Here is a 284,012-nt window from a genome sequence, read left to right as displayed (position 1 = left end):
TGTGCAAATTATGTACACTTTTAATATTTTATGTACATTTTGGTGATAATTTTGTAACATTTAAATGAAAGGCTTTGGTTTGCAACAGAGTAGTTTTACAATTTGGTTGAAGTATTGTTTTTTTTCTTGAGTAAAGGATGTGAATAAAGCCTCAAACATTTGGATCAAACCAGTGAACAAGGACGTGTGTTGTTCTCTATTTGTGGGCGTTTCTCGTCCGTAAAGTTTCGTTTGTGTGTGAAGTCAACTTCAGAGAAAGTGAAAGTGAAACAGACTTACTATCAGAGCTGACTTTTCCTGTGTGTCGGTGTGTCGGTGACTTGCTGGATGGACTATGGCCTGGTCTGACCACATGCTCTCCGCGCTGGAGTCGCTCTGGCGCGGGACCATTCTCTTATGGCGCCTCATCTCCAGGATGTTGTACCCCGTACTGGGATTTGGCTCGAGAATGTTACTCTTTAGCAAGTTTTGGAGACGTAAACCTGAAGTCAGCGACGAAAACAAAGGCCTAAGTGTCCCCGAACAAGCGCTGGAGTCTGTGTGTGAGGGTCAACATGAGGCTGCTGCGGGGAAAAGGGCCGCAGCCTTCGAGCCGGAGCCTTTCAGCAAGCGGCAGAGGTTTGAGGAAGAGGAGGAGGAGGAGGAAGATGAGTTTGACAGCGAAGAGTATCGCGTGGAGACCACGGATGAGTTGTACTGTGGATATGATTCGACGTGGGAGACCGAGCAGGACCAGGAGAGCTCGTTCAGGGGCAGCAGGCGTCCAGCAGCCCACAGATATGTGAGTAAATCAAAGGTCGTCCACAGTCTGGGCCTCCTGTTACTGCACTGGAGGCGTTTCCTCATTTGAAGCTTCAGCTGTGACTTCTGGGTTACTTCATCTCACGTGGGGAGATTTGCTAAATGAGTCTTGATTTGTTTTTATCTGTTTTTTATGCTCCAGTCCAAGTTCAGCAGCTTTGAAAGGGCAGCAAAAGACATGCAGAACTACAGGCACAACTACCCTGTAAGTCACACACACACACACACACACACACACACACTGTCCCATGTTTGAGCACAAGCCATGCAAATGTTGTTGTGCTGTTTCCCTACAGAACCAAACCAGGGTTCAGCGCTGGAGAACACAATCATCTGTATGTACATTTACTGTGTGACTTTTTAAATTTAAAAAACATGTAAAAAATCAGTGTCTTAGTGAAACTGTCTTCTCTTGAGTAGGATGACAAGCCGAACCTGAACTTCTACCTCGGACACTCACCCACTTTACCGGATGGTAGGTCCGTTACAACCACTCTGTGTGGAGTTCATGCACATGGATTACTGTGATTAGTAAATGAAGTAATTAACCCTATTCAGGACTTTCATGTTGCCGTACGTACAAGGTCTTTCGGGCACCATTGGACCCCAAGAAAGAATATGTGCAAAATATTTGTTGGTATTCAGTATAGACTTTTTTTCTATGTTAAATACATTTTCTTATAAGTTGACGTATTTTGGTTCCAAATGCACGACGCATGTCCCTCTTTTTATATTTAAAAAAATAAATAAATAAATAAATAAAAAAGCAATACCTGTCACCTAAACCAAATAGCCTGGGGTCCAAAAGACACCAAAAGTTCTGAGTAGGGTTAAGGCAACTTTGTGGGCTTGAGTGTCCTCAAACAAAGAGATTCCTTGTTGTGAGCCGTCATCACAGGTTTGTTGTTATGGATCTGATTTCGTCTCTCACGTCTTTAGAATAACTTTAGAGGTTTGTGATAGTTTACAAAAGAGCAGCTATAATATAATAAATAGATATAAATTTAATCTGTGTAACTTTCTATTTAGCAATTGATGAAACTTATCTTTGTTGTCAGGTGTCTATATACATCATTTCCACGACGACTGGTATGGAGACTATGACACACTGGAGTTTGTGCACACCTATATTCAGTGGTAAGTTACTCTATAATCACAGATGTAATGTAAAATATTCAGTTCAGGTTTAGAATAACTTCCTTCTCTCACAGGTTGTTCCCGCTGCAAGAACCAGGGATGAACTATGAGGCCACTCCACTGACGAAGGAAGAAGTTGAGGTAAATTGGTCAAACGCCACCAGGTTACAATTTCAATAGAAAGTCCATCTTACAGCAGTTCTGTATTTTTTTCAGGATTTTCTTACAAGCAGCACTGCAAAGGAAAATCTGCTGAAGTCATACAAGCTCATGTTGGACTTTTACGGCATCGAGTTGTTTGATGAGAAAACAGGAGAAGTGAGGAGAGCGCGGAACTGGAGAGACAGATTCAACAACCTGGACAGGTGAACTGTCTCTTAAGTGTAAGAAAACATGATTCTTGAAGCCTGATCTCCAAGTAATCCTTTTCTTTTTCTTACCGTTTGACAGTCACACACATAACAACCTGCGCATCACACGCATCCTGAAGTGCCTGGGAACTCTGGGATACCGTCACTACCAGGCCCCTCTGGTTCAGTTCTTCCTGGAGGAGACTCTCGTCAAGAGACAACTTCCACGTGTCAGGGAGAGCGTCCTCAACTACTTCCTGTTTGCTGTCCTCGATAAAGGTCAGCGTAGGAAACTCATCAAGTTCGCCTTTTTGAAGTATGACCGTAAAGACGAGTTTGTGTGGTGCCCAAAGAAAATCCAAATGCAGTGGTCTGATTATAAAAGAGATGCTCACGACTTGAGTCCCTCTGTGGAGTGTCTGAGTCCCCAATATGAAACCCAACTTTGATAACAACATTTAAGGTTGATTTTTGACAACATCAATGAAGCCCTAATTCAAGTCAATGAATGCTGATATAAATAATCAGTTCACACAAAGCAACCAATGATCAGGTTTGGTAAAGTTACTCCTATAATGGTTTCTTTATTTTTTCACAAAAGCACAATTCTTTAAGCAAATGTGTTTGTCTACTGTCGCATTCAGTGTCCTGGCTTTTATTCATATTTAATTTTTGTTCTTACTTTCCACAAAGAGAAATGCAAATGCACAGTGTTCTGAAGACCATGTGTTTTACACAAAGAGCTGCTGCTATGATGTGCACACGCTGAACACAAAGGACTGTAAGAACTGCTCATCGGTAACTTGTCATTAAAGACTTCTCATGTCGGAAATCTTTCTTCTGTTTTCCTTTGTAGGTTTGCATCCTGTTGTCTCATATGTAACTGCCTTTTATCCTACACTCCTGCACTTGTTCCTATTATTCAGCCTTTTATTTAAACAGCGAGCTATGGAGGCCTCATTTGCAATATAGTAGAATAAGCAACCAAACAAAAAGATGTAGGCTCGAATTACGAACTTGGATAGGAATGGTAATAATTTTAAAAAAGCAAAATTTGTACAACTAAATCATTAAGAATGATTAGAGCATTTCTAATTAAAAACAAATCTACTAAAAGAAGAGCAGCGGGAGGTAAAATGAGAGGAAGTTTAAAATCTAAATTACCCCGAGGATAAAAATGAGTCACGCTTCAGATTGTTCTGCAGGTTGTTCCAGGTTGCAGGTGCACAGCAAGTAAAACTGGATTTTCAAAGCTCAGTAGAAGCAGCTGGCATCTGCAGTGTGATCCAATCATTTGCGTATGTTTGATTATTGCAAGATGTGTGACGTAAAGAGGTAAAAAAAAAACAAAAGCAGCAGGAGTGCCACCCAGTCTCAGCATACAGCTCACAGTGATGAGTATTACAACTATTACTTGTACTAAATCTTAACACAGAATGGTAATGAGCATGTATAAGATGCCGCCATAATCTAAGACTGATAGAAAAGTTGCCTCATTAAGTGTCTTTTTAGAATGCAAAGAAAGCACTGTTTCTTTTTTAAAGTCCAAACCAGCGTCTAAGATACTCTACTATAATTATTTAAATCATCATAAGTCATGTATTTGGGGTTTTTTTCTACATAAAGTGCCAATTTATGGTTATTGAGTGGAACTTGTAAATAAGAAAAGTCATTAGTTTATGCACATCAACCTCATTAGTCGCAGATTAGAAGCAAAGTCATATCAAATGGTGGTTCTGTACTGACTGTGTTGCATTTATAGCTTGATCATCCCAGAAAAATCCACTGAGTTTTGGAGTTCTGTTGAATGATTTGTGCATTAATCCTCAATATTCACAATAAAAGGTTGTGGCATCTTTGACACAGCACTTAAATTTTTCTTAGAAATTGAAAATAGGTGATGTAATGGTTCCCACAAACATTTACTCTTGTTCTGTCTTGGTTTCTTCACATTCTGCAGCATCTGATAGGCTAAATCCATCAGACTGGAGGTTTTCAAAGTGACAGGCCTCCACATGGGGGCTCCAAACTGTCCTGGCTCAGTTGTTGTTTACAGGATCAAATAAAATAATCATGAAGCCAAGAATGAAACAAAACTATGTAAATAGACTAAGCAGGGGTGAAGGCCTGTCATCTCTGAAACCCCTTCATTATACTTTGCTCACAACATCTCTGAAAATAATTTGATCTCATCTGTACTTGAAGAATGTAGATATGAACGACAGTTTAGGTACACCCCATGGTGACAAAAGGTGCTAAATACTTTAGATGTTAAGTACTTGTAGTAGCCTGAAGTACAGGCATTCAAACACTGTCATGTGACTCTTTACAACAATTACTTCTGCATAAGTAAACAATGTGTGAATGCTTTTGGACCAATCCTGATGATTAATTCACAAAACAATATATATGAACAACAGCTGAGACAAACAAATTCCATCAAACAGGTTTAATTGGTTGAGCTGAAACAAAATCAGGACACTTTATTATCGACCATTTAGGGGGTGTATACTGTAGATAGTTGAAGCCTTTCAGTTCAAAGCTGCTGAACATATAAACACACGTTTGTGTCTCAGTGTTTCCTTAACCTTCACATTATCCATCTCAGATATATGGCTTTTATTTTCTCTACTTAGAAAAAGCATGATTAAAAACATCAGTATATACAGAAATACTTTCATATTTACATATTGCAAATGGTGTGTTAATCAGTTACATTGTTTTCATAAAAAAAATGCCTCGACAAGAGAAAGGTACATGTAATAGGAATCAGTAGCCTACATCACACATCTTGTACACAAGCAACTTAGATGGCCTTCAGTTTTTTTTGCTTTTCAAATGTAATAAAACAAACTTAGAAACCTTGAAGTGACAAAGAGAATACAAACATTGTCAAATGTTTTTTGTTTTTTTTTTCCTCGTACGAACACAACTGTGGAACTTCAACGAAATACTGCTCATCTACATTTACAGTGATGGTGAAAGAAATAAGAGTCGGTGATGTAAAGTCCACAGAACAGAGACTAGGAAACCTTCTTGTCATTGTCTGCAGCTTTATCGCTCTCCTTGGTTGTATCATGTTTGCTGTCCTTTTTGTCGTCTTTCTTTTCTTTGCTTCTGCTCTTTTCCCGCCGATCTCTGTCCTTGTCTCGATCTCTGTCTTTGTCCCGTTCCCTGTCTCTGTCTCTGTCCCTATCTCTTTCCCTGTCTCTGTCTCGGTCTCGGTCTCTGTCCCGTTCTCTGTCCCTGTCTCTATCCCTGTCCCTGCCCCGGTCTTTTCCACGATCACGGTCACGGTCTCGCTCTCTGCTTCTGGATCTTTCCCGCCTCTTGTCTCGTTCACGTTCTCGTTCTCTGTCACGGTTTCTCCCCCCCCTGTCACGGTCGTAGTCCCTGCGGTCAGAGTCTCTAGTTCTGTCTCTGTCCCTTTCCCTCTCCCTGTCTCTCTCTCGGTCTCGCCTCTTCTCTGTGTCTTGATCCCTGTGTCGCTCTGGTTCGGTCTCCCTGTGTCTGTCGCCCTCCCTCCCTCTGCTGCGTTCTCTTTCCCGGCTACACTTCTGATCCCGGTCCCTTTCTCTACCTCTGTCCCAGTCTCGCTCTCGTTCTCGACTCCAACGCTTCCCCTGCCCCCTGTCCCATGAGGACCTGCCAGCATGAGGGACCTCCCTCTCTCGTTCTCTGCGGCGGTCCTCGGACAGTTCCCTCTGTCTCTCATCAGAAGGCTGTGAGGAACCAGGACCCAGTTCTCTGTGCCCTCCTTCAAAGCGGCTGAAGCGATCTGCGCTGCGAGGCTCTGAGTCCTCACGGGTGGTGCTGACCCTCCTCCTCAGTTCAGGAGAAAGGCGGCGCCAGTGGTCGTCCCTGTGTAGGTCTGGGCTATGGGCTCCCATGCGACCAGGAGGACCTAGGGGAGCTTCTGGAGGAGTTGGCAGCAGTGGCCCGCTGTGGCGAACAGGTCTAGCCTCATCCGAGTGCCTATCGAAGCGGTACCGCTCTGATCCTCCAAAAGGCTGAGATGGGTGAGGTCTACCCTCCTGAGGTGGGGGACCTCGGTGCTCATCAAAAGATAATCGATGTGGGGGTGAGGATGGTGGTCTGGAGGACCCATACTGGCTGTGAGGACTGAAGAGCTGTCCACTCATCTCACTGCTGGGAAGTGGACCTCTTCTGTCCTCGTACTGGTTGGGTGGAGGTCCCCGGAAGGCTGGACCTGGCAGAGGGCCCTGATTGTCTTTAAACATATGGAAAGTGTTTGGATTCTGGTCCACATTTAGCTTGAAAGAGTTACTAGCAGTGTCTTTGTTATACTGCTCTGCAGGTCCTCGAGGTTGGTCTACCATCGGCGGTTGAGCCCCATGGTCACCATACTGAGATTGAGGGGGACCCCTGGACCCTGCAAAGATGGCTGGAGGAGGAAGCCTGTTATCAAAGTGACCAGGTGGTGGTGCTGTGAAGGGTGGAGGAGGAGGACCTCTACTGGCAGGGAAATTAAAAGGTGGTGGAGGACCAGTGAATCTTGGTGGTGGTAAGCTGCTCTGTCCATCAAAGGTGGGAGGCGGGGGAAGGCCTGGAGGGGGACCTTGCTGTCCAATGTGCTGAGGGGGAATAGAGGGATCAAACATTTGAGGAGGAGGGCCTCTCTGGGCCAGTGGAGGGAATGGTGGTGGTGGTCCTCTGGGTGGCATGATATTCTGAGGGAGTGGTCCAGGAGGTGGCTGTTGCTGCTGTGGCGGCTGTGTGCCGGGCCACTGGTTCTGATATGGAGGGTACGAGGATGGAGGTGGGCCGTACTGCTGAGTGTTGTCACCTTGTATTGGGGGAGGTCCGTGTACAGGGGGAGGAACATGGATGGGTGGAAGGGGGCCCTGTATGGGAGGAGGGCCTGACAATGGAGGAAGACCCTGCATGGGTGGTAGTATGGGCACTGGTGGAGGCCTTATTAGAAGATTTTGTCCCTGGATGGGATGGGGAGGGGGGAAGTTTGACTGTGGGGGAATGTCAGCTGGAGGTCTGTACTCGCCATCGAAACTTGATGCCGACATGTGATGTGGCTGCGTGTCAACTATTGGCGCGCTCTGGGTGAGTACAGGGATCGTGGAAGCTATTGTGGATGAGTTTGCAGGTTTGTTGTAATAACTTGCAGTTGGTGCATCTTGGCTATTCTCCTCATACTCTGAATCCTCACCAGCTTTTAAAATACTGGCAGCATTTGGCCAAATACTGTACTTGTCCATCTCTGTTTCAGCCTTGATTGGCTGAACTTCCTCATGTTTCACTTCTTTCTCATCCATGTAGTTGACCTCCATATCGGGTTCCACCTCCTCACCTAACAAAGGAATTGACACCTCAGCCTTGTCGGACTCTGTGAAGAGCAGCGCCTCACTTTTCACCTCCTCTTGAGGCAGTGATGTTTCTGGGCCTTGTGAGGAGTCTGCAAGTTCACCTGTATCAGGCAGCTGTGGCTCTTGCTCCATGGGCTGTGAAGTAGGAACAGAATCAGTTAACTCAGCAGCTGCCTCCTCTTTCTCCTCTGGTTCATCAGATGATTTCTTGCTACCCGCAGCCTGCCGAGGATCCCTGCTCTGTCTGGGATCTCTCTTCTGGTTGATCAGGGGAGCAACTGATGAAGACTTCACTAGTTCTTCAACCTTTTTGCCAAGTTGTAGTAGCTGACTATTGGCCAAAAGGGATTTGGTAGGTTGAGACAGGAGTGTGTTTGGAAGTGTCAATGAGGCAGCAGGCATCGCTGTGGATGGCATTTGTTGTTCTCCCTGTTTCTGCAATGCCTGATCCCCAATCTGTTTAAGGTTTTCCAGGATCTTTTGTGGATCAGCTATAGTTTCAGTAGCAGCCTTTGCTTGACCTGGCACTGAAGTTTTGACCTCTTCAAAAATGGAGTCGTCCTCTGGGTCATATGCAATATCATCAGCTTCACTGTCTACCGCTTCAGGCTGCTTTAAGAGCTCTGGTTTGCTTATTACCTCAACAGGCTTCTTAGGTATATTATAGCCCCTACTAGGGTCATACTCTTCTTCTGGGTCATATGGTCTGTCATCTTCATCCTCCTCTATTGGTTTCTCTTTAGAACTCTGTGCAAACTGCCGCACAATGGGGTCTAGCATTGTAGCAGTTGGAGCAGAGAGTTCTCCACCTTGATCAGACGGAGAGTTGGAAGCTTCGGAGTCATGCTTTGTCTTCCCAAAAAGAGTTTTGAGAATGGTTTGAAGAGGAGTGGCAGTAGCTGCAGTGGAAGCAACAGAGCTGGATGAGGATGGGGAGTCTATGCCAGTAGCAGCGGATGTGGCTGAAGCTTTGACTGAGGACAATAGGGAAAGGACGGAGGAGGGTGTCACAGTGCTGCTGGAGATCTCAGAGGAGCTAGGTGGAGGTGAACCTGGCGGCGTGGTGCTGAAGGGGATTTCAAGACTCTGTCGTGAGTTTCTTTCTGCTCTGACTGAGGCAAGTGGTTTTGGGAGGCCAGTTTCATCTGCATCTTTAGTTTGAATCTTGGACCGTTTCTCCTCAGTTTCTAACGCAGCACCAGCACGCTTTCTGTCCTTCTGGCAGATCAGCAGCCCCAGGAGGAGGTTGGGACGAGCCGGTTCAAGACCTGTGAGACAAAAAAGAAAAAAAACGGGAAATTGGAAAACACTCGCAAATATAATTTCACAAGACAGATGGCAAGTATTTTGGTAATGTCTAAAACAAAAGGTTTAAGGTGAAATGAGAGCTCTGAAAAACAATTCTCATGGTTCAGACATAAAGAACATGTATGAGGTGAGGCTGTATCAGCTGTAAAACCAGTTCTCTCAAGAGTATCCTTTTATACAACAATAAAAAAGTCAAAGGCGCTGCCAGTTTCCTTGTCTACATCTGAGCAACAAGTCAGCAGTTGTTAAAACTGCTGGCATTTGCTTGTCGTACATTTGTGCTGGTTATTAAAGTTTTAAAAAGTAATGTGTAGCTATATATACCAACCATAACCAACACTGACCACATCTAATAAAATCACAAAATAATTTACTGACTGCACTGTGGTAAAATAAAACCATCAGAGAAAGCCTGCAACAGCAGGTCCAATAACTGAAATTGTTCCAGTGATTCCATAATCAAGTACAGACATTTTCTTATAGAGATTTGATTTGGGTTTATCACAAATCTGTTTGCATTAATATCTGAAGTTGTGCAATTGTATTTTCCAGAGGTCACTCATTTATTACAGAAAAGAAAACCCTTTGCATCAAATAATGTCTCTCTGAGACACAATATGCAAAAGAACTTTTGATATTTGAGACACTCTGACATTAACATCTTTTTTTGTCGCCTCAGCTGCATATTCTCTGTGGTACCATCAATCTCTGGTTGCACGGTTTACTTCAAGTGCTGATTCTTCAGTTGGGAGGACATGTTTAGGAGCATTGTGGGTTCATTCCAGTGGTGCAGCATGTTACTATATGAACAGTAGCTTTGCATAAAGTGACTGACAACTTACCTCACAGAATGTACTGATTATTGTATTAATCATTTCATTAACGCTTAAATTGAGCCAAGTCTTAAGAAACAACAGGCTGAGACTGGCCTGAAATGGCACCAACCTGCGATGCAAACTTTCTTTATTAGAAATGTGTGATACAAAGCCAGATACACAGAAGAGAACACAGCATCTGTTACATGCACAGAGGTGTTTTCCAAGGAGTGTGAGCACCCCCTACAGTCCAACCTCAGTAAATAAACAAGCTCTCATTTCAACCTGGGCAAAAACTACATCAACCATACTCACCATGTATATATATATATAGAGAGAGAGAGATATAAAGTGACACATTTTACCAAAACAAACATTAACACAAAGAAAATTACACACAAGAAACCACAATGTTATATTTGTGTACCCCTCTAAATGCTTACCTGGCCCATCAAACGGTAAAAGTTTGGAGGGTAATGGGTCCTTTGAGCCCAGTGGGATGAGATAGAGGTCTTTGATGCGGCGATTGTTGTTGGCCACTACACCAAATCGTTTTCTGCTGCTAAAGTATGAGAAGAGAGAGACATATGCCACCTCCTCTTCCTCTGTGGCTGGGTGGAAACGGATCAGACACAGTTCCTGTGAGCGAAAAAAAGAGCAAAATAACCAACATAAGTAATGGAAGGCATTTAAATCAAAAATCCAGCTTTTGCACAAGATATTCTTTGTAAAAACAAACCTTGGAGAGTGAGGTTTTCAGCTTCCCGACATAGTCCCACACTGTGTTTGGAGATATCCGGCCCCCGACATGAATGGTATCAGGCAAATCCTGCACAACATTGACAAACCTATAAATGAGGCTTTTGCTGTATTAACCTAAAGTATTAACCTAAAACTGTGACTTTTATTCCTATTATTACCAAAAATGTTATCAAAAACATTTTTGTTTGGTCAAAATTACCTCTTTCAGATGTTCAAAGGATCCTGAGACCAGGTAAGCCTTGGTCACAAACTTCGCAACTGACTGCATGTTGATAAATCCTTTCCAAATCTTTTCTTGACCATGGAGGAAGATTGCAGTTTCCCCTTCGAGGGGAGGCTCAGATGCACTGCAAAAACAAAACAACCTTCCTTTTAGACAGATTTTCATAATGCAACATGTTAAATCCAAATTTAAAAACCTGTACAGGGGTTATAATGAGCAGATCTTTTCATAAAGAATCACACTCTACTTCAGCATGAGCCTTTCTGCAAAACTTATATTAACAAAACCAACAATAACATACACTGGTAATAAAAATATTAATACATAAGGAATTTCAGGGAGACCCTTGGTATTAGTGAATTTGAGGAAGCATAATGAGCATAATGGAGCACCTTGTTTTTGACGGTTTGGGCACAGCCACTGAGGGCGGTGGAGCTGGGGGCATCGGTAGTGGTGCCTTAGGAACAGCCTCCACCTGAGCAGTAACAGAAGCTGGGAGCAGCTCTGCTGCATTGCTGGTGGGTTTTTCTGGAGCAGGATAGGTGACAGTCACCCCAGAGCTGTGCCTGGCCATGCGTGGGTCTCTGCGAGTGATGGTGACGGAGGAGACAGCAGGGGTGACAGGTACAGTGGCCTGGGCTGGAGATGCCATCGTGTCCTCCTGATAGAGCTGTGGCTGTGATTCTGCAACAGCGGCCTCCATGTTGGACTGGTAGGACGAAGGGTGTTGGTGGGATAAAGGATCTTGGTGCTGGTGGGTCGTGGGAACCTGTGGTTGGCCGACAGGAGAGACATCCCCTGACCTGGATGAAAACGACTCTTGTCTGGGGGACTTAGTTTCAGGCTTCTTAGCAAGTCTGGCTTTTTTAGCTGCAGGTTCGTCTTCCATCTTTTGTCCTATAGGGTGAAATTTAAAAACAAGAATATAGTAATCTGTTGCATAAGAAATCACCTTTAATCTATTAAGGGAATATTAATATAGCACCTTGTATCATCCTCTTATTTACCTGTGCATATTTTACAGTTGAGGTCGAACAAATGAGTCCTGTGTTCAGCAGTGGTGTCTTTGAGCATGTTGCTGAAAATGTCTGGCATGCTGCCGCCACTGTTCCCCTCAGCACCAGAGGACTGAGCTGAGGCTGAAGGCATGGAGCCCAAGTCATCTTGATCCTGAAAACACATACAAGGCGGTTCAAGTCAAACCTTAGATAAACTGGAACATGATCATCACTCATGTAACCCCAATTCTTTACTACTGTGATGGCAGCAAAAAGCTTGAGAAAGAAAGTGACAGGAAACTCCAAAGTACAGGACAGGAAAGTTGGCACATTAACTAACTTGTAATACCTTAACTGGCCTATTTATTTTGTTAGTTTTGGAAGAAGAACAATGAAGAACCCCATGCAAGGTGAAAAGAAAGTGTGAAATTTCAAGAAGAGCAGCTTGCCACCACTTACTGTAGCAGAAGCCATGCGAGAAGATGAAGCGGTGGCCGAGATACATACATCTGCGTCAGATGTTGGTGGAGCGTCCTCCATATCCATGCTATGGGAGCCAGAGTCGTGCCTGTTGCCCAGTTTGGACTGTCCTAAATGACCTCTTGAACTTGAAGACTGAGGCTGCAGAAGAAAAAATTAACAGTTGCCACTTTAAGCAAACAGTAAATCCCAAAAAGAATCCAGATGAACTTGGTGTTAAGTTACAAAAGTTAAAAAGGAGTAACATTTACCTCAGGAGTGTCAGGTTTTCTCCATTCAGAAATCTCTTTGGAAAGCAACTCTTCAGCACTTAGTCTCACCAGTCGGAAGGGACTCACCTCACCACCAATGACCCTGTAGAACAAGCCCTGAGACAGACGGAGACCATACAATTCAACATGAAGGCTAAGTTTTTCATGCTGCCTTAACATTCACAACTTCCTAAAAACAAGATATAAACTTATCTGAAACAGAGGATGCATGTGTGTGTTGACTCACTTTGTTTTTAGGATCTTTCAGGTTGAACATGAGGGACCTGTATTTGTTCTTGTACTTGCTGTCAGTGCTAAGGCAGAGGTTAAACATCTCCTTCTCAATGGCAACTGCCAGCCGTCCCACCTCGCTTTCTGTCATTTTCAGATCATCACTGTCACTCACCCTGGTGGCAGGGAACACAATGGAAATTTGTGTCTGAACTTAGCCAACAATTTACTTTACACATTTTAAAAACAAAAACGACATCACAAACTGGGTTTTGCGAGACACTCACCTCTTATAGAGGATGTCTGTTAGTGAGCGCCGGATGTTCTGCCTCATCTGGTTGTTGGGTGGAGGTGGCATGGGAGAAACGGCAGGTGCTGAACCTGCAGAATGCGAAGTTCTGGAAGATGAAGAATGACTGGAAGACGCAGATGAAACTGAAGACGATGGGACTCTAGAGGATGAGGAGGACTGACTGTGGGAACTAGTGTCCTTTTGTTGTGGCTGCTTCTTAGGAATAGTGAAGTTGGACTTGGTGACTCTCAGTGCGCCTGTGACATGGATAGGACCTGGAGGGAATTGAGACTGGCTACGACTGGGTGGTGGGCCTGCCTTCTTGGACTTTGCTGCACTTTTAGCCGGGGGTGTCGCAGCTTTCCTGGATGACCTTGTGCTGACAGCTTGAACCGAAGGCTTCTTGCCCTTCGAGGAAACCTTTGCTGCTTTACTTGCTGGGCTGGGCTTCTTGTTTGCTTTGCCTGGTGTTGGAGAGGCAGAGGGGGCTTTCTCAGGTGCTGGGGCTGCTTCCTTCTCCTTCTTCTCACTCTGCTTCTCTTCTTTGGGAGGGGCTGGAAATCAAGAACAAGATCCAGTATTTGAAAATTAGTAGATGCAGTATTTTGCCAAAATACAGATATAATCCCAATTCTCACTTGACAGCTGTCACAAATCAATGATTACAATGCTGAGGGAATAAAAAGCACTATATTATGAAATGACGATTAAAACAAACACCAATAAAACTCCTTTCACAAAATGTAAAAACAGAACAAATTCTTAGAAATGAAGTCATAAGGCAGTCACAAATATTCCTGCACACTCATAAAAACATTTTGAAATAAACACAAAGTTGACAAAGAAGCAGATAAATAGTCCCTCTTTATTTGTTGCAGTGACAGCAGATACATAGTGCTGTTCATGCAGGTTCTTTAAAAAAGAAAGCTCTCCCAAATATCAATTGGGGGTGATGATCCTCAAGAGGGGCTAATGAGTACTTCCTCAAGAGACAGGCTGAACGACCATATCCATATAGCCGGGCAGGAAATAGGGAACTGATAGCAGTACTAGCTTGAGCAACTTTGTGCAAACTCCAACAGTTAGCTGTCCAGCAGCAGTTACTGGAAAGAAAGGACTAGAAATATTGATTCTAAATAATTATCTCATTTAACCATGAGACTAGCAGCCTAAACCAGCTATCCACTGACTATGACGTTATGCCACTGTATCACTGCTTACAAAAAATATAAATGGACGACGACATTGTTTGCAGATTTAAAAAATTAGTAGGCAATAATTAAAGATTAAAATAACTAAGTCTAAAACCATAAACATAAAAATATATTCAGGTCACAAGATCAGCTACAAACACTATCAACAGTTGGCAACTGGATGGCTTCCAAAGCAACGAGGTGAAACTCTTGTTTATGGTCATGTCATTTAAATAAATCATGAAGAATCCCACACATAATGCATTTGGTCAAGGCCTCAACATTCACAGGAATATATCAGTATATGTCCCTGCTTGAAACTTGAACTCACTACTTGTCAAATCCTTCTTCCAACTGTCACCTGCAGATGCTATAGCACCATGGCCATCATGTTCAAGCTGCATCAGCATGAGCAATAACCTCACCTGACACACTGTGCACCCACTGAATATATAAACACAATAACTGTGTGCAGAGCAACAGTATTGAGACCCAAAGCAATCAAAAGCTGTTTTCTAAAGATAAGCTTTCACACCAGTCACAATATCAGCCAGCAATATAAGGGCTATAAATGAGCAAATCAGTGAGCTCTAATGTCCTCCTGTGGACAACACAACAATCAGTGGCCATGCTGATCTTATAACTGACAGGCAGCATTTACCTAACATTAACTTGCAATCCTATCAAGAAAGTATCCTCAGAGTCCCTTCAAAGAGCCTTTTATGAAGGAGAACCGACAATAAAAATGTCCACATTTCATGTGTTCCCTTAATATGTATCAAATCTCATCAGATGCAAAATGTGTGGAAAAATGTTGAAGATGTTTCTCTCTTCTAGCTCTGTGCACTGATCCCAGGTCTTCAGTTCCAATCTTCTGCTGCTGCCTTCCTGAACTTCACTGCATCTCTCCAGGTACACAGGTCTTCATGGCAGAAGCCTTCTTATCCAGCAGCTCACCATCCAAGGCTCTCGAGCATCACGTCTCCACAGTGTGTGTAGCTTGAACAGTTGTATATGCTTGTTTGAGCTGAACTGGTCAGGATATCCTACAGCAAGCCAACACTGCTCACATAATCAATCGAGGCATCCAAAAATCTGTTTATCACCTTTTATTTTAAAGCCAGTTTCCCACGAGCAGGGTATCATCATATTCAATATGAATCAAAAACTTTGAAAAAACAGCCACAAAACTAAGGGCAGCAAAAACAACGTTTGTGCACAACAGCTGACATTATCAGCTCTGCACAGCTTCACCTTAACATTTGGGACACCTACCTGCTGGAGAAAGAGAGGGAAGGACCTTTTTGGGACCAACAGCTGAGGTGATGAACCCAGGAAATGGAGAGGTAAATAAAGCAGGTACATTGGACGCTAACTCAAACACACAGACACACACACACACACACTGCATTCATCACGTCCAAACATCTCTGCTGGAAGTTTAAAATTACTGTCCTCCTTTCCGTTTCTACTAGCCGCTCCTTCTTAAGTTTTCATACAACCCTGCAATTTAAGGATTAAATGTTTAAAAGGGGTGCTCCAGTGATTCAGCAGGGCACTTTGAAAAGACTAAAAAAGTTATAAATTATCAGGGATTCAAATAAATGCAGCAGAGGAATCCAGTAGTATCCTATATTACAGGACCCAATCCAGAAACACTGCATTTACTGAGACACATCAACACCATTTGTTAGACCCTGTAAATGTCTACAACTTAGAAAAACCCTGCCTTTAATGACACAGGCTCACTGTTAGCGGTTTAAAGTCTCCAATTCAACGCAGAGATAACCCTGTTGAAATCATCAGGGTTCATTTGTCAGACTTTGGAAAGCTCCTCCGGAGCTCCAGAAAAATTCTTCACGAAATGTGTGAAATCTGTGGAGTGCCCCTTTCAAAATAAAGACATTGAGTTACTGAATACTTACCAAAACCCACGAATGGCACTTACCTGTTTCACAGCAGCCAACATTTCATTGGATAACAAAATCTTTACATTAAAACCACAAAACCCTTCGAAATGTGTAGTGCACAGATGAGTTCATGTTCTTTCCCAAATGTACGGATCATGTCTAAATGATGTTAGCATGACAGCAACCACATTTATAATGGAAGAACAACAATGTGGTTTCAACAACAGCCCAAGACCTTCAAAGAGATACATACACTTTTTGTTTAACACTGTTGGTGATATGGGTGTAGTCTTTTCTGGTGTTACTGCAATGTAATTATGGTCGCTGGACCAGGACGCAGTGGCCGGCGGGGGTGGGTGCTCCTCAGCATGCTCATCTTCGTCGTCCTCATCTGCATCGGAGCTGTCTTCCTCGCTGTCCGAGTCCTCCTCCTGGTTCCTCTTCTGCGCTTTCTTCCCACTAGCACCACTCCTCTGGGTGGATGAAAAGAAACACACATTCAGATGTTTTAGTAGCTGAGAGAGGACCGTTTGATTAACATTATGAGAAAATGCAAAAATATTTGCCATGTTGTGTTTTAAAATCAATTCCTTCTAAGAACTACTGCCAAATGTCAGGAAGATCTGCCCTTGGCAAGAAATGCAACATAAATCAATAACAGTCTTCTGACAGCTTTAGCGTGCAGTTAATTCCAAGCAAATTAAGGGCATTTCTGCAATTCCCAGGCCTGGGACTGGAACTCCTACAAGTTTTCTGTAAGCCTCAATATATTTCTGTGAAAAATATTCACTGCGTATTTAACTATTCTAGGAAGGTATATTTTACTGGTCTCGGCTTGTGAGCCATAAAGGTAATTTCAGGCACTGCCTGCAGGGCCCAGTCTCACAAAGAAAGTACCACATTGTCATGCTTTCTTCAAGCAGCAGTTCTACAGTTTAAACTGAATGAAGACTGTCCCCCTGAACATGTCAAAGCGCATTCAGTGAAAGTTATGCCACTTTAGTGTGCATCATGGTTTACTCACTCCCTCAGCCCTTCATGGTTTAATATTACAAAAGTCCATTTTAATTCTTGAAGTAATGAGACCACAGGAGTTCATAATGAGAAATAAATCACTTCTGACAGCAAATTTAAGACTACACCTACTGCCTGTAGGGAATTTCTGTTGTTGCACAGGCAAAAATGCACTGATATTCAGCTAATAAATAACACAGAATGCCACCACAAAATGAAACACTCGAAGGTAAGAACACTGTTCAGGTATTATACAGCCCATCTATAGTGTTTAAGCATATACTTGAGATTTTTCTTCCCCACTGTAGTTCATCACTAAAAACAGAAATACAACACAGGATATGACAAATGCAAAGAGTGCTGCTATATCAAGTTTAAACACACACCCATTGTCTGGAACCAAAATATGTGGTAGATAAAGTATTAAGACGTAAACATTCTGAAAAGAAAGCATTCTTATCACCAGCCATAGTCTTGCATCTGTAGTTATAACTGCATAAGGTCACCACATATTCACTCAGGCTGGAGAACATTAGAGGCCTTAATGGACTCATGTTTAATAATAAATTAGGTTGTAAAGCTAAGAAATTCTTGGTCCACACTTACATACTAGTCAGTTTAATCTACATGCAGTTCATTTGTCAGTGTGATGATCCAGTGGGAGTGATTAAGCAGGATTATATGCTCTCTTTGAACTGTGTCAGAAGGTCAGATACCATTAGAAAGCCTCTTCCACCACAACTTTCTGACGATAAATAGGAGGCGTCTGTGTCGACTGTTTTCAGCAGATTTCAGCACTTGTTAATGCCAACATTTGCACCCACTTCACGTTCTGTTTGGCCAGCTGTGAGAATGTTTGTGCCACTTTTAATTTTTCAAACAAACAGGTTCCAGTTTTATTCTTCAAAAGAGCCTATGATAAGACAGGAGTTAAGTGGCCAAGCTGCTAAATTGGCTTATTCTGACTGGCACTTCAACATCAACATATTCTGAAATCGGAACATAGCAGCTGCTAGTTGCCATTTGTTAAGAAACTCCACTTCCAAGTGCTTTAGAGTTAACATCGAAACTTGCTCAGTCATTTTGTAATCAGGCCAAGGTTTGCCTCCATGTAACATTAAAAAGCCAAGTGAAATATTAAAACTGGACTTCCCCTTCCCTCCCAAAACATAATTGTAATAGCACTTAGGTAAGACAAAAACAGGATAGTGAAGTACTTGTCTTCAAAAGTTACACCAAACTTGAGCCAACAAGAAAAAACATTCAGCAGATAAAAATGCACTTAAATATCTCCCAAATGTGTTCACAATATACTTTTAAATGTCTCAATTCTATGGGTTTGGCAGAATGGCAGTCGTACACCGTCTCTAAGAAAGCTTTTCTCTTTGGTATTGGCTAACCTGGACAGTTATCTCAACATGTGAAAGGCATCAACATCCCTGCTTTAAGGACAGGCAAAGGCCACCATTTCAGGTAGTCCGAGTTACCTTTGGTGTGGACTTGTTTTTCTGAGCCTTGGATTTGTCCTTGTCCTTCTGCTTGGGCTCTTTGACATCAGTGATAGACTTCATGGCAGCAGCAGCATGTCTCAGGATACAGTCGTTTCCACAGTACACAGAGTCTGGCTGAGCATTATTGTCACAACCAGGACCAATACATTTTGGAAGAGAAGAGTCGTCCTCAGATTTCTGCATGGTCTTGTCCTCTGGCAGTTCCACTGTTGGAGTCGTTTTCACCTCCACGTTTGATGCAACTTTCTGCTCTGTGTCTTGTGTTGATTTCTGCTCTGCTGTGGATGCTGCCTTCTTTTCCACAGCTGATGTGGCCTTCTGGTCAGCTTTGGGTACAGGTGGCTGCTGTAATGCCTGCTCCAAGTCAGTACAAAATAAAATTAACAGCTATTGACTGGTAATGTCTTTCTGCATTGTAAACAATCAGAGAATTTTGTATCTCATACAGAATTCTCCATTCATTTTATTGATAGCAATGGAAATTTGAAAAGATGTCTAAACATGTTTTCAGTTGCAGGGTGTTGTTTGCTGCCTTTTACCACACCCTTAATGTGTTTGTCCACATAGAGAGTATCCTGCATGTTATATTGTTAATGTCTAGCCATTGGCTTCTACTTATTCGGTCATAATCTGCATTGTTAAAAAATAAGGCCACGACCCATGCAGACTCAGAAAACAACCAAAGTTGGGGTAATGGTTTATAGCATTACATAGGGATCAAATCATTAACTGTGGCATCACAGTAATTATCAGGACAGCATTTGAGATGCACCATGGAGTATTTTATAACAAAACAATGTATCTGCCAACTTAAACAACAAGGTTTAATAGCTAGGAACTCTTTAAGTTGATAACAGTTGCAAGGACCTACCGGCTGAAAGATCTTTATCTTCTTTTTTCCAGTTGGATGAGTAGCTTTCTCTATCCTGCCTTTTATGCCCAGGTCCTCTACTCCTTTCTCTTCAGTTCCAGTAGTGGTGAAGGATGGAGTTCCAGCCACAGCAGCTGACAGACTGGAGTCTGCTCCACTGACGTTGGTTCTGTCAGCAGTTGCAGCAGAGGTCATACCAGCAGCATTTACCAGAGAAGAAACATCCATTTTGGATTTCCCGATCTCTGCACTTGCAGAGAGGATTGATGTGGCCGGCCTGACCACCTGGTTTTTCTTTGCAGTGCAGTTGGGGCAAATGTAGTCTTCCCCGTTTCTCTCCATCAGACGCCCACGAGCCTCAGTGATACCAACACAGTCCCCGTGGAACCACTCCTCACAGCGGTCACAGCAGATCATAAATCTAGTGAGCACAGGACATTAGACAAGCAACTGTCAACACAAACTGTCTAGCTTTTCTTGTACTTTTAGACTTGTGTATCACAAGACAAACTGGAATCAGTGGAAGTGTCCACTAATGTGAGAACAAGGAGAAGCAAACAAGAAGCATATAAACTAGGACTGAAAGTCAACGCTTTGAAGCATCAGTCAAAGATCTGATTTAACACAGATTGTTGGAGTCGAGCATTCATTTGTGCGTGTGACGTAGGTTAAGTGTGTTGGCAGTGAGCAGCTCTAGTGTGTAGAAGCAGTAATGTTACTAGCATGTAGCCACAGCTACTATGGTGCATGCAGGCAGTCGAGATTAAGTTGCTGTATTCAGCCATGAAGTGTCCCAATAGGACTAAGTTTGTTGTGTTGGCTAGATCTAATGTGAGGGTACAATCCAATCATAAAAACCACGTTTAATGTGAAGCGTCACTTAAAGCTGTTAAATTGACAATGAGCTAACAGCAATTGTAATACACAATGACCATCATAACAACATACCTTTTGTTGTGTTTCTGTCGACAGATGCAGTAAAGTGCATTGGGGTCATAGCCTCCATCATCAGACTCAACTGATGACGACGACGACGATGAAGATGATGATGATGTGCAGGAGTCATTCTCATCATCGTCGTCCTGTGTATGGGGCTTGCCTATCTTTCCAGCACTTTGGATAGCTTTAGGCTTTGTATCCTTCTTAACAGGAGGAGTGTTCTTGATGGCAGAAGCAGGGGCTTTAACAGCCGTAGTGTTCTTACTGGCAACTCTTTTCTTATTGACATAAGTTCTTATTGGTCCACGTTTTGCTGGCATTGCTGACGGCTTGTCTACGCTGTCCTCATCCGCTTCGTTTTCCATTTTGACCTGGTCATTTTTATCTCCATGTTCATTCTTCTCCTCATCAACCTCTGTCTTCTCAGAGTCCTGCTCCAGTTGCATCTGGGCTGCATTAATGCTCACTATGTCTTCAGAGGTGGGATCACTCTTGTCTTCTTTTGTCTCCACATCGTTATCCTGTGATTGATCTTTTCTGACAGCATCTGTGCCGTCTTCCTCATTCTCAGAGCTTCCCTCATCTTTGACCGTCGCTCCACCACAACCTCTCGTCTGTCTGCCACCTCCACTTTTCCTTTGAGCCTGCTTCCGTACGCCACTTCTTGTCCTCCTCTCTGGGGACTCTGCTCTCTCTTCCCCAACCTTGGAGTCAGCGTTACCGTCGAAGCTGGCCTCTGAAGCAGTCTCTGCATCTGTTGGAGTTTGAGAAGGCGGATCTCCACTTTCCAGACTGGGAGGGGCACTCTTTCTTGCCCCTCTTTTAGTCGTCAAGAGGAATTCTTCTAGTTTGTCAGTACGCTTCGGCTGTCTGCCACTGCGCCGCACAGGACAGCGGCTTTCAGGGCTGTCGGTTGACGCTTCCACTGGCATCTCTCTCTTCGCAACAGTGGACCGACGGAAACCCCAAGTCTTCTTTACCTCACTGCTGGCCTTAGAAGATTTATCTGGCTCCTCTAGCAACTCTTTGGCCACATTCTCATCTCCTGTTTGAAACTGTTCACTATCTCCTTCTCCCAAGCCTGTGAACAAACAATCATGGCATGTAATCACCAGTTTGTAACTTAACAAAATAGCCATGAAACTATCGATTGTTTTGTGATCAGGCATACATGAGTCAAAACCTATTTAAAAATCAGGGTTTTTCCTACACAGAGGAATTTTGGGCATCCTCAAAAGAGGTTTTAGTTAGCACCAAAAGAAAATCAGCTGTACCACAATTATGAGGATTGATTTGTTTTAAAACTCATTTTGTTAATTAGTGTTTCAGCATCTCTCATTTACTTTACAATTTGTTTATCAAATGGTCAGAAATAACAGGAAAATGCACAGATTTCTGTCAATTAAGATCACACTGACTCCTTGCCTTTGCTCTGCATGGACTGATCATGCTTACTGTTTTGCACAAGCACCCCTCAAAAGACCCATTCTGAGCCAGGAAAAACCCTGGACAATGATTCCTTGATTTTAACATGATCCTTACTTACCCCTACAATTTTAAATTAAAAAAAATAATAAAATCACTCAAAAAGATCACAGAACCTAACACCAAAACTGTTCCCAGAATTACTGTAATGTTATTAACAGATAAAAGCACTTTCAAGGTACCTTGAGAGTAGCTTTCCATGCGCTCCTGGCTCTGCTCTGGCTCAGGAGCTAGAGAGAGCTCAGGGCTCACATTCTCCTCCATAGATGATGGAGTCACTACTTTCAAAATGAATGTCTACAGTTAAGAGAAGAACACAAGAGACCGACTATGAGTCACTCTTTCAGTTTATAACGATTATCGATAGGTACCAGAGTTTAGACAGCGCTAGGATTGTTAGACATTTGGAGATATACGTTTCTATTACATTCACACTCCAAAACAACCTTAAAAATAAAACAGTTTATTTGCACAACACAGTTTTGAATCTTCTTTAATGTCAGCTATTCTGAAGGTATGCCATGACATCACTTGTTGACGTGACACCGATAACATCACTGAGCAGCTCGACAATCGCACTACAGCTGCTACAAATGACAGATGCAATACTGAGAGGGGCACAGACATCTTGAAAACAAAGGCCGTCAATGCCAAGAACAGTCAGTGCTTTGTGGTCAAAGAATTGAATTTTCCTAAAACAAATATAGGACATGTATCTGTTTAGGTCAAGAACCAAGAGTACCATGATCTTGAAGGCATAAAGAAGCCTGTGTCGCACTTTAAATATTATTATTACTATAAAAGAAGAGGAAAACAAAACTTACTTTGTCTTTCAACAGTACACAGGCCCTTAGTAACTGTCACATCACATTGCTTTTTTCCTATTCCTGGTTAACCATCTGCCAGTATAAAATCATCTGGTATGTATGGATTCTTTAGTCCTGAATCTCTGAAGTTGACTGCACAGCATGTTATACTGTTTTCAATGTAAAGTTCTGATGATAGATGCTAAGTGCAGTTTGTCCTCTGCTCAACAGGAGTAACTTTGGTATACAAGATAAAGAGATAAAACCTGAATAACCTGTTTGACAATCAGGTAGCATCAGCCATTCACATGTTTAAAGCCAAATTTGTGGTGACCAAACACAATTCAGAAATCGGCTGTTCATGGCAGTTGGATTTTATTCTGCAAATGAGAATTAAGGAAGTCGTACATTACTTATGATTCTCCAGAGCTAACCTTGATATTACATTCAAGACCATCTCATAATAATAACTTTTTAAAAAGCCAACGTCTGTACCTGAAGGTCAGCAGTGCCTCTTCAAACAAAACAAAGGCTTCACATCAGTAAGTTTCAGTCTTGGTACAAGGTTAACAGATCTGCCAGAGAAAGGAAAACACCAGTTAGGATCAAAGTACTCTATAATTCACAGGAGGACTGAGATGCAGCACAATAGCATGCACTTGTAGAGATAATGCAAAAAGCAAATCGTGTATCTTCTGGAAATTGAATGCTAGTAGTAAGTGGGACATTTAGCATTTTCCCCCGTTTACCTTTCACAAGTTTGAACTTCATATGATCAAAAACTACTTTGCAGTGTTATTGTAAGCAACAGGATGAATGAATCAATTATAAAAAAATATGAGTAGGACAGCTGATTGACGTTAACAAAGCAAAACAGGGGTGAGAACGGTTTGCAACTTAGGGGGATTGCAAATTGCAAACTCTAGGGAATAACATAAATCACGCTAATTGTAAAATTAAATAGTATACAACTATATTCTAAGTAAATTCATACTCTGCAATAGCATCTGCTTTTAAATTGAGCCATGAGTGAGCTTTGCACACTGCACCGACAACACTGGGGGGTTAAAAACAAACAAACAAAAAAACACCTAAAGACTGCGAGCGAGTTAACGGGATTCCTCCAATGGTGCGCCTGTGGTCACGACACCGTGCCACGTGAAGGGGGGATGGATAGGGGGGGGACAACTGTTGCCACGGAAGGTGGGAGGGGCCCGTGGCGAAGATCAAATTTAACATTTTATTGCGTATATTCACGGATGAAATCAAATGTGTCACATGCACAGAAATTATGCGGTATAACATGCTAGCAGGAACTGTAACAGGCGGCATGGAGGTCCGGCAGCTGCTGCTCGACACGTCAGGAGGGAGGCTACACACGGCCTTGGTGCGCATGATATAACCGTATTTTCCCCCTCACTACGAACCACATAAACACACAATATTATCTTATGCAATTCAAAAAATGCTTAGCAAACATATCATGACACAAGCAGGAGTGAATATGAAACACAAGGCAGCTTACTCAGATAGCAGACTATGCCTCCTGCACACTCGACAACGCCAATGATGGCTGCAAATCAACATTCCGCCAAATCACTTCACTACTCACAGCGAGCTAACGCCAACTGTAAACCCAGCGGCACACGCCCTGTTGAATTACTGAGTGGGGGAGTTCACTGAAATAACGTTAAATGTGCCCCTTTTCTATTATTCTGCCTTTTCTTTCGTCGTTTTGACTACAACGAATAACTGCGTGTTGCACAACGTGCGCTTGTAGCCAGCAAACCTAGCTAACGATGTTAGCCACAACGAGCATGGGTAAGCTAACGGCAAACCCAGCTTGAAACGATTAGCACTCAGATAACCCTTACATATAAAACATACACAACCACTAAAACAAAAACCGTAAGCCACATTTAATCCGGAGCAAACGCTAAATTAAACAAATATGAACGGCCGGAGTCCAATAGTTGTAAACGTCGCAGCTAACGTCAGGCGCATCATGTTCAACCTTGCCTCCGACAGCTGCACTACAACAAGCCCAAGCAGCATTACAGACACTGACACACGAACGCATCCAGCAAAAATCCAACACTACGCAACTACAGTATTAAGTGGCCGAATTCTACCCACCTAAACACTTGGAATACCGATGATGTGCCCTCACTCTTTCTTCGGTCAGTCCTCCATTTTCCAATCCTGTTGGAGCTAAGTGACTGCGGCAGATGGCTGACGGTTTATAGAACGCGGTGTGTGTCTGCAGCGCCCCCACCGGCCAGGAGGAGAACTGAGCCATAAACCAAAAACAGTGCAGGGTTTGTTTGGCTTGTAGGCCCCGTGCTCAGCAGTCCAGCAATACATAACCATCTTCAGGGCTGCGAAGGTGTAACTTTTTATTTCATTGGAAAATCAAAATAGGAAACTTTGAAGATTTTAATATGTCAGCTTCAGCATGCAGCATACTGAATGTTTGTCACATAACGGTCAGGTTGCAGACAGAACAAGCTCGCAATTAAGAGCTGATATCTGCCAAATTTACTAAAGTCTAAAATCGTTAATTCTATCTGTCAACACAGAACTGCATAAATCTGATTTCTGATGAGTCTGTCATTGATGGCCTGATAAACGTTCTCTTTCAGCAGTTACATATAAGAGTACAGTGTGTAATAGTAAAGATGTACGTATACCAAAAACCAAACAAACACATGAGCAAGGTCTCAACAACTTTAGAGTCAACAAAAAGGTGAAACTTGAGATGGCCCTGTTTGTGAGCGATAGTTCTTCCAGACTGCGTTAGCTATTGACTTTCAGATAATAATTGCACAACCTATTTTCTGACTCAACCTCCAGTTGAAACTCGTTTAACTGATTGCAGACTGCTTGGTAACTATGCAAACCCCAGCGTAATCATAGAAACAGCTTGTTTAAAATGTGTGTATTGGTTATTTTCTTTGCGGTATACAGCAGGCAACATTAGAATAACAAATAAATTAACACAGAATACAAAATATGTAATTTACAGACATTTCTGTCAGCAGTCATCTAATCTACAACTGAGGTGGTCCATAAACATGGTTTACATTTTGCAGTCGTAAACTCTTTTAACTGTTGTCCTTTACACTATGTGTATATTTTGTGACTTTGTGACACTCAAGCATGCTCTTACGATCTTTATACTGACAACTCTCTGCATGAACCAACAATCTGTTTATTAAACTGCCCCGCTCTAGTGGTTACTACTATCTGCTGTCAGTCTTGTTTTACACCACTGTGCACTGGGGGCAGTATGTGAGCCCTGAATAGGCAAACATAAAATATAAATAAAAATACTTTGAAATATTAATCTGGAACAGGCTCTTGAATGGAACAATTTACATAGACATATCCTTGTAGTAAATAAAAAACAATCTATACATTTACATTTTCAAGTATCGTATGCTTGGTTATGACAAAGTGACAGCAACATTGTCAGTGCTCTTCTCCATGTCACAGTCTTTGTCTGGTGGTGCAGACACTGGCGAGTCTCTGAGAGAGTTGGGGCCACTGCTAGTTGGCGCTAAACCTTTGTTTGGGGGGTCTGCCGTCGGCTCAGCCTCAGGTTCTTGCTGTGGTGCTGTGGCTAAAAAGTGAACAGAAGTGAGAAAAATTCTTACATCTATGAAAACATCAGCAGTAAGTGAATGACAATCATAGAAGAAATGGATCAGAGACTCGAGGCATGGGTTAAGCACTGCTACAAGAAAAAAAACAGGAGTCTTTGTTTTTATAAACGTCAACAGCATGTCAATGCTAGCGCGCGCTGTTACCTGACTGAGTGCAGGACTTCATGTGTTCTGGCCAGTGGGCTTGCTGACAGGGGTAATCACAGTAGCTGGTGTTCCAGCAGCAGTAGAAGATGGCCTCTTTTCTGCAGTTAGCGCACCACTGTTTCTTCTTTGTCTCGTCCACTGCCTGCTGCTTCTCCAGCTCCATCTGTTTCTTCACCTCAGTCACCAACCTCTCTCTCTCCTGCTCCAGACTTTGCCTCATCTCTGCCATGGTCAACTCTGGATTGAACAACACAAGCATGAACAAGCACAAGTATGAGGCTGAGCATCCATATAGTGGTTCTTTTTTGAGTGCCAGCATCTTTTTTTAAATTTTACCAATTACAGGAAAACATTGCATTATATTTTTCTGAGTGCTGCACATTTTTAAGCGCTTCTAGTTGAAAATCTCTGAACTGAGCCACTACTGTTGTCACTGTTACAGCTTTTCAGGCAACCAGTCATATCTCTCCAATTATGGCAGTTAAAGTGGTGATCAACTGTCAAGATGCTGGTGTTACAGAAGCAACATAGCAGGCCTTTATGACGAAGAGATGGGATGAAGTACACAAAAACACCCTCCAAGCACTTTTCTGCCAAACGAAAGCACTATATGGACACACAACATTACACAGTATGAAGGATGGCATGGTTGATAAATAATTGATTGAGGTCTCACCAAGATTGTGCTTCATTTCTGACAACTCTTGTTGATGCAACCACTGCAATTTTTCTATTTCAATTCTCAGTCGTCTTATCTGTAGGAAAACACATGGGTCGATAGGATGAGAAAAGAGTCATCTGCGAAGTCACTGTTAAGACCTGAAAAGTATTCAGTCTCTATATAGCCACATATAAACACCCACCTCTGCTATTGTATTCCCTGAGGTACTCTTAGAAAGGTCATTGTAGATTTCAGTCATCGTACCTTTGATTGCATCCATTATCTGACAAAGAGAGACCATTTTAGTACAATGTGTCATGCAAGGAAAAAAAGAATGTTTACCATATTGACTACCAACAGAAATTTGGTTCACAGCTGTCAAAACATAAGAAGTTTTAAAACTGTCACGTACTGAAGTATCTTAGTTTAGTAGAAACCAGAACTGTTTCCCCCTTTCAAATAAATTGCTAACAGCGCTTGCCAGCAAATGATCAGTCGTAGCAAAAAATTCAAGGGATTTGGCCCATTACAAAGCAAATGTAAATTAAAAACAATTATATTTACTGACTTTATTTGTGTACTTGGCAATGTCTGCAGCCACATCTGCTGAGGCAGTGGGGATGTACAGGTCTGTTGCTACTGGTGAAGATGTAGCCGCTGTGCCCAAACTGGATGCTGCCATCATGGCAACAGACGCTGGGCTGCTGGATACCAGGGTGACAGCTGATGTGGATGTGCCGAGTGGACTGTCTTTTGCCTGAACAGCTACATCAAAAGACACGAATAATCAGCAACAACATTACAGACAACCACACTGTGGAATATGAAGGAAGCTACTATAGAAGTTTAACTGTAATATTCCAACTGATTAGTTATTGTGTTTATACCATTTATATAAACATTTGCATATTAAATTCCTGTAATTACTTTACATAACAGTATCTTGATATACACAGGTCCACATTCAGTTTAAATTCACACTTAGATACTGTGCATTTTGTGAACAAAACATTGTTTACCTTTCACAGACTGCCTGGTCTGGTAACGTGTGCTTTGTGAAGACTGCTGTGCTGAAGGTGAGGAGACTGCAGCCGAGCCATTTCCAGCTGCTTGTGTCTGGGTCAGCACTTGAGCCTGGCCTTGTCTGGGAGATGATGCCTGCACCTGTGTGTTTGCCACAGGTTGTTGGTTTTGTTGCTGACGCTGCACCTTCTGCATGTGCCACTTCTGAGAAGAGGTCTGAAACTTGGCAGTGGGATTCCACACCACAGCTCTCTGTACCACTGGTACCGTCTCTCTTGGCAGCAGAGGGCGCTGTTTCTTCAAAGCTGGTGTGGTGGAGGTTGAGGAGGAAGAAGGGGGAGTTGCAGTGGCACTGGACACGGATGTAAGGCTAATGGTGGCAGGAGAGGGAGCAGTGAAGGAGACCATGGTGACGGGAATGGCCATTGGCGACTGCGTGGAAACACTGGAGGGTGTGGAGGGGGCCGTGCTGTTTTGAGATGGGAGTGTCGACGTTGTCAAAGCTTTACCTACAAGAAAAAGCAAATGCATAATTAACTAGTTTTGCCTGTACATAGCTGCTGATGTTTTCATGTTACAGATGTTAAAAATGGATATTACACTCAGCATTAGATAATTTTCCTGGGGATCAGTGGAGAATGAATAACTCACCTTCAGGTTTACCAGCTGTGGACTCTTTAATAGTGCTGCTGTCTTTTTTGCTCCTCTTCCTGTCCTTGCCACCCTGCTCCTCTCCAAGGTCAATAACCAGCTCCCTCTCTGAGTCAGAGTCCTCTACTGGCACAGTCTGCTTTGTCTCTTGTTTCACCTTTTCTCTGGGAACAGGTGATTCTGGAGGTGCTTTAGACTTTTCTGGGTTCTCTTTTTCTAAATCAGAGCTTGTTTTCTCTTTAGGGGGAGCATCAGACACTGTTGCACAGGCATCACCTGCTGCAGATTCAGATGCTACAAGCAAATCTGCTTTACTCTCCCCTTCTAGGCTTGGGGAAGGCTGGTCTTTGACTTTAGTTTTCGTAGATTCCTTCTGGGGCTCCTCACTGGGTGCTGTGTCTTGGCCATCCTTGGTCTTTTGCTCCTCATCACTTGCGTACTCACTGTCACTGGAGTCAGATTTATCAGAATCTTCCGAGTCACTGTGTCCCACACCTTTATACGCATCCACAGAGATCTCATCAATACCTGGAAAGCAAGGAAAGAGGCAATCAATTCAATATGTTACAGGACTTATCTACAAAGGAGTGGTTCAAGTAGACCTAAAATGACAGAACAGATCATCACATCATAATAAAGGCACTGCACAAAAATGTGCTTCATTAGGAAACTTTTCAGTGATGGCACTGATATGACTGAACATCAACACACAGAAATTCTTTAGAAATGACTACAGAGGCTCTCAATGGTATCTATACTAACCCAATTGTGCCTTGCAACTCTCAATGGTTTTGTCCAGGTTTAGTTGAAAACGGCTCTTGATTTGTCTTTTTGGGGAAGTGAGGACCGGTGTGGCTCCTTGTTTCTGCTGAACTGTTTCACTTAGTTCCTTTAAGTCCATTTCTGCTTTACTCCGATCTGAAAGGATATCCAAAGATACAAGAATCCATCAATATTAGCAATAAAGAAAAACAAAGACCTTATTTCAGAAACTAAAAATGTATTCACTCACAAAGAAAGGACATTGTTAAACATTTTACAATTCATATATTATTAGAATGAAAGATTGACCTAGATTTAGGTTCAGAATGCTTCCTGTTTGTGGTGTTTTCTCCTGTTTGGAGAGGCCAGGAGCTTGAGAGTGGAATGGTTTAGGGCTGTCCAAGGAACTGCCTGCAGGACCTGGTCGAGGATGGGCAGGTGAGGCTGCAGACAGAGATACTTACTGGTAAATTCATTCTCCTTTAATCAGACACAATGGTAACAGTTCACATTAAGTCCTCCTATTTTAAATTTCCAATAAATCAATAAACATGTTGCAAATGTGTTATAACACACTACAATGTATTTATCAGACATAAAGACATTTGAAGTATTCATTCTTATAAAGTAGTTTCCAGCAATTTTAACTTCTCTTCAAAAGAAATATTTTACTACTGTGTTTTACTATATTGTCCAATATCTGTATATACACCAGTCTTGACTTACAGTTGTCTACAGAAGTAGCTGATAAAAAATATTAATAAACACTTCCATCTACTTGAATTACAGATTGCTATAAATGGTTTATACTGCTTATAAAAGCTACAGGTGGGCTCGAACTGTAACAGAAATGCTAAATAGTTCCTGGCTGAATACCTGTACAGTCCATGGATTCTTCTCCTGTACTATATTGGCTGTTTGCTGCTTTTGTCTGCGACTTGTCTCCGGCTTCCTGTTCCCCATCAGACCCTGTATGGGCAGAGGAGTTGGTGCTCATGGGGGAGCGAGGCATGTCACTGAGAGGGAGTCGCCGCCCTGCTGTACTCCCCCCTAGTCCAGCCCCTGGCAGTATGGCCCTTGTCAATGGGATCTTGGGTGATGCCGTCATATCAAAGCTCAACTTGATCTTCTCCTGTTTGTCAGGTTTGATGGGAGTCGAGGAAGGGTTGGAGGGATCCAGCAGCATCTGGAAGTTATTGTCAGGAGTGTAGGGTGTCCTGAAGGGGGCATAATTAAACACGCCAAACTTCTTTTTCATGTTTTCCACATAGACCTCCATCTCTTGCATGGCACTGTTGAAGATGCTTTTGGTCTTCTTCACAGAGAATGGGATCTCTTTGGACATGAGGTAGCAATTGTTTAAAGGAACCCAAGCCCTGAAAGATAAAGATTGACAACATAATGTGTCCAGTATTCAAACAAGGCCAGGAATGTGCCTCCAAGGTCAAGTAACAAAGGCACAAAGGGCTGATACCTGTCATGCTGACCAAAGAAGCGAGCGTCCACCTGTCCATCTTTGTCCCGCAGAGCTTTAGCAGGCCAGAATGGAAATCCTTTCAGTTTGGCCCACACTAGAGGGTGTGGGTTACTCTGCAGACATATAGTAAAACACTGGAACTATGGAGTTGTATTCTAGTGATTTATATTTGAATGGGTAAACAATTTGATGGAATCATCAACAGACACTTGAGGTAACTCAGCTAGCTTACACAAGGCTCACAGAACCAGTTGTCTCTCTTTTGGCAAGCTGACAGATAACACTCAGGACAAACTTCAATCTCATTCATCTGGAAAAAAAAGAATCAAAAGATATACCAGATAAGTTTAAGTCATGTCTAGTATGCTGAATACTGTCCATACTGAAGCTTAAATGAAATGTTTTCTGATCAAAACTACCCACTTACCTCATGTTCACAGATTTTTACAATCACTTTAGCTGTAGCTGTGAGTTTGTGATTGCCTGAAATATGGACATATATTCATATAAAACTATTTAGATACAGGCTCAACTAATTTTAACAGTTATAATACTGTATTACTAGTAGTTGTTGTAATTCAACATTATTGATAATTGTCTTTCAATGGACTTGTAATCATAAAGTTGTAACATAAATTACAATCTTAACATCGTTATTGCAGTTAACATTAATGTTAATCCTAATTATCCTATGTTCGATTTTGAATATATTAAATCTGTCATATCATAATATATGAACAGCCCTACAAGAAAATTCTTTAATATGGTTCCCAAAATATGCAACGTACCTCCATTGTATATAATACAGTTGTGCAAAATCCACTTTGCATCTGCTAAAAAGGCCTCTGTGCAGCCATACATTTTCTTTTTGATATTCTGTGGTGCAAAAAGAAAAGATGCTCAGCAGTCAAATTGTTCAACTATGCTACACTTAGTGTATCAAATAAATGTGTAACAGCTTAGCATTTTACCTTCTCAAGTGTGCAGAGATCCATTGGATGAAAAATGTACTCTGCATAATCGGGATGCTGTTCAAGAGACACAGGCTTCTGGAAGGGTTCAGTCTAGTGAGTGAGTGAGGTAACAGAAAAGAGAGTGAAGGTAAACCAACTCTAAGGCTGAACTCATTACACAATCGTCCCTTCTACCGCACACCAACATGCTACCACCATGCTATTACTAAAAACTCTAAAAGCCGCTTCAAACAAAAGGAGGAAAACCAGTGGAGGAAGAAAATCATGACGGGGTCTTGTTAGTGGTGTAATTGATTACCCAATTAAAAGTCTTTCTCTGCGTGGAAGCTGCATGGGGGGAGCGAGATGACAAGCGGGGATGATCCTGAAAGAGAGCGAGAGGGGCAGCTGTATCCTCACCACCAGCTAGCATGTTTTGTTTACCTTTATGGTTTCCAGCCATGATAGGCCAAATATAATACATGAACTATGGTTGTTAGTTTTGTTATTAGAAATTATTTGCACATGCAAATCAATATTATATCATGCTGGACTGATATGTGAACAGGTTGTACGTCAAGGTACAGATCTTAACGTCTGGCACGACTGATGGAAAACAATGTCTTTGGTTGCATAAGCAATCTAGAAATCAGGACTGGCCAGCAAGGATGCATGCCAATATCTAAGTGACATACAGATATCAGAATGTACAAATAGAACAGAAATTAAAATGAGAATAGAGAGAATATGTCGTCATTAAAAGGTTGTTTGTCTCAACACAATGTTATCCATTTGGTAGCATGAATTCCTTGCAAGGACAGAGATCACAGAATACTTACACCTGGTTGTTTCATCTTCTGCAGGGCAAACTTTAGTAGGTAAGACAGCTGGTCTATAGTTAGCATCATCATGGCTTTGCTCTGAGTCTCTATACACTCGGCAACTGTTATTTTCTAAAAGACATCAAAAGGAAATGGACACTTTGTTTATATCCCATTACTGCACAGAACATACGAAGGCTCAACATACATTTGTCACTTATGTCCATACTTACTGATGGGTCTTATGTAAATAAACAAATGTTACCATACATATTGACTACGGGCTTTAAATACGGTATACAGCGCTAAAGTGATTTTCACATTCCTGGGTGAGTACCTCACACTCCGGACAGAACCAGTCGCCCTCGGGCTCGGCTGGTAGTTTGAGACACTTAGCGTGGTACACCCTGGGGCAGAGCTCACAGCAGAGCACCTGGCCCTCGCGGTGGCACAGCCAGCAGTAGAAGTCATTCCTGCCGTCCTGCGGTACAACATCAACAGGGTCTGTGGTGAGTGCTGGCTGCTTCACATAGTAAAAGGGACCATGTCTTAGTTCTGACTGGAATGCAGGCAAAAGAAACACAAAGTTGGGGAACGTCAAAATCAGGCCAGAGATTAGAGAAGCCAAGCAGACATGCAAAGCATCAACAAAAAGCACACTAAAGTTACTGTCCAAAACACAGACTGCTCTGATCTCCCACATGTTACACAATTACTGCTGTTCAATGGGTATGCCATTCCCACTAAGATTTAAGAGTCAACATCACATATTTTTAACATTCATTGTTATGTATAGAACATCAAAGTCATGTTACTTGTTCAGTAATCTGATTTCAGTCTGTGTTTTATAACATAACTATCACCAATGTGCAGAAGGGTAAACAATGTGAACAGCCTTGGTTAACCGGGAATAATCTAAGATATTATTATAGGGACTACTAATTAAATATATAGTTCAACATAATATGCCAAGTGAATGATTACAGCAGTATAATTTATCTACTGTGAATTTGTGAACGGCATTAGGCCCAAAGCAAGCAAAGCATGCACCTAAAAAATGCAAGCTAAATCATAAGCCACAACTAATCACATAGTTCTTTTCAGATTGCACAGAGTTACACCAAAATACTGGCGGGTGTTAAAATTACAGACGCAAAGACTGCATTTTACCAGGACTCAGTACTTGACTAGCAAACAGCAAAAGGTCAGTGCTAAATGAAAATTGGAATGCTTATTGGATTGCCGTTATCCACATTAATTTGACAAACAGCACTGTAAAAAAAAGCAGTGATGCTAATAGGTGGTAGTGCATGACATAGTTTTTCTCAAATCTTTACTTCTTAGAAGCACACTAGTGACAAAAATCACACAATAACTAATGATATGCTACAATACTTCAACAACATCTAACCCCTGATTGAATTAAATAGCTGAGATTAAACAATGTTTATCAAAGTGCAAAGTTAAAGCAATAACTGTATTGCAGCAATCAGCTCAGAGCTAAAGTCACCAAACACGGGAAGAAAAACCTCAGTATCACACAGGAGAGCACCAAACCACTGATGCCAGTTTAGCAATAACATAAAGCAGGACACAGCATCCTTTGGCCTAGCCATAGAGCAGACTGTGGAGTACTGGTGAAAGTTGAGGGCTGAAGTTTGAATTTTGAAACAAAAGTCTAGAGCCACAAAAACTCACTTTTTACAGTAAATAAAATTTGTCGCATTTAAAGAATTTCACCCCACTTGCTCCAGTGGGGTCCAACAGTTCTGACTGTGGCTACACTGGGCAGATTCCAACTGTGGATATGTGTGAAATGTGAAATAGGGCGTTGCTGCAAAAAGAGTGCTCATGCTCAGAGAACCTACCATGAACAAATACAGACCTTAAAATGTTGACAGACCATCAACTGATGATTACAATCAACCAACTCTTCTCTACAGCAAAATATGTTTTTATAATGTTTATGTCATCAAAAGTATCGTTCATGATATCAAACACAAACTGTTGCTGGCAATGTTTATGAGCTCTAGCAGCACCTACACCAATGCAATAGATATCTGTGCACTTACAATTACAATGCTTGTGGCATCTTGTGATATTTTATGTCTATTGTTGAACATTACAGTAACATGAATCATAATATTAAAGCAGGCTGATTTCAACTGATTTTAGACAGGATTTCATATGCCCATTCATCTTACATTTCCTGCTGAACCAATGTTCACTGCTCTTGACAGTAAACAAGTCTTTATCTGGCAACCGCAGCTATGAAAACTGTTCCAGTATATAAAAAGTACAAAATGCAAAGAAATGAAAAATAGCTGCAGTTTTGTGCCAATATACTTCAAAGTAAACAATGTATATACTGTTGTGAAGACCATGCATGTCATGGCAATCTTGAGCTTCCAATGACTCCTGTAGCTCTTAGGTTTCTATGATGGAATCATTGAAACACATGCGACCTTCTCACAAACAACAATAAAGCATTTTGGTTCTTTCATATATTTATTAAAGGTGTTCTTGATAAATGACACAATCTGCTGGGTCAAAAATATACATACAGCAACTTGAATCATCAGTTTTGGTGATGTAGAAAGTTGTGTTAATTGTTTTAGTGGCATGGCCTCTTACCTTCTCAAGGGTTATTACAGTTGACTACAGCTGATGACTTCTCTGAGCCAATTTAAATAGATACACTCACTAAACTCAGCTACAGATGCTACAAACAAAAGTGAAAGGCAAGGCACAGTTGTGTCACTTCCACAGTCAGCTAACATAAACTATCACCTGCTGCTGAGAGACAGTTGGTCAAGATGGTTACAAGTCAACCAAGAATCACAATAAAGCAAGTCTGCAATGAATTAGAAGGTGCTGGAACACAGGTGTCCATAGTCAAGAGTGTTTTATATCACCCTGGGCTGAGAGGCTGCTGTGTGAGAAGGAAGCCCTTCTTTGAGCCTCAAGGTTCAACTGATGTTTGATGACATAGAGAAAGAAAAGGTCTTCTAGAGGAAAGTTCTGTGGTCAGATGAAACTAGAAGTGAGCTATTTGTCCACAATAGCTAGAAATATGTCATATGGACAAGAGAAGGTGAGGCCTTTAAGCCCAAGAATACCAAATCTACCATTGAGCACGGTGGTGATAGTATTGTGCTCTGGGACTGTTCTGCTACCAGTGGAACGAGAGCTTTCCAGAAAGTAAACTGAATGATGAAGAATGAGGATTGCGTCAGAAGATTAGGTCTTGGGTCATTGGGTGTTTCAGCAAGTCAGTGACCCCACACACAAAAAAAATGGTAAAGAAAAGACTAATTCATGCTAGAATTAGAGTTTTAGACTGGTCTCCCCAAAGTCCGGACTTAAATCCCTGTAAGAACCTGTGGACTATGATGAACAAACAAGATTGTGCCAGAAAGCCAATTAATTTAGTTGATTGTCAAAGATACAACTAGAAGCTTGCCAGAAGCTCGTGGATGGCTATCAAATGCAACTAGTTGAGTTGAAAATGGCTAATGGACATTTAACTAAATATTAGTATTGCTGTATGGATATTTTTGACCCGGCAGATTTTGTCATATTTCCCGAAGATCCATAATAAAAATGCATTCAATAATAAATTATGCATTATTTCCTTTTGTGACAAAAAGCAAGTGCTTGAATGATTCCATCATAGAAAATTAAGAGTTCTAGGAGTCATTGGAAGCTCAACACCACCATGATATATATGGTCTTTGCAAATGTATGTAAACTTTTGTTCACAACTGCATATAAACAGCAAACAACAAAATGAGCATACCTCTCTGTAATATCACTAAAATGTGAAATAAATCTAAATTGTGCAATATGTGTTAAGTTGCATGTTATGTTGTGTTGTGTTGAATGTAGGTAATTGATATGAATTGAAAATATGAACACTCAAGGAACATTTAATGCAACAGGAGTGATACTCTTCACTGTGAGGGTTTCATTTTGGGGGGGATTTTGTATGTCCACTATAACAGATTTGCATAAAACAGTTGAAAGATGTTCTTTCATCTATAACCTTTGATAACTAGCCACATTGTTGGTACCACTGGGTCAGAAACAAAACATGTTCGTAGTGATTTGGGTGTACTGATCCTTTAATTAAGACAATTAAAAAGCCCAATTTCTATTTTCTTAATCGTATAAATACTGCAATTACTTAAAACTTTGGTTAAAAAGCTTGACTTCTTGATGGAGAAAAGCATTCTCCATTGACTTCACCATAGAAATGTCATTACCTTATCTTGGAGTAATGGCAGGTTAAAATTCATTATTGTGGCCAAACCTTTATTTAATCACAGGCTGTGAGTTGATTGATACCTGGTCTTTGCTGCTGCTAACGGCACCTGGTTTTTTCTTCTTTTTTATTGGGCATGGTGAGGTTTCAGCAGAAGAGTGACCGTTGGATGAATGTGAAGGACTGGGCATCTTTCGCTTCTGGGCCATCCGCTCTGTTGATCCCGTGTCTGACCCTAAATGCAAAAGACAAAGATTACAGAAACTAGTGAGGTTACACTGATGCTGAGTGAAAAATATCAGAGATGACACACCTGTTTTTACAACACTGAGTGAAACTAGTAAACAGGTTGATTTATAAAATAGTATATCTAATACATAGCATTAAACCAAGCCAACCAAAACAAAAACACTTTACTTATCACAAGTACAAAAATACCATAGGTGGCGAAACAGTGCTTTGCCAGCCTATCTAAAAACAGCCTTGTATAGTATGTCCTTACCTTTGGACCGTGTTGAGATCTCCATGTCTTCTGTTACTGCTTGTTTTTCAGTTTTTCTTTCTTCCTCTGCGACACTGATACAGAAAAACAGCATTGTCAAAGATATGCCAGCCGAATGTAACCTACAGCGAAAGATTTGTCATATCTATTATTTATGCTGTTACCATTCGGTTACAAAACGTTATTAGGACAACACACTACGGTATGTAGAGGACATTAAGCTCTTAGTTCATCCAAGATCATCACTGCACTAGTTTATTAGCCCAGCGAGCTCAACTGCCTTTGATGGGCGAGTGTAACTTACACGTATATGATGCAGTGATTAGGTTAATATTTTTACCCAATTTAAAGGGATAAAATTTTGCCAAACTTCTTTATCAAATCAGAACTAAAACAATAAAATTGACTGGTTAAAGCAAAGACAAAATCGTGTCGCTGCAGTCTACATTCGTGATATGGAAATGGTCAGATTTTCAACCATGAGACATCTCTGCAGAACTGTGTTATTCAGTCTAACCTTCGTCTTAATACATTCCCTTTATTCTGCTACAATGAAGTTATTCTAGACAAGAAAAGTCAATTTCGCCAACAGACTCCCTCTTCCACTAATATAATTCTAGTTAGAGCTGTGTTGATCAGTTAGAAACAGAAGAGTTGCAAATCTCCAGCAAAAACACATCTTTAAGTCACTATTTATAGCAAGGTGCTTTGCAAAAAACGTGTTTTAAAGGCTTGAAACAATAACAATATTAAAGATTAAGTCCAATGGTGTCTGTAGTTGGTGGTGCTCCTTTACCAAACACTCATTTAAATAAATGCATTCTTTTGTCTGGAAAGATACAAAAGTACTGAAAAAACTGCGAATCACAACATAGAACAAAATAAACAAAACGATTTCACCAACACTGTGTGCCGTCGACAAAAACATCTGCTTTGCTACACTGCTGGAGGTTTCTTTACTTCATTAAACACACCAAAACAATTATTAATAAATAAATTAATGTGGGACTATGCTGTATAAAAACAAATGAAATGGAATTGGTCTGCCAAAAGCCTATTACCACACATATTGCTGATGATAAGGTACTGTATATGCTTTCAAACCAAAACAGCTTCGCAATTTTCAACACCAACATGACAGACATTACTAACAACACAGAAATGGTAGCACACAAACCATACGTCAACAGCTTTAAGACGACATATGTACACCTTTAACTCAAGTACTAATACTGAAGCTATAGCAGTTCAGTGTTTAGCTTATTCTTCAATTATAAACAGCACCTTTCTTCACTGGCCTACAGGTCTATAAATAGTAAACAAGAAAACACAACAGAACAGTTGACTACAATGTCTGAATCTTCTGATATCCAACAAGTGAAAAGCACGTCAATAGACTGAGCAGGGAGTAATATTCATTGTTAAGTAAACTACTAACAGACAGAATATCATAATAAATCACACAATCCCTGCCCTTTTTCTGGTAGGAAATATGCTGAAATGAAAGCCCTATGTTTTGTCAACCACCTTGTATGCAAAATCTGCCCAACAGGTTTATCTTAGTATGAGTCTAACATGATTCACCTTGGTTTGCAGGCGCCCTGTTGTCGATCCTATTGTTGTTACCATTTTCTCTGACGCCACAGCAGATGCAATGGCCTCACTGCTCAGATGACTTCACTTTTGACAATCCTCATTTCACTTGCACCTGAGGAAAGCACCATTTGCATGTACTGTTCTCCTTAACTGAAAACAAAATACTGCTTATATTTCGAGTATCTTGTTCACCAACCCCCACACCTTCCATCCTCCTCTATCACAACAGAAGGATAAAATGACACACAGAGACACTGCACATCTGCAGACACAAACAAGAGTGTAGTGCAATGGCTTTACTGGCCTCCTCGTTTAACCTGTCTGAACAGCCTCAGACAGTTAACCCAGCAACATCCTGTCCTGTCCAGGCCAGGAAATACAGCAACAAGACACAAAGGGAAAGATAGAGATATGGACAGGAGGAAAATCAATGCTGCCCATCCTGACAAAAACATATTTTTAAATTACAAACCACAGAATATCCACAACAGCTTGCTGTAACCTACTGATACATGCCTTTCCACACCCACCACTGCCATAACAATCATGCCTCAATGTAGGAAATTAACAGCATACCTTTTTCCTTACTTACATACAGATTCTTCAGCCTATTCTTTAATCTTTATCAATTATTGAGGACGTTGGGGGGATGAGGGATAAGATGGGTCCAGGTTTCCCAGAAGGCCTTCTCTCCCTGCTGCTCTCTCCTGCAATTGTCAATCTTTAACCTCGGCTGCAAGCTGCCGATTGGCTCGTGTACCACACGGAGGTGCCTGATTGGGTGCTCAGCTCGGTGTGCCACACAGGCTCTCTTCTCCCCGCTCTCCTCAACCACAGTGCTGCAATGCAGAGGACTGATCTTCACTGTCACTAAAAACCTCCTGGAAACCACGTCCCTCACTTCCTTAAAACCCCATACAGACATGTACTGGCTGTGTGCCTTTTAACAGACATGTAAGATGTAGCCCTACAGGCTTGACAAGGAGAGGATCAGATTCCCTCCCTCGCTGTGCTCTCAGCCAGTGTATGTGTATGGCGTCCATTTTGAAGACTCACTCTCTCTCTCTCTCTCTCTCCCTCTCTCTCTCTCTCTCTGACCACTGTGCGCACTGCACACACACAGCACATTCACACGGCACCAGTCAAATCTGCTGTACAGGACCACATGCAGCTTATTATGTGCCCCAGCATGCTGATAAGCAGCATGGGCCCTAATACTGGACACAAAGATGGGTCTGAAAATGTCACAGGCCTCCCAGACAGCATGGAAGGCAAAACCTGCTCCCTCCCTCTTGCTCTAAAGCTTCTCCAGCATGTACTGTCACTGATATACATGCTGGAGATACATGACGTGTGCTTGCTGTGGGAGCAAAGCTATATATTTATTTGCGACTAAATATAGTGTGCATTTCATCAGTAAGAACCTTAGATACATGAATCCCAACAATGCACACAATTTCAACAGTAGTACAGACAGGATAGTATAAACTGTCCTTGAAAACAGAAACGCATTGTGGGCCGTAATGTCAACTACATTCTCTACACAAAGCCAAGAAGGTCATGTGGTGGGTGTTTTAAAATCCCCTTTCACTATGTGTGTTTTGGGAAGTGTTGCTGTCTTGGATTTCTGACCTTCACTGTGCAGAACGATGTATATTCCAATTTCATACAGAAGACAGTTTTCAGATTCTCCTGCTGAAAGTGGAAAACCTACTCTGCTGTCGTCTAAAAACTGAGCCGAAGGTGTGTACCTGCAGCCATGATTTGTAATATCCTAACGAGTTTAGAAGTGTGATGTGAAAACTTGCACTGCAAACATAATAAGAATGAGCTTTCTGGGAAGATGTATAGAATAAAACTTTGCATATGCATACATTTTGGATTTCTCGATGAGGGACGTAATTCAAGTATTTTATGAAAAAGCAGTATCAGACCCAAGTCATTATTCAAAGCAGAGTATTTTAACTATATTCAAAAATGCCTGGAGGGGACCTTCAAAGACAGGCACCAAACTACAGTAAATAAGCTGTGTGTGTGTGTGTGTGTGTGTGTGTGTGTAGGAGTAATGCAGATTTAAGTGCGTCTGCACCAATCCTCACACCGTAGTGGAATGAGGGGATTAAACGCATTACCAGGCACCATTCACAAAGCAGTGAGTGCTGGATTTGCTGTTCCAGTCAATGTAGACTGCTCCTGAACTCTGGTCAAGCAACAATGTGTGTACCATCAGGCCATACTTCCCCTGGTTATATTTAAAATAGTCTTAAATAGTCAGGCATCACCCCTTAATAATAAAAAACACATATTACGTATTCTGCCTGAAACCCCTCGAAAGAATAAATGACAATATTGATAAACTGGCAGGAACAGATACAGTAATTAACTAAATTAAATTTTTTTCATATGATCCATGCACACACAAAACCATCATCACTGTATATAAATAGAATTCAATCTAACCTGGTCGACTTCAAACAGGTTTTCAAGCCTCTCTGGATGAGATGAGATTTCTATGCAGAGCCTTTTCAGAGGAAGTCCTTCCCTTCTTCTTTCCTTCTCTCTTACATACAAATACCCAGTGTGCTTGGAGCAGAGGGACAGAAAGGGGAAGCTCTCTAAAATGGCTGACACTCGGCAGCAGAGAACAACACTGGGAGGCAGTGCACACCAGTAGGCACAGGCAGTTCCTCCAACCCTGTGATAAATAAGCTGCAACAACATACTGATAACAAATTGGTATTTTAGAAAATTGTGGAAGAGCTTACAGGATCGGGCCCTTTAAAGGCATGTTTTATTTAAATCCCCACTTATAAAAGGGCATCATTCTCATGCAGTTAGAACATTTTTGGTCTGTTCATCATTGCTGTGTTCGTCTGGCAAACAATTAACAATCGTGCACTGCTGCCTTGTTCTCATTCCAGTTTGAGGCCTAAATTAAACTTGTTGTGCTGTCAGTTTACCATCTGTTAATTCCTCTGGGGACTCCCCTCTGCACTGATCCCTGGGTCTCCCATCTTGCCAGGTTCCCTCACCAGGCCTGTCAACTTGACAGCAAAGGCCTGGGACAGCCACAAAAACTCAATCCTCTTTTGATCTTTACAACAGAAAGAAGGTTTCCTCAGTCAGTGTACAACAAACATACAATGACCTTGCCCTTGACCCATGGCCCCTATTGTACATATCCACAGTGCCACCCAGTTAGCAGAGGCTGCCTATCTGTTGTACTACAACATGCTCTCCTTCCAAGCTCCACTCCTATACTGTGGGGTGACAAATACTCTTCCCCCTCCCCCAGTCTGTCAGACAAACCTGTATTATTACTCAGGCACAGATCACACACAGTGGCTGGTGCCTTATCAACAAAGTAGTATATGTGGAAAAAATGAAAATAAAGCTTACCTCTGTGGATGCATGGCTAAAAACTCTGTGTGATATGTCAATGCTTATTAAAACATGGAGGACAGCCCTGTCAGCCCTCACCCTGCTCAGAGCACAGCCACGGCTCTCCAAGCTGTCCGACTCCACTGTTCTAATAAAAGGCACACTGAGACTGGCCACACATGCTGACAAAATGTAAGGCAGCTGCTGATTGGCCAGCGCATTTCCTGGCTGCTTGTCTTTTGTTCAGCGCAGGCAAGCTGAAACGCAGTACTCAGAGCAAGAAGAGCTAGGCCCAGAGCAAAATAAACAGCCACTGCACACATATTAACCACAAGAAGACTGCATATCGCTGTTGTTGTTTCATAAACTCGCGATAGTAGAGATCTTTGGGGCAGCTGTGAAGGGTAGCCACCGGTTATATGCACAAAGAACAGGCCTGTGTATTGGTAAGAAGGAATTTGTCTTACAAGTTTCCACCCTCAAGTTAAACTAACCATCGCGGGAAAGATAAAGAAACAGCTATATAAATAAAAACCAAATGGCAAGCAGGCACGAAATGAAATGTACTCCGTTTGACCCATGAAGGTTTTACAACAATGCTAAAAATGCAGACTAAATTACAGTCATGTGATTCACATGACATTGGCCTTTGAACTGGTGTCACTGCATGCTAACAATGTGGTTCCACACCAAGAAACAAATTCAACCGTGAAGCATAATTCAACTAGATCTTCACAGGATTTTCAAATAACCACAAGAAAATGTTTGGTAGTTTGTACTAAATTGGAAGCGGTTCACCCATGATTATTACCATTAATATACGTATAATTTTTTACTGCTAGCATTTATTTAAAATTACCGATTAATTAAAAATCCATTCTCATTTTGACTAACAGAGAAGGTATTTCTTATGCATGTCGCAGAATCATAAATAATTTGGGATTTTTGTGGAATATGCAATGTGCCTTTGTGTGTGTCTCACTATGCGAAGGAAATGTATTCTGAATATCTGAAAAGCAGAACCAATCACAAAGGGATTATTTTAGTCTTTATGTTCATAATGCTTTAATTAATGTAAAGTCAAATGTAAATGTCTGTAAATGACTAAAAAAAATAACTAAACAAATTAAACTTTCTCAGTCTTGACATTACATGTAAGGAAACTTCTCGCTAATTTGTTTCACGTATCTTAAAATGTATAAAAATTAACAATTACAGAATACAGTATCCTGTGTGCTGCATAGTGGAGGTTTATGTATCTACAGGCTCTGTCCTCCCTATCAGTGCAAAATTGCAATTGGGAAATGAATGAACAGCAAATTCATCTACTAAGCATTTAGTTGCAGAGTAGGTTATGCACCACTGAGAGAAGACATAAATTCCTCTTTTGTAAATTCAGGGCAAGCATCATAGCTGGAAAGCATTATGTTCAAATAGACTAGTATATCAGATTGGATTGTTTTAAGTGGGAAAGAGGCTATTATATCTCTTCAGGAAAAATCTATATATTTGCTGGAATTCCATGTTTTATGGAGTTGGTGGTTTCAAAAGCAGAATGTCCTCAACTGTTCGTCTTTTTGTAATATATAACGCTTGGCTACTGAAAACACCTGCCTGCATTTATGAGCTGACTGTGGCCGTTTCTTCTACAGGAAGAAACACCACACTGACCTCTTGTGGGGAAACTTTATTACAACACACTACTTGGACACAGGTTTCTAAACATATTGATGTCAAGAATGATCAGACTCATATAAATAAAACCAATACTAATAAAAAACATTAAAGCCGATTTAAAACCTTTATTTGAAAAGCCCAACACATGGGCACATATATGTTATGTGTTAGTGGATAATAATGAGGTCATTATCTATATCTATCAGTGTAGTCATAATGTATTAAGTCATTGAGACAACAGGCTGATGTGTGGCATATTATTGATACACAAACATTCTATTGATTCTTCAACATGCTCTGGGGCAAAACTGACTTGTAGGACACAACTACGCCTCAGTTTCAACAATGTTCTGAGCACTGTGCATGTAATTTATCACCATTAGCTGCACATCTCACATAGTGCCCATGGGGAAATACAGAGGTGTATCTTTACCATTGTTTGCTGAGATAACACCGTAAGCTTGTCAACTAGGGTAGGATAAAGTTATCTAATATAAATGATGTCCTGAAGAAACCAGAGACACCTCCAAGGTGGAGCCGAGGGAACCACATCCACCCATGACCTCTCTAATCATTAGGGTAACTACCAAAATGTTGCAGTGGGTAGTCCAGTAACAATGAAAATACATTTTATTGCACCATGTTTGGCTTCAGTTGGATAAATTACACTCACATATAGACAGAATTATTGATATTAATATTCAAATCTGAAAAAAACAATGTATGTTTTGCATGTGGGTGAAGTTTATCCCCACCTGTATAGCAAACAGCTCTTCTTCTGGTGGTCAACATAGTAAATAAAATGAAACTTTGCTTGTATAAGCCAATAATTATTAAGCTTTACTGTAAAATAGGGAACCAATGTATATCTGTATGTGACTTCGTAACCCTCATATTGACATGCTTTCCAGCCAGCTTGTATACTACAACATCATAACAGAATTCCTGAAATGTAGTTATGGCTTTTGGTTTTAGTGGGCCACTCCAAGCTTTTCAGTGGGCCCATCTTGCCACACATGACAACACATTACTGTGTTAAAACTAGCTTATGTAGAAACACAACCAGTTGCCATACTGTGAATGTGTTTGGACCTTGGAGTCTGCAGGTACAATATCTACAGAGAAGAGTTACAGGTAACTTAGCTAGCCTGCTAACAACAGTAAGTTTAAAAGTCATGTCTAATGAAAATATCAGGATGATGTGGATAAATAAACAGGGGGCATTCATTTAAGGTTATTTTAAACAACAAGGACGTATTTCCCACATCTCTAGTCAAGGTACACTGTGCATAATTGACATGAAATTATCAACACTTAGCAGAGGTGTTAGCTAAAGTTAATATTAGGATAAGTAACTAGCCATAAGCGCGGCTACATGAACGTCGTGACAATACGTCGTCGTAAACAAACATTATCAAGTGGGCGACAAATCCACATAAATATATGTGTGTGTGTGCGTGTGTGTGCGTGTGCGTGTGTGTGTGTGTTATTTTTAGGGGTGTCTGTGTCCACTGTACCGTTTGGTGTCCAGACATTAGACGGTGACCTGTGACCCGCAAGTGTCGTCGGCTGTCTGACTGTAATGAGCCATGCAGGCCTCAAGATGGCGCCCCAGCCAGACTTTACTGCTCCGTCCAGCTGCTGGGCTGCAGCGGTGGTTGTGGGTTTCAGGAGACTTCTCCATTATTTCATCTCACTAAGTCCATTCTACGATCATCTTTCTGTAGCTGTGCTGTTTTCTGATTTACCAGTGGTAATTATTTGTTTTCAATGAAGCTTTGACATTTACCTCAACAACCACTGAAAACCGTGGAAGTTTTGCTTCATCCCCTTTTTTTCAGAGGTGTAGGCTGCTTCCTGTGATCAGCTACAAATGTTCTCTTTTTATAATATATATATTAAATACAATAAAATAAAGAGATATAGTATAGCATTGAAGTGTCTGATGCTCACAGCCATTTGGGGCATTTTAAAAAGTAAATGTTTTTATCCTTTAAATGTTTCATTTTATTACCAATTGCACTGATTACATACCATTGTTTAGAATTAATTAATGCATTTATATAGTATTTATGTCTAAGTTACTGTGTTTTAGTAACTCCATCAAATTTATCTCACACAACTGAGTATAAAAAATAGCACATGATAATATTTATCATTAATACTAACTTTCCTATTTATTATGTTGCAATGTATTTATAAAAACAAATAAATGAGTTACACTTGCAACTGATAAGACATTTATTGTGCTTTGCTAAACTTTAAACTTGTCTGAATCGTTTTCCAACAACGCAGTGTCATTAAATGTACTTTTTTTTTTTTGTTTAGCTACTAAAAAGTTTCTATCTACAGAATTGTAAAAGCAACTAGGAAATGAAATCTCAACATTTGTTCTAAGTTGTAGTTGGTGTTGTAGTTGATAATGAATGCAAAAGGGCTTGTTTTGTGCTTTACTGCATCTACATAGTGTTGAGAAGTTGGGGGATGGGAATGGGTTTGGGGCAAAGAAAGGCATGCTGCTAGCTGTTTGCAGGTAAACCAATCTGAATACATTAATGATTATGGGGCTATCTCCTGTCCTTTCAAACTGTTATCTCCTGTCCTTTCAAAGTGAGGAGGGGGCGAATAGGGAGGGGGGATGGGATAAAGTGTCTCACACTCACTGAGGGGGGAGGCCAGTTTGCCATGTTTTGTGGGGGAAGGGGCACAAACAGAGGGCCACTGGGCCCCTCTCTGGGTCTCCATGGAATGTATTTGAGCCTCTCTCACCAAGACAGACCTACAAACAGACCAAAAAACACACACAATAAAAACAAACATTTTACTTTTGGGTTCATCATGTTCTGAATCCTTTTAAAGTCCCCTTACAAACAACCTGCACAGACCACATAATTATGTTTGCATCAATATTGGGAATAATTATAGGAATACTTCATTCTGTCTTTTGAGCAATAGAAAACTTAGCAACTATGTTTCCACCATATAAGCTGTAAGGATCCTGCATACACACCCTTTCATTTTTACCAACTTCAAGTTTTTATTTAGAAAGTTGCAGAGAGAATTGTGGTTAGACAGTAAAGAGCAAGTGAGGAGCTCATTACCTATTTAATACCGCCTCATGTTCACTCCCCTCACCCTCATCATGCTGTTCTCCCTCCATCGTTGGCCCTTACTCCCTCCTCTCTTGTAAAAATTCAAAACTGGTGTGCCTGAGAGATCACCATGGAGACAGTTTCTTCCATCATCTGTGGCTTCTCAGGGGCCAAAGTGGCTCCACGCTCACTCCAGTTAGTATGACTGAAAGTGGACCAAGAGGCCGTGAGGTATCAGGCTGCACATGTTGTGCATGCAAGTAATTGGCAGCTAGTTTGTATCGCAAGGCACTAGAAGGCCAAAACGTGTGATGCAGGGACAATACAGTTTACTTAAATCGTGATTTGGCAGTTACATTTATTTATGCTTAATTAAGGCCATGCAATACTTTAAATTATAATGACAGTTTAATATTCTATGGAAATAGTATTGGAAAAGCATCCAGCTTTTTTTCACTAGGGCCTATTAGAAGCCACAAAACAGCCAAGCTTTATACAATGTGTACATGCTAACCTTAAATAAATTCAAAATGCTTATTTAGGTTTTTTCTGAATAATTTGAAGTAATCTTAAATCATTTAAATATGCGATTTTTCTGTTTCTTTTATTTTTTTATTATTTATAATTTTTTTTCTCAATGATTAATTTTTAGTTTTTTTATTTTTTGTACAGGGACAATATCGTAATATTCTATGGACATGATAGGTCATTTGTATAAGGCTGCTTTTCTGCCAGCCTATAAATAAAAATTTAAATCTCTCCCCCTAATAATATCAGTGACTGCTGCTCATATCACCTCGGGGTGCTGGTGTACGTGTAGTTCATTTTCACAACGTGCCAAAGCGGTTTGATGCGGCTCGCGGAGGTCAAACGACTCCATTACCCAGAAGTCCCGTGGCTCTGCTACAAGCTGGCTCCCTCCGCTCTGGGAGTGTTTCCCATTTAAACAAACACGGTCTTGCCGAAGATGGCGGAGAGTTTGTAGAGGCGTAAAAGAAACTGCTGTACTCAATGAAAGCGTCGAAGCCGGTGAGTTCTCAGCTAATATTTTGCGATTCTTTTAAACCCAAGTTTTAAACACTGATACTAGTTTGTGTTTGAACCCGCAAATTTGTCTCAGAGGCAGTTGGTGTTGCTTCGCTTCCGAGCAGGCTGTGTGTTTTTTTTGAGCTACCGTGATACAACGAACCACCTTACCACTGTCTATTTGTTATGGAATGTTTGTAGTGATGTTGTTGGCTTCTGAACTGTAAATAATATACTAATTTACGACATGCTAGGCTCGGTAGTGTTCCCTTCTTTTCGCTTTTCGTGTTTCTTGGCGTTTCCATTATCCGCTAGCTACAAAGTTTACGAGACATAGCCTCTGATTCGCTGGGTGCAATAGCCTAGCTGTTAATACTCAACACTGCCCATGAGTGAACTCTGTTGTGTTTTAAAACCTTCACGGTAACTTTGTGGGTCGTGTCCATTGTTCGCAACACATGTGGATGGATTCAAAGCCACTACATTTTCTAGCAGACAGTCCGCCTTTGCTTTACAGTTTCAGTTGAGCTGCGGTTGCTGGAACCGTCGGCGTTCACAGCTTATGTTAGTTACACCGTAGTAGTTGTCCTGTGTAAGAAAATCCACACAGAATGTTTGTTACGGTTGTCGAGCCTCAATTATGTGTGTGCTCTGTGGTAAACAACCCGAATTACATGCTTTTTGTTTAGGGGAATATCTGATACACAATGGACAATGCCATTTAACTAGTGGAAACTAATTAAGCCTAAATTAAGTTGCATAGAAATAACAGAATACAAAGTGCCACTTTTCAGAAAGGTTGCATTAAATTACTAGTGTTTTTTTGTTTGTTTTTTTAAATGTGTGATGTTAACCAGCTGCAGGTCAGGATCAGCCTTGTGTTTGCCAGTAGCCCACATTATTGACCCTCACTGCTGACAACCAAACTTGAACTGACGAGCTCAGCGTGGCTGCTCTGGAGAATCAAAAGCATCTGCTATTTATTTGCCTGGCTGTAGCGAGATTACGCATCCATGATTGTAATGGCCCATCACACTATGATTAAATGTTGGTTTTCACTGCTGATAAATCACATATAGGTGCATGTGTGTGTGTGTGCGAGACAGACAGACTGGCAGAGGCAGATGAATGTGTTTCTCTGCAGAGGAAGATAAACACTCCAGGGTTCAGGTAGAGTCCTGGTTTGCTTTCCCTCTGCTTGACAAGGTGTATGCTGAGCACTCAGTTTTTGAGGTTGTAGGAGGACATTCTTGGAGAGCGTGCTCATGTGTGGTCAAACAATGAGGTGGTAGGCTTAGTCATTCCACTGGAACGGTTGAGGTCTAGGTGTGCTGTCGCTCTCTCTGCCTGGGGCCATCCCTGCCAATACTTGCAGGCATTTACATCTCAATGCTTATTTACATGCAGGAGCCTTTAAAATCATCTATGTGTTTTGTCACATTGCAGTACTGTCTTGCTACTGGGTTGTTGCTTACTGATGAGTTTTCCTGCTTATGTGATTTCATGCGGGGCACTGAATGAATAGTCTGCGATATCTCAGTAATGCAGCCATGAAGTGGTATTTGACTGGGAGTGAATGGTGTCGCTGGCCGTCCGATGAGCTAACTTGTCTTTATTTTGAGTCTGATAGAATGCCATTACTCAAACCCACGTATGTGGTATTTTTGTAAGTGATAGAATGACCACTGTGGGAACCTGTCCGATGAACTGCTTCTGCTCATATTCTTGGCAAATGGAGCCCCCTGTCCCCCATTCTCTGGCCCTTTATCTACCACTTTCTTTCTCCCTCACACAGGGTGTCAGGCTGTGTTAACAATGAATCAATCTTTGGGGGGATTCTTTGACTGCAGATGGGGTGCAGAAGTGACTGCGATGCATGGCTTTCACTCTTTGTCTGCTGGCCCCTGTGCTCTCAATAATTCATTAACTTATCACTTTTTCTCATGGGTCTGGGAGAAGTCTCTGTGTGGTGGGCGACTCTGTGGTTTCATTAAACAAACATAAATTTAGTGGCATCACTAATATTTAGATCATACTCATAGGGATTGCTTGTGATGCTGAATATTTTAGAACTTGTCTATAATACAAAAAATACCTGTTTTTTTGTGAGACGGTTTCCAAGCACACTTGGTAAACAAACTTACAGAGCAGGCATGTTCCCCAGTCCACTGTGTAAGCGTATGTGTGCAGTATTTGAAACACAATAGATCCAAACTGCACTTTCTGGAGCAGTACATTGAATTAGAAGCCACAACCTTATGTTTTAAATAATTTTAAACAAATGTTTAAAAAAGCAGCAAAAAAAATGTAAAACCTCTATCCTTTACTTTTGTTTTTTGTTTTTTTTTCCGCATTTGGTCAATATTTATGCTGTGTAATTTCACTTCTAAACACAGAGTGATACTAGACAGAAGAAAGAAAAATAAGTGAAGAGCTCACCACTTTTGGGCGCCACTTTTTGATGACTGTCTAATCTGTCTTTGTCAAGCAGCATTTTTGTGTCAGTGATGTCTGAATAGATGGCATTCTTTGAGCGTTTCATCAGTCTGTGTGCTTTAAGTGAGACTGAGAGTCATAGATAATACGTTTAGTTTCGAGTAACTGCCAATCAGTCATGTGGTATGTGTTCAATTCAAGATTAATTGGTGTGTGGCTAAGCAGTGGATCTGAGAGTACTCTTAATGACACAGAGCTGCAAGGACAATCTGATTGTTTCCTTTAATTGAAATATGACTCCTTGGTCTTAGTACCTTTTTGTGAGACAGCAATATGGAGAGTGCTGGGTTAGCCAAGGAAAACAATTTCTCCCTCTAACTAATAAAATACAACCAGAACTTGTAATTAAGGGAATTTGTGCATCTTTAAATTATCCATCATAATTATTTTTGATAGGATGTACTGTGTGCTGTTTTCAAGCCAAGTTAAAGTGTTCCATTCTCTGAAGTCTAACTCCAGACTAGTTAATCTTCACTTTGACTTGACATTCAAGGCAGTTTTACAACCAGTTTTAAGAATTCAAAAGTTTCCTGTGGTCATCCCAAGCTGTGCAAAACATCCTGTTTAGTCCGCACATCTCAAGGTCACTCATTCAGTGACAATGATCTGTATTTGTGTTTGTTGAAAGTGCATATACTGCACACTGGTGTGTTGATGTGGGATAACTCAACAGGTAGGTTTGCTTTTTGTGCCTACCTCTGTAGAGCTAAATATAGAACCCACTGCTCAACAAGACAGTCATGTTTCCACTGCTAAGATAATTGCACTTACTTTGCCCAAACAAGTGAGAGTATGAAATGGGAGCTGCTGAAACCAGATAAACCAGAGGAAGACAGACTGCCAGCTCACAGAGACCAAAGTCAAGTGGTGCAGTTTGCACTGTGACTCTGTTTGAAGTCACATCTCATTCATCCCCGTGGTCCCCTCACTTCTTCAACTCTGAGGTAAAACCCAAGTGTTAGGCTAGCCGAGCCATATGTGAGCCATGCACACTTCTAAAAGCCAAACGGGCAGCCTGAAGCAATCATTGCACCCAATTCTAGTTTATATCCAGCAAGGATTTGGAACATTTCTCTCTCTGTAGTCTTCATTGATTGGATGAAGGCAAGAGTTTATTAGGGAAGGGAGTGCCAAGAGCTTTGTCCCCCTCCCCTCTTTGCCCTTCCTCTTTAACTTCAACTCCCCCTTTAACTTTCGCTTCCCCAGCTGAAGAATGCTCGTAAAACGGGTTCACCTGAACAAGCCAGTGGGAGGGTAGAACCCTGGCCTAGTTTTGTTACTATTGTAAAATGTTAGCAAGACCTTGTTTGTGTTTTGTTTAGGGCCCCCTTTTATAAAAATGCTTTGGGGAGAGACAGCAAGGGTGAAAAAAAGTTTGGTTTGTGAGATAACTGCTACCAGATGCTCGCTCTGTCTGTTATTTAGCATGAAGAGAAGGAGAGAGAGACGCTGGTGAAGAGAAAAAGAGACACTGTCGTTTCTGAATGAACTTTTCAACTGCTACATGGACACTCTCCATCTTAACTTAGTCTACAAATATCTTGTCCCATGAATACTCTGCCTTTATCAAATACAAACAAACAACAAGAAGCTTTGGTCTGGGCTGCTGTAAAGTGTCCAAGTTCTTTGTCCTAAATTTTCACAAAGCTTGCCTTTACTAATCTCAGTCCTCCACTGCTCATAATTCAGCAGTGTCGATTGGTTAGTTGTGTTTCTTTGTGTTTACATTGTGCTCCCCTTTCTCTGTACATCCACAAACTGAACCTGGGTTGATGTTGAACTTATGTGGCAGTGGGTGTGGTTTCTGGGTCTGTCTGGATTGAGAAGCAGCTGTGGCTGGCATGGCACTGCAGTTGCAAGTTGTAAGAAGATATGTGACCATGCAAGCAACAACTGAAGGGGGACGGTCTTCTAGTTCATCTGCAATTTAAAATCTCCCTTTATTAAGGAGATGAGAGCAGGTTGCAAAGAGTGAGCCCACAGCACTCGGCTCAACACCATTTTTACTTTCCACTGCGTTTTTTTTACTTTATTGCAGCTTTGAGTTCAAACGAAAGTCAAGGCATGAATGACAGACTTCCACGCCATCGTTAAAGGCTCCAGACTTACTACAGCATGTCAACGCTGGCAAGGCATGTGTCGGATAATTTATTACACTTATTTTTTAATTGGGCTGATTTTTTTCCGCTCCTTTTTGGATAAAGTGGAAAATGTTCCTTTTACCATTACTGTTCCTCTCTCTGCCTGGTGACGTCACCCCTGTTTATGTGGCTTGTCGTTAAGGCAACACTCTAATCAAAAGGTTGCTGCTCTGGAGCTTACTGTTGTCCTCAGAATAGCAGAGCTAACACTTGCCTCCCGGCATTGCCACATCACAGCAAGCTTTGCATTGAAGTCTTATTTAAAATACGAAACAACATTTCCAAAAGTTGGGCATTAATCCGATCTAGTTTTCGTATAGAGAGGGTTCTAGGTTGGCAAGTGATCACCATGTTTCCATTTGGCCTGTTCCATGTTTGCTCATATATGCGCATCTGATTGCCAGTGCCACACTGGAATAAGTAAGTCTGTATGACTGTGGTATGACAAAAATAGGAGAAGTAAAGGTCCCCATTCAATTAGCACCCATCTGATAGCCGATGCTATTCTAATCCTTTAATGTTCCATGTGGCCATCCTTGAAATTGAATGAAAGCTAAACATTATTTAAAGCAACTTATGAGTTTGGTTCTAAATTGCTATAGCAGGGTCTTGACAGCTGTGGGGACCAAAAACACAGCACTTTATACCATTTCTTAACTGGAATAGGAATGGTATAGGAGATTCCATATTCATTCTGCAATACACATAAAATGCAGGTTATCTTACGGTTTGTGTAAAAATCATTGAAAGAATTAAATAATTTAATATTTTTTGCAATCTGTTCCTTGTATCGGACAAAAATGTTCTAAAAAATATTTCAAGAACCTACTTCTCACACGTCCACCAATGTGGCTTGTCAGACCGACTGTGAACACTTCGCTTCAAGGTTTTAGTTAAACACACACAAAAAAAACCCAAAGTCCTGTCATTAGCAGTGAAGCATATCAATTTAATACTTATTTGTACTCTTACTGCTATTTTTCACCTTGTCATAAATGGACATGAGGTGAAAACAGTAGCAGCAAAAGGTTTTGTTACTTTACCAAAAATACACTTTGGACAGACAAATACAAAAGATTTTAAAGAAACATTTTATGGCATTGAGGAAACCCCATAATTAGACCGAACTCAGTAAACTTTTGGTCAATAGACCATTGCAGGAGAATTTTGATTTGACAAAAGTTCAATCGAAGGCTTCTTACATTTTTTCATGAAGACATCACAAAGAAAAGAAAAGACTGCAGTATCCGTCAAAGTTGGTTTCAGTTAAAACAGTGCGTGGCTCTGCAGGAACATTGAGTCTTTATGTTCTGTGAAGGCAGGATGAAGCGAAGACTGGTATGTGTCCGGTCGATCAGCCAGTGTTGTCCTTTGCCTGCTCCCTTACAGTGCAAAGGACTTGATTAGCAGTGCAGGCTTAATCACTCAGCAGATGGGACAGAGTGCAGTGTCACCAAGACAAAAACAAACCCACAGTTGGATTATGTCTGTGTGTGTGTGTGTGTGTGTGTGCGTGTATACATGTGTGTCTGTGTTCAATCAGACTGAGCAGCTTTGATTTGATTCCTAAACAGATTCCCAGGTGTGGTGATACAAACCCAGCAGAGCTCCTTGTTTCTTTCCCTCCACTTGCTTTCTCTGTCTATCTTTCAACAATTGGTCCTTCTGAACACTGTGCCCAGCCTGTCCTCATAAGTCTTTTAAATACACTTTTAATAGTGTGGAAGCATCACCGATGAAAAATCATCAAAGAAATACAGTAGTAGACCTTATCAAGCACCCGAGGATTAGGGTTATATCATATGTATTTATAATCCATACGTCTGTGGGAGTTTTTATTCCTCACTGGGATTGAAATGAAGCACACTACAATGGTCTCTATTTACATGTCCGGCTGTAAAATGATCCTCATGTGATTCTTAGGTTTTTTGGGTAAATTGTGTGTTTTTCAGAGGGATCAGATAAAGCAGGTATTGATAGTTTCTTCTGCTCCTGCTCTCTGTTTCCCCTTGTACCTCATTTCTGGAATCTTTTTCACCTAGGCTCTGTCAACACATGAAACCGGCCAGTTGAGAGAAAGGAAAAGGAGTAGTAAGGGGGAAAAATGGGAGATGGGAGGGGCTGAAGTTGTGAAACTGGCGTCAGACCATCTTTTGAGTGGAATTCTTTGCAGGGGTCAGAGTTCAGGCGCTGCAGTGTGGCGCTGTGATTGGCTGAGGAAAGGTGAAATGAAAACCACAGTAAACTTTTGACCCCGGCGCAGGAGCGCTGCAGCAACGCCCAGGCTCAGCTCTGGCGTGGTGGAACAGAGCCCGCTCTCTTCCTGTGTTTACTCCACCAATCCAACAGGGACGGTGGGGAGAAGAGGAAAGGGGGAGGGAGCGCAGAGAGGGAGGAGAGAAAGACACAAGAGCGAGAGGGAGGGAGGGAAAAGAGAAAATCGTCAGCGGCACAGTTGAAACGTGCGCACAAAAAAACACACACTGCTTCTGAACGGCAAAGTTAAAAACCCAGCACAGTGTTTTATATCAGCGTCAGGCCATTTAAAAAAAAAAATATTGCCAAAAATAATTACAGCGGTTAGCATATCTTCACACTGAATTATCTGTGGCTACATGAGATTCAAATGCTCGCTGCATCTGCATCAGTTGCTAGTGAAGATGTGTGTGTTATCAGACTGGGCAGCAAGGAGGCTGATCAAGCCCTGGTGTTCTGGCTCCCCAGATAAAAGGCTGTTTAGCCATTGATTAATGAACTAATTTCCATAATATTAGCCTTGTGTGATCACAGCCGACTGCATTTTGTTTGGTCACTGTGGTCCTCTCTGGACAATGCCATGTCCTTGCGCTTATCACCTCAGCATATACATCAGCATGTCAAGCTTATAGAAAATGAAGGGATTATTTGAGATGCAGAATTACAGTGGCGCTATGCGATGAGTTAGCTGGTTAAATCTGTGCCTGCGTGGGTCCTATCCTGTTCCTTTCTATTCTTTGTCTGTATTAATGATGGATAGTTGTGGGAGATGCATGTGTGACGCACACACACACACACACACACACAGTGGAATCTGCCATCTCTTTGTTTTCACCTTCATTTATTTTCCCCGGTTTTTCTACACGTTGCAGTTTGTGTGAGAAAAATGAGGAGATGCACACACAGCCTGTTCATGCTCTTGTGTGTGCTGTGTGCGCTGGACAAGAGTGGGGGATGTTTTTTTCTAGAGGAAACAAGCACTTCTATGAAGATAGTTTTCCCTCTGCGTTAAACTACCCCATCTTCACCACACTCATCTATGGAAATAAATGTTTTTATGAGGAAATTCCCAATGCAGTTTACATCAACAGTTTATTTTGCATATATCACCACATTTATTTTTTTTATCTGCAAAATATGTATGTGACTACCCATTTGACTGTTCAGATGTATAGAACGTAGCTTTATTACTGTGCATTATACCCTCATTTTATTTCCTGACTGGTAAATAAAATTGAACTTGAGGTTAGTTTCCATAAAGGCCAAGGCTTCATTTTCTCACTGATGGACAGTGTTTCTGAAATGCTTCCACAAAAACCTCCAGTTTGTTGAAGTGAGGACGTGTTTCTGTCTGCTTTTCCACACCCACCTCCCCGTCCTCTCTCACATTTGCGTCACTACCACGGTTTTGAAAGGTGTGCTTTATTATGCCGTGACTGTTTCTTGTCTGAATACTAACTCTGAATCAGTCGTGCTTTTTGTAAACGTAGAATTTGAATAAAATAATAATAATTTTGACGGTCTGACCTCGTTTAAACAGAATTTGAGAACATTAAAAGTGTACAGAGGAATTGAGAGAAATGTGTCGATTCACGACCAGCTACAGTACAGACAAATAAAGGGCCGAGCCTGTGTTTTCAGTCTGGGTTTAAAGCCTTTTCGGAATTTCACAGCTGCCTCTCCAACTAAATGGAGGCTTTTCCTTAACAATTTACAGCTTCACTTTTTCAGAATCCACACTTGTACACATATGCTTCACATATGTCCTCCTCGTCCCCATTCCGGAATCTCATTGTGTGGCAGCACTCTTGGTCTTGCCATCCAACCCTTTGGCTCCAACTCAGTCCCATTAGCCCGAGTTTCATTGAAATCATGTGTAATGTTGGCAACAAAACAACAAAGCAATATTCACCAACAACAAGGGTGCATTTGGAAGTTATCTTCCCTTACAATTAAGGGGGAATCCCCAAAATGTCAAAGATGATAGATGGCCACTAAACAGAGTTAAATTTGGTTCTAAATTATATGAAGCAAGAGCAGCAATGTCATCCACGATTCTCTTGTTTTTCCCTGCCATTTAGTAAGGATAAAAAATCACTGATTCCAGCACAGACTTCACAGCAATACAAGCCTGCATGCGTCAGTTACCACGTGTATGTTATGGCTTTTTATTCAAAATGGGAAGATTCCTTTTAAAAATCTGCTTGAATTGTTGCTGCACAAAAAAATATTATTGGTGACTCATAAGTTTCTTTTTCCTTTTTCAGTATATTTATATATTTTGCGTACTCTCAATTGTTGTACTTCTATAAAGCGTTTTATTGAAATTGATGAATTTATTCATCAAGTGAACTTTTATGGAAGTTTTTAATGGTTGTTTTGAAAATTAAATTCTAGCTAAAGTTGTTTTCTTTTGTTTTTTTCTGTTGATGACCAGAAATACATTGGGTACACGATTAATACATTTCATAGGAGTAGGCAATCTGATGATCTTATACTGTCACATGATTTGTTTTTCAGACTAATTGTACAAATTGTGCCATTAAGGGATGCTATGCGTAACGATTTTTTTTAGTCCTTTCTAATAAGCTAGTCCTGGTCTTTCCTGTCTCGTGTTTCCCATGTGCAGATGACTGTTGGGGCAGTCCTCAATGTCATCCTGTTTCTCCAGTGAGTCTCTCATCCCACAGATAGTCTCCATCTCCACCATCCTACTGCAGATGGTGACTGTAGTCCTTGTTCTGCTCTCTGAGAGATGTGATGCGATCTGGTAGGCTACTCCAACCAGAACCTGCAGCAAATGGAGAACTTCATTTCCCCCCCAAAAAAACAATTTCATAATGTCCTCCCATGATGAGATAGCAGACTACCTTTGCCAGCTTTAGTCCAAGATAGTGGAGTTGGAGGCTGACTAGAAACTCACTGGACAGGCAGCTGAATGTTATCAAGGACTGTCACAACTTGGTCAGCCTGCAGGTAGAGAAACAAGATGGGGTGAGCCTGGGTTATCAGATTAGGCTTTGTATCCAGGCAACCATAAGCACAACTAGTCATGTGATTACACGACTCAACTAAATCTGTGGGGAGAATTGCGATTCTACATTAAAAGACTGTCATACGATCGTTTGGCCAGGTCATCCCCCCCTAAACTGTCAGCTCACAGTTGTCAAAACATGAAGGGGAACAACCCATTCCCTGAACATTCATCGTCCAGTCATAGCTTTGTTTTCCTCTATGAAAACACAAGATCTAAAATGCAAATTTAGGCTACATTCACAGTAGTATGTTTTAGTGCTGTTTTAGAAATATTCTCTGTTCATATTAACATGACGGGTATACATGTGCCATTGTAAACAAGTAGCACAAGGTTGCTTGCTTAGGTGTAAAAAAAATACTACAAGAGATAAACATCAGTGGCATCAGTGCACAATGACGAGGCAGAATTCACACTGAAAGTAACACGAGTATAAGGTGATCATGACGGTGGAAAACAAACTTTGATTGGGAGTCGTCATGTAATGGGGCGTGGGGAATCATGGAAGGACATGAGGTGACTGATGGGACCCAATCAGAAAGCAAACATGAGTGTCAGCATTTCTGATAGTCTCGATTTCTGCCCATCCAGACTGTAGTCCCAGAGTTTTCTAAGTAAAACAGGTTCAGTAGCATTTTAAAAACTTTCTGTTTTAAAGGTCCAAAAATGGTGAAGTAGCAAAAGAAGAAGCAAAAGGTATGCAGTTTAAAAGGAAAACGTATCAGTGTGGATGCAGACTTGGTTGCATAGGATGACTTTAGAGCTGTGTTGTTAATGAGCTCCACAGGATACTGCTTGTTAAGGACACATTGTTATGGGCAGTATTTTAGTAAATGTCTTAGTACTCATTCCTTGGCCTTTCACACATCAGAACACTGAAAAGTTGCAGGCCATTTGCCTCTCCTAAAAGTTACAGCTTTGTGTGTAAATGACAGATAAGCTAAATATCAGTGCATAAATACTTGGAAATCCTCTTCTACAACACAAGGTTTGTCCTTAGAAACGAAAGAAAATTATGCACACGGTGCAAATGGTATACTATGAACTGTATTCTCCAATTTTATGGTTTCTATCATTTTTTGTTCATTTTATTTTGCAAGTGTGACTTCGGTTGTGAGCTCCCAGTGGCTTCAAAATTGAATTTCCCACTGAGACAATGTTGAGACTGGGGTTGGTAGAAGCTGCAGTTGCACTTAACCCAGTATATGGCTGGTTTTTATGCTCGGCAGGAGGTGGAGAAGTTCTTTGAAGAAAAACAGGAAGTCATTCTGTCCTTTTGTTTCCTTTTTTGCACTTGATGTCCCAGAGTCTAGTGGACACCTTTTGTTACTTTATTACCTTGCCTCTGTGGTGTGTGTGTGTATGTGTGCGTGTGCGTGTGTGTTTGAGTGAAGTAATGATGCTAAATGGTTGTAGTATCCCAGAAATGCCATGACTTCAGATGAATTAAAAATATACTGATTACAATGTTGCTGTTTTTTAGACATGCACACCCTTCTTGCAGTTCGAAGCCTTGGATGTGTTTTTCGGGGTGTATAATTGTGTCTATGTGTGCCCCAGTTTGTCTGATCTTTGTTTTGGGTGGGCCAATGTTTATTGTTAGGCCTGCCACTCTTTGTTTCGGGGAGCTCAGATTGCAGGCTTTATTTCAGGCTGAGCAGGAATGTCCTCACTATTCTGGTCCTGACTGACTGACGCTGCTGCTGCTCTGGCCTTCAGCCAAATGACTGTATATCAAATCCATACATTTTTAGAATACTAACTGAAAAGATTTGATAACGCCGAGTGCAGAAAAATACAGTGACATTCTGTACCAAGTTTACCTGACAGATGTAGTCTGCATTAAATCTATAAAAGAATAAGCATGTTTGTAGATATCTACAAGTTTCTAGCTCACAGGGAAAAGCAGCCTGTCTGTATTTGCTTACATAATTCCTTCAAATGCATTAAATTAATGATAAATGTTTGCATTTTAAGACCAGGGAGTCATTTCAGTCTGACTTCAAGGAGGCCACAAAGTCAGCCCAGCCATCCACTGGGCTCAGACAGTAAAACGATAGCAATATGTGACAGTGAGACACCAATAGCAATGACAAAATAGGCCAATAGAATGTCTGATTGTTTCACTTAAATGCATTAGTTGCAAACTGTAATTAAAACACAAAACGTAAAGTCCCAGTATGGTATGAACAAACCAAAAGAGTGCTCCTCCCTGTCTTGTAACAGCCTCCCTAAGAGTGGAGCATGCTACGAGTGGCACGCAAAAGGTGTGTTGTTCAGTTGCACAATCAACATATGACACAACAGCAGAAGCAGACTGGAGTGAGACAACGGGCGCCACAGCATCTCTCACCCGTTTCTCTTCTGGCGGCACACAGCAGAGGTGTTGGCTGGTCGTTGGCTTACCCTCCATTCCTTCAGGTCAGGGGTCTCTGCACTTTACCCTCTGGCACTTTCCCTGTGGCTTCTGCACAGATCACCCAAAGCACCTGAGTCTACCTCCGACTGGGTTTCTTGTCGTCCCCTGTCTGCTCCCATAGACTTTCTGTTCCTGTCCTTGGTCCCCAGTTATTTTTAATTAATTTGCCTCCATGTATTTATTTGTGTTTTTCTTTGATTTTCAACTACATTGAAGATATACTCTGTGATAAATAATGCAGTTAAATTTAAAGTGAGGGGGTTACATTTAAAGTGAAGTGGCTAAATTCACCTTTTTTTTTCTCTCTTAGTGTTTATTAGAAACAGGCCATCAAAAGTTCAACAGTTCGTCAACAATTTCAGGGATTTCTGGTGATAACATTTTCTAATTTACCAACCACTAAGCATTACGCTCTTCAAACTTAGCCACCGAATCCTGTTAACATAACGAGGTAGCTAATTCATCTAGCTAAAATTAGGTGCCTGGCGTGTTTGTGCTACTCTTCAGTCATTCACCGAGAGTGCAAAATTGCTGAAATGATTTAAATGAGACCCGTGTGAAAGATCAGGACACAACAGTCAGCAGACAGATTGGCTGTATCTTTGAAGCTGCTCATCATACTCTCCTGATTTCCACAGTGTGAGTGAAGTCATGCTTGATAGGCGAGCTGTGAGGCATGCGATACTGGTGCCCTTGTAAATAATCAGGTCACCGATGACCTTTAAATACTTGTTTTATAATACATTAGTGGTATGGGAGTGGTTGCATTGTTAGTGGGTGGTTTAAGAGATATGAGGAAGCAAAATCCCTCTCAGTCAAAGAGGTTTGTAGAAGTTTGTATGAGAAGTGTCTGTCCCTACACTTTTTACTGTTATTTCTGACAAACTAGACTATTCACTATTGGCAAATATTGATATCCTCACTCCTTATTAGCATTGACAGTTATCTGTACTGTTATTGATATGCTTTGGTAATTTTGTGGGATTAAAAATTTAAATAAAATGCGCCAATGCTTAGTGTGCTCTTTGTCCATGTTATATAAATTGTAATGTGACTTCCAGTCAATTGTTTTCGGTGGGAAAGAGAATTAAAGGCTGATTTATGTTTCTTTGTTTAATTTATTTAGAACGTATGAGATCAGCCAGTAAGTATCTTACATATGGTTAGTTTTAGAAAATCTGTCGAATAGGCAGAGGCTCATGTTGTGAGTCAGTTTGTGTGCACAGATAGTTTGGATTTCAGGGCAGTGACTGCGTTAATGTTGACTCCACTACAGCCAGTCAGGTTTTGCTTTTCTGGCAATTCTGACCCACAATCGTCCAAGTAGTTATATCACTACGTCAGTCTTGTGCAAGTACAAACAAGCTTGAGCTCCCAAGATGTCAGACAGAGGGTGACTAATTTCACACTGCAGACTGCGACCATCAAAGTTTTGGGATGCATATGACAAAGTAGTATGTCCCAGTTACATGAATGCTGCATTAAACAGTGTGTACTTTGCAAGGGCAGCAATAGTACTTACTTAAAGTACAGAAAAAGTGTTTTGAATGTGGTCATAGTTAAGTGTCCGTCTACACATGTATTAAGAGGGAAATGGATGAGGAAATTGCAAGTTGGACCTTCAGTTGTATTGACAGGCTTTGTGTTTAGAAAACAATTTGTACAACTAATTATGTGATCATATAAGTTAACTAAACCCTTGGGTAAAGTTATGGCCAGATCACCCCCCTTAAGTCACATTTAATAGAGTTTTTGTTTCAGTATCTTGTTAATATTGAGCTTTGCAAACTACAACACTTTTTGTGAATGTCTGACATTGAAGTCAGACTTAAGGCTGTCTGTACTGCAATATAAGAGCATCAGACAAGAATAGTTAATGAACCAAATTAAAGAAAACAATCAGCATTGATAACAGTATAAAAAACTGACTTTTACCCGTCACCATTTAGCTCAGTGCACTGACTCCTTTCTCTTCCCCTCCCCCCTCCATGTCAACCCTCCTCCTTCCCCTCTTCATTCTGCTCGGTCTGCTTTGACTCCTCCTCCACCTCCTGTGGTTCATATTCACATGCTTATATCTAATGGCCTGAGTTGCATCTCTCTTCCAGAGGCTACTCATGTTTGTCTGCTTGTGTGTGTCAGTAAACACAGGGGCAAACAAAGTTGTTGTTGTTTTTGTTTTTGTTTTTTTTTGGTTTTTAAAAAGCATTTTAAAATGAGTTTAGAGTAGGAAAAATAATGCATAAAACTGCAAAATAAATAAACAAAAACCTTCCCAGGTTGATTTTCAGTCATACTTGTGAATTGTCATAATGCTGTTACGGTCTTATTGACATTTTCCTCAGAATTATTAAGCCTTGTTTGGACACTTGACAGAAAGGGGAAAAGGGAACGCTTTTCTCTCTTTCTCTGTGTTTAAATTATTCAACTGCAGCATTAGCTCAGTTGCAGCTCTGCGTTTAGGACTGATGTGATCAGTGGTCTGTGGTGGAGGATCACACACACACACACACACACACACACACACACTGGGGAGAGTAGCATGCTCACAACCCACACACTGCCTGTGTGTGGGGCTGTGATGATTGTGAGTTACACATATGAATAGAGAGACTTAGTCTGAATTGATGTGTTGTAGTTTTTTTCCCCTTAGTTTGTAACTTATTATTTTTAAGAAATCTGTAGTTTCTGTTAAGCACATCCTTAGAGAACGGTAGTAATTCAAAAGTTATTTTTCAGTTAATTTTAAAGTAACACTTTACTGTAGCTGTATTATGAAGAATTTGTGTTCGGTGTGTGATTATTTTTAGATTTCATGACGGAAAGAACATCTGACAGGCTTATCTGTGGCAGTAGGATGATGGTGCTAAAGGTCAGTGGTTTTGGGAGTAATTTGTACCCAAACACTGAACACCAGGCACTCCCAGTATTTGGGTTAGGACCCTATGACAGGTCCCTTGATATGAATTTGTGGCTAGAAAAATTGTTGGCAAACATGACGATATTATATCAGTAATATTATAACTACTATTTTGAAATAGGACATCAATGCTGATGGCAAGCCCAAGAGAGATTTTTTTTTTCTGTCATGTTGATGAAAGCTTATACGGTTATTCTGATGAGAAAACACAAAACACCACACCAGAGGGACTTCTGTAGTGTAGTAATATGATTCTGAAGTACCAGGTCAGGGAAGCTTTGACAGAGCACATGCACACGTTTATTGAAAATAAATGGTAGGAACGAAAGATGGCATCATTTTGATCAGCTCTGCAGGAATTGTTGTCCTTTTGTGAGAATCATTTGGACATTGCATTGTTCTCTTTATGCTGAATAAGCTATGCTTTGGACATGATGGCCAGAAACAATTGTACAAGGTGTGTAAGAAATAGGATGACAGTGAACCCGAATGATAAAAAGAATATGTAAATAGGGTGGATGAGTGGCCACATTTCCAGGAAAGGGAAGTGATGACGCAGTGGAACTGGCTGAGGGGAGGACGCAAACAGGATGCTATCTGCTGTGACTTCCTGTGCAATTTTAGAAATCGGTTTTCCCATGAATTTCTATGAAAGAAAAACATAAAGAGCCCATGTTATTTTCTTAGCAAGCAGAGGAATGCCTTAATGTTTTCATGCAGAGACATCCAGACCCAGAAACACAGTCAATGACCTAAGTTTTCCCCTTTCTGTTTACAGGAGATGTGGAGACATTGAAGTGACACTAGACCCTGAATGGAGTTTGACTGGGGCTTGTACTGGCCAAGGTGAGCATGTGGTACAAGTAAAAACAAACACACACACAGACACTTGCTTGTACTCCCCCTGGGTGGAAAATCCATTAAATATTCAGACCACTTTGTTTTTAACTAGGAGATGTTATATTTCTCACTTTGGCAGCTGCTGTCTGTGTACCTGATGGTTTGTGACAAATTTCATCTTGTTCCTGAGCAAGTTTCACATTGTCAGATGAAGCTGATTCAGGTTCAAGGGAATACTGCCAGGCCTGTTGAGACTCATCTGTGGTTTTGGTGGGCTGCTGCTCATAATCTCTTACTCTGCTCTAGAGGTGTTGTCTACTCATAGGGTGTCTCAGTCATGTGCAACTTTTAGCAAGTTTAAAATGTCAACATGAGTCTACTAATGAAACATATGAGCATTAAAACGTTGGTAAGTTATGAGTTGATGCTGTCAAACGCCTATGAAAACGGAGTTGTTGTTTTCTTTACATTCACTGGTTTTTAGCATAGCTTCCCTGTAGTACTACCCTGTTATGCATTCCCTGTTCTCAAAAAGACTCCCAGCAGCCCGCAGCTCTGCTGTTTGTCCGTTTCAGGATGTGAGGCTGACTGAAGGCTGATGTCATCTTTCTCCACTGCTGCAGAGGTGAGCTTTAGGACAGAAACCAGGAAGGAAGGAAGAAAAAGAGAAGGGAGGGCAGCAAGAGTCACAGCCGGCGCACGACAGGCAGATTTAGAGAGGGGTGCTGAAAGGTAGACAGACAAGAAGCATGCGATGCAGATTTATGGCACAGAGTGCATGTCTGAGACCTGGTGCTCTTCTAGTAGTAATAGTAGTAGAAGTAGTGGTAGTGGTGGGTGACTGGGCTGCATGTCCTAACCTGCAGTTGCAGAGCGGGAGTTGCATAATGGCTCCCATCCGTTCTACACTTTTCCTCTCTGGAATGAGCTCACTCTGGGCGCTTATGTGTGCACATTCACACATGCAGACACAAAGTCCGGGATAGGGTTGTAGTAGAACAATCTGGTTATACAGCCGCATGCTACAGCTTTTTGTGCATCTCTGGGTGGGAATAGGAAAGAGCAATGACCTTAGAACCTGGCCACAGGGTTTCCTCTAATGTGAACTCTGAGGGGTCAGACACAGGGCAATGCCAGAGCAAGAAAACAAGGGCAGGGTCCCCAGCTCAGTACTGCTACTTCCAGGGAGGGAGGGAGAGAAGGGAGGGGTTGTCTGAGGATGGTATGGGGGAAACAGAAGTTAAAACCCATTGGAAGAAAGAACGGATGTAGCCTAGTAGACTGCAGAGTAAAGAGAATGCGGAAGAGTGATAATTCTTGCTAGTCATTGCAATACACTGTGGAGCCTCGCCTGGATTGTTTCAAGGCTCCACAAGCCTGAGCAGTGTGGATTTTTTACTTGTGCAGTCTTGGGCAGTTAGACAAAGAAGCAGACTAGTGAATATATGCCTTGCTGGGACAGTAGCTACCAGCAATCTTCTCTCACAGACTGTGCTGTGACATGCCTGAGCATGCAAGTGTACGGGAAACGGTTTGTATACGCAGTGTGTATGTGTGTTGCTGCTGCTTGCAGAGTGGTATCACTCTAGCGGGCAGGCTGGCTGAACGCAGGATGACCCATCTCCCCCGAGGCTCCAAATCACTACATCATCATCAGTCGCTCCTCGCAGTGGAACAGATGAGATTTCACTCCCATCAAACACAGAGCAAAAACCAAGGCTGCTTTACTAACTGGATGGTCTGCCCTTATAAATCTGTAGTAATCTACAATCTACTGTTCCCCTGGAAGTCACTTCTTTTATAGCCATTCATTTGAGTGGACTTAACAAAAAAAAACCACACACACAGCTCATAGCATGTTCCAATCTACACTTATCTTTTGATTTGATTGCACCACACACAGATGCGAACATATGAAACAATCTTTAAGTTAATTCTCTCTGTTTGGGTCACACCGCCTGTTTGTGTGTGTGCGTGTCTGTGTGTGTGTGTGTCTCTGTGTGTGTGTATATGATTGTGGGTGTTTACCTTTTAGGTGCTGATATGCGCTGAAGATGAGTGGCGTAGGAGACAACTCGTTGGAGCCACTGTGCTCCGACCGCAAACGTAAATTGTCCACCTGTGACACACCAGGCTTAGGGTGAGTGCTATAACTTCTGTTACTTGTGTTTCATACATCAGTCTGCTATGTCTGTTTTTACTGTGAATGTCAACAAGTGCATGAGGTCAGTATGCAGCCTTACGTAAACATCTCTGGTTCAAAAGTGTGTCTGCTGCTAACAAAATATCAGAGGCATCTGAGCCCTGTATGACCGTATGGCCTGCATACGGATGGGGCATGGGGAGGTGAGGTTGTCATGGCAACATGTCTAATCCCCTTGGCGCCCCAGCAGGTGTGACAAGCGTCGGAGGGAACAGGAGAGCAAGTACATTGAGGAGCTGGCTGAGCTCATCTCTGCCAACCTTTCCAACATTGACAGCTTCAACGTCAAGCCTGACAAATGTGCCATCCTCAAGGAGACCGTGAGGCAGATCAGACAAATCAAAGAGCAAGGTACCACCTCTGTACAGTTTACACCCATACACTCCTGGTCATGATCAGAGACACATATGACAAAGTTTAATGCCTTCTGTCTTTACGTGTTTGGGGAGTAAACAGTGGATAAAGTTAGTCTTGTCAAGTACCCTGCTGCAGGACAGATGATGCCAGTGATGAAGTGGTGTGTTTGGTTCATGGCCAGGCCGCTTCAGACCGACAGCCAGTTTGGCTGTTTGTATCGCTGGGGGTAAATGAACACCAGTAATTGAGACCAATCCTTGGTGGTCATGGCTCAAGGCTGTCACTGACAGTGTGTATCTGTTAGTGCCAAACCCTGCTTCTCTCTGGGAGACTAATGACACTGGAGACTCAGAAATCAGACCTTATAGAGAGTCGCTCCTATCCGTAGGCCATTTTCCAATCATTTTGCAGATTTGACATGATTAAATACGCAAAGACAGACATTTTCCTCCACCTGTTTTTAGCTCGGTTGAGATTAGATCTGTGAGGATAAGTGGCTAAGGAAGAAAGAGGGCAATCATATTGGAATCTACCCAGAGGGTCACAGCTGGCTACTGTGGGTCCTGGCGTTGTGCAGCCAGGTTACCATAGTTACATGATGGGAATGATGGAGGGCCTCTCTGTTTTCTTCTCTTTTCTGTCTGTTGTCTATTTAGCACACCTTTTCCTACCCTCTGTTTACACATCTTTTCCTTTTTGCGGTCAGTTTCTTGTGTGTGTGTAATTGTTATTGTCAGTGACTGCTTTCTCCTTTATGTTTGGTTGTACAGCTTCTATCCTTCAAAATGGCATTAAATCCACTGTCATACTGTTTCTCATCATGCTTAGTGTCTTGCGCCACGAATGACCCCGCTATATAGAGTGGTATCTAACAAAGCCTCAGACACATGCTGATCTTAAATATAGAAAGGCATGCTAACCACGCATTCATGACTTGTGCTGCCATCTGGTGGCCAGAAAAAGTGTTTGTTTTTGAGAGGGTGTAAAGCAAAGAATAACTGACTAGAAATCAAGACATTATGACAGATGGTATCATGAAGGGAAATACAAAAACTGTCTTTTTGTGCAGTGCCGGCAAATACACAGATGATGCAAAGGTGCAAAATTGTAAAATTGTAATTCTTTTCATGAGCAGTGTCATGTGTTTTTATCTGTTCTCAGGAAAGAGTTCTTGCAGCGATGACGATGTTCAGAAGGCGGATGTGTCCTCCACTGGTCAAGGGGTCATTGACAAGGACCATCTGGGGCCGCTGCTCCTACAGGTCAGCTTCAGGACACTTGGGGGGGCAAAAGACCAATTAGCTGCCCTTCCATATGCTGGACTGGTGCCTCACTGTCATAGCCCTCATGTTGTTGATGAAAATGTCTCAGTTGGTTTCTAAAGGAACGAATTTGCCATAATAACCAAAAATTAACATTATCTACATTGTTAAGTTTTCATCTCATTCAGTTTTTGTGCTCCTGCTGTTCCCAGGCCTTGGATGGCTTTCTCTTTGTGGTTAACCGCGAGGGCAGCATTGTATTTGTGTCAGACAATGTGACACAGTACCTGCAGTACAAGCAGGAGGAGCTGATTAACACCAGTGTTTACAACATCATCCATGACGAGGACAGAGAGGAGTTCCACAAAAATCTTCCCAAGTCCAATGGTGAGATATGTTTGCTTGTGTTTGTACGAACACATTCAAGTTAGCACGTACTACTTAGTAACACAGAAATGGTCACTGGTTTACATAAATCTGTTTATTCTTCACAGCGCCAAATGGAGCATCATGGAGCGGAGAGGCACCCGGTCAGAAAAGTCACACCTTCAACTGTCGTATGCTGGTGAACTTTGTTCATGGTCAGAGTCATGGGATGTCAGAAGAGAGGCCCGGGGGCCAGCGCTATGAGACCATGCAGTGTTTTGCCCTCACCCAGCCTCGGGCTATGATGGAGGAAGGAGATGGTAAAAATCATTTTAAGAGTTTTGAATGGTTTTTTGTTGTTGTAGTTCTCAGATTAAGAAATCAATGTAATATTGCAATGCATAAATATCCGTTCACATTTAGGAGGATATGAGTTAACTAGCATTTGTGCCACCAAACAGGATTCATTGTGATTATTTGTGCAGTTCCATGTAGTGTGCAGATATGTCTTCTTGTATGCTTACTGCTCAATTTGTTTTGCTTTAATTTAAGTGCTGCATTCACAAAGAACATGTTGACTGTCCAGTTTCTCACAATTGTCGTCAAATAAGGACTTAACATTCCACTCCTTTTTATTCAGATTTGCAGTCATGTATGATCTGTGTGGCACGACGCATCACTGCAGTAGAAAGGACAGAGAGGTTTAGCACTCGCCACGAGCTGTCTGGTAAGTGTCCACTGTGGTGCATCTAACAGACATGAGTAACTCAGGTGGATTTATTTTGTGTATAGCTGTATAAAAATGTTAGCGTTCCTAAGCAAATTTCATATTTCGTTGATTTTTTTGAATAGAAAAGAAGTGCATAGAACCCCTGCAGCAAACAGGCATTAAAAATGAGCTTTTCTTTAAAAGCTATTTTTAATTCTTTGTTATTTTAGTCTTTTTATCATCAATAAAAAATAAACAGCAATTTTGGTATGTTCCAAAGTATGGACACCTTTCTACATAGTAACTTCAGTGGCTGCGTATACATGGACTTAGATATCCTGTTTTTGTGTTTGCACATGTAAACAGCATATCCTGATTTCAGAGACCCGAATAAGCCTTTATCCCGTTTTTGAGAAACTCACCTATGCCAGTTGAAGTACTCTAAAAGAAAACACAATACAGTTGCATGTATACACATATCAGAGTTTTTAGCCACTGTGACTGGTCATGAAGTGGCAGAAACACAAGCCATCCATTGCTTTCTCCTGGCTTGTGACTTTTATGAAGTGGCTCATAGTTTTGTCCACCATACCACAACAGAACATGCAAACCGATTTTTTGACTGGGCTTCTGTGAATCCCAAACTGGTTAGCAACCTAGCAGTGTTCCCCACAGCTGCCCTGTTTGTACAACACTATGGCCACTCTCATCCATAACAGAAGTGGAACTTGTTTTGATGTTTTCTCTGGTCTCATAAATGGTTCAACTGTGTCTCACAGCTGGTAAAACGATGCCAGACTCCTACAGAGATTTGAACTCTGTCATTATAACCCTGTCCCTCCAGTCATGCCTGCATGTGGAGGACATGTTTAATATTCCCTGTCTCTCTCTTCTCTCATTGCTGACAATAAGGTGAATTAGCCAAATGCTTTGCAATGCCAAATGAAATTGTAAATGCGCGATGTAAGGTGATGTAAGGTTAGGCGAACAGTTATGGGAATGTCAGAATAAATTACCATCTTATGTACCAAACATCACAGGCTCAAACAGCAGCAGTAACCAGTAACTTGGACTAGGATTAATCATGTATAATGGGACACGAATAACCAGATAACCAAAACTTTGATGAGCATCATAACTTGTGTACATGTAAATACAATCATTTACTCTTCAGGCTTTAAGTTACTTCTTGTTACATATAAGACAGGTCAGGAATTGTTAGCTCATAACACTTCCAGAGCTTAATAACTTCTCTGACACTTAAAACCTTGTACTAAGATTCAACAACCATGGGCTTCTTTGAGCTACAGCCAATGTGGAAATTAAGCTAATTGATGCCTAGAAAGCAGATGAAGGCTGTCAGAAGATATCAAAGTGCTTGCAGCTGGAATATTTTACTGTTTAAATTGTCATTAAGAAATGTAATTAAGAGGAACCGTGGAAGGTCTGTAAGACCATGAAAACTTTCAGATAAAAGTCCTCGTCTGCTGAGCAGGAAGGCAGCAGACTCCTTTATGAATGCAAAGGCGCTACAGTACGGCTTAGCTGACACAGGACTAGTGGTCTATGCAGCATTGATGCACAAACAGGGTCTCCAGTGGCGAGTTAGCAGGAAATCATACTGCAGGGGTTGTTTTTACATATTTGCACTTTCAAATTAAACAAGATCTGAAATTTGCCAAGAGAGTCCAAGCATGTGCATAGCAGCATACATGTGACATGACAGTTGCAAAGGTTTTTGGTTTGGCAAAGTTAAGTAAGTAAGTGGTATTTGTTAATGCTTTGTCTTTGTCACAGGTGAAAATAAATAATATAATCTAAATTCCCCATTTATACCCTCATTAATTGTACTAAAATAAGGTGTCTTTTCAAGCCATTTTATTCTACATAAATGTCTTAATAGAGATGTCTTAATACACTGATGGTTTTATTTTACTACGACAAGACTTTATCTTTTCTGTACCTTTTCTGTAATACTAATTATGCATCTTCTATTGTAGGCAAACTGATTGAAATTGAACAGCAAAGCTCTCTTCAAACAACGATGCGTCCAGGCTATGAGGATCTGGTGAGACGCTGCATGCAGATGTTTCTCAATCGCAGTGAAGGTCAACCCTGGTCCTTCAAACGTCACTATCATGATGGTATGTAGCTCTGCACCTCCATACCAACTAACCTCACCTGTCACAGTCACTCCCTAAAAGGTCCTATCCTACATAAACAGATGTGTGCTATAGCAACTTCATTTCTACACTTGCTTCACTGTGATAGTGCAGTCAGTCAGTTGGTTCACAGCAAAATCTTTCCACTGTTGATGACTGGACGGCTTGTATTGCTGTCTGTGTTAGTAACAATTTGTTATCTTAAAACATAATAAGTAACGCACTTATATCAGCTCATCGGTTTACATAAAAGGGAAATGGTAAAAAAAAAAAAAAAAAGGTTTTATTGATGTTTTGACTTAAAGCATGGTATCCATATTGTGACTTTGTGTTTTGTAAAATAAGAACTTCTGTATTTGTGTCGCAACCTATGACAGATGGTTTATTGGCAACTCTTTTTAACTATTGATGGTGTGTTTGTTTTATTTGTTGTTGGTTGTTTTGGGGGGCTTCAATTCTCCTGTTTTCTGCTTCAGCATTCAATAATGGCCACGCAGAGACGCCACTCTACCGCTTCTCGCTCGCTGATGGCACCCCAGTTACAGCCCAGACAAGGAGTGACCTCTGTAGGAATCCGAACACAAATGAACCGCATTCTTTCCTGTCCACACACTTGCTACAAAGGTATAAATGCTCTAACAATTAAAACAAACTAAGAATATGGTTTCGCCAAAGTTGAACAACTGTCTTACTGCAGTCTAGAGCTTAACTTTTGTTCTGTTTTCCATCATTGCCATTTGTATTTTCTTGAAGGGAGCACAATGGTTATCGTGGGAACCAGGGTGGCGGCATGAGGCCTCAAAATATGGGTGTGAACAACCCCAACCAGCAAATGAACGTGGGCCCAGGAGGTGGCATGGGCATGAACCGGGGCTACGCCATGGCTGAACAGGGCAATATGCCACAAAGAGGAGTGCCTCCGTACACTGGGGGCAACCGCATGAACCCCATGAACCAGATGAATCAAATGAATTCCATGCATCAGATGAATCCAATGCATCAGATGAATCAAATGAATTCCATGCATCAGATGAACAACATGGGTCAAATGAATCAGATGAATCAAATGAATTCCATGCATCAGATGAACTCGCCCATGAACTCAATGAACCAAATGGGATCCATGAACCAGATGAATCAGGTGGGACATCACGGCATGCATCAGCAGCAGCAGCACCAACATCAGCAGATGGGTCAGTTCCATGGATCCGGAGGCGGACCTGGAGGTGGAGGGTACGGGATGGGAATGACCAGCCCTCCTCAGGCCAGTCCAGGGATCAACGGTCCTCCACACAATGTCATGGGTTCACCCAGAGTCCGAGGAAGCCCCAAGACAGGTGCCAGTCCATTCTCTCCTGGAGGTATGAGCCAAATGTTGTTTTTTATGAACTCTCAAAAAGCAATGTTTAATATACAGGTTAATTAGCTGTAGATAATCACTCCTTCTTAAATGTTTTCTGACATTTGTTTTACTCACTTCATGGATTGTCTCTGGTTGTGTCCTTTGCAGGTATGAACTCTCCCATGAGCTCCACCAATGCTGGTAACTCTGGAGGAGGAGGTACCAGCTTCTCCAGCAGCTCATTGAATGCTCTCCAAGCCATCAGTGAGGGAGTGGGCAATCCAATGCCCTCCCCACTCACCTCTCCTCCTCCTCCTCCTCCTCCTCACAAGCCTGACAGTTCCCCAAGCATCAACTCCACCAATCAGACTGCAGGAGGACCCTGTAAACCAGGCCCCCCAGCCTACTCTGACTCCAAGAGCCCAGGCAGCTCACTGGGGACTGGTGGCGAGCAGCAGTCTCAGCAGCCTCCACATACCCCCACCAGTGAGGGTCCTCCTGACAAACCAGACAGCCAAGCCAGCAGAGAGGCAGGTCTGGGTGGCGGGGAATCCAACCGACGGGTCCCTGACAGCAAATACCACAAGAAGCTTCTGCAGCTCCTCACCTCCCCTACAGACGAGCTGGTGCCACCCAATCACCCGCCAAGCTCCGGGCCGAGTTCCACGCCTGAGGCTAAGGATGGAACAGCTGGTGTCACCAGTCCCTCCTCTTCAACAGGAGTCTCGTCCTCCACAAGCGGGAACCATGGCGCTGTGTCGTCTTCTGGTGGGACAGGACATTTACCAAGTCAGTCACTGCAGGCGAAGCACAAGATCCTTCACAAGCTCTTGCAGAATGGGAACACACCTGATGAAGTGGCTCGCATCACAGCTGAGGCCACAGGAAAGAGCAGCTTGGATTCAGGGGCACCGGAGCCAGGGCCTGAGGCCGCTGGAGGGGTTAGAGGATCAGAATCAAAGCAGGAGCAGAACAGTTCCAAGAAGGAGAAAGCCCGCGCCCTCCTTCACTACCTCCTCAATAAAGACGACTCTAAAGAAAGTGGTGATATGAAGCCAAAGCTGGAGGATTTGGATGGGAGAGGAGCTCAGGGGGCTGGGGTCACCAGCTCCGACCCCCACTGCATGGATGGCAAGGTCAAGCTGGAGCCATCTGATGAGGTAGGACTTAAACTCAAAATCTGTTTTGCATGCATGTAGTTACAGGTGTATTTTAAAATAGCCAGTTTGACATTGTATTTGATCATTGTTGTCTTTTGATGGTTCAGAATGAAACCCTGGAGACCATCCTGGGTGTCCCGAGGAACAACTCTGGCTTTTACCCCGAGCCAGACTCCAGAGGTGGAAAGGAAGTGGGAAGCAAACAGGGAACTGTTTCAGACAGTTTACATGGTAAGTCAGTCAGATCACTTGCTGTGCGTGTTCAAGACAGTAAAGAATATTTAAATCTTCTACTAGGTTTCACACTGTGGATCTTCTTCAGTCACTGGCAGTCATCAAACTTGAGTGTGCAAAGGTATTTTAAACCTGGTATTATGTGTTTTTCAGATGGGGAGAGAGGCCCAATGCTTCCAGCTCAGCGTAGTGCCTATCAACGAGCCTTGTCCATGGATGCTAAGCCTATGGGTGGAGATGGACCGGTAGGAGGTGGGCTGGCTACAAGACGGAACGTCCCCTGTCCTACGCTGGTCAAACAAGAGATCATGGATGCTCCTATTCGACCTGGACCTATGCCCAATGGCTTTCATGGGGGCATGGTGTGTCCACCCCGGGCCAATCCAACAAGTAATTTAAACACTTACTTCTTTTACTCAAGTTTGCCGCGTTTTGTGGAGACCTGAGTTCCACAGAATAGATTGCATAGAAATACTTGCTTTAAAAATTTTGCAAACACTTAGGGTGCTGTTTTCACTGTGTTACTAAGCTTACTGATAAAACTCTAAATGATTTCTGTGTTTTTCAGGGGGTATGATCAGAGGTATGGGTATTCATCAGCGCCCTCCTATGGCAGGGCCAGGGGAGTGGGGGATGCCAAGATCTGGCAACAGCCCAGTGGCTGGACCAGGAAACCCAGGCATGGTTCGCTCTGGGCCAATGGGAGGACCCATGATCAATCGCTCCAACAGCGCACCTGGAAACACCAGGTCAATGCTGCAGCAGCAACTCATGGATATGGGTACGTCACATATTTCTGCTGTCCAGTATAAATGTATGTTTCGTGATTTAGCTGTTTGTTTGTGATGTAAATATCTGAATTGAAATAAGGAATCAATTGGTGGAAGATTGTTTTTGATCATACATCTCCCCCTATTACCTCTGTAGGTACCAATGAAGCCAATATGGGAATGAGTCCATTTGTTGGACATGGACCCCCACCTCAGTCCCCCTCCTGGCCAGACTCTGCCATGGGAATGGACAGACCACAGAGTAACACAAACAGGTAATCTCTTGGCACCAGTTCCAATAGTGTCCTTACGGATCATTTCTAACGTGATAGATCTCAAGCTAAATTCATATTCTGATATTAACAGCCTGTGACTGTGGTCATATTTCCTTGATGTGACTTAACACGTCCTGTGTCATTTGTTGGATTAGAGACCAGTTTGCACACCCCCTGGATGAGCTGCTGGGGCCCCTGACCAACAGCGAGGGCCCAAGTGACGAACGGGCACTTCTGGACCAGCTGGACTCTCTGCTCAACACTGCAGATGTCATAGCTCTGCAGGAAATAGATCGAGCTCTAGGCATCCCTGAAATCGTAGGCCAGGTATTAACATGCTTTGTTATGCACTTTGTATTTCCATTACCAGTGTTGTAACCATTAGACTGTTAGCTCATAGTAAATGTTCTTAAATTCCAAAAGTTTGGTAAATGCTTGTTCTGCAGTCAGTCAGCCTGATTTGATACTTGTGCTTCTGTGCAGTTGATTTAGGTGTATAATGTGCTGTTGTACAGACTTTATAGCTTAATTAAATGCCCAACGTCTTTGTACACCAGCCGCAGGGACCTGAAGGCCGTCAGCAAGGCCACGATCAAGGCCAGGGCCAGTGTCCTCCATCAGAACCTTTTCCAGGGCCAGACTCCTCCATAGGCGTGGACCAAAAACCAATGTATGGCCAGGGCTACCCGGGCCCCCCAGGGCCCCCTTCCATGGGCATGCAGCCCGGTTATGGCAGCAACACAATGCAAGGCCAGACTCCAGGAGGCTTCAACCCCATGATGAATCAGATGGGCCAGACAGGGGGCTTTCCAGGCATGGCAGGCATGGGGGGTATGGGCAACCCTCGCGTAAACATGACAAGACCTCGCATAATGAATGCAAACAAACCTCTTCGGCTGCAACTACAGCAGAGACTACAAGGACAGCAGGTGATCACACAGACAATATTCACCCTGCAGGGGCACTTCCATATCGCAAAATTGATAATACAGTATGTTATTTCTTATAAGGGTGTGTGTTATTTAGTACTGTAGTTAACTGTAAACATGACATAATGACCCGTCTTTATCTGGTCTCATCTGACAGTTTATGAACCAAACACGACAAGGCATAAAGATGGAAAATGCCCCTGGAGGAAACCCTGCCATGCGTCCAGGCATTCAACCAGGCATGCAGCCTGCAGGCATGAGTGGTCAGGTGTGTAGTCGGAACAGAACATATCATTTAAGGAGCATTCACTTGCCACTTTTTTTAAAGGCACTCTGATCTTCATTCACCTGATTAACATGAAGTGTTGTGTTTATCTGCAGCCTGGTTTCACGAATGTTCAGATGATGGCTCAGCGCAACAGGGAGATGATGACCATGCAGATGAGAAGGCAGCGCATGATGATGCTGATGCAGCAGCAGCAGCAACAGCAACAGCAACAGCAGCAGGGGGGTCAGGGTCAGGGGCCAGCAGCAGGCTTCAGTCCTCCCCCTAATGTCACAGCACCAGGAGGCATGGACGGCCCCATGGGAGGTCCCCCCATGACCCAGCCTGGACAGCAGGGTTTCAACTATGGAGCTAACTATGGTGAGTTGGCGGAGACAGAGTCAGCTGTATCATTTCCTTGTGAATGTCCAAGTTTCACACTCGTGACTGTTCCCTCATTGCTGTTGTTGTTTTTGCAGCGATGAACCAGCAGGGGGACCCATCATTTATTCCTCCAGGTAGCAGCCCGCCAGGGAATATGATTCCAGGACGAATGGGAGGCCCTCCACAGAACAGCATGATGCCAGGGATGCAGGGAACTCCACAGGGAGGACACATGTACCCCTCTGGAGAGATGAAAGGCTGGCCACAGGGCGGCATGCCACGAAACAAGTATGTAGCATCAGGCTTTGTTGGACAAAATAAAACTGAGTTATTCAAGTGTAGGTTTGTAATTTTTGATGTGTGTCAAAACTTCTTTTATTTTTGTGCTTTTCTAGCTCATACCCCCAGCAACAGTTCCCCCAACAGGGCAACCAGGGCCAGTTTGGACCTATGATGATGAACAACTCCATGGGTGGACCAGGGCCGGTCAGTGGGGCCGGTGCAGGACAGATGGCCCAAATGCCAGGACAGATGCAGGGCCAAATGGGCATGAACCCTATGGGAATGGGCAGAATACCAATGGGACCCGATCAGGTAGCTGGTACTTTGACTTACAGAAAGTCAGCGGACTTTAATGAGGCTGCATTATAAACAACTATTGAATTATATTTCAAAAATGACAAATTCTGTTTCAACAAACCTCTACAGGGGCTTACACATCTCACTGTTTCTCCATCTCTGCAGAAGTATTGCTGAGGATCTGTGGCTGACTGCAGAATCTGGACCCTTTCAGCTGTGGCAGTGCGTGCTGGACACACAAACATGTGCACACACACACACACACACACACATACACACACTGTAGGAATTGCCCAGCTTAAAATGTGACACAGAAGACTCAGCACAACACATTGTTCGCCCTGGAGAAGGTGGAGGACTAATATGTGCTCGGTTTCACCCCTTTGCTGAAGCCTTGCACAAACACACACACACACACAATCATAAAATAGCAGTGTGTGTGCGTGTGTGTGTGTTTGTATGTGTTCAGGTGACTGACTTGAAGCGGTCGGGCAGTATTCAGCGTCACAGCCAGGATGCAGAACAGGACTACGGTACAACTGGCTGTGGCTGCACTTTACCTGGAGGCTTCTGTGTGGGAAAAAAAAGATTGATGCAATATTTCTTCATCATTACAGCCTTACTAGAGATTCAATGCCTTCACAACAATGGGTTTCTTTTCTTTTCTTTTTTTTTTTTTCCTCCTTTTCTTATCCTTTGGATGCGCCTCATTCTTAAAAGTCAGTGGAAGCTATAAGCACACAGTTTACTATGTTATGCAGATTGGAGCAATAACTCTTGCCTCTATGCTTTAGACTATAACTGAGCATCATAATCCCTGATATAAGCAAGCAAATGGTACTGCAGTATTAGATGTCTCATGTCCTCTGTGAATATGAATTGTAAATATTCTACAAAATATATCAAACATGCTTTTTAAAGGCCCATTCTTGCACAAAGTATGAGACCTGGTTGTATTTTTGTGTCCCATAGGTCAATACTGATTTGGTTGATTTACTGTTTTTTTTTTTATGCTTTTGCAAATATTGCAGGCGCGTTCGGGTGTCCGTTCCCCTCGTTTGTCATTTTCTGAATGCTTTTTCATTTTCCAAAAAAAAAAAAAAGTTATGTATTTCATGTTTTAGAAAGGCACTTTTTACTCGTGGTGAGGGTCGGATGTGTTGAAGGTTGAAGCTTTTGACGCCATCAGACGCTTTAGTGGAAGGTGGGGAACGTTTTATTCTGTCAGGACACCGAGACGACATCGACGAAATGATTTTGTCGGGAGGTGAGTTGTGCCGCGTTTGTCTGCAGTACGGCGAAGGTTGGAACACGGGATTCGTCAGTTCGCCAAGAAGCCCGGTCCTCGCAGCGTTCTCCCACCAGCTCAGTCTGTCAAGTGTATCTTTATTCTCATGTTCTTTTGACTGTTATCAACTCGCTGAATCTACCTTTTCAACATGCGCAATCCAAAGATATTTTTCCACATCTGTGTATAGTTTCTGAGGTTTCTGGTGTACATTTTTTATGATATGTGTTATATTATTCTGATGGTAAATGGGTACACGTGTACATCTGTAAAAAGCGTAGGATGGTTATTGACATGGGATAGTTTGTTCCACAGTGGGAAGCTATCATTGCAGTGTGAAGAGGACTGGAAACTCTCAACCCCACAGCAGAACGTTTTTTTGTTTTGTTTCTTTTTTTTTTACACTTGGAAAAGAAAGCATGTTTTGCTGTGACAGAGGAATACCAATGGAATGAAATCCACTTTAAGACATATCAATATCTCATCTGTTTTTCAGGAAAACAACTTCATTTTATGTCCAGATTTTTGTTACTTCAGGAAAAAAAAGAAACTTTGTAGAGTTTGAATGAAGTGCAAAAGAGGCAAGAGATCATTTGGTTTGTTTCTGTTTTTGTTTTTTTCCTTGGAGGTAAGATAAGCTGTCATTTTACAGGATGTATATTACAGATTTTTTTCTGTTGATGTTGAAATTTATGTAAATACAAATTTCTATTTAAACAGTCTTGACTCTCGGTTTCCAATTATCTTTTGACTCTGATTATGAGCAATGATGCCTCTCTGGAATTTACTCAGTTTCCAATCTGGTAACGGTAAATATCAGCCAATATGCTGCAGTGACAGAATAATTAGTTTGATCAGGCATAACAAACGAGGGCTTCTGCTGTCAGGTTATTGATGGAAACTAATGATTCATTACCATTTGTCTAATATTCTGGCAGAAGAAAAACTGCCTGTCTTTGATTTTCAAAATTACACCATTGAAACTTGAGAAGAGTTGCCAATTTCAGCTCATTATAAAGCTCGTCAGATTACACATTTTCATACAGCAATGCCACAAACATTATCTTAGAGATTTTTTTTTTCCTTTGCTGGAGGTTAAACTACCCTCTGGTATATAAAATGGTTAGGATTAGCTAACTCTTCAGCAACAATGTACACAGTACTGCTGGTAATCAAAAAACCAAAACACTGACAGGGACTGAAAACTTCACTTTAGGTATTAAAGGAAAGTATCCCCTTTAAATCATGTATCATTTATTCCATGTTTAAATGATTAATACTGATCATTAGTATTTTTACTGGAGCATCTGGTCACGTGGAATGATATTTCAACAACACTATGAACAAAAACTTTAATATTCTGATGGCTGGGGCAACAATAAAGTGTTGTAAAATAATGGAATATAACCATATATATTTTTAAAAATTCTATCCTTTAATACAGTTTGTAGCTCTTAAGTTTCAATTACATCATGTGTGTTGAGTATATTTGTACTCAAAAGCAGAAATAGATATGATAAAAACTGTATTTTGACTGATTATCAGTGCTTATAGATATTATACACTGATGAAAACACAATTAGTCAACATCTTGTTCTGAAAGCACATCTCCCATTTAACTAATGAGAAACTACAGAACGGTTACAACTTCTGGTTGTCACTAATTTTAGAAATACATTTACAGTATTAAACTTGAATTTGGCAGTTTCATCTATTATATAATAAGGACATTTTTTTGTTTGTTTGTTTTCTTCCTGAGATTATGGTAATTTTGCGTACCTCTTTTGGCAGTCCTTCATATCAAAGAATTTCACTTTAAAAAATAAACGAATGAATGAAATTGTTTTTATTGATATAAACAAGTGAATTTCTGTACTTGTATGCAGTATGTGAACTATATAAGTCTATCCCAGCTGACTTAGGGTGAAGGCAGGGGACACCCTGGACAGGTCCCCAGTCTTTCCCAGAGCTACACTTAGAGACAGACAACCAAACACACTCACATTCACACCTATGGACAATTTAGAATCACCAATTAAGCTCAACATGTTTTTGGACTGTGTTGGAGGAAGCCGGAGAACCCGGGGAGAACCCACGCTGCACGAGGAGAACATGCAAACTCCACGCAGAAAGATCCCAGGTGTCCTCACTGGGATGCAAACTGGCGACCTTCTGGCTGTGAGGCTACAGTGCTAACCACCGAGTCACCTTGCAGCCCTGGAGTTTTATTTCACCCAAAAATCCCCAAGTTACAAAATGTAATACTGAATTCTGGGCCCATAAAGCATGTAAATTGTACAAAACTTAGCTAAAGCTATAGCAAAAACAAATAAAACTGAGCAAAGAAAACTCAAGTGACCTCAAGAATTCTGAACAAGGGAGTATATATACACTGGTTGATCAGACTAAATGAATCTGAGAGGGGAAACATAAAACATCAACACCTACACTAACAGCAAAGGCTGTAAAACTGCACAGTTTGTCTACTTAATCAAAAGAAACAATATTAAACAAATTCAAAATATATCTAAAGAGTCAACATACGTCGAATGAATAATCAAATTTTTATATAAAATAAACTCTGTCATCCCCTTAAGGTGTGCAGGCACTTGGTACAGCCCGATTAGCAGCTCTGCTATATAAGACCGGTGTTTTCCCGACGCGGGCTTTTGCCCAAAACCACCCAGAAGGCCTGAGCCCAAACACATGGATACCAAAGTAGAGGTAAAAACAAAGATTCGTACAACCTAAAAAACAATGTTGAACATACAAAAGTCAACTAAATGTAGAACGTAGGTACTTCAGCAAATGCTAAATACGCGAGTGTGTTGTTTGAAATGCTAAATTGTGCATTTTTTTTAATGTACAAAATGAGTGCCAAAAGCATTTCAACTTAAAGTGACTCATGGAGTTACACACATTTATGGTTGGAAGGCTGCAAGTGAGGCCTTCGCAGAGTGGAAAGGGATTGTTGTGGAATTGATCAGTCAAAGTTTATTCACTTCCAAACAAAGGGAAAGGTGCTTTAAAGTGCTCTAGAGGCAACTGGAAAAAAGATTAGATGGTAAAAATGGAATAAGATCAAAAAGATAAAATAAAATGCAGTACAATCAATACAAATGAATTGTTTAAATTGCTGTAAGTTATTGAATCCTGGCTTTCTCATCTTGCCTGTGTATGTACAGCAAAATGACAATAAACTTGATTTGATTTGATATGTGTTACTTTAAAAAAAAAAAAAAAAAAAAAAAAGCACACAACATAAAAACCAGACTGGATTTAATATATTTTATTACTAATGAGTGTGTGCAACATTTGTTTAGAAGAGTTGGGGGCAGTTTTTGAGTCCTATAAGAGCTGCTGGGTAGTTTAATTCAGAATATTTCTGCAAACATTTTTTTTAAAAGTGTGTTTTGTAGCTATGGAATCCAACAGTCCTGAGGAATTCAGATTTAATAATACATGCATGAAGTAACAGTATGCAGAAATGCAGCAGGTAGACACATTCCTCCTGACACCGCCACCACAGGGGGGCGCTGTTGTCTCTAAAGTCCTCACACACTCATTCTTTGGCAGCGCAAAGAAAAATACTGGCTGCTATTTGTTTGTTTGCTCGCAAGGGGGCGCTAAATACCAGAGGGTGCTGAATGAGGGGATGTGTGGTTTGATTTATAGACTCAGGGATTAAAATAATATTAATTAAGATTGAAGCAATTATAGAATCCACGTTAGAGCCCTGATTAGATTTAATGGTAATAAAATATGGAGGACAGACTTATTACAGAGACAATAACACACTGGTCTGTATTTTCTCTGCAGCTCTGTATTATTACATAAGAGACATTCTTTATCTGCCATATAGATAATAATGTATGTTGAGAGAAAATTAAAAACATGATTTAAGAGTATGAAGAAAAAACATAAAGGGATTTATATGTGTGAATTAATTCTATTCTTATGGACATTTATCCAACAGCAGCGTAGGTTTCTTTCTATATAAATATATTGTGTCTTTTTTTTTTTTAAGTGTATATATTAATAGCAAACTTATGGCATACGACTGTACTGTGGGAATCTCTACCCGAGAGCAACTCTCTCAGTGCTGGCGTGGTTCCCGGCCCATCTGCGGCCTGGCCCGTGGATTACTGTTTGTTAATGTTTCAATCAGCTGTGTGTTGAGGAATGTGGAGCTATTTAACCTGAACTTCCCCAGGTGTGCCGAGGCGCCGCTCAGTCTGGGCCCCGCCGCCCTCCCCTGCCCTTGGCACAAAGCTATCACACAAACACAATCACACACTGGCCACGCCGGGGCTGCAGCTGTGCGCATCGCACCGCAGGGAAATGGGAAAAACATTGCACCAGGGAGACAGAATAAATCTTATAACGAATCGCCTCGCCAAAGCCATTTTAACCCCTGCAGTGCCGGCAGGAGAACGAAGGGGGGAGAAAAAAGTCGCTGATTTACACGATAACATATTGAAACGCCATTTTTAAATGGAAGTTTTATGAAGTGAAACAAGCCTCTTTTTTAAAAAAAATAATTAAATAAATAAATAAAAATCGTATTTATTTCCCAATAAAACACAAATTACCTGATGTTTGTAAGTGAATATGTCAGACGCGTTTAAATATTAGATCACATTGAATAAAATACATTTGTCAGCACTGCCATGACTTTATTTTAAAGTTTATTTCGAACCCTGGCTGCATTTGTCAAAATCTTTAAAGTGAGACTTCCTCTTGTAATATGATACGTTAATGACCCATAGAGAGGCAAATTACCGATTTAACTGGCTATGCGCCATTATGTTTACCACCAGCCTTGGTTTTATGTTACCTGAATGACTTAACAGCTTCTTGAAGGTGTAGCACTTTTTAGTGACAACCAGTTTACACTCCCCTGGCACTAAGCTACACGATAAGCTCTTTAAATGCATATTAATCACAGTGATAATAAAGCTGTAACAGCCCATATTAACTTCTTTTTTCCACAGTTCCTGAATAGAGATCTGTACTGAAGCCCCTCAGAATCATGTGATACACCACTTTATGAGTATCTTCGTCTCTCCCCCCCACACAGACACAGTGACACAGAAGGGTTCTTGTTCAAAAATAATTGTCTTGTTTTAATAAAAACACCAATAAGGTACATTGTAAGAAAACAATATCTTCACATACTGTGGCATTGTAATATACAATACAGTTTGTCGCTCAGGAATCTGAGAAAATAACTTTTCTTCTTTTACAAAATGTTGAATTCTCTATATGGTTTACACAAGATACAAAGAGCGTAACAGAAACATAAGCTTTCTTTAGAAACTCTACAAGCAACAAGCGATGCTGGTTGCACTGAACTTGTCTTGGTCCGCCGGCTAACCCAGTCTATATCTGGACACCGCCGGTCATCTTCTTCTTAGCTCAGGGCCCTCTGATGAATCGAGAGCCGCGAGTGACAGAGACCCTCGCTGCCGGAGGATGTCCACACAACGGTATTTTTTTCTAGCTTTGGGAGTTTGAAACGTCCCTACACAGTTCAAGGTTTTATTTATTGATGTGGTCACATCAAGTAGCCTTGTTCGTTCTTCGCGGTGCTCGCTGTGGGGTGATGGGGCGATGCTCCACGAGCTCTTAACGGCACATAATCCTGTCATCTGAGCATCCATTCTGCGGGGAGAGAGAAGAGGAGCTTGATTAGTACATTTGCTTTACATGGACATCAAGCTGGTACAGTCATGCGTAAAATGAGCTTTTACGCACGGACTTTGCAACTTTACGCACGCGTGCTGACATTCAAAATCAGGTCTTACAGGGATGCATGCATCTCTGTATGACACTTGGCTATTAACAGATTCGTTCTGCAGTGTGCTTGACAAGATATTTACCTCCACTGTGATGCCGGTGAGCTCTGCGTTTAGTGTGGTCAGCGGTGTGCGAGGGACGCTGCCGACGGAGTGCTGGCGGCTCTTTTCCGGCTCGTCCAGCTCGACCTGCAGGTCCCAGATGTAGTCGATGACGTGCTGCAAGATCTCCACTTTGCTGGCCTTCTTGTTGGTGGGCAGAGTGGGCACCAGCTCCTTCAGCTTGCTGTAGCAGCTGTTCATGTCCTGGAGAAAGACGCTCATCTGCTCGTCCAGCAGCGGGATCTTGCACTTGGATATGGTCAGGCTCTGATCGGACAGGCACCGCACCACGTCCTCGCCGCCGACCTTGCTCTTCAGGGCGCAGGTAGATCCGACAACCTTCATCTTGATTAGTGTAGGAGGTGTAGCTTCCAAAAAAAATAAGAGAGTAGTTCAGCAATGAGGCTTCTCCTCCTCTTAGGGATGTTGGCAATTCAATGTTGACAGTTCGCAACATCCACATGGACAAACCTCCTCGGCTTTATAGTGCAGAGGACGACGGGGGCGTGTTCGGGTTGTCCCGTTTGAAGGAGATGGACCAATGAGACCGATGAGTTTGTATTGATGAGGCGGTTCAAAACTTGCCTCTCAGCCAATGAGCGCGCTCGGCTGGTTATCGGGATTTACAATCTGTTTGAGGGATGGCGTTACAAATGGAAACAAATGTGTGTCTTTTATGGGTAATATGTGGGAATCCAGCTGTCCATGGCTTGGGGACTCTGCAGGTGTAGATTGCCTGGGGACAGTCAAGGGGTGGTGAATGCTTGGGTATGTACTGTGAGAATGTGTGTGGGATGGGACAGGATGAATAGGATGAATGGCTAATGATAATTAGGCTACCACAGTGCCCTAGATTTGCCTTTCACAATTGTTGATGGCACTGCAGATGTTGATGACAATGGTACAGTAAAGTTAGAGAATGAATTACACGGAGGGGCCCAAACAATTCTGGGAAAACACTCCGAATTTTTTAGCTGTAATTAGTTCAAGATGATAAAGTTTGTTTAGAATAACTGTGTGGAATGGTAAAGAGTGTAACAGTTTATCCGATCATTACTAATTTACAAAACCTGCTGCAAGTCCTTCCCCACACCGCTGCTGCTCCCTTGGACAGAATCTGAAACTCTTTAAAACACTCAAAGCTTTCTTTATGCGCACAGAAACTGCACTTTTCTCGAAGCACAGAGTCTCTTTTTCCTGGCTCTGTGTGCTGAAGGAAGCCCAGTGTGAGCAGCAGCTTCACGGATTCCTTCACATGTTTCTGCAGTGTGTGCTCAGCCTTGTGTGCACACTCAGATCGCATCGCTCTGTTCTGAATCTTCCCCCCAGATTGTCCAAACAAGCCCGAGCAGACTGGCAGGCGCCAGCGCGGTGACGTCACCCATTCATCGGAGCCTTGACGCCTGTCAGCCTGGCGCCGCTCGGGCGGTCTCCATGGAGACGTCAAACAAGAGAGCTTCGCACTGCGCGCGGCTCCATTCACCTGCATGGCGCGCGGAGCCCTGAGAACAAACCGGCTCCGGAGCTTTGTCGTCCATTTATCACCTTAAAGCAGCGGGATGAGATTACCGCCCAGCGCACCTGCAGAGCAAACGCTGTCAGCCGGTTAACAGCGGAGCAACAAAGGAGGGGAGGCTCCTCATTATGTTGTTACCGCATTTTAACGCAAAATAACTGCTGCATTCCTTCAAACAGCCCACTTTCACTGCTCTCTGTCCCTGTGGTTGCCATAAAAACCTCTTCTGAAAACTCTTTTTTTATTTATGCATTTAAAAAAGAAAAAAAAAAAGCTGGAATTCAGTTTAGACTAGAACAAAAAAGGCATTCAGAGGACCTATTCCCACCACTTAATTAAATGCATGGTTGCAAGATAACAATTGATTGATTTAGACAAATCTTTGAAGTTGCAAACATTGCTTTTGATGAGTTGGACTGACATGATAATACTACTAATTGCATCAACTAAATATTATTTGTAATTTAAACCCACATTTGTTGGGATCAGTTGCATTTCGCAGTAAATCAAGTTAACTGCCAACAACTTTGCTCTTGAATGAATCAGTTTCTTAAAAGCCTCTACATGAACGAAAACATGAAAAAGCCAAAAACTTTTTCTCACAATCATGGTAATTAAGTACATGCAACATAAAAAATCCTTCAAAACAGTGTGGAAGTAATGACAACAATTGAAACCATCAACTTGGCTGTTAGAAATATGTTTGATTTTAAAGGAGAAGCTAGTTCCCCCCAGTACTGGTTATTAGTGAATTTTATTTAAAGTTGTATTAACACAAAGATTAATGAAAACTGTTGCGCTCTGACTGTTTCATGCATCACACTGATTTAAATTTGAGATCGGATAGACATATTTTTAAGGAATAGCAAAAAAAAGAGTTTAAAAAAAACAAATTTTTATGAAAGCTTTAAATGGAACATGTATAATCTTTTACCTCATTTAAGTTCCCCATAATTTTGCAACATTTAATGCCACCAGTGAGGGAAATATTCAGATCCCACAAGTAAAAAACTGCAATGCTAATGAAAAAAAGCCTCTCATTAAGCAAAACAATGGCCCCTGTCAGTATTATATTCTATACACTTACGGGCCACTTTATAGAGAACACCTGTGAACTTTAATGCAACCAAATACTAAAGTGCTGTTGTAAATTTTAACAAACCTTCTGCATTCTCAGTTTTTGTTGTTAAATAGGTGACGATTCTACTTTATTACTGAAGGGATGGTGGTGCACCCGAGTACATTATATTGCATTCATGTTTGTTGATGGACAAAATAGTGGAAACAGGAGGCTTTGTTAAAGTAGACTCTGGCAGAGCTGCTTTCGAAAGTGCAACTAATATAGTGATCAATGGGTGTACAGGATTATCCTTTTTATTGTGCTGGTGTGTAAGCAGTGGTTTAATAATGCAGTCTGAACAATGTGACTTTTCCCCTACTTTGTTGGATAGTTTATTCTAACATGCACCAGGTTTTAAAAGCAGCTCAGATATTTTATATGGAAATTCTGAATATGTAAAGTGACTTTTAGCTATAGATGTGAAATAAATGAAATGGGAGCAAAGCAGAATGAACAAGTAAACTCAATGACTTTTGTGAGGTTCATGCTTAGTTACATTACCCTACTGTCTTACACTATATATAATATATAATTTAATTATGGTATACTTCCATTTATGATGTTTATAATAACTTCTATTTGATTTTTTGCACCATTCTATCATATTTTAATGCATTTTTCTGCAATTTTAACATTTCATTAGGAATAATATTTATATTACTGAACAGACTGGAGCACACTTTTACATCAACGTTTAAATCCTTTGCATAGTTTTAAAGTTACTACAATAAACAGCCTGTTCTCTTCAGATTTTAGTGCTATTTAAAGAGTCACTGCTTATATCTGCACAGATGTTGTACCGTACCAGAGATAACGTCAGTATTGCTGTAACAAAGTTAACTACCACCGGCTGTTTCTTCTAGCTGTTGCAGTAGCCTGTAAAAACTTTTTTTTTTTAACTTTCTTTTTTTTTTTTTTTTCCCTTTTCTTTTTTTTTTTTCACCCTCTGTCCTAGGTCGCAGCTGACAGGGCGGAGGGAAGGCCGGGTGGGCAGAACAATGGGAGTGCGGTGCAGGGATTGTGGGAGAGAATCTAGGCTGGAGCCACAGTGTCTGGAGCGCCCCTCCACTCCCCTCATCCAGCTTTTGTTCAGCTGCAAAAGCTATCAGCACTTCCTACTGACACCAACAATAACTCCACACAGCTGGGCCCTTTTTAGCCTGTTTACAGCACATCAAGGCAAGGGGAGAGAGAAGACAGAGGGAAGACGCAGAGGAGGGGAAAGAAAAGTGAAACATATTAGCTCCTGATTTTAACTGACAGAATGGCAGTGCCCTCTCTCAGCTCCCCTTCCTTCTTTTCGTCGCTGACACAGAATTCATTTCCCAGTGGACTCTTTATATGTGAGCTGATTATCACTTTTATTTGTGTGACTATTTGTGTCAGCGCTGTCGCAACATCACCCATCTATCAAACAGCAGAAAAGCAACACTTGTCCTTTTTTTTTTTTTTCTTTCTTTCTCCGGGACATCGTGTATCTTGGCTATATTTGTTCAAGCAGCCACAAACAGTTTCCCAGTAGCCTTTTTCAGCATAAATTGTTCCATTTGGTGGAGGGGAAACGTATTAGCTAATACGCCCTCTTTATCGCTACAGCAAATAGATCTACAAAAGCACACTACAGGAAGCCACAAGAGGAAAAGTTGGTGCAGGAATTCACTCAGAGGAAATAGGACATTCCACTAGCGCTTTGAAACTTTTGCTGCTGTTATTATCGCTGCGAGGACAATAAGTCGAGCTCGTACTACTTCCCGAAACATGAAAGTGACCAAAGTACAATAATGGCGGATGAGAATAAACGGTTTCTTAGACAGAGGGTTTTTACTTCAGTATGATTATTGAGATACACTGTTGAAAAGAAATGGGGAGGAATTTGATTATGAGAGGAGAGCAGCACATGCAAGTTTTCAACAATTTTTACTAACTTTCACACACACACACACACACACACATACACATACACATAGGCCATCTCCTCGCAGCTGTGGGATTAGTTTCCAGTTCCCAGTCAGGCTCTTCCTGTTTGCTTGATAATGATCACACCTGTGTGCAGGTGTGTGGAGAGGCTCATATGGGACTGGGAGGGGTGAGCGTGGTGTCAGATACAAAAACTGTTACCACACCACAATGTCACATCTGTCCTTGGCTGACTGATGATTGACCGGTGGCGCTTGCATCAGGTGCAAGAGGAGGAAGTTTGTGCTGAGTATAAGAGTTTGTGTCACACCTTCTGTGGGTGTGTGTTGTGCATGTTTCCGCCTGTGCTGCCCCGGCGTGGCCTGCCACCTCCCTGGGCAGCCCAGCCTCGGTAATGACTGAGGAGCGGTGGTTAGGCCTCGCTTCCTGTGGGAGTCCTGGTTCAGAGATGTGTCATCAGCAGCGCAGACCGGCTGGAGCCTCGCCGCCTGTTGGGTGTTTTTCCTGTGTGCAGGCAGCAGACTGGTGGGTAGACGGTGCCCTTCCCTGAGAGCCAGGGGCAGGTTGCAAGAACACTATCTCCATCTGATAGTTGGTGTGCGGCGGAACCTCACAGAGATCCTTGAAGCTCCACAGGTGTCCACTGCTCTGCGTCCTTGGCCCTGGAGGAGCCACAGGGACAGCTTGGTCTCTCTCTCTATCTCGCTGTCTCTTGCTTGTGTTCGTGTGTGTGTGTGTGTGTGTGTGTGTGTGCATTCACCGGACCCAAAGCTCACCCCTCCTTTACACCCCTGTGGCCATCTCCCTCCGCCTGGTTCCCACACACACTATCAAAGCCCTTTAATGGCTTCTAATTAGCTCCCCATCTGCTGGTGACAGCGCACTGGTGGCATGCTAAAGCACCCATTGAGAGCATAGGCATTGTGCTCTGGAATACTTTCCACTCCAGTGGCAATTGCCTGGAGAGAGAGCTTTAGCTGGGAGTGTCTGTGCATGTGTGTGTGTGTGTGTGCTTGTGTGTTGGGGGTGTTCAGGGGGGACTGGTAGTCTTCTCTACGGTTAGGGGCTTGGGGGAGGGCAGGGGTGGAGGGATACACAATGGGAGACAGTGTTACGGCTTGTTGCGAATCTAATAACGCCAGAGTCCCTTTTCCGTCCGGTGGTCATCACCCCCCAGCGCCACCAGCAACTATTTCACCATTTTCCCACCTCACCCCTCCCTCTGCTTCTTTAAGTATAGCAACAGTTTGCCACTGACATCACACAGTGGTCAGTTGGGCGAGTTAACACCGACTAGGTGCTGAGGCTGTGGTAAAACTGGCAGCTCAACCTGATGAGGTGCTCCATTGTCCTGAGGAGCCCTGTGGCTATAGCTCCCCTCTTGGACCGAACAATAGATGCACCTCTATAGAAACTGTAAATGTAGCCTAATGAGGCCTCTTCATTAGCAGAACCTGTCTATGGGGGAATATTGCCTGTTTGTCAGGTCCTATAAGGTCCTCTCCTTTCCAGGACTTCCAGCAGGGCTCAGGTCCACTGGTAGCAGAAGGGGAGACCAGCTGTTCCCAGCTGGTAGCCAGAAGATGCCTATGGGGGACAGGCCTGATTGCTGCTGGCCAGCTGCCCTCTGCTGCAGGAGGGAGATGGAGAACAATAAATAGCTGCTTGTATCCTCACTCTGTGTCCACTGTTTCCTAATTTACACTTCAAACTGGATGAGGGAATTATGGATAACTGCATACTGTGCGTGTATTTAAATTAATGCATATAGCAGGGTAATGAAATCATCAATATCAAACAGAAACGCAGTAAAAATGTCACAAACAAATTGCCCTAAAAAGTATTCCTCTTATGTCGTAAACAAAACAGTGAGCCGTAAAAGGTGGGAATTTATCGAGATGACTAAATATGAATAAGAATTTATTCTCTTGATGGTGATTTATTAAGAAACCGCTCCAGGGATGGGAACTCGTTCTGTTGTTTCCGAGGTTCCATGGCAACTAAATGCGGCACTTTGAAATGACAAGTAAGACCCTAAGTTAAGCCACATATTTGTGTGTGTCTCTGTGTGTTGTGAGACAAATGGCCTGTCACCTGACCTCTCCCTGCATCCCACACACACACACACACACACACACACACAAACCCGCACATCCCCACAGCTGCACAGAGGCGTCCAGTCAGCACGGCCAGGGGACATGGGAGCCAAAGCCCAAAGATGGAGCATGGACAGTGGCAGCTGGGGAGCTGACAAAGCCCCATTCAGAGGGCCCAGGCCCGGGGACAATGGCTGGGCCAGGCTGAGCCCTCTCCTCCACTCTTCCACCAAAAGATTAATACTTCAGATGGGCTTCCCGGTGGCAGGCAGGGCTAAAAGGAGAGCCCTCCTGTTTGTCACTGGGCATTGTGCGAGTCGCCTGAGAACCAACCTCTTGGATGGGCTTGACAAATGAGAGCCGCCATTGACAGTGAACAGATTGGGCCTGCCACTTTTGTTTTGATTGTGGAGCGGGTATAATCAAGTTATTTGGGCCTCGGGGAGTTTTTGTTTCTTTCTCCTGATGCTCTTGACACTAAAGTCCCACCTTTAACGCTCTCCGCTGGCTCAGCTGTGATCTGAGCCTGCTCAAGTTTCCCCTGTTGTTTGTTGTTTCTATTTATCCACGCTGTATAGAGGGCGCAACAGCAAGAGGAAGTTAATTTCCTTGGGTGTGGGAATCTGGCTGTCCTTTCATGTGCTCCGCAGACGGCAGCGCAGGTGCAACAGGTGGAGGTGTGTGTGTTCTTGTCACAGCGGAGCCTTGGTGCGGGGTTATTGTAATACTTTCTATGCAGATGTCCCTCGTACACCTGACCTGAATAATGTGTATAAAGAAACAGCTCAGCCAGGGGACTACAGTAACCAGAGACCCCCCCCCCCCCCCCCCCCCCCTCCACCTCCACCTCCACCTCCACCGCTACCTCCCCAGTCCACCCTCCTTTTTCCCTCAGTGAGCGCAGCGCAGGTGTTTAGCCCCCAGCAAGGCAGCATTTCAGGTTAAACTGTAGGAACGCTGCCCCACCTTCACACCGGGAACTAGAAGTGGCCACAGAGTACACAGCGTCACACCTACACACCTGTGTTTTGCTACTGTGATCACATCACCCGATTGCACAACAGGAAATATTTTACCACAGAATCTTGTCAGACGAGGGAGCGCGCAGTCAGTCAGAATTTCATATGCAAATACCATTTCGAAGCCCCGTAGCCAAATTAAACTGACAAAAAAAAATTATTTATTCAACCTCTGACTGTTTTACAAAGCAGCGAGCACAGGACTGAAGCATTGTTTTCCTGAAGACGGCCAGAGACCATCTGCCCTGTCTGTCCCGGTGTTATTGCTGCGCATCCACCAGCCATTCTCACGATAAAGGAATGCGCCCTTCTTGTAAACATACATTGACCCCCCGCAAGTGCCACAAGCTTCGTTCCCTTTCCACGCTCCCTCCTCTCATGCTCGGGTGTCCTCTCATGTACCCCAGTGTGCATCACCCTCCTATCCACCCCCTCGTCCCATCCCTGGCCCAGTCTGGTCCATCTACTGCCAGTCTCCCCTTAGCTGCCCACTGAAGATACCCTCCTCTGGTTCCCACGTAGAACCACAGCTAAGACAAGCGGCCTGCTTTTCACCCAGGGCCCTCTTCCAGGAATCTGCCTGTGTGAAACTTTGATGCGGCAGAAGGTGCCCTACTTTTAAACTTCATTCTTCTCCCTGGGATTGTTTCAGGGAGTTTTAACAAAAGGGGAGAGAGCCTGTGTGCGGGTCAGCAGGGGTGTGTGCATATGTGCATCTAGGTTATACTCATGTGTTGGCGTGCGCGTTCATGCGATGGCGCGTATGTGTGTGTGTGCACGTGAGGGGAGGGCTGGAGGATTATAAAGAGGAAGTGAATGGGAAGTACACACTCAGTGACAAACTAAGAGGGAGACATTCCTTTGCTGCCCCTCCCCTCCTCCTCCCGGCTCCCTCTTTCTCTTCTCTCCCTCTGCTGTGGCAGGGCCCTGGGAAAATCAAACAGGTGGTTTGTGCCTGGCAGGAAAGCTGGCTGGGCCCAGGGTGGGCAGGCCTACAGGCTGCTGGGGGCTATCAAAAGCTCTTAGCCCCAGCTTTAGGCCAGCACTCTGAATGGCCCCGGGCTTCATTATCATGTGAATTCTGGGAACTGCCCCGGGCCCCCAGTAACACCAGTGAGCTGCCCATATGGTGTTCGCTTGGCAACTAGGGAGACCCAGCATCCCCCCCCACCCCTACCCCGCCACTCTCCCTTCCAGTGCTACTCCTCCATTCCAGCACTCCTGATATCAAGGGAGGACAAGGAGAAGAGGGAGGCAGAGGCCCAGAGCCCTCAACTCTCTTCTGGGGGGGCTGGACCACACAGAGCAGCACTGGGCAGTCTTTAGGGACACTCGATGACACCGCTGCCCCACAGGGCACTACGGCTAACCCGACTCTGGGCGGATTTAGCTGTTGAATTAGCATTAAAAACACATTCTAAAGCTGTCAATTTAGCATCATCGGCCAGAGCTTTGACAGATAAAGATGTTGGCAGCTTGAGGATGCTCCTAATCAGCTTCCCCCCCTCCCATCATCCCGTTTCTTACTGAGAAATCTAAAGGGTGAATTTCCCTCTGAAAGATTACTATTAAGGGCCAATCACAACAGACACTGTCACACTAAATTTTCGCCGTGCATCTTTGTGCAATGTGGCTCTACAAGTTAAGTGAAGAAGGGATTACTTACAGAGCCAGCTAGTACTGCTGTGGTTGGCAAGCTGCTGGTAACATAGAATAAGTCACTCACTAAAGGTATTTGACCTTGGTTTGGTCTAACCATTTTCTGTGCTGGAAGGTTTGGTCGCATTGCATTCAGGATTGCACATCATTCTATTCAAGGAGAGACCATCAAAATTAAATGAAATCAAAATGTTTGTGCATACAGCATGTTTAAATCAATCTGAGATAACCAAAGTGCAGCAGCAGACTCAAAAAATCAGTTTGTACAAGCGATAAAATAGGATCAAATCAATTTCTACATTTAAATAAATGAGAAGTACTCAAATATTAAGACCATCAAAAGCAATTACTTGATTAGGTTTGCATTGGGTGCATTCAGACTGTCTTCTTCACATATGCTTAGAAAATATCAATAATTTTATCATTTAGACTGATTATACTGTAAAGTGACCATGTCGGCATGTTCTTTATGTCTTTCTATCATCTGTTGCGTGGCTAGTTGTGCTTAGAGAGGGACATTTCCTCTGTTCCTGTTTGTGAGGCTCCTTCGGGTTTTGCTCATAGGTGCTGTTAAAGGGTTCTTTGTTCTTTATACTAAACTGAGAGTCTATGGACAGAGGGGATGCTGTGAAGATAGTAAAGCTCCATGAGACAAGTTGGTGACTTGTGATATTGAACTATATAAATATTTCTACCACTGACTCATGACTCATATAACTTGCAAATTATTCGATTTTTTACTCTGACAGAGGAGAATTGATGGTGCAAGCTCAGCAGACCTCTATTTTTGGAATTTTCACCCGTCAGCGATGTCAAGACGGCTTGGAACTGGTCAACAGTGCTGATTTTACCAGGATGTTAGTGAGCTGTCGCAGCCAAAATGCTTATACTGATAATTCCTTCCAGTAATATGCTGTAGCTGTGCAGAATTCCAGTTAAGTTAGCAATGTGAAAAGAAAAAAACAGTCAAGATCCATCTGAAGTAAATAACCTTGTGAGTCATCTGATTTTCCTGGATGAGGACGAGGACTCTTCTACAGAGGAGATGTCACTTAACAACAGAGCAGGAATGCTGCTCCGGCTGCCGCAGTCGGCCACCTGCGTTACAGTGCGGCAGGGGCAGGAGGAGGAAGTGTGTGAGCAATGTGCGTTATATGTGTCACATGATCTCATGCTGATGAAGAGGCTTTGGATGGCTCTGGCATTGTTCATTGTGATCACTGAGGTGTGTGTGTGTGTGTGTGTGTGTGTGTGTGGGTCCCTACGTGCGCACATGTGTGGGATTGGACGGTGATCTTATACAGCACATGTGGACAATCTAGTCTGCTTACTTCACAGCCTGCACCTGTGATAAGAAGGCGAGGTATGGAAAACAGAGGGGAGAAAAAAACAGGCAGGGAGGGAGATGTGCATGTGTGTGTGTCAAAGAGAGAGAGAGAGGTAGAGAAAGAATTAGAGAGGGAGCGAGAGAGCGAGCCGAAAGTGTGATCTGACTTCTGAGGAACTCTACTGGTGATTCATGCTGTTACACATGGAGCGATTCACTCCCTCTGCAGCTGTGCCGACCACATGCGCAATATGATTTCACAACATCTTCCCTGTACTTGGAAATTCCTTTTTTTCATGCAGCCTTCTCACCCCCTTCCCTTCTGTCAGTGTTGTCTTGACAGAGAGGCAGGTGCACGACTTACTCATTCTTCTCAGTATTTCACCGAGGCGTCAGTCAGCTAGAAGGGCTTGACCAGAAAGCCCTGTCAGAGTCATATGTTTATGATACAGTAGGCTGCGCAGTGCTGCTGCTGCTGGTGTTGTTGTTATCACTCAGCTTACCACTGCTGGTGTCAACAGCCTGCTGGGAGCACAACTGTCAGCCTGCAAAACTTGAGTGACTCAGCACTTCTAGCTTTCAGTTCCTGCCTCTTTTTTTTTTTTTTCCTTTTTGCCAACATTGCCTGTTTGTTCATCTTTACAGTATCTGTCTCTCTCTCTGTCTCTGTCTCATTGTGTCTTGGATTTGATCCGCTCCATGTCCAGTTGTGACCCAGGGGAGCATCTGTGGGATCCCACCCAGGATGACGTGTGCGCGTTGGGGCTGTGATTCATCCCACAGCTGCCCCCCTGACTGGCTCCAGCTCTGCAGGAGCAACACCGCCAGTGCTGGGACCGCTGTTTACAACAAACCAGAGCTCATAGCGGTGGGGAAAGTAAAGCCGCTTTCACACTCGGAAGCCATAATGATAGCATGTTCAATTATCCAGGTAACGTGATTGTTCCGCACAGATTAGGCCGCGCTCACGTGAGACTTGAGTTTCTACAAGGCTTGATTTTGTCGAAGCTTTGATGTCGTTGCGTGGTAATACACTTCAGTGCAGGGCCTCATATAGACGGGATAAACAACTCTCCCGCTGGGACGTCAGTAAAGTCGATCTCACAGCATTTTTCATTACAGAGGCTCATAAAATTATATTATTGTACTGTGAAATCCCTCTTCTCTTTGATTTTGTTTATTAATTTACCAAACAGTCAACAGAAAAATGATGGAGTTTGCGATTCTGGAGGAAGATTGTTAATATTTAGTGAGTTTGGATAGTTAGCATGCACCAGATTTATCATACCTTTCCGCCTCTTCCGGCAAGCAGCTAACTTCGAGCTGTGGGATTTCTGCAAGATTTTTTAGCCTCAATATTGATCAAAAAACACCACAGAGAGCAAAAGACGAAGTTTATGTATCAGAATCGCAAAGCACATTTTGTCACTCACTTTTCTTTACAATTTCATACAACAAACTGAAATGTCAACAGGTCAATTTAATGAGATTCACCAATAATGAATAGAATCTGTTAACAGGTGCCGATGTTTAGTTTGTTGCTTCCAGCTGTTTGTGGAAGTTTCTCCTCTGAGGTGATTAAATACATGCAGCATCAGACACAAGCAGGATCCATACAAGTGTTTTCAAAGAAAGAGTCGCACATATTTACACATGTGAAACAACAGCAGTGACTTCATTAATCAGATTACTTCCAGTTCTAAGGAATCCTTGACATGGCGACAGGATGGGTCAGGGTCTGACTGCAAGTTACACTGTGAACTTTCCTTCACACAGCACGGTCGAGCTGAACAGACTCACAGTTTATCAGCTGCAGTTAAATCATTTGCTACATAGTGGCTGCTGTCATCCAGAGCGCCATTACAGGACATTTATGTTTTGTTGTTCACAAAGTAGTTGTTGGATTATCATCCCACATGGGCAGAATTTTCAGTCTTTAGGAAATCATGAATAAATTCGCTTGAGTTTCTGAAGTTATCTTTATTAGCTGCTATTAGTTTAGATTCAGTCTTTTGTTTATTGGTACATTTTTATGAGTGGCATGGTAGGACAGTGGTTGGCACTGTCACCTCACAGCTCGAAGGTCCTGGGGTCTGTCTGTGTGCAGTTTGCATGTTGTTCCCAGGTGCTTACCTCCACAATCCAAAGACAGGCTGAGGTTACTTGGTGATTCTAAATTGTCTGAAGATGTGAATGTGAGTGTGCTGTGTATCTGTGTAGCCCTGCGATAGACTGACTTCACCCTAAGTCAGCTGAGATAGGCTCCAGCCCTCCAGAGGATAAAGTGGTGTATAGATAACAGATTGTTATGCAGTATGTATAAATACAGTACAACACCTAATGTGCTGTCCAATCTTGTGTGACTGACAAATGTCACTCGTGCACCCGAGTTCTCTCCATCACTGGAGTGTATGTCTGTATCCAAAACAGCAAACTTCTGAGTTTCCGCTGAATTACTTTCTCCTAAGTGGCAGTATATCAAAGAACACACTAATCCCTTGAGAGCTTTAAAAACAAACATTGGTGCTTGTATTTTTCAGATGAATTACTACCTGACAGACACAGTGCCATTAAAAAGTGTTCATCCTCCTTGCAAGTGGTTCCCTTTTATTGCTTTTCAGTATTGAATCAGTCCATCCAATTAAATTGAGCCCACCCAAAAAAAAGACTCAGATTTAAGTAATTCAAAATTGGAAGAAAAAAAAAATAGCTGTCAGACTGGACGCTAATTTGACAGACACCCAATAATGAACACGATCATAAACATCCCATCCCAGCTGTGAAGCATGGTGGTGGCAGCATCATGATGGGCGGATGCTTCTCGGGCAGCAAAGTACAGGGATATCTGTAGGACAAACTGATCACACATACATTTAAGGAAATGGAAAGTCTCTCAAACTTTTTTTGGTAACAACTGGAGAACTGACAGTTGGCAGGAAACATCTGTTCAGATTTGTAATCACTAATTTATCACGTTTCCCAATTTATTTTTAAAAGCTATGTTTATTTTATTTAGTCTAAGTTATTGTACATTTTTATATTTGTATATTGTTGTTGTTTTTTTAAATCAGTAATCAGGATTGTGCTGGGATTTTTCAAACAAAATCTTCAATATTTACGTAGGACAGAATTTGCCCCTGTACGCCACATTTCCATGGTTTCATTGGATGTGTGTGTGATGTCTTTCTCTGACATCATCTTCAATTGATGTACCTGACTGATATAGATATACATTATCTATAAAGAGCTATATGCATTGTTTAATGAAGCATTGCAATTCTTAATCCTCCTTTCCACCCACCCACATACACACACATGCACATCTCTTATCCTCTTCGCGCCTAAAGAGCCAGCAGGAGAAACAGAAAGAAAAGAGAATGGGCCTTCGAAAGGCGAGGAATGAGAGTTGAGTTGAGGAACAAGTGAGTGAGTTGGAGAAAGAGAAAATGAGAAGGACAGACAGCATGGATTCTTTTCTTTGGGGCCTTAAAGACATGTTTCCCTCAGATGTTGGCTCTTCTTCAGATGCTAATGGTTCACTCTTATTCCCAAGCTGGGCCTTAGCATAACAATGCAGTGGAAGTGAAAGAGCTAAACCTCTGCTTTCTTTAAGAAGCCAAAGCTGGGCTTTTCTTGTGGACTAATGCCCCTCTCTCTCTTTGTGCTCCTAGTGAAAGGCCTGTGGAACGCAAAGGCAAGGTGATCACAGAGTTTACTGAAAATGAGACTGAAACAACACATGTGCCTGGGCTGAAACTGCAACGGTGAAGTCATTGAAAGCCAGGAGAAATGACCAAATATAGAGCAGCGAGCCGGCTGGCCTCGAGCCAGAGTACTCACTCTCTCAAGTATGATGACAGCAGTAATTTTGAATATTATCAGCTTTTGCTTTTAAAGCTGTGCTGAATTATGTCTGTTGGAAGACTCCAACCCAAATGTTATGACTGTGTGTCCCGTGCTGACTCCAGGACAACAATCCCATCTGAAATGCAGTTGTGAGCCTGAAGGGTTTTTGGATGAAGCGCAATCTGACCTTGATGAGGCCCTAGTAGATACTGTTGTAAGGCCCTGATAACCTCCGATAACAAACACAGAACATATGGTTTTTTTGCTTTATCATTTATCAGTCAAGAATGAACGGGATCGGAGGTAAAGGACATGCACACAGATACTGTAGGTCGCACTGGCTGCGCCGAGATATGATGACTTCAACTTATCCGTGTTTGTGCAACGTCAAACTGTTCCTCCTTATTATATGTAACTCAATTTTCTGCTTTTGCGCAAAAAGCCGTTCGTCGGAATTTGGAGAGATGTCAAAGAATACATTATGAGATGTGGTTTTAAAACTGGCTGACATTTTACGATTGAAGGTTTATGACATAGCAGCACATATAAAATACACATTACATGGTACCCCAATGTCTCCATGTTCTCCCCGTGCAGTGTGGGTTCTCTCTGGGTTCTCCGGCTTCCTCCCGCAAGTCCAAAAACATGTTGAGGTTAATTGGTGATTCTAAATTGTCTGTAGGTGTGAATGTGAGTGTGCTTGGTTGTCTGTCTCTAAGTGTAGCCCTGTGATAGACTGGTGACCTGTCCAGAGTGTCACCTGCCTTCAACCTAAGTCAGTGAGGATTAAGCGGTGTATAGATAATGGATGGATGGATGGATGGATGGATGGATGGATGGATGGATGGATGGCAACTCAATGTGAATTCATATTTTTTTATGGAAAGGCAGCAATTAAAAAAATGGATGAATGCAAACAAAAATGAGGAAAATAATAGGATAGACTCAACCAATCCCGAGCAACAACAACAACAACAAAACAATAGCGTCACTGCAGCAAAGGAAGACAGATGGTGTATAAGAAACCTTAAAAACCTTAAAAAATATACTTTACATAACCCACATAGTACAGATACTATATAAACCATACATTAATATGAGTGCTTCAGTTTGGACGAAGAAAAGAATTGTTGGAAGAAAAAAAACCCAAAAGACATCTAGCAGTACAGTCACTGATCTACGTTAGCAGGTTATCAAGTATAGGGATGTGTTAACTTCAGTAAATCAAATGGGGCTTCATCTGTTGTCCATCTGACTTCACAGTGGATACAGCTGTTTAAGAAGGCATCCAGTTAATTTCTTTTTATCTCAACCTCTTTTTCTGTCTATTTCAGCCCTCCGTCAACACTAAAGTTGCGTTTCTCTACCTCTGAAATGGAACTTTTCTAAAGGTCTTCAGAGTGCGTAAACCTGAGTATTTTAAGTGCCCCGCAATTACAAGGTCTTAACCCACTGACACCTCTGATGTTCCCCTTCTTTCTGTCCTCACAGCTCCCCTTTACCCCCCTCTCTCTCTTTATGCAGATGAGCAGTCGGTCCAGGTGCAACACAGAGGAAGTTAGCACCTCCTCAGCACAGCGACACACTCTATTTACATGCAAAACACTGGGCTCAGTCAGAATATGTGTGAACACAGGTGTGTGTGTGTGAGCAGGACACGATGGGGATGTTGTTGCTGGAGCCACTAATCTGTTTGTCCTGACGTTCTCCCGTGTTTGCTCTGATACTGTTGAATCGCAGTATTGTGCAATTAGATGCTTTGTGGAAACACAGTTTGGTTTTCTATTGTAGGAGACTGCAGAAGAAGCAGCTGAACATGTGCCTCTCACAAGCCTGCATTTACTTGTGCTGAATTGAGCTTTTTGTGCTCTTTCATTTGTGTGCATATATATGTGTGTAGGTTGAGAGGAAGTCGGTGGTGGCACCCAATGTCATTTGAAGCGGAGCGCCTGGCGCCACAGCATCAGGAACATCATTCCCTGGTGCCAGGCTCATTTTTATAAGCACTCAGTAAATGACACACAGCTGGCGGCACAGAGACAGCTGTCACTGCCGTCACTACGCCCTAATCTGCCTCTCCCTCCCTCTGTGTGTCTTTCCCTCTCTTTTCCTCCTCTCTCACACTCTGGTGTTCAGCTGGGCTGCCTCCCTTCCTCCTCCCTCCTCCCTCCCTTCAGGGTCCAGACTTCGTGGAGCCGAAGCTGCAAAAACTCTCTTCCTGGAGCTGGTGCTCACTTCCGTTTCTTTTTGTGGGTCTTCCTGTGCTGCCTCTGTGATCAGGCCGGTCAGAGCTGACTCTCTGGGAGAGACTTCCTGATGCACAGACAGCTGGGGAGATAATTCTCTCTTTCTGCCTTTGTCAGGACTTTTTTCCTCCCTCTCTCTCTCTGGGTCTCCAGAGGTCGTTTTTCCCTCTGTACTGTTTTTCCATTTACTCTGCTTAGCTGCAGGTTTATTTTGATACGATGCAAAGCGAATCTGATCCCCCAGAGACAGATCATCTTCAGAGAGGGCAGCCCTGTGACGGACAGCATCACAGGAAAATGAGCCTAACAGACATCATACAGTCTAATGATATCAGGCCGAGGCACAAAACGCACTTTATACCTGCTGATCTGGAGAAAATATCCCACAGTATCGCGCCAGGCAGTCCCATCCATTAGGAGAGATGTTCACCTCAACAAGCACCTCACCCTCCCCTCTGGCTGTAACTGGAGGAATGTACTGGGTGTGGGTGTGTGGGCCCTGGTAGCGAGCAGAGACTGGCTCTAGTCGGTACGCCAAGCCCAAGAACAGGCCTCTGATGGGGCAGACGGGACAAAGCACAGACAGGCTGCAAGGAGGAGGCCTCGGACCAGTGGGTGAGCAAACACAGGCCCACAGAGAGAACCAGGGAGCAACAGAGTGTGAATGAGCCTGAGGAGTGAGCGCGTAGGAGGTGGAGGAGAGAATATAGTTTGGGTTTAGACGCCTTTCTGTCTGAGTTCTTGGTGTATCACATCCTGCAACAAATCACACATAAATACTATTTTATCACTGCGCATACTGCAACATTTTTGTCTTTGGCGGTCATGTGTTGACCAAATTGGAACAAATAAACTTCCTGTCATAGTTCCCACCTCTTTTTTTTTTTACCAGCATATGTTCACCTTATGCTGCTTCCTTTCTCTATGTCCATGTGGCCACCTGGGCCGCCGGTGACAGCAGGGTGGAAGGTCCGGGGTCAGGCGAGAGGAGAGAGGGCAGCAGGGAACAGGACTAGCCTGGGGATGGAGGGCTGGATAATGGTGTGTTGGCCAACCCAACCTGAAGAGAGGCTGCAGTATGCCACCTCAGCATCCTTCTGCACAGAGGCCAAACTGTGAGCTTTGAACCGGAGGGATGTGGTCCACATATGGACTCCACACAGACCCAGTGTGTTGTCGACAGGCTCGGTGCTTTGTGCAACGGACAAATGGGTTTAGTGTGTTGCTCCTCTGTTTGCAGCTGCTCTCAAATGTTTGAGGTTCTCTTAGGGGAACGGCCTGGCGGGGGCAATAAATAGTTGGACTTGATAACTGGTGTTGTTTCACCTGAACACTCAATCTGTAGTCAAACAAGCCCAGGGGATACCTATTGAAGTGTCCGGCTGCTTAAGGTTTATATTGCCTCGGTTAACATCCACACAGATAGCATCAAGTTGTGCAGAGTCTGAACTATGCAAAGAGAGCTGAAAGTGGACAAGTGATACTGAACAGTGATGGTTCCTTTAGAGAGATAGCGCCGTTTTGTAGCTGTATCTGTGACAGTTTCACTTTTCCTTAAACCAAAATAACTGGAGCGGTGATACAATCTCCTTCCTAATCCATCATAATTAAGGTGATGTAGATTCTGGGACTCATCCTAAGGGATGGAGGGATGCAGGGAGGGGGAGCAGAGCAGTGGCTCCTTCCCAGGATGAGACCTGTGTTCCGGGCATGTTCCGACGAGAACCCACAGCTCCATCGTGCTCTGGCCCTGGTCCGGTGCCTGTTCCCTGGAGTGCTGAGTGACAGAAGAACACTGCAGTCTCTCCACACGTCCTTCGCTTCCTGAGCTACTGCTGGACCCGGCAGGCCTCAGGAGCTCCACATGGCAGCAGGCTAAGTACACACACACAGAGAGAGGTGACATCTGAAATAGCAAATGCTGCAACAGTTTGTTTGTCGTCTCTGCAAAGTGGTGAAAGTTTTGTGTGTGCATTGTATCCCCGGGCCACACCAGAGCATCTACGAAAGAAAATTATCCAAAATTTGTAGCTCAACGTGAATTAAAAGTTTTATTTCATGCAGCAGAGCAAGTCCAACAGTTTGTTCGTCACTTCTTGAAAAAAACATATTGGTTTCTACGACAAATATGGCATGTTTTCACAGAGTATTAAGTATTACCAGTTGGCCTAATTATCTAAAATCCTCCATATAAATCTCTTTTTATCCAGGAACATGTCAACAAATTTTACAACTGCTGCAACAAAATAGCAACAGTTAGATTTTCTGCTGTGCAAGACTTTTTAAAAAAAATAAAAATGTTGCAAAATCATATGAACTTGGTTGACAGGAAAGGAAAAAAAAGCTAATAATGAATTCAAACACTTCCAAGGTATTAACCAGCTTAGCTCAGAATGTTTTTTTCATATAAAAGGAGATGCTTTAGAAGAGCTCAGGGATGAATGTGTAATGAGCTCGAAATAACCTAAAGCCCTTTTTTCTCTCTTTTTCTCTTCTCTATGTCCTCCCTCCCTCCCTCCCTCCCTGTCCTTTTTTTTTTCTCCTCTTTTGGGAAACATGCCTTTCCCAGCTGCACAGCCCCCACAGCGCGAGGCCAGGCCAGGAGCACAGCTGGCCAGACTTGGTGGAGCCAGTCGACAGGCGCATGGAGCGCAGCCCGCCCAGGGCCCGCTTCCTCCGCAAACATGCCCAGGTGTGGGGCCTCCGAGCTGGGCTTCTGATCTCCACCAAACAGCACTGTGTGTGTGTGTGTGTGTGTGTGTGTGTGTGTGTGTGTGTTGGGAGGGACGGTGGGATGAGGGATCAAGAAGGCAAAAGGGGGGAGGAGGAGGAGGAGGAGGAGGAGGAGGGGGTTGTCATGGTGTAGGGGGGGTGTCCCTGCTGAAGCTGTGTCAACATTGTGTGTTAATGTGTGTGAGTATGTGCATCTGTATCTGCATGTGTTTGTGTTTCGGGAAGTGAGGGGTCACCCCTGGGGGAGACAGTGGGCAACAACAATTACTGCAGCATTGTAGCTAAATTGTGTCTGAATTGTTCGTCCCTGCCCACAGCCAGCCGGTGCCAGGAGAGAAAAGCTTAGAGTGGGTACGTAATTACTGTGCAGTGGCTCATTTGAAAGATGCAACACTGCTTATCAGCATATAATAGAAAATAAATGATCACCTGCAGGATGAGCACACACTCTTGCAAAGCTCAGAGGTCTGTTTGAAGAACATAATTCTGTAAAGATTACTGATTACTTTACACATTTAGGAACAAACAACTCAGCGACACCAGTTGAATAATGAAGACAAATAATGAAGACTCTTTTTCTTTATTAGTGCACTGGAGTGTTCATGTGTTTTTTCAACGTTTGTGTCTTGAGCCCCGAGTTGGCTGGTGAAGTAGCATATGCACACTCCTCCTACAACATGTCTTCTACTTATAACAATATCTGACTGTGCTTTCTGTTAACTTTAAGTTCCTGTTGCACATGTTGAGCCATGGTCTTAACACACTTAAACAAAAACACACTCTTGAACGTATCCAGCTCAGGCCACAGAGCTCGCCCGAGTAACTTTCCCATAAATCACTTCATAAATCACTGCACAAATCTATGCTTAAACGATTTCAGATTGCATCGTAACAGTAACATTACCTGTGGCTGATTTGATATGCAACTCCCTCCCCTGCCCCCTTTATTTTACTGTGTTACAACTGATGGTGACCTCACACTGGCCTGGTTGACATCCAACCCGAGCATTTAACTTTATAACCAGATTCCAGCACACACAAGCTTTCAAATGCAGGCGTGCACACACACACACACAGGAACCGCTTCCACACGCTGCACCAGATGAAACGTAGTGTAACAGGAGGCGTATGAGCTGGGGTCAGATCAGATAAAGCCAGGCCAGACAGCCTCAGATAAGCTCTTTGAACGGCTCTATCTGCAGCGTCAGGGAGACGTTCTCCCCTCCAGCCGTTTCACATGATGACTGCTAGCCAGGCGGCTGCTGCTGGCCTGTTTGTGGCCTAGCCCTGCTACTAATTAACTGGGAGAGCCCAGGGCCCTCTGACTGACTGCCTTGTCTCCTGCAATCCCCCCCACTCAGGATTGCTCATGCATGCATGCTAACTGACACTGACGTAAATACACACAGATAGACACACAGACTCCAATCTGTTGTGGACCCCAAGAGGATCAGAGACGGTGTAGGTGGCCCCCTTGTGGTACAAAATGAAGGCTGATGGAGATAGTAAGTGAATCTTCATCGTTTGTTAGTTGTCTGTCTCCCTCAAATTCTTTCTTAAAAACCCAAAAGGTAAAAAAAAACATAAAAGTTGTTTGAGTTGTGAGGGTTGCAACTATTAACTACAGTCAATGTCATTTAATCTGTCAATTATTTGCATGATTAAGCAATTAATCATTTAATTCTCAGCCTGAGGTGATGTATGATTTAAAAATGTATCCATGTGTAATAACTTTAACAGAATGTTAAAAATCAGAAAGCAAGCAGGGGATATGTCTCAACGGCTACCTAAAAGTAAACTACTGGCTACAACAGAAAGCTCAATATGAAGAAAAAACAGCTCAAATAGTCAGATAAAAGTAATTGATTACGTAGTTAGCTTGCAGTTTACGGAGTTTAGCAATAGTGCTGAATAAATGTAAAAGTTCAAACTTTTCTCCTAATAGGCAAAACAGTTAAAAGGAAAACAGATTAAATGTCAGCTGTCTGCAATGATAAATGATGGCTAAAATATGCAGTTTCTGTTTCAAGTTCAGTTCAGTTTCAGGTCAAGTTGTAGCAGTACAAATCCAAATTTAACCAAAAGACAAGAAAGTCATGTTCACCTTTCAAAAGCATGAGGAGTTGTGCTAATGAGGGCTTCATTTGTCAGAACACCAGGGGTCCATCAGACAATACAGACCTGGAACCACTGATTTAGACCATAATAATTCCCCAGTGAATCATGTGATGTCTTCAGATTGCTTGTTTTGTTCAGTTAAACCCAAATATGTTCATGTTACAGTTGTGTAAACAGTGAAATCGGGGAAATTGTACTCAGTAAATTGTTGACATTTTTGCTCAACAAGACATGTTCTCTGTCCATCAATCATTGAATCACTTATTCATTCTTTTAGCTCATGAATATTTCTCTCTTTTAACTTACTGTAGGTTCTCACTCTACAACACTGACCATCAATCTCATTGCACTTGTATTGTTGAGTCTTGCACACTTCATTGTGTAATGTAAGCTTCTGATGACAGTCCAGTCAGAGGTCTGTGCTGTGTTTTAGCGGCTCTCCCCTCCCACGGTGCAGAGGTTAAAGCCCAGTTAACCTCATACGTCCAGGAGAATTCCTGAGACTGTCAGCTGTTTTTCCCTGCAGCGTCCCATTGAGGGTCCAGGGCCTTAATGCTGGGAAACCTCCGCCTGTATCCCAGAGACAAGAAGCAACTCAATCATGATGTTTAAACAACACCCCCCCCACACACACACACACACATTTATAAAGACCCGGGAAGAGAGTGTGTGAGCGATGCTGCGACTGGATTCTCACCGCGAGAAGGTCTGTTTAAGAGGATCAGCTGGGATTTCTGTGTATGACAGTGTGTGAGGAGGTGTGTGTTTTTCAGCGACTGGCTTTGTGTCCACTCGCTCACCTGTTCACACACACACAGTGGACAGAAGGGCAAGCAGCCTGTTTTCACTGGGCCACAGTCACGGCTGAGTGTACACACGATCACACACACAAACAGACATGTACACTGACCTCCACATTTTTTTCCCTGAGCTCACCTGTTTGTTTAGAGGAAGCCTGCAGCCTGATCAATTTAAACACAGCTCCAATGTTTCTACCTGTTTGAACAGCTGAGCGTTGACTTTAGCACTTTGCACAATAGCTCAGGATTGGTTTGGAAACACAGACGGGCCTCCTCCTCCTCCTCCTGTGCGATTGCTGCTCGTGTGGACTTGGATGTGTTAAACGCTGCCCGGTGACCCACTGAAAGACTTTGTTTCCCCTTTAAAATAACTCACTCTGGTCTGACGGTGTACAATAAGAAATCTGGTTTTAAGTGCATGTTTGTGGTCTGCATTGCTTACTATATATGGGCTGGGCCTCCCAGTCCAACATCTAATTATGTGTTGAGCACTGATGGGAAAGGATTACACACACACACACTTACATCCAGCAGGAATCTGTAATTGTGTGAATGCACTCTGTGGATGTTGGAGTGGATGTGGAGTATGGGAAGCAGTGTGCTATTGAAGGAATGCCCTGGTGCCAGTGAGACTAGGGAGCAGAGCGGCAGACGAGCTGTGGTGGAGCTAAATGAGGAGAGACGGCAGCGTTTATGACACAGAGCTGCATTCCTGTCTGATCTATAGGCAGCTGTGCGCTAGTGGGCATCATCTGTATTTAGAAAAACACCTACACACACATGCAAACATGCACATAAAAACAAGAGGCAAAAAAGGTGTGCATGGAAAAGGGTGGTAACTCTTCAAACTTGGAGCCCTTTCTATCACATATAGGCAGTGAGGGAGGCTATTACAGGCGTAACGTGGCGCAGCGGGCTCATCGGCGTCCGTCTGTCGCTGGCCGGCCCGTTTTGGGGGTCCGGGCGGAGGGGTTTTGTGGCTGCGGTGCTGCCTGAGGCCTGGCTGGGCTGATTTACAGGCGGCGTGGGGACATGTGCCGGGGATACTCCCAGAGCAGCCTGGTGGGGGCCAAAACAGCCACACTGCTGCTGCCTGCACATCTGGAGTCTAGACTGAGTGGCTCTGCCGAGCGCCTCGCTCCCTCCCTTCTTCCCTCTCCACATCCACATCCATCCATCCATCCTTCTGCCTCAGCTGCTCGGCCCCCTCCCTCCCCAACCCAACCTTCATCCACTGTTTGTGTAGCTGCCGGGGCTCCATTGAAATTTAAGATCAGCTCTCACTTTTTCCTGTCTCCCACTCACTTTCCTTCACCCTTGTTTCTCTCTCTTTCTTTCTCTTCTCTTTCCTTCTTGCCCAACCTCTTCTGATGAAGGACAACAGAGCAAAAAAATAAAAAAAACAGTCAGTACGCGTCATGGAGCGCATGTGGAAGATATCATAGAGGGGATTGTTATTCCTCTCCCTCTGAAAGCCCGAGCCAAGTGTTCACAAAGGGACCCTCCAGTGATCTTTCAAGGAATTGAGGATCAGGCTCCTGAGCCAAAGAGCGGTCATATAAACACATTGGCTCTGACACACATAATAAACAGCAGTGATAAACATGATACCTTACACACTCAGTCTCCTGCACTCACAGCCTTGTTTTAATGGCGGCTCCTGTTGGTAGCTGTCAGGACAAATGTTCCTTGTTCTGCTGAAAACCTTGTAAAGACGAAGACTGCTGTCCAATCTGACACTCCTACACTTTATCCCCCCTTCCTCTACCTCCCTTCTTCAAACATAAACACGTCTTCTCTTACCATTCATATTCAGCATCTGTCTCTCCTTGCTCTCACACACAAATAAGACAAACGCTCCTTATGCTGATGTTTTTTTTTTTTAATAGCTTTCTCACATATGCATCCCACTCATTAGCTATGTATGGGAGAACATAATGCGTAAACAGAGACATATGTGTTATCTCTCATTACGCTGACATGATGGATGAAGCTCTCGCATTCACAAGATAAATATGTTTTGGTAGTTGGGATGGTCTTGAGAGGAAGTGAGGAACTAGCTGAGACACAAATTATTATGTAAATGATCTGACGGGCCTGACAGTGGCTGTTTTAAACCGTAGAACTGTGTCTCCAGTAAACAGAACGCATCAGGGTTTCCCCTCCGCACACGAGCACAATCACAATAGTGTCTCCCATTTAAACAGTGGAAAGTTGTAACAGAAACCAGCTCAGTCAGAGGATCCAGAGACGCAGGCGTCAGTGTAATTTACTGCAGACAAACAGGGACCTCTCTTTCTTTCCATGGAACTTAATTTCCTTTCATGCACATGAACATGGGATTTTTTATTTTTTTTTACTGCTGTGTTCACCTTATTGCATTCACACCATGTCATACACTGCAGAGTACACGGCTGCGTTCAACTCTCTGGTGTTAAACAGGTCATAAACGGTGGCTACGTGATACTCTCCAACAAGGCCTGAACCTGTGCGGCTGCTGGACTGACTGTCGCCTGCCTGTCTCCCCCTCCCCTGAAATGGAACAAATTATCCAGCTACTTATGTAAAACAAGGTAATATTCATTTTAGAAAGAGCACGATTACATCTGGAGAGCGCTATTTGGTGTTTGCCTTCTCTGGAAGCCATTAGAACAAATAGTTTTCCTGCTCTATCTGAGCGGCCTTCTCTCGCTCTCACGTTTCACTCTGGTTGAACCTCGCACATCTTCTCACCACCTGTATCAGCTCTGGTTCCCACCCTTGTTTTTTGTCACAGGACAGATAGGGAGGGTGAGAGAAGGGAGAAAGACACCAGATACAACAGGGGGAGGGGGTTTTGTGTGGAAAGACAATGAGAACAAGTAGTCCCAAGTGCTGGAGGTGACCTCAGCTCTTCAGATTACAGGTGCAAACTGCCGGCACGGCTCTCACCTGCGTCAGGGCCACAGGGCTTGAGTATCACACATGACAAAAGTCGAGGAGGCGCGTTTTGCTGCTCTGTATGAGCCGCAAAGTGAAGTGCTAAGCTGACCCTGGCTGACGCGATAACAAAACGTGCTCTGCGCTGACATCCTGAAATGCCTCCTGTTGGTCACTGACTAAAACGTTTTAATTCAATGGAGAGTCATAAAGACACTTCCAAACAATGCAGCGGCGGTCAAAACGCTACTGACGTAACTATTTTTTCCCCCATTGACAGCCATAAATACACTTTAATGCCAAGCGATTTACTGCAAACCAGAGTGAGAGGCAACTGAATGTATTTTGTTATTTTAAGACAAAGTGCTGAATCATATTGCCCCTGTGAGACCCGTATATTGCACAATGAATTTGTGTGTGTGTTTGTCCAAGAGTGAGGACACATTAGTTTTCTACTCATGAGACTGCAGGGCGAAAGAAAGTTTTGGCGTCCCGGTGTTGCACAATAAGCCACCGGTTAGCTGGATAGGCGTGTGCACTATTGGTGTGTTGAGACCCGCAGATTGGCACAACATTGTGTGTGAATCATCAGGCTTACTAAGGCAACACCACTGTCAACACAAGTCTGCCCAACGCCCCACAGGGAGAGGCTCAGCAGCAGCAGTACTGGTGCACCCGGACTGGAATTAGTTGTGTTTGTGCTCAGAGAGTTAGACAAACACAGGTTTTACATGTTATTCAGTGACTGAGAAAAAAAAAGGCCTAGTGATAAAGTCAGGCGTAAGGAACAGTGATCAGAATGCTGCAGTAGGTGAAAAGTCCTGTGATCTGACTGCTGATAAAGTGGTGATAACGTTCTGAAGGGAGGTGTAAAGAGAACTAATTATACAGCCATGATAGGTGAAAATTATTTTACCATCTGTGCGATTTGATGAAATCAACAACTACTGATTGTCGGTAATTTTTTTAAAAAAACACTCATTGCTTCCCTAAAACGTCCCTTTAAAGTAAGTCTGTATAATAACACAATTGCTCTATTACAAATGACAAATCAAGAAATGAAACACACATTTGCATTAAGCTCTTGGGTTTGGCTGCAACAAACAGTCTGGTATGAGCACAAGCTTATGGTTATTAATGGTTTTCTATGTGTAACATGTTGTGTAAAGATGAGCTGTCTCACTATATGATCTTCTCCCACAACAATGCGGGTAGATTAAGGGTGCAGTGTGTAGTATCGAGGCGGATGCATTAGCAAAAACTTAATATAATATTCATAATTATGAAGTAATTCGTGTGTAATCACCAGAAAATATGAATCGTTGTGCTTTTGTTATCTTAGAATGAGCTCTTAATATCTACATTAGCAGCATGTCCCATTTGTCCCCCTTGGTGTCTGATTATCACTTTGATAACCACATGCGACAAACAAGGAGTGTATCTGGCCCTAAAATATACCCTCTTTATTATCTATTTTTACTCTAAATGTGACAATAATTTACAAAGTAAACATCCTGCTATACCAAAGGAGACTCGAAACCAGCGACTGAGATAACAAACTCAACAACTAATTATTTTCTGAGCTAACAAATGAAATGAGAAGTAGCATCGTATTATCATAGACTTTTATAGGAAAAAACTTGTTTTTGAAGGGATAGGAGTCGCCCTCTACTGGCTGTTAGAAAGAATGACGGTTCAATGACAATGACGCAGACAGCGTTCAAATAAGGCTTCAGGCATTTTATCTTGTTGTCTGTTCGAGCAGGAAATCTCTGGTCTTTTCACCATTGCTGTTTTTTCTCCATAGTTTTGTTTATAACTAAGTACCTTTCTGCTTCATGTGTACATCGACACCAGTATGCCCCGTGTGCATGAACGGTCATGTGATGTGCTTTCAAACATGTTAAATGTACATAGATTACTTCTGAAATAGGTTTGGGGTGTGAGATGGAGATTGTTTTTGTTTTAAAACTCTATTTTAAAGTGAAAAGGTATTGGTGTGGATGTGGTCTCATGTGGTTGCAATCTGCAACCTCACTGCAAGTTGCCACTAAATTCTACACACTAGTCCTTTATTATGCCATCGCACAGGAATTATGTAGCTATAGTGGCCACTGTTGACACAAATAGTCACTCTGTTTTTACATCTTTATTTAAGCTGTGATGATATCAATATTTATATCTTTATGTTCCTTCACTTCACTTTGCAGAGTGAAAAAGCCCAAGCAGTGCTATTATTGGGAATTATGTAGCTTTTAGGATTTTGTGTGAACAATCATTCTAGACTTGTAATGAATGATCGACTAAATCTCATGTTTGTAAGGTTTATACGTTTAAACTTAGTGATTAAATATGATCATGTTAAAACTGCTCAAGATTTTCTTGATACGTCTGATCAAAGGTTGTCGTACTGAATGTAGGAGTTGAAAATGAAGTGAAAATGAAAGAGTGGTGTCAGGGCTCATGCCCTGTCAGGTAGAACGAGACCAGAACAGTCCCAGTGACGAGTGACTTGTTTTTATAGAGCTCACTCTGCTGGATCATGTCAGAATCGATCATTGTTTCAAATTTGTGTTAGTGAATGACTCTTTTTGTGTGTGTGTGTGTGTGTGTGATGGTATCTGCCAAACCAGTCCGTCACAGTGACTGTGTAAAGAGCTTTACAGTGCATCAGCTCCAGTTGTAAACAGCCCCAGTGTGTTAACTTGGTTTGTAACAAACTGCCTTAACAGGGCTTTTTTACGACTGTGTTATGACGTCCTGAATGGTCTGCTGTCTGCAGGTGGCACTTAACCTTTCACTCAACTCTCCTCAGTCCACACTGTATCTCTCTCTGTCACTCATAGTTGCTCTCATCTTACAGTTGATTCACTCATTTCAACACGTGAAGAGAAACCATCTTTCTCTCTACAGGCATCATCTATCATCCAGCTGTTGTTGCCATCTGGGATCTCAACAAACCTTTGTCACACTCACTGTAATGCCTGTAATAACAGCTCTATTGGTAATTACAACAACAATTCTCAGAGGCATGTTTAAGAAGATCATGGGCTTCTCTGTCTGGGTGTAGCCTGTTGTTTCATGTGCAAGAGAAAACCGGCAACTAACAGAAAGAGAAGCTGTCATTTGGTCGTCATAGCTGCAGTAGTTCTGGAGACTAAAAATAGGACTGTTAAGGTAGAGCATGCAGTTTGGATGAGATGCTGTTCGTGTGCATGAGGCCTCTCTTCCAGGAGCTCAGTGCCTTTGGGAAATAATGAAAAATAAACACCGAGCCTTGATGTTGACTCAGTGAGAAGTGATCCACAGGTTATTACTGCACCCCTCTTTCTCCTGCTCTCCCATGGCTCTGGGATGAGTTTATGTAATCTAAGCACATTGCTCCCCTCTGCACACGGACACACACACACACTCTGGCCTCCGGGGCAATGGATGTCAGATGCTGCTGTCATGTCTCATTTACACCTATTGCTGTGTAGCTGTAATGGGTAGAAGTACGCTATTTATGACACCAATCCTCTGAAGCTGACATTTCTCATCCGAGGCTAGGGTCAATTAGCTTATTTTGATCAATACAAATTATAAAAGGAAGCAGCAACTCACTCTCTAATAATGTAGCATCCATATATTGTGGCTTTAGACCTGTTATTTAGACTTACTTTGGACATTTGAATGCCCCGATACAAATGAGTCCTTGATTTGCCTAAATGTTCTAGCCCTTTTTTCCTGTTATCTATGAACTTATGCATTAATTAAACACCCAGAGTTGTTTTTTTTTAAAGGCATATAACTACCATAGCATCATGTAAAATATGCAAAGAAAAGGTCATTAAAACATTTGAATGATGCTGAGACTAAAGGTATGATTGATCGAGAGATATTCCCGCTCCAGAGTGTTTAAACCTGCAAATAATGTTAAGCTTTAAGTCCAGGGAAAGAAGAAAAATGTATTTATTGATACCTATATTAATCTGCAAATATGACATTTGTAATTTGGGCAAAAGTTAAGGTATCTAATAGCTCAAACATGTGACATTTAGGAAAAGTAAGGAAAGTAATGAGTATAATAATGTGCAGATTGTGCTGGTAGAAGAAACAAGGTGCAAAATTACCTTGGTATTTTACGATAAGAATAATATTAAAATCCAAATACAGTATATCAAGAATGATAATAATAATAATAAGCATATAGTCGGGGTGCTTGGGTCCTGGTGGTGAAGCTGTCAAAAGAAAGTTAATGTAAAGGGGGTTAAGTAGTTTACATTTTTAATTAATCTAACTCAATTTCAACACAAACAAGCTGTCTTTTTTTTCTCCTGAAAAACCTTAAAGAAAAGCTTGATGTACTTTCCTCAGTCCAGCCAACTGAAGCAGCGTCTGAGCTGCCTGCTGCTTAGACTGCACTACCTGTGGAACTAGCTGGTGGCGCCATCTTGTGTGTCAGATAGGTATGTAAATAAAATAAAATAAATAAGTTAAAATAAAAAAATAAAAATAAAAAAATGATAGAAATAAATACAAAATATACTAATGCAAAATAAGTTATTGAAAAAAAAACACAAATAACAATAATAAAAAATAATTTAAAAAAAATAAGTTTGCCAATGTTTTTGTGTGTATAGCTATGTTTGTGGGGTATCTGTAGTTCTAAGTCATTTTAATCTCCATAATTTATAGTACTGTAGGCTTCTTCCCTTACTATTCAAATTAGACAAGTTAATCTCCATAACTAATAATACTGCAGGGGCGGTGATTTAATATTTATTTAATGTATATATATTTTAAAACCCTACAAAAATGACTAAAAAAATACAACATTGCTTGACTGTAATAATATTATACTCAGGCAAAGTTGCATTTTATATCATTTTAAAAGGGGTTTCAATCCTTAAATTTAAAATAAAGTCACCTCACAAATCACCTTTTAAGGTCTTAACCCCAAATTTATTAGGCACATTTGTAAAATCAGTGTTATTTCTCTACTGAAAATCGCTTTGATAGCACTTAATAGCTGTTTTAAATGTTGTTGGATAAATAGTGATTTGACTTTACTAAAAGGTTAATATCTGCTGTCAAGATTTATGCCTGATATTAGAACAAATAAGGATGAATTGATCAAGGTGGGGCCTTAATAGCAGCCAACACTGAGAAGCGCAGGTGTTGCTAATACTGTCAGTTATGGCTGCCGTTTGTGTTCACATATTGTCTACATGGACTGTTGTAGGACTCAGGTAAGACTACAACATTTAACAGCAGTCATAATAATGTGATTAGCTGCGAAAACAAGTCAGAACTGATGAAAGCTTGCCCTGTATCGTCTAAAAAAAATGATGTTTTGTCAAAAAGTTAGCTTCAAGTTAGCTAGCTCGCATTTAGCTCGACGCCATTTTAGACAAGCTAAATACGGACATTTGTTTCGTTAACGAGCAGCTAAACTTGTGAAAAACCCATTTAAAAAACATTTTATCTCCTTATTTTGTGTTTTATATGCAGTTTATGGTCACTCGGAGTCGGTAGAGGTCGCTGTGAATCAAGGTTAGCTCGGACCACAGACTGGCTTCATTGCACACAGCAGGTGTGTGAAGCGGACTTTACGATGGAGCACCAGGTGGGTTCAAGTTACTGCAGAATTGTTTCTAACAATGTCTGTAATGCCTGAATAAATGAGCCTCGTTCATTTAGCTAACTTTATGTTGTAACCATACAGGACATATGCCTGTTTAAAAACAACAACAACAACAACAAAAACAGCTCTTGAATTGTGTCCTTGATATACAGCAGCTGCTCACTGAGGATTGCAATTATAAAAGTCATATTTACATTATGCTAAACTGGGGTCAAATGCATGAATACATCATGCATATAGAGCATCATTATCCCTGCATTTATTGTTATGAGCAGTATTTATTCCTGTACCATCAGAATCTGCACAATGTGCCCAAAACCTTTGCTTCACATTAAATCATGATCTTTTTGCACATATCTGCAGCTGTGCAAAGTAGTTAAAAGTTACTTTCCTTTCTGTATCCCTTTGCCCTTGCTAAAATGCATATGTTTTTGTGTAAGTAAACAGCCATATTCCTTGTATATGTACACACATTTAGCCAACAGAGCTTCTTCTGAGTCTAAGTATAATGTCAGATTTCTTTGAAGAAGCAGTCAGCTGTTAGGTTCAACCAGGGGTGACATCTTTCTGAAAGTGTGTTTTTTCTCAAGTGTTTTGTTTTTGAGAGGTTTATTCGATTAGGGAATAAATTTGATTAGTAGAACTTGCTTTATTAGGTTTGTATCTGAGGGTGGATGCAAACAGGGCCGCCGTGTGCTACTGTCACACCCATTTGGCAAACACGGGCTCATAAGCCTGCGTTGTGTTGCACGACCAGGTCGAAAATATAATTGATAGATTATCCATATTCAGCAGCAGTGACCTGTTTTATTTATGGTTGAATAAAAATGTGGTTATTGCTGCCGTAGAAATTCAATCAGCTCAGTGTGTCTATTAGACTGCTACCTTTTTGTTTTTGTGGTGCTAATCATTGATTAATTACATACTCGTCTTACAAGACAGCGTTGATTGGAATTTACACAAGCCTGTTAATTACCAACCACAGATTTCTGAAAAATTATGCAAAACTCCTGACGCAAAACTGTGACAGAAAAACATCAACTTTTGTTAAGGGGCCAGATTTGCCCCAGGGGCCCCATTGATTTAGACCGCGTGTATGCGTGTTGTTATACTAAGAAACAATGGATTCAAGCTTTTTCAGTTGTGTCATGCAGGAGAATGCTTTCATCAGACTGTAAGTCTGTGAATTTGATATTAATAGACTATGAGTGATGTTTGGAGATTCAATAGACTATATGAATTATAGATGATATGTCCTGGAAAATATTACTCTAATCTCTGAACAAAACATTAGAGACCTCAAGAGCTAGACTGCCCCAAGACACCCAGGCAGGAGTGAGACAGGCTGGTGTCTGTCATCAAATACTCCCACTGTTTCCCCTCTCCGTCTGCCTGTCTGTCTGTCTCACACAGACACTTCCACACACACAGGTCAGCGGTACGGCTCGGCCAGTTGTTTCTTGTATTTGGGGCATCTGTGTCTCAGTGCGGCTGTCACAGTAAGGTCATTCACACTGAATTATACTCTGTTATTCTTTTTATAGACATCCTGTGACAAACACTGCAGTGAAAAAGCTCTGCTAGACAGACGCCTTAACCAGACGGTAAGGAAGCTAAGCAGTTGAAATCATCCCACAGGCAAGGTAAAGAAGAAAAGATTGCTTATTACAATTGCAGGCGGTGATATTTCGATCCTATATTTAACAGTGACAATACTACAATGTACACATACGGCCTTTTAAGCTGAGGTGTATTAGCAGTAAGATGTGAAAGTGTTTTTATTATGACTAATGGCCCCATTCAGGGTATTAAAATCTAAAGTGCAATTTAATTTCCTTGATATTATGTTCATTCTTAGCCAGTGAATCACTTTCTTGAGTTGTGTGTTTTGTATACAAAGATTTTTATCTTTAAACTAGCAAACTGTCAGATAAATTAGGTACACGTATAAAACTATGCGAGCTTAAAACACTCAATTAAACGAGCAGTAACTCAGAAGTGTACTTAAGTGTAGGATTCACTTGAATGCTCACAGGTTTTGTCTTTAAGCTTCTTGCAGACATGTACTCCTTTTCATTAATCCAACTGCGTCTGCACCTGTCGCCTTCATGTCTGAATGAGCACCCTGGTAACTTTTCCGTAAAAGTCATGACAGCATTCTATCTAGGTCAAACCTTGTAGAATTTCCATATTACTTTCAGCATGGCACAAGGCTGAACTGCATGCCGTCACATTAACAGATAGGCACGCACAACCACAATTAACTTCAACAACCAATAATGAATGTAATGCAAGTTTGACAAAACAATATCAGAAGCTACAATGTAGTTTGTTGCTTCCAGCTGCTTGTAGGAGTTTTTCCACTGAGTTGTAACTTCAGACAGCAGCAGGATCCCTATGATTGACTTCAAAATGCATTAATGCAAAACAGCAGTAACTTCATTAATTACTTATGATTGTAAATGATCTGAGACAGGTTCAATCCAGGCCAGGATCTAACTTCAAGTCACACCGTGTTCTTTTCTTTACTTACTCGTTGCACAGCATCACAGATAATCAGCTGCAGGTGAATCCTCTGTTTTAATGCGACCATCCTCAGGTTGAGTCCATCACAAGTATCAGGATGTTTCTGTTCGGCTGCTGGTAAAGTAGCAGTTAGATTAAACATGAACAGAATTTTCAGTCTTTAGGAAATCATAAATACACTTGGCTATTATGGTTATTTGGAGTTTGAAAAGCTGCTATTAGTTTAGATTGAGAAGTTTGTTTCATATTACATTAGCGTGCATTCTGTCACTTGGGTACTGTCCAGTCTCACATGAATGACAAATATCATGTGTGTTTTGTCTCTCAGTCACTGTGGTGGGTCTGTCTGAATGATGCTGTGAGGAACATCAACATAAAGGTGATTTATGTCTGAATGACAGAATGTCGTCACTTTGACAGACTAATGAAGCATCAGTGTTACGTTCCCTGTGTCTGAAAAGGGCTGTATTTCACAACTACTTCTCTTAATATCACACTATGTGATGTCAAGTAATATTGACTTTCTCACAGATTTACATTTTCCACATTGGCAAAACACTTCCTTTAGTTTGACATACTTATTTGCTCAAACAACAAAACACAGTAGAAGTGATTATACTTGGCCTTGACATCCAAAATACTACATACATATTCTGGACATTGTGTACTTTTCTCTGTGCAGCATGCTAACAATCCGAGTATACTGTTTCAGTTGTTACAGAAATACAGGAAGAAAGAAATTCTATATTTTGTACTAGCAGGAAATTATAAAATGCTTGTAACATTAACCGAACTGTGACTTGGCAAAGAGAAAACTCATTTTTGTGTTTTTCATTTGTCATGATAGAGCTGGGTCATCACAACTTTTCTTTTCCAGCAGCGAGCAAGGCTTCCATTTCTTCTGCACATTACACTGTGGGAGAATAGTATCCATCAGCGGCACCCTCAAATTGATTTTATTTACTGTGCTCTCTGTCTAGTGTAAGTATAGTTGGTTTTGATACTTCTCCAGTGCAACCAACACTGAGAAGCTTGAATTGAATTTGTTTGTAGTACAGATACAAACACAGCATGTAGGCCGTTTCCCCCCCCACACACATTTTAAAATGATAGCTAAATTCCATTTGGCTGTTTCAATTAAGACATGTGCATGCTGGCTCACTGTTACATTGTCATGACTTACTGGGACATTTCAATACAACAGGCTCGAGTTAAATCAGTAGCAGCTTTTGCTTCAGTCTAAAAAGAGCTATTATTATAGTTGTTGTAATTGCAAACTAAATTCTAATGTTGCACAGAGTGTACTAGTTGACTTGAGAAATGTTGCCATCAACCACAGAAATCTGGCTTTTAAAATGTGTATCAACACACAGGCTAAATTCTGTTTTCCATCAACAAATATCTTTGAGTAAATTCCAGAAAGTATAAAGTGATTATTCCTTTGGAGTAAACTCGTTATAAGCATGCAGTATATTGTATATTGCAAGTAGTGCGAACTATAATCAGATTACTATAATCCAATTATGTGTAACACCTCCCTCATCAGTCGCTTCATGTTCGGGTGTCTTATAAATTCACCTTATCTCAACAGTAGATTTCTCTTGTGTGCGCTAAGCTCACTGTGTGTTGAACACAAGGTTTCTTCTCCTCTGCTGGTGTGCCTTTGTCTCCCCCCGGCCCTCCTATCCATCCATCTGTGCTCTTCCCTCGCTGACTTTGGCTCTCCTCTGAGTGTGTTCCAGCCATATTGTGGTTTGAAGTGTTTCTGCTTCTAATGAGCCAATTGTTCTTGTGTTTTGTTCCCCTCGGGGAGTGTTGTGTAGCTAACAACATTCTGCTCACAACCATTTTAAAACATATTCACTGCACCGGGGAGGGATTGGGGCCAACAAAACAATAATGCCTTGGAGCATGTACAAAATGAAAAATGTGTTAATGACAGTCGCACTAGCGAAGTGACAGCGCATTCTTTTCCTGTCAATTAGACCTTGGTTATTCAAAAGCAATTTGCAACTCCCTGCAGAGTAAAATGTGTGCCATCTCCCAGGCCTTGCTCTGTGATTGTGTAAGTGATGTATTCATTCCATTTCTCTGTGTGCGTCCTAGTTTGAGACATAGCAATAATATTAAGGTTAGAGACAAGCCACAGTACTCAATCCGCAGAGCGTTCTTCCCATAAAAACAGAGGAATGTATAGGTCTATTTTGAGGTGCGCGCGCGTGTCGTTGTGTGTGCACAAGTTCACCCATAACCGCGTTAAAGCGGTATTGATACAGCTGGCATTCACGGCCCTGATTAATTGCCATGGCATTTGGTTGTTCTCGGTAAATGCCATATCCCATGCTGAGTGCATGGTTAATGGATGTCTGCCCATTGCAGGCCCAGCATTGTCCCTCTCTTTCTTTTCCCTCCGTTCATCCTTCTCTTCTCCTCTCATTCCTCTCCCTCCTTCCCTCTGCTCCCCTGCCCTCTCCGCCTCCTCTGCTTTATAAAAGGTTAGCTGTGCTTTATCAGCAGGAATAGACACACAGCCGGACTGATCCCATGCAGCTCAGATGTCCATGCTCTTGACAGTTTTGTCCAGAGTGGGCTTGCCGTACAAAGGCTCAGCTCGCTTTTTATATCTGCCAGCACCAGTTCAAAGGTAGCTTAAGGTTACGTCCTCTCCATTTTCTCTTTAATCTACAGCAAATATGTTATGATAAGAGCTGTGAAAAGAGCTCTACCTTGAAGTGTATATACCCCTAACACCCAATTTCATTTTGTCTCTATATCTCTGAGAAGAAAAAAAAAAAGATATGAAGAATTAGCTCTCGTCCTCAAGTGAATTAGTTTGCTCTATCTTAATGAGGTTTGCCATGTCAGAGGGAACAGTTCAGAGCATGCATGCTAAACAGGCTGAAATTGGAATAGAGTATTAGCTCCTAACTGCAAAAATACCTTCTCTCTCCAGCTCTAATTCTAACACTGCCATGCAATTACCCTTATACACAATTTTATCTTGTCACTTCCAAATGGGAATAGAAGACCAAGCAGAGGAGAAATCATTCTGTGTTTTTTTTTTTTTCCTTTCTTTTTCTTTCTGGAAAACTAATTCCAAAATCTAATTAACTGCAGAAAAACATGTCACCAGTTTGGCTGGAAACATCGAATGTAGTTATGCAAATGGGCCCATGGATTGTAGAATGTGATTTGACAGAATCTCATTCTGGATGATGCGAGTCCAGATAGAAAGATTACTCAGCCGTATCTGAGTGCAGGCAAACAGGAGGCGATGAGCCTGGTAATTTATTGTGTTGGTATTTCTCCTGTTTGACTTCAGACAGCTCATTAAGGGGCGAGGTGTCACCCAACCGGACACAGAGACAGACAGGAGCATTTCTCTAATGGGCCCTCCTCTGCTCTGTCTGCATCAGCTCTTTTCTGGCTTCTGCATTGCTGGCTTAATCTCTGACTTTTTTAATATGAGGTGCCAAATAAGATTTTACACAATTCATCATTTTGCACCTCACAGGGGAGAGGGAGGTGCTACTTCATCCTCCCACTTGTCTTTAGTCTGCTTACTGGGCTGTTTCAGGGCAACCACAGAGAAGTGGCCAGAGGGCTGAGATATGGAAGGGATATTTTTCTTACGTTTTTCTTAGGACACAAAGGAAAGATGATGAAGGCTGTTGGGGTATCACAATGAGCTGTACAGGTGTTGTTCTGCTGTAGCTGGCTGGTGCTGGTGTTGGCAATAAGCGGCCCATATGCTGCGGGAATGTTGCAGCTCAATTAGCATTTGTCTCTGCAAGTGGATGCATGCTCATACAAACACACACACAGTGAGGACTTTACATAGATCCCGTTAACCATAACTCCCTCACTTATATCGGTGCTCAACAAAAAGCACAAATAAATCAAATCAGCCTAAACTGCCCTCTTAAGGAAGTGCAATCAAGTGAAAATATTTCCACTTTGAACATTTTGTGATGTTTCAGAGACATTTTTTTCAACACAAGTATAAAAATAAACATACTACCATATTACGAGAAAGCCCCCCTGCAGCGATGACCTTTCCTTGTGATGTCGGTCCTTACAGCAGGCTCCTCAGGAGCCATACTCACACCCTGACAGCTCCTGATTGCATGCCAGCGAGTGTTTGTTTGCAGACACAGAGAGCCATACAAAAAAGATGCGAGGTCCACTCTGGTGCAAACAAGTAATTAATTATTGAGGGCACAAAACACGACTGCTTGCTAATCTACATAGCCGTTTAAAGCCCCTTGATTTATAATTCAGGCTGTTCTCTCACTCCGATGAGTGCTGAGATTGGAAGGCTGCACTTCAGAGCACTTGAAACTGCAGCGGGCCAAGGTGTGTCTTTTCAGCCACGGTTCTGTGTGATTGTGCGTATGCATATGCTGCAGTAGGTGTGTGAGTACAGAACTGCATGTTCCAATCTATATTAAAATAAAGAATTGAGCATGTGCACAAGTTCACACAAATGTTCATTTAATTACATTGTAAAATTCGCTCATTTTTGAGCAATTCAACTCCTCTGTGTAGCCGCCCTCACAACGTTTTAAAGTGATTACAAATGTATTTGTGCTAAAAACACTGGGGTGCCTTGTTAGACAAACCCACAAGCGCTTCTTGTTTAATATGTGTGGCAGATATTACTCTGAGTGCTGTACATTACGAATGCAAATAACACAGCGTCAAAGGGGTTTTAGTTAATTAGTTGGAGATGTGATGCTGGCTCTGGCCCATAGCGACTTGTGTTCCTTGGGACCACAGACCTCGGCGGGGGGCTGCTCTTTGATCTGTGGATCCCACGGTCTGCTAACAGTTTCTCAACCTCTGCAATGCAGCCGCATATGGACAGATGGGAGCGAAGTGTGTGAGTGAGTGTGTATCTTCGTGAGTGCGTGTATGATTCTGTGTATGTGACTAATCTGATTTGTTTTTAATTATTTTTTTTTACTGAATCTTGCTTTACTGGGAGCTTGTAAACACTCAAGTTGCGTAAAAGTTTGACCAACGATGGTCCATGTTGCCTATTTGTAGAGGAAGACTTTTTTTTTCTCATATAGCTTCACTGCATTAGAGGAAATTCAGTTTGGTTTCAGTTCCTTAACTAAAAATATAATTTGTCATAAAATTGTGCTCCAAAGTTTACCAGACTCTGTTTTATTTGTGATAATCTTCAAACGCTCGACAAATGTGAAGGTAACTGATTGTTTCAGCGTTAACTGAATCCTTGTAAACATTAAAACAAAGCTCCATCACAAAGGCTGACCTTTTTTTTTTTTTAATGCCAAACTCTGGCTTTATAAAGCAACAGCTCAGAATGTGCAGCTACATGAAGGAACAGGAACATTTCACAGCAGGGGCACAGTTTTTAGCATTACCATTTCAATGAATACAATGAGATATTAATCAGATATTTATCAGCTTTTCAGATCAGTGCAGTTGTCTTTTCAAGCTCAAAGTTATGCATCAGGGTTTTTTTTTTTGTTTTTTTTTTTTTAACCCAGCGGAAGATTTATTCCATCCAGACCTGAGTACGCCTCCCCCTGCTGGCTGATGATCACACAACATGTGCTCTGTTAGTAAGCCTGGCAGGGCGTCCTAATTCTAATTACTAAGTGATAGTACACCATGTACTGATGTTGACAGCACACTGTTTTGGCAGATAGAGTAAACAGGAAATCAATGTAGCCTACAGTTTTGTACTACCAAGAAATGATAGAAGCACTGTGGGATGTCAGTCAGTCTACGTCTTGGATGCTAAGTTTTCAATATGTTAAAAACCTTTCTCGCTCACAAAACTTTTAGTTTTTTTCCCCAAAGATACTTTAAATCATTTAATTAAGCTATACCTAATTGTGTCCATTTTTGGGCGTATTGAGCCAGTTACCAGGAAACCTCAATCAAACCTCAATAAAGCTCTTAAAACTTGGACAATCAAAATATGCACCTTTAGAGAGGATGATATTTTCACTTTACTGCTTCCATTAGCAGCTCTTTCACTTCTGTTGTGCATTTTATTCAAACATAAACACAGTGACAGTTTTATTATGCTTGAGTTTGACGTTTTCTTTCTGTGAGTGTACGTAGTAAAAGATAACTATCTACTATATATTTGCAACAAGGGCACCGTGTCGGCCTTTCTGATTGTTAGCTTTGAGCCTCTGTGCAGCTGTATTTGTTGTTATTTTCGTGTCGCTTTCAGAGTTGCTTTGAAAGAACTCGGAAAACTAGAAGGATATCTATGGTCTGAGGTACAATTAAGGAGGACAAAAGCTTTTCAAAGTTGTTCTGTTGTAGGTTTCATATTTTATTGCAGAGCTTTGATTCTTTTTCCAGACTTTCTTCAATCTGAAAAAGGACCAAAAGCTTAGCAATTACATTTCAAATCCGAGTTGAAGAAACTTTGCCGAAGCCTCTATTCTTTTTAATTGTACCGCTCAGAATTTCGTGACACTCATGAATGAATTATAGCATCACCTCAGGATATGGAACCACTGCTTGAAAACGATGGTTGCTCATAACAGACTTATGAACTATTTATATTTTCAATGGGAGCGAGTTATATGACGGTGACAGCAGGGATGAAATAAATAGGAGGAGATTACATTAGACATGACAGGACGATGTGTGGCGTGCATCATTGCCAGAAAGTAATGATGTCGGGGTATTGAGCTCATCCAGCCTGCCATTCCGACGACCTTCTGCGCCACAGGAACGTGAGCGGAGGAAACACAGTCCGGGAGCAGTGAGCACAGCTGCAGAATGTAACTGATTCCACTATTTAAATTTGTAATCAGCCAAGAAAGCTGTCCTCTGGATATACGTGTGTAATCCTCTGATGTTTGTGTGTTTTTTCTATCTCGCCATTGTAGTTTAATACACATGGGAGATTTATAGTATGTTTGAGCCCATGCAAGCTGTGTAGGAGGCAAGGGAGGGTATAATGTACTTGTCTGCCACTGAGGCCATGTGCTCAGAAGTTGGATAGCTCTTTTACGATTCCACCTGCAGTAGCCCCTGTGCTATTTTCAGGAGAATTGTTTCGTAGTGCCAGGACGTCTCTTATCCTCAGTTCTGTCAATCCCGTGTCCTTGAGTCCCCACATCGTCAGCTCGTGGGTTCTCCTATGTTTTTCTCCCTCTCTTTTCTCCTCTCTATCTCTGTTTCTTATCACAAGGTAGCCATGGTGATGCAGAACTGTCTCAGCGCCCAGGACCCACTTGTACACACACACTTCCAACCAGGGATTCGCAGAGTGGACAGAGGGCAGGGTGCTGGGGAAATGTATGTGGTGGGGAAGAGAAGTCAGCCTTGAACCAAGTGGCCCATACCAAGAAATAATAGGAGTAGAGCTCTCAGAGATGGAGAGAGCTGGTGAAGAGAAGACGCTGAGGGGGTCTGCCTAATTTGCACTGAGTCTCCCCTCTTCATGCAGCCAGCTGACAAGGGATATTTTTATCAGCCTGGCACACACAGTGCAAAAAAGGAACAAATTCATTTGTAACAGCACACTCACAGGCAAGGACAAGATCTCAGCATGATAGAACATAGTTGTCTTTCTGCGCTATCAGAAGGGAAATCATTCATTTTTATTTATACACCTGCCCTGGCATTATCATGCAAAGGTTGCGCACAAGGCCTTTCCCGCTTTGTGTCCAATGAAGCAGAAAACAGAAAAGCAAAATTTGTTCCCCGACGTCTACACCCTTCCTTTGCTTTTAAAGTGCAGATATTCCTCTCTGTCGACATGCAGACATTTGTATTCTTTTTTTTTTGTTGCATCTTTGTTTTTTGTTTTTTTGTCTTTGGCTTTCCATTTCTCTCTGTGTCTTTTCTTCCTCACCCTCTGTGGAAATTTCCCAGAATCCAGCGGGGTTGGAAGATATCACCCTTTTAGTTTAAATAAAGAAAGTAACCTTGTTCTCATACACTCATTTCATTGAGTACATCTGTTGGTCTGCATTAGACACAATTAGAAGTCAGCGGGATGACACAGCTTAAGTGTGCGTGAGAGTGAGTGAGTGAGCGAGAGAGAGAGAGAGAGAGAGCGCACAAGCATGAATAAACAATGTGCTAAAGTGGTGTCACTGGGCTGTTGTGTTGGCATGTCGGCATCGCTCAGGAAAAACATGGCCATCTCTGGGGCATTGTTTGTAATTCAGCATGTAAGAACAGCTAGATGGCTCTTTTATGTCAGCAGTCCCAGAGTCTCAGACATCATCTTATATGCATATAATGGAAAAATAAATCATTTTCCCGCAGTCAATCTTTTGTTCTGAGATTATTATGAACAGTATTAGAACAGCCTAATCCATTCTTACAAAGGGCTTGTGGTTCCAATTGGCTTGAATGACAATGCTCTTTTTTTTTTTGGGAGGATTAGTGTTGAATGCACCTGATGTTAAAGCAGGAGATATTTTCTTTATCCTCACATGCCAAGTAAATCCCCTTCCCTCAATAGTTTGTTTTGCATCTGCAACGGACAGTCATGGCCAGAAAAATGCCGTTTGATTTTTCTCAAAACGCCATGGTTTCATCTCTTTGCAGTGACACAAATAGCACAGTGTGCCAAGCTGACAGATAGATGATCCATTGCAGACGTTGTAATTGAAAACACTGAGAGGGGGTGGACAATTAATCTCTCTTTCTCTCTGTGCTTCAAATTTCCATGGAGAAATACCTTGAAATGCAGATAATAGATAAGAGTGTTATTGATTAGATGGGGTGGGAGGGGAGGCAAAGGGGTGCAGAGGTTCTCCATCACTAATCTTTCTGGCTGTGACTGCATCTAAATAACCTGCAGAGAGGGATAAACAGGCGCATCCATCATGGGACGGCTGGTGCAGACAGTGATGGATGTCTGCGCCCTCCGCCACCCTTCGCCGCACCTCTCCCTCCTGGCCAGGGATAGGAAGTGACACCAGCACTCAGGAGAAATACCTGGCTTAAACTGAGCAGGAAAATGCCTACTTTAGCTTTGCTGTGATGGAGGAACTCAGGGCAGGCTTTGCATGTGCGAGTTTTTAGAATTGTCCCCAGTTCTCCATCCCCTTGTCTCTTTGAGTTTGTAGGATTATCCATCTTGATAGATCCTGTTTGTTTTGTCAAAAAGGAAATTGGTTTTGTGGATTTGTGCGAGTGTGTGTGTGTGTTTGTGAACTCACCCATATATGCCTTTTGTGTGCATGTGCATAAATTGATTTGGGTGTGCGTTTTTTTTCCCTGCATGCCCATGCACCTTGAGCCAAATTCCCTGTGCTGCCTGGACCCAGTGAGCCGGCGTGCCCATGCCAGCGCTCCCCAGTGGTGCCAGCCTGATAGATATGGTTTGTGTGCCAGGCTGTGCCTTCCCTCCCCAACTCTGTAGCATTAAGATTGATCCTTCGTTCCCTCCCATTCTTTTCTCTCTTGTGTGCCTCTGCCTTTATGAGACTGTGAATAGGTGAAGCTCACAGGCTCCAACAGATGGCCGGAGCTGCCCTGGTTCAGTGTCTCGCTCACACACACACACACACACGCACACACACACACACAAACGCACGCACGCACACACACACACTACTGCCCCATGAATGAGAGCCTAGAGAGAGAGGAACAGGCAGAGGAAAATGTGACAAGGAGAAAGAGAAGAAACAGGAAGCAACACAGGAGAAGAAAGGCTTAAAGTAATGGAAACAGAGAGAACCAGTGACTAATAACATGCAGGCAGGGAGATGGAAAAGGAGAAGGAGCGCTCGAATAACAGCAGGAATATGCTAAAAGAAGAGGAGGACAAAAACACTGCTGAAAAAGGGAGTGAGGGCAAAATTGAATTGTAGATTGAGGGAGCCTCTCCTCCCTCTTTCCCTCCCTCTTTTATTTATCTCATGTGAAACCACGCCTCCCTCCTTTCACTTGTCAGTGCATCTATAACAGTGAGCTGTCTGCACCGGGCTGTGTGGGGGGTGAGACGAGCTCCTCACTCTGCCAGCACAGCGGACCCGATCTGAACGGATCAGACAGGACTGAGTGGTACTGGACTGACCAAACAGGTGTGTGAATTTGTGTTTGTGCATGTGTGTGTGTTTGTCATAGATGACAGAGAGCAGCATGTGTATCCCTCAGCATGTGATCGCTTGCTTCTCCGCAGGACTTGCTTCCAGAGTAGCGTATCTAGAAGGTACAGTGCTGGAGCTTTGCCCTAGTTTACACTTGAATGCTCTGATCCATTCTGTTCGCCTCTGAGATTTATGCATGGAGTCGCTAACGGCACTGTTCATCGGGGTAAGAGAGATGAGACCTCTCGTTCATTGGATGCACTGAAGTGTCTGGCTTTGAAACAGAGCAGTGTGGAGACAGGCTGTTGTTTATTCGGTGGAACAAGTTGGTAGTTTCTGAGCAGGACGCTGTCGACATGTGCTGCGTCTCCATTAGGCTTTTAAGTGACTGTCTTTTAAGTGCTGTTCCTGTTCCTACATATCTTAGATGGATAGTTATTACATCTAAGCTGTGTTGAGAATCCGAAAGAATCCTCTTTATTCAGCGAAACAAGTCAGCACAGCTTTTACAGTTCCTTGGTCTGTCTTGGTGTTGAATCCAATTTGTAATTAGATCTCTTTGTCCTCCTGTTTCACAGTCTGTGGTGTTTTGAGAAATGGAACAGTCATTGTCTCAGCATTGCTTTCTATTTACCCAGCCAAATATAATCCTGACTGTTGCTGAATAGTGTGTGCGGGGGCTTAAAATTAGAGCAAGAACAACAGCAGCGAAAATATAACTTTTTCTAAAGGCAAGACCAGTCCAGCTTTGGATCAGTTACCTTGTGGCAACCTTTTTATAGAAACTGATTCGGTGTCCATCACTCAGCATTCATTCAAGTGTCGCCATTTCAACAGTTGCCGTCGCTGCCACTCCTATAGAAGGCTGCACGGCTTTCGTGTGCAAGCCTTGTCCCAGTTCATGTGCTCACTATCAGTGTTTTGTCAATATCTTTATGGGTCAAAAGGCTGTGTCATCACCAAGTGGTGGCGGTTAAGATCAGTGGAGTGGAGTGGGATGCGAGCACTGACCTAGAGGCTGAAATATTTATGACCGAGACAGCTGAATGTCCCGTGCTGTTTGTAGCAGTATGGGTGGATGGATGAACGAATGCAAAGATGGAGGGATGGATGGAAAGTAAAGAAGCTTCAGAGATCTGTTCTTTAAGCATTCATTATTTATCACAACGCACTCTGCCACGGAAGCTCGAACCCCCACATCAACTGGCCTCTTTTCTCACTGAGATGCCAGTGGACTGAAGGAGGATGCTCCTGCTTAGTCTACCTGTCAGTTAATCCCCAGACATGTTCAGACTGCAGCTGCGTGCTACACACATGCACGCACCCACATGTGCCGTTTGATCATATTTATGTTTACACACACACTAAGCAGTAATTGCCTGCTTACCCTCGCTAATGTGATGGGCAGTGCACTAAAAATCTTCGTCACTTATTTGATCTAAAATAATTACAAGCATTCTGTTGTTATTCAACAAAAAAACGTGTTCACCTGCATTCTGCATATGCACTGTACCCTGTTACCCATCAGCCATTTTTCTCATTCTTGTATTTCTTCTTCTTTTGTTCACACACTCTCTGTGAGACACATGAACGCCACACACAGACACACACACACAAAGACACACACACAATCAGTGTGAACGACGACCTTGAGACCTGTTGATGTTTGTTTGCAGAGGCCGTGTTGTGAATTCATAAGAGGCCATGTGGGACTCCCGGCGAAAATGGGGTGCTTGACATGCCGTTTGTAAAAAAATGGCTGGAAAATGTGCAGGAGGGCTGGCGATGCAGTCGGAGGGAGACACCAGCATGAATATGTATTGTATGCTAATGCCAGCACGCCGTGGCTGTTGACTCGAGCTGTTGGTGAAAGCAGAGGACACGTTCCCCCGTCTCCACTCTTGGGAGGAAGTGCTATCGACAAACCTATTGTCAGCGCAGCCTCATCCCTGGCCAAGGGGGCAGCGTGGTGACAGGTGGCAGATATCAGTGACAGCAGCCAAGGTGACACTGCTCGACAGTCTCTGCGGGCCCGCAGGCGGTTGGGGCAGCGCCGCTGTCTGCTCGTTTTACCGCCGCCTTGACCTTTTGTGGTTAGACACAGTGAGGTGAGATTAGAGGGTCCTAAAGCTAATGTCACCCATTACCTTCATTCAGCCCTCTTAGAGCTACAGCTTCTTCCACCTGCTCCGCTTCCTGTCCTCCCACTTGTCCTTCACTGTCTCGAGCCACACCGTTTGGTACATTTTCAATCCATTTGTTTTTATGCGCATTTTGATTTTGCACGTAAAGATTTTCCAATTTTACCTGCTTTTTCATCTATCGTACACAAAGCATGCATGTCATTCTGCCCTAAACCGTAACATAGCTTCTTTCCAGTAGAAAGAGCCAGAATGATGGGGGTGGAAGCATTAAAAAAGCACCACACAAAATACCATCTAAGGTGAGAAGAGGCAATTAAACGCAATGATATATCTGAGTTTCTGGTGCTTGATTAATTATTTAACTGTGTTATCGTGCTGCTGGAGTACTACAGCGATGTTGGAATGCATTCACATACATTTAGGCTATATATTAATTCCCATTTTATTTAGCATAAATTTGAGCTTGATTTCCAGCTCATTACTCATTCACTTACACACAAAGCTTCTTTAGAATACATCAAACGTAGCCTCACAGTAAGTAGCACTCATGTGAATCCCTGTTAATCTGTATGTATGAGCTGCTGTTAACAGGTCCTGCGATGAGGCGGCTTCAGGAGATCAGTGTGTAAATCTCAGTGCTTCTGCTCCTCTCAGCTCTAATGATAGAGAGGCAGAGGGGCTCTTTGACAATACCTCTCACACTCCTCTCTGAACAGAGCGCAAAGAGCGAAGAGTAGTCTGCCGCTGATAGGAGCAAATAAGGAGAAGTGCATTGGTGTGTGTTTGTATGTGCATCCGATTCCGTCTTTTTCCCCCCGTCCGTGTTGGCGCCCGCGTTGTATCCGATCGGCGCGCACAGTGTGTGTACGTGTGATTCCCAATGTTCATGTGTTGACGGCCATTCGACTGCTGTGTGCGAGTGCAATCAGATTTCAATCTCTTCCCTCTATATGGCTGAGCTGCTGCGGCGGAGGTGCCCCACGGGGAAATGTAATTATACCCTGCTGGCCACAGAGTACGAGCTTCACTGCCCTATCTGTCTCAGGAGAGACAGCGGCTGGAGGCCCCTTCTCACTTGCAATATCAAAAAGCAGAGATGTCACTAAAGCCCTGCTATATCTCTGAATTTTGTATTAAATCCTTGCTCCAATCTCCTCCTCTAATCAGCCTTTAGATCCCGGGGTTATCTGTGGCCTTTTGCTACAGTTTTGTTACAGTTGTGAATAATTTATGACAGAATTAACCGTGGTTGCTAAGAGCAGTGATTGGGAGATTTTGGAACACAGCCAAAATCTGACTCAAGTTCAAAGCCATTTTTCTCAACCTTTTTTTTCTGTCTGATAAGCAAAATCTTATCACCATGGATGTAATTATTGCCGTAATTACTTTCATCTGCATTTTCTCCACCTGGGTCCCTCTCATATAGGTCTGAAGAGTTTCTTTTTATCGATCAATCTGTTGTCTATTCCTCTCATCTCTGTCCGCGTTGCTATCCGTTATGGCCGTCCCTCCTCCGCTGCTTGCTTTCGGCTTCACTCTAACTGAGGTGTGCGCTGAGATGTTGTCCATTAGTAAGGCAAAACAAACAGACACACCCCACTCCCCTGAATTTAGGCAAACAATCAATGAGAGCACTCAGATAACAGCGGACTAAGTGGCCCATTGATGTTACAATTAAATGAATACAGGATGCAGTGGTGATGGTAGGACACGCTGCCCCAAACCAACGAAAATGTATTCTATCCTTTTGTGGAATTTATACATAACCTGCACTGGCTTTTAAAGCAAAGAAGAGGTAAAAGAAAGAGGAGAGGAAACAAAAAAAAAGGAGAGCTATGACAAATTTAAGAGATCAGAAAATGACGTGAGTTTTAGGTAAAGCAGATACGAGTTCAGCAAGAGTGAGGAAGATTACTGCAAATACTGGCTGGCAAGTTGAAAATTTTACCCTGCAAATCTTAGTGTGTCACTCATTTCATCATGTTGTATACCTTGTCACGGTGACTTACTGAAAGTGCAGCCGAGCCAGAACACCTCTGTCTCTTCATTTCCCTGATTTGCTACACTCCAACTCTACCTTAATCTTCATTTCTGTGTTCGTCACCCTCTCTCCATCCCCGCCTTTAGCTTGGTCACAAGTGCAGCTCGCCACCCCTCTGTGCACCCTCACCCCCCTCCCTCCCTCATGCCTCTCCCTGAGGGTGTAGTAGCCATTGTTGTGCCTAATAAGGTTTATGGAATTACAGATCTCTGAAATTGGATTTTTTTCACTCCACCACAGCAGTGAGGGCCAGCTATATCGGAGCACAACTAACCTGTGACTGAACTGTTTTTTTTTTTTTTCCCTGACTGCACCCGCAAGGTGGGCAGATCAAGAGATTGACGTGCCAACGGCTCTGGAGCGAGGTAGACAGGCAGGCAGAGTCCTTGTATCTGTGTGTACCTGACAATTAAATTGATTCTGACTCAGACAGCTTTTTGGCTCCTACGTCTGGATTCTCACTCATTCTCACTCTTACACATTCCTCCTCTCTCTGTCCTCACAACTTTGACTCTGTTTGATCTAATTCTCATCTAATGAATCTTTTGATCTCGCTCGCCTGACACCCAGATTTCTACATCCAAAGTAGCTCAATTCATTCTAATCCTTAAAATCTGGCTGCTGGGGAAGGAATTGATTCCCAGTGATGTACAGAGATTTGCAATGTCTACTTCAGGCTTTTGTTTAAAGAACTGCGGGATTTCTTCACTAACCTTGACCCCGCCTCCACAAACGCTACCTCATCGCAAATCCAGATCAGTTCCATCGTTTTTGTTCAAATGTGCTTGAGCATTAACAACAACGGGGGCGGAGGAGTGGTGGGTAGAAGTGAGAAACGAAGCGAAAAAGCACAGGAGACAGTGTAGTGAATGTAACATTGAGACGTTGGCAGGAAGGTGGTATTCATTAGGAGTGGTGGCTTAGTGAACTCTTAATTGGGGAAGAGACAGGGCTGGGGATAAGGGATCAATAGAGGCAGAGTCGAGGTTCCAGCCCACCGAAATCAATCAGCCTCCTCTCCAACAGGGAAAATGCATCCAATCAAAGAAAACACGTCCTCGGGCCGCTGCTCATTTACCCTCTCGGTCAAACTTCATCAGGATCCACCTGAACAGACAGCTCATTCCGATTTATCTCAGTGAAAAAGAGGACAGAGTAGCCGGATGGTTTTTATTTGGTAAACATGGGCATTTGAGCGCATTGCTTGGAAATGTCTTCACATTTTTGATGTAGAACTAGCAAGAAGAGGAGATCATCGCTACCAATAAAACACTCTCTATTGAAAAGAGTATTAAGTGAACCCCTGGTGTATTTTTACATCGCCGGTAAAAATAGTCACTTTCTCCTCCTCTTCCTCTTCATCTTGCTCTTTGCCTGGGTAATAGCCATCTTTCTGCCCTGTCACTTTTTGATGTATCATCCTCTTATTCACATCAAGGACAAGGCCAGGTGTCGCATTTTCTCTCAGTTGCCACGCTTGTCACACTGCCTTGTCACCCACAGCCTGTTCCAATCCCTCCCTTCTTCCTCCCCCTCTCTGCTTATTTATATTAAATCTGTCACTCCTTTATTTTAGCGAGAGAGAAAGAAAGTAAATCACTTTTGCCATTTGCAGCCTGCTGTGTCTGCTGAATGCCGCAAGTTTATGTGGATGTCATCTTTGGCCGAGTAAAATCCTGTCAAAATAAATGATGTCTCTGCTGTTTTGTGTCGTTGTCACACAGCTGAAGTTGCTGCTCCTCATTGTTTCCGTCGCTTTTGAATGCCTGTGTCAGTTGTGTGGAAAGCTATCTAGGAATACACTAAAAAAGCCTTGATGAGGGAGTTAGGCTTTTTTTATCGCTCCAGATGGACAGACAGACAGACAGATAGACAGGCACAGGTGTCCAGACTCACCTCTCTTTGATGCCCATGAGTGGCTGGCAGCGCTGGCTCGGGCAGAGAGCAGCTGGGGTCACAGACGTGCCTTGGCAATGAGATGACAGTGGGCTTATAAGGTCCTCCAGCGTATTCTTAGCCATGCTGCACATACCAAGCGGTTGGATGTATGTGTGGATCACCACGTTGGTGTGTGCAAAACACCTCATCAAAGACTGTATATGAGAGAGATTAAGGTCTGGATTTCACAGGCTGGTTATGGAGATGTCGAAGTTTGTTTGGCTCAGCTCAGATGTTTACATGCTGGACACTGACACCTGTCCAATCAAAACAGGGATCAGACAGCTCCACTCCTGTCAACATGTCTTCACAGGCAGACACAGAACAAGGCCTTGTAGCTTACAAGATCACAACTAGAGGCACTTGGAGACATGGAGATAGTGTTAGATGGCAGCTTGATGGAAGGAGCTGGGTGACAACAGCAATTTTTCTGTACCTCAGCTGCTTCTGACACTTACTTTAAAGCAGTGTGAGGCTTTACTTCTGTGCCTGACTGAAAGTGAGCAGTGCTTACACAGTATTACAAACACAAACTGATTATTATCACTATTGCTAAAAATGTCCTGGAGGGTGAGAGGTAATTATGTTAAAAATGAGACTGTGTTTACTCTCTGTTTCTGGCACAGGTCTAATTAAACCCCCCTCCTGAACTGCTGCCTGGTTCTGCAGGCATCACATCATCAGTCAAATATTGATTCTATCTTGTGTGAATACTGGCATGACCTGTGTAGTTTTTTTTCTTTCTTCAAGTCTCTGCATCCTACAGTTTGTCACAGTGTTGTGGTCTAAAGCAGATGTTTCACCATCCTTGGGGTATGTGTGAGGGAGGAGCGATATCTGGGAGAGGCATCAGAACAGTTTATAGCATCTGTTAGGGAGGACAGAGACAAAGCAGGCCTGGATCAAGTATGGATGAACTAGAATGTGTACATGATTCATAATTAAAAAGCTTTAAAAAAAAGAAAACAAGCAGGCATGGCAACGGTATGGGATAGTCGTGCTCTGTTTGAGCTCCTAAATAGAAGTTGCATATGTTCCAAGTATCCATCCACTCTTGACTTTGTGTTTGCTTACAGAACTTGGCAGTCAGAGGCTGATTTCTGTGGGAGAGCAGAACATCAGAGGCAGCTAGTTTAGAAAGGAAGGTAAGACTGCTCACCTCTCGCTATTAAAGTGAAATCTCCGTCTGCTATGTCATTGCTCCTTTTCACACACATATAAAGAGTTGATGTGCATGTGTAGATAGAGATTTAGTTTTGTTTCTATAGCTACTTGAGGTTTCCGAGTTTGCTTTCCTGCATGTGTTTACTCACAGATGTGGGTCAGTGCATGCAAGGCTGTGTCTTTATGTTTTGTCATTCAAATCATATCATGTAATTACAGTACCTAACTGAGCACTCCCTCCTGTACAGTCTTTATATATATATCTATCTTTCCACCTCTCTGGGTATCACTCCTCCATCTGAGCACAAATGAGTCAGGGCCTGATTATTGTTCCTGTTACCATGGATTCTACAGATCCCTGAGGAAACAAACAACACAGCGGGCTACAGTTAGTGTCAACACTTTATTTACTGCGGGGGGATAGATTCATCACCTCCAAAGCCGACTCATGCATCACGCTGTTTCAGTCAGTCTCAAAATCACATCATCTCATTTGATCTGCATGCCAGTGATTAGGATTTTGTTGTGCACAAATAAGAGGATGGTTATTGTTGGCCCCGCAGAGATGGAATTTGTGATCAAAGAGGCCTGTGGGTGTTGTGGCTCTGTTGTGGCCACAGCAGATGCCCCCTCAGTGGCCATCAGTCCAAATGGCAGTTCCTAAGAGAAGTGAAATGAAAGATGCAGAGAATCGGGACGAGGTGGGGCTGTGGGAAATAGTTGTGAGAATTAATGAGGCAGTTACAAAGCTCAGAATTATTAAATCAATAGCTGAAAAATTGCCTTCACCTCCTGTGGCTTTGGGCTGTAAACTAGCTTCATGTCTTTACTAAACAAGCAATGATAACACTGGCAATGCTTTATGCTTTAAATTAGTAGTTAGAGGCACTGCAGTGTCACCACTGTCCTGTTGGCTGTTTACCAGTAGCATGCCTGTGCTGCTGCTGTGATCAGAGTCATCCTGTGTGAACAGTTGGATAGCAGCAGAAGAAACAGCTCTCAGCACATGTGGGCATATTATGTGCACAGCTGTGCACAGCTGACTCATTACCACTTGCAAAAACATCAGTATATGGGACTGTAATCAGCTCTCCTTTTTGATTAACAAACGACTTGCTACAAGGGCTCCTAATATAGCTGTGATAGTTTACTGTTTTCTTGTAAAGATTATATGCTGGTTTTGAAGCTTTTATTGACAGAGCATTTGAGGGAGCTGAACTCTCATTTTCCTTCTTGTCTCTGTGACACAAGCGAGAGCAGACAGGTGAATGATGTGCCTTTGGTAAGATATTCTGTTTGAGGGCTGATCTCCACTTCAAAACTGCAGGGTGAGGACAGCATTCACCTCTCTCTTTCTACCTCCTCTTCTTGCTGGCAGATGGAGGCCCTTGGCAGTGTGGGATAAAAACCAAAAGTCTTCAAGAGAAACTCTTCAAAGGCGCAGTTCATGCACTGAGTGAAGACCTCATCAATTCAGTTTTCCTCTTTTAAACCACTGTCCCTTCCACAGGGCTCTGGTTGTTTACTAACAAGAGTTATGTGATGTTTCTCCCCCATTCCTTGCAGCCGGTTGCGTAAGGTGCTTTTGATATCTTGTGAGTGACAAAGGAATATTTTCCCTTAACACTCTGGGAGATTTGCCTGTTTTTGGTGGCAATTTCTCCTCAGGCAGGTTCCTCACATCCTCCCTGCGTTATGTGATACACACAGTGGGGCTCTTGGAGCATTTTCCTGACCCTCATTTTCCACATCAGCAAGACGGAAACTGCCAGCTTGCTTCCATGCTCCCATCCTGCCTTCTGCCCACTGATTAAAAGTCAAATATTAAAGTGCTCTGTTGTGAGCTCGGCCTAATTGATTCTTTCCGCCGGGTGCACACAGAATGGGCTGACAGCAGGCGATACCAGGCTTTGTCAACATCGGGCATGCTGCCTGACGCTCAGGACGGCACCCCAATAAAGCCCCCTGTGAGTGTGCCAACCTGCGGCGCCACACACAGTGAGGCCACTCGGCACTCCGGCCAAGCTTTATAGTAACAACACTGTGGCAGCTCATTCTTTTGCTGTGTGTCAGCTCCCATCGGCTAGCTGGGAAGTCGGCTCTCTATTTGTAAGGAAGTGGCTGGCTGTGACGAAAGTGTGTGTCTGTGTGTGTGTGTGTCTGCACTTGAGAAAAAAATCTCCTCTGCCCACTTGCATAACCACTCATCTAACTTAAGCAATCTGGGGCGATGGTGCTGAAAGGAGCATTCATCTGACTTCCACAAAAGGCCCTCTTCTTCTCTTCCCGTCCACAGCTTTCCTGCCGTTAAGATAATTGCTATAATAGCTTTTAATCACAGCTGTGTTTAAAAAGGAGCTTACCAAACACAGGATGACACCAAGTATGTCATCGCTGGCCACTCGGAGAAAAACATGGGACAGCTGGTGGAGATTCTGGTTGAAGCCTTGTGTCTTTAGCCTATAGTGTTTTACACTCCCTTAACTACGAAGTAGACGTAATTAATTGAATCTCTACAGCAGTATAACAGTGTCCCTCTCTACTCCTTAAACCAAGGCGGTGTAGTGTTCCTGTCCCTCTCTCGTCTGCTTACCCTATGAATTTACTGGCCATTTTATGTGCATCATGAATTGACTTTGCTCCCTCATTTAATTTTAATGCTTTTCTACTCCTCATGTAAGAGAGTTTAAGAGTGATCTTGGTGCTATACGATGTTCATTAAATGCAGACATTCATCCACAGCGTTCTCTCATGAATCTGATTGACCTTTTGGTCAGTGTGATCCGCAGTAAAAGGGTATAGATGCCTGTTAATCTCTCCATGGTTGAAAAACTGGGTATATCTCGTGCTTTGTCTGGTGTCTGGTGCTTTATGTTCCAACCGAGCTGATAGGAAGGTGCGATAGGAAGGTCTGGAGGTGCGTGGGGGTTGAGGTCAAAGAGCTGGCTGACGGTGCAGTAATTACTCGATTAGTGAAACAGGGCCGCGCTCTGTGCTCTGACACAGCACTAATTACAACACAACGTTGATGAACTTGATCAAGGCCCTGCTAATTCATTTTTAATTGAAGAGGGGGAGAAAACAGAGAAACAAGGCCAGACAGAGGGCCAGCAGCAGGTTGCCATGGGATGTGCGTAAAGAACGTTTTGAAGAGGACAAAAATCTAAATGTGTACCTTTTCCACCCGTGCAATCCAATATTCAGTATTTAAATTTTTTCATGTCACATTTCAGTGTGACCGATCACCCGCGCAGTCGTGGAATGGTCTCCCGGCTGCTTCGGTAGTAAAGGCCACTGAAAAGTAATCACAATGTCCTCTCCTCTGAGCACTGAGCAGGGTTTCATTTCTACCTCCATCCTGTTACTTCCCTGCTGCAGATCCCAGGGGGGGTCTGGGGGCTGAGTGGGGGTCATGATCACAAGCACAGGGGGGCCGACAGCTGGCTGCCTTTCTGACAGGCACCTAATGGAGGGCTAATAGCAGAGAGTCAAGTCCCAGAGACCACTGCTGTGACCTTGACATGAGCCTGTGGAGGCAGGTAAAGAGGAGGAGGAGGGATGGAAAGGTGAAATGCCATTATAGCGGCTGACAGGCAGGTGGTTTAAATATCTCTTTCACTCCTTGCTCTCTACGATCTTTACTTGACCTTTGCTTACCTCTGTTGCCCAGTCAGTGACTCCACATTAGACTTCAGTATAAAGGAAAGAGATTTTGCCTTCTCTCCCCAGACACAGCATGTGTGTGTGAGTGGGTGAGTGAGGAAATCAGGTGTGTGTGTGTGTGTGTGTGTTGGCATATGTCAGACTAAATATTTAAATGTTGTTTTGATTTTTCTGTAAGGTTTACTTTTATGACATTTGTTTTATATTACTATTCTCTTTACTGTGAAAAATGCTTTAAGCACTTTCTCTGTGGACGGGCTTATAAAGTATTCTGTGTGGGGAAATAATTACTGAGATTACAACAGTTTGATCTGTTTTTGTTAATTCTGTATATAATAAAACAAATGTGAATTGTTTTTTATTTTAGAAGCAGATTTCATGTTGAAATTATTTCCTTTTACGTTTACTGCCAGTATTATTTCAAACTTGATCACTCTGGTGACAGATTGAGTCTACTAATGGCTATATTTTGTTTCAGCTGTTGCAGAACAGCAGAACCAATCACCAGAGCTCCCAGAGCCTTTGTGATGTATGTTTGGCACTAAAGAAAATACTTTTGCCCTTGAACAGTCGAAACGTGACTAATAAAGAAACAGGTTCAAATTTTCTAAAGTTTAGTCAAGTGCAGTCAAGCTGCTCTCAATCATTGCATATTGACTGGACACAAAATGAGACATATGGATCCAAAGCACCGGGGGCCAGTAATGAGTTCAGTTTAATGGATTGTAAAAAATCCCCCAAAACACAATCATAGCCATGTGTTCAACAGAATTATGAATATTTAATATTAACCTTCATTCTGTCATATTTACCGCTACTATTTGTATACATGCGTGCATGCATGCGTGTCTATGAGCGCATGTCTTCATTCTCAGTGAGTAATACAGATCAGAGGGAAGTCAGGCCTGCAGGGACAGCCAATAAGCATTATCCACAGTAAAGAGAGAGAGCCACTACAGCCTGATCAATCTGAGCTCTCATTAAAAGGCTGCCAAGCCCTTTGCAACCCAATACAATATCAATACTGTAGCACCACAGAGAGACCTCCAAAGCCGTTAGGCAAGCCGCTGGCAGCTTAACTGTCATTACCGGGTAGGCACCGTGCCAGAGACCCCCTTCGTGGGCCACTTAGGCTCCCCCCATGGTCCCAAACACAGGTCAGGACAGACAGATGGGCTGTCTGGGCAGCTGTCCCAGGGACGAGGCAGAGAGAGATGGATACCGACCTGTAGAGGGGGAGACAGCCTGTGCTCCCTCGCAATATGGAGGGATGATATGGGCTGAGTGTGGTGAGTGTGTGCAGTTACACACCACTGCGGTCTCACCCGAGGCTCGTTTGTTTGCTATGGGTATTCTCTGTGTTGGTCGTTCTGTGTTACCAGCGCAGATGATTACAAAGACAGTCGCACATGTTTGTGTTTAAACTGAACAAAAGACAAAGAGTTCTGTTAAAACACACTCGGTGAACTCTGTAGGTGTTAGAGATTCAAAAAATCTTGGTTTTGGCTTATTGCCCAAGATTCCTGCTGGGAAAACCACACTGAATACACTACACAATAAACATTGAATAGCACTCTGTGGTGATTTCTGAGTAGAGCAAATGGGGGGAATATAAGTGGCCATACATAGAAAGCCTCTGTAATTCAGGCCATTGTGTGGAGGTCTCCCCTCTGTGCTCCAGTCTTAACCCCCTGTGTGGTTCCGATAGGGGAGGCAGGGATCACTGTGTGCGTCTCTAAACCCCCAGTAATCCGCTGACAAAAGTGCCAGGAGAAAGCCAGCTAGCAAAGGTGGGGGGGTTAGGACAGAGAATGGGAGGAGTGAAGAAGTAAAGAAGCAGTCGTTGCCTCTCCATGCCCCAAGGGTGTGCTTAACACCAGATAAGATGGTCCTCACTACACCCACAGACCCCTGCCACCCCTCGCTAAAACATTCCTCCGTTGTGTAGGGCCTCTTTGAGTACTCGGGAGCCATTGTTTATCAGTTGTGTAAAAGATTCCGAAGTCTACAGAAGTGATTACTTCTGCAACAGCTCAACTGTAACTTCCAGCCAGTGTATTGATTTATCTCGGCTGTCTGTAATTTATTCAGCAGGCAGGCGGCAGTTGTTTACTGAAAGTTGAAACCGATATTGTCTGTAATCATCATTAAGTCAGGGCCATTAGGAGCGGTCCCCACTGCAGGTGCTAATTTGATGATGGGAGAGAAATGGCATGTAATTAAAACACAACAGATGACAGCTTAAAACCTACGAGTCCTGTGGAACAAGATCTAATTTTACCAAAATGTGTGCAGCTTACAAACGAGAGGCGCACAATATTATTTAGAGCGATAACTGCAATATAGCAGATAAATATCACTTGTGTGCATTCCAGTAATGTTCCTCTCATCAAGCTTTTTTAATATTACAGCTATCTTGGTAGATCATACTTTGAGTGATGTTTGATTTCTCATTGGTGCTGCAGTTACACAATGTCATACAGAAGTCAGTTGACTGCTCTGAGGTCTCAGTGAGGTAGTTAGTTTGGTGGAACAATGGGCCCCAGCTGATTTGTCTGTAATCCATTTAGTTGAGATGTGACACACTGTAGGGGGGCTTTGCCTCTGGTCAATAAGTGCCAATAAGAAACAGTCATCACTCAGCAGGCTGCCCTGTCCACCAGCTTGCTCACTTGTTTCAGCTGTCAACCCCTGTGTCAAAGGAGCTGGCGATTGTGCCGCTCCTTCAGACGCATCTCAAATGGCTTTCCCATACAAACCTGAATAGGACAGGAAAGGCAAGGACACTCGCGGACTGCAAAGCAGGCACATTTCCCCTCGACATCTGAATAAACCCATCTGAAGTGAAAACAGCTACGTATTTACAAAACACCATTGACAGTTGCTCATTCTCTCAATCTTAAACCCCTGGAGGTGGGGCTGGGGGGGTTGAACCCAAGTCAGGGACAATCGGGGCTCTGTTTGTGTTTTCTTTAACACCTCCGTGTTCTCTTTGGGCTCTCATGGAGCGTACTGCAGGGGTGCAGGGGAGGAGGGGTAAATGCCATGACCCTGCCGTGGACCCTGACTGAAGCCCCCTAAAAAAACCTGCAGACCACCACGCTAGCCCTACATGCCACCCGGTTGCCGCTGGAAACGGAGAGCAAGCGCAAAGTGGACGTGTGTGAATGAAAGTGAAAACTGGCCTCTTAAGGGATGAGGACTGAATTCAGTCACCAAAACATCCCCACTGCAGCAGGTTTCGACGTTGTTATTTGTGGTGTGGCTGCAGTCCAAGCTCATTGTTGGAAATATCTTCACTAGTTAGTTTGTTAAACCTTGAGGACACGAAAAGACAGACAGTAGCTGTGTAGTGTCCCTCCAGTGCTGCCTGGGCCAAACAATTTGAGAACAATACAACAATATGATGCTGTTCATTTCCTCCAGATTCAGAGATAATTAGCCTAACTGTGGTTCGCTCCTTTTATGTCCTCTTGTTGGAGAGAGAAGTTTGAAGTCTGATACGCATAGTGTGGGTGTGTTTGTGTGTCTGTCTGTCGCTCTGCCTACGTGTGTGTGACTGTGTGTGTACATTTATAGTCAACAGAGCAGACCCGGGGAGTCTGTCAGAGCTCTTTGTTCTCTAGCGAGAACACATCATGACTGGGCCTTTTGTCTGAACTGACACCATCATACAATCTATTTCTTTTCCTACCTCTCTCCTTCTCCCTCACTCTCTGTCTACGTCTATCTCTCTTCCTCACCCTCTTATTTTTTCCACCAAACTATTCACCCAGCATCCCATCACTTTCTCCCTCATGCGTTGAAACCATTTAAAAGATAATGGGCCCTGTGGATTATGGAGTTGCAGAGATGGAGATGTTTTTTTGTTTTTTTTTTTGCCTGTGTCTGGGTGTGGACTAAGCTCTAACTCTGTGAGGAAGTCTTCCAAAGTATAGCGTGACTACCAGAAAATGACTCCTGAGGAGAGTCTCTAAGTGCATGTGTTTGCATTTATAATTTATTGGTTTGTTTATTACTCTACTTCCATGTAGCTTTTCCTTGCATATTACTTCATGAATATTATTTGCCCTATCTCAATTTTAAAATCATCAATGACACCACATGCCTATGGTTTGCACACCCCAAAATGACACCAAAATGTGATTTTTGAACATCTTATTCTAAAATTATAATGCTGCCTTCACAGCTGACACCCTTCTGCGAAGACTTTATGAGGTTTTGCAACCATGGAGACATAGAATTTCTTCTTCCAGCTTCAAGAGCATGAGGTCGGCCAGCGATAAGGCTTTGCTCGCAGTACCATGTACCAAGTCATCCTGAACGTGTTGGATTCATTCGAGGTCTGTTTTTTAATGCAGACCAGTCAAGTTCATCTACAAAAAACTAGGATAACAGCTTATTTATTGGCCTTTGCTAAAGTATAAATACTGTGTTCTATGCAAAGGGAAAACATTCTTTTATTGCTTGCAAAAAAAAAAATTGAAAGAGTGTGAGAGAAAGATAGAGAGAGATTTCCAGCCAGAACAAGTCACGGCTTCACCCCTTTCCTCAGAGCAACAGACTCACTGCAGGATTAATGATGTGTTAAGCGCTAAAATTACACACATTCATATTTCACTGTCTGAGCAGCACATTCCACTTGGTATTAAAGGTTAGGGGAGAATATTATGTATAAACAAGAAGAGAAACACAAATGTGGAGGAAAACAGTTTAACAGTAACTGCGGAAGGAAATGTTTTACACTTGAGTCACTTCATCGCAGCAGAAATCTCATTTTCTCACTTTAAAGTCTAACCACTGCTCTTTTGTGTCTGCGTATTCAAACAGAAAATTGCTGTGCAGGTTCTGACTGTCATCTTAAAATGTCTGCAGAGTGCTGAGCTTATCGGAACCTGAGGGAAATCTAAATTAAATCTTCCTGGTGAATGGGATCAGCCTCGGCATTATCTCTTGTCATTCTCGACTATTAAAGTTAGTTATTAGGAAGTAAAGGCACATTTGTCAAAAGAATGTGCAGGCGCTATTTTAAACCAAAGAGCAGTTGGAGTGTTATTGAATATGATTTCAGGGTTATCAGCTCGGCACTGAGACTTTGGACGGACTAAGCTGACCTGTTAAAGGAGCGACTGTTTCCAGATGTCACCACCACAACATTAGAAATGGACAAGCCATTAGTTTAGACATCAGTGGGTGGAAAGATGATCTGGGGTGCTGCAGTGCTACATGGGTATTTAAGGCACCAATCAAGGCAAGAAATGATAGCATCGCAAGCTGAAACTGCTTAAAATTCTTCATGTTTACACTCAGTATCAAAGCAGGAGCGCTCCTATTAGGGCTGGGTAATATGTTGTGGGAAATTGTCTAAACGACTACCGTTAGTCCAACTACTGGGTATTGCTGATATATTCATAGAGGTGTCTGACACTACTTAAAAAACATTCTGATGTCGTTGGATCTGCGTCTCTCATACCATGATTTATTTGTGGCGACCGACCACAATCTCAGCAGTGACCTCCACATATTGATTTTCTATTTTTTGCTATTTAAAATGGGTAAAATCTTATTATGCTCCGCTCCCTCTTTCACTTTCAGTCGGTCTCTCTGCCTCACAAACACAATGACAGCTGACCTGTCTGTGAACAGACCCTCTTCTCAGTGCACAATCTGAATCAAAGCCAGAAGAAAGATTGATGTTGGGTTTCCCCACAGAATAAAATTAGTCTGGAGTTTGCAAATTGTTGGCATCATTCACATCAGGTTTGCCCAAATCTGACGCATTTAAGTGAACTCTAGTGAATTAGTCTCTCTGTTCCTAACACATCACTGTGATTCTTGGAGACCCACCTCTTCAGATGAGTTATTGTAAACATGTAAGACGCTGTGTTACCTTTTCAAATCCTCAGCTCCTAACTGTGGTAGGCTTCCAGCTGTCTTTACTCTAGCCAGGCTCATAGCTGCTAACTAGCATTTACTATCCAGACCAACTCTGCAGAGACACCATTGTAAAGTTGCATGAACGAAGCCTTTGCTTTCCTTTCTGAGGCAGCGAACATAGTACACAACATTTGAGCACTTCACAGTGGCTGCAGCGCTGTCCTGCTAACTTACTTCTCACCCACATGCAACTCCAGATGCTGGCTCCCAATGGTGCACACTTTGAATTAAACTTTACAGGTGAAATATCCACCCAGAGGAATTCTCAAGGAGGCAGACCATTAATTTTGCAAAATAAAATGACAAAACACAGTCAAACAATTGCATTCCCCAAAGAGTGCCAATTTGGCAGATAAATAGGACTAAGCGTAAGGGGAGCAGGATTGGGGAATTAAGTGCTGATGTACAGAAATCACACAAATGTCACTCAAACTTCTGCTGTTACCAGAGCTCTTCCAAGAGCACACAGCTGTAATATTAATCGTTTAAAACTCTCATTGTCCAGTACGACCAAGCTTTCAATCATGCTAATGCATTTGTGGTTTGCTTTACTTCGTTCTAGGTTTGACTCGCGGTCTTTGAATTACATAATCCCTTTGTGTCCTCTTCCTCTGCAGTGGTACATCCCACCTGACTAGAGAATTAGGACCTTCTACTAATATTTGCCTAACACACATAACTTTGCATTTTATTTTGCAGATTGTCACATTTTCACATTGAAAACGTGATTAACATTTACAATACATTCGGATGGAAACCCAGCTGCAGTGATTACCCTAAAGAGAATTATCCACTGAATCTGCAGCTGCCTTCGGCTTTACAATTTTTTTTTCTGTTTTTTTTTTTTTTTATATGTTGAGCGGAGACCAAAAGTGGAGACAAATCAGAGTGAATACTGGACTTTTGTTCATCAGGTGGTCAGAAGCATGACTCCAGTTGTTAATGGTGCTCTGTAACTCCTGCATGTGTAAATAAATGCAGGTCACCTTATTATAGCAAAAGGAAATGATTTGTCAGTACTATGTTCACAGATTGCTTCTGTTCCCTCTTGTTATTGCAGCTTTTACTAGACCTCAACTGTAGGGTCAGATGTGGAAAAATGCTAATATGGTTTATTTTTGAATACTAAGAACATACTTTTTCATACATCTGAAACCGACATGCCTGATTGAAAGCAATGGTTTTGCTGCTGTGCTTTTCTAGAATCTGGTGGTGGAGCCGAGATTTGCGAGCAGAGAATGATAGATGAGGGATGGCAACAAACCATGGCTTCTTATTATCATAAAAAAAGCATTCCATACAGTATTGAGAATTGCAAACCCCTCCTTCCACCGACACAGACACACAAACATGGATGAAAACATACGCACACACGCAGTCTCACACACACTTACTCACGCACACACACAAACACACACACACGTAAACTTCGCTCAGAGAAAGTTACCCTCACATAGATGCATGCCGTTGGACAATTTGCATCTGAATACTAACTTTTGTTGGTAAATTCAAGGGTCCTTGGAGATTTTGCACATTCTGTTCAGAGCTAGGCAGGCCAGTGGGAACAAAGTCACACATTAGCAAAGCCCTGCCAGCCTCAATTATGACCAAAGGGATTGGCTTGATAGTGTTGCAGCAGGCCACATTCAGCACTGGATGTGTCTATTTAAACTTTCCTGGCCACTTCCTTTATGTCGTTCAGCACTGGAGTACGTGGATGGCGAATTCCTGTGTCAAGAACGACACAGAGGAGATATGGAGGTTCGCTGCTCCTGCATTCTGTTTCATTCTGTTCTATTTTATATGGAAGCCTTGGTCTGTGAATCTGGTTTTCATGTTTTGGAAAAATCCATCTGCAATGGAAGCGCTCGGTCTTTGTTCTCTCCAGACTGTACGCCTAGAGGTTTTTTTTTCTCTCTCTCTTTTCTCACACTTTCTCCATGTTTTTCTCTCAATCTTTCTCTGAACATTTGTGATAGAGAATCCAGGAGTCTGGATTCAAGCTTGTGGGCTTTTGCCTCCATATTTCATATGCATTATGAGACACGGCTGATTAAATTGCAAGTGTAAGCCATGACTCGTCCTCCTTCAATATGTAATAAATGTCTGTTTTTTCCTTCGGTTTTCTCATATTCTGTCTGTGTTTTGTGCCTTCTCAGGGGGCTGTAGATTGGATGAATCAGACTTTATGCCTGTTTCAAAGCCCAAGGTGTTTTATTTATAGGGAAAAAGTACATTAACGCCCCTGCAAAGTCTTTGGAAGATTTATCAAGTACTCTCTCAGCTTCCTCAGTGCCTCACTTGAACTGTGATACTTAAAGTACAGATGTGTGTTGCTGGGCACTGTAACGTATCTGTCTGTCGATCTGGTGTGTGTTTTCATCCCTCCTCTCTTGCCACCGTCTTACCATCATGCCCATGCTGTGACATGGCCAGCTCTGTTGTCACTACATTTATAATTCAGTCTTATCAATAAAAGATGGGTGGCATTAAGTTTTTATCTGGTGATGCAGTGCCGCTGTCTCTTAGAGCCTCTTTACAAGCGAATGACTGAAGAGCAAAACTTTCCTTCTCTGTTCTGACTTCCAGGCATCACTTGGCATTAGTATAACCTTAGATGATCCTTGTTTCTTATACATGCTTATAGAAGCTTATTCTCTATGATCTCATATTCTGCTAGCGTACTCCCACAGCCTTCCTCTCCGAGCCCCCAGCCTTTAATGAGTTTTGCTGAGAGTTATATTTACTCATGTTGTCTTGTGCTTCTGTCTAAATGGCAAAATTTCCTCTTTCATTCTGCCTTATCGGGCTGAATCAGCATTGTCTTTTCGCAGTTCACTTAGTGCAAAGAGCTGATGTGGGCAGAGCTCTTTCTGGAAAACGAGCTCCACATCATCCCGGTTTACAGAAACAACATGGCTTGCTTTGCATTATGAATGCGTACAAACCATCACGTTGGTCATGTTGTTGGAGACTGAGAACAGCTTGGCGAAGTACTGTTGTTTTTCTAACTGTTGTCCATTTCTGTTGTTTCCGCACATCTTCAATCTAAAATGGCTTCTGTCTGTTTGGACGTTATGGTTTCATCTGCTTTTTTCTTTGTGGTTTCATGTAGCATCTGCCACCCGGAGAGATAAACAATACGGGTAGATAAAAGAGAGAAGGAGAGAACAAACTGGAAAGAAAGGACTGCATGTGTCAGTTAGAGCTGATAAAAGCCTGAAAATCCAATTAGTCCTCAGTATCAGGGAGGAGGAGGAGGCCTCATGGGAGTAATGTCAGGAAATATCCATCACCGTAACATGACAATAACAGAACATTTACATACTTGGCTATTGATAGATCAGCGTGAAAAATCGAACTCAGTGTTTTCTTGTAAGCCAGAGCTATATTTGTTAGTCTCCCGTAATGGGTTTTGCCCACATCAGCTTTTTGAACAGATAAACAACTATCAAAGGCGAGTACTGTACCTTCCACAGCACAAACCATTCTGAAACAGGAGCCAGTGGGAAAGGATTATCTTAATTTCAGCACACTGAATCTATTCTTTATTCACTGTAGATGTCCTGGAATCCATTTTGGTGGAAAGGTATTCACTGATGAATGCAGACGGAGCTGGTTAAATGTGTGTTCTTTCACCGGGTTGTTTTTTTTTTTTTTCTTTCTTTCTTGTGGATTTCCTTGTTGCTGGTGCCTTGTTTTTCATCCCATGCCAGAAATGAAGGAGGGATGCAGGCAGGGAGAGAACATGAAAAAGGAGCAAGGACAATTTCAAACAGCACAGCGCCCCGGGTCAGAGCTCATATGTTTCTCCAGGGAAGAACCCAGTGCTCTGGGAGTAGGAAACCAGAGCAAACACAGCTGCTGTTATACATTTTATTTGTGCGTGCATGCATGGATTCACATGCTCATGTGTGCATTTGTGTGTGTAGGTGTGCGCATTTGCGGCAAAGCAGGACCATGGAGAAAGATGGAGGACGTGTGTGGGTGTTTGTGTGATAGGGAGGACCTTAATGAGCACAATCTGGACAACAGCATAGACCAGAGAGGAACAAGGGAACTTTGCGTTAGAGAGGAGCTCCTCTACTTCCAGCTCAAACTTGTTTCATCTGCTGTGACTCTGCAGAGAGGTAAAGATTAACAGGAGTAAAGTTCCTCTTCAGTAATTAGCTCTTTCTTAAATGTTTAATACATTTTAGATTTATGCTTTTGAGTTTATCATTCTGTCTTTGATGGCTGTCTCAGTTGTGTATGCACAGTTGCATGTGTGTATCTGTTTATTTGTTCCCACTTATTCCCATGTCAAACTGTATTACACTCAGGTTGTTGTTAAGGAGTGTCAGTCCCAAAAGACAGAGCTTGCTGTTGTGTTGTTGTTATTGTCTTCATCTTCAAACAAGGATTTCTCTGGCCACATACTCCTTGTGGACTCGCAAACACACATACCCAAACCCCCACCTTTCCATGACAGTGGAGCATCTCAGTGGGCACACTGATGCTGCTGCTGCTTGTAAACTGTGTTTACGATTATGGTCACTGTGGTGTGTAGCTTCTCTGATTATGTGTCATCATAAATTAGGCACAACATTTCAGTATTTCCGCTTTGCCCTCAAATGTAAATTGAATAATAAATATATTACGAAGAGTAGCTCATTGGAAAGTGTGTTACTTCATTGATACAAATGTGATGTCTCATGTTTAATGGACAGCAAAATGATAGTAATGTGATACATTTATACAACAGGCCCTTGTTTTGTTTTATGAGCTTTAAATGTAATGATGATCGGTGAACAGCAAATAATGTATTTCTATTCATTACAGTGCGTTTGATTCTACCGCTGTGTTTGATTTTTGTGAGTTCCAGCAGTCGTTGCTGGAGATTCATTGCAATTTTAGCTTGCGTTTCACACTACAGGTAACAACTGCTGTGTGTTTGCAGGGGAGTTTAACCAGCAGTTGCCATGGTAAACTCAGAGGGGATATATTGTTAATGAGGAAGAGTTATTACAGAGCTGATAGGATTGAAGTGTAATTTTAGCAAACTGCATGTAGAGATTAATTAAGAAAAAGCTCTACTTAACACGTACTTAACTCTAATTGTCATGTTAAACTTGTGCAAGGAGAGCAGAATAGGTAATTTTCTGCACACCTAACAGCCGTTTGTTTTTATGTACTCGGTGATGTTGCCACATTTTTTTTCTGCTTTCATTTTCCCAGATCCTTCAATATTTGTCTGGTACACACTCTGTGTTGACCTGGTATAATTTGAAGTCAGCATTTTCTTTAGAGTCATTTTCTCTCTTCAGAGAGTCACCCTGCTCATTGACCCCTGTCTTCATTTTCCCCCTCTCATCCTGTCTCTCCTTCACCTCTGCCCCCCCACTCCTCCTCCCAACCCCACCTCCCCACATCCCTCATATCTACCCTAACCCTCTCAGGGGGAGGTGAGGCCTGAGCTGGCCCTGGGCCCAGGCCCATTAGCCCCAGCCTGGCAGCCATGTGCTCATCACCAGAGATCATTACAACCAGCCAATGACACCACTCTAATGCATCATTAATGATTGATTAACGAGCTGAGCTCAGCCCAAATGGGTGCATTTGTACGGAAGAGCACCCTGTAATGGCAGTGCAAGGCTTGCATCTGCTATTTTTCAGCGTGTTTTGTGTGCATCCATGTGTATGTGCATGTGTTGGTATATTTTATTCTTATCAGTCGCCGTCTGTGTCCTATTTCTCAGGCTGAGTGAGAAGCTGCTGATTCTTTTCTGTCAAACGAAGAACTGAGGAGGTGACTGCAGGATAGCGTGATGGCAGGGCAGGGGCTCCCTGCCCCTCTCCCTCTTCTTCTCTTTCTTGTCCTGGTGGGAGTCCTTCCCGAGGCCCAGAGCTCTGGCTACCTGTCTGGATATCGCCTAAAGACTCGTTTGCAGAGGGACCGGCATGTTCGCAACATCCGACCCAACATCATTCTCATTCTCACTGATGATCAGGACATAGAACTGGGTAAGAGGGTTTCCTGCGTTGATACTTTGCTGTGTGTGTTTACTATGTAGTTGTGCATCTGTCTGTCTCTCTCTGTTTGCTTTGTCTCCCTGTCCCATTGGTATGGATATTCTGTCCATGTGTATCCAACAGCATCAGCAAGGGAAAGTCAGCCTAATGCTGCCTCTTGGCACCACAACAACTGGCCCACTCAAAGTCATGTGCTCCTTTTGCCAACTCCTCTGTTGCTGGCATGAAATGAGGGCGGCCTATGGCTTCCATTGTCTGGTTGCCAAACCCTGGCCATCTCCCTACCCGCTTAAGTCCTTTAGCGGCGTATTGGACTGGAGTGGCTGCATAATGGCCTCCGTGACATCCTTTGTCCTCCTGTGATCGCTAGTGAGAAGACTCCCATTGAAAAGCAGGAATTTATGGTCAAGCATCTGTTTCCCCAAACAATCACCATCAGCCTGAAAAGCTCTTAGTACACAGGAATCCAAATGGGTTACACTTTACCAAAAAGATTTATTCCTTCATTTAATTTTCCCCCTTCTTTTTCTCTTACAGTGCCCGTAATGGTTTTACCCCCTCATGTCCTATATTTATTTTACTTTTCACTCTTTAGCCTCTCTGTTTTCCTCTATTTCTCGCTGTTGTTCCTCTCCAACTGCTTTATATCCCTCCGGGTCCCTTTCATTTCAATCGCTGGCCTTTGAATCTCCTCTTACCCTCCTGTCCCCTCATAACTCCCCCTTTTTCTCCCCATTCCACTGTTTGCTCCCAGGCTCAATGCAGGCCATGAACAAAACTCGGCACGTCATGGAGAAGGGCGGTACACATTTTTCAAACGCTTTCTCCACCACACCCATGTGCTGCCCGTCGCGCTCCTCCATCCTGACAGGGAAGTATGTACACAACCACCACACCTACACCAACAACGAGAACTGCTCCTCACCATCATGGCAGGTCCACCACGAGCCGCACACCTTCGCTGTGCACCTCAACAACTCTGGCTACAGGACAGGTGAGCGCTGTCGAGTTGTAGCGGTAGTTTCAAATGAGGTTTAACTTGAGAGATTTAGTGTGGGTTTAAGAACGATATCAACATACTTCTCACCTGTTCTTTTTCAGCCTTCTTTGGAAAGTATCTGAATGAGTACAATGGCTCCTATGTGCCCCCTGGATGGAAGGAATGGGTGGCATTAGTGAAAAACTCTCGCTTCTACAACTACACCCTCTGCAGAAATGGAGTACGAGAGAAACACAGCAGCGACTACCAAAAGGTACTGATGCATTCCTCTCTCTCCGGGAGACATCACACCTACTGTTACTGAATAATTCGCTGTACAATGCAAATGAAAGGCGAGCAAATAATTTTTCTTGTTACTCGTAGCGATGTAGTTATCTCCTCATTTAAGCATTTGACATTGTGGGCTCATTTTTCACTGCAATATAAAGTGCTGTGCCGCCATGGAAACAGCACAACCATCACTAAAAGCAGAGAGAAGTAGAGAACCATGAATCATAAAAAAAATAAATAAATATGTGATTATTTATTTTACAATAAAAAAAGAAAAATAATGGAATCAGCATGCACAATGTTATTGCAAGTGCTCACAAGTGTTACCAATATTGGGAAAAAATGGCAGCTCTACATATTGTATATATTTAACTTCTCATATTTATATTTTGCTTCCATACTTGTCTTCTATACATACTGGGTAAACACAGCCTGCAGTTCAGCAAAAAAGCCCCTGAATTTTTGACACATGACTGTTGGTTGCAAAAGAATCAGTTATGGCTTCAGAAAAAGCAGAATATTTAGTTTTTTTTAACAGAATCTGGTTAGTATAAAGAAATGATCTTTGCCAAATTCCCAGATAAAGCGCATGTCACACATGCTTTGTTCAATTTGACTTTCTTTAAAGAGTTGAAAATCTGATATTTCTTTCCATTTTAACTGGTTCTGACAGTGATCAATTTTGGCATTTTGGAATTTTACAAAAGAAAACATGCCTTTTCAACCTGATGGCAGGTTTTAGGGTGTAGATGGTTAAGTAACCATGTTTGATCTATAACTACTTTTGGGACTTTGGGACTTAAATAGCAGCACCTTTTATTGTGTTGAAACTTAAAATGTAATAAATGTCTTGCATTCTGTTTACAATTGTTGAGGATATCCTGCAAATTCTGTAAACGCCAGTAGTTTCATAAAATGTTTATAAAAATTGTTGTTTCACTTACAAAATCCCTGTGCTGCATGGTCTGAGACTGAATGTCTACTTCAGGCAGCAATACTTGGCTTTGACTCAAGATCAGTAGTGGACACTGGCCCTGCACAGCACTGGAAGCTTTGACATCTGCTCTTTCTCCCTCCCTCTTTCCCTTACTGAGCGCCTGACAGATATTATTTACTTGCTCCACAGGACTACCTGACAGACATCATTACCAACGACAGCATCAACTACTTCCGTATGTCTAAGAGGATGTACCCTCACCGGCCTGTCATGATGGTCCTGAGCCATGTTGCTCCACATGGTCCAGAGGACTCAGCCCCGCAGTACAGCTCTGCCTTCCCCAACGCATCACAGCACATGTAAGTAAGCTTCAAAATGCAAACACAAGTTATATGATTAACCAAGCTATGAGCCCTCAGAATGTGACAGGTTTTGGGATGTTCTATGATAATACATGCGCAAGTAATTGCAAACTGTTTGAATAGGCCTGCCTTTGCCCATTTTATGTAAATGGGACAAAGCTGACAAGTACAACGGTACATTTTTACATTTTCACATCCACAGCTATTTGCTTGCATATGAGTCATCCACACATTCACGCTTCTATTCATTTGACCCAGAATGACACAAATTCCATAATCTTAGCGCGATCTCGTCTTTCTCTGCCTGCAGTATGCTGTTGGCAGCTGAGGCCTCTCTTTGCACAGCCATTGTTGTGCTCCAGTTTATTTGGCTCATGTGTTGTTCACATTAGTGATACAACCATAACAAGCTCTGCCAATTTGTACCATTTTGCTAGCCACGATCACAGAGAGCATAGATGGTGTGTATCCATTGCATCGGTAATATTTAAGGTACATGGATGCACACATATATGTACCTAACACTTCAGCCGTTGTCTTCCCAACCCTCCATGCTCGGAACTGGCTGTCTAGTGCTACTAGCTAATGGCAAACTCACTATTGGCCTCTAGAGATGCATCTAAGGCCAGTAATGAGACTGCAGTTTCCACCTCCCTCCCTCCAACCCACTCACATCTTCCTTTTGCTTCATCTAATCCCTCCAGCATCATTAACCTGTGCCACACAGGCTTTATACACAGAATATTCGGAAAATTCAACCCCTGTGTCTTTGTGCAAACTTTTAATTGCTCTTTCTCCATAAATTTGCTCTCCCTCCGGTGATGTTTTGCGAGAGCGCCTTCTCTGGCTATTTTTCTCACTCCATCTCCCTCCGTCCTTATCATCCACACAAAGAGAACGAGGCAGTAAAAGTCCTGCACCCCTCTGGTGATAAAGCGTCTCACCTTGGCACCTTACAGGCCCATCTTCACACTACATTAAAGTTGCCACTGCACACTAAGCTGTGAGACATTAGCATTTCTTTAAAGTCAAATCGATTAACTTTAAACGTTAAAGATATTTTCTTCTTGGATCTCATTAGCTATTTAGCAGTTTTTATTCTCAAATAATTAAAGTTCCATATGGCTTGGAGTTAAATATTGATCAAACTGTGCTCACTGTGTGCAGGCCTATTGATTTCAACACTTTGCATTTTACATGGTGTATGTACCCTCCGGTTTAGCATTGCATAAACACTTTTCTGGCTGCTTTGGAAAGAAAAGGATGGGAGACATTAGCCAACTCAGGCAGAGAATATTGATGTAGAAGCACAATGTGACTGTACATTCTCTGTAATCCAATTTACAGCGATAGAATATGGAAATATTGCGGTGCAGGTGTAATGTGAATGACACTGACACGTTTTGCTCTTTTAAGAAGCACTAGAAATGTATATTATGCCACAGAACTTTTTGTGATGAGATTAAATCTTACCGCCTTTTTCTGTCTTCTCCTCTTTTAAGAACCCCCAGCTACAACTATGCCCCAAATCCAGACAAGCACTGGATCCTACGCTACACTGGTCCCATGAAGCCTGTCCACATGCAGTTCACTAACATGCTTCAGCGCAGGAGGATGCAGACGTTGTTGTCTGTGGATGACAGTGTGGAGAAGGTAGGTAGACAGACAGATAGACATATGCTTAAACATAGAAGCACTCATACACACTGTACACACACACACACTGTACACACACACACACACACACACATATTTTGTCTGACAGCCTCAAGTCCTGAGAGATCTGTGCTTGTTCTGACTGGGACTGTATAATGTATTCGCTGACACACTTGGTAAATTGTTCAATCCCCTTTTTCCTTGAAACTGGCACAAGAGATTTGAGCTATCAAATGTGAAGTATAACTTTTTACACTCTATGGGTGTTCAATGAATTATGTCCTGCGTAGGTGTACAACATGCTGGTGGAGACAGGTGAACTGGACAACACGTACCTCATTTACACCTCAGACCACGGCTACCACATTGGCCAGTTTGGCCTGGTGAAGGGCAAGTCAATGCCCTATGAATTTGACATCCGCGTACCCTTCTACGTACGAGGACCTAATGTGGAGCAAGGCGCCACGTGAGTCACTCAGACTGTTATTTCACAGTGGAACACTTTGCAGCAAAAGAACCAGATATTTTTCTTCTGCCAGAATCTATAGAAACTTTTATTATTGTTGCCCTGCAGTAATCCTCACATTGTGCTGAACATTGACCTGGCACCCACTCTGCTGGACATGGCTGGTGTTGATATTCCTGCAGAAATGGATGGCAAGTCTATTCTCAAGCTGCTGGACACAGACCGGCCAGTCAATAGGTGAGAACACTGCTGTTTCTTACTCTGTATTTTCGCGTTCAATACACAATTCAAGAATGGCATTTAAAATGCCAAGATTGGTTGGCTGTTTGACAAAAAGTAATTTGCCCGGACTTTGTACGAAAACTTCTCTTCTTGGTGTTTTCTTGGACATAAGAAATCTGCAATTCAAATATAAATGTGTAACAACACCTAATTTCCAGTACAAGGATGGCATTTTAAAATGCTGCGCATGTTTGCTCTGTGCAAATATCACAGAGAGGTCTGAATTTTTTTTCCTTTTTACTCATTTCCAGGTTCCAGTTGAACAGGAAGGGTAAAGCATGGAGAGATTCTTTCCTGGTGGAGAGAGGGTATGTTTTATTGATTGACCTTTTGCAGGACGTGTTCTCATTCCCCACATTGTCTTCTGGCAACCTCAGGCTCCTTGGTTGGTTGAGAAAAAGAAGTGCATTTTTGTGTGCTTTCAGGAAGCCTCCGCACAAAAGAGCTGATGGGAAGGAAATGGCCCAAGAGGAGAACTTCCTGCCAAAATACCAGAGAGTGAAGGACCTCTGCCAGAAAGCAGAGTACCAGACCTCCTGCCAGCAGCCAGGACAGGTACTTGACCTGCAGAAGCGAAGAAAAAGAGATTATTAAAGTTGTAGGAGAACAAAATATAGTGTAGTTCACACAGGGTGATATTTTTAAATTTACTGAGTATAATAAGCAGTGATTGTACTTATAGTACAGAGATCCATTTGACATCAGACAGCTCTTTTTTTTTTCTTTTTTTTTTTAATCCTTCAAAATGAGGAGCTCTTAATATGGCCTGTGTGTATATGAAGAGCTTTCTGGCTTGTTAAAAATCTGAACACCAATTATAAAAAACTCGTCCTCAAAGAATGAACACTGTTGATCTGGACTGTGTCTTATATTTTAAGGGCTTTATAGAGCAGCATTAGTGGTCTATGCATTGTAATTTCAACAGAGAACCATTTGAATGGTTTACAAATTATGCTATAAAATAGTATGGGCCTGAAGACCTGTTTATATTAAATTTTCCTGTGCCTTGTTTCAGAAGTGGCAGTGTGTGGAGGACCCAACTGGCAAGCTGAGGTTGTATAAGTGCAAGGGCATGGCAAGTCTCTTTGCCCCACGTATGCAGGCTCTGATGGCCAGTGGTGCCTCTCAGCTGTCTCTTACATCCAACTCCGACAGCTGTAACTGCGATGACGTGGGCTTCAACACATCCATCCTGAAGAGGAAGAGGCTGTTCACCAAAAAAAGTAAGTTCCTCTTGTCACTCACATTTGCTATTGTTCGGGTAGCTATTAATAGATGTGATTTTTTTCAGAAAGACACTTGTTCTTTACTTTGAAACGTCCTTGCTGTAGCCTACAAAGCCTTGCAAAACAGGGCCATTAATCTCAAGCTAAAATAACCAGCTTTTGAAGTATTCATGAGAGGAGACGGATGTGTCAGTGCTGCCATCAAGTGGTGGAGTAGAGTAGACAAGTGAGACTTTAATCATTAAGAAACAGACACAAAAGCTTGTCAATTATTCGTAAAATATAATACTGATTGCATGGAGCTTTGATTCATATCAGTATTGTTTGTCATATGCTGGCACTCACTTATCTACTTAATCACACATCCTAATCTACAGTATCAAAAAAAAACATTCCTTTTTCTCATCTTATTCAGATTCCTATGTCTCGTCCTATGCAGAGATGAAATCCAGTAAGGCTGCGGCTAGGAAGCGCTGGGCCCGCTCTGTGTCCTTTGAGCTGGATGGAGACCTGTATGCTGTAGATCTAGAGGAGGGCTACCAGCCTCTGGGCATGAGGAACAACAGCTGGACCAGAGATGGGAGGAGAGGAGCAGGGGATGAGGAAGACAATGAAGAGTTCAGTGGCATGGGAATCACAGCCAAACCCACCACCAGCAACAAACTCACACCTCCTGCTGCTCTTAAAGTCACCTACAGGTGTGTGTGCGTGCGTTAGTCTGCATTACTGATAGAGATAAAATGTTTGGATGGTACATGTATGGTTTTGAATCATGCTGTATTGTGTCCTGCAGGTGCTCCATCCTCATGAATGACACAGTTAAGTGTGATGGAGGCCTCTACAAGTCACTCCAAGCATGGAAAGACCACAAACTGCACATTGAACATGAGGTAATGTTCGGTTCTTTCACTTAAATCTGATACATAAGCCTCATTTTACAGGTTGTCACTAGTCTGTCGTGTTTAATGAGCTTTGGGTGACTCTGTGATTTTTCTGGCTGCATTAAGATTGAAACCTTGCAGACCAAAATCAAGAACCTGCGTGAGGTTAAAGGTCACCTGAAAAAGGTGCGGCCAGAGGAATGCCAGTGCAACACTCCCAGGTGAGAATTCATCAGTGGCAGACTGTCACCAACACAGAGATCCATCATATGTGACAGCTGTCTCTTCTCTTTTCAGCTACCTCCTCAAGAATAAGGACACTTTCCAGCTGAGTGCAGGACGAATGCACTCACTCAGGTAAAACTTAGCATCGATTTACTGGGAAGTCGTGCTTTTTGTTTACGCGTCAAGTCTCATTCTACTTAATGTTCTTGTTCACATCAGAATGCCATCCAAGCAGAAGACTCAGTGGCTGCAGAAGGAGCAGAAGCGAAGGAAGAAACTACGTAAATTCCTCAAGAGGCTCCAGAACAACGACACCTGCAGCATGCCGGGCCTTACGTGCTTCACCCATGACAACCATCACTGGCAGACCGCCCCCTTCTGGACAAGTGAGGAGTGACATGTCTGCGGATCATGATTAGAAACGAACAGTGTTTTTGTTTCTGCCACTATTTTCCAGAGCAGATAGGATGAAAGCACTGTTTTGAACGGCTTGGAAAATCTCTTGTTTTCCACTCTCACCCTTCCTTTCTCCCCCCCACTCCCCCTCCCTCTCTCTCCCTCAGTGGGTCCATTCTGTGCATGTACCAGTGCCAACAACAACACATACTGGTGCCTCAGGACCATCAATGACACACACAACTTCCTGTTCTGTGAATTTGCTACTGGTTTCCTGGAGTATTTTGACCTCAACACTGACCCGTACCAGGTATTTCATTTGTACAGACACACATATCGTGGCAGATATAAATAACGTACAAATAATGACTATCAAATGATCCCACATCGTGATTCATGGCACATTCCTGTGAGTGCAGGGGGTACAGTTTTCCAGAGATTTTCCAAAGTTTGCAAAGGCCTTGCTGACATTTTGTCCTTATTATTCCTGCAGCTGATAAATGCTGTCAGCACCCTTGACCGCAATGCTCTGAATGCGATGCATCAACAGCTCATGGACTTACGGGGCTGCAAGGGACATAAGCAATGCAACCCGGAAAAGGGTGAGTAAAAAGTCTCTGAGGTTAACATGATTGATTACAGCGTCTCCAGTAATTTCAGACTGAGATTAATGTTACATCCACTTCCTTTCAGGAGGCAAGGAGCGAAACTACTTCAGTGAATACAGGTACTTTTTCCTCTTAACAGCTCACAGCTGATTACTTTTACAAACACTGCAGATGGAATTCAAGTTACAACATGAACTCTGGGAGGTTACAGCCTCCCCAGTGAGTCTTTGGTTATGTTTCTGCTCAATGCGAGTCGTCTGGGGAGTTAGGGAAATAAAATACAGTGATGTTGTTCTGAAATTGAACCTCTTCAAACTGCCATGGTTCCTTACTGTTGTGATCAAAGCCTTTTTAGCATGCAGAAGCCGAAGCCAAAGAGGGCTAAAATGCAAGCCTGCTTTTCAGCTTCTGCTGCTCCCTTTTTGTAATGAAGCCTAATTGCTTGTCTCTGCTGTGCGTGTGGGGGTGTATGTGTGTGTGTATGCTTGCTTGTGTGCGTGTGCTTGTGTGCGCGCATGCATGTATGTGTGTGTGCACTTGTGTGTGTCTGTGTGCGTTTGTGTGTGTGTGTTTTGTGTGTATATACCTGTGTGTTTGTCTCCATGCACGTGCATTTGCCCTGATACGTGCTCTGCATGCTTCAGGCCAGTTCATCGTCGAAAGAGGCCAAAAGTGAAGAAGCCCTCCTCCAAATCGCTGTGAGTTTGTCATAACCCATCTGCTCCTTTGTAGTCAGCCAAGCTCTACTACTATCTCCATCCAGATTTTTTTTTTTTAGCTTGGTCAGATGACCCAGCAGCATGTCCTCCTATTTACTGTAGTTCTGTACTCCTCTACTTACAGTAACGATCATTTACCTGCATTGCAAAGCCGCACCATCTTCTTTTTCATTCACCCTCTCGAGTCAAATTCAGTAAAGCAATGCAGACGTGACATTGTTCTCAGTACGTTGTGTTTTCAGTCGTGTTATTGTCATTTCTTACTTTTCCTCGCAGTGTTGGTAGGAACAGACCACAACTGGAGCCATGGTTTCCAGTGAATGCCACAAGTGGTACAGTTAACTTACAATGTTTTTTTTTTCCCCCCTGCACAGAGGGCAGATTTGGGAAGGGTGGGTTGGTTAACCACCCGCATCCCACGACCAACCACATCGGCCTTCTCCAGTGAAGGAAGGAGAATGGGGAGGGCAGGCAAACCCGAGGACCTTGACCACACTTCGATGGACCATAACCTGAGATACTACTCTTCTCTTTTCTGGGTTTAATTTTCGAGAGAGCTGCTCTTCGTAGCCCTCGCCCAGGTAGAGGAGACATTAAGGCTGAGAGGAAGCTTAAAGACAATTATCTACTTTGAAACATATTTCATACCGATTTCCATCTTCTGTTACCCCCAGCTGTCAGGGCTGGCAACATCAGTAGGATGCTCTAAACCAAGTGGGGCGGTTTGGTGTTCACAAACCATTCAGTCTAGCAGTAAAGCTTGTAGATAATATTCAATATGTCAGCTTTAATCAGCTTTCTTTCATGTCATACGGGACCCAGTGGAAACAACGTCAACTCTGCTGCTACACAACGATGTCATGTCCTCATGATGTCTCTGTGGCACATGCTGATTAACTCAATAATTAGCTCGCTGGGAGTAACAACAAAACCTATCTTCTTTATCTGCACCAACGTGTCTGCACATGGACGTGGAGTTTTTAACGACCAACTGTATCAGAGTTTTCGCCATAATCTTTTGTATTATAGTTGATCTTAACACTGATGAATGTCCTTTATGAAGCGCCATCTTCCTCACAGCCGTGAGACGTGTGAGATGAACAGCGTTTGCCTGCAACGATTCAACCCCACACACAGACCTTAGCGCAGGTTCTTCATGACGCTGACCAGGCCGACACTATCTCACAACGATACAATCCTCCAGAATATCTGAGCATTGACTGAATGTGTCATTAGTGAATGCCATTTTACTCCTTTGTATTGTCAGTACCACACTGTAGAAGTATCCAAATAGTTTGTTCAGCTTGCTATACATGGTGCTACAGGATAACAATACAGAAGTAAAATCTTGCTGTACAGTACAGTATGTATTTGAATGTATGTTGTGCAATTAATATAAATGTTTACAATATTTTTTATAATACTGAAGAGGCAGACCTCATTGTATGATATGAGTCGACAAAATATAGGGAGAAGTGTAGCTTGAAAAATTTCATTGCCCGCGGTTTGTATGTTTGTCCTTTCCTTATTTACATCGGAAAAGCACTTAAAGGGTTCACTGTGAAGAGATGTACATTAATGGATGTATAGTTTACTCTGTGCCAGAGGAAAAACACAACAGTGTAATACTTATTGATGTGAAGTTTAGCTACCTGCCTTTGTTAGCTTCTTGATTTTTTTTTTTTTTTTTTAGCAAATATTGCCATAGACCTAGAGTGCTGATAGTAACTGTGAATAAAGTTTTTTTTTTTTTTTTTTTTAGCAAATATTGCCATAGACCTAGAGTGCTGATAGTAACTGTGAATAAAGTGTTGTTTGACCTTAAATGTGACCTGACTTTTATTTGTTTTCTTGTCCAGCAGGTGTCTCTGTCTGCTTGTCCACAGGCTAATGGGTTACATACAACCCACTGACAGTTACAACAGTAGACACTTTATCTCTCTGACTGACTGAGTCGTGCAAGAATAGGTTGCAAATGAGCGCTTCATTATCCCTGATATGATATTCAAATACAAATTCAAACATCTGCAAGGTCAGGAATGTTCAGGGAAGGACACCTTGGTCCCCTAAGTGTTCCTTTTTGTCTTGTTTGCTGTTTACTGCAAACTGTGAGAAACTTGGAAAATTCTACAAAAACTAAAAATCATCAAGCCGGGATCGCACCCACATCGCCTAGCAACAGCACTGTTCTGTTACTGTTTCTTTGGCAGCAAAAATTCAAGCTGAAGTCTGGTTTTAGTTGGATATTTGAGACGCATATCTACCAATAAAACACATAAGTAGATTTACTGTTTGGTTTTTTTTTTTTGTTTTTTAGTAACAGTAGTCTGTCTTTTGTAGTAAATAAACTACAAATAATTAAGAAACCCTGTGATAGACTGGTGACCTGTCCAGGGTGTCCCCTGCCTTCGCCCTAAGTCAGCTGGGATAGACTCCAGCCTTCCACAACCCTAGTGAGGATTTAGCGGTGTATAGATAATGGATGGATGGATGGATGGATGGATAATTAAGAAACAATATTAAATTATTTATCATGTTGCAAGAAAAGTTGGCAAAAAGTGAAGTCTCCTCCAAACATGTTGTGATAGTTCTCGCTGATTAAATTAAATTTAACATTTTATCACTCTGCTGCATGTTAAGGTTACAGTTTGGCTCCTACACTGCAATAATTTCTGTAACAAACAAAAAAAAAGTTTAAATTCTGGTTGCAAAGGTAACAGAAGAAAAGTGTTAAAACCAGTGAAATACTTATGGTTTTAAAACCATAAAAAGTGTGAAAATGTGTTATTTTATGGTCACATAATGGTTTTTTTTGTTGTTTTTTTTGGACATCATTTACAGCGTTGGCCTTTTTTACAGTCATGCAAATTAATACTTTTCTGTGATGTTACTAGATATTATCTATAAATAATTAAAACTGGGAAAATAAGCAACAAAATGTTTTAAACAACTAACCATTTTTCAGTCCTTAATATATAAACTTTTTAATCAAATAACAGCAAATATCTATGAGATTGTATTTTTTCTAATTTAATACAGTAAGAATTATTTACCATTTATGTACTTAATGGCAAATAGCACTAAACTAATGCTACTTTTGTTGATTTAATACAGTAAAAATAGTGTAATTTAGTCAAACATTGATAAAAAAAAACACAAAAAACTTTCTTACTTTGTTCAATGATTGTACTAGATATCATCCGTAATTAAATAATTACAAATATCTTATTACATATGATTTTTTGTGTCACATAAAAAAATTGATACCTATTATTATATTATCTGTAATTATACAAAACAGATCATCTGTTTTAAAAAATAATAAATAATTTGTCATTATTTGACAAATATCTTTAAAGTAATGATAGTTTTGAATTTTGCTCATGTTTTTTTTTTTATAAAAATAGTCAATGTGTAAATCAACACTTGATTACCAGATTTTTTTTAATGTAATTAAACAAAATAGAAGAAGTAACATTTTAACATTATTTACAATTTTTCAGTCCTTAATATATAGAATGCTTCTCTTACATTATGTCTATCTGCAATTTTGACTTTTTAGGTTATTTTTTAATACAGTCAAAATGTAAATCAATACTTTTTTGTGTGATTTAACTAGATATTATCTGTACTTATACAAAACAGATAATCTGTAAAATAACAGTTAAATTATTTATCATTATATCTTGAAAGTGAAGGTATTTTTTTTGCGAATGTAGCTGAGTAAAAAAATGTTATTTAATAGTCAAACATTGTAAAAAAAAAAAAAAACAATTATCATTTATAAAAACACAAATTCTTGATGTAGACATAATTAACAGTCTGTTTTCTTGGGTTTTTTTTATAATGAACGTGTAAATCAGTACTTGATTACCAGATTTTTTTTATATGTTTTAAACAAAAAAGAAAAAGTAACATTTTTAACATTAACTTTTTTTTTCTTTTTTTTTTACAGTCAAGGTGTAATTCAATACTTTCTTGTGTGATTTAACTTTTTAATTAACCTTTTTTTTTTCTTTTTTAAAATAAAATACCGGTAAATCGTTTTAAAGTTAAAAACCGCGGTTCGTCCCGGTGGGGGTGAGCAGCAGCAGCAGCAGCAGCAGTCCGGGTGACCCTCGTCCCAACCGATGACTCACGTGCGGAGGCGGAGACTCCATATCGGATCCACCGCCGTAGGACGGTCCCGTCCTCCTCACTGCTCCAACCGCTCAGAAAACCAGCCCCTCATCCCGATACGAGCACAACACTGGTTTTCCTCTTTCGACTACGCCTGGTTTACAATGTGAAGAACATGTCCGGGACAAGGTGAGTTAACTTTAACTTTAACGGAGCGAACGTGGAGAAAGTTTTCGGAGCCGGTGTCGCGTCGCAAACATCCCGCCGCGGAGAGCTTGTTGTGCGGACGGACAGTGAACGAGACACGCCGCTCAGTGGATACTCAACTACTTGTAGCGTGTTTTAAACTGTGAATGTTTGAAAAATGTGTGACTGAAAAAGTGAGCTAATGTAAAGAAGCTAGCTGAAATTCAAGTTTAATTCCGCTGCTATCTTTACGACACATTTATCGCCGCACAGCTCTAGTAACTCGCTAGCACGCAGCACGAGACACTGTGAGGGAAAGTTTGGCTCTGAAAAGTTCACTTCATTCGCTATTTGTAGTGGAGTTCAACTAGCCGCAGTTGGGAGACTACATTCTTCGTTTATCTATCACCACCAGCCGCATCTGTTGGGTTTTTTTTTTTCTTTCAACTCGTCCACTTTGCTGTGGTTAGGAGACCAGTAACCCAAACGGAAGGCAAATGTTCCACAGTCCATTTGTTGCTCCCATTTGTACTGGTGGCTCTCAGCTCCCAGCTTCTGGTTTCATCTCCACATGTCCTCACCAGCTGCAGATGTGCGTTAAAACTTTCTTCAACTTTCTTAGGCTGCTCGCTTTGCTTTTAGTCCCCACAGTCTATTTAAAGCTGAGCAGGAGAAGCTGCAAAGTTTTCCCTTCAGCTGTTGGTGAATGATATACACCCTTCAGACTGAGTGCTGTGATTTCCAACTTGATGGCTCACTGGTAGAAGCTATGGGAGTCTTTGATGCCTTATGTTCCTCCACTTCTCCTACTTGTGTCCATGTTGTATAACACGCTGCCACCTACGCTGTTTGACAAGCCAACCCTTCAGTCTGATGTCATTTCTGTAGCCTGGAGCTGTTCACTTGGCATGGTGTGCCATCCTGACTTCCTGGGTGCAGCAGTTTCACCGTCTTGCCTGCCCAGCTGGTGCTCATCTGATGCCTGCTGGGTGCATCTGCGTGGTGTTTCTGCAGACGTGTGAACTTCTCTATCTGTCCGGCGCGGTGTCTTTATCTGTCTATCACAGCATCTTTATCTGCATTACAGACAGGGAAGGCAGGATGGCAGGAGACAGTGATCCATTTGGTGCTGCTGCCACTTGAAACGTCTCCTCCGTTCATGTGCTTGTCAGTGTGAGGAGCAGGAATCACAATAGGATGTTGTCTCGTTGTTTACCCCGCTAGCTCACAACAGTGGGCCGACAAAAGAGAACAAACCGTGAACCCCCTCCCCACCCCGAACAGGATGAATCAAAATTGCGTCTTTTGACAAAGACAAGACAGGATGTCCATCCGATGGAGAATCTCACAATAGAAATGTTGTTTTCCTGTTAAGAGGGAATGATTTTGAAGCTTGTGCTTGCAGTGAGCAGCTTGTTATGGGCTGTGACATGTTAATAATGTAATCGGTGTGACTGAATTAGTTTTTTTAGACACACAGCTTTAAAGCAAATGTTTCAGCTTTCACCTCCTTCTTTCCTGTACTGTAATCCCGGTCACGTCCCCGGGGATCAGTGTTCTTAACACTCAACGCACACTTTTCATTTGACTTTGATTCTCTGTGGCCTGCCACAGTGACTCTGTAATGAGGTTAAGGTGATTTGCCCAAACACATTTATCTGTAACTGTACAACCGCCGACATTTTGAACCTCGTCTCTGTGGGGATTAAAAGCCGGTTTAACTTTGTGGCCCACACTTGGTTGAACTTGATGCTAAGAGTGCTGATCATCGCTCAGTAGCATTAAAGGGGATAATAGCTCGTGGCACTTTTAGATAGGCCGTAAGAGCGAACAAATCACCTGCTTCTAAAGAGGTGAAAAACTTTGTTCAAACTTAGTGAACAGCCACAGAGCGAAATGTTAATAGCGTCTACACAAAATGCAGATTGCATGAAACAGCAATGCAGCCCTGAACCACACATGAATGAAACAAGGTGCAGGTCTGTCTAGAAGCATTCTGCTTCTGAAATACACTCTACCGCAGCCTGTCTTTTGTTATTAGGAAAATATTCATCTGTTCCTTAACGTTGATCCCCTGCGATGGCCTCTTAAATCATAATCCACTCCTCCCCTCAGGCCCACGCAGGCCGAGCGTTAACATCTTCACCAGGCTGCTCTGCATTTCTAATCCTAGAGAGCCTGCAGTCTGCACCTTCACTTCCTCTAGAGGACAATCCGGACGTGTCTTTCCTGTGTGGCTCCTCTTCCAGCCGCTGACCCCCTAACTCACCCTGTAACTCTGCTCTGGGATTAGACTCTGGCCTCGTTTGTCATGTCAGCAGGGGAGGAATTGGAGGGGGGGATGGTGCGGACCTACTCAAAATGAAGTTGCAAACTGCTACTGGTGGTGGGCAAAGCAGATCAGATATGGAAAATGTTGTTTCGGCAGCCCGCAGATGGCAAAGGTTGAATGTTTGAGTTAATGCTTAACATGTACTCATTGATAACATATATGACCCAGGACGGTTTTACAAGGTAAAGTTTGGACAATGTATGTTTGGGGTTATTAAACACAATTACATCCTAATAGGTCCACTCATTTTTCTTGTTTGGACAAGTGACCCCATTGTTGCTGCTCTGACAGCTGGTGTACTGGACTGAAAGACCAGGCTGTATGCGGTAAACACCCTGATCCCGTCCTCAGCCTCTCCTGCACATGTTCACTCTCGTCCAGAGTCTTATCTGACCTGAAAAGTCTCCATATGCTCTTCGACTAATGAAAGGGGTGGATTTTGGGACGGACAGGAACTTGTGTTTGGTCAGGCTTGCCCCTATAAAAGGGAATTTATTGACTGTGTTGCTGAGCGGGGTCTCAGACAGACAGGGACTGTTCAGCTGAGCAGTAAGGGGGCCGGAAGTTCCCAGCATTTCTACTGAAAGCTGCAGCATTCGTGGGAGAAGGCAAGATGGCGGGACAAGACAATACTCTCCATACAGAAATCACAGAGCGTTGCTTCTCTGCATTTAGTCTGTAGGAGGATTACAGCGAGGGTATCTGAAGTAACATTCAACTGCCAACACAAAAATGTTCTCCTGGAACCGGTGGTGAGGTAGGCACTTTTATCTCGCATCTCATGAAGAATCAGTTTGTTGCAGTGGGGGTGAACATTTGGCAACTACAAGGAATGAATTCACTAAGGCCATGTAAAATCGCTAGTTGGAAAGCAGCATGGGAAAAGCTGGCCTTGCTGAAGGTGGCTGAGCGACCTTGTGAGATCCGGTCTAATCCAGTGCCAATGGAGAGGGGAAACTGTCTCTAGTTCTGGATTAGGGCAGCTGTTGAAGGAGGTCACCCCAGACCTCCTATGCATGTCCCAAGCTCCTCCCCAGTGGGGCTCTGATAGGCTGTGTGGAGGCAACACAGAGAGTTCTCGTTGAATGAAGCCTGCCTGTTGATCTGACAATAGTCAGCATTGTTCCGTACTATCACAGGCTGCAGAATCGGGTGCATATCACAGGCTTTGTAATGCATATGACCGTGAATCATCACAGGACATTCTTGTCAACTCGGTGCCCACTCTTTTCTATTCCCAGAGAGTCCACAGACTTATGTAGAAGAAAAAGCCGTTGGCGTTTGCAGCGAAAAGGAATATTTTTGTGACTTCTCAGTTAGATAATTGTATTCATGTGCACACATTTCACAGGCAGTCCACATTGTCCTTTGTTTTCCTTCTTGCTGAAGACAGATTACAGGTTGTGCAAAGAGCTTCAAAATGTGAAAAGTCCACTTTGCATTTTTTTTGACCATGCCATGGTTTTAAAATAGACCCCACGTTCAGTGTGGTTAGTATAAGCCAAGCATATAGCACACAGACCAAACCGGACCATCTGGTTACTGCAGTTTCAACTGTGTCATTGTAAGACTCAGAACTGCCAATCACACTTTTCTCAGGCGATACTAGACAAGATGAAAGAGTTTATTGGAAGTGTGTTTACTCATCCCTACTGAGTGATGATGACATTTTCTTGTTAAAGAGCTGCTGAAGGAGAATTGCCGTGCCTTACTTTAGAAATTTAGAAAGAAATTACGAAAGGCAGTTTTGGTTTCTTTACTGTTAAATTTGCTGGTGATATTTCTTTATTCTTAATGCTGCAGCGGGAGACCAACTTAAGTCTGTCAGTGATGCAACACTTTCTTTTTATGTGCACATCATCGGATTGTACAGTGTCTTTAATATTTTATTTCCCTTTTTCCCGTTCATCACTTTCATTACAGAACTGTCACACCCAACATCAACAGCTTGTTAGTATCTTATCCGCGCGGGGCTTTTTGGAGGTGAATCAGGTGACAGGGTGAGCTCAGGAGTCCACTGTTCTGTTCATCTTTATCCTCCCACACTAGCCTTGTTCTCTCTGCCAGGCATGTGGCTGCCCGGCTGTTTGGTCTTAAAGTGCTTTACCTCTCTTCCCCTCCTTGGCAACCTGCCACAGTGATGCCTGGGTTGGCTCACATAAGGCCGGCTCTATCATACCTCACGTGTCTGACGGTGAAAGACGACCCTCAAACTTGTTTGCCAATGTCAGCACACGAGGGGTGAGGAATGGACACTGACAACTGCTGCTGAAGTTTAGGAGGAAAAGAGAAAAGGGGAGGAGGTTGGAAGCACAGAAAAAAACGTGTGGACCGATTAGAGGCCTCGTCTTCAATCGTGTGGTCCAATTTGAAAACATTGTTTTTATCTGCTTGAATGACTTCTATCTGCATAAAAATGCAAAAATCTAGGAAATGCCCCTCTGAGTCAGCTGCAAGTCTCTCTGTGATAATAAATCTGTTTCACTGTATCCAATCACACAATCTCAGTGTTCTGCAGAAAACTGCTAATGCACAAGTATTGATTTTTTTGTAAACTCATAAATGCTACTTGCTAAATACTGCTCAAAGCCATACCTGGGCTGAGACCTTTGATCAAATTGCAATTTCATACTCTGCAGCTGTCTGATAATACAAAACATGAAATAAGTCACTGAGAACACTATTGTGTGATTGGCGTCGGTGAGGAGACACCAGTTAACTTTATTTTAAACGACTACAAAGCTGGATCATTTTAATAATTAAGGTAAACAGCTTGCAGTCATATGTCAAGTGTTTTCAAGCAGGTCGGTTTTACCTGCCCATACAATTAGGCTGTTTTTAAATCTGTTTACTTTGGAGATTGGTTTGCAGCCACTGTTCAAAAACATTTTCTTTTTCAAGGTGGAAAGCTGCTTGGCACTGATGAAAGGCCAACGCTGAGAGAAAAACCTTGTATTTTATAATTTATCTTGCGTTTTTGTGAACGCTCTCTGGAAAATGAGCAGCCTTTCAAAAGTCTCATTGGTAAGACATCAATCGCCCCAAGTTCTTATCCATTGATTTTTTTTCTACACCCTTTTGATCATCTGAGGAGCAGTAACAGGGTTTTTTTTTTTCTTGAACAGAGAAATTTTTGGCAGGGGTTTTAGCCAGCACCAAAGGAAAATCTCCAGCACCAAAATAAAAGTTGAGAATAAAAATAGCAATTATTTTTTTTTAAAATCCAACTTTGTTAAATGGGTTACATGTACTCCAGCATAATAGACTTTTTTTTTAATCAAGTGGATAGAAATACAAGGAAAATGCATAGATTTCTTTCAAATAAGGTAACCTGTCACCATCAAATGACCATTCTGAGGCAGGAAAAACCCTGAGTAACCTAAACAAGAATACATTTAACACAAGCATTGAGTTTTAAAAAGTTATAAATACTTCTACAGAAATTCAAACAATGGGCAGAACATTCTCTTAGATTAACCTGGAGTTTCAGATACTTGTATCCTAAATTATATCCTAATCAATGTCAAACTGGAAACACCATCCCTCAACAGAGGTGGAGGTCTGAGGCATCATCTCTCACCTGTTTACAATTCAGTCCTAAGATCTCTCCCCAGGAAGATGAAACCACATACACACCTAGCCACAAAAGACCCTAACGAACTCCATTGTGGCAGGGGGAGCACAAACGACCCACATAACGAGGGGGAGGAACAACAAACCCCCAACAAACTCAGGTGTTAAAGGCTCCTTTAGGATATAAGTATCTGGAACTCCCAACTAGTCAGTCAGAACTGATGAAGCCTCTTGGATGAGAGGTGAAACGTCTTCAAGGAACTCAAGCAAGTCCAGTTGCTATGATTAATCTAAGAGAATAACCATGACCTGGATTACTGAGAATCTTCACAGACAATGGGCGGAACAGTAAACAAGGCAGGCACTATGCAGGCCTGTGGATCTGGTTTACAAAACATATCACTGTTAAAGTCAGAGAACTAGGTAGGTAAACAGCATCCTAACCCCTAGCATTAATTTTAACGAGGGCTGCTGCAGGGACAAATGCCTCTCAGAAGTCCATTGCTCTGCAACAGACCCAGCGGCCCTTATGCCAGTTTGTTTGTTGTTAAATTATATGCAGCACACACAGGCCAATTGTGCCGTGAGTTCTACTGACCCCCGACTCTGGTGACACAGCAGGAACGGGAGGTGTGAAACAAAAGGGCCAAAGAATGTGTGAATGACAGGTGCAGGACTTTTTTCTGTCATCTGAAACATGTGCACTCTCCCCTCTCCCTGTGATTGTTCTGGATGCCTGGGCGGAGAGCAGGAGCCTGATCCCACATCCTACACAGTGGTGGCCCATATGCACCTCGCCTCAGTCCAGTTTCCAGCTGCAACATTTTGTTCAGTGGAGGTTTAAGGGAACCAAAACTACGCCTCTGTAAAAGCAGAATTATGCTTGTGAAAAGGACAAGATTGCATGTCATTTGTGCCTTGTCAGTGCAACATATTAATATGGAAAATACCCAAATCCAACCTCTTAGTTGGTCTCAGTGCAGTTTTGTCTTTGCAGTGCTGCTGATGAGGTTACACATGTTAAAGCCGCTGCCCTCTGCACACCAGAAAACAGGATCGTCGCCACAGCACTCGACATGCCAGGTTTACAGTTACACTCTTCGTTAGTTGCAGCTACTAGAACCGCTGCCAAGCACTCAGTAGTCGGTCCGTGTCCCCGCTCTTGTTTTACAATATTTAGATAAGCAGGTTGCCTAGCAGCCATGCTGAATAGACTTTGTACATGGTTTATACGTAACCAAACAGAAGTCTGGTTTTGGCAGATCGCTCCTTGTATTATATTGAGGTACAGGCCTCTGCTTGTTCTGTGAAAGCAAATTACTGGTGGTTTCTCAGTGTTGCTACATTTTTTAATAGTTTTGTATCTGTGCGGCAAGGTGTTTTTAAATTCCTACCTTGCCTCAGAGTGAGGACTTATTTTTATGCCAGTAACTGAGGAGAAAGGATGTTTTATGTCTCTAAATAGGAAAGAGCAGGTCTGTAAATATACCGGCAAGGGTGGACCTTGGCACTTGCTGCTGCGCCTGGTGACGAGAGTGCTAAGGTTTCCTCGATGAATGGCAGGCCCTGTGTGAGAACTCAGCCTGCCTCGGTCCACAAGGGACAGTCGCAAGCAACAACTCAGAATAGTGTGTTGTTGGAAAAGGTTAGAGGTTACCTTCCAAGAGTACAAAACGACAAACGGGAGCGTAACTGGCTCACTGCTTTTTGTCTGTTATCTCACCTAAACAAGTTTATGGACTCATGAATTTAGTGATACTCCATCTGGTCCAGTTTCTAAAGGTGTCCTATCTGTCTGTCATAAATGCCACAATGCTAGTGAAGCAGTAAGCTGCATTTCAGCCACTACCAGATTATCTGATAAAACGCCACTGACATAGTTTAGTCAAAACTCTTTGCTACTCAGAGAAAACAATCTTTTCTTTCTCTCTGTATGGTTTATCTTTTTGATGAAATCGCCAGCCAAACTGCTACCCAAGTTTGTTTGAAATCCAAAGTTGGACAATGACACAAGGTTGCTTGGTGCCCTATTTCTACTGAATGCATTGTCCAGTCCTCTATGTTTACTGTTGCTGGGAAAAGTGCCATTTACACTTTAGCGCTGGCTTTGAACAATGGGGCAGATTCCATGAGCTATATTCTGTTGTTTCCCTCACTCTGGGAAACCGCTCTCAGTTCTAGTTATTTTTGGAGCCGACTGTAAATTGTGCGTGATAGATAGAGTCGTTCTCCTTCAGAAAGCCTCTGGCACATTGTGACTGAGAGAAACAGGATGGTCGAAAAGGTGTGTTTGTGGCTGTGTATCAGTTTTGGCCTCTTGGTCTCAGTGGTGGGCTCTGTTTGCAGAGATTTTTTTTCACAATTTGACAAGCTTTATTTTTAGTCGTGGAATAACCATAGGCTGCTGAAGCGTCTCCTTGACCCAAATGGGAGACAGAGACCCTGTGTGCCATGGGAGAGCAGAGTGTGTTATTGCACACAAGAGTAAAAGGGACATGAGATTTCATACTTCCTTTTTCCATAACTTTCAAACCTGTGGGCAGTTGTTTGACACAGAACTATCTGTCATTCACTGAGTGATGAATCGAGGTTGTGTGAACAAAAGTAAAGTGAATTAAAGTAAATTCTCAGTTGGGTATACTGCTTAAAAAATAGGTTCCACAAATATATATATATATATATATGGAGGCTTGTGTCAGCTAAAAGTTGCTATTTATGAAACTATTTCTGGTGGAATCTGTAAAATCTAACCCCAGTTCTCTATTCTGTGTTTACTGAAAGCAGTGGAGTGCTGATTTTGGACCGCACAAACCCATAACACGGCTCTCTGGCATGCAGGGCTGCTTCAATTAGGTTGAGTTTCCCCAGAGGTAAATCAGGTGCTGTATGCTTCAGTCATAGGACCATGTGTGTAGCAAGCTAATTTTAGATCAATATAAAACATTTCTGTTGGAGTTAAACTTCGCTGAGCTGGTGCAGACTGCATTCCGAACCATTTATGAACATTTGCAGCGTGAGGCAGATTGCCTCGGCTGCACTATGCTTTCATGTCTGCTTCTCCAGTCAGGGGATCACCTAAAGCCGAGTAGGCTGAGGTTCATTTACATGGTATCTTATTCAGTACATACTTTTCACCTGAAATGTGGCGCGACAACGGCTGTGCTCATTTAAATTTCAAAGGCAAAAGAATGACTTTTATCTCATTTTGATAGTCATGCCATTTGCAATATGATGGGAATAAAAAAAAAAAAAAGACAACTTTCATTTTTAATATAGAGAAATGGTTTGACCTCTGTCTTGGTCAGAACACAAGTCCCATTGTATAATGCAGACCCATTTAATGGTCATTTCCATGTTTTTTAGTTCTTCCAAAAGTGATTTCAAAACGTGAACACCATGCTGTCTTCCTGCTTATCAGGTTGTGTCAACAGAGCCCAGCAGGTTTGCTCTCAACTCTAACCGCTGCTTATTTACCCAGAAGGAAGGGTCCTTATGCAACTGCTACACCCCTTGCTGCTAAACTCGTCAGCTATGGCCTCCACAGTTGACCCTCAAACCCTGCTTTCCTGTTGGGCTGTTTAGGACACCGTGCAGCATTTTAAAACTTTCTGTGCTTGTTTCCCCTAGAGTCATCACTGCTGTGGAATTTTGGACGTACAATAAAGCACAGAGTGGGACACACAGCCTTAGCTTTCTTGAAGTTTTTTTTTTTTTTATTTGGAATCAGATACAAACACTACATTCAAACGCAGAACTGCATAACAGAATGCAGCATGGAGAGATCAGCTTCTCAGTGTGGGAACGCCTCTTTTGGAGGCCGGGAGCAGTAATAGGATGAAGGCTCTGGTATGTGTGGGGTGGTATTGACTGTTTGGCCTCTGCTTTGAATGCCCATTATTTGCTCGGCTTCCCACCCATTAAGTGTTGCAGATCTAATCTGTCTGAAAGTCATCTTCTGATAGTTGGGCCTCATTGTGGGACCTCTCTCTTTGTGAGAAGTCAGACTGCAGACACGACTCTGTTGTGCTGAATCCAAGCCCGGCAACACAAACAGACCTATTTTTTTTACACTCATGCACACTTTCCCCCAAAATTGCCTTTGTTGTCATCCCAGGGAGGGTTAAAAAATAAAAAATAAAATATATAAAAACACCCTACATGTGGAGTCCACTAAGGTCAGGGCTGCTTGCCTGGTGTGAGGGATTGGACCAGATGGCTTCCCAGCATAGAACACTGGGACACATGGGTAGACAGTATGTGGAAGGTTCCTATGTTCTCGCCATGCTCTGTCTATGTTTACCTGGCTGTTAAATCAAGGTATGGAGAGCCTGTGGCTGCTGCTGGCAGCACTTAAAAGAGATAAAGATTGATACTTGATGCTTGATGAACAGGTACATCAGTGTTACTCAAGGCTTTGCAATTAAAACAGAGAACAGCTGTTGTTCCCAGTGAGTTGTAGCCAACAGGGTGACATTGTAAATCTGGCAGGGCTGACTGGCACCACACTCCTCTGAGTCTATTTCTGAGGTCGGGGTGCACAGAGGATTGGTTTGGCAGGCACACGAGGAACGAATGTGGATATTTGGTGGACATTGTAGCCACTCTTATCCATGCTAAGCTTCTTGCCCCCTCTGATCATCCCAGGTAGCCCGGATAGCAGGCTCGTACCACAAACTGCCGTGACGGGGAGAAGAAAAGCTTTTCTGTCCTAAGAAAGCTGGGAAAATATCCAAACCTCTAACAGATTCTTGTGACACTAATTCCTTCCCACTGGCACCTTTCTCTCAAAGATAGTAGGCTACAGTTGGGTGAGATACTAAAGAATAGAAAAGACCTAGCCTTGCCAGGACTCTTAACTGGTTATTACGGGAGAAAAGAAAGGAGCCTTGTGATTTATTGGATATTTTGAGACCTTCCTCTGGCGGTGATCTCGACATCTACTGTGATGCAGAGCCTTGGTTAAGGATTCAGGCTGTTTGCAGTGTTCCTGTTCCCACATGGATTTGCTGGCAGGGTTAGGGCCTCCATTAGGGAATTACATCAAAGGAGACATAAACTAAGTCCACTGAAGTGTAGCATGACCTGGTTATATAGCACCAGCAAACTGCAGATCTGGCTTATTTGTCTGATGTATTTTCTAACCCTGATTTTATGTAGGTAGCTATAACACATACCCGTTGTATGGCATGAAAACATTCAGTAGCACTATAATGCCACACACACAGCGTTCTATCATTTCTTTTACATTCAGTTCATGGTCTAATTGTATGTAATCAGTTTTCACTCTTATCTGTGCCCTTTTGCCTCTGTACTTTTCTGCAAACTGGGTTGTCTTTTTCTCTAGTTTTCTCTCTCTCTGTCTCTATTTTTTTTCTTTGCACCACCTCTCTCTGTCTCTTTTTTGTTGTCTGTGTGTATTGTGCTGAGCTGGCTGTTGTCACCCTGTGATTGTAGTTAAGCTCTGTGGTTTTTGCGTTAGTAGCACTCAGAGCGTATGGTTCTTTTTGGGCCCTGCTGACTCCATGCCTGGTGTCTCACGGAGTGTGTCCACCTGTCTCCTTATTCAGGAAACACACATACGCACCATCACTTCTGCCGCTCGACTGCCTAGAGATGACATCACTGTTAACACACACACACATACAGATGGATACATGTAGGGAACACAAACATTAGCGCACTCTCCATATGGACAAGTGGGCTTTTTTGAACCTCTCAGTCTGTCAAACAGTGTGAGTTGTTTACTGCTTGTCGAGCTGATGAGTATTCAGGCGTGACTGTGGCCTCTTGTGCATCATTGTATCCTGTTGGTGAATAATCTGTTGCCGTTTTCAGCTGCAAATAACACTTTGCTGTTTGTCTTTTTTCTTCTCATTCAGCGCTGATTGGGTGGAGATCCTGGAGCCACGCTCCCGCGAGCGTATGTATGTGAATTTGACCACTGGTGAATGCGGCTGGGATCCCCCACCAGGCGTTCCTGTCCGCCAGGCAGACGGTAACCAGTGGTGGGAGTTGTTTGACCCCCAAAGTGGCCGCTTTTACTACTACAACTCCTCTGGGCGCCGCACAGTCTGGCATCGACCCCAAGGAGCCGATATAGTGCCCCTCTCCCAGCTCCAGGCCATGAAGCGATGCAGTGAGGCCAAGAAGGCCGGAGGGGGTGTGGAGAGGCACCACCATGGGACCACAGGGAGTATCAGCAGTGTAGGGAGCCAAGGGCGCTGCACGCCTCTGCCCGAGCCGGACAGTGACAGTCTGGTCCCCAGAGCCCTGGAGCCCAGTGAGGAGACTGCCAACCCCGAGCTGGACCCAGCAGTGGACAGCAGATCGCAGGGAGATGGAAGCAGCACCGAACACAGCACAGACAGCTGCAAAGAGCCACAGAGGTAAGCCTGACCAAACCTTAACTACCCTCTACAGTAAGTCTGGAAAGAGAATTATGCTTAATCATTAGAGGGTCATATTTCCAGGATAACACTGGGGAAATGTGATCACAGCATGTGCCATAGTGTGTTGTAAAGACTTTCAAATGCTTCTGCTATGAGAACCTTCAGGATTATGTTGACTTTTGACCGCTTCAGCTGGAGTCAAACTGCTGTTTTGTTTTCATTCTCACTTATCTGAACATTCCATATGTCCCATGTTTCCATACGATTGCCTGTGAACCATGCCCAGCAATTTCAGCAAATCGCTACCAAATGGGGAAAACGGTCAGTAGTATTACAGAGCACGACATTTCCCCTCACGCTAGGGTTACTGGTGCAGAACGGGGTCTAACAGTAAGTCATTCAGAGACCCCGTCACGTGCTTGGGTGTTGTGGCCTCATCCAAACCACCATTTCTTCCGTCCAAGCCAGATTCCATACATGCCACTTCTGTTTCCCCTGGCACATGGCCACTGGGGCCGTCTTGGTGTCCGTCTGTGTGCTCACTGCCACCCTACCCTGCTCTGCTCCAGCACTCGTTTAATTTTCCTAAAACAAATCTAGGCCCCAGGCCATCAAAGACTGTAGCGCCTCTTATGTGCCTGCATGAGAGACATGTGAGAGTGTGTTGTCTGTGGTTAATAACAAGCAGAACCACCACATTCCAGCTGCGTATAAACAAGGCGAACCCTGCTGGTTTTCAGAGACTCTGCCGTGGCGACTGTGGCTCTCCAGTTTCTTCTGCCTCTTCTTGTACCTCACCTTGCCCTTTAGGAGGTCTCTTCTCTGACCCTCTGATCCTTTGCTATTACATAAAGGTGGTGGGGGAACTAATTGGTCAGCCATGGCTGTTGAATGACACTCCTGGAGGCCTTGTTGCATTGCGTCTGGTGTGTGTGGGGAGTGTTAAAACTCCCCACAGGGTCCCTCTCTGCCCCAGTGACTCAACCTTTCCCAGAACCTTTTTCTGTATCCCCTTTAAACAATGGCCAGCTGTGTTCCACTGAGGAGTCTCTATCTCACTGGGACTTGATACCCTACTTAGCCATATGGCCCTTCAAATGCTCACCAGCCTCCATCTTTTAGCAGGTAATTAGAAACCACCACCAAATGCAGAGAGTGGGTGGAATGTGACAGCTCAAAATGGATGAAAATAAACGCGGAGACATGCTTGTCCGCAGTTAGTGGCCCGCCTTATTGATAATGACAAGGAACAATGGGTGAGAGCGAGGGAGAAAGTTTACATGAAGAGTTGGAATGGTTTGAGGTTAGCTAATTGTTCTGTCTGTCTCGCCCAGAGCAGAGGAGTGTTAAGGGCTTTATGAGAATATAGTGCTCTTTCCTTTTTTTTTTTTTTTTTTTGGATCTTTCTTCTTCCGGTCATAACTTTTCCACTTCCATAGATGGGGCATTTCGTTGTTTAAAGTTCCTGAATGTTTGGTTTGAGCCTCTCAGCTATTTCAGACATGTCTTAGCATGTTCTTTTTTTTTTTCTGTGAGATTTCAGCGGAGATGAAATGTTATTAACTTCTGACCTTTGAAAAACAAAGCGGTTCATTGTGGAGATGGGACAATCCCAGTTCTTCCAACGCTGGTTTCCTTTTGTTTAAGGCTATTAATAAATCTGTTCGTAATAGATGGATGGATAGTTTTCAAAGTTGCCACACAGTACACCCTGTACCATGTGTTGTTCTAACCTTTGCTTAGTTGATGCAGCTTCTTTTGTCTGTATATCCCGCTATTTGTAAAGCTCATATCTGTATTTGTCTTTGTTTGTTACTATAGTAAGCGTAAGCATATGAGCACGCTTGTATTTCTACCTGCGTGCCAAATCTGTTACTCATTGGCCAAATATTATCACATGTCCTGGGGATTTCTGGGTAGTTTTAACCTGTGGAGCTCATCAGGGAAGTACCCTGGTCTCTAGAGGTAAACATGTCAGTCACGTGCGGTTATGGCAGGAAGCTGTTGCTAACTGATCTGTTTCCATTATGTGGAACTGAAAGGTGTTACAGATCAACTAGCTTATAACATCTGTATTAAATTTCAACCACCTTTAAATGCATGTGTATGTGTGCATATTGTTGTTAACCAGGTAACATCTGTACGGGATTTGACTGTAGAAAGTCTGTGATCTATGCATGTGCCCATCTTGAATGTGTGTGGGCTTCTTTCCATGGAGCTTTCAAGTTACAGGAGACCTGTTGAGGTTGGGTAGATGTTAAGTCTGCTGATGACACATGACAACATGGTGTAAGACAACCCAGAAGTGACCTCAGGTGGTTCGCATCAGGGTCACAGCACTCTTTTGTCTCGTGGGCTGCCCAGGGGTGTATAATGGACCACTAAAATTAACAAAGGTCCTCACTTAAACCCATTTGTCCCCCAGGGTGAACTTAGGGCTTTCTCTAAGCAGGAAGTGTAGGTATGCTGAATGGAGAAGAGCCCCAAATGACTTGTATGTGCCCTCTCATTTAGCGCTGTAATGATATAGCGGTGCACAAGCATTCAGTCGAAGGCAGCCACACTAACATTAGACACTTAAAACTCGCCTTTCCTGATTGGTGGCTTGCTTTAGACTCCTTGAAAAAGATTGAGAATGCTTAGATTTTGGTGTATCAGTGCCTAAGTGGATTCGACCCCATTGCGTTGTTAGATTGTGTATTTATGTGCACTTTTACCAAAGCTGCTGCACATCAAAGACGAGACAGTATAGACGGTTTTATGAGCGTGCCATGACTTCAGTTAAAAGGATGTTGGGTTGCGTTTTAGTGTGATGTATTTTAGTGAAACTCAGGGCCAGACATCAAAACCTTCCCCAAAAGGTCACAGGTCTGGTGAAGCAGCCAACAAAAAAACGGAACAAGACTGAAAACTTTTTTTTTTTTTTGGTCCGTTTCAGTTTCAGTTTTAAGGGGATTTTTTTAAAGGGAATTTTAAAAAACATACCATGAAAGAAGAAGTCTGAGTAAAGGCCACTACAAAACCGGTTTCCCCTCATATGCTTGTGGCTGACTAGCTGTGAGTCATGTGGGAGAAATCACCAGTGGGTTTATTTAGGAAATGAGGGGGCGTCTTAAGGGGTAGATAAAGTTTTAAGTTTTTAATGAATCACACATTGTGTGCATGTTTACTGCGAGAGCAGTAGCCTCTCATGCTTTTCATCTCCCGCCATTCTGAGGACGTAGCCACAACATTTTTACACACTGGAAAGACTTGTTTTATCTCTGCGCTCCCGGTGTGGTAAGCTCATTTTTCAGATCTTTACAGCTGGTGTTTTAAGTCTGCCTATAATAGTAAAGGTTTTCTTTCTTTCTTTTTTTTCCTTTGACAAAAAAGCTGAACTTGTGATCCTGTTCTTTTCTTTGGTTAGCACTGACAATGTGCTTTTTTTGTTTTTATCTCTGTGCTGTTCTTCTACATGTTCCATATTCCACTCTGTGTTTCTCGTAATTGCAAAGTTTACGGGAAGAACCAGATTACAGAGCTACAGTTTCGTGTCTTACTGAAGCAGTAGATTCAAAACCTCTATTGTTTTTTTTTTCTTTTTCTTTTTTTTTTAGATATCACTGAAACCCTCTTTTGCAGTTAACTCTCTCTAGTGCTGTGGTGTGATGGAATATTTTTAGTGTTTTCATGCAGAACCAATGCCACCACATGTGAACTGTCCTCAGGCCGACTGACTGTCTCAGCTGACATGCAGTATCCAGAGATAGTTTTCTCTCTTTACATATAGATTAACAGTAAGAGACGAAAACACAAAAAAAAATACAGCTTGATCATTACGATTCACAATAACATAGTTATAATCCAACATTAACATACTGGTAGTACAATAGTAACACTAAGAAATTAGTTTCAAAACAAAACGCAACCAAACCAACATGAATATAGAAGAAAAACAATTAAATCAAAAGATGAGAAACACAAAATAAAATAATACAAAGGAATATAAATGTTCATTTTAAATTTAAATCCTAGTTGTTTTGGATTGTGTTTGTGTTGTCAGTACTAAATAAAGTACCTTTCCTTAGTAAATACTTTTTGAAAATCACAAGTTCTTAACAAGTTACAGAACTTCTTCCATCAATTAACCATGTTGTTTTCATACAATGCAAAATTCCTAGTCGCGTTTCTGGCAAATCTGAGTAAAATACTGATCCGGTTACAGTTTTATTTAGATTATTTTCATTTCTGTTTTGTAAATCCCCCCTAAAAACGCTTCCAGTCGTCACCCAAACCGATATTGTAATTCAGGCACTCCAGGAGCAGGTCTGCAACTTGGGTGGCGAACAGGGAGGCGAAAGGACACCCATAAAGGAGATGTTGCAAATCCTCTGCCGCCTCCCTGCACATTGCACACTCCCTTTTGTACCAGTTTTTATTTATTTGGTGCAGAATGACGCCCGTGTACGCCTGTCTGTGTCTTGATTTTATAGTCTGTGATGCTGGATTATGATGCTGATGATGATGATAATAGTGTGTTAAGTGTGCTAAAAAGCTTTTTGTGTGCATGCATATCCAATGAGACAGTATTGTGTACTACTCTGATGTTGTTTATCTGCTCTTTTATGTTTCTGATCATATCTCTGTAACTAGATTGTATCAGATTTTGTGTGTGGGAGAGAGAGAGAGAGAAGAGGCTGCAGACTTAATAATGCCATGCAAACTGTGTGCTATAATTGGATCTGTCCTCACGAAAAGAGTTGCAGATAGACTTTCAAATTCCAGAGGCGGGTCTCTCTGGAATCTGGTAGGGTTTGGCTTTATCCTGTCTCTTCAGAACGATCCTGCTGGCTGTCCTCTGACCCAGCCCGGCACTCCTCACAGGCTCGGGCTGCAGGAGCCACAGACAGACACAGCTGGTAGACATCTTGGCTCAGAGGAGGGAGGTGCGTCAGTTCAGCTGTTGCAGGACAGCTGGCTCTCTGGAGGTGTCTTACAGGAACTAGGATGCTACCAGCTTTGCTTCTATTCCAAAATGTTATTTTATGGCTCCACTTGGTATTTTTTTATAACAGATTGTTCAAAAGTGAGAGGAAAAACCAGCTTTGAACACTAGGGAAGTGGATGCAACGTTGTCCTTAGCGAATCCTCTTTGTCTTCTCAGTTTCCTTCCTGTACGCAGATAGCAATGATCCCATTGGTCTGTGCTCTGAGGTGTTTGTGTAGCAGAAGCTTGGCCTATGTGACCTCATTTCCTCTTCCTGTCCAGTCAATGTTAATAATAACCCCTGTTTTTCAGACCCCACTATTCCCAGGAGGTATATTTAAGAACTTACAATCCATATCCGCCGAAGTGACTCAGCTGATGGCTTTTCCAACAACCGTTATTCCAGGCAGGAAAGAAAGGAGAGACAGGACAGCTGTTGACAGCCGTCTTCCCATAGTAACATTCTGTGGGTTACTGAGACAAACTCACCACAGGAATATTCAGAAAAGTGACAGAGGTATCTTGGACCGTGTATGTGGAACCAGAGCTGCCGAGACTAATTGAAATTTGCTGACCGTTAAGTTGATTTGTTGCCCCAGAAGCCAATCAGATTACCCTGTATGTTTCCAAAGGGCCTCTAACTTTGTTTTATCTTACAGTTCTCTCTCTTTCTCACATGCTAGCTCCAGGGTCTGAATGACAGGGTTTGTAAATGCAACTGCTGGCGTAGCACAGGTGTGTTCACTGTGTCTAATCAGGTGTGCCTGAGAAATAGTTGAAATGATCTGTTTGTAAACAGTGGGAGATTTGGAAAAATCTGGAGAGAGTTCCTACACCCCCAGTGATAATTATCATGTCTTTTTTGCATCTGTGATAAATTGCTGTGCATAATCCTCTCCTCCAGCTTATATTCAGCTAACACCTGACTATCCGCAGCACACCCTTTCTAAACAACTTTCTTTGTGGGTAGAATAAAGTCCAGGCCTGTTCGGTGTTACGTAAGCACACATGTGTTTGTCTGACTGACTCTGAAGGTTGAAGATGGCTCTTTTTCTTCTCCGTCCTTGATCTCCATTGCTGTCATTAAGGGCGGCGTCTCCGTGACGATGGCACAACCATGCATTGTGTGAGGCTCCCCACATTGCCACAAAGGCCCCTGAATGAGCCCTGAGGAATTCCAGCCTTCCCGCTCATTCCCTTGCTGCACTCTCCCACGACTAATCCCCACCCCTTCTCATTTACACATGCTCACACCATCCTCTCTTGTCTCTCTCGCTCTGTTCTCCTTTAAACCCCCCCCACAACCACCACCAAACGTCTCCCCTCCTAAGCCTGCTATAGCTGTTGTAGTTTCTCACCATTGTACTGTCTTTGTTTCTCTTTCAGTTTAGAGTTATAATCATACTTTATTTAGTTGACCTGGGTTTGGCCGATACGCTGGTGTTGTTCTAGCTGTGTAATGGGATTAGAGGCTTTGAAAAAAGATCGAAGACACTGTACAGCCTTACCGTTGGAGATGGCCACCAGCCTCCATGCAATCGGGTGATCATCGCATCAAACTCCCTGCTGACATCCAACACAATGTGCCAGTGCTGCAGGGGGGAACATGCTAGACCTTTGCTGGGCCTGACTGGGACAATGGCAGACAAACAACAAAGACAAAGCTGGACAAAATCCCTCTGTCCCAATAGTGTTAGCTGGACTTCGCAAGGTGCTCCTTACAGACCTAAGTTCTGTGTTCAGTTTTCATCCCTCAGGAATAGACTATAGTTTGCAACTTAATTTATTATAAAATAATTTAGCTATAGTATATTTTTCAAATTTCCCCTTTTGAAAATAACTATTAGACCACCTGTTTTTATTCTTTCACAAAATCTACGAAATAAGCTTTCACTAATGATGGTTTTGTTATGTTTTGACATTGTGGTTAAACAATTACAGCATCTTCTAAAATACATGAGAAAGTCTTATAGTAATTCAATACATGCAACAAATTATGGTTCAAGACGTGATGTATTGAAACTGTAAGATTTAAAAATTCACCCGAGAAGGCCAGAAATATTTTTTGAGTCACTTTTCCTTGCTGTATATGTAAATTTAACAGTTATTCCAAACTAAATTATCGCTCAACGCTGATTTAAAGACAAGAATTGAAAAATGACAAGAAGACGTTTTAGTGCTTAATGAAGAGAGAGATGTCACTAACGGGTTTGAAATCAGCTATTTGTCTATTACAATCTTAAGAAGAAAATTCAGTGTAAGTTCACCAAGAACCACAAAGAAAGAGGCAGTCCCAGTTGTCTAATGATTATTTCAAAAGCTGTACAGAGTTTGGGGTTTTAAAGGGGAAGTATCAAAGGGGCTACTTGGGTCAAAGGATACAGAATCTCCAATAAATAAAGTCAGAAATTTTGTAAAGCTCTGTATAATCCCCCTTCCGCCCTGCATGCAGCGTGTGAACATCACATTTGGCATTTCCTGTTTGTATTGTATATGGGGAAGCCCTCTCTCCAATCCTCCAGGAAGTAGTGGTTGCTACTATGTCAGGGTCAGTCCTCATAAAGTATGTCACCCACCCACCAGGAACATGGACGACAGATTCACATTTCATACAGTTACCAGTTACATCAACCCACAGACTGTTTAGTGTGCAAACAACAACGTTTGATTTGTTTGTGGATGATTGGAGAGGAATTTGATTATTGTGGTTTTCAATGTGTGAAGTCCGGTTTTCAGGAAAGGCCTTGATGTTTCATGTGTGAGCTGTTCCTGCCGTGGCAAGCCGGTGCTAAACAGTCAGCTGTGTGTCAGCTGCTGAGGTGGCAATAATTTTGTAGTATTCGTATCACCTCCTCCTGCTTGACAAGACCAAGGTGCGAAAACATACACTGTTTCAAAGAGTACAAACAGTGGTTTCGCATGTTTACAGCTGTCACCTATCAACCCCCCCTGACCACTCTGTGTAACCATACACACTCACACTTGCTTGTAACAACTAAACAGCGGTGGTTTGTGGTGAATCCCGTCCATCAGAGCTTGTCTTCACACGTGTCTGTCTGCGAGTGTGTTATTTAGGCAGTAAACTGTCTTGATTGGTTTTGCTGAGGCGGGGGCCTTGAGGCATTCCCAGCATCAGTGACTGGGGCAGGCTGTTTTGGTGCTGTGCCAGGTGGCTGAGACCCAGCTGTTTATAGGCCTCTGCCTGGATGGCGAATGGACCGTTTGAAGATAAGAGCCTGTTTACATTCAAACAGCAGAGGTGGTGTGACTCACTCTATAGTGGAGGGTGGCAAAGGGTCCTGACAGAGAGGAGGAGAGAGAGAGAGAATGCTTTGCTGCAGCCAGGAGGACTAAAGGAAGTTTGCCGTTGGCTTGAGGTCCTCTGGGGAAGTGTTTCAGCATTGTTCCAGAGAGATGTGGGGGAGAGACAAGGGTCACTCCGCCTCTTTCTCTCCTCCCTCTGCGTCCTCTTCCTGCCGTTACAGCCCGAGTCTCAACTGAATCCTAGTGCTCTTGGTAAAGGGCAGCCAGCAAACACAAGTTCTGTCTCTTTGCTGATCTGTGTTAATGTTTGGATTTACCAAGATGCAAGGCAATCAGCTTTGATGTAGTTAATTACCCCACTGAATGTTAAGTAGAGGTTGGAGGGAGGGAAGGTAAGTCTCCTTTACCTGCTTTAAAACTTGTTTACCTGTTTGACCTTTTGAGCAAGGAAGTGTATTGAGGTTGTATGTTTAGTGCTGTTTTCACGTGTCCAGGCGCCATCTGTGTCCATGTATGTATGTGCGGTAATGACAGCATTTGGTGGTTTAAAAGCGCAGGTTTTTGATCAGTTGAGGAATGAAAAGTCCTGATTGCAGAGGAAGATTACGAGGCGACAGCAGAGAGGAGGGCAGCAGACCAGAGCAGCGTGACCAGATTGATGGTAGATTGTTTTACGTTGCTGGGATTAGCAGTGGGCCGTTGGTTTTGAAGTTAGCCTGGTCGCTCAACCAAAAGGGGGAGAATTAACCTTTGGACCTGAGTCAAGATCTCAGCTGTGAACCACTGCAGTCTTTACTTCCCTCAGATCAACTTCTTTTAACACGGTCTGCTGGTTTACAGTCCACATGTTCGTTCAGTGATTGAACTGGCAGACTTTTAATCATATATATATGTGTGTGTGTGTGGGTGTGTGTGTGAAGTCCATACAACTCTCAGCAAGTATTACTCATAACGTAGCCTAATATATTCTCCAGACATCTGAGTCATACATGTGAGGAGGGCCTTAGTGAGATGTGTTGTGTTCAGTCACTCAGTATTTTTAGGGCACTTGGTTTGCACAACACACACTGGAGTTATTGTCTCATGGCTTTGACAAGGCTATTATGACTGCCAGACTAAAAATGGAGTAAAGTCTGTGGAGGTCAGTGAAATGTTAAGAGAAGAATTTGTGGATTGCTGCTGATTTTCCCAGCCCTGTCAGCCTTGGGTATTTCAGAGTAGATGAAATATAGCCAATGGCTTCATGCCTGCGTATGATTGTATGTGATCATGGTGCTTTTATTGTGCTGTCTGTTAACTTTTGGGTGTTTACTTAGACTTTATATAGACATTGATGTCTATTCTGATTTCATTATGATCACATGATCTCATTATGCTTCTGTGTTTTTAGGGATGCTTCTCAGAGATGGCAGCCAGCACCCGGTTCTAAGGCCGCCATGTTGGTGAAGGTGAACAGCTTGAGCCGCAGCCAGCCCAACCCAGCACTGCAGCAGCACCTCCAGCACAGTGCGCATAGCAAAGCCAATACCTTCACCTTGCACCCCACCAGCAACAAGGCCCAAGGAGGACACTTAAACTCCGCCCAAGGATATAAAACTGCTCCCTCTGGCAAAATGGCAGGCGACACACGTCAGGCCCATCACCTGAGAAAAGCCAGCAATGGCAGCTTTTGTTTGGTGACCTCAGACAGCAGCCACCCAAGTCCACTCCTTCACAGGTCACAGACCAGCACACCACGTCCTGTCTCCCCCCAGTACGGTTGCACTGCCCCAATCTATGATGAGCCGGTTTCAGACAGTCCCATATATGATGAACCCCCAACAGACATGGAGGTAGAGGGGGCGCATATGTACAATGGACAACCTCTGTCTCGCTTGACACCTACCCATAGTCTCCAGAAGCCCAGACACCTCCAACACCCTGGTTCATCTCATCCAGGGTCCAGACACAGGAGGAATCCTTCTTCCTCTGACTACAGCCCAGCTGGTCTGGAGTGCATCAAGCACATGGTCAACGTGGACCCCAAACAAGGGCTCTTATCCAGCTCTCCTGTTCCCACACGTGCCCCTTCCCCTACCTCTAGGCAGGACCCAGTCTTGACCCAACCTCAGCCACATCCCCAGCCCCAGGCCCATTCTTTGCAACACACCCGAGGCCAGATGAGGGACAGAGAATCAGGAACCCCGGGCCCAAGTACACTGGACAAGAAACAAAACTGGCGGGTCTTGGAGGCCACTGTGCAACGCGCCATGGAGGCACGACACAGCAGGCAGAGCAGCCAGGCCTCGCAGGACTTCCCCTCCTCAACCCCACAGGCTACAGCAAATTATCAAGACTCTGGTTACTCCACTGGCCCATCCCCAAGTCTGAGAAGAAAGAGCAGGAGGAGAGTTGGAGCCGGTGGAGGTGCGGGAGGTAGGCCGGGATCAGTAGGCAGCAGCGGGGAGCTGTGCGCCCTCAATGAGAGGCTGATGGCTGAGATGAGGGAAGTAGTGAGTCGCTCTAACACTATGAGGGAGGTGAGAGCAGGACTGGACCCAGACATGGGGGAGAGGGTTGTTGTACCTCGGACACGCTCCCCTGCAGACTCACTCCGGTGGTATGGAGGAGGTGGAGCGGGGTCAGCAGGCAGGTGTGCATCACGAGAGGACCTTACTGGGGCTCCTCGGTCACTGAAAGGGGCAGTTAACTATGGCAACCCTGCCCTGACTCCTCTGGAAATACCAGGGAGACAGAAAAGGACTTATGAAAAGGTGGACACCTTGGACATGAGTGTAAATAGCCAGGCCAGCCTGTCCTCACCAGAGACCCCAGGACCGCCCTCGCAGGTAACCCAACCTCTTATTATATTTGCGTGAGTGTGTGAGGCAAACAGCTACAAGTCAAATTGTTGTTTGCAACTAAATACAGATTGTAAAGCAATACATCTTAGCTAATCCAACAATATCATACGTTCCTGTCTGATTAAGAGCTCAGCAGTGTATGTTTTTGTGTGGTCTGTTTATTTCAGCAGGTTTGCTTGGATTCGGCTTTGTTTGGTCTGGTAGAGCTCCAATTACTGACATCTCTCCAGATTCACTATCTGATTAGGGAAGAGTCTCACAGAGGCCAAGTCATGCTTCAATAAAGCATCTGCACGTTGTAGAAATTTCTGCTGCTGCTTTTGTATTGTTGAGTGCCTCTAGTCCTCAGAGAGCTGTAAGTAGCAGAATGGACAGATTGTTTGGCTGAGCAGAAATGTTCCTCCTGACTGTAGGGGCAAATTCAATTTTTAAATACCCTGGACAGCACAGTAAATTTGTTATATTTTGACATTTCAGAGTAAAAAAAAAATACAAAGCGGCACATGCAGCTTAAACCTGGTAGCTAATGTTGATGTCAAGGGGTCCTCGCAAAAGGTGCACATGATTGAAGATGAAAGGACTATTTGACTTCTTGAAAACATTTAATTAAGTAGGAGCATGTGGAGCCAGTTCTACTACTTCTAATCTCCAAATCTCCTCATGCAACAGAATTACACTCCATACCTCCTTACACTATCGTGTTGTTTTCAGAAACCATCCAGCTCCGCCTCTGCAACTGTAATAATGAATGTTTGATGCAACAGGGACCTCTGGGATGAAAACAGCAAAGCTAATCTGTCTCTTTGAAAAGAACACAGAGCATTTTGTGAGTAATGCCTCCTACATTCCAGTCTTGAGGGCCTAAGTGTCCCCAGGACATTAGACAGTAAGCAAACTGAGCTCCGCTGACTATAATGGCCGCAGTCCCAGCACTACCTGTCATCCTCTTACCACCGTCCATCTGCCCTGCACTGCAGGTACCGTATACTCAAATGCCAGCTCTGTGCTTGGGCATCTGGGGCCCATGCCAGGCCAGAAAGATTCAGGACATGGCTTCCCTTGGTCAGGAAGGAGGGCCACTGTGGCCCATATGGCCCAAGTTTGGCAGAGAGATGAGAAGGAGGAAGGGAAACAGGCTGGTACCAAGGCTTATTGGTACCACTGTAGCTCTAGCATGTTAAACAACAGCCAAGGAGCACTGAGCGGGCCCCCTAAGTCTGTCCTGGAATGTTCTCCAGACCTGCTGTTATATCACTAACACACACACACAGATTATGGTCTGCTATGTATGAGAAGCTCTGCGTTTTCCAGACTTCAATGTTCTGTTATTGCTTAAAGACCTTTAAATGAACTTGCACTGATACCATCTTTAACCATTTTTACTAACTCCAAGAATAAGTTTGATTTTTATGAGCTGAAAGCATTTTCTACTGTTTCACTGTTGTGTCTCAATCTGTAATATGACTAAATTACCACCATGTGCTGGTGCATCTGTAAGCTATCTGTTAAACAGTTTAATTTGCTGGAAGTGGAAGTTGTACAGCCTATGTCTCATTCCCTTATTAAACATAGGGTTTCTTCCACTGTTGCATTTAATCTTTTGGTTTTGAGCTCTGTTACTCTTTTTTTTTTTTAAAAAAAAGATCAGTTCTGTACAACTATATACAGCTCAGCCAAACCTCAGATCTGCTTCATAAGATTGTGAAACCAAAATCTGAAATCCAGTTTATCTGGCACTCATCACTTCCATATTACCTCAGGGTCTCCCTGAAAAGACATGCCAATACATTTTATGTTCCATTAGTAAATTTGAGCTTTGATTTTGGCTTAGGATTTGTGTTGTTCCTGGCTGTTTGTGGAGTATATCATGGTTACTGGTTTTCTCTATTAAGGGAGCTGAGGTACTCCTTCCAGTCATAAACTCCACTGCAGAGATCACAGAGAGGTCTTGTGCAGAGCATAACTTTGGTTTTGCAGAGGAGGTGAGCCTGGTATAAGGAGGGGCATGGGTAAGGCCTGTTGTGCCACTATATGCTCACCTGCTGCTGAGGCCAGGGTTCATGGGGATTTGGGGAGATTTTTTCCTGCTACAGTTCTTTTCTGGTATTAGGAAATTAATGTGCCGGTCCTGTAACAATTCCCCCTCGAGTCCCAGCACTGCAGAGCAGAGCAGAGCATAGTAGGCGGAAGGCAGCCCAGCTCTTAGTGTGACACAGTCGAGACTGCAGCTGCACACACACAGTTTGTATCCTTGCTGCACTCTTGGCTCACCTCCTCTATCTCCTCTACTCTCCTTCCTGCTCCTTCTCTGTGTAACTTCTTTTCTATGTCTCATGTCCACCTTTTGTTTCCCTGCAGGCGGGCACCCTAGAGCTGCAGGCTCAGCTGGAGAGTAGGAAGAAAGGCATGGTGGATGGAAGGACAGCTTCACTGGGCCCCCACCGCTCTGCCAACCATGACAGCAGAGAGGGAGGTGATGGTGCAGGAGGCAGAGCAGGAGCATCCGCCTACCAGCTCTCCTATGCCACCCTGCGGCAGCCCCCCCCTCCTGACATGGGCATGGAGGACTGGGCCAGCAAGCACCTCAACATGCACACGCAAGGCCTGTTCCGGCGCCGAGTCTCCATCGCCAACATGCTGTCTTGGAATCGCGGATCCATCAAAAAGCCCATGCTTGTCACCAGCAACCGCGCCGTCAGGAAGGAGGCGTGCGAGATGTTCAAGCTGGTGCAGGCTTACATGGGAGACAGGCCTTCACGTCTCGACCGCCGTCACTGCGCCCTGCTCATCGTCACCAAGTGCTGGGACATGCCGGGACTGCGGGACGAGCTGTATGTACAGCTGGTGAGGCAGACAACGGGCAACGCCAGCCCCAGAAGCTTGGCGGCAGGCTGGGAGCTGATGGCTGTCAGCTTGGCCTTCTTTGCTCCCTCACCCAAGTTCCGCTGCTACCTGGAGGGCTACATCCAGAGACACACGGAGCCCACCAGCGACAAGAAATGTGAGTCTCAGACTGAGCAACAGGGTGGGTCACCTTTCTTTCTTCTGTACCTCCCTGTGTTGTCTGATTGTCAGTGTTTATGTAGCCCAGAGAGATCTCACTTTCTTTTTAATGGGAGTCACATTTTCTTTTCTCTATTCTATTTTCCTGTGGAATTGTACTTCAGTTTTGTCCAGTGTAATGAAGCACAGTATTGTTTATGATCAGCCCAACATTCTGACAGCTCATGTAAGGGACCATCAGAAATTTGACCTTTGCTATCTTCTGTGTTTGCATAGTGACTCAGTTCATATTGGAACAGCAGGAGCTAAAGCTGAAGAAGAATTCAAAGTCCAGAAAAAAGAGAAAACAGAATACAGACGAGGACGAAGGTAAATCTTTTACTTGTTTTTGTACGTTCAGTATTTCCCACTTGTTCAAGCTTATCTGTTGGACAGAGTTTGGTAGTACTTAGGGGAAGGAGTCCCAAAGATGTTTTTCTACTCTCTTCAAAACTTGTTTAGAGTCTCTAAGCAATGCAAACCATTACAAATCAAACGTATCACTCCCTGTAGAGAGACCACTCAGAGTGGGATGGAAAAGTCAGCACTGTGCAGTTTGTCAGATGAGTACATGCTGATGTACTTGCGGACACAATGAATGAGTTTCACAGAAGGCTGAGTTTAAAAAAAAAACAAAAAAAAGTGGGATGAGAATGTCAGAAGGTTCAGTACATGCACAATGGACCACACTGTGAATCATATTAGTGGTCTGTCTTCTACTTGTGTGTCAGGGAGTCATTTAAGAGGATAGCTACTCACTGGCACGTGCCCTCATTAGACCAACCCACACTGCCCACTCTGATGATGATGTAACTAGAGAGGAACCCAATCGTCTCACAACATTCACCACAGCAGTGGCCTCAACACATTGTACTTCAGTGACTCAGACTCGCTGCTTTATGCCGGAAAAAACTCCAGCTGACTAAGAGCCCAAAGAGAAAGCCTACTAAACATTTCTGACTAACTCTTAAGGTCTCAAGGAATCTTAATGACCGCCAGCTACCAGAAAAACAGTATAATGAAAGCTGCTGTTTGCTTGATGGATGGGAAAGCTGGAACACGCGCATTGTCTCTGACCAGAGCAACAGGCAGCTGTGAGCAGCAAGAGTGGGAGTCACACGTGGGAATTAGGGGCCTGAAGTCAGGCCAGACCTGGACTGGTCTGAGCTTTGAATCTTGGAGTGGGTTGGCTCCAGCCAGCACTTGGATGAGGATCTCATAAGCAATAACCAAGACGAGACAGAAGTTGTCTCCTCAAGATCCTTTAATGGCTCTGTGTTTTTGTTGTTAAGTTTAGCTTCAGCGCATGTGTAGACAGGTGTCATACCGTTCTCAGCCTGGTACAGTATACTCAAGCTCCTAATGAGCTCGCATTTCTCCCGGGCTTTGGTTGCCTGGTTGTTGTTGTTTTCATGCCATCAACTCTGATGTAAATATAGACCACCAGTAGTGTTCAAACCTTTTCTCACTGCAGCACTGCACTCTTGCTTTTCCCCCCGTAACTGTACAACCTCTATGTTGGGAGCCTTGGGAAAAAAGCTCGTACTTGCCAAGATCAAGGGCAAATTATTGGTATCATCTCTCTAATTAGACATAATTATAGTCAGACGTGGTCAGATTAGCAGCAGTTGCGAGCATACATAGGAGTCACCTGCTTGCTATAAATCTGGGGACTGTAGGGAACAGACTGGAAAGTATTTATTACTTTTTAAAATCCCATCAGTACGTTTGTCCATCTGGCGCTGGTTCAGGTACCTGATACACTGCAGATTCTAGGAAACAAGAACAGAACCCACAACAGCTCAGTGTTTTGGTTCAAGTTACCACAGCTATGAAAGATGGAGATGATTTCTTTTTGAGTGCAGACAATGACTGAACAATCGAGGTTTTCTTTCGGGTTTTTGTTTGAAAACTAGAAGTCCACACAGTATTTAAAGGACAGATGAGGTTCTTCTGTGCTTTGTGTCTATTGAAGTACATTCGGTCTCAGAAAACAGTGTTGTTCTTGTAATGCGCTTCTCTTTCAAATTAGATCTGTGCCCTTCAGTAGCTTCTTAGGGCAGGTAGCAGACTGGGAGCTTCCGTGTTTTTCATTCTCTCCTGAGGCCTTTATGTCTGTGTATGCTGATGAGTCACCTGAACGTTGGATGTGTAGGCTGGATCCTGTCTCTGAAGCTTTTGTTCAACAGTAGTAAATCTTCCCTCAGCCTGACAGTTTAGCCGGGCCTGCTCTAATCCCCATATGCCAGAATCACACCGTCAACATGTCTCTCCAATTACCGCTGCCTGCCTCTCCCTCTCTGTTTGACATCTGTGGGAAAAAACAACAATGCTTGTCCTGTTTGTGGGAAAGAATTTAAATCATTTATTATTGTATGTGTTCAGTAATGCCCAATACTTAAGGGTTTTACTTGGGGTCTTTGAGGATATAACAAGGGTGTGCATATTGTTTCTTGTTGAATTGGGTTTCTTTGTTCCTCAGTCCTGCATTTGCTTTTTCTGTCATCTTGCAGGCCTTCCTATCAGCACGTACGCTAAGTTCTGCCATCGGAAGCTGCAGAAAGTGGCAATCACTGGTGGCAAAAAGGTAAGCTAAAAAAAAAAAAAAAGAGGAGTACAGCTTTAGATGTGCTAAGAAAATATTTCACTTCCACATGACAAAAATAGGACATATCAGTTTGAAAGTTGCGAGTCTCATCTGAGTCACCCGAGATACCGTCACAGAGAGAGACATAATTACAGGTGCGCTGACACAGTCACAGGTAGAGACGTAAACACAGACATAGTCATAGTAGTGCAGCTGCAGACACAGCCATGATTAGTGTCACAGTTCCTGACATAACCAGGCAGTAAATCTTCCCCTCTGTTCACCTCTCACCCTCCAGGGTCTACGTAAGCCCACCTTGGAGGAGGTCGACCACAGCAGACGAGCCATCGTCACCCCCTCCCTTTTTGGCAGTTCTCTGGAGGAGGTGATGGAAAGGCAGAACGAGCTCTTCCCAGACAGGAAACTGCCCTGGGTGCAGGTTCAGCTCTCCCAGTATGTTCTGGCTCTGGGTGGGGCTCAAACAGAGGGCATCTTCAGGTAAGACTGAGCAAACTCAGCCAATGACATGCTTCGACTTGAGAAGTGTGAGAGAAAGAAAGTGTAGTCTAGGAAATTAGAAGGCGGTCTTACATGTGTGTGCGTGTGCTGTATTGTATGTATAGTGTGTATAAACAAATGTGTGTGGTCTCTAGCATCCCTGTATTTCTAAGGAGGCTCTCCCTGTGTACAGTACACAGAACAGACAGAACAAACACAGCCCGGCTTTGCTCCTGAGACCGGCGCTGTTTAATTTGATACTTCATGATACGTGTTTACATTACTGCTTAAGCTTACAAGCACGTGGGAGCTTCACAACTGTGTGTTTGTGAACGGTTTTCTCCAGCAAATTTAATTCTGCAGCATCTTGGCTTGATTAGAAAGCTGTTCCTTTTCATCAAACTTACTATATACAGATCGTCCTGTGAAACTCTGCTTTTACACGGGGACTTTCCTGAAAAGTGTGTTGTTTGGTTACATTGTGTTTATTTTGTTTTTGTTGTTTTCCAAAGAAGCACTGCGAACAAAGAGGCTAAATACTTTCAGCCACCAGGCCACATTTGAAGCCAATTGGGTGTGCATGAGTAACATTTTTGCCACAGGGCATGAAGAACATGTACGATAGAGGTAGAGGGCCCTCTAGTGGTCGCTCTGTATAACTGTAGCGTTGTGTTTTATCCTCAGAGTGCCTGGAGACATTGATGAAGTCAATGCATTGAAGCTCCAAGTGGACCAGTGGAGGATCCCAGAGAATCTCTCTGACCCCAATGTTCCCGGTGAGGAAAGACTTATTTTCTGTCAAGCTTTTGCCTTAATTATTGTTGGGTTGACTGTGTACATGAGATTTAAGTATGTGAATTAAAGAATGTGTCTCCCTCATTCAGCCTCTCTGATGAAGCTCTGGTACCGGGAGCTGGAGGAACCCCTCATCCCCATGAACTTCTACAAGCAGTGCGTTAGTAACTGTGACGACCCAGTGGCAGCCATCGCTGTGGTGCAGTCTCTGCCTGAGCTCAACAGGCTGGTTCTCTGCTATTTCATCCACTTCCTGCAGGTAAGAATAAGAAGAGTAAGAGTAGGATAGAACTTTATTAATCCCGAAAAAAATTCCGTGCCAAATATTGCTCAGAAAAAAATCACAATAACATGAGAATAAATGCAGTGCCTAATGGAATAGCAATAATAAAAGTGTAGGCTACATTAGTAAAAATACAAACTGGTGACTTGTAATGAGACTTAAATACAAAAAGAAGTAATACTGGCATGATACTGAAATATCAAAGTGTACATTGTGATGAAATATTTCACAATATATTTAAATATTGCACTTAAAACTGAAATATGGCCCATGACACTGACCAACATGTTAATAGAAAAACACAATCTTTACCCTATTTTAGCCCTAATTTGAACTCTATGCTAAAAACTAACCTGAAAAAACTACTTCACATAAACATTTACACTGAGTAATTTATGAACACATTAATCATCTGACCTATTTAGATAACTGAATGTGGGTCATAGTTGACTCACTGCAGGCCGAAGATCAGTCTGTACACTCCTTGAGCACTAGCTGAGCGTTGCTCATTGCTTTTCTGTTCCACCTTTTTTGAATATCTGCAGGTGTTCGCTCAGCCATCCAACGTTGCTATAACCAAGATGGATGTGAACAACCTGGCCATGGTTATGGCTCCTAACTGCCTCAGATGCCAATCCGACGACCCACGGATCATCTTCGAGAACACGCGCAAGGAGATGTCCTTCCTGAGAATGCTCATCGTTCATCTAGACACCAGTTTCATTGAAGGGGTGGTGTAGACACTGTAAAGCACAGAGCGCACCTCAGGTGCTGGATCATCCATCCAGCATCTCCAGTTACACATTTACAATCATGCATAAACACTGTCTCTGTTCAGACCACACTGGAAACGGTTGGGGTAAGGTATTACACCTCTGACAATGCAAGGAGTCTGAAAACAGCTTGGACTTTGGGCCCTTGTGCTCCCTGCTTTCTTACTGAGAGAAAATATGCATCACCTTAGGTTTTACTGTTTTTGATACTAAAATCCACAGTGACTGCTTTCAAGCTGTTCACTTTAATGACTGTATTTTCTAACCGCCGCATGTGAAAACAGATTTACCCTTTTTTTCTTACTGAATGGGTAATAATACAGATACATTAGATGACTGGGCTGTGCAAAGTGAGAGTCTTGCAGTATTTACTTCAGAAGTATTCACTTGCACAAAAAAAAAAAAAATCTTAAGGCAGCAGTGTTGACGCTCTGCTTCTTTGTTTTTGGCTCTCTGACTTCATTCAAGTGTGTTTGTGTGTGTGTGTGTGTGTGTGTGATTGTCAGCGTGAGAACAAAAGACACAGCTTTCTTTTATCATGTACAGAAAATTGAAAGTATGAAAAGTAAAAGAACTCTTGTAATGGTGTCTTATTAATAAGCTTGCCTGTGCCGTTTTGAGTAGTTGTACTGATAGCTGGTCTCCTCGTATTTCTTTTTACGAGAAACAAAAAGCTGCACCGCCACAGCTATTTTGACAGAGTACAGAGCCTTCATTTCAAAGCACAAGCTGAAAGGATGTGCAGAAAGCTCTTTCTAACGGATGGTGGTGATTTTCTAAGCAAATAAACATGGAAGTGCTTTGATTTTACAAATTTAAACACTCGCTGAAGCCAGACGGGAGCGTTAACTCTAATTACAGTTTATGTTGTAGCGATGTGGGAGGCTGGTTGTTCAGCTGATAAAACTCTTTCGCTATTGTCTATCAGAAATATTTCAATTGGAACTGTGTTCTCTTTTGTTTGTGATCTGTATGTTATGTTTCTTGGCTCAGGTCTTTTGATAAAACGGGTGATGGATGTGAAAACTGTACATGGCCTGTCTCACAGACTGAAAATTTGATTAATCTGACACAAACCCCTGTACTGAGAATGGAGTATTGTTCAACTGTCGAGCACTATGAGAATGTAAATTGAGCTTTTTGTGTCCCCTCTCAGGCTTTGCCGATGTAAATAAATTTTGCGTGTAAAATAGTATTACCTTTCTTTAAGTATATTCTAATGATCAGGTTATGGGTGAAGTTAACTGTTGCTGTAAAGAGCAATAAAAAGTGTTTTTTTTTTTTGTAATTAACTGTTTATTTCTCTGCTGTAACCGCTTGCCTTTTGAACATAGGAATGACTCAAACCACTTTCCATGTATGTGCGTGTATTGTGTGTTTGCATACCTTCTTGTCATAATATGGAATGACTGTCCATAAATAAAGGTTTGTTCAATTGTTCATAGATTGCCTTGCGTTTATTTTGGGGGAATATTTTTTGCTTTTACTTTGATATTTAACAAGAGAGAGCCGGAACAACATGAAGCTGGAACCAGGGTTTCGAAATGGGTCACAGAAGAGAACATTTAAAGTTTGTCTTTGATTGTTGATTTTAGTGTGATAAAGTCACATATTTAGGTTTTTTTTTCCATTAAGTTTAATGTCTTTGTGCATTAAATTTACTTATATGTAAGTCTCCACCATTTCTTCCTTGAAGAATGCTGGATCTATGCAGTCCCCTCCTCTCTGCGCTCTGTAAAACTACTCTATGCTGCACAGTGGCAAGTTGTAATACAGGAGTAATTGAGCCATACATGTTTGAGCTGGAAACTGATTCTGAAGAAGAAAGAGCATGGAAAACTCCGCCCTGCAAGATGACGAGTTTCTTAGGTTTGTCATATTAAAACTCAGGAAGTCTGAATCAGTGTTTTTTTTTTTTTTTAACTGGTTTGCTCATGATGTGTCTTCCAGCACACAAAGAACATCATAAAGACATGCTAACAAGGTGAAAAACAAGCAAACTTGATTTTCACTAGATGGGGGGCTTTAATATAGAGGAATACCTAAATCAGTGTGACCATTGAGATTTTGCTTGTATAAGTGTGTATATATATATGTGTGTGTGTGTGTACATATATATATATATATTAGCATTATTGTATCTCCAGTAAACTTCTCAGCTTAAGGATTTTATAGGGAGTAAGATCCCTTAAAATACATAAAATAAAACTGCATAGTCCTGCTTGAGGGTTAGGACCTTAAAAACTTGTCAGTTTAGATGCAATTTCATGATTTACTGCAAGTACTGATGAATGCTAAATTCATTAATAAATTAAGTAGAATGACCTGTCCAGGGTGTCCTCTGCCTTCGCCCTAAGTCAGCTGGGATAGACTCCAGCCCCCCCGCGACCCTAATGAGGATTAAGTGGTGTATAGATAATGGATGGATGGAATTAAGTAGAATGTGACACATATTTTCAATATAATATATTAGGGGGAAATATAATGTTTTTCAGATGTAAAATTTCTTACATTTCTTAAAATTAACCAAAAGTAGCGCCATCTCTAAGCTTTTACCTTAGTTTTATAAAACAAGCCTTTTTAATCATCCATCCATTATCTATACACCGCTTAATCCTCACTAGGGTCACAGGGGGCTGGAGTCTATCCCAGCTGACTTAGGGTGAAGGCAGGGGACACCCTGGACAGGTCACCAGTCTATCACAGGGCTACACTTAGAGACAGACAACAAGCACACTCACATTCACACCTACGGACAATTCAGAATCACCAATTAAGCTCAACACGTTTTTGGACTGTGTGGGAAGAAGCCGGAGAACCCGGAGAGAACCCACGCTGCACGGGGAGAACATGCAAACTCCACGCAGAAGAATTCCGGTGCCCCCACCGGGACATGAACTGGCGACCTTCTTGCTGCGAGGCAACAGTGCTACCAACTGCGCCACCTTGCAGCCCCGTTTTAATCACGTGCAAATATTATTTGATTTATTTTATTTTTTTTAAATTAGGGAATCATTGTCAGTAGATTTTTCTTGGTCTGTATTTTTCAAAATGTCTTTATTGCTCTGAATCAGCACTACAAACTGTTGGGATCCACTGAAAGCAGAAACAACCCCTCTCAATCTTCCAGGATTTTCCAATATGAATATGATGATGTAGAAGGATTTACTTGCAACATGTTAACCACTCACATTCAGACAATTATGACCAGTTTGTCTCATCACAAGTCAGCTTTTAATACATTACATTTACCACTCTTATGGGTCTATTTACTGGGAGTTATGAAAATCTTTTTCCTTTGTATCTGCACCGGTGAGAGAGTTTGCAAACAGGTCGAGCCTCTTCCCTTCCTGTCACACAGCATCACTCTCACTCATCCCGTCTGTACATATTCAGCTGTTTGTCTTTTTGTGCACACCGCTACACAAACTGCCACCTGCTTCCTCTGTCACTCTCTGCCGATCATGTACCTGTCTGCCACAGGTGAAGAGCTGCTCAGGCACTGTTACCATGACAGCAGGGGGGGAGAGGACCTCTGGCCTCAGGCTGTGGGGCTGAAACAAGATGAAGAAAACAGATGCAGGAGGACATAAACCCAAGAGGCAGCCTGCCTTCAAACTCAGTGGCAGAAAGTATAAAAATAACAACTTTCCTTTCAGCAATTTATTCAGAAAACAGCTGTGACGGACAGGAGCAGTAACTTTGATTCGCAGTGTTACAGCAGTATATCAGTTGTGTTTATTATTAATTTGTTCATAGAGTTTATACTTAAACTGTAAACATCAGAGACCAAGTACATGTATACATATCAAATCAGTTTAGATAAATAAGTTCCCCCTTAAAAAACAAAACTGTTAATTAGTTCAACGTCATTTTATTAATTGCAAAAGTTTAAAACTATCCAAGTTACATTAACTTTAGTTGAGCTTAACACATGTAATATATTAGGTTAGATCACGTAGTCACATAGGCAGTGGTTACAGACAGACATGTTTCCTTTTACACTTTAAAAATCTCCTTTTTCATGTAACATAAATCAGTCAGATCAATCATAGATCTGCTGCAGTAGGGATTGAATCCAGCACTAACCTTTGTCATGCTATTAAAGAATGAAAAAAAAAAAACACCCTCAGCTTAGTTTACCAATGACACACAGCAGGTTTCCATCAAGTCTGTTTGCTCAAACGACTTATAAACATAAGCCTCTGGGGGATATTGACTTTCTAACAATGCATCCTGGGAAATCTGCTTATTTGGTAGTTTTGACTCTTGTGAACTCAGTTTTATGAGTTGAGTGAACTCTCAGCTGTTCATTCATTTAGCTCATAGTTTTAAATCCCAATCCCTCAAGCAATAGCAAATTAGCAAAACACACATGTTTACTGTTAGGAAAAATTCTTCAGTGGAGTCCTGACTGCTCTGAACCAGCACACGGAGTCGTCTCTCAAGTCAAAGCAAAGTCTGACTTGCAGCAAGGAGCCAACATTCACAGGACAGACTCTGAACAAGTGACTGACTAAATACATGAAGCATTGGTTATACATACAGACAGTGAACAGAAAACAGAAAACAACCTCCTGCAAATGGGTGCGATTTGGCACAGTAGTCATGGTGTTTTGACTACAGAACATCTTGTCCTTATCTCCCACTCACAAAGTTCAATAAAGGTCATGGACATTTACAGCATCAACTCTTTTCACAAAGATCATTGGATTGTAAAATATAATTGTTCCAACATTTACATTAGGTAAACAAGAAATGCTAATCTGTTTTGACTAAATTCTCAGTTATTATTTTATTAATTATTAATTAATTATTCTCAATAATTTAATTGTTCTCCATTAATTGTTGGCAGTGATTTTAATCAATCAAAATTTTGCTTCTTGTTAAACATGCCAACATTAAAATGGTGGTTAAAATTACATATGTTGCCTATGAAAGAGTATTTTCCCAGTACAGAATTGTTTTATTTAGAATTAGATTTAGGACAGATGGATAGACAGACAGATCTATGGCCCGTAATAGGTTGGTATTAAACTTGTCTATAAGATCAAGATTATTTCTAAGCAAAAAGTCGCTTTGTTTCTTAAATTGAAAAAAATATATACAAATTCGACATTTAAACGCAGCACATAGACATTTTTAAGGAAATCTTATTGAGATACACGAGGGCTCAAGGCCGTTGAACGCGCATGCGCACTGGGGCTCCACACTGCCCGCGCCGGTGGTGAATGCAACGGGAAGAAATTCAACTGCGTGATCCGGAGCAGACAGGCGGAGGCGGCGGTACCTGCGCTTTTCAGGGATTTACACTGGAGATTTTACACCCAGCCGGACAAGGAGTGACTGGAGAAAAGGTAGGAAGCCCGAATCGCATCCGCCTTTAGCATTTCAGAGTTTATAATGTCCAGTAACATCGCGACTGAGGCCCGGTTATGTGAACGCATCAACAGCGTAGACGGTGTGATGCCGCATGTCGGCTTTTGGAGTTCAAAACAAACGTGACGGAGTAGCTTACTAAATGTTGTTGTTGGCGCGTTTTGTAGCTGTATTTGTGTTGTGGCCGGAGTGTTTGTGCTGGACGTCTGCTTTCTAACGGCGGCCTCAAAAATGTCTGCGGGGTTTGTTAGTTTGAGAAGTTTAATACGTTTCCACGCCGCTCGTTCACAGCAGGAAAAAGTATGAAAAGTAGGCCTAGCGCGAGGCCCTGAACGGCCCGGTGAGTGACAGCTGTTCGGCCAATCAAATGCGAGCGTCCCACCCGCCGCGCACAAGGGCGACCAATCAGGGTTCAGGAAAGCGCCGTTGTCAGTGCTGTTTTTTCTCGCGCTCTGCCCACTGGTTATAAAACACCGGACAATAAAGTGGCAGTGAGGCTGGCAGTGGTCAACAATAGGAAACATGCAGGAGCGTCAGGCTGCATGTTCCCGGTCTATTTTCTATTTTAAAACCATTAAGACCTGTGACATGTGTCGCGTACGTGGTTGAAAAAAAGAAAAAAGTATATCGGGTTCCATTTTCTGCATACTGCGGTAAAATACCAACCTATGATTGTAATAGTAATGACAAAATGTGCTTTATGTAACCTCACCTTTAAACTCATGCTGTAATTTTTGGCATCGCAAACTGTCCCCTTGCGTCCAGCTTGTGTCGCTGTCGTCTGTCTAGCTCCCCGTGCAGGCCATAAAATAGCATTTAAAATCGTGCTTTTCACTGATTACGTTGTTGTTCGCTCTTTGTTATCGTGCTAAGAATCAACATGCAACACACAGATAATCATACTGGTCTTTTGCCATTGTCTCCTATTGTGTCTATACGTGATATCGGCTGACCAGAAAACACGTGGGCCGAGTGGTGTGAAGATATCCGGTTTGTAGGTTGCACTGAGAGCCAGTTACTCCAGACAGACTCAGCTATGGTGAACCGAGGCAGCTATATCCCGGACAAAAGTAAGATGCTGTCATGTTTAACGTAAACCTTTTAGGCTTGAATTAAGGCCACCGATGTGTCAGTCTGTCGTCTGTACTGTATGCATGACAAAAGAGGTGCAGTTATCGGGAGGCTATTCTTTCTATGTACGACTATTAACACGATCCTACCCCACCAAGCCCTTTATCGTAGCTGCAGGGCTGGACATCAGCAGTAGGCCTGTATTTTATCAGTCAAATAGGAACCAGTTAAAGCAAAATATGTTGTCCAGAATTAGCTTGGTGCATGATTGCTTTCCTCCTGTAGTGGTGGGTGCTTACAGTGAGCATTTGTCTTTCTAGCACCTTCTCTCTCTTTGTCTTGTTTGTTAATATTTTAATGCTGACATTACATGTTGGTAATTTTATTAAGACTCTTGTGAGAACCTGTGAGGTCATTTGTAGACGCCCATGCTCCTTTAACTAGAGATTGCTGAACATCCGGTATCGGCTACATATTCACCACCATTTGAGGGGCATGGCTCACCTTAATATGCCAGTTTCCACTATCTGTACACGTTGCTGCTCCATGTTACAACATGCGTAATCAGTAGCTTGTGTATGTTTACAGTGACATTATTTTTTCTCAGCCTGGACAGCATTATTATTCTGCTGGCATAAAGGGGGTGTCTTACTTGCTTTTCAATGCTAAAATTGCTGCTGAGGCTGAAAGCTGATTTTCTTTTTTTGTTCCCAGAGTCTTCTGGTGAAATCATTGTTAGTGATGACCTGAGACACACAGAGCTGACTGCAATGTTGTCTGTAAAGACCTTGATAGTCATGCGTATTGTGTTCTTTCTTAGACATAATATGTGTCTCTTAGTAGCGCAAGCAAGATAATATAAGTTTAGCTTCATGTTTATTGGTTAATGTGTGTGTCCGTATGTACAGGAAGGGAGCCTTGATGTGGGCAGTATGAGTAAGACGCCCCCTAACAGAAGAGGGATAACATTTGAGGTGGGAGCTCAGCTTGAGGCTAGAGACAGCCTCAAAAACTGGTGAGTCATGGCCTCACTCATTCATTTCCATCCATGTTACTGTTCACTTCCTTCACTTACTCAGAAGTTGTTATTGCCTCCTTTCTGGGTTTGATTTAGTTGTAGTTAGAAAAGAGTGAATTAAACTAGTCAGACCTTTCATTGCATCACCATTCCTCTGCCAGTACACAGCAGCTAGTTGATGGGTGTGCGCTCTCAAGTATCCACCAAATTCAACTTTGACCCAGATTAATACTGACGGACAGCAAAAAATGACCAGTGACTCTCGAATCATGTTGTAAATCATTGTAATGGTTCCAGTAAACACAAGATAAAATAAAGAAGTCATTGCGAAAAGATTTTTTTTTTCAACCTAAACTATCTGACATTGATGTTTGTTACAAGGACAATAGGAGCAGCATTTTCGAATAGGACAGTGCAAGTTTTTACATATTATTTTCCCTTTCCTTCCTCTACACGTGTATAGAAACACAATTGGTATTGGTCTTCCAATTGCAAGAATGTCAGACTAGCAGACCGTTACTATAGATTTTGTGACTGTAATTTAGCACTAAAGGTGTAATCAATATAAAATTATAATGATAAAGTGATGTGTTAATGCTCTGCATGTTGTCCTCTAAATAAAGCAGTGTCTTTTGGTTCTTTGTCATTCTGTCCATTTGCATTTTCAAGCTTGATTCATTTCTATTGGCTTGCCACCCCCACCATATGTTTGACAGAGAAGAAAAGGAACATGTAGAATTACCGTTCTTTCTCACTTCCCAGTCACACAGTATTCCATTTTCTCGTGTAGGTATGCTGCCAACATAGAGAAGATTGACTACGAAGATGAAAAAGTATTAATCCATTACCGACAGTGGAGCCATCGCTACGACGAGTGGTTTGACTGGACAAGCCCCTACCTGAGACCCGTAGAGAGAATTCAACTGAGGCGGCAGGGACTGAATGACGACGGTCCTGTACCTGTAAGCTAAAAATGTTGTTCATGCTCACTTTGTACAGTAGTACATAGAGGAATTGAAAGTTCTCCCCCATTTCTAGGATATCTTGTGTTCTCCGGCCTTTATACCACAGTATATTTCTCCTGTAACTACGGGACGGGACTGATATGTGATACTTGGGTTTTATTTGCATAATATAAATCATATCTGCTACTTTTACTTGCAAGTAAAATTTGAGCTCTGTGTAGTTTTCATCATGATATACCAACAATGATGGCTTTCATTTAAGAGCTCCACCTCCCATTAGATTTTGTATACTACATCAAATGCCCCTTTCCTGCAGGGCTTTCACGTGAATGACAAGGTCCTGGCCAGCTGGTCTGACTGCCGTTTCTACCCTGCTAAGGTCCTTTCTGTCAATAAAGATGGTGGGTATGAATAATTTCAGGAGTTTATTATTGGTAATGAGTTCTGACTACCTTCAGATGTTTAGATGTATGGCACTGTAGTTTTTCTCAAAATTTTTTTAAGCTGTGAGGTTTTTGTGCAAGATTGTACAATATGGAGCGTTTCAAGCTTTTGTTTTCAAAAAGGAAACTGGTATTGAGTGGCATTCAGTGAGAGGAAGTAACTTTCTCCTTCACTGGCAAAGCACAGCAAAACAATGAAAACAGATCTGTCTGAGCTATAAATAGGGGAATATCTCGAATTAATGGTAGAAACTGAAGCTTTGCAACCTCAAAATTCTTTCGTGTGATTGTGTGTAAAATGTGGTTTGCATGGTTTTGTTCTCTTTTATTTCCTTCAGCATCCTACACTGTAAAGTTTTATGATGGTGTCATCCAGACAGTGAAGGGGATACATGTGAAGCCTTTTATTAAAGAGGTATGTGTAGATTAGTGATCAAAATATCCACATTCAGTTGAATTATCTCTGTGTTTTTTCTGGCCTTTGTCAGTAATTTCTTGAGTACACATTTTCAACTGGTTTTCTGAGCTTCCTCTTTATCCTGCTGACAGAGAGGTGGTGTTGGTGGAGGGAGGTGTCGGTCCTCTGAAAGGAACATGGTTAGGAGGGTCCCAAACCGCAGAGACAGAAGGCCTCAGGAGAACGGAGGTCCCAAAAACAAGCGAGCCAGACGCAGCACTTCTGACCAGGAAGACGACAGCAACAGTGAGGACGAGGAGCGGGAAGAGAGGATGGTCAATGAGAAAAACAAGAAAACAAATGGTGAGCTACAGGCTGCACCCAGTATCAAACAGGAGGAGGAAATATCGGAGCAAGCAGACCAGAACAAGCCCAGGGATGTAGAAAAAGGGACAGGACTCACAAATGGAGTAAAGGTTGAAGAAGACGATGAGCAAAACAAGGAAATGTGTCACATAAATGGAGAGGTGAAGAAGGAAGAGGTGGAAACGGAACAGAGTGGAACAAAGCCATATAAAGAGTCACCCAAGCCATACACTGAGTTGCCCACTCAGACGTCGACGGCGACAGAGCAGGTGTCTGTCACTATGACAACCACAGAATCCAACGGAGGTGTGCAGCAGAAACCAAATGTCCAATCAGAAAGCACTCAGCCTGCAGCAGACGTCCCGCCCCCCCAACCTGTGAAACGTAAGTGTTAATGAAGTTAATTAGCAGAGAAATGTCATTGGATCTGAAGGGTTGTGAAAATGAATAACTGAGTTCACTAAATGTCACATAGCATGTAGATGTATTTCTACGACCTAATACATTTATGTGTTTATATTATTTTTGATAGCGGTAAGGAAGCAGGGTTTCCACAACCCCAACAGATTCAGCAGAGAACCGCGTGAGTGCCACTCAACACTTTATAGACGAATACACTCATCACTTGGATTCTTTAATGCGCTTTCTTTACCCCTGTCTATTCTATTTTCCCTGTTTTAGTGTACAGAGTTATCAAAAACCAACCTCCTCCTGTCCTGTCCATCAACCTCGACCACAACCCATTCAAGTGCAGCGCTCCTGGCTGCACAAAGTCATTCCGTAAAGCCAAGCTGCTGCATTACCATATGAAATATTATCATGGTGAGGAGCAGCCTCCAGAGGGGGAGCGTAGCCCCACCAGGAGTGTCCAGACCAGGGCCTCTGAGAAACAGTCCACTGCTACTGGTATGGACGGCACGAAGAGAAGACGCACCATCTCTGCCTCTATGCGTGAGTTCTGCTCCAGTTCCACTTTTGTCCCAATTGAAGTGACAAGAGGAAGGTTTATCAGATAAACTGGGTCAGCTGCTATTTCTACAGTGCTGAAACCAAATGCTTTGCTTTGGACAGTGAAATCATAAATTTGGAATCATGACATGCTGTGATCACATACTAAGCACCGTCTGATGCATTACGCTCCCAGTAAAGGTTCAAGATTAGGGATTTGGGCTTATACTTGCCATTTGATTTTTCTCAGACTCTGTTGGAGCTGCCGCGGCTCCCCGTGGTGAGGTGAAGACTGCAGGCAGGCGAACATCAGCCCCGCCTGCAGTCAACACCCAGGGCAATCAGCAGAGGGCACTGCTGAGGGAAAAGAGCAAGGAGAACCAGCTGGACAGGAACGGATGCCAGCTGCAGGACAAGGACTCAGACAAGTGTGGCTTTGACATTGGTCAGTATGATGCAGTGAAAAGATGTTTTTTACTGAGTCATTCACTGATAGTTTTGCTTTGTACAATACGGTTATGTTTCTAGAATAGAAACCTGTAGTGTTAGGTGTACTCACACTGGGCTTAACTCTTGTCACTTCATGGTCCTCAGGGTCAGTAAAAGACAAACTGAAAGAGAAACCAAAACAGAAGGACTTCCTCCGCATTAAACTAAAGAAGAAGAAGAAAAAAAAGAAGGCCAAGTCTGGTAAGAAGCAGGACCCTGGCATGGGGTCAGATCACATATCTGCTGCTCTGCATGTGCACTCACTGTGACATTGTGGGAATGGCTCGCCTGCAAAGCATAAAGTGCTCCATTCACTCCTCTTGGTGTGGTGGCTGAGTCTCTGTGTGTGGGAGAAGTGTAACATTTGTTGCTGGCCTCTGTCACTCCATTACGCCAATCAAAAAGCTCCAATTTATTTCTCTTATTTCTATGACTCATAGCTTGCTTTTACTCTTTTATGTGTCCATACTGGTGTTGAAAAGCCGGATTATACTGTTGCACTGATATTGACTGATCCAAACACAAATCCTAAACTGTTGTTATTTCTAGTTGGCATTCACACTGGTATATTTGGCATGAACACAGATCTATATACAGGCTGCCGTCCACTGATTGGTTATTTCACAGAGTTCAAAGGCCTGAGGTGTTGGCGGCATGCATTTATTTTCCCTAATTGTTCTTCAGTATATCATTTATCCATGATGTTTGTTGTCCCACATTTTGTCACCTCCTGTTCGGCATTTGTTTAGCATTTTAAAAGCTGACATTTTTGTTCTACATCTGCTTCCCCCCTTCCCTGTATTAACAGACTACACAGGTAGTGAGGAGAATATTGACATCTCAGTATTGGGTCTTCAGTCCAAATTGAATTTGCCAATCAAAACCCCCCCCTCACACAATCACAAGCCTGAGGCCTACCCCTGCAGGCCTGGATACAGCTACTCAGAGCAGATTCATGTGGATGGTGGGTATCTCTGATGGTGTGTGTGTGTGTGTGCATATTTTAGTTTTTGTGTGTGACTGTTCATAGCTTCCTCGCCCTACATTCTTCTGTTCCCTTTGGATTCAATCAATCATGCTGCTAAATGTTGTTTACTTTGCACCACACCTGGTTACCTGTTTACAAATGTTGCTCCCAACACAAAAGACCAAATTTCACCCCATGATTGATTGAATCCTGAGCTGTTCTCTGCTGCTATGGCTTGCTTCATCATGCAATCCACAAATTTTCATTAAAGCTCTCATCGACAATACATTTTGTAGAATTAAAAAATATTAATTGTGCATAACATTTATTCAGACTTAACTGAATCACCCACGGAAAACTTAAGTCCTGATAACTTGTTTCACTCACATAAAAACCCGATTGTTCTGTTGTCCCTGCTGCTGTAGATGAGGATAGCATCAGTGACTGGTCCACTGACAGCTGTGGGTGGAGCGATGATGATTTTGAGGTGGATTTGGACGTCACTACGCCACCTCTGAGCGTGGACTCTGGTGCTGTGGATACCAATGACCAAGAGATTGTGCGATGTATCTGTGAGGTGGAGGAGGAGAATGACTTTATGATTCAGGTGAGCCAGGTGTTCTTGTTTCATTTTAGGATTTATCCGTTGTAAGGGATTTAATCTTGGGGTTGTTGCACAATTTTGAAACATGTTTGTTCTTTTGTTAGTGTGAAGACTGTTTGTGCTGGCAGCATGGCACCTGCATGGGCTTGCTGGAGGACAATGTTCCAGACAGATACACCTGCTACATCTGCAGAGACCCACCAGGTGAGAAGTGTAAGAGCACTACCTTCAGCTATGACTCTTCACTTGCTTTTGATGACATTGAAGAACTTATGCTTCGCTAATTTGGTACAGATCAGTGTGCTGCTCTTCTCATTTGAAAAAGTATCACCTGCCATCTAGTGGACAACAAGAACAATGACGGTCTGAATTTGAGCACAGACTGTGATGATTTTCATAGAAAAGTATATTTTTGAAGTCTTCATTTACATTAAAAATCTCTTTTCCAGGGTCTAATTCTGTGTCCATGTGTAGATTTTTTATTTATCTCTTGTTGCATGCTATATATGTGTTAAAATAGTTTTTCATTATGTTTTAGTAGCTAATACCTTTAATTTTCCTTCATTGCTTATCCTGCACTCAGGACCGATTCCAGAAATGTATCCCCTCAAATCCAAACTTCATCCAAGATTTATTTATTGTTATCGTTATCATCCTCCTGGTACTGAAATTGCTAAAGATATGATTGCATTCCATTTAACTATGGCATTAAGTAATTATTAGACAGTGTGTTATGTAGTTATGGTGCTTGAACTTGTGATTCTAATCTGCAACACCTCAGTAACTAATTTTACCAATTTTGTGTAAGAATACCAACATTTAAAATTTTTTTTTTTTTTTAAATTAGGCTACATGATTTACCACTGGCTACAGTCAACTGTGTCTCTCTATGGCAAGGGTATCCCAAAGTATACTTCCAGTTTAAGAGTCAAGATGTTTACTGTTATTCTAGTTATACAAGTACAATTGTGTGACATGCTCAGGCCGGGAGATAGCATTACAGACACACAAACAAAATAATGGTTAAATAGTAAAGGGGTACACAAAGCCATTTCTTTTGAATATTGCAAAGAGGGTGTATTAGTTGTGGTAGTGTTTGAATGTGGTGTGTGTGTGTCTTACTAAGTCAGTTGATTTATGGCTCAAGGAAAAAACAGTTCTTCGGTCTGCTGCTGTGTGATTTGTGAATTCTGTATCTTGTACTAGAGGGCATCAGGGAGAACAGGCTGTTGTGTGGGTGTGTTGTGTCCTTTGTGACTCTCAGTGACCTCTTGAGGCACCACTGGGTGAACAACTCCTGCAGGCCAGGCAAATTGCACCCACTGATGGGCTGTGCTATATACACCAACCTCCCGAGGACCGTGCAGTACATGCTGGTTCAATTGCTGTACCTGGACTGTCAGAAGGCTCTCTCGTGCCTCTGTTGAAGTCCCTGACAATTTGGGGCCTGAGGCCAAAAGATATTGAAGCACCTGAGGCTGTACAGACACTGCAGACCCTTGTTAATACAGTGGTGGTGTGGCTAGCCCATGTCAGCTCCCTGTGAATGTGAACTCCCAGGTTTTAATTGTTCCAGCACTGTGCTGCTGATAGTGACTGAGTCAAGACAACCACTTCTTCATGAGTGTCTTGGAGACGCTCAAGTGGAGGCAGTTGTCATGACAGCACTGTTCTAGGACGGTCACCTTCTTCCTGTAGACCATCTGGTTGCCACTGGAGATCAAACCCACAAGGACTGTGCTGTTACAGTTGTTATAGAAAGTGACAAGAAAAATCGGAAGAGTACAGCCATTAATTATACTTCATTTAAAACTCAGAGTGCCTCAACATCATGAAACAGCTAAATACACTATCTCTGTGCTGCAGATTGCTTTTAGCCCTAATTAAATTAAAACTAATGAGCTGTACGTACTGTACCCTGACCTGAACATTGGTGGCCATTGTTTTTTAGCTTTAATGAGAACTCAATTAAACAGGCTTTTAGGGACCTGACTAGTATGTCCACATTAATTGTGGAATTACAGAGGTGAAAGACTGCACTGTGCTGTGTTTAGCTAAAGTCAATAGAATGACTGAAGAGACAGTGTGCTACCACTCCCAAGGTGGAGGAGTGAACTGGTGTGCTTGTGTAACACGTCGCCATAGAACAGGTCTATTGCGTTGACTTAATGTCTTCACATTTGAGCCTTTTTTGTTGTGTAGTTGGGATGTATGACTGTTATTCTCAAGAACAACAAGCAGACACAGTACAGCTCATGCAGAGAGACTCTTGATCTCCTCACAGATTCACATATTATTGCCACTCAGAATCTTTTATGTGCTTTTTCTTAACAACCCGTTGCATTGGATAACATTTAATTTTATCACCCCCAGGTCAGAGGCAGAGTCTGCGTTATTGGTACGACCGCGAGTGGTTGAGCAATGGTCACATGTATGGCCTCTCTTTCCTGGAAGAGAACTACTCTCACCAAAACGCCAAGAAGATCACCACCACCCACCAGCTGCTGGGAGATGTGCACCACGTGGCAGAGATCCTCAACGGACTACAGCTCAAAATGAGCGTCTTACAGTACGTACATAGGAGCTCAGTACTGGGCTGTGTCCCTGTTGAAGTAAAATTCAGATTGTGATTAGAGTCATTGTTAGACAGAATACTTCATATGAAACCAACTCAGCCGTATTTAGGTTCCAAATCACGTTTACTCAGTGTTTGGTTCTTTCCTCTGGTTTTTCAGGAACAACACCCACCCTGATCTGCAGCTGTGGCGGCAGCCCTGGAAGCATTTAGAGAGGTCACAGATTGGCTTTGAGTCATGTCGGGGCAGCACTGCAGCTCCATCTCCTGTGACTCCTGATGAGGACATGAGTCGAGGAGAGATTTTAATGTCCAACGCTCTGGAGAGGCTGAGCCGGGCCGCTACAGCTGCCACGTCCTCTTCGTCCTGCTCCTCGTCCCCCTTCCCATCCTTCCAGGACTCATACATTACCAGTGAACACTGCTACCAGAAACCACGGGCATATTACCCGGCAGTGGAGCAGCGACTGGTGGTGGAGACTCGACAGGGGTCTGAGCTGGAGGACAGCATGAGAAGCACAGAGGAGCTGCTGGAACGGGAGCAGCGCTACGGGAGCCTGCTGGAGACGGACAAGCCCAAATCTACAGGCATCAGCAACAAGGTTGGGGCTTATTTCATTAATAGTAAAATCCCATCTGAACTTGTTGCTTAAAAATAACATCAGCTTTCGTCAAATCAATCAACCTCTCAAGTGGTCATTAGATTTGAGTTGCTCAAGTCATTTAAGGATTTGAACAACAGTCTTTAGATAGACATCCCTTTTAGTTGATGATGTAGCTTAAACTATCACCAACATGATGACTGAATCTCATGAGCAGAAATATTATAAAACAAGCTACTATAATGCCGTTGTACACTGAAGCCTAAAGTTGTTTGTAAGGTACATCTAATTTTACCTGAACATCTCCAGGCTTCGATGGGTGGCTCGTGGTCTCAGGCTGAGAACAGGGACGAGGGTGGCAGGGACCCTGGAGAGGCTGCAGATCACAGCAGGCAGCATCAGCAGTGGCAGATCAACCTGCTGGATCACATAGATGCAGTCCAGGACGACGTTTCGCACAGGATGGACTTCATTGAGAGGGAATTGGACGGTAAGGCCTCTGAATTACTAAAGATTGTCTGCTTTCTGTCCAATCAGTCTATAAAGTTAGCTTATGTTAGCAGCAAATTGTTTCAAGTTACTGACATTATTTTAAGTTATTTCCATCCAGGTAGTTTAAGTTTTGACCAGTTGACCACCTACTGAGGTTTGAACTGAGCAGTTTGGGCCTCTGTGTGCAGGTTCACTGTCAGTCAGTGTCGAAAACTGAATGCAAAGACAGTTGCTTTGATGATGCATGAAATACTGCCGCAACCTTAATATCAGTCATGTTCAAGAGACTATGATGCTGAGTGCTTGAAAGCTAAGGTAGTCTATGTGGGCTGAAACAAACCAGTCACCTCTGCTTCTTCCCTGTCATGTCCTCCTCAGTGCTGGAGAGCTGGCTGGACTACACTGGGGAGCTGGAGCCTCCTGAACCTCTGGCTCGTCTGCCTCAGCTCAAACACCGCATGAAACGGCTGCTGACACAGCTGGGCAAGGTGCAGCAGATCTCTCTGTACAGCTCCACATGAGGGCGCCAGAGAACGGCAGCAGGTTCAGTCACCACACAGCATGCAGGAGCAGTGCAGTGGAGGAAGCTCACTGGTCTGTGGCTGCAAAGATAACATTATTAAGTTCAAGACTTAGATGGTTCAGCACATTCACTCTGACCCGACCTCTGCTGCTGTTTCTCATTTTTAAAAGGCTCTGTGCGGTGGAATCCGATGCCGCAGCCAGCCAATGTCATATATGAATATTTATATGAACATGTATGGAACGTGAGCATCTTAAATCAGGATTAAACACAAAAAGTAACCTCGTAAATGCAGGAGAAGATCCTTAGGACCAGATTACACTTCTGTGGTTCCCATGCAACTCTAAACCTTATGAATGCCTTTTGTCTGAGCTACTGCTTAAGGTTGCCCTGTCTCTCTCAGTACACAGTGCTTTAAATGCAGAAGCTTTATATTCAAACTGCAGTCGAGTTCCTGAACCTACACTCTTTGCAATAGTTTCTTGAACACATTTTCAAATGATCATTATTTTTTCCATCAACAGTGTCCCAAAGTTCAGTTTTGCTCATCTGTCGTACCATACTGTGTTAAAGTTCTTGTTGCAAATCTGTGGACAGACGGTAACTTAAAGGCCTCCAGTATGTAACAGTGCTGTGCAAGCAGTCTCTACAAATAGTCTGTTCTGTTTTTGACCTACTCAAGGATTTGTTCTCCACTACACTGTGAAGTTATTTTTGTCTGGTATCAAAGGTGTCTTATTTTCAGCTTTAGAGATGATAACACGTGATTTCTGTTTTGTCTTAAGCTGAAATGCTTCTTTCCTAACCGTCTGCTCATCAGTATACCAATTATATCAGTTTGTTCTGTGTTTTTCAGTTACTGCATCCCTTACTTCAATTTACTCTTTGCATTGTTGTTGCTGTAGCATTTGACCTATGATTCACTGAATACTGTAATGTGGACTTGTCTCTTCTTAACCTAGCATCTTGTGTCAGTGACAAATATTACTTATAAAAACCTGTAAATTTATGTTTTTTTTTCTCTCCTTTATTCCGTTTCATCTGTTTATTTACAGTGTTTTGGTTGTTTGTAAATATGTCATTCAAAAATGTGTTCTTCTTTATTGACAATGTTCTCCAAATACAGATATTGTATGCTACTGTACTGTAAGTGTCTGGCTTAGAAGCAGGGAAAATGTCCAAGACAATGCAAACAGATTTCCTGGTACATAAATAAACTATCATTGTTATTAATCACTATGAGTGTCTCTGAGGTGCTGAGTATTTGAACAAGAGTCGTCCGTCTCTTTCTGTTCACCCCACTAGTGAAGTCAAAGGTTGGACCGTTCAGGGTTTGATGTAACATGTTTTCTTCACAGCTGATTTGTGCCCTTACACAACCAGATTGAAATTAGGGGCAGCAATATGCAGAATGCAGAAAATCATTCTAAATGCTTTTTCTGCTGACGTACCCCCGAACAAGGCATTCAACCTCCAACTGTAAGCCGGAGCTACTCATGAGCCAAAAACAGAACGCCGGGAAGCTGCAGTTCGAAAAGCTGTATGAATGAATTGGACTTTTCCGGGAAAAAAGGGATTGCATGCGTACTTTGTAATATTTTTTATGGCATAGCCGATTTGGGTGGTTATATAATCAGATTGAAAATGGAGACTTGATGGGAACTGTAATCAGTTAAGCTCCAAAATTTGAGCCAGCATCATGTGGTGACAGAGCAACAAAAATAATATATTTTGCCCACGAACAGCTCGCACAGTGTGGAGCCAGCAAGTTCATCTGCTGTTCTATAAGAAAAGGTGGTCTATGTTCATATTAAATATAATATAAATTATATAGCTTTTTTCTTGATGAGGTCATTTTTGTCTTTAAGTCTGAAGTGTGAGTTTTTTTTTAAGTATGAGACTGTACAAAAACAGTAAATCATCATTAATACTGTTGCTAAACACTGATAAGTCTCAGACTATATTACTACTACAAATAATAATAATAATTCTCTTATCACTTAAATATTGAAATGATGAATTTTTGTGTTTCCCCCCCAATAAAAACATAAACAGACTATTTGGAGGGTTAAAGTCCTGACAATTAACAAGTATTTGATATGTAAGATTATGACTGGTGTTGATTAAAAAAAAGAATTAAAAAAAAAAATCTAACTTAGCCAAAGTAGAAAATAATAATGGTAATATATAATATTTTTGTGGATTTTTTTTTTTGCTCGTTTGTTTTTACATTTTTGTCTTTAAGGACCTCTGTGTAACTGTTTTTAAATCAATTCCTAAGGATGTGTTGCTTTTTTTGTATGAGAAGTGCTATATAAATAAAGTTTGATTTAATCTGAGAAAAAATAAATTGATATAACCTTTATATATAAGAAAAAAAATATCTGAATTCAACTACTTGACCTGACCTGAGCTTGTACAGTTTCTAGTCAGCATGTTCATCTTTTTCGTCTGGTACAAATGATCAATGTTAATATGTTAATATGTGATATTTTTCTGGCAAAAAAAAAAATCTGATACTGTACAAAAATAATAATGCTTTAGAATTTATGTTGCTGCTAATTATTAACACTTCCCAGGCTTGATAATAATAATAAGATAAAAAAAAAAACTTTTGCTTGAATTTTTGTTTTTTAATAAAATCAACAGTGACATCACTTAAACAAACTGGCACTTAAAAGGTTAAAATCCAAAAAATTAATGAATTTCTGAGAGTTGCTGTCGTGGTAATTCTACAAAAAGTAAATTCACAAAGAGCAAATATCCATCAGAGTTATTTATTGCAATAAACCATGCTACGCTTATGGGGACATTTGTCTTGTAAAGATAAGAGCCGAAGGTTTAAAGTCACGCTCACTCTTATGGGGAGGTTTGTCTCTCGTATACCTTTGAGCAGAAAGTAAAACTGTGAAAATGTCTCTCCTAGTTTTATCTAACTGTTCCACTAACAAAGCATTCTAAAGCCTACACTGAATTATTTGTGTGATTCTTCAGGGGAAGACCTCCCGTGGACTCAAGGGTGTCAGATTAAAGCTGGCCTCATACAAACAAGAGTGGATGAGACGCAAACCTTCACAGAAGAGATCACACAGTTCATATATGAAATACCACAAAAATCCATACACATACATTTGTCAGCAGTAGAATATAGTGAAACCAGCGAAATATAGACAAATATAGTTCCATCATAGTTATGATCTAAACCAATGTTGATTACGGAAATTTAACATAATACTAGTCCTTCATGTTGCTGTCAGACTCTCCAACCAGCACTGCTCCCAGTAGGCCACACACCAAAAAGCTATCAGACTTCATTTTGGTGAAATGTCAACACATTCAAAATTGTGAATTATGAATATTTTGTACTTTTAAACATTTTGTGCAATATCAGTTTGTCAACATATACTAGGATCTGTGCAACATCAGTATTTTTCTACTGACAGACAAATCTAAGAAAAGATAAGATAAGATAAGATAAGACAAGATAAGATAAGATAAGATAAGATAAGATAAGATAAGATAAGATAAGATAAGATAAGATAAGATAAGATAAGATAAACCATTATTAATCCCAAAGGAATTCCATGTGCCAGATGTTGCCCAGAAAAAGCAAAATGAAATACAATAATAAATTCAGTGCCTAAAAATAGAAAAGCAATAAGATGATAGTACAAAACAACACTGTAATAAACAAGTACGTTAAAATAAGGCTAGAATAGAACAGTAAAAGGTAATGTTGGCTATTATACTGAGCTAATAAGTAATGTCACACATACAGTAATAGTGAAACATTGTACCTGAAAATGACATGAAAATGCACATTACACTCACAATATTATACATAGAAGTCAAACCTATACAATATTAATTCTTCTTTATCAGTATTTTTAACTATAAAAAAATCTGTGCAATCCTGTTGATATGTGCAATGTTGTTATTTCCACATCCAGAGGAAGTTGGACAACTTAAGTACATTAACATATATATATTTGAACCGACCCTTTGCTGCTGTCACAATGCAAATTCCCCCCACTGTAAGATAATACTAATCCTACTCCTGATAATAATAATTGCCCCCCTGTGCTTTGTGATCAGGAGAATCGTCTTGAAAATTTGCAGCGGAGTGAGACCTCGGCTCCTGTCAACGTCTACTACTATGAGATAATAATAATAATAATAATGATGCTGATAATTATAATAGCAATGCCTTGTGATCAAGAGAGTCGTCTTGAATATTCGCAGCGGAGTGCGACCTCCCGCTTGGCTCCTGTCTAAATGTCCATCACTGTGATATAATAATAATAATAATAATAATAATAATAATACGACTGGGATAGGCTCCAGCTCCCCCGCGACCCTCGTGAGGATTAAGCGATGTATAGATAATGGATGGATGGATAATAACAACAATACCCCCCGTGTCCTGTAGTCGTCTTCGATATTCGCAGCGGAGTGAGACCTCCTGCTCAGCTGCTGTCTGTGCGCCGGTCCGCCTCCCATTGGCTCCTCCGCGGTGTCTGCGCCGCAGCGTGTAGTTCCGCCCAGACTCACAGCGAAATACTAGTTGAGGCAGAGGAAGCGGGAGGCAGGCAGGCAGCGCGGCGTGTATTGTTTACTTAGAAATACGTTTAGCCGCCGTAATTCAACGTTTAAACCCAGCGAGGAATTGACTGGAGCCCAGCGGACACTTATTTCACCGACGAGGTGAGTCTTTACAAACCGCGTTTTCGCCGTAGCAGCTCCAACCGTTGTGAGCGCTTACAGATGTGCCCCGATGCCACAGGAGATTATCTCCGCTCGCTGGATTTCCCCAAACCTGTTCGTGGTTGCTGTCCAGCCGTGTGTCAGACGGACGCTTAGAAGCTTTCACCGACTAATTAAAGCCTCATGTTCGCCAGCAATTCGAGCCGGTTGGATGAGTGAGAGCGAACGAAGCGGTTATAGTTAGAAAAACTGCAGTTGAATTGAATTGAGTTCACCGCTGCTGCTGCTGCTGCTGCTGCTGCTGCTCGCTGCTCTCAAACACTGATGCGACACAACGCCTGTGTTCACACCGGAGCTAGTTCTGTTTCATTTTGTCGCTTTGGTAAATCTTCCCTGTTTTCTGTCACATTGTGTACTCGCTAAATATTAAACACAGCTGCCAGGCAGATACAGTAAAGCGAGGCCTGTCACGATGCTGCGAGCTACAACAAGTAAAGAAATGTTAGCCGTGTAGCTTTATGGCTTTAAAATACTGTTGCAGACACATTTCACAGCGTTATCTTAGTGACGATGGGATGCTCTGAAAAACAAGGATTACATTTCTAACTTGTTGTGTACAATAAAACACAAGTTCGACCTCCATTTTTTTTTCTTTCCCACAATTTATTTATTTATTTATTTTTTAGAGATAATTCTATTATCTTCTGCTGAGATTTCATGAGCAGGAAACCTTTAGCTGAAAAGGCCCAGAGCTGTGTGTGTGTTTTTTTTTCCATCTCTCAGTGGTGTCAGGGCATGCGTTATTATTTATTTATTTATTTTTGCACATTTTTCCAAACAGTCTAGACTCCTCAGATCAGTCATTATCAAGCAGATCAGTCACAATGATGTAGCTGCAGGTGGTCGAACATTCACAGGGTACATGATGGATGACATTGCCACCGGTGAGCATGCGAAGGTCACACAGGTGGGGAAGTGTAACAGAGTGGGCATCAGGTGTTTCCCCCTTACTATAAATAGTCATCTATGGATGTGTGTGTGTGTACGCTATGTTCTGCTGGATCACAGTGAAACCACCAAGAACATGGAGGGAATTACAATCATTTTAATTACAGGACATTGAATAATACAATGAAGTAGGAGAAGGTCATCGTGACCTCTGCGTTGAGCACTTCTTACATACTGTCTGTCTATTAAAGCGTTAATCCTGGCATTTAATGGTGTGAAATTACACGTGTTAAAGTTTAATGCTAGTGGTGTTAAATTCAAGAGTTTTTTTTTTTTTTTTTTGTCTCCCACAGTTCCCTAAACAGAGTCATGTGGTCACAAAGGTTGAGTGAAGCTTACACAACAAGCGACAACCAGCATGTTGTTGTCACTCACAACATTATTACCGACGACTGGAAAAGCCAATAGATAACAAACTAGTAAGAGATTGTTAGCTTTCTATTGGCTGATCTGTCAGTCAGTCTTTCAGGAGATAGTGGATAGTGTAAGGTTTGTGGCCACATTGTTGTAATCGCTCTGCTCCTGGTTGATTATTACACCAAAAAAAACCTACCGCTTAACTAATGGGAGGGTCAAAAGTTGTTTATTAATCCACACGTTGTCCCCTAAGGTCTTCAAATCTGCAGGAAACCTCTTCATCTGGTCTTTCCCGACTATGATAGCTAGCCCCCACTGAAACGTTGAATCCTTTAAAATGTGCTTTATTACAACAACTTGTTTCGAAGCTATCAGATGTTCTTATATTCTTTGGTGGGATTCCACTCAGAGAAGTTCAAACAAAGTCACTGGAGTGGAAACAAAAGCAGCATAATGCAACAATTCTGTACTTCCAATTGCATCAACGCTGTAAGTGGATGATGTAAAAAAAGAAAGAAAGAAAAGTATGTCAGTTGAAATGACACTGTTAAGGTGCTTTACAGCTTGGATTACAATTTACATTTGATGTATTACAGGGATTACAGAGTACATAAAAAGTGGGAAATGCTCTTGTGTAGAAGAGGATTTCTTGCAGCAACGGCAGGGATGAATGTCAGGGAATAACACTCACTGGAGAGACGGAGACAGTAATTAAGCCACTGTGCTGACAGTCAGTCTGCGTTGTGTTCACTTTCACCTCAGCACTACTGTGTCTGTTGGTTTGCCAGCCCTGCAGGGGAAAACGTAACCTGCGTGGATGTTTACTGTGACTTCTCCTCATAATTGGAAATCCCTAATACCTTTGTCAACAGCACACCCTTGTCTCATTTTGCTGTTTCCATTTAGTCACATCATACCAAACATGTATAGCAAACACAGATTGTGTGTTTTTTGAAAAATTTATAGCCATGGGAACATTGTAAACATTGTATTATGTGTCTTTTTCTCAGCCTGACCCTTTCTTTTGTAGCTCTGCTGCTGCTGCTGCTGTGTTTTTCTATCTAACCAGCATCTGTAATTTAAGCTGTGCCAGGCCTCCAGTTACAGCACAAGCTTTCCGAAAACAGCTGATACATATATATACATGTGTTCCAGGTTAGCTTCTAAAATTTCCCTTGACCCCAGAATTCGGACAGCTTCCAATCTACCCCTGCCCCATCTGTTTTTAGAACGGGGATGGATCGGAGGATAAGCCTTCTTACGGCAAACTAATGAATTACACAACATCCAATGCAGTTGCAAGCTGGCTGGCTTGTGTGAGGCAGCAGTGGCGTCCACACATTTTTCAGACACTCTTATCTGCTGGATCAGACCCCTGCTGGAGGGAGGGCTCTGTCTGTCTCCATTTTCTTTATCAACATCAGCAGTAAAATCAGCAGGTGGGGATGAGGAGAGGCAGAGCACAGGTGGTAAGCTTGTTGATCCAAAATGTTGGATGCAAGCCAAGCCGGACCTTCGTTTCCCCCCCGATGTGTCTGCTATTCGTTTAGGATCATACATTTTATGCACCTGCACATAAATTTAGGTAAATGCACAAATTCCATCACGTCAGCTGTTTCATATTTTCTTTCTCTGAAGGTTGTCATTTGATTTCTTATATGTAGATACAAAGAAGTGTGTCACTCTTTGAAAAGCCTCCTTACGTCCATCAGCAAGTGATACATAGAGATAGATAGCAAAGAAAAAGGTTGTTACAAATCCCACTTTGTCATAGATACAATTAAGCTGGCACACATCGCACAGCAGGCTCTCCAAACTTAAACATGTTCGCGCCATGCAGCTTTAGTTACAGTGTCTCGCAATGGGCTTTGCACCGCATGAATGATTTCATCCTCAGCTTGCTCTATGGTCTCGGGAATCCAAGAAAGTTAAATGGTTTATTGTGGCGGTGCAAAAGGCAGATACAAGGCCCTGGAGGTTTGAAGATCCTCCCCCTCAGGCTGTGTTTCTGCTAGAGGCAGTTACATCAAGGAGGAGATGATACGCAAAGACCTGATCTTGAAACACTGGACTTTTCTTTGAAATGCTGGGTCCCTGGGGAGTGTGTGTGGCTCAGTGCGAGTCATTACTTGCACATTTCCACATAGAAACATGCTTTTGAGATATTATTCATAGAATAGTTGTCTCTATCTTTTTGTAATTAATTTGATGCTTAATTTCTGGACTGAAAGTTAATGACAACTGCTTGAGCCACGTGAAGGCTATGCTGACTGGTACAGCGTTCCACGTTGCGTTGGTTGTTGTGATGAGAGGAGGATGACTTCATGTAAACGGTGGTGGAAAAGGTCGTTCGATTTCAGCGGCGCCACCAGCTGAGCTGCGGATGGCTGAGGGGGGCCCCCCCCCCGTGGTTGCCAAGGACACCGCCAACCTCCACAGCGAGGATTCGCAAAGGGAAGGCGCCAGAGAAGCCACCTCTGTGTTTCTTTGGGAGATTGAATTGTCAGTAATCAGTCATTGTGACAGCCAAGCTGACCACATGGATAACTCTATTAGCAGAGGCTGTGTTCTTGTGAGGCAACAGGCCTCTTAGCACTGATTCATACAATGAAACACACTGAGACATGTTCACATTCAGAGCCTTCTGTGTATTCACAGGTCTGCACCGTCTCAGGACACACGGACTCTCATGCCTCTGCACTCTCTTCATGTTTTATAGTATCTCATGTTTCCATCCTGCTTGTTGAGCTGATGCTGTGGGCGTGTATGCTTATGTGTGTGTGCGTGCGTGTGTGACTCTGAGCTAGTTAGTGACCAGGCTACACAGATGGTCTCGCTGCTGCCTCCACAGCTGCCCTTCGGCCAGTCTGACCGCAGTCTTCATATCCTGCTGAGCATCCAGCAGGACTACGCTGTTCTGGAAACTCTGTCTTCTCACATTGGCCAGCTGGGACCCAGCACACACATAGGATCTCTCTGGCACTTTGTCTTCCTCTGTGCTCTCTGCACAACTGAGCATGGCAGAGGAAATCCCCACAGACTGAGCGGCAGCTAGCCTAGCGTAGCGGAGTAGGGGCAGGTACTCTATTAGCAGCACTGAGTGCAGGGCTGACAGGGCAGGCCATTCAGTCTTATTTATAGCTGGATACCGGGAGCCGAGACTCATTGAGCCGGGCTCACACCTCTCTGACCTATCAGAGCGGATCTATCAAGATTCATCTGTCTCTTGGCGCCCCCCTTAGTGATGATGATATGTTTTTTTCCCTTTAAACCTATCCTCCCACCATGCCTTCCTATTTGTGTGTCCTGTATATTCTATAGTGTGTATTGATTTATTGATGATGCGTGTCATGTAGCTACAGCTTTTTAAATTACTGTCTCCATAATGCCATTCTCTGATGAAGTCTGTTTATCATTGTTTGAAAGGATAAGCTAGGTCAGTACCTTGTGGAGTTGAAGGAAAGATGAAAAACATTATTCATGTGTGTTTGCACCAAGCACAGTAAAAGAACTGTGTGTTCTTTTTATGAAAACTTAGAACCTGCAGTGTAGAGCCACTAGTTGGTTGCAGTTAGTAAAATGATGTGACCTAAAATCTATTGCACAGTTAATTGATATAGATTTGTTTCATCTGCCTTAGATTTGATGAAATTCATAGTGTGCAAATGTATAATATTTCTATACAACAAGTTAGGGTGTCACATCATTATCACTATAACAGGTGCACAATGCCTTGATAAGAGGTTTAATCAGACAGTGAATCAGGTGTGAACATGTCACTGTTGCTGTCGATGTCACACTTGTAGGTGTCTTCAGTTTAAATATAGTGCTTTAAGGATATCTTTAGCTTTGCAACACCTGGTTTAATTTGAATTCTCTGCTTGTAGTCATGGAGGCCCAGTCAAACCACAATCACCAGACTCGCCTAAAATTGATATGCAGCTTAGTGCAGTGACTGCTTCTTTATTTATGCATGATGACCAAAATAGATGCTTGGCTAACTTTGTGAGGCTGTATAGTACAATGTACTGAAGAGGGAGGGACATGGGGGGGCTGACTCACATCCCGGCTGCCTTCACAAACACCCAAATTCATAGCTGTGTTACGCATACCTCCTTTTCTGTTATGGACGTAACGGATAAATTGAGTTTCCAGTTTGACGGTCCGAAAAATCGCTCCACCGGTGGAAAATATTACAGTTGGTCCCAGGGTCTGTATTAGTGCAGTAAATTTAGCGTGCCACTGCAAGTTATGACAAATAATTTTACAAACCATAGCACTCCATTTAGGAAGCCAGTCAGTTGTCCCAAAAGACTTTTTTTTTTCTGGCTGTGTGTGTCTTCATATACAAGGTGCAGCATGCTGATGATGCCAGTAGATGTGCAGTTATAAATCAATGCAGCCAGATGCTGCTGCTGCTTAATCTCATAAGACCATTAGCAGATAAAGTGGCCCCTCAAGGAATAATGTAATTCTGTAAAAGCCCTCAGAGAGTAATGAGAGGGGTCCTACACTCTGTGCCCCTGCAGGATTAGGAAATTGTGCGAATGTCTATACAGTAGTGTGGGTGTACACTGTGCTTTTAGTGGTCTGGGACTCGGTGTGTCTATATATGGAGGTAATGCGCCTGTTTACACGGATGTCTATTCGTGAGGCTGTCCCCAATATGCCAGTAGAGGTCAGAGTGAGTAGAGGAGGGCCCCCTTTTTGGCAGACAGATCAGTGCAGTGGCTGCTACGTGCCAATGAGTATCTTTGCTGATGAACCAAGCTTTTCTGCACAGACACACACACACAGAAAAACATTCTAGTGATGTACGAGCAGTGTAGGATTTCCCTTCCGAAAATGTGCAGTTATGCAGTTTATTAAATGGATGTTTTGAAGAGACAAAGATGCGCGCAGTCAGAGTGAATATCACAAATCAGAGGACAAGGTCATGTATCTCCCATGTGCAAATTCAATTGTGTGTCTGGGTCTTAAAACTTCACAACAGCACTCGCAATATTGTTCCTGTGTATATAATGTCCCATGTTCCGTCTAAGTACAACCACTGCAACATTTTTATCACTAGCATTTTGAGTTATGACTGGCCGGAGGCTCAGGATATTAAATGTAGTAATGGCTGAGCCAGTCTGCCTTCAGATTCGGTTTTGCAAGTCGAGGTGAGCCAATTATAGTAATGCAGTTTTTAGCATTTATTAGACCTTTTTAATCGTGGAAGGATCAAACAAGGAGGGTGGTGTTTGAGGTATTAGATTTGTTTGTCTCTGGTACACTGAGCTGATCTTGTATTTCCTTTTTTTCTTTCCTATTCAGTGATCATCCGTATGTGTTGATGCGTCTGCATCCATTGTGTGAACTTCTTATACCAGAGCCGAATCATGTCTCAAAGCGTCCTAACCCATTGTTTTCTGTTTAGTTTCAAAAGCAGGCGTGGGTGCTGTTCCACATTTGGATTTGGGATATTGGATAAGAATAGACCATTTTGATTGAATCTTGAGAAAGACATCAGAGCGGTGTTTCATCATACTTTTTTTGTTAGACTGTCAGAAGAAGAAAAAATGTTCTGTCAGCTTGTGTCAGGAGAATCATACAAGCTGTAAGGAGGATGATGGAGCCTCAGGAGAGCAAGCTGTCATTTAATTAAGTAGAAGTGAAGCATGGGGAGCTGTGTGCGAGCGTGAGTGCATGTCAGTGTGCGCTGGTCTTCATGCTTGTTCATCTGTGTGTGTTTGCTGACAGTATCAGTAGGGGATGCTCAATGCTATAGGTCAGCTTTTCCATGATGGAGAACAAAAGAGCATGCTACAGATCACATTTCTGCCTGGCTCTTATCTCGTATATCTTGAACTGAATAGAGCAAAATAACTTCAACTGTTCTTTCTATCACCCGTGTTGTTATTGACCTGACAAGAGGAGGAGGTTGGGGGGCTAAAATGCCAAACAAATGGATTTTCCTTTTCTAACTCTCTTACCAAACGACCAAGCTTAGAACAATAATCTGGAACTGAGCCTTGTCACAGTCCATTAGCTTTACTCTGGTGTGGATTGCCACCTTTGCAGACTGAGAACCGTAAACACTAGCTTGGCCTTATTATGAAAAGTTGGAGGATAAAGAAATTTCTGGTGACATGACCCCTGAAAAGTCTCAGAGTAAAATGGTAAAACCACTTATGATTGTGCAGGAAGAAATTTTTTGTACTCTTGCGCATAAAGTAGAGCAGGCATAGAGGTTGGGCTGCCTGAATGGTTAGCAGGAGGCTAGTATCTCTGGAATTTGAGCTGGCCTGCTTTCTATTGTGATGTGACGCTTCGTGAAGTGCTGCCGGAGGACTGAGGCTCCAGTTGAGGACAAGCATGCTTGTGTGCTTCACTGATTGAGCTGCCATAGCTCACAAGGAAGGCAGACAGGCTGATGACACTACTTCCTCTCACTGCAAATGAGTTGGTAAATGTGAGTAGCTCTGTTTCAAATCAAGGGCTGGGTATTTCAGTGGATGCAGCCCACTGAGCTGGCTACGAAGACAGGGAGATAGTGTAGAGTCAAAGCTTGTAAAAATAATGCTGTATTCGGAAGATATTTGTCAATTTGTAATTTTAAAAACATGTTGATTCAAGGAATGCAGACTTTGACAGATGTAACTTCTGTGTTGGAAAACAACCATCAGGCCTCTGTCTGATCCATGGACTATAAAAAAGATGGACAAAATATCTGTGACGTCACCCACAGGTTTCCTCAAGCAGTTTTGAAGCTCAGTGTGGTGACTCCGGTTGTCCCCATCTTGGCTATGCATGGCTCTGACTAACGCCTGGCTGAACCAAAAATGAGCAATGAGGTGGTGCGTGAGTGGAATTGAGGTGAACCATGGATTGTCCTGTGATCAGCCCCACCTGTCACTCAAAATGGCCATGCATTAATTATGCAAAACGTTAAGAATTAGTACAATTTTAAACAGGTGTGTTATATGCAAGTGTACCCTCCGTACAGTTGTCACAAACTGGGAAACTGGCTATAGCAAGTAAAAGAGCTTTTTTGTACCAGACTGTTAACATATTTATGTTTGCTGTAAAGTTTTTTGACGTGGGGGTCTACAGGGACTGGCTTGCTTATGTAACCAGCCTCAAGTGGACATTCAAGGAACTGCAGTTTTTGAAACTCAGGTTATTTTATACCATAAAAAACAGTCTGATAGAGTTTTCTAAAGTTCCAATTTAATCCATTAAATGCCACCATGTAAAAACATAATGACAATGTTATGCCAGTTCAGTTCCATGAACAAACTCCATGCACGCTCGCTCTCTGGCTCATAAACTTCCTGTCTTACTTTGATAATGGAGCCCCTTCACCTCGAAAAATAGGCAAAAGTTGTTAAATCCAAAGCAAGGGAGTGAAATTCAAATTAAGCCTTTTATTTCTTGGCCTGTATTAAAAATAAGTATTTAAAATGAACAGTAATTACTGATTATATTAACTGAAATAAAACATTTTATTGTAGTAGATTTCCCAGCTATATCACCCAGCCTTAGGCTGAATGAGTAACCCATGCATGGAGATGTTGGTACAGTCAGTATGAGGTGTCATTGTGGCTGTGATATGGAGGAGGAATACAGGATGACTACTATCTTTATTTATCTTCGATACTGTAGTTGAGTGATTCCTAATTAGCACAATATTTTTCACAATTCATAGTTGACAGAAACACGTTTGTGTGCATCAACAATAACAGTTGCACCACAAATTTCCAGTAAGTTGCTTTTGAAAGTTGGAAGGTTTTGCTGAATGTACTTCCCGAGAATCAAAACATTACTTTAAATTTATGCAGGTTTTTTTAAAACTGCTTTCAGGCTAGAAACCAAGTAGATCTTGATTGGCATCAAAGGGGTTTCTGAAGTTGAAGTAAATATAATAAATAAACCATAAGGATTCTGATTTAATAAAGTGGTAATCTGTGTGGGGGGATTATGTTTAAAAACACACATTTATACCAACTGAGATGCAGAAAATTTGAAATCCTATGTAATGAATTCTAAGCATGTGCTTGTCCTGGTTTACAATTCTAGTAAAATGTATTCCGATCAGGCCAGTGCACTGGAAATGACAAAATAGTATTTTTGATGTACACACCAGGCATAAGCCCCTTTTGTTAACACTTTATTCTGTGTTTTTATGTTTTACGTGGCAGATTGGGTTGAATTGCAGGCTGTCCTCTTTACTCTAATCCCCTTCCCACTGCCATGACTGATAATGTGTGAACACGATTTAAGCTTTACTGCACATCACCATGGCAGCGTGCCTGAGGGCTGAGTCAGGGTCATCATAGAGACACAGAGGCAGGTTAATATGAGGTCACCATGGTGATATTCACCTAGGTCAAGCTGTAGCCAGAGAGGTCAGAGTCAAAGTCCGGTCGTGACGTGAATGGTGATGGCGACAAATTATTCTGAGGTCACAGTTGCTATGGCGATAAACAGGAAGGAGGACTAATTGAAGGGGCTAAAGGGAGGGTCAGCATCACAGCTGGGCTCTCAGTCGTCCATCATACGGCCTGCTTAGACGTCGTGACGGCCCAAGGTGAGATAGAGATGAACAGACAAAGACAGCAGGAGAGAGTGCACAGAGAGGAGGAAGAGGAGAGGGGAAAAGAAGCAGTAAAGGATGTGTTCATCAATCACTCAGGGCCGTCTGCTGACATGGCAGCTACAGGACTCCTTTTTGTTGGCAGAGACAACGTATCTATCTAAAGTAGGTGTTTTGGCAGGCACCTCTATGTGCACATATGCATGCATTCAGGCACCTGCACCTCAGTGTTAAGGTAAAGGCTCATCCTCTCTCAGCGTTAGCCACAGAAAGATGTTTGTGAAGTAGACAGCAGCGCTTGCCAACAAGAGAGGAGAGCGAGAGGGATGCTAAATAAGTTATCAGCTTATTAAACTGACAGATTTCAACATGTGTCTGCAATTCTTCCGATAAAATCACTGTGTCAGAAATAAAAACCTCCTGATCTGCCAGAGACTCTGCTGACACTAGGCTGCAGTGAAAGCTGACCTTTTTCTGCATATAAAGAGCCTCCTGTGGTTCTTCTCCGACATGGATTGTTTCTTGTTGTTTGTGTATTCAGCACATTCCCCTTGTCCCTCACTATGTGGCATGATATTTAGCACTGAGACAAGGCTCCCCTGATAGCAACATGCTGTGCAGGGAAACGGACCCACAGAAGAAACGAGGGAAATCATGCGTGAGCAGTGGCTTGTAATCTTGTGTTACCTCATCCTAATAGCGTAAGAGTGGAGTAAAACAGAATCTGGTGTCAGGGAGACCATTTATGAGAGCGATCCGCCACATCAGATGCTCTGACTCTAGAGGCTAGAGGGTCTTGTTCTATCGCATCAGCTCTCTCGGTCCTTCCCCCATCCTCTTCCACATTCATGACATGGTGTGAATGTGGGACAAACCCTGCAAGCTGCACAGATTGCAAATGACATTTCCCCGCTGTCATCTGGGTCTGCTCTCCCATTGCAATTACACTAAGCTGTGCTGTCATATCAAGACAGTATGTATGTTACATTTGAGTTCCCCAGGATTGTCAGGGGTAAATGGGACTGAAGGCAATGAAGCTCAAAACACATTTCAACAGCAGTCTTTTCTACCACTATCTATTCCCCTTGTCTCCTTGCCTCACAACTGTCCCATGGGTCTATCCCAGCTTAGAATAAACATCAGCAACCAGCTTTGTCTCTATGGCAACAACTGTGCATGCTGAACGGTGGAGGATGCAAGGAGTAGGCAGGAAAGGGTGGCGATGGTGATGGATGTTTCTAAATGTGGTGCGCTGTTCTGTCAGGAGATTTGGTGTTACAGTAGGTTAAGGGATCAGCAGGACCCCTGGGGGGGACACATCTGTCTTTCAGGTGGAAACCAAAGGATGATGGGAGGGGGTGGGGGTGAGGAACTTAGTTTCCTGGGTAGCCCAGTATAAGAGGTCAGTGGGGTTGGGCTGTGAAAGCCACCCAGTCAGTCTGTCACTTTAAGCTCGCCCTGACCCCCATCTCCCTTAACACCTGAACTGCCTGACTAGCCAGCTACAATTAAAGCAGTCTTTGCCTACATCCCACTTTCTGTGACAGCCTGAGGAAGTGTTGGATTGATCCGGCCAATACGCTCAATCTGCTCAAGCATTCAGAGTATTTGTTTTTCTTTTTTCCTTGTTCAGTTGTCTAAATATTATTTAGTTCCACCCTTGAGCCGGATTTGTCAGCAGGGATTTTGCCGGGCATGTTTTCACTCCCCATTTCTGCTTGCTGAGTACTTCCAACACTGGATGTTTCTACATTTTTTTCAGGACTGTTTTATGTAATTTGAGGATTGTGCTCAGCTGTACCCATCTGCTTTTCCTGGTTGTTTCCAAGCGAGGTGCCGGCTGTTGCCAGAGCAGGACGACCCCTGGCCCGATTCATGCGTCAACAGGCAGATGTCTGTTCAGGCATTTGTCAAGCAATCAGAGGATGAAGCTGCTCATAACGCAGACATGACACGACGTCATTATTGCCGGTGTTTCCCGCTGTAAGTTGGCTGCTGGACTCCTCAGAAACCAACCTGAAGGTTATCTGATACTAGCAGCTCAAGGTCATTACAGGAGGGTTGGCGCTGACTCAGGAAGTGATTGTAGGCGTTACTGCAGTTGGCTAGTCCTCTGCCTGCTTGCATTTGCCCACACTTCTTGCTTGTTTTTGTTAGCACTATGCGCATTTGTTCTGATAAATGCTTGTCCTTTATTATTATGGCTGTTTGTCGAGCAGCACAGGTTGATATGGCTTTGTCTTCCAGTTGTAAGCACTGACCTAGAAGAGACAGAGGCTCCATCTGCTGTTATTTGCAACTTGAGCCACGCTCCTGAGCACAGCCGGGTAATTCAATGCTACTTCCTGTCCTCACCTTGTGCAAACAGGCAAGGCCGAAGAGGTACCGTTTCAGGGAAAGTGGGGGAGGGGGACATTTTTGTGTCAATGTTCTTGTTCAGTAATTATGTGCGGGGACAAACGGCTGGTTTCAAGGGGAAAACAAATGAGGTGGGCTTTAGAGCTTCTTGTTAAACCTGGCGTGATCCGTCTTTGTGTGTGTGCTTGTTTGCCCACCACCTGTGTGGACTGGAAGTGTGCCCTTTCCTCAAGAACTGAGAAAACGACCTCTCTATCTCCCATCCACGGCTCTTGTATTATCACATAGGTATCACAGCGTGCCAATGTTGAGTTGAAAGGACGAGACACCTGGGAGAGAGAGATGCTTTCAACCCCATGCGACTCGGACAAAACAAAGACTTTGAATGCGTCATGTTGGACTTTGGATGATTGTAAAGGGCATTTTTTTCCCTGTTTTCTGAGAGACTGAAGAATTAATCGAGCTATAAAGCAATATCTGAATCAATAACAACAATTATCATTAGTTGCAGCAAACAGAGCTGTCATTAAGAATACATTAAACACGAGTTTAGGCATCTTCTGGTGTTATTATTTAGTCATTTTGAAAAGTAAATAGAAAGATGGACATAATTTTTGCTGAATGTGCATGTTTTTTGTCTAAGGCAATCTCATTGGATGCACTGTTTTGAGTACATACAATGTTGCTTAACCAACTGCTCTTATTTATTCATGGAGAGTATAATGTTTTTCTCCTTCTCTTGTTGGACAGAGTGGTTTAGAGTGACCAGACAGGAAGATGGATGAGCTGCAGGATGTACAGCTGACTGAGATCAAGCCGCTGCTGACCAATAAGGTGAGTTGTGGTGAGAACGAGACACTAACAAGCTGCCAAGACAGCAGACATTTGGCTGTGCACCTGAAATGATCTGTATAACCACACACGACAAAGTGAAAAGACACATTTTGTGCTCTTTAAGTGCATCAGCTTCCACCATGGCATTTCTTGGCAAATACATACACTAATATACTAGGCATGCACACTCTGCAGTCTCGTTCATCAAAGTGAATTATTCATATCTGCTCAACCGTCGAGAGGGAAAGGAAAAGAAGGGGGAAAAAAATGAGAGAGCAAGTGGATTTAAAAAAAAAGACGTTGTAGACAGAATGAGGCAATAGAGTAGAAGAGAAGGGGGCGTATAATGTAAGAGAGTCACAGAAAACAGTCCAGCAAGAACGAAGAAAGATCAAAGGAGAAGCTGGAAGAAATTCATCTCTCTTTTTTTTTTCTTTCTTTTTGAAAGCGTGAAAGATTTTAGCAAGTGAGCAACGACAAGAGCAGACAGAAGACGCAAAGAAACAGCCAAATGGCAGATCAAAGCTCCTCCTGTCCTCTTCTGGCCTCCTCTTCTCAGCTTCATCTCTACAGCTGATTAAGTGATTAGAAAGAGGGTGTTTACACCGGAGTGTTTTGTTGTCTCCTGGGGAACAGTCAGGAGGGTGCAGAGCCTCAGAGGAGGAGTGATGCTGGTGCTGTACAGGTCTGAGGGGTTTCACGGTGCCTCAGTGATCGGCCGGAAGAAGCAGTAGGAGAACATTTCGCCTTGTCAGGGTTTAATGCTCGTTAAGGTAACGGGGTGGGGAACATGCATCACAGAAATGATCTGAATGGAGACTGGCACTGACCTCTCACTCCACCTAGTGGCCAGCTCATTAAAAGTTAAACCAGGAGTCTTGAAAGCAGATCAAGATGATGATATGATAACAGTGATGAAAGAGGATCCTCATTTTCTTTTTGGTCCTATGCAGAAACCAGTTCTGATTAACATACTGATGATACATGATTTTAACTGATCACACAGCTAGGAAAGAGGAAGAACTAGGCACTGTCAGCAGCAGCAAAGTAACCATAACAACCGCAAAGATCAACCAAACACCTATCATCAGCAGGGGTTATGAAGATATGTGACTTTTTTTCTTTTGAAGCCATCTATAATGGGAGTTTAGGACAGGATGGCAAGTCCAACTCACCATTTACAGAACTTGAAGCATCTGCTCCTGATGTCTTCTGATACCACAGAGTACCCTCAGTGATTTCACAGAGTCCATGCCACGGCGGTTGAGCTGTTTTTGCCAGCAGCTGATGTTGACTACATTTGGTCTCATCCGTGTAAGCAGAGCTGCATCAGATTATATGGAAGAAGCTGCTAATTTATTTAAAACTCTCCTCGCTCTCTTCAACAAGTTGAGGCAGCTTAGTGAGATGAATGTGCTTCGTAAACAGACTTCAGACAGTTTTAATGTTTATCGTTTTGGGCAATGTCTTCTTGGAAATGTCGCTCACATGTTGCGGTTCACTTATCATGAGGCTGAAGTAAACACTTTTTATTTCTTTTTGCTGGCTTCATCACATCTCATACTTATCTGAAAATTACATTTTGGTAACGGCGGAGTGTAGACGGATACAAACATGATTTTACCATGATTTTTGCCACACAGCTATGTCAGCAGAAAGAAGAAAGGGACAGTTCTGTTGCCTCCATCTGCCTCCAAGCCCGTGTACATGTTGTACCTACAACTGAATCCCATAAGAATCTTCTCTGTTGTCTGCTGCCCACTCTCACTTCTCTGCCCATCTCCTTTCTAGCATCCTGCTGATTCAGTAAAAACGAATGCTGCACTATCCAGCAAAGAGTGCAGTTATTATACTGTTCAACTATTAATGGTATTAATGTAAGACACATAGAAGAAGATCCAATGAATGAACCACCATTACACAAACATATTTTTGACTTCACACAGAAATGTGCCATCTGTAAGTATAAGGTACATTTTGATCCTCCTCTTTTACTTTTTCTTGCAGAATGCACGGAACTTTCAAGATTTCGACTGCCAGGTGAGTTTTATTCTCTGCTTCTTTTGTTGTGCTGTGGTTAGAGGAGATGCCGTTGTGCTTGTGGAAGGGGGTTGGGGGCATTGGGACATGGCCTCATTCTCAGCCCCTTACTGCTGAACCCATCCGTTTGCCTGCCCTACATCTGAACATTGTTTCTCACAGGTAGCAACCAATTTTACCACACGCCACATGCGGGTGAAATGTTTGGATTCTTCTAATGGATAAATCAATGAGGTCAGGGTGTGTTTTGCTCAGCCTTGGCCTTGCTTGCACTGACTGTGAACAGAATAGAAAAACAAGAGTTTACCGAAAAAAAAGAGCTCTTTCCTGATTAACCTTCTGTTGCTTTTGATTATGTGCACCTGTGTTTCTGTGGAAGAAAGTGCAGAGGCCACTTCAAAATCGTCTCAGAATTTTTAATTCACACTTAGCATGCAAATATTTGACCTATCAGATGAAACCTGGGTACATAGACCATTTAAGATGAAGCTGCAGCAGGGGTATTAATGAGCAATTCATTCAAAAAAAGCATATTTTTCATTTCTTTATTCAGTTGGTATACTCACTGTGTCTATGTTAGAAGTGTACCTTTTTAAAAGTCCCTTATTATGCCCATTTATCAAATTAACGAAAGTCTCATAACCTCAGAATGTGGCTTTCAGTTTTTCCAGTTTAAAACACTGATGTTTTGGAAATTGGCTGTGTTTGCATCTGTGGCTTTAAATGCAGTCAACAGTTGGCCACCATCATTTGACATGAAATTATGTACAGATATTCAGCAAAATAAAAAGTCTTGTTTTTATCCCAGGTGTATGGGTGAGTTTGTCAGACAACGTGAAGTGACTGCCGGTAAACACATTGTCTTAATAGGCGGTGTTTCAGTCACTATTTCTTTTGTCAGGTGCATAAATCTAATGTCATTGAGCCGCTTTAATGGGAATTCTGCTGCATAAAATGCCGTATATGTGAGCACAGAGGGCAGGAGAGAAAGAAACAGATGCAAACACCAGCTGCGTTTACATTGCACTGAACAGGCGACATTAAAAAGCGTAACCCAACCATTAGTCTTTAAGTGTCCACCATCTCTTAATTTCCACAGAGCTCTGACCTGTCGGCATACATTCAAAGTTAATGGTAACATTAGTCACATTAGTCTAGAGGAATGGCAGTGGTAGGCGTCTTTATATCCCCACAGCTTTTATTTTACATCTCCACGTTTATAAGACTTAAATCTCCGTATAGGATCCTTTGAAGCAGAAAGAAATGGAAATTGAATACCTAATACACTTTAGCATTGTCATTGCAATATTGAACAATGTTACAACACATCACAGGTTTCCCTTACATCCCGCAGCCCTACCCAGCACACTGTTTTGTTGGGGGACAAACCCCTACCTTGAATTCGTATGGATGCATTGCAAATCTGTGTGAATTAACAGTCATGTTTGCAGGCATGTGGATACCTTGGCATGATATGAAAAGCCAATATATTCACATTCGCTGCCTGTTTAGTGAAATTAAGACAGTTTAGGATACACTCTAAAGGAAAAAGAAGATTTGTTGAAACTCCTTTTAAAAACCTAATAAAAGGATTTGGTGATGGACTACAAATATATATAAGCTCATTAAATTGTAAGGATGAGAAAGCTGTTCCTGTGAGGTTGTAGGTCCTAATGATCCAGCAGCGAGGCTATATGTATGCACTCATATATCCACCATTATTACCATGACTTGTGGAAACTTGCATGTCATTCCTGCCTCACTCCCCTTGGTACATTTTACAGTCAGATCACTAGAGACAGGCAAAATGCTATAAGCCTAACCTTGAATGGCCACACTGCAGAATTATACTTTTTGTGAGGGCTTGAAGGGCATCATGTTTTTCACTCAGCTCATATTAGGTGCAGCAGTTGGTTTAGCACTACCTCCAGAGATTATTAGCAGGACTTTTAGACTCTCACCATGTGTCTCAAAGGGCACAAAGTGTTGCTGTTTGAAGACATGAATATTTATATGTGAATGAATATAGGTATTTCTGAGATTTGTGGAGATGGTTGTCTTCTCTCTTTTGTGATGGATACATGTGATCTTTACAGAATTGAATCTCTTCTTTTAGGTAGTGTCTGCCGCAGTACGCTTGTAGTGTTGCAGACAATGCGCTTGCCTTTTTACAGAAAATATTTCAGCTATACTGAGGTCTATTTATGTGCTAAAGTCAGAGTAGTTATCATTCAAGAGAACAAGGTTATTGGCCTTGAGTGGGCGCTGTTCCAGATTCCTTTGTTTGATCCTGTCTTCGCATTGGGAATCAGATTGCCAGCCCTCCGCCCTCTGCTTTTCCTTGCGAGGAGTCTCCAGCATGAGGAGGAGCGGCTTTCCAGAAGCAAAGCTCTCTGCTGTGTTTTAATGGGCATCACGGCTGCAAAGGGTTAAACCTTTCATCCCTCTCTCACTTTCTGCAGTCACGCCTGCTTCCAGCATCCCACCAGAGCTAAATATAGCTGCTGCAGGCAGGGGAGGAGAGTAAGCATGTTAGCTGGAGCAGGCATGCCACATGCTCCCCAGCATACATTCCTGCTGCCTGCATTATGATTAATACATTCATATTCATACAATGCTGCGCTCCATCAGCTGCTCGTCTTCTCAGTGTGATGTTCCTTCCTCACCCTATTGTGATTCAGTTCAAGGCATGCAGTTGTAAGTTACAGAAAGAATTGTGCCAGCGTTAGTCTCGGTGGTATTGAAGCAGACTTAAGTGTATTTGACCTTATTTCCATGGCGGCCATTTTGACCTCACACAGTCACACTCAGGAGTTTCAAGGAATTGTTAAGATAAATCCTTATAGTAAGGATCCTTTGAACTCTCCTCAGGAGGTTTGCAGCAGGGTGACAACTCAAAGGATTTAATAGTCTTTTAAATAATCACTAAAACATGCCTGAATTGTTAGGGAAATGTGTAGGACAATTTTTGACCTAATTACTACTTTGAAGTTTATTCTCTTACTAGCTGCAGTATGTAGGCTACAATCTAGCAGCAAACTTTAAATTAAAGTACGACATAAAAAGATGTATTAATGTACCTCCAGTTTTTGCAATTTTGTCAGTTGGAAATGTAGGAAATGGCGCGGATGTAATGTGAACACTTAAAATGTCATGTTGAAATAAGGTGTGTAATTTTATTGTACCTGTCACTCAGTGTAGTAATACGAGGACAAAAGCAGCCCACATGCAGTGCAAGGCGCCAGCATCAGACTTTCTATAAATACAATGTGTGTAAGAGGGGAATTTACCGCCGCACCATCAATCTGAGCTGTGACATTCCAGCAGCTGGAGGACGAATCCAGCTGCTCTCCTCCTGCTGCTAAAGCTCCCACCACAGGCCGTCCACAGGTACTGCAGCAGTCACGTTGGAGCGCTGTGCACCTGAAGGAGGAGGGCGGTAATGGCAGTGGTGAGGTGGGGTCAGAGAGGAGAACCTGAAGGAGCCTTGCTGCAGTCTTGTGTCTGCAATAAGGCCCGGCTTACATCACTGAGAGGCGTGGAGGGGAGGAAGGCGTGAGTCAGCCTCATCACGCCCATGGGACCTGCTGTGTTTTAAAGTGATTCAGAACACAGAGTTATTTTGTGCACATGGAAATGGCTGACTGTACGCTTTAAAAATAGATGTGGTGTGATGGTGTCCCTGCGATCTTTTATGTTCATTGTTCTAAATGTCCTTTGAGTCTATGTTTTATAAATGTTAGTTTTCCGTACAATCTTGTCGTCGTTACTCATTAAGTTTGTCATTTCATGGCTATGTCCAGCTTCAATGACGCTTCTCGTCTTGACCTTGTATCGTTGTACCACTGTTGAGACAAATGACTGTGAAGTCATGCCTGAAGCTTTTTAGACCCTCACTGTCTCATTAAGCTCAGCAGAGGGCGCCATCAGCCTGTTCATTTTGTGGATCGCCTGTTCTCCTTTGGTGTGATGTCTTCTCAGTCTGCTGTGCTTTTTTGTTGTTGTTGGAGCATCCTTAAGGGAGGCTTAGGCATCTTAAAAAGCTGGTGTAATCCAAATACAAGCACTACTCACTGTCTTAGAAGAGGACATGCCATGTCATGCTACACGGTGGACAGTTTATTGCAAAATGTTTTCCTGAGCTTGGTCATTTTAATATATAGTAACATGTTGAAATGAAACCCTGAATTGTGGAAATGTTGATACAAAGCTTATATTTAACTGGCGCTTGTGCGCCTGTGTGACTCCTCAGACTGCAGAGTCGTGCTGAGACACTTGGTAGCTCACAAAGAGACATCTGCCCTGAAGAGAAAAGGGTGTGTTCAGTCGTAGATATCATCTCCATGAGCTGATGTGACATATATACCATAATGTGGCATAACTGATATGAATAATGTTCTCACCCAAATGACTCAAATGGCGGAAAGAACAAAAAGAAGAAAAACATTCTACATGTATGGAAATAAAGTGTTGGACGTATTCATTTCCATTAGCATCATACTAAAAAAAACCACCAAATGCACATTTTTCGTATGAGTTATGCTTTATTTGTTTTGTATGGACCACAAGTGTTTAGTCCTTCATATGTACATAGATTACATGTGTGTCACTGGCACCCTCTGTGGGTTAGGACAGGAAAGATTTAGAGAAACAGCAGTTTACAACCGAACATGCTACCACATTGACCAGCCAATGAAGCACACCTCGTCCCTTTAAGCCCACCGACTGTACATGTGTGCTATTGGCTGCACAAAGCAGCCTGTTTCAGACGCAGACGTGACACCCTGCACTGCTAGCAGTGGTGCTGGTGACAGAGGAGAGTAGAAAAGGAGAGATCAATAAACTATGTGGATCAAATGACTCAGCGGGAAGTTTAGAGGGCACGGATCCTAAAAATGTATGGCTGTGATTGTAGGAAATAAAGTGAAATAGTAGCTCGTAGTGTATTTTTTTTGGTAAGCCTGCAGCACGAGGAGGGTTATCTGTTAAAGGTCAATGCTGAAATGAACACGTGGGCAATGCAAAAACATTTATATGATTAACTAGTGATGTAGAATAAGCCAAGATTTGCAGTAAAGCTCCTACTGGTGTTTGCCACACTGCTGCATTGTACGTTAGTGCTGCTGAGGGACTCACTCTTGTATTTGGAATTTATTAACAGAGTTTGATTATGACCATTCACACTGAAATATTTGTCCTTCACAAAGGTGATGCACAAGTGAATCTGGAGACAGAGCTTAAATCTTGGAGATGAGCAGCCATTTTGCTGATGCAGAAAACAGCCCAGGGTGAGCTGTCAAAGTCAGCCTCCTCTCCTCCTCCTTATCAATAACAGAGCGTGACGTCAGCAGCCTGCCCATGTTCCTGGACTGCCTCTGCATCCTTTGCACCCCATCACCCCTCTTCCACGCTGCCGTCCCGTTCTTCCTCCCACTCTCCCCCTCCTCCTCTACATTCTCCTCTAAGCCCCTCCCTCTCCCACTACCCACCTGACCCTCTGCAATCCAATTAGATGCACCAGTGGCTGGATTTACGGACGCGCTGTGACTACCAAGCACAAACTGCAGTCTCACTCTCCTCCCCCTCTGTCTCTTTTCCTACTCTCTTTCCCACCTCTTGTCTCTGTCTCTCTCTTGTTCTCTCTGCATATTATCTGCCTCCCCCCATTCCGCTTTCATTCAGGTTATTTACCCATCTCCTCCTCACTCCTGCTTCTGTGTCTTTCTCCTCCCTCTCTTCCTCTCTTCCTTGCTTGTCGCTGCTGCTCTAGCCGCCTCACCCTACATCCCTCCCTTCCAACCAGAGCTCTCTCCCTCCTCCTCCTTTGGAGATCTTCAAAGCTTCCCAGCACACACTCGCACATAGCATAACACACTCCTCTCCTGTGTGGGAAAAACATGTCAGCTATTCTGGACCTGGACCAGATTGCATGCGCTGGAAATGGAGTGGTGAGTGACAAATTGTCTTGCCTGACATGACACACCTGGCTTGGTCCTTGCAGCAGCAGGGAGGTTCTGGTTCAGATCAGGGGTGCTGTTGTGTGGTTTCTCCAAAGGCAGGGTGACAGCAGCTGCCTGTAGTAAGGGAGTAGCTGATGGGGTGTTTTCTGGCTTGCTTGTTGGGGCTTTTTCTCTCTAGGCAGCTGCTGGGATGGGGTGAACATTTGTTCAGTGTGTTTGTGTGCGCGCGCGTGCATTCACCTACAGTTCACACAGTGCCCATGTGTGCAGTCTGCACTCTGTACAGTCAACATGCTCAGGGTGCAGTGGTGCATTTAAATGTGATGATATGAAAAATGCATGTGTATGGTGCTCAAGTATCTTTGAATCTGCAAATGCCACAACCTGGGGATGTGTGCTTGTCAGTATGTGGTTGTCCATCAATAGGGTGTCTTTAGATCTTGGATGTGTTCGTTTTTGTGTAACCATGACTGCGAGGATATCTGTTTTGCCCAGTGATCAGTGAATGGCTGTGGATGTTGCATAGTGCATGCATTGTGTTCTTTATTCTGTTATGACACAAAACAAGGAGAGAGGTCACTCACCCTCCACACACACACACACACACACACACTGTGGGAACAACACACCAAAAGCACTGTAGCAGGTCCTTCCCTTCCCTGCAGAGACCTTGAGTTTATAGTTTCAACCCACTGCTTCGATGGCACACACACACACTGTGTGTGCGCGCTGCAAGTGGGGAGGGCTGTGTTTGTATCAGAAATGGATCACGGTGGCATGTATGTGGGATGATCCCATTGGATGATATGCACAGAGTTTATGGATGTCTCTGTATGCGTCTGCTTGTGTGCACTTAAGTCATTTACTGTCTGCTTGGTGTTTCTGCCCTGTAATGCTGCTCTCTGAGATGATTTATGCCTTCCCTAGCAGGGCGGGGAAATGAAGAACAGGGATTGATAATCAACGGATTGCGGGAAGAGAATCAGCATGACATAGTGCTCTTCTTTTTTTTTTTTTATGACCTTACCCCACCTCTCTCAACCTTTTTCTTTGTAACCATAAATGAGCCCCTTACTGCCCCTATAGTACCAGGGAACCTCCTGAAGCCCTTTTCCTCAAAGCACAAACCTCAGTCAGTGTTTGTATCCCACCCACCATCCCGAAACACCTGCACACACTTTTCGTCTATCTACTCGCCACCATGAATGTATTAAAGGAGAAAGGGTTGACGCCGTTGCAGTGCTCTCCTTCTTCTTCCCCTCTAGCTGTCCAGACTAGCAGCCCCGCCCCATGCCTGCGTTCCTGTCATGCGTCTGTGTGTACATACACATACCCAAACGTGTGTGAAAAAAAAAAAATGATGGGAGGCAGGGCTCCCAGATCAATGCACCTTTTGAACTGTGCTAAGACCTAGATGGACAGATGAAAGACACTCTCCCTCACCCCCTCTCCACAGCCCCTTCCTCCATTATTCTCCATCTTTGTTGTGTTAGGACATAGCTAGAAAAGCATGATAGATTAAAGGGATGCGTCCCTTCTGTTCTAAGGCACACCCTTCTTTTAGTCATACAGGACTGCCCCTGTCTTCTCTCTTTTTCTCCTATCTCTGTCACCGTTTGCTTTCACGCTCTATTTCCTCCCATCCACTTCCAGACTCTCTCTATCTCTTGTTCCATCTTTCTCGTCTTTATTCTCTGTTTCCCTCCCATATTTCTTCCACATTTTCATTTCCTTTCAGTGGTGGGATGTACACGCCTGCTTTTTCTGGCGCATGCACAGCACACACACACACACTTACACACACACACGCACCACACACAGACACACACACACACACACACACACACACACACACACACACACTCACACACGCACACGCGTGACAGAAGGCAGCATCNCACACACGCACACGCGTGACAGAAGGCAGCATCTGAAACAAAGTCTATTTGCCTTGTGTCTTAGAGCAAAGCCTCTCTTTCTACACTGAGTGTCCTTGACTCTGTCCTTGTCTAAAAATGAAAACCCTGCTGCAACACAGCTATGGAGAAAGTTACCTCCTAATCTATAACAGTTTGTTCTGCCACCCCACCAGGCTGAGGTTGCACAATCATTTCATTATCTGTGAAAAGGCCTCGGATGAGCACAAAGCTTCCAGGAGAATGTCTTTAAGGTTTATTCCATCTCAGGAAGAGAGGTTATATTCAGTGACTTTACATTGTAGCACATTATCACCAGCAGACAGCCAGCAAGGATCGCTTTATGTGAACACTTTTCATGTTTTGTGCGACAGGCTAATCTGCGTACCAGCTCCCACTCATTTAAAAACATCCCATTCCGTTGCTGACAGGACGAGCTATTTTCCTCTTGTATTGCTGTCCGTTATAGGCTGCAGTTACAAATTACTTCAGCCTTGTCCTTGAGAATTAACCTTCATCTCATGTAAAGAGATTGTGACACACATCCATCAGAGAGATCCAGTAGCGAAAACAGCAGTGCACAGTCAGAGTTGCACATCCTCTTGGTCTGTCAGCCATAACCTGTGTCTCTCGTCTGCTCAGGCTCACTCTCTTTATTATTGATGACCAGTGGGCCTTGAGACTAGGCACGAGGATGGGCTCCGCCTGCTGCTCTGTGCAGCACACACATACACACACATGCATGTTGCTACGTCATGCACGGTGTTATTTGCAGCACCAAATCATGCTGACCTTGGGAAGTGTGTGTGTGTGTGTGTGTGTGTGTGTGTGGGAAGTCTGGAAACTGGCTCTGTCATTTCTTGTTTAGTTTACTGTTTCTCTTTATGCCACTTCCCACACTCTCTGAATTCCATAAACACGATCAAGAGATGTTTTTGCTGTGTCATCTTTTGACTAATTTCTCCATTTAACTTTATCACATTTCTGCATCTACGGTCCGATTAAGTGTCAGCCGCAGTTTCCTTTAAGCTATTTAATGTGTTTCCTTTGCAGAAGCACTGTGTGTGAACCCCTAACCTGGAGCTTCTCAGTGTCTGATAGAGAATGAAATTCTAATTCCAAAGTGACAGAGTAGCTGGTCTGAGCTCTTTGAATTTTAATGGGTCCTCCTGCAAAGACATTCAGCAAAAGCAAATGATGGTGGCGGTTTTGCAGAGTCATAGTTGTGAAAGCGCTGTGAGTTCCAGCTTCTTGGACAAAAACACTATTTTCCCAGTTGAAAAGACTGTTTTTGCAGACAGCCCATTCAGTGCTTTGTTTGTCTAAGGGCACAGGGGGATGTGTGCTGGAGACAAGAGGTGCATGCCTCGCATCCCCAATTCTAGATATAAACCCTAAGTGTTGTGTTGGTCAGTGGGTGTTCACTTAAGGGAATTTGTGTTTCTTTGTCAAAGCTTTTGTCTATTACTATGAAAATGTAGCTGAAATGTGGAAATCACACAGATAATCTCTTGCTCCTTGCCTGGCAGAAAGAATCTTACTTTTACAAAGAAAAATATCATACATACCATTATTTCTCCACTGCATAAAATGGAAAACTGGAGCTCTGAGTCAAACAGTGGTAAACATCTGTAGCATCTTTCTATTTGCTCTAAGAAAAAAAAATTGCATTGGGTGACATTACTTTATTAGAATGAACATAGACGGTGTAGTTTATCCTGCAACTGCATGTCCTGTCTTGAGTTATTATCTACGTGTCACACAGATGTTACTGAGCATGCTCAAAGATGTGGTTCCCTGTTTGTATTCCTGTACTGGTGTGACACGCTGTGAGAAACAAACTGCCTTGGCCAAGTTTGTTATAATGAAGGAATATGTCATCCAAAGGCAGCATTATATACGCTTCATTCATTCATTCATTCATTCATTCATTCATTCATTCATTCATTCATTCATTTATAAGTCTCTCAACAGTTTTATTGTCTTTGAACAATCCTGGAGCTCTGGAGCAAAGCTACAGCAGGCTTTAGCTACAATATCAGAATTGCGTTCATAGCATAAAGCCAGACTTAACCGCCAACACTGGTATGACTATCTTACATGTAAACTGTTACTCTTTGGTTCTAAACTACTTCTTCCTCTCTTTGGCTTTAGGAGCACGACATTGAGACTCCACATGGCGTTCTCCATGTGACAATGAGAGGTGTTCCTAAGGGCAACAGACCCGTCATCCTCACCTATCACGACATCGGTCTCAACCGTGAGTCAGCCTAAAATAGGCTCATCAATATGCAATGTCCCGGTGTTGATGGAGCTGTTTTGCTTCAGCCTCTGCATATCTGCTCAGGTCCTTGACAGAGTTTAAGCTCCTGCAATCTCACATTTTGTTTTTGCAACTTTGCACCTTTTTAGACAAGTCGTGCTTCAACACCCTGTTCAACTATGAGGACATGCAGGAGATCACCCAGCACTTTGCCGTGGTTCATGTGGACGCGCCTGGCCAGCAGGAGGGTGCCCCTCCCTTCCCCAGCGGGTGAGTGTCAAGCTGGTTTTTCAAGCGCTGATAAATGGGAACACATTTATTTCAGGAGCTGCATTAGATGGAATATAAAGTGAGCTGGTAGTTCATTTGCTAACAGAAGTGCATTCATTGTCCAATCTATTAGTCAAGTATTTCCTCCAGTATTCAAATGTATGATAATCTCAGCTCCTCTGATTAACTCGAACACATGGAATTAAAGCTTTCCTTACTACTTGCTCAGACTCACATTCGTCATGTATCTCCAGGTATCGTTACCCGACCATGGACGAGTTGGCTGAGATGCTGCCCTCTGTGATGACTCAGCTGAAGTAAGTGGCCCCCCGTTGATAGCTGATCAGGGATGTGATGAATGTTCATGTATTGGCTATTCATCTGCAGTCCCACGGTAACCGGTGGTTTCTCTATAGGGTCAACAGTGTGATCGGCATCGGCGTGGGAGCAGGAGCGTACATCCTCACCCGCTTTGCAGTGAGTTCACAGCAGGACCACAGTGTCCACACTATCACCACTCTTTATTTTTCTATTCTTCTTTTCTGTCTGGCCTGTAATAATTGAAGGTTTTCAGACCACAGAGCTTGTTACACTGAACATTAAAGCCTCCCATCAAGCCCACACAGGGCATCGGGTTGCTCTACAGTCTGCTGCATATGCTGCAATTCTCCAGGTGATGAATCACCTTGGTGATTCTCTCCTTTTCAGTTGCTTTTGCCTTGTCTCCGCACTCGCAGTGGAGCTAAAATAAGCACATTCTAGCAGAGAGATCCAGAAGTGACAGAGCGGTGTGAAGGAGCATTGAAAGATGAACAATGAAAAGACAAGAGGTTAAAAGGATGTGGAAATTAGGAATTCTAACACTGGGCTCTTATGGATAGTCTGTTCTTGTTGCAAATTAATGAGGAAAAATTGATTCTGAAATGCATTTGCTTTAACTGACTTGGAACAAAGTGTGTTTAGCCTTGATAGATTTACAGCAGCTGTTGCTGCTGGATTTCCATCTAGTTAAAAGCAGCATCCGCAGCATTCCGTTAGTACTGGGGCGAGATGGAGCCTAGATTTCCCCAGACATCCTCTTTCTGTCTTCAGGCAATTCCAAAACCGCACCCTTTAATTTGGAAGCGGAGAATTCAATCTTCAGTGTTTCATGTCTTCAGATGAACAGACATGCTTTACTTTCTTGTTTTATCAGTGTCTTTGTTGGATTGTAATTTTTCACAAGGCTAGTCAAACATATAAAATGCAAAATAAACCAATATACTGATTGTAATTTGTTGAACAAAAATAAATAAATAAATCTGCATGTTTGCATAATGCACTAACATGCATCCTTTCGTTCACAGCTGAACAACCCCACCCTGGTGGAGGGGCTGGTTCTGATCAATGTTGATCCATGTGCTGAAGGCTGGATTGACTGGGCTGCTTCAAAGGTCAGTATTACCACTGCACTATAGACCTGGAAAGATAAAATACACTGACCTATTGCTTAAATGTACTCTATAGACATGTTTCAGAATATAAGAAAATACTCAGCTATGAATTTGCTTGTTAAAAATTCTTAAAGTGACACCTGTGTCATGGAAAAATCCTCAATCTATGAAGATCATTGTAATATTTCTAATATCTGAAGGTTAACTGCTGGTTACAAGATGTTTCCTGCATTACTGAAAGTCTGCTAGTGTTTGTGCAGTGGCATCACAAATCGATGTACAGTCGCACACATTAAGCTCCGATTTCAGGTGAGCTCAGAAATGTTATACTTAAAGCAGAAAGCATTACAAAACAGTCTTCGAGTGTCAAACTCTGAACATGTATCATTCATACATCACTGACTGAGGCTTTAAATAATGTACCGACCATTTCAGTTCAGTTTTCCAGTCTTCTGTGAGGTTGTTATTAATGAATGAATTCTGGTGTTAGATCAGCCTCCTTTCTACCCTGATAATACTATTTCAGGCTAAATATAGGATTCTTTTACTGCCGTGAAGTTTCTAAATTTTGGACCTCATGGCATTGAAAGCACAAGCTGGGCACTAATCCTGTGTTAATTTGATTACACTTGCTGTTTCTAGGGTGAGCGCACTTCAAAGTTAACCAAAACTAAGCTTCAGATTACTCTGAACAAAATTGTCTGCACCACGCTGAGACTTCTGGTTTTTGTTCATTTTAAATGGTTTCATTTTAAGTGGAATAATTGGCTTCAGGTAAAGAACACAGTGGGTCACAATACTGTATTTTACTGCTACTGTACTTTAATCCTGCGCACTGTACGTGGTTGCGTGGGCTCTACAACATTGTTCGAGGAGAACATTCTTTACCGTGTTAGTGTTACACAGTCATGGAGCCAAAGGAGCTTGATATGACCTTTGTCCCATATATATTTCAAACACCGCCCTTTACAGCTCTCTTGTTATTATTTGTTTATATCTGGCTCAAACTTTCATATTTTGAAATGATAAACAAAGCTATTTCTTTTGTTTGTCAAGGTTTTTTGCTTTTTACATGTAGCAACTGTAGGTATTTAAAAGTGAGGGGTGAGGATTATATAACATGCGTGTTCCCCAACCAGAGTTAATCCAGGCACGGTGAGTTTATAGTCGTATGCTTTTTCACCCTCTGAACCCCAAGCAGTCAAAAATGTCTTTTGTCCAGTATGAAGCAACTATAATGCCTTTAAGCATAAAAAAAAAGAAGTGCCAAAGTTTATTGTTTTGATTGATTTTACAAATAACATGGACTGAACATGTGTAACATTTTTCCAAGCGGCTACAAGTGTTACAGATACTGGAATGCAACGGTAACTCAACATAGTATTGATATCTTATTACTTACTACACAACACAGTTTGCAGTTCAGCTGAATTCAGCTGGTAAGTCCCTGAACGTTTTGTCGTGTGACTGTCACCAGTGGGTTCTTGGTTGTGCTGAGAAGAGAAGATTTTTTTTGGTTCTTCACACACTGCAAGTGGTTTATTTTGGGGGAATTTAGAAATGAAACGTGTAGAATAGAGTGATTTTGATGAAATACCGAGATTTTAAGCTTAGGTTTGGTTTCATTTTCTGTCCAAATGGCATGTCATTTGAGGACTGTCGGAAAGTTCACAATCTAACAGTTCTCAGTTAATACAGTTTCTGGCTCTGATAAACTTTGTATTGGGGATTTTGTTAAGATGGTATGAATTCAAACCCATTTTCTGGTTTTGTGGTTCAGAGGGTTACCCAGTGAGTAACCAGGGTGTTTGATCTTTCACGATTTCTGAACTTAAACGGGGCCTCTCCATGCATTTATTTGTTTCATGATTATCAAAATATGGCATGAAATCAATCTGTACTACATCATATGACACAGACATCGCCATGTGGCCAGAACCGTTATCCTAAGGTTTATAATTAAGCAGCGCTGCTTGTTTTGTGTCTGACTTTGACCTGTCTCCTCGTCTCGTGTGCAGCTGTCTGGATGGACCAGTAACTTGGTGGATATTGTCATGGCTCACCACTTCAGCACTGTGAGTTTCTCTTATAGCACTTTACTCTGTCTGTGCTATTTCTTCATGCTGCTGACATTTGTCATTCCCAGTGTGAAACAGTAACAGAACCTCAGGAGGCTTTTCTTGATTTCCCTTGATAGCTTTACTTCATCTCACTCTTATAACAGACAGTTACTAATTACTTTATTTCCCTCCTCCTGCATACACAGACTGGCAGCTGGTCGCATATTCATCAGACTTTAATAGCAAACCATGTTAAAGCTAGTAATACTGCACAGACAGACTCAATCGCTTATCAGGATTGCCAGTGTTAATGTGAACAGCTCCCTGCCATTTTAATATACGCTTGCACTATATATGTAGTCTACCCCTTATTTATTATTTATTTTTGGTACTTGAGGTAGAATAAAAATGTCCTATTTGGTTCAGATTAAGTCTTTTCTGCTCTCCAGGATGAGCTGACAGAGAACCAGGAGCTGATCCAGACCTACCGCCTCCACATCGCCCAAGATATCAACCAGGACAACTTGGCCCTCTTCTGCGGCTCCTACCAATAGTAAGATACATTAAATGATTACTATACACTCGGCATTATGTTTTTTGTAGACAATCTTTTTCCTTATTTATTGTGTTTTTGATCACTTTTATGGGCACAGCCGAGGCATGTAAATGGATTTTCCAGTAAGCCAGAGCTCAAGGGCATAATAATAACGCCTGAAGTGTGCAGAAAATTACAGCCAAATAATATTATTTCAGCTTCGCTAACAAATCACAATTTGTCGCCCTGCTCTAGCCGTCGAGACCTTGAGATCGAGAGGCCAGTTGTAGGTCTGAATGAGGACACAGTCAACACACTAACGTACGTTTCAAGACTAAGGTGACAGACATACAAATTTGTCTCTGAGTGCTTGGTGTGATTTATGAATATTTACCCCTCATTTTTTCCAGATGCCCTGCTTTGCTGGTGGTTGGTGACACATCACCTGCTGTGGAGGCTGTGGTGAGTTCCATCATCTCAGTAACTTAAGAAGCTTTAAGAGAGATTAGTTATGCCAAAGAGCAACAGTTACGCTGTATATCTCTGTTGCTCGGTATTAACCGCTCTTTGATGTTTCAGGTGGAGTGCAATTCCAGGTTAAATCCTACCAAGACTACATTGCTAAAGGTGAAGCTTCTGCAATGCATTTTGTAATGAGTAAAAACGCATATTTTGACTGTAATAAGGATTTATTAATGAGACTGATAATTTTCTCTCAGATGGCTGATTGTGGAGGCTTGCCCCAGGTTGTGCAGGTGGGTTTTTAATCCTTGAGACACATAATATCAAGCAATGCTCAGGTCACAAAATAATCTATTAACATTTGTTTATCTCTTCACAGCCTGGGAAACTCGCTGAGGCATTCAAGTACTTTGTTCAGGGCATGGGCTACAGTAAGTAAACATGTTTGTTTTTATGTCAGGAAACACATTAATAGTAAAACTGGTTCAAACTAGTCGACTGAGTATTCTGTGTCGTAGAGTTGTTTACAGACTAATGCCTCTTTGGGCTGACGTGTTTGTGGTCCAGGTTTGTCTGTGTTCCTCGCTGAATTTCCTGTTGACGTGAGTGCAATGACAAAAGTTGCTTAAATGAGGATTGTTTTCGCTGCAGCCTCCTATGAGCGTTTGCTAAAGACCCCTGCTGATGGGGTTTGGACTGTGGCCAGCAGTGCATGAATAGAAACAGTTTTTTGTCAGCCTGGTCACGGAGAGGCAGCCTGTGCGGCACGATGGATGCTAACACCGTTTCCTCTCTGCTCTTTGCAGTGTGTGGCACCCACAATCCTCAGTAGGTGAGGTGTACGTGCTTCTAGCATGACTGAAATGACAGTGGCACTCGATGTGCTGAACAGCAATTTGCTTTCTGTTCAGTCAGGAGTGGGCGTCAAAAATTACCCTTTGTGTTATTTTTTGTTTTGTTTTTTTTGTGCCTGGTGTGCTTTTATTTTCTATCCAGAACTGTTTAATGATGCAGTCTCGTTCAAGAGAGACTAAAGGTGCATAGTTAAACAGGCCTCCAGGTTTTTCAGTCATTCATTTGCCAAGAAAAAAACAAACAAACACAGCTCTGTGAGACAATCCTGACTTGTTGTGCACCAACCAGACTCCGATCCATGGATGGAGGGAGTCGTGAATATATATCCAATGTTTGCTTGCTCCAGCCATACAGATGAAGTCTGTTTGTGTGTGTGTATTTCTTTAATGCTGATTCTCTTTTGCTCTCTCTTGTTCCCAAACCCTTCACTGTGGGAGGCACTCTCGGGTGCAGCTAGTATGTCAGTGCCTCAGTTTTGCTTTAAAGGCCACCAAGTCCCCCTGTTGAGTAAATGCCACTGTAGGATTAGAGCAGATTAAAAAGAGTGTTTTCATGCGGAGAAAGTGTGGAAAATAAATCTTAACACCTCAGCATGTTTCTGAAAGCTGCTTTTCTCTCATTAACACGTTGCCACAGTGTGAAATGCAAAAGGAAACATCCAAAGACTACAGGAAGTAAATATTATAGTTTCCACACACGCCATGATTTCTTACCTGTCCTCAACAACCTCTAAGCTGTGGCAAAATCTTTGTTTGAATCAGAAATACACTGAGGTGGGGTAAAGCAACATGCAATCTGCCTTTTCAACACATTTCCCTTTCTCCTTTCTTTCCCTCTTTAATCATTGCTTGCAGTTCCCTACGTTCTTCTCAGTCACTTGAGCAACGAATCAGGTACCAGATTCCTAAGCAGCTGCCAGACAAGGAGGCTTTGAACCCAATGGTCCCGTAACACTACAGTGGATGAATGTCAATGTATGCAGAGATTTCTCCTGAGAGCAGTGTTTGATATTTCTCACAGCAGCTCAGGCTGGTGGATACAGTCAGCAACATACACACTGAGATTCCTTTTGCATACTTTGACCACATTCATCTCTCTGTAGGAGTTTAGTTTCTTCTGTTAGCATGGATTCTGTCCTCAGTGTCCTATTTTGCTGCATGACCTGCTGGTGTTGCTTCCTGTCAGTTCAGTTGGATTGCAAATGCTGTATTCTGCTGTTGTATTGCTTTTTATTATTTCCTTCCGTAGATGCATTCAGCAGTTTCCTGTCATATGTGTCCTTTATTTGGTTAGTCTCCATATTTGAGAACTGTTTGCATGGTAAGCACTGTTTTTTTCTGTTGTTGTCGTTGTATCTGGGTAACTGAACTCCCACCTCGTACTGAGCATGCGTTGTGTGTGACTGGAATATTAACACCTGTTTCTCTGTTTCAGTGCCGTCAGCAGGAATGACTCGTCTGGCTCGCTCACGTACCACCTCCTCTTCCAGCATCACCTCCATGGACAGCAGTCGCAGTCGCAACAACCTCAACAGCCTGCTGGAGGGCAGCGCCACCGGGGCCCTGGACAGCCAGGCCGGGCCCCAGACCATGGAGGTCTCCTGCTAAACCCCACTGTGTCCCTGCACTCTCCCATAGTAACTTATGTGCCCCCCTGCCCTCTCTGTCTCTCTCTCTCTCTCTCTCTCTTGCCCCCTCTCTCTTTCTCTCTCCTCAGCAACTCAATGCCAGGAGAATCTGTAATGACCTATGTGATTAGAAAGGAGGATGTAATGAATATATTAACAGATGCATATTATAAAATATTATATTAAATACACTGTCAAAGTCACATTCCTATCAGAAACCATAGTTACATTCAGATGTGTTGTATATTCCAATGGTTAAACCATATGATTGACCATATGACTCAACTGTCCAACCTTGTATTTATTTTTTTTTTCATATTGTCTTTGTTTTGAATGTCTTCACACGCTGTAGAAACCCTCCTTGTGTTCAAAATAATGTTTGTTTTTTTTAACTCTTAACATATGGGCTACATTGATTGTGAGTCATTTGTATCTTTGTTATTACTTCCAAACTTGCTGCAATGCAAATTACTCACAAAGTCTACAAAAAGACCACTAAATCTACAGCTGCCGCAGAAATAGGACTGCAGCACACACTTAAAACCTTGACGCCAGGTAAAGTGATGGTACATGGAAGTAGCATTGCATACTGTAGCACACTAAGCAAAACTAAGTCAAATCCTTGTAGAGAGTTGCTTTTGAACACTAGGTTGTGTCTCACTTCACAATACGTTCATTTGCTTTGGATTGTTTTTTGTAATTGGACTCATCATCTCCTTTTCCTTTCTGCTTTGTGTTGATGTTTTTGTTCAGTTGAATAGATTATTCAGTGAAGTTTTAACGACCTTTAACAAGTGGAATCGGATGTGAAAAGTATGAGTCTCCTCACGCAGGGGCCAAGTGGTGCTTCTCACTGTCTGCTGATTCAGCTCATTTATATTACTACTGAATAAACTACAAGATGAGAACATGTCTGGTGTTGTTCATTTGTCAATACATTCCCAATAATTACACCAACTGGTTGTCATGTACTAGTTTGAATAAAGGAAAGAGAAAGTACATGTCGGAGCAGCGAGTACTTTTCTGTTAGTGGAAAAGTGAGGTGACTGTGGTGAGTTAGTTTCCAACCACACTTGTTCTTATTTCCTCTGCCGGCGATAACGTGCTGTTTTCAGAAATACGCCTGTCTATATTTAGCACGTATACCAAGAAAAAAGAAAAAAAAAAACATGATCAGCTGCTATGCGATAAGATTACCTTCCAACCAAAGAATTTAATGAAGTGTTAATTTAACACAAAAAAAAACACAAGGAGCAGCAAATATTATTCAGAACACCAGACCAGGGGCAGGTATGTTTGGAGAAAACAATAGTTGTGGACTCAGAAAAAAAATATGGGAATCATATCACTCACTGAAGCTTCTCTTATAGCATAATGCTGTGTTGTGCAGCACTGCAGAGAAATGAACCTCACCACCTACTTAAAGAGGTGGAAACTATAACATCTGTAGCAGCATCATGTAATGTCATGCCACAATCCTCTAATCACCGTTATTAGCTCAGCAGGACTGGACTGTTGTATACTATGTGCAAGCCCTTGTGTGCAAACATTAAAATTATTTAACATGAAACACCTGCATTTATTTGCAGTCCAACCAAAACATATTACAACAAAATGTGTATCGTGAGAATTTTGCAGTATTTGGTGAACCAGTTTTAGAAAGATAAGCCACACTGGTGCGGAGTGATTTAATTCCTGATTAGATGTTCCTTCCATCTGTGTTAACAAGCTGATGTGCTGATTCAGCACCAATCTGATCTGTTCTTGTTTGACTGTTTCCATTCACAGCAGAGTTGCTCCTTTGCGTCTCAAGAAGTACATCCGACATCACAGTCTGATTTCACAGTACATCTGATAACAGACTGGAACACTTTTCTCAGCAGACACAAAACAATAATTCAGCGGGTTTTTTTTCCATCTAAAGTGTACATGAATGAATATGCATTAGGGCTGCACAGTTGGCACTGAATAAATGATTCATTTAAAGAAATCGGTTGTTCATTTGCTTTGGCCTTTCACGACCAAATGATTCACGTATACAAAAGGCACTTATTGCCAGTCGGAGAGCTCCACTACTGCTCTGTTTCATTGACTCTGCAGTGTCAGCGTGATGGATGAGCCTGTGGCTGCTGATAAATCATTGCAGCAGCAGGCTGGCAGGGCAACCTTCATCATGATTCTGCAGAAGTTTGATTCTTAACTTTTAACATTTAACAGGAACAGCACTAATGTAATGAGAGCACTGTCTTGATGAGGAAAATCTGGTTAACGTTTTCCACTAATCAGACAGGCAGATGAAAGCGATTTGTCCAGTCTACGCATATTTAAACATTTGCTGTCACCATGACATGAAGTCACCACTTCAACCCACAACACTGCATCACAAGTTGCATGTACATGTGCACATAAAGTGCTGCTTACGTAGATGTGCAGTTCATTCCGTAAACAAGTGATGCACTTTTGGCTCCACTTGAAAACAGCCCTGTATGTGAACGCTCAACCCGTCGTGATCTGAGTCAGGATGTAAAAGCGTTGAGCGTCACAGGAAGCTGCAGCTGGGTGACACACATAAAGGCCACGCGGGAGGCCTCCTCTTCACTCTATAAACGCTATAAACAGCTGCAGCAACCCTGATGGGAACAGATCAGAGGAGGGAACACAGTCACTCTGATTGATCAGCAGACCTGAGTGGAAACCTGAGCTTTTACATGTACGACGAGCCCAACATGGGTGGATGCTGAATGCAGACAAGCATTTTTTGTCAAGAAGACTTGGAATTTACTTGTTGCTCTGAGAGGAATCCATCTAACTGCTTGTGCAGAAAATTGTTTCTTGGTTTTTAAAACAGGAAGTGAAGGAGGTGAGTAAGTTATTTGCTTTTCTTTAATTTTCTTCCATGACTTGACTTTTTGCCTCTATAACATTGCAAACACATGGCCTTTTGTCATATAAAATAACAATTATCATCACTCAGAAGTGATGATGCAACATACTATATAAACTAGACAATTATTACTGTTAATGAGGAAAACACGTCTGCATCATTAGAATTAAATTCTTCTGCTCTTATGGCAAGTAGACCTTATTCCTCTCACGCATGCTAGGTGGAAATTTAACACAGGATATTGAAGCCTCTTGTTGTGGTTTGGCGCCTTCCTGTATCATCTAGGTTTTGTTGCCTGGTTGCACAATAATATCCAGCACCTGTGAGCCGCTTAACCGATGCTATAGTCATATAATGTGATAGCTAGAAGGACAATTAGTTATTGAAGACCTATTTAATATAGATCATTTCCTAATTATGCCTCACGTCTTACCTTTTATTCTCTTTCTGTTCTTTTTTCTTCTTCTTTTTAAGCCACAGCAGACATTTTAAAACAAGAAACCAAAGAACATGGGGACCTGCCCCATTAGATGTCACTCAAACCGAACAATCCTTGAAAATGCACCTGAATCTGAGCTACCAGGTAGGTTCAATCCCAAGGCATTACCACACAAATACAATCAAACCAAGGAACACACAACATGAAATATCTTCTCCTGTCTCTCTGCAGACATCCAGGAAAGCGTGATTGTATCTCTGCATAACTACCCATCATTTGGACATACAGATTTGACCATGTGCATCGGGGAAAGACTAACGATTGTATCAGAGTAAGTGCTGAAGCTCCTGTTTCATCTTCTTGTGGGGTCTCAACTAAAGGAAGATGTTTAGTCATGACTGCTTATTTTTGTTTTTATCAAGCAGCGATGGCGATTTTATGATGGTGAGATCCTCAACAACAGGCCGCGAGAGCTACATCCCCACAAACTACACAGCCCAGGTGACCAACAGGTGAGTTAAGGTCAGGAAGACATGTGCCAAGACTTTTTGTCACGTTGTTTTGTGTGTGAGAAAGCAGAGGAGTTGTACTGAAGTGCAGAAGAAATGAAAGGAGGGGGGTTCCCTGAGGAGTAGGAGGGGTCTCCGTGTAGGTGAACTTTACCTCAGTGGAGACAGATGTTTGAAACTCTCCAGTGACACCATCAGCCTCTGCCTCCTGTAGTTTCAGTCCTCCTCCGGTGGCGAATGTGCTCTGATGTTGTTCCAGTGGATTTTCCCGACTCGAAAACAACTGCGAAATGTGTTTTCACATTTGTCAGCATGACTCTCTTTTATTTCTTATTGTGCCACTGCTCTGAATGTGTGAATCTTTGTTTTATTCAGGTGGCTGTTCACAGGCATCAGCAGGTACAAGGCAGTGGAGCTGCTCATGAATCCTAATAACCAGACTGGAGCCTTCTTGATCCGAGAGTCAGAGACAAGCAGAGGTTAGAGAGGTTTTTCATTTCAAATTACACCATGACTGATTCAGTCCAAACCCAACCTGTGGCATTAAGTGACGATGTACATTTACATTTAAGCATTGCAGTTTTTAGGTACTTGTAGTTTGGTTGAACATTTCTGCTTTATGCTCCATTACATTTCAGAGATCATACTTTTACTACAATTCACTTATTTGACAAGATTATGTAATTTTCCTTTTCATCATTTACAACATACATTTATTTATTAACTGAGATAAAGATTGAACCTTAACATTAAGAACATAAAGCAAAAATTGTCTTGTTGACATTTACTCCTCCAAAAGTATTGCCACAACTATAAAGTTGAATTTTAAAATGCTAACGTGCACTGATGTACCCATATTAACAATCTAACAATGTAATATATCATAATTTATCCATCATAGGGTCTATTTACATACATATGTTGTGCATACATTGCATTTTTTTAAGTCTGTGATTTCACGTTTGAATGTTTAAACTGACAAATGATCAGAAAACCTCTTTCCCCCCTGAGCCCATCATAGCAGTAACTATTATATGTGGTGGGTTTGTTAGTTAAACGAGCTATTTAAACAATAAAGTAGATTACATTGTGAGGGCTATCAGTGGAATTATTTCATTTGCCTTGAATAAGACTGGGTGATGAATATAAATAGTACTGTGCACGACCAGCATATTCTAACTGCTGCGTCTGTGTGCTGCTTCTTTCTTCAGATTCCTACTCACTGTCTATTCTGAGGAGATCCAACTCACACCAGGACTCTGTGAAGCACTACCGCATCTCCCACCTCCCAAACGGCTGGTTCTACATATCTCCAGGACTCACATTCTCCTGCCTGCATCAGCTGGTGGAACACTACTCAGGTTTGTAGTGAGGTTGTGACCCTCTTTTCTCGCCTTGACACACCAAAACCTGAAAGAGTGACGCTAAGACGCTGCTTCCTCTTACAGAGTCTGCAAACGGATTGTGCTGTCGACTGACAGTGCCTTGCTTCATCCAGGGTTTTGACAGCGAGCGAGAGGCCAGGCCTGTTCCCACAACTATCAGGAGGCCCACCATCAACTGGAAGGACATCAGCAGGTGTGGCCGACTCTCTATGGCGTTGCTTCTACTCACAACAGCCACAAGATGTCACTGTATTGCTTAGTTTGCAGAACGACATGACCACCAGGCAGCTTAGTGAAGCTTATCATTTTCAGTTTTTGTTGACACTGTGTCCGAAAAACTCTACAGTAATGTGTGGTGCCGAGTGCTGAGCAAACTAGCGAGAGGAGTGTATAAACATCGACAGATATGCCAACAGATAAGACTGTGGTTGCACTGGGTACGTGCCAGGTGTGACTGTATGTAACTAACGCAGAGCAGAATGTTCAGGTTGATTCAGCGGATTCAGCTATTTAATATGGAACAACTTCTGCCCCTGTTTACACACTGGTTTAGATTTTTCCAAACAGGGCATGCATGTTAGGGACATTTTGACAAAAGCTTAATTGTAGTACATCCGGTATTCTAATCACTTTACTCAGTCAAATCCTTTTCTGTCCTCTCCAGGTCAGTGATCTTAAAGAGGAAGAGAACAGAGTCAGACAACTCTCTGGTGAGTGAGGGGCTGAGGGAGGCCATCAGCTCCTACCTCCAGATGACAGACGACAACAGTCACAGCTGGGACACTTGAGGAAGCACAGTGGGTCAGTCTGAGAGAACAAAGTCAGACAGATGGACTGGAGTCAGATACTGTCCCGTCTCAGCTGCAGCCCGGGCGAGCCGCTGCAAGAGGTCGTCTGTACGCCCAAATGTAATGTTTGTGGGCTGGCCTGGAGGAGCAGGAGGGCTCAGACACTACACTGTTCAGAGATATGACAGACTGTGTCAGCGTGAGGACTGTTGTTGTGTGTCCAAAGAGGCACGCAGGGGAGGTGTGAGCCGAAAGCTGAAAGTCAAAGAGACATTTGTTCTCATTTGACCTGATTTGAATGTTTAATTTATAATCGAATATATACGTACAGTTTGAATGTAAGATTATGCTGCAATTTTATTGTAATATGATTGCTGTCGTGGTATTGTTATTGGAATCCAATAAACTATGTTAGCTATGTGGTAAATGAGCAAAACATACACATATAATCTGCATTTTCTTGAAACTATCCTTATACATAAAGGAGAAAATTAAAAGCAGTGTTGCTGGTGTACCTTGAACCAATGGTGCTCATGAAAGGAAATAAAGATAAAGAAGGGTGGAGGGGAAAAAAGCATTTAAAAAAATCCAGGTCCAAGTCTTTAAGGTGAGTATAAACAGTAAAGAACCTTTATTTCAAAGGGCTACAGACAATAAAAAATGCATTATCGCATGCCAGCTTGCGCCTCCCTCAGGGTCAGAGACACAAAGAAATGGATTATAGCTGAAGTCATCAAAGGTTGTGCAACGCTGAGTACCTGCATCACAGATGTACTGAACCAAGGCCTCTCATGCTGTAAAAAGCACTTTCTCAGTTAAGGATGTTGTAGACAAATCCACAATATGAAACAAACACCGAGATCAGAATTAGTCAATAAAATAAAACTCTTATGTGTGTATGTTATATAAAGTTATACCTACATGTGTTCCTTTTTACATTTTTACATTTCAGCCAATTTGGAATGATTGAAGTTTGAATGAAATTTACTTGAAGCTGATGTGTTGAACTGTACCTAATAGAACACTTAATATTATATCCTTTTTATGTATGTAAAAAAAAAATCATTTCATACAAAGATTAATTAACTGTACTGCTTAAACAAAACACTTAATATAACCCTTTTGTTGGCCATTATTGCTGCTTAAACGACAGCATTACTGTGAGGGTATAAACCAGGATAAGGTGCCTGTCGAGGTAAGAAGGCGGCTCCTCTCTTAAACACTGTATAGTCAATTTTTATTTCTGGTGTTTTCTTGGATGATAGCTGCCTTGTTAATCGTTAAATAGCATTGAAATATATTTCCTGATCTGAGGAAGAAGTGATTCAAAGGTATGTTGGTGTAACATTTTTCAACTCCAAATGTCACATCACATACTTGAAAAAAAAAAAAAACACTGAACAGGGAAACTCATGATAATTAAACACACATCATGATAAAGCTCCTATTTATTGAATCACATCATGGCAAGTGCTATAACAAGACAAGTGAATCTGGAGATCAATACTGAACTAAAAGCAACAAAAGAAAACAATTCAAAAGCGATATCATTTCTCAGTAGATTTACATTTCTTTTATTTGGAGATTAGGATATTTTTAAAAGTCAATGTTAATGTTAAGTTTGTGTTCTCTTTGCCTCCTCATTGGAGCCAGAGCTGGTGTGGGCAACAGAATATGTACTAGTGGCACAGATATAATTAGATGGAGGCTTTGAAACCTTTGCACATCAGTTTTTTGTGGTCCTATGAATGGGTCCAAATCACCATTTTAGCAGTTAAAATCCATCCATCCATCCATTATCTGCACACCGCTTAATCCTCACTAGGGTCATGGGGGGCCTGGAGTCTCTCCCAGCTGACTTAGGGTGAAGGCAGGGGACACCCTGGACAGGTCACCAGTCTATCACAGAGCTACACTTAGAGACAGACAACCAAGCACACTCACATTCATTCATTTTTTGCCATATTTGCCACAAACCAAATTGTAGAGGCCTCAAAGGTTGGTGATGAATGTCATCCAAAATCTCATTTTTTTAGTAGGAAATTTAGATAAATCCAAATATGTATACACCTACAGGAACCTCATACAGTTCTACAATTTAACTTAGCAGACGCTTTTATCCAAAGGGATGTACATCTGAGAGCAGAAACAACACAAGCAAGGATCTAGTCAGGAGAACACAATCTAGATAAGTGCCACAGAACAAGCTCAAGTGTGACAGGGTATTGATGTCAATGGCAGGCTGTGTGGGAGGTAGGAGGATTTTTCTGTTTGTTTGTTTTCAGTCTGTCAAGTGCAAAGGTGTTCTTCTGTGACATCAGTACCACGATTGTTGGAAAATATTGCATTTTTTCCCCCTATATTTAAAATTTTTTGCCACTGCTGTTGGATCTGCTGGAAACAATTTTGTTCACGAAATTTCCTAGTTGTTGTGAGAGTTGAAATTCTCACAATTCTAAGAAAATGCTTTACATTGTTTAATTTTTGGGCCCAATGAACACATTAAAATGAACACATTTTTAAAAAACTACAATCTGAAATCGTGCAGCAACACATTTCCTGGATTGTGTGTGTTCTGACACGGATTGACCCACAGTCAGCTGCTGGCTCTCCGCGGTGTGTTGCAGCGTCTCTGCCAGCAGATGCCGCTTAATTACGTCCAATAATTCATCAAAGCCTTCCTCTTCCTGCCCGAACAGCTCAGTTCAGGAAGAAGAAATAATGGCGACGCTTCTGGGGTCCGAGTCCCCTTGTACTGGAGGAAAACGAAGAAATTGCAGCAGCAATATCGTCACAAAGTTCACGGCCAGTAAAATTACTGGGCAGGGTTTCAGCCGAGGGACACAGGTAAGAGAAACGACGCCTGTTTCGACAGTTAGGACACCCGAAAGTTGGTCGACCGAGACCAGGGACTTGCGCTTGGAATCATGCCTGAAAATGAAGACGTTGTCCTGGAGACTTCACTGGAGATGCAGTCGCTCCTGTCAGCTTCGGCTTCACGACTAGCTGAGACACAACGGGGTGTTTCTGCAACACACTGCTTAAATCTTTAGACAGCGGCTTTCTGGAGAACAATGTTTGCTCGCTGACAAGCCAAAATAACGCTATCACTACAGCAAGTGTTTGAAGAAAGCTCCGCTCCGAGTGGGTCTTTTGTTGTTAGCTTCTCGTTAGCTTAGCATTATAGGCCAGCTTGACTACGATATAAAATTGTCGGAGCCAAACTTTGTCGGACTATTGTTGTCTCTTTTTGGCATCGTGGTGTCAGCGTTACTAGAGGGTCGGCATTTTAATTTAGGAAATGCTTAAATGTCACAATCAACGACAGGAACGTTTGCTAACGTGAGCTAACGGGGTAACGTCAGCTAGCTAGCTAAGCCAGCTGAACAGCTCAGGTGATTACGTAACGACACACTAACCACAATAACTATCGTTTCCATAAATGGATACGCCACAACAGCTGTTTGAGCAAGTTAACGTTAGCAAGTTTATTTTTGCTTTCACGCAAGCAACCGTTTACACGACATTTGTAACTTTGAAGAATGCGACCGTAGAGCTAGTTTGGGCAGAACGTTAGCGACAGTTTACGTCAACTGTTTTGATTCTTCTCTGTGCTGCTGCTCGTGAACATCACACCTGTCCGGGGATTTTTTAGTCATTCCGCCGCTGTTTTGTCTGTTTCACTTTCTTCCCTGTTCAGCCCCTGACCTAAATCGTTTGATTACAAAGCCGGTAAAGCACTTATTCGTTTTGCTTATGCAATATTTCTGCACGTTTTCCTGTCGTGCCGTTACCTTTCTTGCTAAACTGCAGTTTTCAGGGGAACGTAGCGCTTCTCAGTAGTGACAATCAAACCTTTAAAATGAAGAGACGTGCTTGAAAACACAAAATATATTTGACATTTGCTGACAGCTTCCCTGATAACCCTGAAAATGTCAGCTTAGAGACGTGTTCTCTCATTGGTCAGGGTCTGATTGTACCGCTACAATCAGAATCATTTTCAAAACATACTGTCATTGCTGCTGACACAGCACATCTTATTATAAGGTTTGTGAAGTTAACAGACTTTCAGAAGAACTGGTCATCAGCTTACTTCGAGTACACACAGAGATTTATGTGTTTATTGTTTATTTGATGTGGACATCACAGTTGCATTGGACAAACCAGATGCATTGTTTGAGTGTTTTAGCACATGTGCTAATTCACAACACTTGTCCACATGAGGCTTTTGAAATGATCAAAAGTAATAAGAATAAAAAAACAAAAGATAAACAAACGAAACAAAAAATACATTGGACAATAACATGACAACAGTAGAAGAGAGGCAGTTTTACAGGTTAAAAACATATACAAGCTTCAGATCAGAGGCAACATGTTCAAGCAATCAACCAGTTAAAACTGTTCATGTGAGCATGAGATGCAGTGGATATCAGTATTTTTAGACTTATTGTTATTGATGTAATGATAAGGACCTAACTTTTCGGTTGTTTTTTCTGGTGGATTGCTTACTAAAACAGATTACTATTTGATTGTTCATCCCCCAGTAAGAAGATGAGACTTTTTCTCTGTTATTATGCTGTATAGAGGAAATAAAAATTCACATTTTACAAAATGCTTGTCCTTTACAAAAAAGTAAAAACATTAGTTTTTAGGCGTAAATGCCAAAAGTTTATCAACTAAGAATTGTTCTAACAACCTAACAGTCCATGTATTAATTACTTACTAAAATCAAAAAATAGTGTAGGTAAGTGTAGAGAATGTTTTCTTCTGTGACTGTGCCAAAAAACTAAATTTGGAAAGTCCCATGAGGGTTTTATCCAAAAAAGAAGAACTAAACTCAGCAGTCCTGGCATCCCATATGCAGTAGGGTGAGCTTTAGGATTCTGTGCATCTTGTGCTACTCTGTACAGTTTCGTTTTAATGACTGTGTGCCAGGCAGGCTGTGACTCTCTTGCCCAATGCTCTTAATTATTTCAGGGATAAAATGTTCTGAATTTGCTTTCAGTTTCTATTCTCTTGCTGCAGTCTGTTAAATGACTTAAGACGTTGCCCTCCAGTCTCATTTAATAGAAGGTTAACAGTCTTTATATAATCTTGACCCTTATCTGTTCGACGTAGAAGTTGTCCTCATCATTCTTGGGAAGAACACTTATCTTAGTCTGTGGTTTTCATGTGTTAAATATTTATATTTGAAAGACCAAATATGCATATGTTTCATACATAAAGTTTACTGTGAATCACGCTGTGCTTTCCTCCGTGTGAAACGTACTAAAATAACATTATAAACCCTCAAACCCTGTGTAGACTTTAAACAAATATCTGTGCATTTTTACTGTGTATGTTGCACTATTTTAAAGTTGCCTCTGTTTGTGTCGTAGCTCCCAGGAGGCCTGCTCCAGGAGAGAGATAAACGCGCTAAATGGCATGGCATCCCTACTCTGCTGCAGAAGCTCTATGAGAGCAGCCATCCCAACAGTGACCTCTCCCATGCCCACAGCTTTCTTAAGGTAGTCACACAGTGCACGCCAGTCCAACATCTACATCCAACAGTGACAACATTGAAAACGCAGCATATGCAGGGGGAATGTGCTGTGTGAAAGTTTAATTTTATTGGCCACACCTGTAACACATGTACAGGCAAAAAGTGGGGTGAGCTTTTGTTTTGAAATTCAGTTTTCATTTTTGGGACTCAGCACAGCACTGTGAAAACCTTAAGTTGGGAAAGTTACCATTTACAGAGTTGGCCATATATGGGATGAAGGTGCTACTGGCAAGACTCCTGATACAGTGTAGTTATTTACTGTATATTCATAGTTTACTTTTTACAAGTAAATAGACAGTTTATGACCCATTTCTGCAAACACTTTGTGTAAAAATATAAATAGAAGACTGGTCTATTTTTTACGTTTGCAGAGCGGACCTGCGTGACGCATGTGCACCACATGCTGCTCAATGCCTGGCTTAGTCAGTTTTATTGATTGTAATGGAAGCGCAGTGTTGCAGTCCACAAATGATCCACATATTTTACATGTTCAGTGCAGCCACAGTGTGAGGCTGGGCAATTACTGGTTTTAGCCACTTACTGCTGAATGTTTAATTTTGGAACCTAGAATAACATGTGAACAATGCTCTTTGTCAGGTTTTATCTTCCCAGCTCTCCATGGAGGCCATGTCCTTTGTCACAGAGGACAGGAAGACCGCTCAGGAATCCACCTTCCCCAACACGTACACCTTTGACCTCTTTGGTGGAGTTGATGTAAGTTATAGTGCCTTTGTTATTATTGGATTAAGATGCACTGAAGTTTGTTACCTCTGAAGAATCAGTTGTCATGTGTAGTACAAGTCAGAATGAGATACTAAAGATATAACAGTTTTGATTGCTCATTTTCTTATTTTCATTTTTCTGCAAAGCTGCTTGTGGAGATCCTGATGAGACCTACACTAACTATGCAGAAGAAAAAACCCAAACGTAAGTAAAACTAAAATCACATCCATCCATGTATTTTCTTTTTGGGAAGTTGACATATTTCTACAGCATAATATCAATTTATTAGATTTCCATGATACTGAAACAGCCCAACATCTGTGCTTCTGTTACAACAGTGAATGATGACTTGGTCAAAGACTGCCTTAGTGTTCTCTACAACTGTTGTATATGTGTAAGTATCCTATTACGTTTTTTTACGTACCAGAAAAGGTCAGAGGTGCATCATACCTTGCTTCACTTTTAACAGATGTGTATAACTGGACATATTTTCTGTTCAGTTTGTTTTTGTCGTGGTATTGTTTCAAAACAGGATTATTTAAACGGACAGGACTATGAACATGCAAAATTTCATCTTTTCATTCATAGACGGAGGGGGTCACAAAGAGCCTGGCAGCGAGGGATGACTTTGTGCTGTTTCTCTTCACTCTGATGACAAACAAGAAAACCTTCCTACAGACTGCTACCCTGATTGAAGATATTCTTGGAGTTAAGAAGGTCAGGGTTAAACTTAGATTAAGTCTTCAGCATGAGAATGCAAACACTGCTTATTTTAAAATGAATAGTTTCATGTACTCCTGTTCCTTTCATTACAAAGTTGATCATATGCTTTCTGTGCATGTAAGAACCTTTAAATCTTTGCTGTGCAGTTAACTTTATATTGCAAAATGTCTCTTTATCTGATGCTCCAGATTATTTGGCAAGCTGCACAACTCTGTAGTGTTCATAGTTATTTGTAAGTTTGATCATGTCACTAAGTCTTCCAAATGCTGCAATCATGTGATTCCATCAGTGTGTTGTGGTTCCCACATGTGGAGGCTTTGTAGATTCTCCTGAGAGTGTTTCTTTTAAGTAATTATGACAGGTAAATCACCAAAAATAGCATACATGATGAGCAATTGCTACAAATGGGAAGTGAGAAAACATTTACAAAGGTCACAGTTGACCCAGTATTTATTATGCGGTTTGTTGCTAGTTTTGAAAATGAAAAGACATAATTGAGTTATGTTTGTTTTTATCCATGAATCTATTTAAGTAATTCAAATTCAGTCAGGATTGATACTGTTTACTTGTGAAAATGGTGCGCAGCAGTGTTCTGTCTGCATTTGGTAACAGTGAGTCTGTTTGCACTTTACAGGAGATGATCCAGTTAGAGGGCATCCCCAACCTGTCAGGCCTGGTCCAAAGCTTTGACCAGCAACAACTGGCCAACTTCTGTCGCATCCTGTCTGTCACAATCTCCGAACCTGATGTAGGAAATGATGACAAGCACACCCTGTTGGCCAAAAATGCTCAGCAGAAGCGCAATGCTAGTCCCTCACGAGCAGAGGTCAACCAGGGTAGGTTGTCTTCAATGTACAGAGCTCAAACCTGCTACGTATTTTAATCGGGTGCCATTGCAGAACAATGGATCAGTAGCTGAACTCTGAACATTGCTTTCCAACAGTAACTCTGCTGAACATCCCTGGTTTCATTGAGCGGCTGTGTAAGCTGGCCACTAGAAAGGTGTCTGAAGCCACAGGAGCTAACTTCCTGCAGGAGCTGGAGGACTGGTACACATGGCTGGATAATGCTCTGGTGCTGGACGCCCTCATGCAGATGGCTACTGAGGAGGCTGAACAAAGCAGCACAGGTGAGATGCCACTAGTGACGACGCTTCCTCGCCTTGCCTAAATCCTTTGAACTTTGACTGAGATGTTTTGGATTTTTTTTTTCTCTCACCTTCAGAGTCATCAGATGAGAGCTCTCTGGCCACCAGCCCTCTGAGACATCGACTGCCTCAGTCCATGAAGATCGTCCATGAGATCATGTACAAAGTGGAAGTGCTCTATGTGCTCTGTGTTCTTCTTATGGGCCGACAGAGGAACCAGGTACTCTCCTCCCTCCTTTTGGGTTGAGCTGGGGTGCCGACCGAGTTTTTCCACTGACCCCTGTATTGTGTCTCCTCACAGGTCCACAAGATGCTGGCTGAGTTCCGTCTCATCCCAGGGCTCAACAACCTGTTTGACAAGCTGATCTGGAGGAAATACACAGCTTCAAATCACGTGGTGCACGGCCAGAATGAGAACTGCGACTGTAGTCCAGTATGAACAATTAACCAAATAGTCTTTAAAGAGCAACTTGCAGGCTGAATTTTCTTTTTACTAAATATCTACTTAATATTTCAAGTGAATGATAGTTTAGAAAGTATGTGCAGTGTTTTTTTTAATGTTTTATTAGACATAAAGACAGATATTAAGAAAAAAAAGTTCTTTAAAGCACTTTCCCCCACAATCACATTATATCACATAAGGGAGTTGTCTGCTTCAGTGCACTCTGCACTAGTGGGCAGTAGTGAATCTCAGCGGCTGTGATTTAGAAAGTAGTTATTTTTTACGAATCACTTTGCGTTTCAGAATTTTTCATCATCTTAATTTACTGTGTTTATGTGTGATGAGTAGACTCCAGTATACCAGGACCCTGAGCCCACACTTTTCCTAATTGCAAAGTTAGTTACATGCCTTGGCCAGTTTTGCATGGGTGAAGAGTGGGGACTTTACTGCTGCATCTGTAATGCAAAACATGGCTGTGCTCAGTGCTCATTTTAGACTGGAGGATTATGTTAGTTGAGATAATGGAATCAGGAAAGGAGAGTTCAAGATGAGAATCAGTCGGTATGTGTGAGACTGATAGTTGGTGAAGTTTCCCATGATGCACGTAGAGGTTTCACTTCCATCAGCTGCAGCTTCTGGTACTGGAAGCAGTGGTGGCAACATTCACAGATCTGTCAGGGAGTCAGCTCTATGAAAATGTCAACTCTGCACTGTAGGTGTCTTTTAAGGCTGCAGACTTTCAAAAAAAATGTTCAGCTCACTCCTACTTCTGTCTCGTGTGGCACCGTAAAAGTGCTGATTTATGTTAAAGCGGCTATCAACTGATCTCTAAGTGCAAGTTTCTGTTTTAACTATCACTTCTCCAGTACGAAACGACCAGTTCCAGTTGTGTTGTAGAAGGATATGTGATAGATAACTTACAGTTCTGAGATGTTACACAGCGTTAGCTAACATTATCATACATCAGTCACCCACCAAGACTCCTGATCTGCTCCCCACTGATTTTCTTCACATTACTTTTTAATTTCTCCCTGATAGCTGTTATTTCTTCTCACCCTTCTCGGTTTCTTGGCTCATAATTAATACTGTGGCATGTCATATGCATATGAATACAAATTTTCAAGCTCTTCAGCATCCAAACTGCTGTTCAGATTTCTTATTGTGACATTATTCTTATTGATAGTTTTTGCTTAATTTTCCGTCACTGTCCTCACCAACCTGAAAGTTGCTCTTTAACAAATAGACACTAAATAATTAAACTAAGCTTTTAAATTTCATCAATGACACTCTTTGTTATCATACAGGAAATATCCTTCAAAATCCAGTTCTTACGGCTACTTCAGAGTTTCAGTGATCACCATGAGTAAGTAGCTCTTTTCGCTTACTTTTGGTCTGACGTGTCCTTTAAGCTTATGTTTGTATGTATTTTCTTAAATATATTTCTGTCTCTCAGAAACAAGTACCTCCTCCTGAATAGCCAGGAGCTGAATGAACTGAGTGCCATATCCATGAAGGCTAACATCCCGGAGGTGGAAGCACTGGTCAACACAGACAGAAGTCTAGTGTGCGATGGGAAGAAGGGCCTCCTCACGCGCCTTCTTACGGTCATGAAGAGGGAGCCTCCGGATTCCTCTTTCAGGTTAGCAACATGTAGAACATGATCAAGATGAAGTTGTTCATTTAAAGTGTCAGCTGTCTTTTAGTAGTCAGACATCCCCATATTGCAGCACCATTGTCTCTGCTGTTTTTATATCTATGATAAGGATTTTAAATTGTATAGCACTTTCTAAAGCACACTGTTGCATAATATTTTACATCTAGCGTAAAATACTCATCTTTAAATACAACAAATTAAATCAGGATACATAGACATTCAGTTCAGTAAGGAGTGTTGATAAGAAAGGCTAATCAGTAGATGTTAGTTTTCTGCAAAGCAAACCACAGATTCAGCGGATCTGATGGAATGGGCAAGACTGTTCTAAAGTTGTGGAGCTACAACCACAAAAGCATTAAAAATGGATTTAAAATAGGACTGGTGAACAGCTAAAAATACTTAGATCAGATGATTGGAGAGTAACACCACCGAAAATACAGATTGAACAACTAGCATATATATGCAGAGGCCAGACCATACAACGCCTTGTATGTAATTGAAATTTTATAGGCGATTCAATGTTTTACTGGAAGCAGATGAAGGGAAGCAAGACAGGGACAGACAACTGCTTTTTTCTGCCTCGTTGCTGCATTTTGGACTAAGTGAAGAAGGGATTGAGAGGCTGGAATAATGCTGGTAAAGAGGGAGTTACACTAGTCTAAACAGGAAAAGAATAAGGCATGTACTAGATGTTTCACGTGTTGGTCAGATTTGATTTTTGCAATGCTTTTAACTGAAAGAAAAAGACAGCATGACGTGGTAGTACGAGGTTCAAAGTTAAATTGTTGGTCAAAAAGAAAACCCAAGATTTTTTAGAGCCGGTCTTGCTGTTGTTAGTGAGGGGTCAAAACATCAACTGACTTCCTTTCAAAAAAAAAAAATGGATGTCAGTCACAAGGACCTCACTTTGTCAGAATTCAGATGGAGGAAATTTCTACAAAGATTTCTTAAGATTTGTCTGTCTAGGTCTGTTTCTTTGCTGATTGTTTCTGTTTTGTGTGTGTATATATAGATTCTGGCAGGCAAGAGCAGTGGAAAGTTTTCTCAGAGGAGCCACATCCTATGCAGACCAAATGTTCCTGCTGAAGAGGGGACTGCTAGAGGTAAAACTACTACTGCCTCAGATTGTTTCTCGCAACATCCATGAAGAAACATTCACAGTGCACAGATCTGTACAATAATTTTCTTATACGATTGACTACTGGCTTTCTGCTTCCATCCCTCGACAGCACATCCTGTTCTGCATCATAGACAGTGGTTGTACGTCTCGAGATGTCCTTCAGAGCTACTTCGATCTGCTTGGAGAGCTCATGAAGTTCAACATTGATGCCTTCAAGAGATTCAACAAATATGTCAACACTCCAGAGAAGGTAGAATTGTTCACTTTATGTGCCTTATAAAATTGTATTGTATCTGCTGGCCTTTTACAACAAAGTTTTAAAGGCTAATGATGTAGTTTGATTTTGCTTTTTTTAGTTTCAGACCTTCCTGACGCAGATCAACAGTTCTCTGGTTGACTCTAACATGCTGGTGCGCTGCATCGTCCTTTCATTGGACCGCTTTGAGAGCCAGACTGAAGATGTCAAAGGTAAACAGGGATGGACATGGATGTTGACTAGTGCAGTATTAAACATTTAAGGTGTTTAGTTTAGACATGTAGGGGTTTTATTTTGTCAAAGCATATGTTTACCAAAAAAAAAGAACATTTTGTCAGATGGTAAAATATTCCAGTTTGTGCAAATGATTAACCACAAAACACTGTCTTCCAGAAGTGACACAAGATATCTGCAAACTGCATCAGAGTTGACGTGTTAAATACTTTCATTGGTATCTTCAGATCGTTTTAAGTCCAAGTTTAAGTTCTCTTTTTGTAATGATTTTGGTGATCTGTTTGTCCCACAGTGGTGGAAGTACTCTCTGAGTGCTGCCTGCTGTCCTACATGGCCAGAGTTGAGAACAGGCTGTCCTTCCTCTTCCGACTGATCAACATCATCAACGTGCAGACTCTCACACAGGTCTTGTTTCATTTTCTCTTTGCTTCATTTTCAGAGAAACTCATGCACTTCAACAATAAGGAAGTGTCAGACCAGTTTTTTAGCTGAATAAATTAAAGTCTATTTTAATGTACACCTAAAATAACATCAGATAGATCACGTTAGCGTTTTAGATAAATTTTAATTGTGGGGCAAAATAGTTGGTCACTGAACTGTTTCTTTGTGTTTTCCATCCTTTTGTCATGCAGGAGAATGTGAGCTGTTTAAACACCAGTTTGGTGATCTTGATGCTGGCCAGAAGAAAGGCTAAACTGCCCTTCTACCTCAACGCCCTGCGGGAGAAGGAGTATGCTGAAAAGTACCCAGGCTGCCTGCTCAACAACTTCCACAATCTACTGCGCTTCTGGCAGCGCCACTACCTCAACAAGGACAAAGACAGCACCTGTCTGGAGAATGTGAGTAGCCGTCACTTGTTTCTGCACAAAGCATCAGTAAATATCTTCATTTTCAGAGTCTGTATCAGCTGCGTTACACAAGCAGCAAGTGAGAAGTTCTTCTCAGTGTCCGTTGTTTTTGTTCAGTGGCTTTTTTTTTTTTTTTTGGTCACACATTCAAAACATTCCACAAGAAAAATCACATGCTTGCACGCTGGTAAAAAGAAGACTTGTGCTGTGTCTCAGCAGTGCAAGCATGACAGGGCTGAAACACAGGTGTTCACAACCAGTTTAGGCAGCAAGGCTTCAAATGAAAAGAAAAATTCCAAGGCACAGCTCATTGTAGAAATGCATGAGTTGTGTTCTCATTAGACTGTGTCTTGCATTCCTTCAGGAATTTAAAAAATTGTACATCTTTTTTCATTGAAGGAAACTAATATTGGTGCTTTGGCCATGATTCACATCTTAAAAGAGATTTCCTTTCTCCCTGCTAAACATTGTAAAGTGCCACAAATACCTTCTAAAGCACCCTTAAAGCAGTCGCAATCGTAAGCACGATTGGCTGTGGAAACAATGATCTAATTTCAATCACATTGCTAATTCCTTCCAGTTTCCCAAATCATTCTGCCTCTTGAAAGAAAAAAGACACTAATGTACTTGTCCTGATGCTTGCAACATAAAGGGGCTGGTCTATAGTGACTTTCCACATAACTTTACTTTTGTTTTGCTGTGCCACTGAGAAATCACTGTTAAATCAACTAAACACACCCTGCTCAGCACCAAACAGCACACAGACAAAGTTAGTGGCTAGCTGATTACTGTAAGGAGCATTTAACAGCTTAAGCATCAGTTATTTCTCTAAGGGAATGAGTAGGACTACAACACAGCCAAAAGGAGAGTGAACATATGACCTACATTCACCAGCTGAGTGTACCAATGTCTGCAGGATGTGTGAATAGGCAGTGCTTTGTCAACAACTGAATATACTAATTTCAGTGTTTTTGCTCGTTCTGCTGCCCCCTAGTGATGAAAGTCAATCAGGGCCAAGTTTAATAGCCCGACTGTTATCACATTATTTTTTGGCACATGTAAAGATAAAGACATTTTGATTTCCCCATTATGGATACAAACTGGTGAAACTCTTCCCAGTCTGTCCCCTACATAAACAGGCTCACTGGGCAGTTAACAGTCGCAAATAGAACAAGTTTTATTCCTCTACTTTCTGTTTGGTTCCCCTACTCTCAGAGCTCCTGTATCCCCTTCAGCTACTGGAAGGAGACGGTGTCAGTGCTGCTGGGCTCAGACAGGACTTCTCTGTGTGCCATAGCGAGCTACATCGATGAGCCCTTCATGGATCTGGACAGAGACCTGCTGGAAGATTGACCTCCAGTGTGTGCACTCAGTGTGCTGGGGATGGGATGGGGCCAACGGTCACAGGGAGCATGGACACCTAAAGCTGGTGATGACTCCCCTGAGCCGAGCCGTCCAGGCGCTTTGTGACTGCGTTCTGGATGTAAAGACTCACCTGTCTGCTGTCTGCACCTTCGCATGGAGGCTGTCATCACAGATGTGAGCACATACGGAATTTGCCTGGCTGTTGTCTTCTCACTAAGTTATCAAAGGAAGAGGAGAAAAAAACCTGTAAGCCCACCCCAGATTGGCCACATGGTATAGCGGACAATTAAAGGACCTCGGAAAATGACACCTGCATTGGTTGTTTGCTTTAGGTGAAATTCAAATAGAGCCTTTTATATAACCTATACAAAATTCTATGAAAAAAAATATGTATGATTCAACAAATTATGTTAGAAAAAAAGATTCTTTTCACGTGGACTTGGTTTGGAAATGACCACAGATTGAGCTTTCACCCAGATGTGCAGGTTGGTGGTGTGTCACAGGGCTGCCAGGAGTCACCAGCCTCACTCTCGCACTACCTTCACGCTCTCTGTTGACTCCATGCCACTCCACTGCCTGAACTGTGGGGGAAACTGATGATATTGGAGTTTTTTTTTTTGCAGGGGGTCTTCTCAAAAGAGCATTTTCATTTAACCTGTCTGTGGGTCTATTTTGTTAGGTGGCTATTGTTGATGGTGCTTTCTGGCTCTACTCAGCACATTTAGGTAAGTTGAGGGCCGGCTGACATGTTCTACATATCACACGGGGTTCCTCTCACCTAAAACCATCCATTCTGTTGTGGCTTCAGAAGCTTCACCCAGGGACTCGTCTTCTTTCCAGGTTATTTTTATTGATTGACTCTTGTCTTGTTGAAAACAATGGCTTTTAGCTCTGGTTAAACTGTAGAATAAAACATTGCACAGATGAATTGTTTTTATTGTTTATTATATTTTAACACATTTGTTCATTAAAAACATCTTCATTCTGTAAAAGAATTTGTATCCATGTTGTGAAAGATGCTTTGGGAAGAGAATAAACTATGCAGGCGTTAGTGTTAAGACAAGACTTTTTGTTCCACCCCGCACAGAGTTGGTTTTACGTGACTTAGCCTTCAGCCCAACATCATCAGCTTTGGATTGAAAGTCCACCACTTCATCTGGTTATCTGCCATTTTTCACAATCTTTGGCCACAAGCTGAGAATGACAATCTTTCTATTCGATGGCTCTCTTTGCATGGCACAAGTTGATCTTTAGCTCAGATTGAGAAGAAGTCCGGCTCTGTTAAAGATGTCTACAGCCTGAACGTGCTGCTGTTTTAATTGAAGCGGCAGATGCAGAGCTGAACAGATAATTTGGTGTCTTAAATTACACAGTGTGAACCTGAGATAAGTACAAAGGAATCAGCTACCTCATATGTTGTCCTGACACCGTACAGATCAAACCACTTCTGATGACAAGTGTACAGATTTACTCCCAGCATGTCATGAGTCATAGTTCATGTGAATGTATAAGGGCATTTCTACAGTTGGCCCCTGATGCCATGAGTTACTTGTGCTATGCCGCCTTGGGATGCAAACAAACACGTTCTTTACATGTTTGAAGCCTTTTATTTGCTTTAAAGCTAATTAACTAGGATTGTTTTCTAGCTTTCATTCAGCATGTCTTAAATCTCTTGATGGGTGTGCACATACTTTGAATTAGTTCATCTTTTGTGCTTTGCAGTGACATTAACGCAAGTACACAACAAGTGCTTCTCTTATAGATTCTTAGTTTTCTTTGTCGAATGCCCAAGAAAACACAATATGATTTGAGGCAGGATTCTTCTGCAACGGTGTTCTTTAGTACTGACTATGTGTTCTCATCACTCCTCTTGCTTTAGTCATCCACGGTGGAAGTCAGAGAGGCTATTGGTGCGATAGCATGAATGTTGTGAGCTCTTTCGAGCAACTGTATAAACAATCTCTGAACCCTGACTTCTGTAGCTTTGTGACCTGAATTTGAGAGTGATCCTTCTGTATGATGCACAAGAGAACTGGTTCTCAACAGTTACGCTGTATGTGGTGTGATGCTCCTAGTAGGCCTTAGATTTCATCTATTAGTTTGTATAGAAAATGGTGAAATGTTATCCTCTTGGCCAAGAACATGCTGCATAATATAACACTATTTGACTTTTATTTTAGGTCCCTGACATTTTGACTTTAACTGTAGACTTATGTAATGTTTAGCATGATGAGGACGTTATTAGACACGTTTTGAAGCCAGTCCCAAACACACATTTTAAAACTCTATGTGGTGCTTTTTTTGATCAAATGTGATTGTATCTTGCCTCACTAGGGCTGACAGCATTTGTTTAGGAGAGGATAAAAGTGGATGATATGGTGTAAAGTCTCAATCATAAGATCATTTAAGGAAACGGCCCATATATATATTTTTACATTACACTTTCTTTTCACTTCAGTCTTAATCTCTGTCTAACCCTGTTTAACTTTCACGCAGAGAAAAGATTCATGTTTCATTTTCACATTCTACTATAACCACTTCTGTAACCAACTTTCCCCCTCATGCTCCCCCTCTAATGCTGGTATTGAACTTCATTTTCCTTATTTAACAGCTGTTTGTCAAATCAATGATATAATAAATTCTTCTTTAGACTGTCTTCGTTGGGTTGGATATCTTTATCATGTTATTCACACAAACAAAAACCAGAACAGTGACATTTAAATGTTTTAAAGTCTTTATTCGGGTGTGTCGTTCCAGTCACGCACAGCTGTTGCAGCTGGCCGACTATGAGCTTTCTTCTTCACCACATCACTCAGCAAGCTGAAATGCACGAGACAGGGATGTTTATTAGCAACATCATACACAGTGCCAGAGTTACTCAGAACCACGGTGGTGATCACAGGAAAGGGCTATGTGAGTTCATCTCTGAGGATTACGTCCCGTCTCCTCTAAAATTAGTTCTTGCTATGAAGCCTGCTGGCTAATTTTAATAAATTCTTCCAAAGGTCATACAATTCCACTCTGCAGCATACTGTTATATGAATGGCATTGTGGACTGTCCACCAACCTTGCTGCTTTGGTCCCGGGTGCGGACCCGTAGCTTGTTGACCTGTGTTTCGGCCATATCTGCCCTCTCCTCTGCATCATCAAGCTCATGCTGGAGCTTCCTGTACTTAGTCAGGTTGGTGTTTGCCTGGTCCTCCTGCAGAGACGGAAATCAAGAAAACGGTTTAGATTTTACATGGACCATGAAGGCTTTTCCTTCCTGTGCACCAAAGAACGTCACCTGCACCTCATAGTTGTAGTTCACACTGCATCACTGAGATGTGGTTCAGATACACTTATTGTGAACAGACAAAGTCGAAGTAAAATACATTGTCCTAATTGTGGACTCACCGCTTCTTCAGCCTGTCTCTTGTAACTCTTCACTTTGGCCTGCAGCTTGTCAATGAGTTCTTGCAGGCGGATCAGGTTCTTCTTGTCTTCCTCAGCCTGCACAGATAGCACAGGGAGCTCTTAGCTCACTTTTGATTTTGACACTCCAACATGCTGTATGCGCAAACACGCTGGTGGTTTACCTGATAGGAGAGCTCTTTGATTCTCCTCTCATACTTGCGTACTCCTTTCTGATACTCTTGGCTTTTCTTTTGCTCAGATTCCAGTTCATTCTCCAGTTCTTTGACCTACCAGTGACATATGCAAATGACTCTTTGATTATTTGCAAACTGCAAACAAACTAATTGTTTAATACAAGATATAGCAGACCAAACAGTGACCATGTGGAATTAGTCTCTTACTCTGGCCTCCAGCTTCTGGACTTGTTTCTTGCCGCCCTTGAGTGCAATCTGCTCAGCCTCGTCCAAACGCATCTGCAGGTCCTTTACGGTTTGCTCCATGTTCTTCTTCATCCTCTCCAGATGTGCGCTTGTGTCCTGCTCCTTCTTCAGCTCCTCTGCCATCATGGCTGCCTAAAAATATAGAGAATCTGTGGTAAATGGAAATGAAGGAATTTCTTACCCTGATTAGAACCAGGAACATGTAAAGGCTTCTGGTAGAGATGTGTATTTAAGACATTGGGCAGACAGGATCCTAATCAGACCCCCTGTGGACACGTCTTGAGCCAAATTGTTCTGTAAGTGTGCAAGTGCTGTTGTAGCTTTGCATTTTAAACTCTTGCACCTACATCAGTGATGGCTTTTTTGGCCTTCTCCTCTGCGTTGCGACACTCCTGAACAGCATCATCCACCTCATTCGACAGCATGGACAGATCACACTCAAGCTTCTTTTTCTGGTTGATCAGCCCAGTGTTCTAAAGCAAAAAAAAAAAAAACTCAATTTAGAAATAATTTCAAAACTTTTCTTTCAATTTGTTTTCATACAGTTGTAAAATTATGAAACTTAACATAACCAGAGTGACTGAAACAGTGAGGCTAGATAATATAATTTTGCTGAATAAACAAAATACTGTCTTGCTGCCCATCTGCTAAAAGTGGGATAGCTTTGAAGTTGTCATCCCACCTGAGCGTGCAACAGGTTGACTCTTTCAGTGGCCTCCAGCAGCTCATGCTCAGCCAGTTTGCGTGCACGGTCATTCTGCTCCAGAAGTGCCCTGAGCTCCTCCACCTCAGCAGCAAGCAGGTTGTTTCGACGCTCCGTCACCGCCATCTGCTCCTTCAGCTCCTCGTTCTGATGAATAGTCTCGTCCAGCTCCAGTTGAACGTCCTGGAGTCACAGATCAAGTTCAGAGTAAAAGACAGCAATGCAAGCTGGGTGAGCTCACTGGCTGACTGCAGTATGGACTCACCTTGATCTGGACCTGAAGGTTTCTCAGGAGTTTCTGGGACTCCGTGGCCTGCCTATTAGCATGGTTCAGCTGCACCTCCATCTCATTCAGGTCGCCCTCCATCTTCTTCCTCAGGCGCACTGCCTCGTTGCGAGACTTGGCCTCGGCATCCAAGGTGGCCTGCATGGACTCCAGTGTTCTCTGGTGGTTCCGACTGAAATGGAGATAAATTTGTCAACAGATATTTTGGCAGGATAGTGATAATGTATGTGATGGGACAAAATAATCTCTAAAACTCACCGAAGGTTGTCAGTTTCCTCATCCTTCTCCGCCAGCTTCCTCTCAACGTCGGCTTTAATCTGATTAAGCTCCAGCTGGATCCGCAGAGTTTTGCTCTCTTCATGCTCAAGAGTTCCCTGAGACAGACAAAAACTGCACTGAAGTCTTGAAGAGATTGTTGTAAGTCAGGAAAACCCCACAGACAACCAAAAGGAGGAAGTGAAAGACCTCAGCAAAGTGCTTACTTCAGCTTCCTCTAGTGCAGCTTGAATCTCACTTTTCTCAACGTCCAGGCCCTTCTTCATCTTCTCCAGCTCGTGGATGGTCTTTGCTCCCTGACTGATTTGATCTGAGAGGTCAGCAATCTCCTCTGGAGGTAGATTAAAGTAGAAAAGTAGTTTATTTCACATTATGTCAAGGCAAAACACCAGTTTCTTTCTTCAATGCAAACTTCCAAGTGGGTTTTAATAGCGTCAGCTCTACCTTGAAGGTTCTTGTTCTCCCTCTTGATGGTCTCCAGATGTTCCAGAGCCTCCTCGTAGGAGTTCTTCAGTTTGAAGAGCTCTGTGCTCAGGCTGCGAGACTCTTTCTGAGAGGTCTCCAGCTCTGACTGGCACTCCTCGTGCTTCTGCCTCCACTCAGCCAGCACCTGGGATGGACAATAACACTTATTTTCAGTTTTTAAATTGCATCCTTTCTACATTACGCTGAACCTGAACATATGTTGCAAGTAACTGGATTGAATTGTACCAGTACACAAACCTAACAAATCATTGGTACCAAGCAAGATTACTATTCTATGATCCTATCCCCTAAAGGAGGCAAAGACGATCCTCCGTAGAGCTGTCATTAGGAACAAATGTAGGATCATTCTCATTGCTGATACCTTGTCAAAGCTGCGTTGCTTTCTGTCCAGGGAAGCAGCTGCAGCATTGGCACGCTCCAGATCAATGACCAGATCTTCGATCTCTGTCTGGAGCCGATGTTTCGTCTTCTCCAGGGAGGAGCACTTGGCATTGGAAGCTTCAACAGTCTCTTCGGCCTCCTGCAGACGTGTCACCAGCTTTTTTCTAATGAGAGGATCTGATGGTCAGGCCTTCAAATAACGATTCTGCACCATATGATTCTGTACGTTAAAAACCCATCTCACTCACTTGGCTTCCTCCAGCTCCTCGGTCCTCTGGATGGCATCAGTTTCATACTTAGTCCTCCACTGAGCCACCTCAGCGTTGGCCTTGGACAGAGCTCTCTGCAGCTCAGCCTTGGCCTCCTGTTCTTCTTCATACTGCTCTCTCAGGAGATCGCAGTCGTGGCGAGACGACTGCAGAGCATGGGCCAGGGCGCTCTTGGTCTTCAGAGATCAGTCATTATGGTAAAATCAGTTAGTTCAATTGGGAGAGTTGTAAATATTTAATGAGTTAGCTACCGGTCTTGGAGATATTAATGTCTGACTGGTGCATTTACAGCTTGTTACCTTATTCTCCTCCTCCAGCTGTTTCTTGAGCTCTTCCGCATTCTGGCTGAAGGAGTTCTTGGTGCGCTGGAGCTGGGAGACCATGGCTTCCCGCTCCTCAAGCTTCCTCCCCAGTTCGGCTATACAAAGTAGATACATACATTACTTACAATTCTGTAAAGTCTGCTGGTAAGATCTTTGATAAAATTAAAGTCTCCTACCGCTCTCAGCCTGAGCACGTGCCCTGTGTGTGTTGGTTTCATTGAGCTGCCTCTGGAGCTCCTCCACCTTGGCTTTAGCTTCGTTCATTTGATCCTCATAGAGACGGCACATCTTCTCTGAGGAGGCCTGCAGATCAGACAGAAATGTTAGTCTTTTGAGATATGGATGTAATTTGTTCTCCTTGTGTTTCTTGTTCATTTATCTACCTTGCCCTTGGAGAGCTGCTCCACAGTTGAGGCCAGATCGTCGGCCTCCATCTTGGCCTCGCTCCTTTCCTTCTCCAGCTTCTGCTTGACTCTCTGCAGGCTGTCGATCTGCTCGCTCAGCTCTGCGACGCTGTCGGCATGCTTCTTCCGTAAAGCTGCGGTCGTTGCATCGTGATGCTGCATGGCTTCCTCCAGGTCTCGTCGCAGCTTCAGAAAATCTGCCTCTCTCTTCTTGTTGATCTCGACCTGTGCTGAGGTGGCTCCACCTGCCTCCTCCAGGCGCTCGCTCAGGTCCTCCAGCTCCCGAGCAACATCCCCACGCTGCTTCTCCACTTTAGCCCTGCAAGCCTTGTCGGCCTCCAGCTCCTCTTCCAACTCCTCTGTTCGAGCCTGAAGAAAAGCAATGGTCAGCTATTTTGTGGTGATAATTTACATAAGGGTTCTATCAGTAGCTGAGAGACTGGTTTTCACCTGTAGCTCCTTTATCTTCTTCTGAAGCTGATTGACCAAGGCTTGCTCATCCTCAATCCTTGAGCTCATCTCATTCATTTCAAAGTCTTTCCTAGTAGAAAATAATTGATAATCACACTTTATTGTTACTATTTAACAGCTTAAAATGCAAATGTTTCTCTGTGAACACATGATGCCTCTCACTTCTTTAGCTTCTCCTCAAGTTGTTGCTTGTCATTCTCGAGGTCCATGACAGACTCCATGGAGAGTTTCAGATCTCCTTCCAGCTTACGTCTGACCCGTTCCAGGTCCATACGCAGCTTTTTCTCTTGTTCTAAAGAGCCCTCAAGCTGATTGAACATAGGAAGGTTGAAAAAATGTCACCAGTCAGATGTATAATATTTCAACAACTTAGGACTAAATGATGCAACAGTAGACATTTCTTAAACTCACATCATCTACTTGTTGCTCCAGCTTGGCCTTGGCTTTAGTCAGAGTGTTGACTTTGTCTTCCTCTGCCTGGAGGTCATCCAGAGTCTGCTGGTGAGCCTCCTGAAGAGCTTTCTTCTCCTTGGTCAGCTTCACGATGGTCTCATCCAGAGCTGCCATTTCCTCAATCAGGTTTTTCACCTGAAAATTAATTGAACACTCAAGTTCTTTTCCCAGTACAGATGCACACCTCTGAGTATGTTGGTCTTTATGTGGCCTCTTAGCTTCCTCTGGAGGCTATTTACTAATCTCATGATGTAGTTGCCTCACCTTATTCTCAGTGGCATGTTTTTCCTTTTCCACCTTAGCCAGAGTGATCTCCAGATCGTCTATGTCTTTCTTCAGTTCGGCACACTCATCCTCCAGCTTGCGCTTCTTCGCGAGCACATTAGCGCTCACCTCCTCTTCATCCTCCAGCCTCTCCAGGATTTCCTTGACTTTGGCCTCCAGCTGGATCTTAGTTTTGATGAGCAGGTCACAGCGATCCTCAGCATCTGCCAGATTGTCCTGCTCCTATACAGGCCAAAAAAAGAGAAAATGCTCACTGCATTGCCGCAATACTACAGGACCTGTAAGGGCTGGATGTGTGAACACTGTACATCAGAAATAAAACTTACTGCTTGCAGCTGTAGAGAAAGGTCATTCTTCTCTTGGATCAGGCTGACCTGCCTCTCCTCCAGCTCTTTCCGCTTGAGCTCAGATTTCTCCAGCGCCTCCTTCAGCTTAGCCAGCTCCTCCTTCAGAGAGAGCAGCTCTTTCTCAGTGGCGGCGCTCTTCAGCAAAGGCTTTATTTTGAAGAAGAGCTTCATCCAAGGCCAGTGCTTGACAGCGTTGAAGGCCCGGATGTTCCACTGGATGATCATCAGAGCCTCCCTGTGATTAGATTTCAAATTGGTTAAAGGTAGTCGAGAAATTGTGATACAGCTACAAGTATTGCTTCTGCCTCTTGAGTTACCAAGCTGCAACCTTCACAAGTCACAAAAACTGCAGTTCCTCTAATGGCCACATGAGGCAGCTCCACATTTCCATCGGCCCCCATGTTAAAATGTTTTACCTCACACCAGAAAAAGGCATACTTACAGCCTGGTACAAAATGGTTTTGGTCTTTACAGCTAGTTTTCTGAGTTTTCTATAAATAGAAATAATGCATGTAACTAAATAATGTCCATGCTACCTTTAGAATCATTTCACTAACTTTGCTTTGAAGCTCTTGTCTTCGACATTATAAGCACCAGCAAAACATGCTGTCACTTTTTCTTTTCCAGAACAGTCTAGTCTACCCGGATCGTCAAGAATTTCATATTATAATACTTGCAAATTAGCCATCAAAGGCAATATTGTATGATGAAATGTTTTTACATGTATCTGACCATAAAACTCTGGCAGTAGAAATACATTTTTATATTTCTGTAGGGGAGATTGTCTAGAATCTGCAAGATCAGAACAATGACGGTGGGCTACTCCATGACTTAGCAATTTTTAAAAAAAAACTTTAAAAAAAAGTGCTTTGAAAGAGAACTCAGTACTTGTAGAGGTGAACTGTCAGGAGAATCAAATCAGGCAAATGTTTGCAAACCAAACCATAAATAATAAATAACATAAATGTAACTATATCCACTGTTTAAGTTTATTTTCAAACTTAAACTTTAAACCAGTGGCGTTTAGAGAAACGAGGTCAAAAAGATTTATCCCGGACTTCCCCGTTTATTTATTTCGTGACTTCTCCTTGGTGCTTGATTTTTGGCACTAATCCTGCAACTACACACTCCCCTTGTATCTAATCATACACAGAGGGATGCCAAATGAAATCATACACCTAATGCTGCTTTTGATGTTTCATGACTGTGGCCAAACAGGGTTACCAGATTGATTTAGTCTCAGTAGGATGGTGTCTCACAGCCCTAAATATGGACCCGGAGCGGTTTGGTCAAGGACTTCTCGTCAGTGTTTAGAGGGTTCGAGTGAGCGTGCACACGCCGGGGTGGGAGGTGACTGAATGAGGGTGGGGGGGACTGATTACATTTTTGACATGACTCCATGCCGGGTGCCCCTCAAAGGTGAGCGCTTGTGTTTATTTAGAAACCAAAGCCCTCTGTCCAACGGCCGGCTTTAATCCTCTGTCACCCGCCACATATCCCATCAATGCACTCACTTAGAAGTGCAGGCGCCGTGGACAAAAGGGGCCAGGGGCCATCGGGCATCCAGGGAGGGGGCCGGGGTTGTATTTTTAGGGAGGGCCTGAGCAGCTGCCACTTGACACATGTCGCCACCTGGCTCTGAGGACACCGTCCGCATTGTTTAATTTAGAGAGAACGGACGGAGAGAATGGCAAGAGACCTGCAAGCGTGGTGTGTGTGTGTGTGTGTGTGTGTGTGTGTGTGTGTCTGTGTGTGTTTGTGTGTGTGTGTGTGGGATGGGACCCTTATTAACAGCAGGGCCACACACATGCCTGGTAACCATACAAGGGCAAGCACACGCCTCACACACGCCGATAACACTGCCCTTGAATGCCACACATATCTGAGCAGGGGAGTGAACGCGAAGGTATAGTGTATCACAGGCTGAAGGGCTCGCGGCTGACCGTGTTGTTATTAAACCTGTTCAAGGAAGCAACTGGTGTTGGAGGTCTTTTTTTTTTTTTTCCTACTCATGTCTTCACCTTCCTGTGAGGTGGAGCTCAAAGACTTTGTAGTGCCCAAGAACACATTTTACATTCTTTCTGTTTCATGACTTTGTTGACAAAAATGAAAGTCACTTTGGTGTTTTAAAAATTTTTTTACCTTCTTTCCATCATCTTCAGCCGCTCCATCCTCATGATTTTGCCACGAGAGACCGCCTGTAGTAGCGTCAGGACTTTGGCCAGACGGTCGTCCCTCATCTCCTCGAGGTAACCCAGCAGGCCTGCTTTAAAGAACACCTACATGAAGCCAGGAGGAAAAGAAACAAAGATTAGGTTGGTAGCACCTTTTATTAAACTTAAAAGCTCAAAAATAAAATGTATAATTAAAGACAAATTCATGAAACTACTAAGATTTTTTTGAAATATAAAATCAACTGCTCAGTATAAATAGAAATTATTTTTAAATCATTTTAAATTTCAGGGCATACTGACACATTATTTTGCCATTCACAGCCCTGCACAGTATTTAAAAGGCTGTCAATAAAATAATTAGTAATTACAAGTGAAAGGCTTGTATTCATAATTAAGCACAAGAACTATAAGATAAATACATTTTTAAAAGAACACATTATGCAGAAGACGTCCCATCTGAGAGTCATTGTACACACACACACACACACACACACACACACATTACGAGATTAATAATTTTGATGCATTGATGTTTAAACGTTTTCATGTAGTTTGTCACTGCTAATTGTATTTTCTACGCATTGTTGGGTAATTTAATCTGTAAAATGCATGATCATATATTTTGTGTTAATTTGCAAATTGACTTGTAATGTGGTGTAGGTGCAGGCACAGTATTTAAGTAAATACACACAACTTCTCACCTTTGTGTGTCCAAATCTATACTGGTTGTGGTCGACATCCAGAGACGCCAGCAGTTTTTCTGCAGCTTTCCTGCTGTCCACAAACTTATCATCTGGGATGGAATGTGGATTCAGGATGCGGTAGCTGAAAGAATGAATAAGGAGTGTGTCAGTGTCTACGTGTCAGTGCTGTGACATCTAATGAGTGTGATCTGTACGTTTGTCTCACCGCTGTTTGAACTCAGCATAGAGGATGCGGTTGGGAAAACCTTTTCTGCAAATCCTGATGCCTTCCAGCACACCGTTGCAGCGCAGCTGGTGCAGCACCAGAAATGGATCCATGATCCCTGTGCAGACCCGGTTTTAAACATGAGCTTAGTCCATGGTATTATTTTTATTTTTAGTCCCTGTTGATGTGTGATGATTTCGCTGTGTGTTACCTGGAGTCTTGGTCTCATTTGGGATGATGCAGCGAACAAAGTGGGGCTGGGTGCTGCGGAGGTTGGTCATCAGCTTATTCAGATTTTCCTGCAGGAAGAAACAGCAAATGGAGATAAATGAGCAAATAAAAATACCTTGATTATTTTATGACAACATCATTCAGTGAAAACAGTAACAACAAAATCATTGAGGATTTGCGTTGCTCACTTGTGAAATCCTTGACGTGACGGAGAGAGGAGCCAGCACAGACTTAAAGTGATGTTCATGTGATCATTGCCCTAAACATCACTGCAAGTCTTAACTGCCTCCATCCCAGCTGTCCAATGATGCCCACAGTTTCTCACAAAATCCAAAATTACATTTACTTGCGTCACCAGTGCGCATTTCTAAAAGCCCTGTGGCGTCGGCCTCACCTTGTGAAGCTGAGACACAGTCTGGAAAGAAGCTGCCTTCTTCCTCTTTTCCTTGCCACCAGTCTTGTGGTCAGATGCTGTTAGAGAATCAGAGGAGTGATTATTTTACCACCTTAAACTGTCAGTTCTTTATTCTTCTTCCGGCATCCCACCACCCGTACCTGAGTCTGAGCCGATGTAATTCTCGTAGAGCGAAGCCAGCAGCTTGTTGGAAGACTTCTGGAAACATGCAACCACCGTCTCATTCAGTGGGTCCTTGTTTTTGTCTAACCATCCATAAATATTATATGGTACCTGTTAAGAAGAAAATCAATAAACACGGAATGAATTTTCTGTAAGGTTAAATGTTGTGAGATGAGTGGTGTAATGAGAACACGTACCACTCCAGCGTAGTGCACCAGCTCAAAATGAGCCTCGTACTTGCGCTTCTTGTCTGGCCGTGGTTTTAGGAAATTCGCCGACTTTCCGAGGTGATTATCATACATCTTAGCTTTAAAGCTGTTGTCTGTGGCCTTTGGGAACATGCACTCCTCTTCAAGGATGGACATAATGCCCAGCGGCTGTAGAAAAAGCAGCGCGTCAGTCTCATTGTTCTCCGGAAACACTCACTGCTGATCGAATTTAGGCTGTTAAAAGTAAAGCACCTTTTCAATGAGATCGATGCAAGCTTGAAGGTCTAGCCCAAAGTCGATGAAGGTCCATTCGATGCCTTCCCTCTTGTACTCCTCTTGCTCCAGGATGAACATGTGGTGGTTGAAAAACTGTTGCAGCTTCTCATTTGTGAAGTTGATGCACAGCTGCTCGAAGCTGTTGAGCTGCAAAGAAAAAGAACAGGTGTGAACAATATGAGAAAATGGTGCAGACATCCATTCTACAGTATCGCAGAAAGAGAATGAGAGAGAGAAAAAAAAAGGATCTGTATTGATTATTGTTTAATAGATAATTTCAATATAGATCAACTTACTTCAAAGATCTCAAACCCCGCGATGTCCAGGACTCCTATGAAGTACTGGCGAGGCAGGGAGGTGTACAGGGTTCGGTTGATGCGTCCCACGAGCCATTTGAACATGCGATCATATGTGGCTTTGGCCAGAGCGCCGACGGCATAGGTGACCTTCAGCAGCCACACAAATACACACAGAGAAAATACAGCTGTCATTCACATGGATGGCCTCTGTTGCTTGGATACCAAACTCTACCATGTATGGAGAGAAGATTGTATTGTTTGACTGAGAGTTATCCTCCAGTAGAACAAACTGAAACTTAACACACTGGATTTTTACTGCGCTGCGACGTGCCTTTCATACCACAGTTCTGCTTTTATGTGTTTGACACAGTGGTAGATATTTGATCTGTCTGTGCTGGATGGTGTCACATTGCACAGTCTGAAATAGTAAAACAAAAACACAGACAGAAGACATTTTATTTCCTCACCTGTTCGACATTCTGTCCCTTCACCACATACTCGTTCCCCACCTTCACCCTCGGGTGGAGGAGGCCCTTGATGAGATCGGCTGAACTGACCCCCATCAGGTATGAGGCCTTGTCTGCACCTGGTTACAAAAAGGATAGAAAGATTAAAACACAAGCTTAATTTTAAAACTTTTTTATTACCTGCTGCTGCTACTCGTTCTTACTTTCAGTGCCGTCGGCCTCCGCCTGCTCCTCGCGCTGCTTTTGCTTGAATTTCATGTTGCCAAAGTGCATGATGGCTCCGACTATTTTATAGCAACCGTACTTTTCATCGGGGAGAAAGCCCAGGATGTCCATGGCATGCTGTAAACAGGCAGAGAAAAGTAAAGTCAGAACAGAATACTC

At 42.6% G+C, this 284,012-nt stretch overlaps 13 protein-coding genes and 1 long non-coding RNA gene across 37 annotated transcripts in view; 8 read left to right on the top strand and 6 right to left on the bottom strand.

Moving 5' to 3' along the window:
• The window catches only part of LOC103358840 (potassium channel subfamily K member 15-like), an 8,432-nt gene extending 8,091 nt beyond the window's left edge, over positions 1–341 (bottom strand). The window contains exon 1 of the mRNA XM_008283980.1: positions 280–341. The gene's annotated coding sequence lies outside the window, so the exon portion shown is untranslated. The remainder of the gene's footprint in view (positions 1–279) is intronic.
• Positions 297–3,120, top strand: LOC103358841 (opioid growth factor receptor-like). Its single transcript, XM_008283981.1, has 8 exons — positions 297–781; positions 944–1,006; positions 1,098–1,136; positions 1,222–1,276; positions 1,860–1,938; positions 2,013–2,079; positions 2,155–2,303; positions 2,389–3,120. Exons 1-8 carry the CDS (start codon positions 335–337, stop codon positions 2,735–2,737), a joined length of 1,248 nt encoding a protein of 415 aa, XP_008282203.1. The 5' UTR covers positions 297–334; the 3' UTR covers positions 2,738–3,120.
• A 1,602-nt stretch (positions 3,121–4,722) lies between these two features.
• LOC103358839 (death-inducer obliterator 1-like) lies at positions 4,723–24,950 on the bottom strand. 3 transcript variants are annotated; one of them, XM_008283977.1, is made up of 17 exons: positions 24,856–24,950; positions 23,215–23,294; positions 22,096–22,210; positions 20,438–21,509; positions 19,490–19,910; positions 18,595–18,972; positions 16,347–16,566; positions 12,986–13,544; positions 12,715–12,874; positions 12,468–12,584; positions 12,196–12,357; positions 11,746–11,908; positions 11,131–11,635; positions 10,715–10,862; positions 10,493–10,582; positions 10,197–10,392; positions 4,723–8,898 (listed from the first exon to the last, which is right to left on the bottom strand). In XM_008283977.1, the coding sequence occupies exons 3-17, from the start codon at positions 22,175–22,177 to the stop codon at positions 5,312–5,314; spliced, it is 7,860 nt and encodes a 2,619-aa protein (XP_008282199.1). In that variant the 5' UTR covers positions 22,178–22,210; positions 23,215–23,294; positions 24,856–24,950; the 3' UTR covers positions 4,723–5,311. The 3 variants fall into 3 exon arrangements, with proteins under 3 accessions (XP_008282199.1, XP_008282200.1, XP_008282201.1); XM_008283978.1 differs by having other exon boundaries at positions 12,244–12,357; XM_008283979.1 differs by lacking the exon at positions 22,096–22,210.
• Positions 24,951–25,102: 152 nt separating this feature from the next.
• zmynd8 (zinc finger, MYND-type containing 8) lies at positions 25,103–42,744 on the bottom strand. Of its 4 annotated transcripts, XM_008283973.1 has the most exons (22): positions 42,641–42,744; positions 41,702–41,824; positions 37,646–37,719; positions 37,227–37,378; positions 33,217–33,438; positions 32,898–33,011; positions 32,378–32,443; positions 32,077–32,169; positions 31,894–31,981; positions 31,533–31,588; positions 31,338–31,415; positions 31,103–31,218; positions 30,505–31,004; positions 29,938–30,072; positions 29,629–29,784; positions 28,867–29,394; positions 28,212–28,724; positions 27,761–27,957; positions 27,395–27,475; positions 27,208–27,286; positions 26,529–26,768; positions 25,103–26,341 (listed from the first exon to the last, which is right to left on the bottom strand). In XM_008283973.1, exons 3-22 carry the CDS (start codon positions 37,668–37,670, stop codon positions 26,166–26,168), a joined length of 3,615 nt encoding a protein of 1,204 aa, XP_008282195.1. In that variant the 5' UTR covers positions 37,671–37,719; positions 41,702–41,824; positions 42,641–42,744; the 3' UTR covers positions 25,103–26,165. The 4 variants fall into 4 exon arrangements, with proteins under 4 accessions (XP_008282195.1, XP_008282194.1, XP_008282196.1 ...); XM_008283972.1 differs by lacking the exon at positions 41,702–41,824; XM_008283974.1 differs by lacking the exons at positions 32,378–32,443; positions 41,702–41,824.
• A 5,607-nt stretch (positions 42,745–48,351) lies between these two features.
• On the top strand, positions 48,352–79,530 carry LOC103358836 (nuclear receptor coactivator 3-like). 2 transcript variants are annotated; one of them, XM_008283970.1, is made up of 24 exons: positions 48,352–48,420; positions 64,462–64,529; positions 66,559–66,663; positions 66,917–67,077; positions 68,245–68,345; positions 68,558–68,732; positions 68,840–69,031; positions 69,352–69,438; positions 71,421–71,564; positions 72,059–72,206; positions 72,336–72,943; positions 73,093–74,084; positions 74,192–74,315; positions 74,472–74,708; positions 74,887–75,099; positions 75,246–75,363; positions 75,519–75,690; positions 75,921–76,292; positions 76,450–76,560; positions 76,674–76,938; positions 77,037–77,229; positions 77,337–77,535; positions 77,686–77,742; positions 77,990–79,530. In XM_008283970.1, exons 3-23 carry the CDS (start codon positions 66,578–66,580, stop codon positions 77,695–77,697), a joined length of 4,710 nt encoding a protein of 1,569 aa, XP_008282192.1. In that variant the 5' UTR covers positions 48,352–48,420; positions 64,462–64,529; positions 66,559–66,577; the 3' UTR covers positions 77,698–77,742; positions 77,990–79,530. The 2 variants fall into 2 exon arrangements, with proteins under 2 accessions (XP_008282192.1, XP_008282191.1); XM_008283969.1 differs by having other exon boundaries at positions 77,686–79,530.
• Positions 79,531–83,907: 4,377 nt separating this feature from the next.
• On the bottom strand, positions 83,908–85,165 carry id1 (inhibitor of DNA binding 1, HLH protein). The gene is made up of 2 exons (XM_008283968.1): positions 84,691–85,165; positions 83,908–84,472 (listed from the first exon to the last, which is right to left on the bottom strand). The coding sequence occupies exons 1-2, from the start codon at positions 85,051–85,053 to the stop codon at positions 84,437–84,439; spliced, it is 399 nt and encodes a 132-aa protein (XP_008282190.1). The 5' UTR covers positions 85,054–85,165; the 3' UTR covers positions 83,908–84,436.
• A 42,952-nt stretch (positions 85,166–128,117) lies between these two features.
• On the top strand, positions 128,118–161,793 carry sulf2a (sulfatase 2a). Of its 6 annotated transcripts, none has more exons than XM_008283965.1 (22): positions 128,118–128,222; positions 135,428–135,496; positions 150,854–151,118; positions 151,882–152,121; positions 152,229–152,380; positions 153,524–153,693; positions 155,199–155,349; positions 155,643–155,818; positions 155,927–156,055; positions 156,352–156,408; positions 156,526–156,655; positions 157,116–157,323; positions 157,766–158,024; positions 158,120–158,216; positions 158,334–158,428; positions 158,505–158,564; positions 158,652–158,818; positions 158,996–159,138; positions 159,322–159,430; positions 159,522–159,555; positions 160,081–160,134; positions 160,530–161,793. In XM_008283965.1, the coding sequence occupies exons 3-22, from the start codon at positions 150,923–150,925 to the stop codon at positions 160,558–160,560; spliced, it is 2,658 nt and encodes an 885-aa protein (XP_008282187.1). In that variant the 5' UTR covers positions 128,118–128,222; positions 135,428–135,496; positions 150,854–150,922; the 3' UTR covers positions 160,561–161,793. The 6 variants fall into 6 exon arrangements, with proteins under 6 accessions (XP_008282187.1, XP_008282184.1, XP_008282185.1 ...); XM_008283962.1 differs by having other exon boundaries at positions 157,742–158,024; XM_008283963.1 differs by lacking the exon at positions 135,428–135,496 and having other exon boundaries at positions 157,742–158,024.
• Positions 161,794–161,819: 26 nt separating this feature from the next.
• Positions 161,820–161,986, bottom strand: LOC103358832 (uncharacterized). Its single transcript, XR_520274.1, has 2 exons — positions 161,935–161,986; positions 161,820–161,865 (listed from the first exon to the last, which is right to left on the bottom strand). It is a non-coding gene; the product is annotated as an uncharacterized LOC103358832 (long non-coding RNA).
• Positions 161,987–164,300: 2,314 nt separating this feature from the next.
• Positions 164,301–197,248, top strand: arhgap46a (Rho GTPase activating protein 46a). 5 transcript variants are annotated; one of them, XM_008283958.1, is made up of 10 exons: positions 164,301–164,463; positions 176,245–176,751; positions 186,378–187,815; positions 190,189–190,831; positions 191,110–191,202; positions 193,386–193,459; positions 193,758–193,957; positions 194,642–194,733; positions 194,842–195,011; positions 195,581–197,248. In XM_008283958.1, exons 1-10 carry the CDS (start codon positions 164,450–164,452, stop codon positions 195,773–195,775), a joined length of 3,426 nt encoding a protein of 1,141 aa, XP_008282180.1. In that variant the 5' UTR covers positions 164,301–164,449; the 3' UTR covers positions 195,776–197,248. The 5 variants fall into 5 exon arrangements, with proteins under 5 accessions (XP_008282180.1, XP_008282179.1, XP_008282181.1 ...); XM_008283957.1 differs by having other exon boundaries at positions 190,189–190,855; XM_008283959.1 differs by lacking the exon at positions 164,301–164,463 and adding an exon at positions 167,467–167,549 and having other exon boundaries at positions 190,189–190,855.
• Positions 197,249–201,024: 3,776 nt separating this feature from the next.
• phf20a (PHD finger protein 20, a) lies at positions 201,025–213,886 on the top strand. 3 transcript variants are annotated; one of them, XM_008283955.1, is made up of 18 exons: positions 201,078–201,165; positions 202,144–202,257; positions 203,167–203,273; positions 204,067–204,238; positions 204,558–204,642; positions 205,023–205,099; positions 205,234–205,831; positions 205,980–206,030; positions 206,129–206,398; positions 206,646–206,840; positions 206,990–207,085; positions 207,693–207,848; positions 208,277–208,458; positions 208,560–208,659; positions 210,829–211,024; positions 211,191–211,632; positions 211,942–212,122; positions 212,503–213,886. In XM_008283955.1, exons 3-18 carry the CDS (start codon positions 203,191–203,193, stop codon positions 212,643–212,645), a joined length of 3,027 nt encoding a protein of 1,008 aa, XP_008282177.1. In that variant the 5' UTR covers positions 201,078–201,165; positions 202,144–202,257; positions 203,167–203,190; the 3' UTR covers positions 212,646–213,886. The 3 variants fall into 3 exon arrangements, with proteins under 3 accessions (XP_008282176.1, XP_008282178.1, XP_008282177.1); XM_008283954.1 differs by lacking the exon at positions 202,144–202,257 and having other exon boundaries at positions 201,025–201,165; XM_008283956.1 differs by lacking the exons at positions 202,144–202,257; positions 207,693–207,848 and having other exon boundaries at positions 201,025–201,165.
• A 3,307-nt stretch (positions 213,887–217,193) lies between these two features.
• ndrg3a (ndrg family member 3a) lies at positions 217,194–250,819 on the top strand. Of its 3 annotated transcripts, XM_008283950.1 has the most exons (17): positions 217,194–217,351; positions 230,403–230,486; positions 232,494–232,526; positions 242,557–242,662; positions 242,815–242,935; positions 243,190–243,252; positions 243,352–243,412; positions 244,282–244,368; positions 246,387–246,443; positions 246,878–246,981; positions 247,219–247,284; positions 247,374–247,425; positions 247,543–247,590; positions 247,683–247,718; positions 247,805–247,856; positions 249,135–249,173; positions 249,715–250,819. In XM_008283950.1, the coding sequence occupies exons 2-17, from the start codon at positions 230,430–230,432 to the stop codon at positions 249,885–249,887; spliced, it is 1,155 nt and encodes a 384-aa protein (XP_008282172.1). In that variant the 5' UTR covers positions 217,194–217,351; positions 230,403–230,429; the 3' UTR covers positions 249,888–250,819. The 3 variants fall into 3 exon arrangements, with proteins under 3 accessions (XP_008282172.1, XP_008282173.1, XP_008282174.1); XM_008283951.1 differs by lacking the exon at positions 249,135–249,173; XM_008283952.1 differs by lacking the exons at positions 217,194–217,351; positions 230,403–230,486; positions 232,494–232,526 and adding an exon at positions 238,295–238,474.
• A 1,642-nt stretch (positions 250,820–252,461) lies between these two features.
• LOC103358827 (src-like-adapter 2) lies at positions 252,462–256,356 on the top strand. 3 transcript variants are annotated; one of them, XM_008283948.1, is made up of 8 exons: positions 252,462–252,767; positions 253,272–253,374; positions 253,462–253,561; positions 253,653–253,742; positions 254,115–254,218; positions 254,951–255,100; positions 255,188–255,317; positions 255,789–256,356. In XM_008283948.1, the coding sequence occupies exons 2-8, from the start codon at positions 253,302–253,304 to the stop codon at positions 255,910–255,912; spliced, it is 771 nt and encodes a 256-aa protein (XP_008282170.1). In that variant the 5' UTR covers positions 252,462–252,767; positions 253,272–253,301; the 3' UTR covers positions 255,913–256,356. The 3 variants fall into 3 exon arrangements, with proteins under 3 accessions (XP_008282170.1, XP_008282169.1, XP_008282171.1); XM_008283947.1 differs by having other exon boundaries at positions 253,266–253,374; XM_008283949.1 differs by having other exon boundaries at positions 252,464–252,767; positions 253,266–253,374; positions 253,656–253,742.
• A 2,277-nt stretch (positions 256,357–258,633) lies between these two features.
• Positions 258,634–271,024, top strand: trpc4apa (transient receptor potential cation channel, subfamily C, member 4 associated protein a). The gene is made up of 18 exons (XM_008283943.1): positions 258,634–258,759; positions 261,291–261,419; positions 262,052–262,168; positions 262,324–262,381; positions 262,516–262,571; positions 262,766–262,894; positions 263,535–263,736; positions 263,844–264,029; positions 264,125–264,267; positions 264,349–264,480; positions 265,794–265,852; positions 265,943–266,128; positions 267,156–267,246; positions 267,373–267,513; positions 267,620–267,731; positions 268,046–268,158; positions 268,386–268,592; positions 269,817–271,024. Exons 1-18 carry the CDS (start codon positions 258,634–258,636, stop codon positions 269,952–269,954), a joined length of 2,325 nt encoding a protein of 774 aa, XP_008282165.1. The 3' UTR covers positions 269,955–271,024.
• Positions 271,025–272,473: 1,449 nt separating this feature from the next.
• The window catches only part of LOC103358826 (myosin-7-like), a 15,097-nt gene continuing 3,558 nt past the window's right edge, over positions 272,474–284,012 (bottom strand). For 2 of the 3 annotated variants that reach the window (XM_008283946.1, XM_008283944.1), the window contains 31 exons: positions 283,832–283,970; positions 283,629–283,747; positions 283,159–283,308; positions 282,839–283,009; positions 282,575–282,754; positions 282,356–282,488; positions 282,195–282,271; positions 281,781–281,868; positions 281,570–281,687; positions 281,362–281,485; positions 280,629–280,765; positions 278,466–278,721; positions 278,119–278,361; positions 277,813–277,989; positions 277,564–277,709; positions 277,381–277,471; positions 276,910–277,299; positions 276,703–276,829; positions 276,503–276,621; positions 276,183–276,379; positions 275,915–276,098; positions 275,512–275,677; positions 275,274–275,398; positions 275,050–275,165; positions 274,771–274,963; positions 274,485–274,688; positions 274,150–274,275; positions 273,764–273,934; positions 273,545–273,649; positions 273,363–273,458; positions 272,793–273,168 (listed from right to left, as the gene is read on the bottom strand). In XM_008283946.1, coding sequence (XP_008282168.1) covers positions 273,001–273,168; positions 273,363–273,458; positions 273,545–273,649; positions 273,764–273,934; positions 274,150–274,275; positions 274,485–274,688; positions 274,771–274,963; positions 275,050–275,165; positions 275,274–275,398; positions 275,512–275,677; positions 275,915–276,098; positions 276,183–276,379; positions 276,503–276,621; positions 276,703–276,829; positions 276,910–277,299; positions 277,381–277,471; positions 277,564–277,709; positions 277,813–277,989; positions 278,119–278,361; positions 278,466–278,721; positions 280,629–280,765; positions 281,362–281,485; positions 281,570–281,687; positions 281,781–281,868; positions 282,195–282,271; positions 282,356–282,488; positions 282,575–282,754; positions 282,839–283,009; positions 283,159–283,308; positions 283,629–283,747; positions 283,832–283,970 — 4,836 coding nt within the window. In that variant the 3' untranslated portion in view covers positions 272,793–273,000. The other variant, XM_008283945.1, reaches the window with a different exon arrangement.

This window comes from Stegastes partitus, unplaced genomic scaffold, assembly GCF_000690725.1.
Source record: "Stegastes partitus isolate 25-593 unplaced genomic scaffold, Stegastes_partitus-1.0.2 Scaffold334, whole genome shotgun sequence".
NCBI classification, from domain to species: domain Eukaryota; kingdom Metazoa; phylum Chordata; class Actinopteri; family Pomacentridae; genus Stegastes; species Stegastes partitus.
Note: the sequence above shows the minus strand (reverse complement) of the source record. Positions and strands in the feature narration are given on the sequence as shown.

What these genes read in the sequence shown, in the direction of transcription:
- LOC103358836 (XM_008283970.1), top strand. Translation starts at nt 66,578, where the DNA reads ATGAGTGGCGTAGGAGACAACTCGTTGGAGCCACTGTGCTCCGACCGC. An exon ending in TATGATGGAGGAAGGAGATG is followed by an intron (nt 69,032 to 69,351) that starts GTAAAAATCATT and finishes CTTTTTATTCAG; the next exon opens with ATTTGCAGTCATGTATGATC. An exon ending in CAGTCCATTCTCTCCTGGAG is followed by an intron (nt 72,944 to 73,092) that starts GTATGAGCCAAA and finishes TGTCCTTTGCAG; the next exon opens with GTATGAACTCTCCCATGAGC.
- arhgap46a (XM_008283957.1), top strand. An exon ending in GAATACAGACGAGGACGAAG is followed by an intron (nt 191,203 to 193,385) that starts GTAAATCTTTTA and finishes GTCATCTTGCAG; the next exon opens with GCCTTCCTATCAGCACGTAC. An exon ending in CAATCACTGGTGGCAAAAAG is followed by an intron (nt 193,460 to 193,757) that starts GTAAGCTAAAAA and finishes CTCACCCTCCAG; the next exon opens with GGTCTACGTAAGCCCACCTT.
- sulf2a (XM_008283963.1), top strand. Translation starts at nt 150,923, where the DNA reads ATGGCAGGGCAGGGGCTCCCTGCCCCTCTCCCTCTTCTTCTCTTTCTT. An exon ending in CAACTCTGGCTACAGGACAG is followed by an intron (nt 152,122 to 152,228) that starts GTGAGCGCTGTC and finishes GTTCTTTTTCAG; the next exon opens with CCTTCTTTGGAAAGTATCTG. An exon ending in CCCAACGCATCACAGCACAT is followed by an intron (nt 153,694 to 155,198) that starts GTAAGTAAGCTT and finishes TCCTCTTTTAAG; the next exon opens with AACCCCCAGCTACAACTATG.
- LOC103358841 (XM_008283981.1), top strand. Translation starts at nt 335, where the DNA reads ATGGCCTGGTCTGACCACATGCTCTCCGCGCTGGAGTCGCTCTGGCGC. An exon ending in GCTGGAGAACACAATCATCT is followed by an intron (nt 1,137 to 1,221) that starts GTATGTACATTT and finishes TCTCTTGAGTAG; the next exon opens with GATGACAAGCCGAACCTGAA. An exon ending in GTGCACACCTATATTCAGTG is followed by an intron (nt 1,939 to 2,012) that starts GTAAGTTACTCT and finishes CTTCTCTCACAG; the next exon opens with GTTGTTCCCGCTGCAAGAAC.
- ndrg3a (XM_008283950.1), top strand. Translation starts at nt 230,430, where the DNA reads ATGGATGAGCTGCAGGATGTACAGCTGACTGAGATCAAGCCGCTGCTG. An exon ending in TCTGTGATGACTCAGCTGAA is followed by an intron (nt 243,253 to 243,351) that starts GTAAGTGGCCCC and finishes GTTTCTCTATAG; the next exon opens with GGTCAACAGTGTGATCGGCA. An exon ending in TTGACTGGGCTGCTTCAAAG is followed by an intron (nt 244,369 to 246,386) that starts GTCAGTATTACC and finishes TCTCGTGTGCAG; the next exon opens with CTGTCTGGATGGACCAGTAA.
- LOC103358827 (XM_008283948.1), top strand. Translation starts at nt 253,302, where the DNA reads ATGGGGACCTGCCCCATTAGATGTCACTCAAACCGAACAATCCTTGAA. An exon ending in AGACTAACGATTGTATCAGA is followed by an intron (nt 253,562 to 253,652) that starts GTAAGTGCTGAA and finishes GTTTTTATCAAG; the next exon opens with CAGCGATGGCGATTTTATGA. An exon ending in GCTGGTGGAACACTACTCAG is followed by an intron (nt 255,101 to 255,187) that starts GTTTGTAGTGAG and finishes TTCCTCTTACAG; the next exon opens with AGTCTGCAAACGGATTGTGC.
- id1 (XM_008283968.1), bottom strand. Translation starts at nt 85,053, where the DNA reads ATGAAGGTTGTCGGATCTACCTGCGCCCTGAAGAGCAAGGTCGGCGGC. An exon ending in TCACCGGCATCACAGTGGAG is followed by an intron (nt 84,473 to 84,690) that starts GTAAATATCTTG and finishes CTCTCCCCGCAG; the next exon opens with AATGGATGCTCAGATGACAG.
- LOC103358839 (XM_008283977.1), bottom strand. Translation starts at nt 22,177, where the DNA reads ATGGAGGAGAATGTGAGCCCTGAGCTCTCTCTAGCTCCTGAGCCAGAG. An exon ending in CGACAGAAACACAACAAAAG is followed by an intron (nt 19,911 to 20,437) that starts GTATGTTGTTAT and finishes TGTGCTCACTAG; the next exon opens with ATTTATGATCTGCTGTGACC. An exon ending in AGATAAAGATCTTTCAGCCG is followed by an intron (nt 18,973 to 19,489) that starts GTAGGTCCTTGC and finishes GACTTGGAGCAG; the next exon opens with GCATTACAGCAGCCACCTGT.
- zmynd8 (XM_008283972.1), bottom strand. An exon ending in AGAAGATGAAACAACCAGGT is followed by an intron (nt 32,444 to 32,897) that starts GTAAGTATTCTG and finishes GCTCTCTTTCAG; the next exon opens with GATCATCCCCGCTTGTCATC. An exon ending in ACTGGTTCTGTGAGCCTTGT is followed by an intron (nt 31,219 to 31,337) that starts GTAAGCTAGCTG and finishes ATATGTCTGCAG; the next exon opens with AGTAACCCACACCCTCTAGT.
- phf20a (XM_008283954.1), top strand. Translation starts at nt 201,040, where the DNA reads ATGCAACGGGAAGAAATTCAACTGCGTGATCCGGAGCAGACAGGCGGA. An exon ending in ATGACGACGGTCCTGTACCT is followed by an intron (nt 204,239 to 204,557) that starts GTAAGCTAAAAA and finishes CCTTTCCTGCAG; the next exon opens with GGCTTTCACGTGAATGACAA. An exon ending in CACCATCTCTGCCTCTATGC is followed by an intron (nt 206,399 to 206,645) that starts GTGAGTTCTGCT and finishes GATTTTTCTCAG; the next exon opens with ACTCTGTTGGAGCTGCCGCG.
- trpc4apa (XM_008283943.1), top strand. Translation starts at nt 258,634, where the DNA reads ATGGCGACGCTTCTGGGGTCCGAGTCCCCTTGTACTGGAGGAAAACGA. An exon ending in AGAACTGCGACTGTAGTCCA is followed by an intron (nt 264,481 to 265,793) that starts GTATGAACAATT and finishes GTTATCATACAG; the next exon opens with GAAATATCCTTCAAAATCCA. An exon ending in ACGTGCAGACTCTCACACAG is followed by an intron (nt 268,159 to 268,385) that starts GTCTTGTTTCAT and finishes TTTGTCATGCAG; the next exon opens with GAGAATGTGAGCTGTTTAAA.